General features: G+C 27.4%; 11 protein-coding genes and 2 non-coding genes across 24 annotated transcripts in view; 7 read left to right on the forward strand and 6 right to left on the reverse strand.

Annotated features, from left to right (window-relative positions):
- Positions 1-7,383: 7,383 nt before the first annotated feature.
- On the reverse strand, positions 7,384-95,279 carry LOC114132129 (A disintegrin and metalloproteinase with thrombospondin motifs 9-like). The gene is given in 29 exon segments (XM_050206854.1): positions 7,384-7,527; positions 8,056-8,258; positions 8,646-8,782; positions 9,760-10,598; positions 14,861-15,055; positions 15,242-15,406; positions 15,511-15,702; positions 15,871-16,113; positions 16,843-17,007; positions 17,070-17,234; positions 17,811-18,018; positions 18,187-18,310; positions 18,406-18,532; positions 19,851-20,371; positions 21,872-21,960; positions 22,050-22,068; positions 22,071-22,210; positions 22,688-22,706; positions 22,709-22,874; positions 22,939-23,095; positions 23,162-23,311; positions 23,379-23,531; positions 24,114-24,334; positions 24,423-24,694; positions 26,133-26,310; positions 47,052-47,180; positions 51,969-52,126; positions 52,235-52,402; positions 94,640-95,279. Coding segments are annotated over 29 exon segments (5,613 nt in total). The 5' UTR covers positions 94,860-95,279; the 3' UTR covers positions 7,384-7,437.
- Trnas-gcu (transfer RNA serine (anticodon GCU)) lies at positions 43,266-43,347 on the reverse strand. The gene has a single exon. It is a non-coding gene; the product is annotated as a tRNA-Ser (tRNA).
- Trnas-gcu (transfer RNA serine (anticodon GCU)) lies at positions 45,268-45,349 on the reverse strand. Its single transcript has one exon. It is a non-coding gene; the product is annotated as a tRNA-Ser (tRNA).
- Positions 95,280-107,028: 11,749 nt separating the features above from the next.
- On the reverse strand, positions 107,029-111,507 carry LOC114132420 (peptidyl-prolyl cis-trans isomerase NIMA-interacting 1-like). 2 transcript variants are annotated; one of them, XM_027997878.2, is made up of 4 exons: positions 111,360-111,507; positions 111,135-111,247; positions 107,974-108,186; positions 107,029-107,902 (listed from the first exon to the last, which is right to left on the reverse strand). In XM_027997878.2, exons 2-4 carry the CDS (start codon positions 111,190-111,192, stop codon positions 107,682-107,684), a joined length of 492 nt encoding a protein of 163 aa, XP_027853679.1. In that variant the 5' UTR covers positions 111,193-111,247; positions 111,360-111,507; the 3' UTR covers positions 107,029-107,681. The 2 variants fall into 2 exon arrangements, with proteins under 2 accessions (XP_027853679.1, XP_050054566.1); XM_050198609.1 differs by having other exon boundaries at positions 111,135-111,487.
- Positions 111,508-111,965: 458 nt separating this feature from the next.
- Positions 111,966-138,190, forward strand: LOC114129233 (ecotropic viral integration site 5 ortholog). 4 transcript variants are annotated; one of them, XM_027994154.2, is made up of 16 exons: positions 111,966-112,205; positions 126,602-126,888; positions 128,292-128,389; positions 132,599-132,831; positions 132,894-133,190; positions 133,252-133,370; positions 133,455-133,569; positions 133,646-133,804; positions 134,158-134,394; positions 134,459-134,632; positions 134,688-135,017; positions 135,205-135,372; positions 135,442-135,537; positions 135,616-135,717; positions 136,469-136,523; positions 136,924-137,066. In XM_027994154.2, the coding sequence occupies exons 2-15, from the start codon at positions 126,713-126,715 to the stop codon at positions 136,517-136,519; spliced, it is 2,355 nt and encodes a 784-aa protein (XP_027849955.2). In that variant the 5' UTR covers positions 111,966-112,205; positions 126,602-126,712; the 3' UTR covers positions 136,520-136,523; positions 136,924-137,066. The 4 variants fall into 4 exon arrangements, with proteins under 4 accessions (XP_027849955.2, XP_027849734.2, XP_050054549.1 ...); XM_027993933.2 differs by lacking the exon at positions 136,469-136,523 and having other exon boundaries at positions 111,967-112,205; positions 136,924-138,190; XM_050198592.1 differs by lacking the exons at positions 111,966-112,205; positions 136,469-136,523 and adding an exon at positions 115,629-115,757 and having other exon boundaries at positions 136,924-138,190.
- Positions 138,191-139,006: 816 nt separating this feature from the next.
- Positions 139,007-150,203, forward strand: LOC114130475 (tumor necrosis factor alpha-induced protein 8-like protein). Of its 3 annotated transcripts, none has more exons than XM_050198599.1 (4): positions 139,007-139,203; positions 147,250-147,316; positions 147,393-147,547; positions 149,200-150,203. In XM_050198599.1, exons 3-4 carry the CDS (start codon positions 147,395-147,397, stop codon positions 149,611-149,613), a joined length of 567 nt encoding a protein of 188 aa, XP_050054556.1. In that variant the 5' UTR covers positions 139,007-139,203; positions 147,250-147,316; positions 147,393-147,394; the 3' UTR covers positions 149,614-150,203. The 3 variants fall into 3 exon arrangements, with proteins under 3 accessions (XP_050054556.1, XP_050054560.1, XP_027851295.1); XM_050198603.1 differs by lacking the exon at positions 139,007-139,203 and adding an exon at positions 143,600-143,717; XM_027995494.2 differs by lacking the exon at positions 139,007-139,203 and adding an exon at positions 143,851-144,397.
- Positions 150,204-155,264: 5,061 nt separating this feature from the next.
- On the reverse strand, positions 155,265-155,918 carry LOC126555847 (uncharacterized). Its single transcript, XM_050210755.1, has one exon. The coding sequence runs from the start codon at positions 155,916-155,918 to the stop codon at positions 155,265-155,267; it is 654 nt and encodes a 217-aa protein (XP_050066712.1).
- Positions 155,919-162,452: 6,534 nt separating this feature from the next.
- Positions 162,453-164,983, forward strand: LOC114132753 (probable cytochrome P450 6a13). Its single transcript, XM_027998312.2, has 4 exons — positions 162,453-163,464; positions 163,551-163,775; positions 164,002-164,253; positions 164,313-164,983. Exons 1-4 carry the CDS (start codon positions 162,579-162,581, stop codon positions 164,477-164,479), a joined length of 1,530 nt encoding a protein of 509 aa, XP_027854113.2. The 5' UTR covers positions 162,453-162,578; the 3' UTR covers positions 164,480-164,983.
- An 11,569-nt stretch (positions 164,984-176,552) lies between these two features.
- On the forward strand, positions 176,553-182,227 carry LOC114132579 (dynein light chain Tctex-type protein 2B). 2 transcript variants are annotated; one of them, XM_050197289.1, is made up of 5 exons: positions 176,553-177,007; positions 177,585-177,718; positions 177,992-178,128; positions 178,477-178,573; positions 178,708-178,849. In XM_050197289.1, exons 1-4 carry the CDS (start codon positions 176,910-176,912, stop codon positions 178,522-178,524), a joined length of 417 nt encoding a protein of 138 aa, XP_050053246.1. In that variant the 5' UTR covers positions 176,553-176,909; the 3' UTR covers positions 178,525-178,573; positions 178,708-178,849. The 2 variants fall into 2 exon arrangements, with proteins under 2 accessions (XP_050053246.1, XP_027853883.1); XM_027998082.2 differs by lacking the exons at positions 176,553-177,007; positions 177,585-177,718; positions 177,992-178,128 and adding exons at positions 178,955-179,140; positions 179,693-179,879; positions 181,908-182,227.
- A 1,274-nt stretch (positions 182,228-183,501) lies between these two features.
- LOC114127559 (regulator of nonsense transcripts 2) lies at positions 183,502-189,251 on the reverse strand. Its single transcript, XM_027991869.2, has 3 exons — positions 185,736-189,251; positions 184,211-184,309; positions 183,502-184,152 (listed from the first exon to the last, which is right to left on the reverse strand). Exons 1-2 carry the CDS (start codon positions 189,110-189,112, stop codon positions 184,294-184,296), a joined length of 3,393 nt encoding a protein of 1,130 aa, XP_027847670.1. The 5' UTR covers positions 189,113-189,251; the 3' UTR covers positions 183,502-184,152; positions 184,211-184,293.
- Positions 189,252-189,548: 297 nt separating this feature from the next.
- LOC114132080 (protein KRI1 homolog) lies at positions 189,549-194,275 on the forward strand. 3 transcript variants are annotated; one of them, XM_027997471.2, is made up of 11 exons: positions 189,549-189,632; positions 189,830-189,948; positions 190,022-190,259; positions 190,427-190,575; positions 190,708-190,868; positions 190,932-191,067; positions 191,736-191,948; positions 192,021-192,152; positions 192,267-192,542; positions 192,602-192,765; positions 193,663-194,275. In XM_027997471.2, the coding sequence occupies exons 2-11, from the start codon at positions 189,871-189,873 to the stop codon at positions 194,252-194,254; spliced, it is 2,139 nt and encodes a 712-aa protein (XP_027853272.1). In that variant the 5' UTR covers positions 189,549-189,632; positions 189,830-189,870; the 3' UTR covers positions 194,255-194,275. The 3 variants fall into 3 exon arrangements, with proteins under 3 accessions (XP_027853272.1, XP_027853284.1, XP_027853278.1); XM_027997483.2 differs by having other exon boundaries at positions 189,632-189,775; XM_027997477.2 differs by lacking the exon at positions 189,549-189,632 and adding an exon at positions 189,651-189,670.
- A 1,508-nt stretch (positions 194,276-195,783) lies between these two features.
- LOC114132785 (ubiquitin carboxyl-terminal hydrolase isozyme L3) lies at positions 195,784-200,010 on the forward strand. 2 transcript variants are annotated; one of them, XM_027998361.2, is made up of 9 exons: positions 195,784-195,945; positions 196,049-196,127; positions 196,758-196,769; positions 197,645-197,773; positions 197,860-198,005; positions 198,077-198,218; positions 198,959-199,034; positions 199,109-199,167; positions 199,236-200,010. In XM_027998361.2, the coding sequence occupies exons 2-9, from the start codon at positions 196,092-196,094 to the stop codon at positions 199,332-199,334; spliced, it is 699 nt and encodes a 232-aa protein (XP_027854162.1). In that variant the 5' UTR covers positions 195,784-195,945; positions 196,049-196,091; the 3' UTR covers positions 199,335-200,010. The 2 variants fall into 2 exon arrangements, with proteins under 2 accessions (XP_027854162.1, XP_050056458.1); XM_050200501.1 differs by lacking the exon at positions 196,758-196,769.
- A 14,395-nt stretch (positions 200,011-214,405) lies between these two features.
- LOC114132310 (Kruppel-like factor 1) overlaps positions 214,406-288,358 on the forward strand; it is an 85,131-nt gene continuing 11,178 nt past the window's right edge. The window contains exons 1-5 of one of the 2 annotated variants that reach the window (XM_027997766.2): positions 214,406-214,918; positions 220,466-220,525; positions 257,923-257,976; positions 281,721-282,294; positions 282,522-282,581. In XM_027997766.2, the coding sequence (XP_027853567.1) occupies positions 214,811-214,918; positions 220,466-220,525; positions 257,923-257,976; positions 281,721-282,294; positions 282,522-282,581 (856 nt within the window). In that variant the 5' untranslated portion in view covers positions 214,406-214,810. Of the gene's footprint in view, positions 214,919-220,465; positions 220,526-257,922; positions 257,977-262,820; positions 262,981-281,720; positions 282,295-282,521; positions 282,582-288,358 lie in introns of those variants that run through there. The other variant, XM_027997842.2, reaches the window with a different exon arrangement.

Genomic DNA, 288,358 nt, shown 5'->3' on the forward strand with positions numbered 1-288,358 from the left:
TTAAATATGATTATTATATTCGAAACATGTTTTTTTATGTTATGAATGTATAACGCTATCTAGTGACTATTTTTTGTATTTTAATAGGAAACCCATTATATAGTTTAAAATCTCGTTTATAGATAGCGCAATAGAATACAATGAACTGAATAAATAATTTATTTCTATAATGAACTAGCTGGCTCCGTGCACTTCGTTGCCCGTTAAAAATGCCAATTCTATATAATATGATTCGAATTTTGATTAATTTGTTATTTAATATTCGGTTTAACGGTGTTCAAAACTTATATATTTTCATTGACCGTTTTGATTCTCAAAAATCTTGTGAAACCACCACTTTAATATGCGAATTTTGTAAAATGCTTTCTTATTGCCCACTAAATTTGTGGTACGATTTTACGAATGTACCGTGTACATTTTAAGCATCGATCTATCATTGTTCAGGCTCTACGTTTATTAGTCAGTGAGTTACTCAAGTCATAATATTATAGTCATTCTGCTTGCCGTTGCCGTGAGACTCTCTTATGATTATGCGAGCAGTATATTATCATGTAGGCAATCCACACATGGTGGATTGCGGACCCCGCTAGATGTGTACGTAAGCTTATAATTTCTAACAATTAAGTTTCAAAGTTATATCATTTTTAGGGTTCCGTACTTCAAAAGAAAAAAACGGAACCCTTATAACATCACTTTGTTGTCCATCCATCCGTCCGTCTGTCAAGAGCGTTTTTCTCAGGAACGCGTGGAGGTATCAAACTGAAATTTGTATATGATACTCAGGTCTACTGTCCCTGGAAGCTGTAGAAAAATCAACCTTCTAAGCCAACGCAATCAAAAGATACAGCCATTTAGGCCGCAAATTTCCGCAAATTTTCGAAACTCGCACGGGAATCAAAACCTACAGGGTACTTCCTGTGAACTTAGAATCTTGAAGTTTCGTACGAAGTCACGTCTTATAGTACAGATATAGGAAAAATTACGAAAACCGTAAATTTTTAGTTTCATCATATAAAAAAAAAATATTTTTGAAAAATATTTTTGACAATTTTGAAAATTTCAAAGTTACTACTCCTTATCTCATGAACGCGATGAGGTATTAAATTAAAATTCATACTAAATACTTAAGTCTATAATACCTTTAAACTGTAACAAAATCAAACTTTTATGTCAACGTAATCGAAAGAAATAATAACAATTTAAGCCGCATATTTTCAAACTCGCGACTACTTGCGAGGGAATTAAAACCTTCTCTGTAAACGATATTTGATGTTTATTGAAAAAATACAGCCGTGAAATTTCATTTTGCAATAAAAATAAAAAAAACTTTTACTTATATACCTACAGGTTTGTACGGAACCCTCGGTGCGCGAGTCCAACTCGCACTTGCCCGGTTTTTTTATTTTACTACGGTGGGTAAAATACAATAATGTGCCATCTCGTAATTTTTATATTGTTGCCTGTTGGTAAAACAATAAAACTTGGTATAACTTGTTATGTTAGTTTATTGTTGTGAATTTGAAATTTACTGTAGACATTGACTTATTTTGCTAATTCTTATTTTTGTTGTTATGGTTTTAACAAAATATAACAACAGGTCTATAATTATTATATTCAATCATAATCAATAGTGACCTTAATATAGTTTATTTTCTTGCTGGACTGCAGTGACAATTGTTGTTTTTTTACATCCAGATTCCAAAGTTTTCTGGTGGATTTTACTAAAATTGTATTACATAACTACATAAGCACCTTCTCTTGCGACCAATAGGAGCGAATCATCAGTAAAAAATGTTTCAAAAATGGGGAAAATAAATAATAATAACAAAAAAATTGTTACCATGATTACCGAAAATAAAATAGTAATAATAATAACAATAATAATAATAATAATAGTAATAGTAGTCATCGGTATTTTTTATTTTTCATTGTATTTTTTTTTAATTTTCTGTGCAATTTTCTTAACTTTTTCTTGCATAAGAACCTTCTCCTGGAAATTACGACCCAAACAAAATAAGAATGAGCGAAATCGATCCAGCCGTTCTCAATTGATGAAATGTTATACATTTTTGTCTCTATTTTTATATATATAGAAGATAGAAGATAGATAGATTATTGTGAACTAAAAAAAATTCACTCAACAAATTTCAAATTTCCAAACTAAAATAACTATAGAAACCATAGATTATATTGATTGTACATCGAGCTGATGTTTTATTTGTCTATGTCTACCATAGAGTAAATATTAAAGACAATGGTATCGAGTTCAAATCCCAGACATCAATGAATAGATTTTGCACTTTTTCTACTTATTCACTTTTTAAAAATTTTCTTTCGTAAAAACCTTCTCCAGACAATAACAAATACTCCTAAAAAAATAATTAGCGAAATCGGTTCAGCTGTTCTCAATTGATGAATTTTTATACATTTTTGTCTCCATTTTTATGTGTAAAGATTTTTAATTTCTTTTTTTACTATGACTACGATTTAAGTTTGTATGTCTATTTGCATGCATTTTTAAAAACATTTTAAATAAATGATTTATTTTATTTAAATGGTTGCCATTGACTACCAAAAATAATTTAGTTGACTATTTGCTGGATAGATGGCGCCTCTGTAATTTCATCACCACCTCGTCATATTTCTCTAATCCGATAACTTTCTCAAATTTTTCGTCCGTAAGAACCTTCTCCTGACAATTACGACCCAAACAAAAAAAGAATGAGCGAAATCGGTCCAGGCGTTGTTGAGTTATGCGCTTACCAAATTTTGCGATTCATTTTTATATATAAGATTATTTATTATTATTATTTCTCTTTTTAATACAATGTTTTATGTCACAGTTTTATTGTTATGTACTATGTAATATTTTATGATTTATTTAACATTATCTATATTACGTTGAGGCCATAACAACAGTACACAAACTGAACTAGAAAAATAAACTAAAATAACAACTAAAAACTACAAAAATATATTTAAACAACTTATGTGATATACATAATATATATTATATTATTTCTAATATGATAATATGTAATAGCGCACAACTGTCTTACAACCAACAGGGGAAAACTAACCAATTATCCAACCATCCAAATTTCAACATAACTTAAAATTATTCCAGTTTTAAACACATAGGACATACCTTAATCTAAAATATTAATAATTTTACCTACCATTTTCAAACGAGGTAGAGTTTTCTAGTGACAATAAGCCGTAAGGATTTACGTAACTGGTGTAACATGGTTTGCATATCCGAAACCCGAGTAAGTAAAGTAGTAATATTAATATTAATAAAATTTATATACCTATACGGCTTAATCAAATGTACCTAAACAGCTGACAATAATAAAATACAGATACAATTAACTCATTAGTCATAACTATGATAAACCACAATGATGTGCAACTGTACAATAATACTTGGCTAGTACACAAGTACGACTATACTTGACATTAACATTGGTAATTTATTTTCATGGAAACATTATATTTAACATAATATATTATATTATAATCGAGGAGTATAGTGTTATTGATACAACAGACGTAACTGCGTTTATCATGAAGGTTTGGCGTTTTTTTTAACTACCTACTTTATCGAGATTCTATAAAATAATAGTATTTTATAATATATTTAAAAGTACATACCTACACTACAATATATAATTTTAAAGTTTAAACGTAAGAGCGGACGCAAACGGTTGATCGAAATAATAAAACGACACGACGGACGCAATGTAAAACGACGGCTACCGGGCTACGGCACATTAGTATTCTATTATTAGTTGGACTGACCAGGTCAGGACATTGGTCGAGGTGACAAAAATTAAACTGCGATCATATCAGTAGTTTTCGTTAAAAACAAGCGAGTAACTGCGATACATTCAGTTCAAGTGTTTTAATAATAATAAAAAAAAAACCGTTGATGGTTTTCTCATCGTTTGTAATTATTCAGTTCGATACTCGACGATTTTTATTCAAACCGTTTTACAAGTCACCATTCGAGTCCGTAAAATATTGTACAGTGTGATGACATTTTCCGGTACGGTTCTTTTTTGCTTAAAGGTAGTAAGTATCCAGGTAAAAATATACTATATTCGCCAGCCTCATCACTTTACGTCAGACGTTGCTCGTTTCTCAAGGATTACTATACAGAAGTGGCGCGTCAAAGTAAAACGTATATCAATCACCTTTGTATATTTGGCAGATGTTGTTTTAAAGACAACCCTTGTACCGAAAAACACCTTTGTGGTAATTATTTTAAATTTATTGAAATTATACTTTCCCGCTATACAGTGCGCATATAAACTATGGTAGTGTATAGGTTAGTAAAACTCGAATAAACACCGTATAATTAAGTTAATTAAATCAAAGGCATATACATATAATATTTCATTATGAAATTAAAATCATGTAAACGCAACCTTCAATTATAGAAAAAAAATACCAAATCCATAAAAGAAAACTAAGTATCTAGAAATAACATTCGACAGATGTGTTAGTGTCTTACCTGATCTCTACATTCAACACGAAAAAATAACCGTACCTATAAAAAAACAAAAAAACCCTTACTCCGTAATCATAACCATACAAATAATCTAAGTTCACCTTGTCAAGTATTTACAAATTTTTTTTCAAGCCCATAATATAGATATATGAAATCCAATTATAGGTCTCTGGCGAAAATTTTAAGTAGACAAAAGTATCCAAATATTCCAGTAAAAATCCTTTGTCTAATCACAAACTCTCTTAACTTATTATGCCATAAACTGTACTACCCAACCCGATCTGCATCATATGTTAACTTTCCAAGCCACAACCAAATGTGGTTTTAGGTATAAGTTAGTTACAATAACTATATGGCTGAGAATATTCTTAATCAAAATGGTGCTACAATGTACAATAGTAAAATTTCACAGAATAAAGTAAGATTAATATGTGACGCATTTTTGTCAAAACTACAGTTGTACTCATATTATTTTAATGACTAGTGAAAAAATATAATTTTATCGAAAAAAAAAATGAATATAGTTTGCATATTATTATAATTTAAAAAAGTAGGAAAGTGGGTACTGTACACTATTGTAGGTATAAAATGTGTTGAGTGGGTTACTGTAATGGATATGTTAATTTTAATTCAATGATATTGTATACGAAAAACTATCCTGAAAGACAAAATATTTAGAAAAATACAAATATAAATATATAAAAAAAATTTCAAGTACCTATCTAATAGACTACGTATCATATTCATTTCAATAACACTTAGGTTTATATTATACTATGTAATTTAATAGAGATACTAATATAGGTTTTATACGTACTTAAAAATTCTAAATATCAAAATTTGAATGAATTAATAATTTAAGTGTACAAGTTGTTTGAGCATACTTTATGCAATATTAAAAACTGAGTAGTTGTATTTTTAACTTCAAAAGCTTATATGGTATATCATAAAAACATAAAAACATTAATTATAATTCACTTGTTCGGTATAATATGATCTCTAATTCAGTTCAAAATCTGTATTTTATTTTTAATTAACAACAAAATAATTATTTTAACTATTGGATCTAATAACAGTAAAATTAATTTTGCTCCAGTCTCTTGAAAAAATAAAATAAATAAATAATATTTAGTAACACAACTAGTAATATCCATGTTGGATTAGCCAACACGAATGTATGCGCAAACCACGCAGATAAATACAATGATATCAAGAGTCAAAATGACTGTAAATACATTTTATGTAATTTGATTTTATAATTAATTCATTATTCATGTTTATTTATTTGAATTCTATACAATAATATAAATAACTTTGTATTAAAAAAAAAAAAAAAAAACTCCTAATAATAATTATAAGCACGTATTGGTTTTTGTAAATAAAACGAGAGCTGTAAGTTGGTCACTCCCGAGTCCTAGGTTATTTGGTATTATAATTATACACCTAAGTATTATTATATTGTTATGAGTAGGTAAATAAACGAAAATAAAAATAAATTACGTTTATATTTTGTATTGTAATGTAATTACCTAATTATTATTAATATTATTATATTATATTGTGTTTAAATATTTTATACCGATGTAGTTCGGTTTTATTAAAACACTAGCTATATTTATTGTTCAACCTGTAAAAGGACGCATGTAAGGAAAAACAACACTTTGCACGACAAATACATTATATTATAAAATCAATTATATATAAGGAAACGTATAAAATTTAGCTATAAATTTAAATAATTATATCTATGTATGTACCTATTTATATATTATGTTAATGTGGTTCAAACCACGAAAATGTTATGACTAGAGATCAACAAAAAAAAAAAAAATAATAATAATAATAAAAATAAAAAAAATAATAAATAAAATAAAAAGGAAGTCTTTGTTCGTATCAGATTAAAATATCGTTCTTAATACTGACCATTTATAATTATTACAAATAATATGCCTTTTCTTTATTGTGGTATAGGCACATGCACACATACTATATTTTAATAACATGGAAAATATACAAAAATTAAATTAAATTGAACACACATAGACCGACTTTAAATGACTTAATTATATGCAATTGAAACTCGTCAAAACTATAGTTAGGTACTTAGTTAATATACTTAATAATTATAGTTATTAGGGACAAATGTATCTTAATCTACAAAATTATCTTTTAAATTCTTATACCATATTACCTATACTGTTTTCAAAAACGATATTGCGTCGATATATGTAGACTGTCCTTATAATTTTAAAAATCGTGTATAATCATATTTTATTGACTTGAAAAAAGTAACGTTAAAACGGAAGAAGCATTTCGATTGTTTGAAGCGCCAATCAATTTCGTATAATTATTGCGTAAATAATAAACCTATCAGAAAATCTTCAACAGTAATTATTATTTAAGTGTTAAAATTAAGTATCGGAACTGTGAATTATAAAAAACACTAGTATCCACTTTTAGTATAGTTAATAGGTAGTATAGTAATAATAATAATAATAATAATAATATTAATGGATATAAATGGCACGCCGTAGTCTTTGCTGGTAATGATGAAAAAATAAAAACGAACTGTGTAAATAAAAAATAAAATATCCTAGTTTTATGGCCCTACTATTATTCGGTCCGAATCGTGTCACCGCTTTTCCAGACCGTTTTGGTAATCGATGTCATAAAACTCTAATAGTAATAATCATGACGATAATAATAATATCGTAAACGCCGTACGTGTAATCAGAGTAGTCTCCGTCAGACATATTAATATTACATTATTATAGGTATGCGTATAATATAATATTATGGTAATAATAATAATACTGTGCTCGATGATCACCACGTACAACCGTGATCGCTTTTGGCCGCATAATATAATATAAAATTAATTTAATTTAATTTCATAATTTATATAATATAGTGTTGTTGTGTTATTACGGTGTTACCACGTCCAATATTAACCCTTGAATCGGCACACACGTACCGCAGTAACCACCGCATCTGCCGGCTATTTTCGTGTTATCCTGTAAATATTTGTAAGAATTAATGTTATTTTTATACCGTTTAGGACGTGCCCAAACAGTGTATACAGAAAGGATTGAGAGGAGAGAACAAAATAAAAACGAAAAAACAATTTAAAAGAACGAACAATAAACAATATAAATAGCGAGAGTAATAATTATTATTAACACACTGTGGTACCTAACCACGGTTGAGAACACAGAAAAAAATGTCGATTGTCTCGCCGTAGTTTAATTTTTTTTTTATGAAAACATAATGACGACAGAACACGTCAACTTGTTATATATGCGTGGTCTTCGGTCGTATACTATGATCATGATTGTTATTTATAATAATAGATCCGGAGTGGGATAATAATAAGTGACTTTTGGTCGAGGGTAATTTTTAGAAATACGAAAAGCAATGTCATCCGCACTGTATTTATGACGATTGCGAAGAGGAATTTTGTAAAATAAAAAAAAAATAAAGGAAAAGATTTACACGACGATAAGCACAAAATACATATAATAATTATATAATAATATCCTTACCTCAATCTTGTTCACCCAAAATGACGTGTTCGACCCTTTTCCCACCCAGGTGGTATCATGCGATATTCTCATGCCGGTGCCCGACAAGTCGATACTAAACCTGCCCTGTGGACAACCCCTCTTCGAGTTACTATAGCAATCACCGGCTTCACCGTATGGTACAGGTTTTCCTTTGATTTGTTTGGAGAATGTAAAATCCTTTGCTGTAAATTTCCGACCAAAATTTAATAAGCACCACTGATGCAGATAATTAATGATAATAGAATATTATTGTATTGTTGCACCTATTTGTGATATTATACAACAAGAGGCGCGAAACAATGACGTCTATGTCATAATTATTAAAATCTCAATTGAGGAGTCAAACAACTCAACTACGTAATTTAAATTAATAATAATGTAGTTACACAGAAGAAGTGTAATTAACAGATTTCTAAACATGTTTCCAATCATCAAAACGAAATAAAATCCGAGGAATGTTTGAATTTACAATTATTGTTTCACGCCAAATACATATTTTATACAGATTGGTCGTTATAATATTATATATTATTATCATTTATCATATATTATATGTGTAGATCACTTACAATCGACTTTTAACGAAGTGATGTTTAAACGGATCTTCGTGAACACAGTCAGTCCAGCCGACGGCACAGGTACATTGTCACACGGACAGTTTGGACGGCGTTCGCCGTTGAACGGACACGTGCTCGGTTCTTTGAGTCTGTAAACATACCAACGGAAGTTACAACTCACGATCGATTGAAATGGACCGATAGCGTTTATGTTTTTAGGTTACCATAACATAAAAGGTATAATATTATTATTGTACGAGTATAAAGCCGAAGCGCAAGTTTACTCTAACTCTTCACCGCGGTGACGTCAACAAACTATATTGGTTGAAATTGAATATGGTATAGATATTGTTGAAAGCGTGTTTATATAAATATAAACGCAACGGAAACCATGTAAACACAATTCGGGGACGGGCAGTTTGATTGTAACACGAGTGATTTAGTGTCGGTTCTATTTTAACAGATACTATTGGGACTTCTGTGAAATAAGTACAGCATAGTCTCAGTCCACGTTACTCAAAAAAACCTTCCTAACCTTGAATTACAGGCTTAAGCTTGAAAATATAAAATATAGTGTCTATTTTTTCTGGTTTTTAATTTCCGCTATGGTAAATAATATTAATACATTTCCATGAAAAATGAAATAGAATCAACACGTGTTAATATGTGTATTCGATTTAGAAATAGTATTATTTAAAATAGCGTGACAATTATTCGCGAATGGTAAATTTCATACTTCTTCAATCGATATCGTTTCGATTGACTTACGTACTTTAATAAATTAAATAATATTGTTACCTATCACTACCCTTTTACACGCAGTATTTACACGACTATGTGAATATTATAATAAAAGTACTTACAGCAGTTTGATTCGTAAATCGATCGAATACTTAAAATATTCCGAAAGACCGGGGAAACGGATAAACGGTAACGGGTTCACGCAATGTCGTTGTAAAATTAATATTATAATATTTTATCATAATCAGGTATTATCTTATCTTTAATAGATAGTGCTCGGTAACTGCACCGAGGAAGTCCGAACAGACGTTAGAACTATACCTATACAACGTCGATCAGTACAAATTGCAAGCGCGTTTTGTCAGTCGACATATTATTATTTTACCTCTGTTCGTAGATCTCGGAATAGTTTTCGGTGTCCTTGGACAAGGTCAGATACTCGGCGGGATTTCCGGACCGCATGCCGTGACAGTACACGGACACGTTGCGCCCGAGCACGTTGATCACGTACTCCTTGTCCTCGAGCACGGCGGCACCGGCGTGCGGCCCCTGTTTGTGCAGGACGTCGGCGCAGGACGAGTGGCCGGCGCACCGGCGCTGGTTGCACTTGCGCTTCCTGGGCGGACGGGCGGCCCAGTCGCAGTGCTTGCGGCGCACCTTCTTGGCGGCCGCCCTGTGGAAGCAGAACACCCGCCTCGTCTGCCGGCCCTTCTTGCCGCACGTGTGCGAACACTCGCGCCACTCGTCCGGCAGCCAACCGTAATCGTCGACGGCCGTCGTGGCCGCCGCCGTGGCCGCCACCGAGGTGGCCGAGACGCACGGCCGCTGTTGCGGGCACGGTCTCTGCGCGGCCGGCTGTCGGCCCGCGGCCACCTCGCACCGCCGGTCGTCGGCCCCCGTGTCCCTGCCCTGCGGATCGACGCCGCCGAGTCGCCGGCAGCTCACCCGCCTGTTCTGCGTGCCCGGTCCGCAGGTCGCCGAACAGGCCGACCACTGCGACGTTTTCCACTTGTACGCCACCGCGGCCGGCGTGGTCGTCGCGGCCGCCGCCGCCGCCGTCGTCGTGCTGGCCGCGGGTTTGGCGCACGGCACGAACGTCCTGCACGGTTGCGCGGCCACCGGTTTTTCCAGACCGTCGCACTGAGCGGCCGCCAGTATTGCGCCGTCGTTGTTCTGGCACTGCACCTGCCGGTGTTGGTGTCCTTTGCCGCACGTCACGTTGCACTGTGCGCGAACAAACAGATACACAAAACGTTAATTGCATGTCAGGTAAAATTTTAGGTGTTTTGTAGATACAAAAAAAAAAAAAAAAAAATCGCGTCCAGGAATAATTTGGTTTGCGTGTGGGGCAGGGGAACTGCAGTAATCCTGTTATTGCTAAACCGAAATGTTCGAATTGCACTCGGGTCAAAAACCGGTAATGTTTGAATAGATTGCACTCGATAGTGTTGAAGTTATTACGCGACGTCAATAATATCTCGTTATCAACATAAATACATATTTTCATACATATATTTATATTATATTATGTTTAAATCGTAACATTTAGACATTTTGCTAAAGTAGAAATCGTTTTGGGTATCTAAACATAATTTCAGAACACCATTTAAATACCCGTTGTATCCGTCCGTTATAGTCAAAACCAGTTGGTTGTTGATATGAATCTAATTACTTAGGTATTATAATATAGTACCTATAGAATAATGTATAACGTATGATTACAAAAATATAAAGGTTAGATTAGGTTATAATTTATTTCATTGTATTAAAATATACAAATAAATAAAAAAAATACGTTTAATAACTGAGAATTTAATATAGTCACAGAGTGATCTTTCCTCTATATTGTGGTTTTTAAATCATAGCTATCATTATTATTTTAATAAAAATAATACATTTTAATTTTTAGCTATTAAAAATATAAATTATTCATATGGTCATTAACTAATAAATAGGTTTTTTATTGTAATGATTGAAACGATTGTAATTCGAACATTACCATTTTTGAACCAGAGTGCAATTCGACAGAAATAAGTGCAATTCGACCTTATCCGAATAATGATGATATGACATGACGTAATGCGACAACGTGTCGCCAACGATTATAATATTATCTAGTTAGTTGGGTCCCACGTTTCTTCCGAATATGACAACTGGACCCGCGCCTTTTTTCTAGTATAATGTTCTGGCACAATTAATTTAATTTAGATAGAAAACAGTTCTATTTTTAAGATTTTGGCGATTATATAAATTACAATATTAACAAATTTTCCATTAAGATTTAATAATCATTATAATTGTGATAACAGATTATTAACCGATTCTTAATATTTTGATAAGTAGTGTAACTTTGTCAAATCCACTGGTGCATATTGATATTTGGTAACCTATTGCAATTACTATAAATATTTTTGTTTAATTTTTGATTTATTGAAATCACATTACTTAAATTCTGTTTTCAATATATTATGTAACTGTTATGCTAACTATTTCATTAAGATTAATATTTTCTGAATTGTTCAACTTATTATACAATTTATGATTTACTTCTAGTTTTAGTACATCTAAATCATTCGATATTGTTTTATTAACATTTGTGGAAACAAAATTAATATTTCTTAATCAAAAATACATTTATAAAATTTTTTTTACTTATCAAAAAAAAAATTCAAATTAACACATTAAAAAAGAAAAAATTGCATCATTCTATATTATATTAATTATGAATGATGAAACAACTATAGCATACGTGCACTTAACTATATAACTATTAGTAAACCTAAATATGTTCTGTTTATGTCATTAATTTATTTTATCACCATAATAACTATTAACTACTTTCATAACATGAAAATAGATATATTTATCTTAAAATAATTCAAGACGAAATAAAAATATAATGTATTAATACTTTACCATAATATAATTTGATAATTATTACGGTTAATGATCCAAATCTCTGTATTATAACATATTAAATATTGATGTATTTTAACACCTATTTAAAACGTGTTAAATGCTGTTGGTTCAAGTTGAATTTAAAGCAAAGATTTCGAAATGTTTCGTCTCACAGTGTCTATTTAATAATATGTAGTCAAGACAAGTCTGTCAAGTGCTTGAATCGTATTAGCAATACAATATTTAACGATAGTTAGAAGAATGTTATTTTTAGCAGAGAGCTAGGAATACTCACTGCTGTTATTAAAATAAATTTTATGAATTCGTTTTTGATTAATACTATGACAGGGTTCGTGTGTAGTGGGCTTAAAATTTAAAATCAGTCAGTGGGTACACGACCTTGTAAGATTTTTGATCAACTAAAAATTCGTTATTATTGTTATATTTCATCTCTCAAATAAGTATACCGATAAGAAAAGCCGTAATAAAATGTCAACTATGATTCGTCAATATGCGATACATTATCTGTATCATAACCTACCAATTTACTGATTCACTCTATTATAGTACTTAATACTTGTCATACTGTACTTTTTTTATAAGTTTGATTCTAAGTTAAGAAGATACCTATTGTGCCTATTCTGTAAAATTATATTTTTTTTTTTTAGTAGTTATGTCAATTAGGTACAGTGTTGGAAACTTGGAAAAATTAATTGTCTGGGATTCATTGTTCAATGGTGGAATTATAATATTCATAACACAATGCTAAATGGATGATCATTTATTTTCAATTAACTCTTTTGATTAATTACACAAACTTTGATCAATTTATTGCATTGAAAATTATTTCCGGTTTGTAACTGGGCTTGTAAAAATTTGATTATTTTTATATCAATACTTTCAGTGAAATTAAGTAACTGGGTATATTATGTCTAATTTTATACGTAAGTACTTTTCGATCAATTTTAGCGGGAACACACATAACAAACAAGATACCAACTTATTACCATGCTATAATGCTATTTTAAATGTTTTCATTTCACTTTGAATAATTTAGCATATTTTAGATATTATTGCATGTAAATGTGTTTTATGACGTTTTCGTGTTTAGTTTAGAACAATATCCATTACACGTGCAAGTATCTACATAATGATAATACATTACTTAAAATCTACATTCATATACATAATATATATTTATATACAATTTTTGGATAAACGTTCGGATAATTTCTTTAATTTAGCGTATTAGAATATATTATTTCAATTTTACTTTTAAAAACGTGTTATTTCATTAAGGTAGATGGCTATTAATATGTATATTATACATGTATAGAATTATTATTTTATTTTCAATAATGTCAAAGAATTGATTTTATTTCTAGGAATGACTAGAACAAGTTATTTTTTTAAGCGTCCTATGGCCTATGCATCCTTAACTAAACATGATCATTTATATCCTTAATAAGCCATGCTTAAATAGTTTTTGTTTGCTTAAATATTATAATATTATAATAAAAACATTCAATTTGCAAGTCCATATTAAAGTAATTTAACGAATTGTAAAATATTGACTAAAAACAATCGCAAATAGATATATAATATTTATTGAAGCTATAGTATACATTAGGCAAACCACATTTGAGCACGTAGAACGATTTATTAATTATTAATAGAGTATAACAAAATACCTTGTAAAGATAATATGTCAACCACAATTTATCACTTATTATAAACGTGCCATATTCTGTCTTACCGTTATTTTTTATGTATTATTTTTTACAGCCTATAGGAATATAAAAATTCTCATATTTTCAAAATTATTTTGAAATTATTAAAATATACTTATAAAATATGTAATTTATCATACGTAAGTTAAAGGCGTAATATCATTGAAAAAAACTTTAAAAAATATGAAAAATTGAACAAATATTTAAAAGACTATATATAAATGAAAATTGTAAAATTGGTAGTTAAGTGTAACAAATTTATTGAAATTTAAAATCAGCAGAATATAATCTTTGTTATAAATTTGAGATCTATTAAGTTAGCTTGAGAACCGCAATAGTATAAGACCTTATATTACAATAAATAATTAATCAAAACTTTTGCAGATACACAGTACAATTTTTCTTACGTTTAAAACATAAAAAAGATAAGTATCAAAATATAATATTAAAAACATGCAATCACATCAGAACATGCACCAATTAATAGCAAAAAAAATGTTTCTAAATTGTTGGCTCAATGAAATATATATTTTACAAAATCACTTAGCAGTTAGTTTTAATTTGATTACTTATTGAAAAATATGAAATTTCTACAAAGGCCCTAGCTTTATCCATTTCCTTTTTTTTTTTTTTAGAAATATATTTGAGTTAAATTATTTTAATTTAATAATGCATCAAATCAAGTTCAATATTTATTTAGAAATAAATAAAAAAGCCGACTCTTGTGTCTTCACCAAAAAAAATTATATATTTATATTTTAGAATATTGTTTTAATTATATACAATTGAAATTGTTTAAATAATCACCATAATCATATATGATTATAGTAAATCGTAAATAATTCAAATGATTTTTACCTTTGACCACTCCCCAAAGTTCCAGGCTATTGTAACGTACGAAGGTTGACTTTTACACGGATGTTCGTTACATGGAACTGAAGATGGCGGTTTAGGATCTACGCATATTTCTTCGTCAAATAGTTCTCTTGTCCCGTCAAATGGTTGACATACCACTTTCCTTTCTTTTATGCCACCTCCACACACTTCCGAGCACTGGAATAATGTAATAGTGGAATAGTGTATTGTGTAAGTATTGGGCTTGTCCAAACAAGCGTTTAGGAAAGAAAATGTAGTAGGTAGATATAAAATATAGCGTGGGTTTATTTATTTATAGTGTGTGGTTATTGGAATTAAATATTTTTATACATTCAATCGCAGATAAATGACAAGTATGCTTACTTCTCCCCACGGTCCAGTTCTCCACGTCGACACCGGCTTACAGCTTTTGTGGCTCTCGCACAGTCTTCGGGCTTCAGGTTTTTCTTTATGGACTACGCAATGGGTTTCGTCCACGAGTTTACCACTGACTGAAGACACACAAGTCACTTCGCGCTCCTCAAAACCCTAAAAATAACGTTTTGAGTTTAAATATAATACGACACACGATTATTTTATTTATTCACGCTCTTAAAACACAAAATCATTTATTTAAATATTATTATTTATACTTTTCCACATTCAGCCGAACATTCTTTCCATTCGTCGGCCCGCCACGTAACGCACATCGGAGCGATACACACTTCAACACGTTTCGGTTGGTTCTTTGCTTTACAAAGGTTCCATGAAACCGGCTTGGCGCTGATAGTATTAATGCAGTCAATAGTTCGCCTTCTATAACCGTTACCGCAAGAAGCTGAACACTGAAAATGAAATAATTGTATACAAACTTAATAAAACCAACATATTATTATTGTTACATAATTGCAACAATGTCGTCAAATCGATCAAATTTTATAATTGTAAATATGTAATTATAATTTTATAATGAAAAAAATTGATAAGACCCCTGTTAGTTTATGGTAACTTACACTTGACCAGTGGTCTGTTCGCCATGTATAGAACTTGTTGCTCTGTATAAATTTTGTGTCATGTGCACCGCCATTACTCAGAATTTCATTTTCATATATCTCGTCGTCTACCCCTGCTGGGCATGGGTGTAAAATGCATTTTTCCTCTTCGAGTGGTTTCGCAATCAGTGCACATGCAGATTCATCTGGTACATTACATCGTACCATACGTCTCACTATCCCAATGCCACATGTAACAGAACACTGAAAAAAAAACTCATTATGGCGTGATGTTTATTATTTAGTTAACATAATTTATTTGATACAACTAATTTAATGAAATAACAGTAACTGATGACATGTTTAAAATATATAAGTACTCCTCTTTTACCGACATTTATAAAATATTTATAGAGCATTAAGATAAATATTAATAATTCATTTTTGTAAAAATAATATTTTACTTAAAAATCAGTGTCTGTTTTATCAAATGTGAAACATATGCTGTTGCATCAAAAATATGAATACCATACGACATTTTGTACGTGTTGAGAACTAAAAAGATTTCATATGTGTTTTATTTGTAATAAACTATTAATTTTTCAACAATTTGTTTGATTATACAGTATTTTTTTTTTAAAAAGATTAATTTTAATGTATTCTCAAAAATTAAAAAATGTGTGTTAAAAATTAAAACAGCGTATGTCGTTTACATTAAAATGTATTGTAATGTTATCATTTTAAATAATTTTTTCGGAAAATTCAAAAATGAGTAAATTCAATTTTTATTTTACAATAATTTCAAATTAATATAAATAATATCGATTAATCCTATTTTTTAATTAAGTGTTTTGCCTATACAAAAGTGAGTTGTTTTATTATTTTACAAAATATTATTAGGCTAGCTTATATTTTGTCAACTATCTATTGTTGAAAATCTAAAATAAAAGAAGGAATATAGCATATTAAAATAATTGTAAAAATATCTTTTACCTGAGACCAAAGACCAGTCGTCCAAGCTGGACATGGGTTCATAGAACACGTTTCTTTAGTGGCTGGTATATTTGAACCACAATATTCTGGAGCTAACACTCTACCATTGTCCGTACGGCACCACACGGAACGCTCGATTTGTCCTTCACCACAAGTCACCGAGCACTAATGTTAAAAACACAAGTTGTATAAATTAAAATATGTAATTATTCTAAATCAACCCTTACCGATGACCATTCTCCGACAGACCACTGAGGACATTTATCTGTCCCACACACTCTTGTAATTATTTTCTCACTGTCATTACACGACGTTTCGTCTCTCGGTTCACCATTGTCATTCACGCAGTGCGCTTCCCTGTGCTGAACGCCTGACCCGCAGGTTTTAGAACACTGGACAAAAAAAATAAATATTATATAATTACACGAACAATATTATTTCAATCTGAAATTATTATGATAATTTTATTGTTGAAGTTATCAAGGAAAGTAATACAAAACTCATAAATTAAAATAAACGTTGAAAGAAACAATAATGCATTTTAATTAGTAGGTATATTAATATTAGGTACAATAAAATAGAAATGGTCAAAATAAAAACACTTATCGTACTGAACCAGCTTGAGAAATAAATAGGCGTAATTACATATTTTGTTATTATGTAAAATAGAATTAAGGCGTAAAAGATTGCTAGAGAAAAAGTGCCTTAACATATTATAAAATTTAAACAAAATGCTAATAATAATTATTATACTGGCACAATTCTAAAAACAAAAGTAAGAAAATAAAATCACTCAAAGAATTCAAGAGAATAGGGCAAGTTTATAATAAAATATGTAGGTGTTATAGCACTTAAAAGTAATTGAAACAAATACTGGGAAATCATTTAAAACTGAAAAATGACCAAGAGCCATGTAAACCACCTGCTTGTTAAAAAAATATATGCCCCGTGAAAAAAGTTTATCTTACGGGAGTCCATTCTGTGAACGACCATTTCGATTCCAAACATTTTCCGTCACAGGGAATAGTATTGGCAGGTTTTGGTAAATGAGAACACATAGTATCTGCTATTTGAGAAGGTGCTCGTTTTTCGTACTCCTGAACGCACACAACGCTCTGCGTCCGGGTGCCCGGGCCGCACTGGGCGGAACATTCAGACTGACTTACTGTCTTCCATCTGCAAAAAAAAAACAATATTTTGGTATTAAAATAATTACAAAAATCGTACACCACCGATTCGTTTACTTTACACTACACAAAAAATAACACAATATATATAATCCGTAAAAACATACATTGACATAGTGTAGTTGTACATAAATTAATAAATAATATGGTCAATTACTTGATTGTACAATGGAGATTGCACGGTTGCTTTTTCGTGCGGGGTGCATCGTGTTCGCTACAATAACCTCGGGCTTCTTCGCCGGTTTCTTTTCTGACGCACACGTAAATCTTCGTCTGTTCACCTGAATCACGCAAAATCGATTATAGCAAAACACAACATTTGTCGGCAAAATAAACAATAGGTTATATCATTATTGCACGTGACCGCCGTCCATACCTGAGCATATCTTATCGCACTGTCCCCATTCGTCGGTCAATGCCCATACGTAGACGTCCCGTTCGTCTCGCATCACAGTGTATTGATATACAATATCCGGAGCGTACGAGTTTCCGATCGACAACAACTGAGAAAACAAAACAAACTATCGTTAAAGCAAACGACACAAAATCCTATATCGATTCCATAATATTTTTGTATAAAAATATAACGATGGTTGAGGCCCGCGGGTCTTCATAAATTTACATGTTTTCGTTTGAAAAGTAAGTTAATACGATGAATTCGATTGGATGTGAATTATACGACTTCGCGGTGATTACGTGGATTTAAAATGTTAATCTATAGTGAAAAATTTGTTGTTATTTTTTTGATATAATATATGTAATGCATAATATGAAAATTGTTAAATTTATAATTTTTACAACGAATTTTATAACTTTTTTAATAATACAATTTTAAATCATTAATTATGAAAATAATCGAGTTTTTGAATAAACTAACATAATATATTTATTCTTGTTGCGTTTAAAAACATTCAACACTTTATGATACGTAATATTATGTGAAACGTTTATCGAATAAAAATATAAATCCGACAATATTTTACATTTTAAAAATGCATATTTTTTTACGTTTTCTCCATTAACATGTCATCAATTCAAAGTACAATAAAAAATGTAAAACCATAAAAATCATATTGCACTGCATTTCTCTTTGCATACGTAAATATTATCCATGGTGCGTATTTGATTGTATTTTTTTACTTTTAAGCTTATATTTAAAGTACTTTGTACATTGAGACTTGAGATATATATTTAACATATATTTTTCACAGTTAACTCGTGTTATTTTTTGTAAAATAAATAGTTGAAATTGATATAATCTAAACATTTATTGTTACAAAAACATTTTTGAAACTTTTCAGAGTTAAGTAACTATGTATTTTAAATATTTTTCTAGAACATATTAAGACAACTGCAGGTTTCTAGAGAAAACATTTTTTTTTGTGTATTCATAAAGGAAGTAATAGACCACTTGTCTAGACCGTAATCGAGTGATCCCCGTTTAAATAACGGTGACTTCAAACTCTGCCGTGATAATATATGCATATCACGGTGTTATATGCCATTTACCAGAATTCAATCCCACTCAAGTCATACACAGGGGTTAAGTCGGTTATCGGTATTACCGTTTAAAGTTCCTCATCATAAATAACCAATAGGTACCTACGTACGGGTACGTTAAAAACCATATAATTCGATCACAATAAAAGAATCGATATACATTTCAATGAAATTAAATCAAAGAAATCACAACCCCTTCTCACAAGTCCCAAGCCCCGTAGCTGCAACGAATCGTCATTCACCGCTTACTTAGCGACACGACCTTCCACGTGCAGGACGGACAAGATATAATATTATTATTGTTCGTGTCGTACAACGTACCTCGACGGTGACGTCTTTGTTGAGCGGCCTGGACGAGTTGATGCGCTCGACGGGCGCGTCCGACCCGCTGTACTCGATGACTGTGCCGCCGTACACGATGACCTTGTTGAACGTGCTCAGCACGTAGTTGCCGTTGAGCACGTACTCGCCAGTGACGCTGTCCACCAGAGCCAGGTAATTGTCGTCCTTGCTGGACCCGTTGTGGCCGTGCTGCCGGATGTCCAGATTGGACGACCCGGCCGGGATGCGCAACACCTTTGAGTAGCCGTTGGGCGCACTGCTGTTGTGTGTGCCGACCACCTGCTGACAGCTCGAGTTGTTGCCGCCGCACACGCCGCACAGGTCAAGCTGGCTGTCCGAGCCCAGAACGTGGTCGCAGCCCGCCTTCTCGCACATGCCGTTCACGCATATGTCGTACTTGTCCGGGGCGCACGGCGTGCCGTCCACCACCTTTTCCTTTAGCTGATAGTAGGCGGTGGACGCGGCCACGCGGCAGAACAGCCTGCACCGTTCTTCGTCGTCTGCGCCGACGAAACGACAGTGATTAGTACAAGCAACATTATAGCATACGATTTATAGGTAATAATCGATGTACACTGAGCGGGGATGATATCCTGTGGGTGGGTCAGGTGACCTAAGTGGGTAACTGTGATATTATTATGGATGCCGAAACGACGTTTTGGAACGAACGAAAGGAAATTGCTGATATTCGTTATGAGAAAAAAGTCAGCGGAGATGTCGAGCGTAGTACACGCACTCGACGCCTGTTAACGTCTGAGTTCATATCACCGATTTTAAATTGAAAAACCCGGGAAGTCATTATAATATTATTCCGTATAATGTGGGTTTCGACTCGTCAAGTATAATGACGTGTTAGATGTGTATGAATTGTATTGCAAACGAATGTCTAAAAATTTTTAATAATTGATCTTGGACTCATAAAAATGTGTGTGTTCGTATGATGAACATTTTTTTTTTTTTTTTTAATTTCCAATAACACATTTCCTGATTGAGGATTTTTTTTTTACATTTATATAATCACATAAAACAATTGTATCTTACATAAAACGAAAAAAATCGAAAATTCCCTGTGTCTATATACATAAAACGACAAATCGAATATTTTAATATTCAAATCGTGTATAAAAAATTATATTATAAATAAATAGTGAATTATTCATTTTCGAATCACAAAGAATTGATTTTGTCGACAACTATAAGTTTTCTCACAGTTTGCTCGGGTTTTCCGATTATTTTTAGAAATTAGAAACAGTCCAATTTTTACTATTGATTTCCCGAATTACAAATTCGGTTTAATTTTTTTACTTAAAGTTGAAAATCCAAGCAATTTACAACACTGAAATGTGATGGCAAAAATAAATAAATAATACCACACCATTATATTATAACAAATAAAACATCGCTCCGCTCAGAATCTAAAATATTATTGATTCATAGTTTTCAGGGATGTTTTTTGTTAAGAGCCAAAACTCACTTACCAAACATACAATTATAAATAAAATGATTTTGCTAATGTTTATATGTATAAATATACATATATATTATATATATGTGCAATTTAAATTTAAAAAAAAAAATTTTTTGACAATATCTTGTTTATCGTTCCGTTTTACTGTGTTTATTTAGATTTATTATTAATAACACAAGTGCGGTACTTACATGTTAATAAATTAAAAGCAACTGAACTTAAACGCATTAACTCGTCAGAGTACTTTGCAGTAATTCATATTAAAAACGAAAAAAAAACAAAAATCTGACGTCATTTTTCAATGTAAATAATTTATGATCAAATTACGTCCAACGATTTCGGACTTAAGTTACTCGCTCTTATCAAATTGAAATATGAGTAGTATATTACAGCGATATAATATTATGTACCTATCTACACGTCTTATAATATGTTACCATATAAGTTTTTCCTTAATGTTTGGATAAAAATGCCATGGTGGGTGAAAATAGATCATTGCCTGTGACTATTATTTTTAAAATCATATACTCACATCCGCCATACTTTGGAAGCCACTGAACATTTGGCTCGAGATCTGCTATGTTGAATGTATTGTTATTAAACATTGCACACTGTTCACCGCTAAAAAACGCAAATAATCCGATTATATCTCCGTTGGTATGAAATGTATTACATTTAGTTTGGTAAAGTATATCAACGGAAAAACTCACCGGAAGTCCGGAGTGCCACCGGACAGTCGTTCGTCGCACAACTCCGCACTCGGACGCGTTTCCCGGTACAATATTTTCCGCCATTTGAAGGCGGTGGATCGGTACAATCTCTATAACTTTTTTTTACACCTCCACCGCATGTTCTTGTACATTCGCCATAACTATAAAAATGTTTATAGGTAGGTTCTAGATTATTCGACAATCATTATTATATAACGTTATGGGTATTATTGCATTTTATGACGATTAAAACATTAAAAGCTCTTAGATTATAATCACGTTCTAAATTATTAGAATTCAAGGAATTTTTTTTCCATATTTCAATCGATAGTGCGGCTTCTCAAGGCAATACCAACTTTTTTATTTTTGTTCTTATATCATAAATAAATAAAAAATAAATTTTCTTTAACGTAATTTTATACTTTAAATCGTATTAACTAAATGCCATATGTTATTCATATTTTATTTGATTAAAAATAAAAATAATAATAACGATGATATTAAGCCTTATTAAATGATATACATTCACTTTGTCTCTTAGAATATTATATCAAAGTCATAAAATAAATAGGTACAATTACAATCTGCACAACTCGTATTATAATTTATAGATTTTTATCAAGTCAATATTTACTTACGGTTGCCAAGGCCCCCAACACCATCAACTGGTTTTAACGCATTTCGATCTTTAGGTACACATTTACCTTGCTGACACCAGTTTTTACTGTTCCAACATTGTGTTCCATCGGCCCAAGGCATATGTTGTGTACGACAGCCATCTTTTTCACCGGAACCAGTAGTACACCATAATCTCTGACACACCGGCTAAAAGCATAATTAGATTAGATAAAGTAAAATAAACTGAATTAAAATTCAATTAATAATTCACCATATATGAACATATTTTTGATCCAGATCCGTAAATCAGTTCGCATTGTTTGTCTCCCGAATAGTTTTCACCAGGAAAATGTTTTTCGTGGGTCTGGTTTTCGATTTCAAGATAATCTTTGCTGGGATCGTCTTGAAGGCATTTACCGTTTCCAGCCCTTTAAAATAGTTATATTAAATTATATTATAATTCATTGTTCATTATTTTCATCTTCAATACTTACTCTAAATACTCGGTCAAAAAATGTCGGCTACAAGTCGACCAGGTCCACGGATGCGAGTTATGATCCAACATTCTTGACATGACATTATGCATGCCGTTTTGCTGTCCAAAATCTTTACACTTATTGTCATCATCGTGTGGCATACTTAACCTAAAATACAATTTTATCAATCATAGTAATTACGACTAAAATCATCACCATCAGTCTATAAACGTACACGTGTCCCAATTCATGGGCAATTGTAAATGCAGCGCTGAGCCCATTATCCTGTACGATTGCACAACTATTGACATTACACATAGTGCCTAACTGTGCCAATCCTAGGGTGTTATCGCATTTTTTCTGATTATGATTTCGACAGACGTGTTCTCTGTAAAACGCAAAAAAGTTTTTAGTATACACGTAGGTACTGCAGAATAGACTATTAGGTACAGTAATTTACAGTAACTATGTCAAATTATCTATAAAATGCGTGACTAGTATGTACAAAACTCGTGCGTATAGAATACGGCTAAATACTGTAAAACAATACAATATATATTGAAACAATTCTGGAATATCAAATCGTCTCAATCACGTCTATTTCGTACGACGCGTATTGTAAGCTGATTGATAAATTGCATTTGGTGTTCATTCATGAACTGTTACAGCACAGTACAAGTCAATGAAATGGAAAAAAAACGCGTGTGAATTACAACCGGTTTCGATACTATCTCCGATATGACGAAGAACAAACGAGTCACCGCCCTATGACCCCGCGACATAGTCTCGCTTTATTATTATTATAACTATTTTAATATGTGCATACGTGAATGATCGTTTTGAAAATAATACTTTGACAAGAGTAATTTGTTTATATTATAATATGACAGTAATTCTAGTCACGACTATTATACGACAAGCGTCACCGTCTAGACAGCTCGCTTATTGTTAATGAATAATAATGATATACCTGGTTAGTAATAGAGCGGAATCGTGGTGGTTCGCGCTAGAATCACTTTCATCGTTGTGGTGAATTTGCCATTCGCAAAATTTGTGCAACATGTCTGCAGCTGCAATACCGCCCATTCGATTACGGTTTTCAACGAAATGCACGTCTCTCAAAACGACCAACTTAACTACGGCTATGTGCATCGGGTTCCCTATGCTCTTGTCCTTATATATTTTGGAAACCTGCGAAGTTTTAAACGTGTTTAAAATGTTATTATCCATAATATATTATGATGTTAATCATACGTGCACAGTGGTTTCGAATACTTACGATTGACATGAGGGTAAGTATGTAATTGTGAAGCTCCTTTCCATGATAGTCAGCCATTTTTTTGTCCGCGACAACCATCAATTCAACGACATATTCTGAAGTCAGCGATCGTTTCTTTCTACGTTTACGTGTGCTTGGTAGACTAGTGGAGCTCAAAAATATATCATTTTCTGTTAGACTATTCGTACTGCTGTCAACAATAAATGGTTTAACTTCAGCGGTGGCACTATACTCGTCAGTTATTGTATCCAAATCACTATTTCCTTCATTGTCTGAAAAATAAATAACATTATTCACAATATAATGAAAATATATAGTAAAAATATTAACATTTTTATTTCTACACATTATTACGATAGATATGTGAATATAAGTCAATAAAATAACTTTTTTTGTCATCAATATTTTTATTATATACATTTAAATTATAAAAAATAATTTGACAGTATTACACCAAAACTTAAAACTTATAGTTGCTTATAAAACATATCGTGGTATTTAAATGCCAACACAAAAAAAAATTAAGCGAAAAACGGCGTGTAAAAAAAATACCAATAGTCTTTGATTTAATTTTATTTCAAATTCATTACGGTTGATCATACAAATCGTACTGCAGTTATTTGAATAAATATTATAATCTATCAAATGATACAGATGTGTTCATTATTACGTAGGCTGAAATAAAATCAATTTTGTTCATAATTCCTAACAGTGACGGTTTTAAAATGTAGGTACTCCTATCTCCACGGGAGGCTGTAGCTCTCTCTCCATTAAGTGTTATATTATATGGACCTTGACATTGAATTAATGTTACCTAAGATGCGGAATGAAGCCACTGACGAGTGAGTGGGATTTTATTTATTCTGAGTTCATTATAATATATTAGTATGACGAAATATTAAACACCGCGCGCCCGATTCTTGGTCACTAATATCCATTTATCAATATATAACATCGAAATGGGTAGGTTCCTATTATTATTATTATTATTATTATTATCATTTTTATTACTATTATTGTTTTTCCTTTGTAGAAACAACACGATCGGACTATCTGGGAATTGCGATTCTACATGTACGCACGTACGTATATTATATTTATGTTATCTTGTACCACTAATGGACTTCAAATACAAGACACGCGTTTTAAACCATCCATACAGGCGTATTGTCGTTATCGGACATTGGACTAACAGCTATCTAAACAGCGAGTTCAATTATTATCATGATTTGTTATTGCTACTTCTTCTCCCATAATGCGTCGAGTTAGGGTACTACACACTCGTGTGTACTCACACATACGATACTCTGGTACATGCGTCGTGACGGTAACGACGAATATGTATACAATAATCTTGCAGCGTATTATAGGAAGTACCTACACTCGAGAAGCTTCGGTACCGATGGGATTTACGATATTATATAGGTACTTGCACCACTGCGGTCGTGCCGTTAACTGGATGTTTACAATGGTCTGTTTGTATACTAATGCACCTATAGTACCTAACTATATAGACTGAGTACCCATAAACGTGTGTACGATTGTTCGTTTAACAAACGGGATAATCGAGGCACGAGACCCACCCTATATGCAAAAGCAAAATTACTTGTACCTCATAATATGGTACTGCCCATTAAAATCGTGTAACGTTTTATAATATAGTATAATATTTTCACAACGGAATCGAATGGTATTGTTGCATACAGTTACCTTGTACTCCGCAATTTTTCTCCGGTTGATGCGATTGTTGCGTTTGTCCGAGCGACTTGTCACCCTCGGCCAACTGACCGGATCGGTAAATGGTATGTAATGCCGGAGTTACGTGGTTGTCTGTTGTCTCTGCGGGCTCTATGAAGTAATTACCACTAGTTGTTCGAATGTATCCTGTCTGCAAAATAGAAGAAAAACATACAAAATAACGTCAGTATTATTATTCTATAAAGCTCAATAATTAAAACTAAAGAATCGAAAAAAAAAATTTAATTATTGTCCATTGAATAGTTTATCAATTAAAAATAATTATAAATAATTCACCGCAACATCGATAATATTGGCTTGTTATCATAACACATCATTACAATATATTTATATTTTATTTTAATACTATAATATGGTTAGGAAGTAAATTATATAATAAACAGTTAGTTATAAACAATTATGAACGTTTAAACTGATGACAGTTTTAACATTTTTACATTTAATACTTTATTCTTTTGTTTAGCATTAATTACAATAAAATATAAACAATTCTAACAATTCGATATCTGATTAAAATCAACTGAACCAATTTGTGTTAAGTCATCATCACGCACTTGAAACTTTGGTTTTGGAATTACCTATTTGTCATACAACTGCAGTGATGTTATTTAATCTTTTCGCAATGCCCACAATTAAAAGATCATTGATTTTTATGGTGTAATTAAAACATTGAATAGGTAGTGTTAAGATAGAATGACAAAATAATATTGTGCGCACAGTGTGGTGGATTGGTCACGAAAACAATAGTGATAAAATGTGAATCATTGAATTAATAAATTCTCTATCCTTGCTGGAGGCTTTTGGATATGATTTCCTTTGTTCTAAACCCTCAACGGGTGATAAGCCGCGTACACCTATATTTTGTTTTATATTGTTTGTTTCCTCACATCGCACACGAAGTTCTTATTAAATGTTAAAAAAATAATAACAATAATAAAATGAATCATATTTCCTAGTGAATCACTCACATGCAACGTTTTATTTTTTGGACTGTGAAGTGTGTGTACAAACATACATGAACATTTTATTAATATTATAACTATAATAATAAGTAACCATCGAACAACAATAAACAAATTCTTTTTATAGAAAACATAATATACTTTTTTTTATTTCTCTGTATTATTGATATTAAAAGCACTTTCCGTTTCGAATATTAAATTGTTTAAATTTATGAATACAGCGTTTAGCAAATTTTTGCAGCACACAAAATATAAACTTGTTTAATTATAGAAAAACAGGGACCGCATACAAGGTAAACAGATAATAATTTTACCATTGATCTTTAAATTTATAGCCTATTTGTCCTTACTCTAGGATATATAATATCCATTAACACATAATTGCAGTCTAAAATTATAAAATTTCATCTGTTACTGCTCTGTAGTACACCAAACTTAAACTTCACTAGTTCAGATGTATGTACGTTATTTATTAATGCTAAATTCTAATATAATTTGGTCAGATCGTGTTTGAACAATTACCTAGTCTATTTTCTGTAGAAAATTGTAAAATATTGTAAACAGTTTTACAATATTATAGGTATACTTAAATCTTAAATAATATTTTTATTATTTGTTGATGTCAAAATAATAAAATTAATTCAAGACATTAATAATAATTAATAAATAATTGATCAATATCATCTTACAGCTATTTGTTTTATATTTTTATACGAAATTAAAAGTTTTTTTATACATCCATTTAATCAATAAAAAAAAAAACACCCGCAATTATCAGAGGGTAACAAATATCATTTTAATAATATTATAATTTATGACCATTGACCACATATATTTAGTATAACATCTAAATATATTTAAAAACATGGGTACGTGTATTTTTAACAACTTATGATGTTTAAATTGTACGTAGGTATAAATCATTTCAACCTTTGTGAATACTATTAATTATTATTTTTTTTATAATAAATATAAACAGTAAAAATAGTCATCAAACATACAAATGAATAATAATAAAAACTTTAAACTTTTCTCAAAAAAGTAAAAAATTATATAATACCATTTTGTGCCGAAAATGTTACAGTTTTTAAATTATGGGAAAAGTTAAAAATGTATTTGTCTTTAGATTAAAATTCACAACTTTAATTTTAAACACATATAAATAGGGTAGAATTGAATTTTTAAACTCGTTTTAACAAGCCAAAAAATATGGTTTCCTATAAAAAACACGTAATTTATGTACATTATTTTAAAACCAACTACACCAATCTGCAGATACTTAAGACACACATATAAAATACATAATAACATGGAACTGTATATACTGTAGTACAATTTACAGCTAATAGTTATTGGCAACCAAGAACAGAAATAATAATAATAATAATAATAATATAATGTCGTGTCTTATTACATGTCGACGAAATGTAAACACAAGTGGCCGTGATAGTTTTTATGCGAAAAAAACTAATTTTATCTTTAAGAAATAAAGCTAAATGTACGGCCTACAATATTACTACTCAAGGTTCTCGATATCACAAATATTGTATGGACACGGAATACCTATACCTACCATCAATAATATACACTCGTACATAGCTGGAATATAATATGTTATTTATTGCCTTGTATAGTAGCGTCTAAAAATCTAAATTACCAAAATGAAATTTCAAAAAACATTCACGATTAAAACATAATTGTGATATTAACCATCACGAATACATTATATTGTATAGAGGGTCACACAACCACATCATATTATGAACCTGAAGGTAACCTGCATGGTTAAAGGGTCAACAGATTTAATATTCAACACGTGTTTGAACTTCAATCTGAGGCCTAAGTTATGATTGAATATCGATGGTAATTTGTTAACAATATTGAAATCTCAGGTGTTCATTTATAAACCAACATGGATTTTTTTTAAAGTAGTAAATTGGTATGTGTCTTACTCGTAGCTTATCCACATGCTTTAAAAATAATTATATATTTTTATTAATTTTTAGATAGAGTAGATAATATAAATTAATTTAAAGTTCATGGTTATTGGACGATTTAAGACTCGAAACTCTGTACTCATAATGACTATAATAGTTATAACCTGTACAATTAAGTAGATTAGTAATTGAGAGTTTAGTCCGTAGGAATTTATTCAATTAGGTTTCTTTTGTAATATATCTATAATCTAGTCACAAAAAACTTAATTTGACTTAATCTTATAATAAAATAAATTGGGTAACTAAAATTTTAAGAGTGGGTTCCAAAACATTTTTTTCATTTCATAATATGTTACTATAGGTGTTCTATATAATAATTAATAACCATACAAGTAATCTAATATTTATTCATTCGATTTATTCGATTCATCAAAAGCAAGCTTAGTTAGATTATTGTACATTACAATAAACTATCACAATCGAATAATTAGTGAAGATTTTAGAAATTAAACCAAATTTAGGTTATAAAATTCACTATGAGAATGCTTACTATAAAATAAAGTTTGATTATTATCAAATGCATTAAATACATAGTTTTTTTTATAGAATTAGTTAGGCATTGACAACTGGTGATAAAATACTATTTATTAGTTGATCGTTAATAATTAGTTGAAAGTTTAAATTATTTAAAAAAAAAAATTACAAATTTAACCAGTTATCACATTTTTATATTTTGCATGTTTATAACAGCCACAGGTTATTACAAATAGTATAATATTCGACTGGTTTTTTAATATTTTTTTTTTGGTTGGATTATTGACATTAATTTATGACATAAAGAGTAACAAATCAATTTAACTTGTTTTCTCTCTATTAGTTGTAAAACAAGTTTAGAAATCTTTTATTACTAAAAATAATATTTGATAAGTTATAATTTTGAGTTTAGGTCTTATGATATCCACCATTATATTCAGCCCATTCTAATAAACCTAATTATTATTCACTGCATACTATTGCAGCTATACTTTTTTTGTATTCATAAATCTTTTACAGTCTAAATGCTAAAAATTAAATATAATCCATAATTTTAACTACTAAATAAAATTTGTTTTGATATTAAATTAAAATACCAAGTATCTGATATCATGTGTTATTTAAATAATTATTGCCTGAATTTATTACGAAAATTGATCAAACATTTTATAATTGTATGTTATAACTCAAATTGAAGTCACTCATTTGTGTAATCATAATTTAAGTTCAACAATTAAACCCACTCAAATTTGTATAAAATTCTGTCTCAACTTCCAATTATAACGCTCGTAACATTTTTATAGTCAACATTTATAGTTTAAAATGAATGTATTTAACATCTTAAATTTCAAAAAATGTTTTGTTCAATGTTTCAATGTTACATTTTTAAAGTTTTAAAAAAATAATTGGTTATTTATCTACTTAGAGCTTTTACAAAAAAGTGATTTAGTTACACAATAACGTTTATTCACTAAGGTATATTAACTTTGATTAGTCTCATTCTTATTTCTCGTCTATACAAGAATAAGTTTATTTTTTTTTCATTTGTAAATATATAATACAAATATTTACATTTGTAAAATAAATACCATATAAATGGAAGCAATTTAAATGTAATTAATTCTTAGGAAAAAAAATCCCTTTAGTGTACTCGCAATAAACATGCAAATTAAGTATAAAAATAAAAACTACTCTATTATAATAATACCATTAGTACCGATCCAAGCAATAACTTAAAACATTTCAACAATAATTTATAAACAAGACATACCTATTTAAAAATAATAATATATATAATGTATGTCATAAACTTAATAATAAAAAAAAAACTGTTTAAAATATTATTTAACATTTTATTCTATTGTATTGCGGATGTGATAAAACACAATAGACGAATAAAAACCAAAAAAAAAAGGTATAAACAATTAATCTATCTTGCAAGAAACCATAAATTATTTTTTGAATTTGGAATAAATAATACATAAGAATGCATTGACTTATCTGACAATATTTAAATTTTAATGTTTCTCTCATTATCACAGCTTATTTGCATAAAATAACAATAAAGAGTTTATCACAAATATATACATTTAAAGTGAAATTTGTTTAACATATAAAAAACTATCACTACAGATGAGTGACTATTATTTTACACGACATATTATACATAAGTCAATTTAAGTATATGACAAAATTCAAAAATATGCTTACTTCAAAGTAAAAAATTGAAAATTTGCTCGAATTTATTATTTTTTTCTTTAGCTGAATATATGACGTATAAAACACGACAATCACGATACTACTAACACAATACTAGGTACAATAATATATTTAATTGAGATTAATGTCATTTTAAACGATTATTACAAGTATAGACATATTAGATTGAAAATATGAAAACATAATATATCTTCACCTATCAGTTATTAATTGTTATCCACAATTCACTTATGTTTTTCAATCCAACGCAATAATGGTAATGATATAATTATATATTCCTATATAGAGTATTGCGAAACGTGCGTATAATATAACTATGTATTATTGGTATCTGTACGTAATAATATATACAATGTACATTATAATACATCCATATAGGTAAAATAATATATACCGATTTGGCTAAGTACCGATGACGGTCTGGACGCGCTTATTATAATATTATAATGCATATAGTATATGGATATTATTGCGGTCTCGTTTCGTGCATGTGGTGTGATAAAACCATGCGAATAATAAGAACATTATATTATATAGATATGTAGGTACCTATATATATAATATACCTCTGGGAGAAATAAACGCATTTGTATACGCATATTATATAAACGCAAAACGCTGTACGTGTGTACCTACGACTGGTACACGCAAACAACCGATCGGAGTCGTATTACTCTCTTCGCGCATCGCACGTCCCGCATTATAATTTACTACACGGGTTCGATAAAATATATATTATGAAGAAAACAAGAGCTGGCTTGGGGCTTGAGTGGTAAATGCGCGGGCGTGTCGATACACACGATACACATTAATATTATAATATTATATATTGTTATAATCCGTCGTCCTCTGCGGTACACTGTACGCACATGCCTATTATACGACAATATTGGCTCTTGGAAATCAGCGGCGGTGGTGGTGTCGGTTTTGGGGTGGAGGTGGCGTCGGCGGCCGAGTAGGAGGGGACACGCTCAAACCGACTATAGTCTCGCGCAGACCACAAGATTATATTATTATTGTACAACGTCTAGCATTTCGCCTCGGTCTAATCTCACGATAATCGTCACCGCCGCCGCCGTTTGACAGTCGTGGTCCTCATCCGGCGTGGGCAAATCTCTCGTAATGCAGTACAAATATCTATCTATAATATTGTATTTTATACTCGATATCTACAGCATATAATAGGCTTTAAAGCAGTAATATATCGTATGCAATTTACATTGCACACGATATTTCATGTACACGTGGTGATGATCTGCTGGTCGTATAAAAACTATATATTATTACAGCAATATTAAATCGTACATCATATTAATATTATTATATAAGATGGGTGCGTGCTGTACAAACACGACGACAGTGCAGCAGCTGCCACGGTGGCAAGCGATTTCGTACGGAGGACGCGTTATGGGACTTTTCGCAGCGCGAGAGGTCAATGGAAGTATATAATATAATATATTGTTATACATAAATATATAGTGTTATAATGCTAATAGAATAATTATTGCGGCGGAGAGTCGTCTCGTCATGTGCGGTGCACGTCATAGTGTATACACCGCGATTCGCCAATCAGTCCCACCCTCATTTTATCGTTTAAGAATCACACATTTATTTAAATTCCTATTTTTAGAATTTATTACTCGTAGTATGCCTCTAAAGACCATATTTCAAAATATTTATATGTTTAATGCGACATTCAAGCAGTATTCTGTACAATAGTCAGATATCCTAACACATATTATAGGGATGGAGAGGATTTCAAGACCAACAAATTTACCGAAATATTTTCAACATAAACACATAACATACAACATAATTACCAATAGTCATTATTTATTACAATTAATATAGTAAAATATATTATATTCTAATCATAAAATAAATATTTATAATATTATTTAATTTATGTATCATACCTAAGTTAAGTTAAATAAATCATTATTATTAATTATTTATGTCCATGTGTAAATAATATTATGTAACATAAGAGTATAATGCAGAATTGATACATAACTTCCAGATAATATTTCTTGTTTTTTTTTTTAGTGAAAATTTCAATTTATAATTTATATCATGCATATTTTATTAGCCTCTCCAATTTTCTCTGGCAGCCTGATATAGTAATTTATTCCTTCTTGTATTATAATAATTAATTTTTTAAAAGATAATATTTTGAACTAAAGATTTTAACATTTACAAAAACCGTCTAGTTTTATTACGGTATATTATCGTAAACAGATATTTTTATTATTTTATTGGCGATATAAAAATTTAAATGCTATAGTAGTATAGTATAGTATAGTTCCTGCAGAGTTTTAAGGATATATTATTATATAATAGTCAACGATATTAGCTACAGGTTTAAAAGGTACACGGGTTATACGATCATACGTAGATTCTTAAACAGTAGTTGGATGTAATATTAATAGTTTGAAACACATTATACGAATTTTACAAATTACAAAACAGATTAATCTTGATTAGTGGTTGGTAATTAATAGACATATTGATAGCAATTACTGAATACTTATGATCACGCTTGTTAAGCACCCTGTATATGCTGTGAATTTGCATGTGTATGCAAACGTATACGTATGTGTGTGTGGTGTGTTCGTGCGCAATGTGGAACGTGCGAATAAAACTCGGCCGACCGACCATCTCGGCGGGAACAACGGAGGCTGCCACGACGACGGTCTGGCGATATTTATAAATCGAGCGGGCACGCGCGCGCCTGTAACGCGTTCTCGTAAACACCGTAAAACTACCGAAGTCGACGATATAATATATTATTGTACATCGATATTACGAATAATATACTTATTTATAATGATAGAATGACCCTGCAGCATAGGGGTGAAAAATTCCTTAGAAGGGGATGCTAAACCAAATGGGTAGTAACCCACATATACATGTCCCCTTCAAGACGGTATTGTCATATTTTGCAGAACACTGCGATGTGACCTGACATGCCAACAGAAAAAATGTTGTCCCTTCATTCTAATTATTATCCAAGTATTATATCGATCAATTTATTACTTCCAATTTTTTTTTTTTTTTATTGAGTAAGTACAAAATGATAACATAAAAAAACTCCAGGATTTTTATTCCAGTAAATTACAGATATACGATGATTTAAATAATTTAAAGAGAATTAATTAATTTTAAATTATTCGTATAATCAGTACAACTTGAATTTTTCACGATGTACCTTTATTCTATTTTATTTTTCGAAACGAATCTCAATTTAAAACATCTTTAAACGAAAATTGTGAAACCTATATAAGTTATAGATATCTGTTATACCTATATGGTTTCAATCGCGAATTGAAAATAAGGTTTCCAAAAAATTATATACAAGTCCCGTTTTTATATTTAATAAGTTCACTGTAAATAGCTATGATATTGATATAGGATTCTCAGTACACTATTCGCATTTACGAAAATATTACATCACATACAGTAATTTAGTTATATATACGAATTTTTACGAGGACGCGAGTACCGACTCGCGTGAAGTCGTGAACAACACACCAATAATAATTGTTATTGAAAATATAATATTGTAATACATCATTACACATTGCGCGGACCTCGATAATGAAAAAGGATAACGGTGTAACGATCGTAATAGTATTAAGCACGTGGCAGCGGCGGTTTCGCGGACGTTATATTATTTTATCTGCCAATGCTCATTCGGCAGCTCGTAAACGGTTTTGGCGATGTTTACGTGCGATCGTGGCGTGTGTACAGTGTACGTACGTGTATACGAGATAAAAAAAATCGAATTAATATTAACACACGGTCTGCGGCGGCGATAGGAAGCACGCGGACTCGCCGACGATGCTTTCCCTTTCGTTTTCACGCTGCTATAATAATAATAATAATATATTTTATAATATTAAACTCGTCTCGACGCCACCTCCGCCGCCGCCCGCCGGCATCTCTTCCGCGCTGCCAAAACCCGCGGAGTCTCCGCCGCGTCTACTAGCCACGGTTATAATAAAATTGCCGCGCCCGCCGTTGATAATAATATTAGTATAATTATTATTGCTACAATAACGTTTCGTTTGAACGCATTCTTGGCTAGACAGTGTTAAGTCTCGGAAAGACGGCGTGCGAATATTGTAATAATATATTAATGTATTTATTTTAATGTTAATATTAAAACAATATAAATTTAGAAAATAAAAAATACGTAAGTATTGATAAAACGTATACAGAGAACTCCGCGCAATCGAAGCGTAGACGTTTTCTTTTTAGACCCTAACGACTAAAATGAGAATTTTTTTGATTTTCAAGTCTATTTATGCAGCTGAATGGGCGCAAAAGAATTGGGCGGTTTGTTTACAAAATTTGTAAAAAACGTTTTATTTTAGATTTTGGAGTATAATATTTAGCCTAAATTATCAAGTAACAATTTTTTTTTGGTTACATATAATAATAATGTGTATATAAAAAAATAAATATATTTTATCAATTTTTGATAGAAAATTATGATAATACTTAAAAGTATTTATTAGAGTATATTATATTAGTATTATATTTTAAACTTTTAAAAACCCTTAAAAAACTAACTCAATCATAACTTAAATTGATAAAATACATAATATTTACGATACGTAAATCAATACTTGGAGACTTAATAAATGCACTTCCACAATTAAATTTAAAGACAATTATTTACATCGACAAAGACTCTCTGTATATATAGGTATATAGGATAAATATATATAAACTTACAATATAGCTTACTCTTTTTCGTATAATTGCAGTGTGTTACATATTATGGTGGAGGGTCTCTTGCAGCAGAGCCTGCGCGTGCACTATATGTACAATAATAATAATTTAATATTATTATTCGTCTTACGAACATGACGTTCACGGGCGATGCGATAATAACGCGTCTTGTTTTTTTTCGTGGAAAATCTTGCGACTTGGAGCACGTAAAACCGATAACGCTTATTGTATTTGGCACACCACACGCGAGCAAAAACGGTTGTCGATCACGTGCCTTTTTACAAAGCTCCATCGTGGCCAATGACCGCGGCATGCTTATTATTATATTATATTATTAAAAAATATTATTCTGTCACACACCACGATCCGCGTGGACACATTACTGTTTAGAGTGTTTAGACATACTATTTATGTTATATATATACAATTATTTTTATTATTTTTTTTTTTTTGGCCCCCAATAGTTAGTATCAGACATTGACGAGTTAACGAGTTTCATGAAACGTCACTCTACCCATTATAATAGGTATATTACTGCAGTGTGCATTTTCATCATATATATATATATATGTGTGTAGTAAACACATATAACACGTCATATATACATTACATATACCATTTTGGTATACATATATTATAGGTATACTATTTTGTACGTACTCGTAGCGTATAGATTTATAATAATATTCGAGTGATGAGGGACACCACGTGGCGAGTGAGCAAGTATAAATTATGTTAGGTATGTACTATGTATATGTATAAAATCATTTTTGTACGCCACACAAATGCGTGTTCACGCCTAGTATTATTCTTATTTTATTATATCTGATATAACGATAATAATATCCAATGTCTTAAAAAATGAACGAAACGATAACGTTTGAACTGATTGGCGATAATGGGTTAATACTTAAAAATAATAATTATCAAAGGTTATATACTTTATAATTATTGTCGATTCAATAATAAACGTTTCAAATATGCACGATAAATATATAATATAGGCAGGTATATACCTGTTTTAATATTTTAATCAACCAAACTTATCAAGCTATACTTTCAATAGATACTTGATACTTTAAATCGAAGTTATGGTAATTAAAACAATGTTAATATCACCCTTATAGCTTTAAAACAATTATAATATAATATAATTTGATTTAGCAGGATCGTTACAAATTATAATTTATAAACAATGGTGTCGATGTGTTATTATACCAATAGTTGGACAGTTTAATAGCTAATATAAATAAATTCTGTAAAATTTAACTTAAAAACACTCGGAAGTTATGCTAGGTTAGGTTAGGTTATTACGGTGATTATATATAGCATAAACATAAATTTATAGCTTTATATATTTTATATAAATAAAAAATATTTATTTAGTATTTTTAAAAAAAGAAAAATTATACACTCGTAAAATAAGGACCATTAATCCATTACTAAAATAATACAAATCAATGAAATTATTACAAGTATCTGATACCTAATATAGGTACTATATTATAAGTACATCTATTGCAACCAGTATTTGTGCTGTTATAGTATTGTACAACGAATCGTGTAGTACGTATAAAAACTTTGGAACATGTGATCTTAAAAATATTTTATCAGTTCGGTATAGTAAAACCATCAAGAACCTTTATGACCAGTATTATGGGTACTCTTTGAATTGTTGCAGAAAACCAGATATATATTGAAACATTTAACGGATCTACATAAAATAAGCGAACATAAATAATTTCGATTTCAGACGCGGTTTTATTTGTTTCAACATGATAAAAATCATTTCTCAGACAATATCATAAAGATCCTCTCAGTCGTTATTAAAACGAGTTTGTCGAAGTGGTAGGCGAGGCTATAATATGAATTATTACTGTCTACAACGTTAGACATTTTACTCGTGTTAAATAAAAAAAAAAAGAGATTAAACCTTATCTAACTTGTGCCTACCACAATAAGTAACTATAAACAATAAATATAATATAACACTAATTTGTTAAGATAATGTCATTGATGTGCATTATGCGTATGTAATTATATGTAGGTGTTTTGTATTTTAGGATCAAATAACCAAAAAAAAAACAAAAACCACTTAGTTTGAGATAGTAACAAAAGTTGTTTAGATTTTAGAAACTGTGCCAAAAAAAAAAAAATGTGTTAATGGACCAACGATTCCTTGAAAACGAATGACGGACAGGTGTGAAGTTTCTTTGGAATCTTTAGCTTAATAATTTAATTTAATATTTTAGTTCATCTATATTCTATATTATAACAATAATATGTACCTATTATAATAGGGAATTTTTTTGAGACTATGATTTACAAGTTAAAATTCATTTTTAATGGATTTTACTGATTATTATTAATTTTTTAACAAAAATAATGTCCAATATCAACATTATTTTAATGATTATATTTATGATTTAATTAACAACTAAAAACCGTTTATTTTATAAGAAAATTTAAAAAAATATATAATTACAAACGTTTTGAATAATAATTTATTATTTTAAATTTAAATTTAAATTTAAAATACAATTTACAGGCAAATAATTTATTATAGATACTGCAAGTATTACATTTCTATTGTTTACAAAATATATGTCCATTCTTAGAAAATAAATTGTAATAATATTTTGTACCATACCACCAACTTTAGTATTAAACTATTAAAAAAAATCAAAATTAAAAATGATATGCATTTAGAATTGTTTACCAATAGCGTAATGTACATTTTATGATCATAATCAGGTTTTATCGACAACGAGTTTTTATTTACTGCTAGTATCAACAAGCCGATGTTTTAATAAAGATGTGTAATCGACAATAACGTACATATATAATATATAATTTTATTTGGTTATATTGACAGAAAGATTATCATCGCTGTCTTTTTTTTTTAATTTTAAGACGTATCTTAGTGGTTAGTGCACCCGCAAGGTTTATTTTGAACGAGGGACGATGTTCAATCAACGAGAGTTGAGTTCTAAAAATGGAAGAATGAAAAAAAAGTTTCTGTCTTCAGCCCATGTTCAATTTTTTATGTGTTTTCACGAATGTTTTAACATTATATTTTCGACGAGTACACGAGTGAACATTTTTTATTAACACCGATGTCTGAGATTATAGAAAAGAATGTGGGGAATGGATTAATGATGATGCATTTACAATTCAGTACCTAAAATGATTCATGAAAGATAAATGGTGAACAACTGTAAATATAGATCAAAGAAATAAATCGTGAACAAATTTAATTTAAACTTAGTTGAGTATTCATTATGTTTTCATTAATACAATTAATCTTGTTCTGAATAATGAAGTATTATTAAAAATAATAAAACTACTTATTACTGCAAATTATTAGTAATCAAAAATAATGACTATACTTAGTGCCATTGTATGTCATGATTTAAAACTGCAGAATTTTTACAAAATCATTATTTTATACACTTACACAAACGTATATATCGAAATAATTATATTTTAGATGCTTAAACCGGTGTATCTAAATTACCCCCACTGAATATATGGTACCTGAAATATATTTCAAGTATACCTTCTCTGGATATTACAAGAGACCAAATTAATTTCACTAGAAACTAATGTAGATAAACCTACCAAATATTAAATTGCTTGAGAGAGATTTATGATTCTTTAATTTGAACTAATTTTTTTTTATCTTTTTTACTTTGAAGTAATTTAAACTGTGACCTACACTTCCATTTTAATTATAATTTATGACAATAATCATACCGTTTAAAACTTCTATGAAGTCAATTTATCAAAATACAACTTATTATTTACAAATATGGTATCATGGATATCTCACGTATGATAAATAACTATAATAATAATAAATAACTTGCTTTGATGCCATTAGATACAATTTACTGAGAAATAACGATTGGAATAAGAATGCAGAAAGTCGTAACATTCAACTTCATAATAAGTAATAGCTATAATAAGGTATACAAGGTATACATGATACACCGGAATGATTTGAGTAGAATAACATACAAATAAAAATATTAAAACTTCCTTATTATACCTACCAACCTATCACAATATTATTTGGAAGGTATATGCTATTATGTTTCTTGAATCATTTACTATAACTCGGTATAATACTAATTTTACTAATTTTGGCATGAAAATAAAACTTCATGAATTTATTGAAATATTTATTACTATAAAGATTTATAAATTCATTACATATTTATTGTAAGTAAAAATTAAAATGCGAAATTATAATAATAATAATATTTTAGTACAATCAAATCATGATTTTCATATATTTGCATGTACCCTATAACTACATTGTGATTGTATAAATTATTTTTATTTATTCACATAAAAGTTAGTTTATAAGTCCAAATAATTCAAATATATTTAACAAAATATATAATAATATTATTATTTATTAATTAATTATAGAAATATATTTCGTTTTAATTAAATATATACACCATTCAACATGATTATTATAACAAGTAGCTAGTAGTTACCATGGACATTGAACACTGATTTATCAGCATGCAATGGTATATTAATAACAAAAATAAAATACGTAAACAAATCTATACACAATTTCACACGTGGACGTGGAACATGAATAAATGATGAACCCTAAAACTCAAATAAATATTTTAATTACATCTCACATGGTATAATATGTGGACGAATTTATTTAGTAACATCACTTTTAAGAGAAAGCATAATATATAGAATAAAATAACGTTGAGCCATGTATGGTTTAATTTTTTTCATAATTAAAGCTGTGCAACAATACTATTTACCAGGAATTAATCGATTATAAAACGTTTTAACAAACCAATTTATTGATGATAATTTATTTTTAGCAAAAATAAATTAATAATCATTCTACAATAATCGAATAATCGAATATTAATTATTATAAGTCATGGAACAAAAATAATTGGATATTTTTCTACATTGTCTAATATTTTAAGTATTTGTATTTGTATTTGTATTTCGTACATAAAATATATAATATTATAAATATATAACTTTTAATTTATTGTTATTTGATCAATTTGTATTTTGTTATTCACAAATGAATAATTTCTAATATCAACCCAAACACGCTTTATTTTTTTTTCGTATTGTAAATATAAATCTAAATTAAAACAAGAAGTTTATAAGTAATCTAACTTTAAGTACCTAATTAGTCGATAAACGTCATTAGTAGATAGTAATAAATTTAGAAGAAAATGGCTAAACCTAAAATCATATTAGAATTTGTAAATTAAAGTAATAATAGTTTGAAAATGCAACATACCTTCTAAATATTACATGATATCTATATTTGAAATGGTGTATAAAACCATAATGGTTAGAGGCTAAAGGGGCTATACAGCCTCCACCATTTGCCGTATTTTTCATATTGTTTTGAAATATTTAAATTTAAATATAGAGATTGTCTTACAAGTTTTACTAATATATTTCTTGTTATTAGTCTTATAATAGAATATTTGAGTTAAAAAAAAGTAATATTAAAAGTGTTTATTAATTTTTTTTGTTATTTTTGATTTTCAATAACTCAAGTTAAAAGTATTTAGCCCTCCTAGCTACGCCTCTGAACATTCTTAAGATCGAATTAATACAAACAGTTTAAAAACTCAGAAACTAATAATTCAAATGTCAGTATAGATATACCAATAATTTATAGAAAAATAAATGTTCATGTGAGAAAAAATTAAAATTTGTATCACTTCGAAATATTCTTTAAATTGTGAAAAAAAAAACCTAAAATTTAAAAATATGGATAAATAAACTTCAAAATTCCAAAAATCAAGATTCAAATAAACACATTGTTTAAATGAAAAAGAGGGATGAGTATTTTTGACGATTCACTCGGTGTATAAGTATACCTACTATTGCTTATAATGGGTCATCATAGTAGCTCTAGACAGCAAGCATTATTATTTTTTTAAATATGTCAAAGTTTAACAAAATTAAACATAACCGTGCGTTAGTCAAACAAATTATTGAATGACCTTTTCTAAAAAGTAAAAAGTCATTGAACCTTTTTTTATAGGTATCACATAACATTATTTATAACGTTACTTGCATTATAAATTATAATCTGAAAATAGCCTTTTTAGAGACATATACGTGATACTTCCCCAAGGGTAAAAACATAATATTTTTGAATTATAATAAATTAATTAACACTGTTATTCTTCGTTAAAATGTATAATTTCATCCAAATTTAAACTTCATCTATAAATAAAAATTGTGTATATTTTAGGAGTTTTTAGATCTAAGTATTATGAAGTATTTACGAGGAATATTGAATTATATTTTCGATCTTAAGCTATAAAATTGAATATTTTATAATTATTTACTAAAAAATACTTTTAATTTATAATTTTTCATGATTTTAACAAAGTTTAGAAAAATTTGTTTACATCACTAAATACAATATTAAAAGAAATACATTTATCGCTTGCATAGAATCTAAAATAAGTATAGGTGAATTATTTAAATAAGAAACTATATTGGTTAACCTATTGGTTGCTTTAAACATATTATTTAAAACAAAAAGTTAAAACGTTTGAAACATTAATGTAATGAATAAAAAAAGACATTTTATATTTACGTTATTTTGTTCTAAGAGACTTATCTATAGTTAAGGGTAAATATTAAAAATTGTTTACAAATTTGAAATCACAATATTTCTAGTATTAACGTTTTTATTAATGTGTGATAAAAATATATTATAAAATATAAAGAATAAAAATATTACGAAAAATAGAAATTGTGTATAAGCTATAGTTGACTAGTTCAGAATTAAATACGCTTCGCGGGAATACTAAATGTATTACATCATTATAATAATATACGAATGGTGTATAGTTTATGTTATACACATAGAGCAGTGGAGAAAAGTGAAACGTCTGGCCAATTACACTGAAAATAAACTCTGGTTTTTAGAATCAAAATTAAAATAGATACTTAATTGTTTATATATGTGTATAATTCAATTTCTTTACTCAGTTGCTGTTGCAGTATCGATCGATTGATATGTTGCCAAATGGTTATATATCTCGTGAAGTAACATACAGACACGTACTTCGCTTCTGCTTTTCATTTGATGGATTAAAATGATGAAAAGTTAAAAAATTCCGCTAAAATACGGAAAAAAAAATAGAAAAAAATTTATACGATCTCGACGAAGATGGGATTCGAACCCACGCGTGCAGAGCACATTGGATTAGCAGTCCAACGCCTTAACCACTCGGCCACCTCGTCTCGTGAACGAAAAAGGCGTATTGAATGGCTTTTATGAGCCAGACTTTTTTTTTAATTGTATTTTTATAACTTTAGACGAAAAGATAATAACAAATGTTTTATGATTTTAATTTAAGTTTAAAATATTAACAGTGAAGTTACAACTAACATATTGTTGCCAAAATATTGAATACATAATAACAAAATATAAAAATGCAGTTTATATCACAATATTACATGTTATATTTACTGATTCGTTTTTAATTAATAAAAAATATAAATTGTTTGGTTAAGCAGTTTAGAATTTTAGAAAAGTAGATATTTATCTTAAACTGTATTAACCGCTATGGAATATGAACAAGATGATCAATCTCTGATTATTATAGATAATTAAAAATAACAGCACTATAATATTTTAATATATTAATAATATAATTAATAGGTATATGTATATAAGCAATAGGTAGGTACTCTAATAGGCATTTAACCATAAATAGCAGTTTAAAGTAGGTAAAATTATTGAGGTATAGATTTATATTATTAGTTATTACCTAGTAATATGTCTGTTATACTTAGGTATTGCCCACCTTAAACCTTAGTGCAGAACTCATCACTTGTCTCGATGCCTATGTATTTAATATTACCTAGTCCCTGTACTAAGTATTACTAACAATAAGAAGTACTAAAATACTTACCTCTCTTGTTAATTTGAGGGTAGGTATGTACAAAATGATTTATGAATTATGTAATCTAAATTTATTATTTAATAAAAATGAATTTAAACATTGGTAGGTCGTAGGTACCTACCTAATAATACGAGTATAACATTCATATCATAATAAATTATTAATAGAAACGTTATGGTAGGTACATACCTTATTTTAAAGTTAGAACGGTAAATTATATTTTTATGATTTACCCAATAAAAAAAACTTTTGTAATGCCAGTAAAATTTTTTATGTAGTATATTAGGTAATGGAGTTGTTCCATTATAACTTCTATCTTTCTATAAAATAGTTTTGAATAGGTACCTACCGAATTAGTAAATTATAAATAACATTCATTCATACGGACAAAATGTCATTTGAATGTATAAAATTACCATTTGTACTGCTGCTTTATGTCGACAGACAGCTGTAATATATTATTATATAACCCTATTTATTCCTATTTAATGTTTATAATTATTTATTATAGGTGCTATAAGCTATTTTATGGAATAAATAATAATAATATCTACAGGTATGCCTTATACGCTTTTGGACGATTGAGGATAGATAGTAGGTACATATAGTATATACAACATAGGTAGGTATTTAATTAGATGCAGGTTCTATACTTGCAATTTTCAGTCATAATGGACACATATTATGTAAAGTGTACACAGTATCTACACACCATTAAGATTTCAGACTACAACAGAGAAGGTGCCAATTATAATATTATACAGAATTAAATACCTAGGCAGGTAATCTGAAATCTGAATGCAATATGTTTATGCATTTTTAATTTAATTGTATTTGAACAAAATGATACGGTGTTGATTGTTTAAAAATGGAAAATAAATAATTATACACATTTTAAACTATTCATATTATATCAAGTAGGTAGCTAGTAGGTATCTACCTATACTATATATTTATTTTATATACTTTTTTTTATTAATTGTATACAATATTGATGAATATTATGCGGTAGGTAATCAACGTAATTTTAAATAAATACCAGAATAAATTGTAATTTTATAATCTATAATGACCTAACCTATATAATTTTTTTTCAGCAAAATATAATAAAAACTATTATGATTTAATGGAAATTATGGTCTTAGTAAAATATGTAGTACATCTATTAATTAGTCTTAGTTATTATTTTAATGAAATATAAAAAACAATTAAAAAAGGAATTGGAAAAAAAAGCCAAAAAAATCAAGCACGGTACCGACGAGGATGGGATTCGAACCCACGCGTGCAGAGCACATTGGATTAGCAGTCCAACGCCTTAACCACTCGGCCACCTCGTCTCGTGCAAGGACGATCCAAAAAAGACCAATTTAAACCGCATTAGAAAATAATACAGAAAGAAATTTTAATTCTGATTTGTTTAAAATAATAAATATATATCATTTTCAAAAAAAACGTCAAAACAATGAATAATCATTAAATCATTTACATACCTACTCTTAAGGCGAGTTTATCTTGAAATAATTCACAATACCTACTACCTACCTATAAACTATACCTAAGTAGGAATAACGTACCTACCTATTATAACGAATTATACAAATTACAATTTATTATTTAATATACCTAACTATATAGTGTATAGTTATTATTACACACTTATAATATATTAATATGTACATATTACATAGGTATATGCCGTGTGCCTGTGTATAAGTATATCAGAGTACCTACTGCATAGTAAACGCATAAACGAGTTTTATTAATAATTAAGAAAAATAGACATTTTCAAAATTTTAATCACACAATGTGATTAAAAACTTTAAATTTAACATTAGATATTTAAGTAGATATGCACAGATAGGTATATAATCCGATAATCGTATTTTCAAATCCGTTAGGTTATGCAGTATGCACTGGTTTAATAAATGGCTAAATTTAAAATTACTTACCTAACTATTACTTTTAGCCTTTAGGTAGGTCAAACCCTAATCAACCTAATCAAACTTAACCTAACTTATGGAAATGTAAAATGTTGATATTTTATATCACAATTATTATTATAATTTTTTTGTTTACATAAAGTAAATTCTTTAAACTTAAAATTCTTAACATTTTAAGTACCCACTTGTGTTAACAATTTAAAATGTTTTTTTTTTATTTTATTGATAAGTAGGTATTGAAATAATGAAATGTGGTTGCTATTTTTATTTTATTTTTTTATTTTTTAATAAGTATACAACAACATATTGTATAGACTATAGTGCACGTTAATGTTGCAATAATTTTAACGAGGCAACTCGGGATTTACGAAAATATTTTAATTTTGAAAAAAACCAGAGATCAAGATATCTTTGTTATTGAATAAGCGGCAAGAATGTAGTACCCATTTAATATACCTACCTGCTAAGGATTGTAATGTATAAATCGTACGTAGTAAAATTAATGTATATTGTTGAACGTTGTTGTAAAAGTAGAATATTATGTATTTCAGTATTTCAGTAAATTTATATTCTTACATGTTAGATTGTGGTCGATAACACTGTCACAGCAGTCTATATACACTCTACATATGACTTAATATATAGTAGCTATATATCTACTAGGTACATAGGTTTTCATCAAAAAATCCATTTTATATATATATATATATATATGTATTATTTGTATATATAATACTATCTACCTAAGGTAGGTATCTGTTATTTTATTTTTAAAAAAATTGTTTGATCTTCGTTATATTTTTTGTGGACACTTGACGGTGCCTAATATGATATGAACTGTTTATTATCTATACCTAACTATTATTTTGTTTTATACCAACCTACTTAAACTAAGTTAACGTTTTCATATTATTTTTCTTCTACAAAGAATTAATTATTAATTATATGAATTATATTACAAAAATGTAAACTGTTAAGTGAAGAAAACTTTATACTAAAATATTTATAATATAATATTATATCCCTATTGTAAAATAAGTTGCCTAGGTTATCATAATATGTTAAAATTAAGCCTAAAATAAAATAAGTTGGTACTCACAATTCCATCGCAAAGGCTTACAGCAACGACTGAACCAGGTTCACCCGATACATTTCCCGAATAAAAACATCCATTAACCTTCACATTGGGTGGTTCTCTCCAAGATTCATTTTGCTTCATTCGAGTAATCTACGATATTAACAAATGCAAATTCAGTTAAATTCGTTGTTCAAGATCATTTGGTTTGTTTTATTGTTTTATTAATTTTAAAAAACATGAAAACTTTTAAATTGTTTAATGCTTGTATTTATACAAGACAATAAAATAGGTTGTTGGTCGATTTATTAAAACATTATGCACATTGCACAGATAATAATATCATTAGCAACAATAATTTTTGGCATTTTACCAATATCAAGACAGTTACTAAATAATCGTTTATTATTTCTAAAAGTATGAATTATATCATTTGAAGGGATAAAATAGCTACGCTTTATAAGATATTAATCACATTTATTTATTGTGTAAGACAAAGGCCTTTGTTTTACTATTTATATGCGTGATTGTTATAATATAATATAATAATTAATATTCTATATATAATAATAAAATAACTAGTTATTCATTTTTTTAAAAGCATTTTAAAGATGCCTACATCATGAACAATCTAAATTTTTCAACAGTATAATTATTATTTATTAATTAATACTATATAATATAGACAAAAAAGGTGATAACTTACTATAGTATTATATTTTATTTTTATTTCAGCTACATATATGCCAGGTATAGATAGTTATTAATTATTATTGTTTTATCAAAAAATGAAATCAAAATCAAATTATTTTAATAATTTAATTGGTACCTAAATGAAAATATTGTATTATATAGTACATATAATAAGTAATAACGTACATTTATTATAATTTATTATAAGTAGGTATTTAAAATACATTTTTGGTAGTATTTTTCATATTTAAATAGGTATTAGTGAAACATAAGTTTTTTTTTACAGTTTGTTTATATTATATAAGTAAATAAATTATACATAATTATAACCAAATAAAAATATAATGCTATGAATATTTTTCAAATCATTTAGTATTATAAGCATAAAATATTATTGCAAAAATATAATATTTTAAATTTTAAAATATACCATCAGATTATTTTTTCCTTATCTCAATACAATTTAATGTTTGATAATTATTAACAATTGTATATTAATAAGTTAATCAATCGTTCATTTCCCGTTAGGTATATTTCGAGTATAATAATATAAGGGAACGCGCTATGCTCATATTTGTTACAATTATTTAATAATTACCTAATAAACTATAAGATTTGTAATACCTATTTATTTTACACATAGCAATCTTATTGTGTACTCGATTTTGTATGGGTTTTTCAAACATGTTTAAATAATTGTAGTTAATATTATATGTTAACCACACATCTACAAGAAATATTATAACAGATATAAATATAGGTACTTTACTGTGATAATGCATCTTAATATCATCTAAATATCTACATATTATTACTATTATTATATTATTGATATAATTGTCGTAACATTATAATTTATAATAATCATATAGTTATTTTCCGGAGACTAATTGAAAATATAGTTATAACTTAATTATTTCTCGAGATAATAAACAGTTGCCCCTGACAATTTCACTGTCCAACGTTACTATTTCATTTACATTCAGACGAACGACGGATTATACGGTCACTGTAATAATATGTGAAACCCTGAATCATACAGGCAATAAAATACGAGATCATACGCTGCTGGGGTCCTGGGGACGATGCACGTATTGCAACGGAAAAAAATGTACACCGACGCTATAATATTATTATGTCCGATGTATACGTAAAACCTATACGGTTGAGCAACAGTATATATACATATATGTATACCATGTAGGTATACTTACTGTAGTCTTAGGGTCAACAGTCGATATTCATCGTACGAAAGCGGCAGCAGAAAACACAAGAACGCGTCTCCCGGGTGGACATTTATTATTATACATGTACTCTCGTTTAATTGTTTCGAAATTACCGAAGACTAATATAGTATAAGTATTAAATATGTATGTATAATTTATATGTGCATGTATAAATAGAAAATAAAATCCAATGGATTTTACCGTTGGGTAGCAAACATATACAGGATGAAGCACCAAGCATATCCACTAACATTTTTAATTTAATAATTAAAATATTTAAATCCTGATTTTTTGAATTTTTAATACATACTTATCAATTATTGTACTTAAATTATTTTCAATTACTTTGATTTTATATACCATTTAAGAATATATAGTGATTTGTATGTAACTTATTTTTTCCAAATGCTGAGAAACAATCATTTTTACTATAGATTATTAAGCAAATGGTCTTTTTTGTTTTAATTAATGAACCTAAATCAAATTTCTAACGTGTTGGTTTCTATAAGTTATTAAAATATAATAAATATTGGGTAGGGACTAGGGATAGTGATCCTTAAAAATAGTTTAACAGCAATATCATTTATCATTTTTATACCCACTAAGATACAAAAATATGGTCATTTAGTATACATAAAAATTCCAAAAACCAGAATTTGAATTAAATAAAAATATAAGGGTGTGCATGTTTGATGAATCATCCTGTATAATATATTGTTTCTATTTTCTTTTTCTTTTCCCAATGGATGCCGTATATATATATATATTATATATAAGGCATCACTACAGACTAAATAATTAATTATGCGTAAATAAAAAAAAAAAAAAAATTACTTTTGTAAATAATAATACGAAACCCGATATTCTGTAATATATATTATGTGTGTGTATGTATGGATAAGTCGGTAACAACCAACAGGTTTATACATAGAATACAAAGATGCGTCGTATCCCGCGGACGAAAATCGTGGAATTTATAAAACACAATACAGAATAATTGTCGTAAAATCTTTTAGCGTAGATTTACACGAACATAGACTTATAATTATTTAATCGAATAATTTATTATAGTGACTAAACTAATAAGTACTTTACTATAATAAAACTATAAACGTACCTACCTACCTACGGGAAAAGGAAATCACTGCAGTAGTCAATATTATAATCATAATGAATAGGTAGGTATTCATATTAGGAACATTTAAAAACAGCTCTAGGTGTACTTAAATTATAAGACCTAAGAATGCCGCTATCTTAAACAATTATCCGGATTCTTGACTTGACCTCATCTGAGTAGATTGAATATTTAAAATAAGATAAGAAATAATCAAATAATCAAATAATCAATTTATAGACATTAGCATAAAAATATTGTAAAAACACTTTCTTTTTTTTTTTCTCAAATAAGTGTGCTTACACATAAAATATGTTTTATAATTAAACAATAATATTATATTGTATTTTAAAATTCAATCACGAAAGTTTTAATGAATATATAATACAGTACCTACAGGCTACAGTTACACTTTTTGTTTTAAATGTTAAATTATTTTTCTTGTACAGCTCAGTTTTTGAGCTATCGATCTGCAGTAATGTATAAAAAAATATTTACATACATACCTAAAGTTTAAGTTATTTATGGATATTTATTATACTATATATTATAAATATTATATTTTGGTATCACTATACAAACATCAAAAATGTTACATTAATTATCCTATTGATTTTTTTTATTTTAGATTTACAAAATTTCAATTTTTTAAAAAATTCATATCTTTAGGTAATTTTAATAAATTAAACACTACAACTATAATAAAAAATTTAGAACAGACCATGATTCAGTCATAAATTCTATAATAATATATATAATAGCTACAGTTAAGTTTTATTTAAAATCTCAAAATTTTACTTCAAAAAGAGATATTATAATTTTTGAGTTAAGTATATAATATATAATTTTTATATGAATTAACGACTTTTTTTTTAACTTTTGGTTTTTATTATATTGGAAGATCAATAATTTGTTAAATATATTATAGTTATATTTTAGTAATCATTAAATAATTTATACATTTGAGAATCATAAATAAATTTAATTTGATTAAAATGAAATAAGGCTAAAATTAAAAGTTGTTAATAAAATATACATATTAAGTGTTTGTAGTGGATATCATTGAAATGCTGCAGTAAATTACATGCCTATATGATATGTACGGCACTGTATAAATCATTTGGATAGTGTCTATTGCCATTTTGATTTTGATTTCAAGTGCTAATAACATTAATATCTTATATAGACTTGTCATGTAGTTTAACAATTTGTTAATATCAATATTAATTTGTTTCTGCTAGATGATAAATATGATGACAGTTATTTCGCTATGAATATTTGAAGAGGATTCTAAGTATAAAATATATTTATACGCGTGTCGTTAAAAATTAAATTATGAATTATTCATCCATTACAAAAAAAAAAAAAAAATCTATTTCTAAAAGAACTAAAGATACTCAATAGGACAATTAAGTAAGTTATGATTATTACTTCTTTGTCATAATCATAATCATTTTAATCAATAATCATTCTCAATCTGATTGCCAAAATGCATTAAATGTTTTATGTCACGCGTACAATATTTTTAAATGTCTGTCATTTAATCGATTGTTCTAATTATTAGAATAGTGGTGTAAATACTAAGAAAGTAATTTATTATCGAAATAGTATTCTTATGGCTTATACACATAATAAAAAACCTCCTGATAATGTTATAAGAAGATGAATAAACACATAAAACTATTTGACAATTTTGACAAGGAAAATGCATCAATTCCGATCTTAATTAATAATGCGTGTTGCATCAACATTTAACTGTTTTAAAAAAATAATACTATATTTTTTATGTATGACAAATACCAGCAATTGAAATATAATGTGCAATGTACTGTTATACTAATTATATAGTGTTCTATAATGATAATGTTTACATAACTATTTTATTTATACTAAACAATGATTGCTTACTTTAATATCGGGAGACACGAACTTAGAGTCTTGAATGAGCACTAAATGAAATAGATGTCCAAATGCTGTAAACTTGTATTGAGGATGAGGATCCCAAATAAATGCTGTTTTGTGTCGATATTGTCCAGAATGATGTTTAACAAGTTTTTCTCGATCGACTTTACAATAATAATAGCACATCAATTACTCTTTATATTCTCAGATAAAAATATTCTATGGTTTGTATATTTATAGTAAGAGTAGGTTTACGATTATGAGAAACTTACGCCTGTTTTGGTCACCACCATAAAGTATATCGTGTGTATGCAATGAATCAGGTATTGATTTTATTGGTTTAACGTATTCTCGTTCAAACCGGCTAGCATCCGCCAAATCAACCATTGATGATTTTTTTCTAAGAAACTCGGGAACCATAGATATCGTTTGAGTTTCATCTGAAAGTAAAAAAAATATTAACTTCATATAGGTAACAGATATAATTAAAATTATAATTGAAACGTTTGAAAATACATAATTATGATTTTATATTTCTATTATTCTTAATACGTTGACCACCACAGGTTTTTCGTCATGTTACTCGTAACCGCCATGAGACTACTCGGAATTTAAAAAAAAAAAAATACTATTATTGAATACTGAGACTCTATATAATATGGGATTATTCAGATTATTGAGATCTCACTAAAATTTACTTTTAGTGAGATCTCGATTAGGGTCTCAATCATAGACCTTATACTAGTTATTTACTAGGTTATAATTAGTATAAGGTCTATGGTCTCAATAATCGGTATTTTTTCATCGAATTTGAAAAGTACAGTGTTGCCACTTTCATTAGGTATAACAAGTTTGCAAATATCATTATTATTAGTTTTTTTTTTTCATCAATATTTATTTGAATCGTCAAAACTGTATTTAAGTAAACCTATCAAAAACCGTCGTGGCGGTGAGGACAAAGTTTGGTGAAATTCCATTTTGGATTTCATAAAGGTAAACGTGCTAAATAAAAAAATATTTTAATATTGTAAGAATTTTCGTTTCGTAAGACTTAAATATATAACAATAATATGTTTACAATCATGTTAGTATGTAGATAAAAATTAAAATAGATATTAAATGATAAAAATATGCGGAGTTTATGAAATAATAGTTCAAAAATGTTTGACAATATTAAATAATAGAATTACATCAAAATAGAATTTTTAATTTATTGTTCTTTTTTTTTAATTATTAAAACTTTTAATCAAATCTATCGCTTTTAAACTCAGTTTATTGATTTAAACTGAAAAAAACGCAAATAGGTATTCAACTGGAATTTAATGTGTTTGAAATACTAAATAGTCACGATGCAGTTAAAATGGTTTTGTAATAAAATTTCAGGAAACGTCAATCGATTTTCTAATGTACCAACATCAGCTATTATAACACTTAACGTGAACGACATCTTCGATAAAACTTTACACACGAATACACGATATTTCGTAACGTCAGAATATTGTAATAATTAATAATATAGCAACTGGTGAGTGTTAAATAATAAAAACAAATAACAACGAATGCGAATAAAGAAAAATTGCGAAGTCAGGCTGGACATACAAAGCTATGCCGCCGTCTGTCTATAAAGTTATTATTAATTTAAACTATATGTGTATATAAGTACGCTGTACACGTATAATGGTGTAGCGAGAAAAAAACGAAACTGGAGGAGCCGTTCTCGGAGAATGTCGTGACTTCCTGGCCGACGTAAATCAATTCAGAGTTATATACCTATACAATACCTATACGAGGGAGCATGTAAATATTTCGCAACGTTCATTGTCAAGGCCGAAGAAAACCGGGTGCGTTGGCATCACGTGGTATCGGCTTTATTATTTTTTTCTCTTGTTTTGCTACTACATATCGAATGAGGTTCCTTGTAAAAGACATTTTTGAACATTGTCCAGAGAGATATGAATAAAATATAATAACACTAAAAAAATCCAAATTCCCTCATGTACGACATTATATTTTATCACCATCGATATCGATCGATCAGGTGTCAGAGAACCAGCACTTGAAATTTAGATATTATATATTATTATTATTATTGTAACGGACGTCACGATCGTCCCATTGAAACGAAATTGCTTACATAATTCCGACAACAAACGTGTTCGATCCTTGTGTTCACAATCCGTTTAAACGGCACTATTTAAATACGTAGGACCTATTGAGGACTGCAGATTTCCGTCGACTACGAATTACGATGCTTACCGTTTTCATAAAATAAGAATTTAATTGGTGTTAAATTCGTCAAACGCTTGTACTTTTATTATGAATATAATCGAGATTATTGAGTTTATAATTATTAAAAAAAAATTTAATCCATATTATAAAATATTATGACGATGAAGTAGGCGGTTCTAATTTTAAATCATCACTCGTATCGCCTGAATTCAGTGTCACTGGGGAGTTACGTATGCTTAAATTAATTTGTACTATAAGAACATAAGTCAGTAGATATTATATTTCAGATTTAATTTAAAACTAAAACATACATAAACGTCATGCATAATTATATATTTTTTTTATTATTAGTTTGCTGTGTTAAAGTTATAAAAAAACGTGAACCATGATTTATAGAAAATGTTTGATAGTAAATACATCATTTATAATGTCCCGCTTTTTAGAAGTTGAAGTGTTTTCAACGTCATTATCACAATTCTATAGCTCTATAACAACCCAATAACTTTTGGTCTCAATGAGTGTTTATGTAATTTATTCTACCAGTAACATTGTAAAATTAAAATTTAATTTAAACAAAATGATAAGTAAATTAAATGTTTTAGAAAAAATAATGTTCAATTTATTATACATGTTTACCATTACCATATACTTAATATTATGTATTGTATAGAAATATTATAATAAAAGTATGATTAACTGAAATATCTATTATGATATATTAACTATAGCTTTTAGAGGATTTAATACTTCCGAAAATTATTGCTAATTCACAACTCCATAAATAATTCTCCTCATAATATAATATGTACAAGATATAATGATCAAAAGTATAAATATAATTAAAAACATGATTTAGATTCACATAAAATTTTTTTTTTTACTCATAACATTTTAAACTAATTTATAATTTTAATGCTTAATCATATTACATTACTAATGAATAATCACGGATGGAAACAGATAAAACATTAAAAAAAAAAGTATCGATTATTTGAATTGTTATGTTTGGTATGTATTATAAACACCATCTTCTATCATTGTCATCGAAACTACTAAAATCATTTTTACACTTATTGTCTTATATTTACTATACCATGCGGTTCATAATCGTGTATAATATTGTAGTGTGTACCTACGTAACGTCACGTTATGGGGTGGCCAGTTCATAAAATATCCCGTCAACCGGTCCTTTAAGTGCATATACTCATTCAGAAGTACCCACGTTTCATATCACTGTTTACTTACTAAATATAAGGGTACAGAGATACGAAAAGATGGAAAAATAAAAAACAAATAACACAATTGTCGCCAGACCGACCGGCCGTAAAATAAATGTATACGCTTCTCTGTTTGTTTTTAAATCTCGAGAAAATCGAACGATAACTTATTTACCGTCAGTTGTTGATATTTTTATTTTCACTATTTTTATTTCATATAACCATTAGTCTAAAACTTTTTTACGGTAACGTGGCGATTATATCTATACACCAAATGAAATGGAGAAACGCAATACAATAATAATCTATATCGATGATAAATAACATTAAAATCACCTTAATGTAAAGTAAAATACAAACAAATGTGTAGAAACTGTACTGGAAACCATTTTCAAAAAGCGTCAAATCAGAGCACTCATACTATATTTTAAACAATTGTATTCATTATTGATAGTTTACATTTTGTACTGTACAGTATAGAATATTAAGATGATAATTTGATATTTTAAGTAATAAAAAATATACCGTTCAACATTTTTACTCGAAAAACTATACCTGTACAGTATACACGTTTTACTTGCTAGTTATTTCACTGATAATTTATGAACAAATTATCTTCGAACTATCAAAACATGTTATTACTGTATTATTTTTATAAGTCTTACAAAATATGTATTCGAAATTACAATATTAAAACCAGCTAATACGTATATGTCTGAATAATTTATAGTGACGATTTATAAATCAATGATGTGCATCTATCGTACGCTTTATAGGATATAATGTACTATTTTCACTTGTATTCTATAAAAACGGATGACACGTAAATTAAACTACATTTAAGCTGGCAATGAAAATTAATGCCAATGATCCGTATTTTACATTAGTACATATGAGTACAATATATATTTAAATTAAACAGCTCAATAAAGTTGACTAACAGATAAAACACATATTTTATATGAACTATAAAAATGTAGGTATAGGTACATTATAATATCGTATTTATTAATATTTTTTTTATTTTAGTTTACAATCGTATTATTTTATTTTAATTTAATTTTAGGATTTGGGCAGAAAAAAAAGTATACGAAATGTTTAATTCACAGCGAGTTTAGTAAGTTAAGTCTTATAATATACTATAATGCCAAAAATTAAAAAATAAATAACAGGTTAGTCTGGCCAATATTATGTACTTACAAGAATTTCATTTCATTTGTGATGAATATAATAATAATAATATTATAAGGATACTGTCATTTTAAATTTTAATACCAAGCAACTATAATTACTATTTCATTTTTTTTAGTGGTCGGTGCACAAGTTAAAAATGTTCCTCAGTTTAAAATGTTAAACACATTTAAATATTTTGTTCATATTATTTTTAATATCAATTTTTTTCACAATGCTAACAAAATCACATAAAAAGGTATCACATATTTTATAGTACTAAAATCATAAGTTATATTTACTATTTTAAATATTTACTAAATCTGAATGAGTTTAATTGAATATTAAACTTTAAACACAAATATTAAAATTACTATACAAATTACAAATTTAAAATATACATTAATAAGTACTTTAAAATGCTTCAAGTATACATGCGTCGTCGATATTACACAGTAACGTTTATGTTAAAATAGCTATTTATAGTTAAATGGTAAGATATAACATATAACATACTAACGTAATACGTACTAAACGTACAATTATTTTACTTACATTAAACAGATTTCGATAATCTTCCTATACCATTAAAAGTGCATAGGAAAACCAATTCGTCCCAATAGCGAAGTTTCAGAGGTGCTACTCATATTGTATTTTGAAATAAAATAAATAAAGTAAGCTCTCTGTATCAATATCTTTCACTCTCCAAACATTTTCGTTTGAATTTTAATCATATTATCAGCGAAATTTGCTTATTCGTGGATGTCAATTCACCCTATTACACGGATAATCGAGAGTACAATGTATTTTAATATGTGTATGACAATAATTTACTGTTGGGGTGACGATAGGATTTATCGACCGAACAAAATGCTCGTTTTACTTCTGGACTCTGACAGCTCGTGATGGGCCAAGACTGCACACGCTGAGAATTATTAACGCACATTACCTTTATTCAGTCGACAGACCGTATTATGGTAGTTAAAATGGCTACGTCTCAGAATATATACAATACAATCATGCAGGCTTCCACGCGAATCGAATGCTTGTCTATATCTTTTTATTTTAAGTTACCAAATAATGATGAAAATAAAATTAACATATTTTTATATTCTAGCTAGAAAAATAAATATTTACACTTCTAATTGATTAATTATATATATTTTGAATTGGTACATACAAAATAAAATATAGTACCTATATAATACTTGGATTGTTTTATCGGTTAACATGTCATGTATTAGAACCTGTTTTTTGATAGCTCTACCGTTATTTAAGTTATAACTTATAACTATATGTTAATTAATTAAATATTTGTCGGTAAATTATACGAGGTACTACGTTTATTATAAAATGTAATCAACTGTTAGAACGATTTCCAATTAATGATATAATATATTATGTTTGTTTTAGAACACTTTTAAGGTTACCTAAATTAACTATGATAGACTCATATTGCATTTAAAATAATTCTAAATTTATCTTCATCAAATTCGGGTTAACAAAAATTGTAAACCATAATTAATATTATAAATGCACAATTAACATACAGTGTTAAGTAGACGGAACTTTTTTGGACGACGGAGCTCATAATATTATGAATACGTTATTCTAATATAAATGTTATGCCAACAACATATTACATAAGTAAAGAAAAAACTCTTCTCTAGGTCATAATGAAAGTTGGTGACAATATATTTTATGTCTGACTATATTAATCTATTTTAGTTCAACGATTTCCATGCTATGTACACTAAGTGCACATACCTATACGATAAAGTTATATAAATATATTTACGAAAGAATAATTGCAATAATGAAAACATGCGTTTCACTCATGTCTCATTTATATAAATAAGTATTCAAATATTCTTTTAGAAGAAAACATTCATAATTTTAAATATGAATCAATCTTTTCATGCATATTTTGATAAATATAATTTTAAGTCATCATAATACAACATCATTGAAAAAAAAATATTTTTATCGTTATATATTTTAAGTTTTAAGTTTTTTAAATGACAACATACTTAGTGGTTTTCATATTTATTTTCTTATCTTAGCCAATTTCTGAGAATTTCAATACTTGTATGAAAATCAAATTTTGAATTTTATTGTATTGATATTTATTATATAGTGACTAACAAATTATATAAAATAATGTTTCTAAACGCATTAATATTATTAATTTATATGATCAGTATTTATCGATAAAATATTCCCTGTATACTTTTATAGTTAACTTTTTTAGTTGATTTAAATACTTATTCTTTTTCCAAATACATTTAAAATGTGACTTAGTACAGAGAATAATAAAAATTAAAACCTAAATTGAATTGTATACTAAAAACACCACATAAATTTGTCTTTTGACCTTGTGTGTACTTACTCTATTAAAAAAAAAAAAAACATTCAATAATTTAAAAAAATATATTTTTATTTATAGCAAAAAAAAAAAAAAATAACTTATATAAATAAATTTTGATCCCTAGGAACTCTCATGAATGATAGATAAATAAGTATTAAAATATAGATTATTTTTAAACTTATTTATATTTTTAAATAATATTATTATTATCTAGGTTAGGTATACAAATACACAAAATATACAAAAAGGATGATTATAAAGTGAGCATCGTATGTTCTGAAGTTCACACTATAAGGCTAATAGCATACAAATAGAAATAAAGTAATAGGACCTAGTCAGTAGTCATAGTACCTTATATTATTATTGTTATATATTATACGAAGTTAATTATTACAAGTAATAGTTGAAGATCAATGAAAAGAGATTGAAAACCGTTGAACTATTTTTTATTATTTTAGAATGGTTGCAATATTGCGATTTGCCTCCAATGATTATGGTTTGGTACTAAAAATTAAGAAACACCAATTTAAATAATTATCAAATATAGCCAACAGGGACTTTAACATTTTAATATTTTTTTGCGAATATGCATCTTTATTAATAACGTGTATACTGTATAATATATATATATATATTGTATATTACATTATATACATCATGTATATTTATAGCTTAGATAATAAAGATAAATAATATGGAATTGGCCAACTTTTCATTGAAAAAATGAATTTCTTCATATTTTAAAGTTTAAATAGAGTACTTTATTTAAACTTTCTACAACATTTGTAAAAAAAAAAAATAAGACGTTTATTATGAATATGGCAGATTTGTGTGATAGTGTGTTGGTGTACAACCATTTGTCCTTGACAATAATATTATTGGTGAAGAGGGAAGTATTAGATGACGGGATTATAATATTAAAATGCATTATTGACTGTGTAGAATGAGTGGTAGAATATAATAAATCTGTTGCGGTTTTAATCGTAATCTCAGGATTATTTTTAACCACCAGCTATAATAGATTAATAACAGTTTCGGAAATCTTACCATCTTAATCTCTTATTAAATTTCATATTTCATTTTAATTTTAACTATTCTTAATTTTTTTTTTTTTAGCAAGCTATTATTTAAGTATTTCAGCTTGCCGCCTTGTCACTTATACAGATTTATAAATTGATATTCAATGAATATTGTTGAAATATAACTCGATACTCGACATACCTATATAATGTACAAATAATTTTTTTTTTTTTATAAGGAAACCCGACGCTTCATAATATTTTATTTGATATTACAATGGAGAAGAGATTAAGCGGGTACTGTGAGTCTGTAAACGTTAATACACGAGTACATTATATACAGACGAGTCTCGATAACTCGAATTTCAAGGGAGGTAAAAATTAATTCAACTTATGTATTTTTCGAGTTACAAATATTGCATTGAGTGTACGAGTATACGCATTCCCTAGGGACAAAAAAAAAATTTGAGTTATCAATGCTCGACTGTATGTATATATATATATACACTGTACGTCGATATTAGTATAAGTTATTTACTTATTTCTACATGAATACGGACGTACCAAACATTATAGTCGACGAGAACGTTAAAAATAAAGAGCGATAAATGATGTGTCTTCGATGCAAAACACATAACCCTAATGGTTGGTTTGTTAGTGTGTTTCAAATTCCAATGAAAAGGTATTGAAGCACATGATTGGTTACATCAATTACATCAACCGAGGAGTTAATTTCCTAATATTATTCACGATTTTACAATACCTAATAATTTCATCATGACTCACAAGTAATATGTTATAAGTATACTAAATACTTATATGTACCTACTATGTAGGTATACACAATTTTGTATTATTTAAAAACTAATATTATTTTAATTTCTTCAATAAGGGTTACTGCAACCTACTGGTAAATGGTAATCCCTATACGCATATCTAATAACCATACTCTTAATGAAACCTAAACTCAAGTTGAAGCTCATCTAATTATTTTAGGACAATGCAATTATGTCACGATGAATTAGTGTAAGCGTCAGTCTTGAATCTAAAAACTAAATCATATATTGCTACTATCTAAGTCCAACATATCCAACTCTATTTCAATTTATTTTTTCAATAAAATAATATATTAACAGTAATTTATAGCTTTGAATATTTCAATGCTAAACGAATAAATTTAAATAAATTGAATATAATGATAATTGTTTAGCTATTTTATTAAATCGTATAAAAAAAAAATCGATATTTAAATTATATTATAAAAGAATTATACTAACATTAAAATAAAAAAATGTGATTTCAATTACCAAACCAAAAATATAAATGATGCCCCATGAATTGAACAATAATCCATCATTTTTCTACAGAAACTAGAAAGCAGTGGTTTTTTCTGTGCTCTTTTTAATAATTCATAAGATTTAATAACCAAAAGTGATAAGTACCGAGTTAATTTAGGTCACGAAATATAACCAAACATAAGGATTATTCACTTAAAAAATATAGTATAATATATACATTTTGTCAAACACGACTTTATTTACATATTTTGTCGATGTACGTAGGGACGAATAATCAAATGATAAATCATTCTTCAAAATGTAATTCTACAGTAGAAGCGTAGTGAACGGAATACGAATAATATTATTGTCTAATAAACCACTGACTTCAGTCGTGTACAAAAAAAAAAAATCAACTAAACGGATAGGTGTTGGAGTAATCTTTTATTATTATTGGAATCATAGCACGTCACAGTTATTTTTTATAGTATGGGTACAATGGCAACTATAAAAATAGATTACAAAGATTTACTCAACATTCCTTTCTGTGTTTTTCAAAAAGTAATATGCTACAATTATAGTCATTCTATTAGTAAAATTTAACAAATGATGATAATCAAATTAAAATATTACCATATTATATCGATCTTTCACTTAATATTGTACTAAATAATAATTCTAATACTAGTTCATACTTGAAATAATTTCAGTTGAAACCTTGAATCAAGTATTTGATGAGTTCTTAATGAATATTAAAAAAAAAAAAATGAAATACTATAAATTATGTATGATTTATACGAGTATATTATCATATTTTAAGACATGTATAAAAACGACGTTAGATGTAAGTATAAAACTTTAAATAATGAATTTTGAATAGTATAATATATTGAAAAGATATTATTATATCATCTGAAATTTAATTAATTAATAAAATAATATTCTAAATTTAAAATTGTATCAAATACAAAATAGTAATAATTTATTAATATTGCTCGATAGTATATTTTGTTTCTTTTTCAAATTTAAAATAAATTAATAAATAGTAGATCTCGATATTGAAAATTACAATTATTACTAACAGATTTAATAATTAATTATTGAAGGAAATGAAAAACATTATTTACATAATATGATTTTATTAACACATTTAATTAAATTACAAAATATATATCTAGTAGATGTTATTTAGAGAAACAAAAATTTGTTAAATTGCTTATTAGTCATGATAAACATACATTTTAAATAATTTTTATCTACAATCAAAACATTTTTTAATTTTATTTATGTTTGCTACAATAATTATAGTATTTAATTTTAAATTAATTAAATACGATAGCTAAAAGTTATTAGTTGTTGATATTAATGAAACAATGCACCTAATGTATACAAATTATTAAAATACGGACAGGATACAGTGACTGGCTTTACTCATAAGCAACTATCCAGTGAAGTATAATCATGTTAAATTGTAAATCAAAGATTAATTATTTAATTATCACATTAAATAAATACTATTGAACCGAACTCCGTTTAGACGCTGTTCCTTAAAAGATTTTTTTTTTTAATTTTAAGACACCATAATAAAAAATATTATATAGTAATAATGATGTTTATAATTTATTAAATAATGTAACAATAAATTATTATTTATTATCAAGTGAGTATTAACTAGTAACCTTGTATTAAAATGTCAAGTAGAGAATGTTGTGATATACTCAAAAATACATTTACTACATCATCATAAATACATATCTATAAATATTGATTTCGTTGTAATTAAAAAAATATATATTAGAATGCATACGTGTCTATAACTTTGCTATATTTAAAAATTAAAGTTTACCTATAGAATAAAATATAAATAGTATAGTGCTTAAATAAAACATAAATCATAATTTATCTACATAATAATAATATGTATATTATTTATAATTATATTGTATATATAAAATATATTATTATTATTATTATTATTATTATTTAATGGCAACCACTAATTTATTTTTATTTTTAAATAACTGTGATTACAATTTGATTTTTTGGGATTTTTTTACAACTATCATTTGAATAGAAATTTTCACAAATTTCCAAGAAAAATGTATCAATACACCATTTAAAGTGCATATATAATAATATATTTATATATACAATATAGAACTTTTAGAGTAGAATAGTTCCATACAAAAATGTGTTTTTAAAACAAAAGACATAACATATATTATGTATTTAAACTATATCAATAAGCACAGAATAATTTTTATTGTCACTGGTTAATAAATTTGTTTTATATGAAAAATAACGAAATTTAATTAAACCATCTCTATAGGTTAGGTCACAATTTGAATATTGTCATTCAACTTTCTGATCCGTTATTTAATATAAATACTCTTTTTATTTGATAAAATATTTTGTATGATCTCGGTTGCTTATTAACTAGGTTGTAATAACAATTAAATATTTTAATCATAAAATGTTATTTTATTTTATTAAGACTGACCTCCGTTGGCTTCATTAACTGCGTTTTTAAAGCTATTATTATTTGTATTTTAATAATATGATTGATCTTACTTGTTAATTATTTGTTTAAAAAAAACATTGTAAAATAATACAACTTTTAAAACGGATATACTATATGATAATATTTTAAATGTGTTAGATTTATGATGTAATAATAGCTGCTGAGACTTGAAGTATTAAGTGCTCGATAAATAGATTTAAAAGACTCTTCAAATAGATCACTCGACTGGCTTAACCGAAACTATTTTTGAATTTCTCTCATCGTATTAAAATGTAATTATTTCTATATTTTTTTTCCGTACCAACTATTATACTGATGATTATCTGATAATATAAAATTAGATTCCAGTTAAGTTTATTCATGCGTATATTATGTTGCATAGGTGTATAAATTACAAACTTCACGTTTCATATAATACATTATGATAATCTGCATGCGATAATCAATTAGTTTACAGACGTACAGAGTACAGTGTACTCAGTAGTACCTATCTACCTACATATAATACTACTGAATACGTATACGTTATTATTTTAAAATTCTCACGAACTGGAAATCTTCAATCATTTTTTTTTTTCTTGTCGTTAAATCAGTAATCTACACATATTCAAAAACACTACATTTGACACCTGTGTACAAACTTTGCGTCCTATGCATACAAATACGATTTACCTTGACTACACTATAATATTATAGACATTGATCGTTCCACGTGCCATGTACACCGTGATTACTGGCTTTGGAGATTGGAGACAATCCAACAGAGGTGCATTGAATCATATTATGTCATTTAAAAAATCTTATCTTATTTGATAGGCGTGTATCATGTTAGAAAATTATAACATGTATGTAATCGACCATCAATGTGTGACAGCGGATATGCTGAGTGACTACCATACAAAATTTTATTAATACAATATGAAACCCAAACTTCAAATATCAGGTACATTAACCTTACTTAGGTAAACAAAGGGAACATTCAAACGGCGTATAATGGAAGTGTAACCCGTTAACACATGTTAAGGTTCAATAGATTTGTTTACGGGATATTGAATAATGACGATAAAAGGCTGAATAAGCAAGGTATACTTGATCCAAATTTTCTGTTAATGGCTATAATATGTTGTGACACTAGGGACAATGGGTAATAAATGTATCTAGTTGGTAATTAAACAGTAATTAATTGAATAATAGCTTATTTTAGTTATACTAAGTTTGCTGATAAAACTTAAACTGTTTGTTAAGTTAATTAAGCACTATTGAATATAATAGATCAATATTACATAGCTATATTATATCACAATACATCGATAAGAATTTTTTTAGATTAAAACTGCATAAATAAAAACAAGTAAATCAGTTATTACTTTTACATATTAGTTTACTACTGTAAGTTGATTTTTTACTGATTAATAAGAACAAATTATTGTTACTAATTAATATTGTTGATCAGTACTTAATTATATGTATTAAGTATTAACACAAACAATTTATTTAAAAAAAATTGCAAATACGTACATAATTAATCAACAATTATAATCATTTGATTACACTGTATCATACTTGAACTTGAACAGGAATAATTTGTTGTATAAAGTAATATATATTAACATACTATTAGAAATACTTAGCTTCGTAAGTTAAATATGTTTTGACTGTATTTTCTTTCTTTTTTTTTAATAAGAGAATATACCATACGTCATGTAAAATAAGAATATTTGGTCAATTCATTTAAAAGTGTAAATGACTTGATTAAAAAAGCTATCCATCAATAGCAGTAAAGCAGTATTAATTCAAAAAACACATACGTAGTTAATTCAATTGACTAATAATAGTTGAATCGTATTTTTGAGAATCAATTAATGAGGAATAAAATATGATAGCTTCATTATAATAATATAATAGTCGTTCAATTGAAATTATCTCTGAGCTATGGATAGATAATTGAATCGCCCCCGCCCATACTCCATAGTGGTTACTCTGAATCTAAAAGTTTCCAAAAACTGTAGGCGTGTAGTCGTTTTGACCCGATTTCACTAGCGGCTACGAGTACGCTTTTATTTATTGTTCACGATGAGTTTCATTGTTTACCCAAACGATAATCTGCTGAAGCCCACCCGCCATCAACGAAAACTTCTCAATTTAAATAATTCGGTACGAATTTCCTGTTTCCGACAAATAGCTATTTCACCGACACCGGTAATTGACTATCTAGCTTATTTATTTATTTTTTTATTATTATAATAATATTATCCATACGATTGTACAATTACACGAATACACACACGCACAAACATGTGTGTTAGACTTTTCTCGACAAATCGTCGCCATCGAGTGTAATAACATTCTGAACGTATTATATAGAACTATATATATATATAGCATGTCTGCACTTGACCTTCTGGTGTCTTCTGTGAAGTTTAGTACCACAGACGAATCATCGATCGAAACAATCGAAAATCAACAGCTGCGCTCATCAAACTTAAATTGTTCCATTGAATAAAACATGCTACTATTCCATATGTATATTTTAACAAACAATATTTCAATACAACAATGGCGTATTTGTGAAGTTTTTTATTTACATTTGTTATATTATTACTACGTATTGAATAAGAAAAATATGTACATAGATATATAAATTTTATATACTATAATATTATGTATGTCTCCCTTGTATGGCGTAGTGTATACAGTCAATCAAATATATTCGTACATATAATATCGTAATAATTTATAGGTATGCGTGGACACAGAATCATGAAGAGGATATATTTTTAAATATTAATTACAGGTAGTAATGGGTAATGGTTACAGGTACTATGTAACTATTAAAATACATATATAATTTGGTTTTGGCCTAACAACATTATTATTCAGCTTAAAAAACTACAAATATTTTGAAAACTTTCACTGCTAGTATTATAGGAGGTTTTTTCCCCTGATTAAAAAGATCTAATGTTTGTAAATTATTTAGAATTACAATAAACATTTGCAATATTTTGTATCAATATGGGATAGGTATACCTAATATAGGTGCATATAAAGTTTATAGATAATAATTATGATAAACACAATTACATAATAGTATACCTAACCTAACCTATACATTTTAGAGTTAATTTAATATACATTGGTCAAGTAACCTTTATGACTATACTAATAGAAACTGCTCTCACAAAACGAGATTAAAAAAAAAACCGGAACAAAACAAAGTAAAAATATTACCAAGCAAGATATCTGCATAATATAACTATAACCAATTAACGGGAAAAATGTATTATAAAGATGAATTTCTAATTTAATATATTATAGTTGTATTTTATGTTCTGAAATTACATGCAATTACAATAGTAGACAAAATATACTAACATACATAGTATTATAATAAATACGATAATAATAACGCATTAATAAATCATCCATAAGTATTTAAAATCGTTTCAGTTAAGGCAGTCTTATTTTACTCTAGACTGTATGATCCTATACTATATAAAACATATTTATAAAATGTTAAAAATCACATTGACCTGTTAGGTTAGAATAATTTTTGTAACTCAGGATAGAAAACAATACCGCAAAAACCAGGACCTAATTCCAAATTGAACAAGCCAAACAGGTCAAATATTGGTTAAGTAAGTTAAGAAATTGACACTTACCATAAAAAATGACAGGTGCTTTACTAGTTTATTATCCAAGTATTCATTGCCATTTTAAAAATACTCATAAACAAATTATTACATACTTAAAAAATAGTATTTGATAATTATAAATATATATGTATAATAATATACGTATGCAAATAATTAAAACTAATATAATCTTTATTCATTAAAGGTCAACCAGAATATGAAAATATTAATATGATATTGTACATTTGATATTAACTATCTACTAGTTTTGATAATCAACACCATACCATCATTTAAAATACATTATTGTATTATAAAATAAAATAAAAATGATGCTAATAATCAGGTGATTTTATTTTTGTTGATTATTAAACACAATTCATTTATTTACATAGGTACATAGGTAGAGATATACTATAATGTATTATAGGTATTTTAATTTATATATACGTAAGTATCAAAAGAATGATTAAGAAAGTCGTTTAAACTATAAAAAAATCGTGAATTAAATTAGTGGATTTTTTTTTAATGCACGTCAATAATTTTTATTAATTCTTTTATCGTTTACCAATCAAATAAACGTTTTCCATGATGATATAGACTCAGTGTATTTTTTAGAGCCTACTAGTATGGCTCGATGAAAATGTGGCAAGCCTACAATAGGTACCTGATTATAATTAGTTTTTGAAATATAATAATTATTCTACGGACAGATGAGTAAGTCAAAAAGGCTTTCTTTGATCGTTTCCTGCAAGTCTTCTGTCTATTATCCGGAGGTTATCCTTCACACGGTTTCAAGCACTCAGCAGCCACTGTGTCCTCGGGCCATAGACCCGCCCAACGGTGAGTCCCATTATGACCCATTATGGCCAATTAAAATTATTACGCTAGTCTTGGATAATCACTGTTACTTTTATCATTATTATTATTATTATTATCATTATATACGAGGATAACACCTATTGAATGTCCGTCGACATCTTGGCTACTTTTATTTCGATTAACTCGTCATCATTCGAAATTTTCAGACTACATTTGGGGTGTACACCTTGGGGTGTTATGCAATATTAATAATATAATAATACATATTGGTGAATATGCATTATTTACATTTACATTAAAATATAAGTATATATATATACTCATGTAGGTATATATTTTATATAATATAATATAATATTTTTTTTAATTGAACATAACTCAAAATACTGTAAAATCGTATTTCGAATATCACAAATAATTATTATCATATTTTAATTTTTTAATACTCGTAACTTTATTTAATAGAAACAAGTAAAAAAGTTAAACTGAATGTCTGATTACTATACCAGATTCATAAAATAAAATATACGAAGTAAATTTATCATTGGTAATCATAATAGCAATATAGAAAATACCAAAATGTATAAATATTTATTGTATATCATAGTGGTTAATTATCATTATAGTGACAAAATATTTACCTTGAAATAAATTAAAACAAATCACTAAGAATTATATTCGTGTATTTAAAAAAAAAACACTAAACTATCAGGGTATTAATAATAAATATAATATGACATCAAACTACAACTAAAACAGTATACCTTTTTATGATGTTAAACAGTAGATTATTTTGTTTTATATGTATGATAAAGTAAATAATTTTTAATAAAATTATATTGTCAATATTAGAATATATTTTAGTTTTAAAACATATACATAAATAGGTGAAGGTAATTATAAACTGTATTAGTAAGTAGCATAGAATTCAAGGATTTTAAAATGCATCGCATTCCCGTAGTCATATCAATAAAAATGTACTAATCTCAAATCATTTAATTGATATTTGGCTTCAGTAAAACAATTCTTCATAAATAGGGATAGGCTATATGATTTATCTACACGAGTGCACAATATGTAAGTCATTCGACAGTGATCTACACTAATAAACAAATCATTAAATATTTCTTTGAGATAAATTCCTAGAATAAAAAAATCAAACATTTATTTAAGTTCAGATTGATAAAAATATTTTTATTAATCTCTTTAATATTAATTAAGATACAAATTATAATAATAAGTTTGATGTGTTGATACTAAATGATATTATAAACATTTCGGCATCTAATATTTTTATATATTTGAATGCCCAGTTTTTTTAATTGATTTTCAAGTAAAGTCAAAATAAAACAAAATTTAAAAAAGTATATATTTTTTAAGAAATATATATATATACAAATATAAATCGAAATTCAAACAAGCCGCTAGTTTAAGTAGTTTTAGTATTAAAAGATTAGGTTAGAGAAGTGGTTTAGTACGGTGGTACCCCGCAAAATGTTAGTCTACTACTCCACTCATCAAAACTTCAAATACTTATAACAACTCAAAAACTACTCTTCCGAATTTCGATTTTTATGTAGCAAAATACTCGGAAATAATATTCTACTTCAGAATACAAATTTAAAAATATATTTTGTCATTCAAAAAAGTTAAAATATTAAAATATTATCACGATAAAAAATATATATTTTTTAAAGAATTCTGTTTTTTTTTTGACTGAAAATTAACTAAAAAGAATATTTTAAAAACATTTATATATTTTTAAATAATGAGTGATTAAAGAATCACCCTGCGTGTAATTAGGAAGTTTAAAAATCTAAAGGTCTTTGATAAAATTATTTTTGTTATATTCTGGTTTTATATTTATATAATAGTCTTACATAGTCTTAAAATAATAGTTAAAAATTGTTTTTATAACTACAATTCGTTTATGGAATTATGGTGTAAGCATTTTGAAAACATATGTATATGTACACATAATGTATATTTTATTATTATTACTATTATTATTATTATATTAGACACTCCTACCTCATTTTATAACTATAAAAAACCTCGGGGTATTTAAATCGTGTAAAAAAAAAATATAATATTTCTAACCTACTCACGATTTAAAGAAATAATATTTTACTAGAAAAATCAAATATTAATACATATTCATCGATGTATAATCAATCTATGAAGTTAGGCCTATGTAATCATAACGCCCACATTCTTATTTACATCCAATATATGCCGATCATGTAGCATAGGTACCTATAATATAATAGTATTATACGTTTTTCATTCATAAAAGATTGGTAACCTATTCATAATCGTGTATTGAACATCATGATTGTTATTTATTATTTGCTATTATAAAATATAAATAATCGTTTTTACATTTTTTTTTCGTGTGTATATTTTGTCTAATAAGTTTGAATGGTGTAGTATAACTCAATATACCTCTTATACGTATACAAAAATTATGCCATACTATTAAATGGCTACAGATTTATAAATATTAAAATATAGGTATAATATAGAAATATAGCATATTATGTACTGAATACGAAGAATCTTTTAACAATGGACACATTATAATCAAAAAAGTATTACATTTCTTCGATAATTTTGGTTTAGAGAATTTAGGATAAATGCAATAACACAATGTTATATTTTCCTTATTTTTTATATACATTCACGCCTTGGTATTTTAGAGCCACTATCAAATTTTGATGTTTAAACAGGAATTTTATAACAGTATCAGAATTATATTTAGTACCTATTTTAAAAAGTATTATTTGTATGTGAAGGAGTTAATTTTTATATTATTAACTGTTAACAAATATGTTATGAATTTATATTTTCTAGTTGAAAAATATATTTAGTCTAATATAAATTGGTCACTGTTAATATACCTATTATACATTTATACCTTTATACGAGATTTTATGATGTATTACTTTTTACTACAGATTATACATTATTATATTAAATTTCATAAAAACACTGTTAATTTTATTTGTACTTATCACATATTATACTTAAATCACTTATTAAGTCGAAAAATTATGCATATACAAATATATAGGTATAAACAACTATATTTGGTAAAGCCGCATAAAGTAAAAAAGTTGTATGAAAAAACCATAAGAATATTACAACAATTTTCTAAAACATAATTTTAAATTATCTTCGAAAAAACGAAAGCAAATACCAATATTAATGTAAATATATCATCTCTATGTAAAACTTATTCGTGATATGTTAATACTTTTTACAGCATAATATAGACATATTGAAGTACATGAATTATAATAAATCTACTACATAATTTATATTTAAAACGTGTGTTTCGAAATAAACAATGAACAAAAATGATAAATCACTAATGATAAGACACATAGATCGAAAAGAACGCTATGAACAATATTATGAACTTTTGTAGGTATAATAAGTGAAGATTTTTTTATATTATAGACAGTTCGAACGATGAAAAATGTTTCATTAATATTATTTTTTGCTCTTCATAAATAAAGAGTGATATGAACGATATTTTGATAAAAATAAATAAGTATGAAAAAGTTTTTTCAATAAAGTGCTTAACTATTTATAGAAAAAAAGTTATAGGTTTTAAACAATTATAGATAAATCGTAGTACGTTTGCTTGATTTTTTTAGAAATATTATTTTGTACGTGGAAATATGTGACTACTAAAAGTGATATTTTAATTTACACTTTTTACCACCTTCTATAATTTATCAGTTATAAAATATTTAATTTATTTTTTAAGAGTATATTATAGAATAAAAGTAATAACATCTTATAGATATATTAACCTTTAATTATTATTATTATTATTATTTTTAGCACTTTAATGGTACAAATGTGTAGGTATTTTATGGCGATGCTTTTATTAACGTAGAATATTTTTCCAAACGTAGATTTTAGTATTAAAGTAACACTAATTAACTTTTACTTATATCAGAATGGTATTGCGTTAATGGTAGGTCACCATTTGATAGATCATAAAAATCGTATATATCTAGATAAGAAATAATACATTCGTATTATGTTATCAATACCTATACAATAATTTAATTAATTTCTAATTTAATGGTCGTGGTTATAATTTTTGAAATCAATATTACCCATAAATATTTATGATCAAAGATATGTACTTAAACACAATATTATCATAGTAAACCTAGTTACTCCTTTATTGCTTGTCAAAAATAATTTCTAATACTTAACACTATAATATGCCTAAATTAAGAAAGAAATTATACGAATTGAAAATGATTCATTGTTAGTTCATCATGTTTAATTGATCTTTTATTGTTTAAAATGAATGATTATTCTAAAATGACACTATAAATATAGGTAGGTACTTTTATATTATATACAATAAACTAAATCTCAATTTTAATAGACTTTTAAATGTCGATTAAAATATGTTTTGTCATCGATTTAAATAGGAATCGAAAAAAATTAAAGTTACAAGATAAATGAATTAATAACATCAAAAAAAAAAAAAATTTATTTATATATTTTATATTATAATAGAAACATTAAAACACTACGGTATTAAATTAAATATAAAACAAAGGAGCAGGATCAAAAAAAAATCTAATTATTTTAAAATTTAAACTGAATTGAATTAAATTTGAGCCATTTAAAAAAAGTAGTCAACAGTCTTCCACAGATGGGCCATTACATTATACGGGCATACGGCGTGGTAGAAAAAAAATATTTATATGTTTAATATCAAAAAAAAAAATATCCGTAAAAAACGTACCTATCACGAGTCACGACTGCCGTATATACTTACAGAAAATCATGTCTAACAAGTGTGTATTATGTTATTGGTTTCTGAATAACAAGATAAGATCAGACAAGAGAGAGAGACAGAGAAAGGGAGGATGAGCTACAAAACCCTTAATTGTAGGACTAAGGAAATCCGAAAAAAACAAATTAGTTTTACTGAATACTAAAAAGAAATCATCGGACCGGAACGAAGGGTATCTACCGCTGCGGTAATACATACCTAGTCAAAGAGATTGGTCGACCCATGAAGAGTCATGTTGCTTTAAACGCAAAGTAGAAAATACAAATCATTAAAATAATATTAAAATATTTAAGTAGACATAAAATAAGTAAAAAAGTTAACTACCAACTAAACAAAACGTGATATAAGGTTTTTCCAATGATTTAAATTTTCAAAAAAAATCCATACAATTTAAACGTAAACACTGACAACCAAATTAAAATGTTACATATATTCTGATAGCGTTTAAGTTACATTATCGAATAAACTATAATAGTCTTAAGATTGAATACTAGTTTTGAAAAATAAGATATTACCTAAAATTATTTTTGATTTTAATTTTAAAGAAAAAAGTTATATATAACAATAACTTACAAACTTTGAGTTATTATTATTTTATTGATTTAAACTTATAAGCCTAATATTATGAAATTATAATTTTAAATAGATATGTTACTTGAATTATTTTTATTAGTACACAAAATATACACGGGTACCTGTATTTTTAAATATTATAAAAAAAATAACAAAATATATAATTTAAAATAATAAAAACAAGATGTTAAATAAAACGATTTATTGATTTATTTGTATACTTTATAGTTTATACATTACACACCAACATATATAATAAATAATTACTATTTCAAGAACACATATATATATATATTTTAAATTCAATTACAGCTATATATTGTTTAGATAGGAACTTATTGTTTAAACGAAAAGTATATATTATAAAATGTAATCATCGCATATGTTACGTATGATATATGTATATAGATACGTATATACGTATAGTAGAAGTGTCAGAAAAACATTAACGTATTTTTAAACGTCTTGTTAAATAAATACTTCAGTACCATTAGCATTACGTCTAGACAAATGAAAATGGGAAAGAACATCTTGTATTATATCACATGTTTTCAGTAATTTAAGTATTTTACATAAAAGTCAGAATTTACTGACCATCAATCAAATAAGTCAGTACAGAAATCGTTTCAACAACAGTCGATTTTACATGGGTGGACAGTGATCTAGAAAAAAATCGGTTGCGACGATTGTATACGATTTCGTCCAATATCGAATTGACATCAATACGAACAAAAATTGTATTTAGCTAGAGATCGCTAATTCTTATAGTGACTAAGGAGAGGATCAATCGCCTTCTTCATATTATCAAGTCCTGCTCAGCTTATAAGTACCGTTACGAAGAATTTCTCGATATTATTCTCGTACCGTATGTGCACAATGTTATAATAATTTATACGTATTTGTATTTACTATTATATCTGCAAGAATTACATGATCATGGTTTACGGTATTTATATTGTCGATAATTTATACGGAAAATAATTTCGAATAAAGAGTCAAGTTAAAAAAAAAAAAACTTGGAATACAAGTCTTTGTGGAAGTAAGTTTCATGATGAGAATATTATATAAAAAATTTATAAGCGATTATTATGAGAACGTTTTTTTTTCGATTAATCATGAAACTTAGCAGTTTTATTGTTTTCTGCGAAAGAATTTCAAAGATACTAATAATCCGTCAATTTTTTCTTACTATTCATTATTCTTACATAGGAGTAGTTGGTATTGGCTATCAAACGGTCGGTACCGACGTCGGTGTAGGTCCAGTATGGAATATGCGAAGATAAACGATTTTAAAATATTCAAAGAAAATACTTAAATTTCGTTATGTTATATGTATAATAATTAAAATTAAAATTACATTAAATTAAACGTGTATATATAAGTATAGGTATATAAATGAAGTAACTACGTTTAACACTGTTCTACTCGTATTGTATCGAATTTTAACATGACGTATCACAATATTTTTAATTTATTTATACATGTATTAGCTTAAATTATATATTTTGTATACCTGTGTAATTTACTTATAACTGTTTATTAATAATGTCATTATTTTGAAACGGATTTCAATTAAGTAGAAAAGTAAAAATATTTAATTTTTAAATATTTACACGTCATATTGCACTATATTCATTTAAAATTAACAAATATTCATCTTAAAATCATAGTTTTACTAGAATACATTTTTACTAAAAATATCACTGCGAACATTGTTTGTTTAAATATCTAATTTTACACTAGTTTTTAATATTATTCTTATATTTAAAAAAAAAAGTGTAATGACATTTTTTATACTTGAAATCACTGTAATTTTTATCGGGTTTTTAAATAATTGGAAACAACACAGATATTTAAATTTTTGATTTTCATAATATGCTATAATATTGTTGGAATTACCCATGAATTTGTAACGATAAAATGATAAAATAAACTCAAGATAGTATATATTTAGAAAATATCTTTAAGTATCGCTAAACTACCTAAGTTATTTAAAACACAATTGGTTTTAATTTATCAAAACTTCATGAAATTTACTCAACTGTAGTCAACTTTTTAATATTCATACAATATAAAAATATTTATTCCTACAAAAATTTGTTCGCTAGTCATTAAATTTCTACTTATAAACTATTGGTACTTAAATACGTGATAAAAATAATGACGTTGTAAAATTGGTTAGGTATATAATGCTAATGTACTATTTATATTTGTTTCCTATTAAAAAAATAAATAAATAGGTATATTGTATAAGATAAATTTAAAATATACTATTTTTTAAGGTATTATAAAATAAATTGGTAACTATACTAAATACTAATTATCTAATCATTTCGTTCTCTAAAAATGTGTTTCTAGAAAGACTAAATGAAAGCAAATATCTAAATAATTTTTAAATTTAAATTTTGGTTATTATCTTCAAGTGTCACAAAAATAAAAAAAATATTTCATTTTTTTTTTACAGATGTTTCGGCATTATTGGTATAAGGGCAATTTAAAATTATAATCCATTACACTAAACTTAATACAAAGATACATAATTTTACAATTTTTGTATAGTAGTAGTTACTTTGAGCTATTATTTAATATTTTATAATACCCATTAGGTATATAATAATAAACTACAATTTATAGTTTTTTAATTAGGTACTACTTAATTTATTTACAAACTATTAACACGATAAAAAGATTATAGTTAATAACTTTTTTGAAATTAATTTCTTTATTAAGTTGCCTATCAATGAAGTTTTAAGTTAATTATCATTATTTAATGAGTTACCTATACAGAAAATTAAAAGATTTCAAATCAATAAAAAATGATTTAACATTAATTCCAACAAAGTGTTTTGAATATTTCAAAATCCCAAATTAGATCTTTTTGATTTTTAGTCTACGATCATATTATGCTAAATAAAATTTATAATTATAATAAATACTAAATTGTATATTACTTCCTACAATTGTGTAAATATATTATGCAAATCAGATATAATTCATAAATACATGCCTATGACGCTTTTATAGATTTGCCAAATATTATAACATTTTTATGTTGTTAACGTTGAAAATATATAACCTAAATAATTATTTTATAACTATTTAATGTAATTATTACCATTAAAAATGTAAATAAAAAAAAATTGCTTTTTATATATATATAAATCCTTTGTGGCTTTTGGTAGTACAGATTATTTATTTTTAAGTCAGAACTTAGTTAATATTAGAATTTTTCACTAAGTTACGTATAGTATATCTCAAATGTTGACAAAATAAAATAGTAAGTGATTAAAAAACTAATCTATGATAGGTGATTCCACTAATAGACGATAATATTATTCACTTCAATACCTCAAATACTACTAAGTAGTCAAACACTTAACTAAAATAATCATTAATGTAGTATGAATTGATCTAAATTAAATATGTTATACATTACATCGTGATAGATGTTATATTCAATTCATGTTTAATCTTTTGTACCTATGTATGAAAAAGTTTGTATTTATTTATTTGTTTACGCCTGGAAAAGATAGTGTAGAAAAAATTAAATTATATAGTTTACTTAAAATTATGATAATTAACAGTTAGTAATATAAAATAGATTTTTAAACATTATCATTTTGTTTTAAATACGTGGTGTACGTGTACCTAACAAGTAACAAGTAACCACTATGGTATATGGCGTATGCTCCGTAGAACGCGGCATGTGAGGTAATGAGACATAATTAACAGCTTTTCAGTTTTAAGCCATTTTTATTTTACTATTAAATTTTATACGTCAAATTCGTCAAAGAATATACCTACATAATAATATAATGTATAAACAAATATGTATAATATGGTGATTAATAATTACAAGTAAAATATTATCAACCGGTTTTTGTTTTCTGTTGTTCGGCTTGAATGTAATCCATAGGCCATTCAGAGTAGAATCCGTAACACATTTATTATTATTATTTTTTTTTTCATTATTATGAATAATACATAATACGTTCACTTCACTACCGGCGGTTGTTCACTTACTCGTTTATAATATGGGTAGCTGACACAGATATTTTAGACATATATCCAATACTGAATGCATATGCGAATTTTTTAAGGGCATAAAATAAATCTAGATTAAACTGTATAAAATGATATATCACTGCATAAATCATAATAATTTCCTAACTGTACTGTTGTTTGTCAGACGTTTAATCCTTTTGGGTCGTTTGTTCAAATCGATATCGGTTGATTCGAGCCGCAGTGGCATAAAATAAAACGATATCATATTTCAAAATATCGTAAGAAAAATGTATACTTGTGACTAAATAAAATAATACTTATATAAGTAATGGTATAATGAAACTTAAAAGCTAGCTTAATTTTATTGTATTATGATACTTGCATTGTTTAATATTATATACATTGAATTTTATTAATTAATTACTCGTTTCATAAAGGTATAGACTATAGATTATAGTTATTTATTTAATTGCATGTCATATTATATACTATTACAGTTTAAAAATAGCTATCAATTGCATGAAAAAAACCACTTTAACAATCGACTTCATAAAGTGGTAGAAATCGACAAAATATTAACTTCTTTATTATTTCTACATTTTATCTAACTAGTATATTACATTGTTGGGTACGTCGATATACTTACGAAATTGATTATACTTTGCACTGATTTCATTAACCTCAATGCAACAAATATTTCTGTATTATATCATAACTTGATTTATTATATTAGGATAAGGCCTAGAAATATTGGTAAACGTTTGATTTATATTTTATTTGCTTGTTATATTCTACCATCTACTGTGAAAGCAGTCCGTTAATGAATGGAGTTATTCTATTCATTATTTTCCATTCAACTATTCATTATTATACTAAACAAATCATATCAAGAGGATTTGCAACATATAACATTTTTATAAAATGATATATAGATTTTTTAATACAATGAACTCCATACATGAACATAAATTAATTATAGAAATGCTAAAATTATAATTATTATTTTTAAAATGTTTATACATCATTATACGCATGACACCTGTACATTTTAGGTAAAAAATACTTCTAAAAACCTAAATTTATCAATTATATCATTACACATCATTAGATAAACTGTTTTATATCACAAAATAATATTTTATACATCGCAAAATAACTAAAATATAACAAAAATAATAATAATGCAATAATTACTAAACTATAAATGCATTGTATTAGTTTCACTTTTGTTAAAAAAAATTGTAGACAACTAAAAGTTGATTAGAATTAATGGTATCGTATTTATTATAAAAGAATTACTTCTATATTTTTCTGATGCAAATTTATATCATACAGTCGAAATGTATTTGACAAGTGTATATCATTATCATTTATACTTCTTCCGCAAACATATAGATATATAATTTATTATAGTTTCCCAAAAATTTAAAATAATTTCAAGTGTGTGAAATTATGGTTCATAAAAACAAATTAAACTATGGATAAGCCAAGTCTACTTAGAAAAGTTGGAAAATATCCATAATAATTTTATTATTTCAGTAGCCATGTTTTGTTATAACTACCATCACATGAATATTATGTGTAAATTTCCAATGACCTAAAACAAGAGTACTTAAAAATCGTTTTGAAATATAATATCCAGACTTCCAGTTTAGAAAGGGGTCTAGTTTGCCGGATGAAAATACTTGTAAGATGTACTTTTGCACTCGGACCCATATATTAACGTATATATTCCATTGACGACTGGTGTACATGCATGTGAGTATGCATAATTATTATATTATGGTAAAAGTGAGATCATAAAAAAAAAAAATACGACAACGATAGACCAATTAAGGATTTTATTTTTAGAAAAAAAAACTTTTTAAGAGCCAATTAATGACAGCAGCAGCGGACATACGCGCGTGTATGTACATATTGGCATCAAGCCGCTGGACTACGGAGATCGATGATCTCGCCTGTCGCGAATTTAGAGTCTGACCCCGAGACTTCCACCGGGACGGCTTCCAGAATTCAAGGTCAGTACACTGTGAATGATACTTATTCATTTATCAGCTCCGGCACAAAATTATCATATTAGCGACTGACAAACTATATTTGATTCAGTATTTTTAAAAAACAAAGTTAAATGGACGGAAACCTTTTCGAATTTATAATTACACAGAAAATTTATGTTTTAATCATTAAAATTTGAAAATTAAATTTTTTCCAAACATATTTAACCTGAAGTATATAATGAAGTATTTTTAGAAATACTATAAAACAATTTTAAAAAAAAACTTAATACTTCATTGGATTTCATTAAGTACTAATGTTTACACTTAACATATAATAGCTTATACAATATGTAGTACTTCCTTAACACTTATGTCTATAAAAATTATCCATTCAATAATTGTTGAGTAGGTACATAAAATGTAGGTATACGATTATATAAATACAAAAACAGTTAAAATATCATATTTCAAGATTCCTGAGATAAAATTATATAAAACATACTCGAATAATTATTAATTTTTGAAAAGTAATAGTATAACAAAATTATTCTACAGTTATTTATCTTTAAATAGATATAATTCAATTATTATATTGCCTATATTACATTGTGTTGAATTATTCAATAACTCGCAATAAAAATACTTTCTTGCTTCCGTTATAAATTTATACATTACATATTATGACCTTTAAAAGTAGTTCAAACAATTTAAATCAATACTGAAAATTAGCATATTACACACATTAATTAAAGATTACAATGGAGTTCATATAACTTAAAAATACAATAAAAATTAAATGTCTTTAACAATTTTAAGAAGTTAAATACATATATATTTTTTTTATAAGTTAATACTACTATACTAGTGGAATAGTATCATGTTAAATTATAAACTAAAACTTTGTTTTAGGTACTTGTATCACTTGAAAAATTTATAATACACTTGATAGTTGCATTAAACTTTTAAGATAGATTTTAGATAGAGTTTGATCAATTAAAAAATGATTGAGATAATACTGTGAAAAAAATTCTCTTACAATGATATATTAAATACTAAAAATTCTTCTTCTTTAAAAAAATGTGTGTAGTCTATATTATCCAATTTAGAGGTACCATATGTGCTTAAATATTTAAACCTTTTTTCCACCGCCTTGAAGAATATTAACGAATAAAATAAATATAATTTCAATAAAAAACTGAAATATTAAAAAAAAAAAAAAAGGAAACCAAAATAAATTTATCATTTGTATAATAATGTTGTTTAGGATTCAACTATCTTTTAAACTTATATGTTTTTACATGGTACACATTGGTATGTAATTAGCGTGTATTAATATTAATGAACCTATATGATTGCACTAATATTCGTCTCGGGGCTAATAATATACCTAGATGTCAAATTCAAATGACAGTAAATATGTAATGCACGTGTAGTTTTTAATGAATGGTGTAAAGAATAAATTAAATGACTATGCAGGAATACCACACGAATAAAAAATTTAACAATAATTATGTAACTACATCACACATTTTACTCGAGTTTATCACAATTAAATAAATCTAAAATATGACATTGTTGACTTCATAATATTTTAAATGAATATATGTATCTGGTACATACATAATATAGGTACTATATAGACGCTTAATGATATTGTCATAAATACTTAATTTTTCTACTTCGATATAGAACTTAACTGGATTATTGTGCATTTAACGTGATCGATTTATCATGATACAAACTAAATTTGATTAAATGACACAATAATGTTGAAAACATTACATAAATAAAATAATTAATTATAAAACGTACAGTCAACTATGCGCAGTACCTATATTATACAGTCTGCGGCCGTTCTTCAATCGCTGATATAGAAATCTGTACAGTGTAGGTATATAATATTCTTGCAGCAATGTCTTGGAATTTTTAATATTATGATGTTGTTATCAAGCTATTATAAAGTATGTTCAACTTTTACTCCGTTTAAAGCCACTTATTTTTTTTTAAATACCGTCGAATTTCCAAGTTGACGGATGAAAAACAATAATGAAAAGAAATCAGTTTTATGTTTTATCCCACAATAAAATTATTAGTTCTTTATTTATTTTGTAAATATATAAGACTCATGTCTCATATTATAAACACTTAGAATTTATACGAGAATACCTATACAAGTATGCAAATAATCCAAATAATTCTAATTATAAATAAAGAAATAAAAAGTTAATAGAAGGGGCAGCGAGGTAATATTTCTTATAATAAAAAAAATTCGACTTTTGTCTATCATGAGTCAATTAAATAAAATTATTTTTTATCATAGCGCGTAGAAAATCTTCAAATTTTAAGTTTTTTTAAATTACCTAAATGTACCTAGCTTTCATTATTTTGTTTAAATTACAGACAATATATATATATATATGTGTGTGTGTGTGTGTGTGTGTGCACATGTCCTGTATATATTATTATCATTTAATATAAATTAATGTTTTCAAATTTTAATCAAATTTCGAACCTAATTACGAAAGTCACACTTGACCTTGTCAGTAATCACTTTTCATTTAAGGACGAATCCGATAACACTGGGTGTACAATTTGGCTTAGCTGACAATTTTTCTCTCCTTTCCATAATTTTAACTGCTGGTTCTGGGTAATAATGAAACGCTGACCATATTTTATGCTGAACATTAAGCTATTGTTTTTTTCATTCATTCATTGGACTCTAAATCTCATTCAACAAAATACTACGAAATAATTTTATAGACTATAATATAGTATAAAATAATAAATATGATAGTATACCTATTTCGACTAAGAAAATTAAATGACTTTACATAGTATAATAATAATATTAACTCCTTTAAATACCTACGTTGTACCCATAATGAAATATATAAATATAATTATACTAGATCATTAAGTAAAATAAGTATTAATTTTTAATTTCCAATATTATAAAAATAACTACACATTTTTGAAAATCAACTAAATTATGAAAATAATATTAATTTTAATGATTTTCTTAGCTGTATAGATTAGCATGTTCAATCATAAAAAAATTTATCACATATTAAATATTTATACTTGAAAATAAAGTGAATTTAGTTTATAATAACTTAATAGGTATAACCTATATAGTAGATATAGATACTTACATTATAAATGTATAAATTATTCATTATTTTTTTTAATACATTTTGGACGTCTACATTGCTAAATTATAGTAAATGTCTACTCCTATTAATTATTTAATCGAGTCATAATATCAAAATTAATCTATTACCATTAAATAATCGACTGCGAAACTACATATTATGCACTTTTAAATATAATAGCTAATACTTATATATATTAAATAATTTTAATAATAATAATAAAAAAATATATATCTTATCATTTTATATTATTATTATTATTAATTAAGAGTATATTAAAAAATTAAATAAAATGTTGTTAGAATTGTAAACTATTAAAACTATATTCAAACTCGCGTTGATTACTTATAATAATTGTTGATTTTTAAAGATGTTTACTAGTTAAAATGCATATTAAAATTAAAAATTAAATTTTAAATTAAAAAAATTAAATCATTTGATAACGTATATTTTATATGCTCATTAAATATTATTTAATATTGTTAGCAAAAACTACATAGTAGACTTCTTTAATATTCTCTGATAAAAGTCAACGCTCTCTTTCGTTATGATTGTTCTTCGTGTACCGGAGTAGGTATTTATAATAATTTTCACGCACTTTGAGAGCGATTTCGAAAAGTCGAATGCAAATTGTGTATACTCGGTTATTTTATTTAATTGATCTTTATTTCGTTTCGAATACTAAGTTATTAGTGTTACACATAGTGTTTAATACTATACAGTTTTATTAATTTTTATCTACACGTATTTTTTTTTTCAAAATAAACAGAAACGTCCTTGATTAATAGCTGTATTCAACCAAAAAAAGTCATATTTTTTCTTTTATAATATATTATAAGAAAAATGGTATGATAATATGTTACAGACACTATAATTTTAGTACCAAAAGTTAATTTAAAGAAGGCGAAGTTTAATTTTGGTTTGCAGAAACTATATTAAAAGCTCTTAATCAATCAACAGGTAGTAAACTAATAGTTCCTTAAAAATGATTTAGTGGTCCATAATTGGTTCAATAAATTTTAGTGAACCATTAAACTAATCAATTTTTTATGCGACTCGACATAATATGAGTGTATAATAATTTATGTACGTATGTAAGTCAGAACTCGGAGATAAGAACTACTGTGATTACTTATTATTCTTATTCAACAGTGTTCTATAAATACTAGTGTATGTGTAATAGGTACATATGTCATATTATACTAGATACCTACTCACTTGCTGTAATAATATTGCTTAGATAACAAAATAAAAAAAAATGTTTATATTATAAAATATATATATATATATATACAAGCTTAAAAGACTGAAAAAAAGATATAAAATTAATTTTAAATCTAAAAAAAAAGTGTTTATTAAACTAAACTAATCGCTATACATCTAAAATATAGATACGTATAAAATTATGTATAATCTTGATAAACTATTAATCAATAATAGTAATCATGAAAATAAATCTTTTTGTAATATTGTAAAATACAATCTATGAACATTCTTAATTGACAATTGACATAATAAATGTGCAATGGTTCATAAAATCTGTACTTTAATGATTTAGGTACTTGTATATATTAATATATTATATTCAAGTACGTTAAAACTGTATATTTTATGTATTACAGATTTAATAATATGGTATATAAAAAAATATTAAAATTATAATTGTACCAAATTATTTACTATTTATTAATATAGATTAATACAGCTAAAATATATGTTCTAAAAACATAGATATAGAAATACGTATAAACAAAAATATTTTACCAAGAAATATAGATAGTAAATTTGTATAAATGTCCACAAACACAAAACCAAGTTTTTTTAAAACTGAAATCGTGAATAATATTATAATGCTTTTATTTAGTTATTACTATAATATACTTATTGATTTTTATTTATTTATTTTAATAAATTACATTTTTTATTACTTTTGATAATACGTATTTTTACGATATTAAAAATATTGATTCGACTGAATTACATAAAGACAATAACGTCATAAGCAAATCATGGTAAATGCTATTACTTAAGTAAACAAATGTAAAAAAACACAATAATTTAAGAGATTAGTACCATTTTAATTTTTTTTTTTTATTTCTACAGCAAAATATATTCTTGAAAACAATGTTAACTTACTGTCTGTCTGCGTTTATGAATAAGTTAATAAAAAAACAGAGAGTAGTCAAAGTTTGGATATTATTGAATGACCTAATTTTCCGTTAAATTTTAAAAATATTTTACTTGTATTTTATGTCATATAAAATCATCTGATTTTATATATTCATAAAAGACAAAATTATTTTAATTTTTTTTTAATATTTCAAAATGTTGAATATTCTTAATAATTTTTATAATACAATTTCCATTCATAGAGAATATAAAATTATTAAAAATATATAATACTCTATAATTAACATTATATCCTAAAACATAATTTTATTTAGTTACATTCATGTTTAAATGTTTTACAGTGTTCCTGTTTTTAATTTGTTAATTTGCTTATTTATTAAAAAAAAAAAACAAAATAGTAAAATAATAATATTTTTATCCCTCTAAACGATTCATGAATTTCATAATTTTTAACCAAAAAAAATATATAATATATACCTAATCAATTTTAAATGTATTGTAAATATTTGAATATTTCTAATATTGTTATTATTAAGCATATATTCACATTTTTCTAAAAGTAGGCAAATAAAATGTGTATTATACGTATTCATAACATTAAAGAAATAAAATAGAAAAAACTAACTGATGAGAAAAATCGAGTTGTAAGCATACAAAGTTTCAAGTTTCTATTCTACGCATGGGCCGGATGTGGTTGTGAGTTTGTGACACAAATTGTAACGTTGGTTCAAAAAAAAAAAAAAAGAAAAAACATATTCATACGCAGTGAGCACTCAATGCTCATATAATAATAATAAAGAGTAGTATACAACAAATTAAATTGAAATAACTTTTTTTGAAAACGACTTTCTTCACACACGACGTTCATTACTGAGTGAAAAATTATATTATTTCTTGAATTTTTGACTACATGATTTATGTTCTTTCAACGGTCGACCATACATAATATTATACACTTTACGAAATATTCCCCCTGTCTATGTATCATCATCGGGGTAAACTCGTATCCGTTTGTTTACTACCTACCGCGTATTATAACCCCAACAATTAATGAAACCTGTTGTTTTGTCTGTACAGCTCCCGCTGTTTTTTTTTATTCTTTTCGGTCCATTTTACATTGTTGACCATTAATCATTGACGTGAACAAATTACAGTCATATATAAGACTTCTGTGTATAAATAATAACTTTTAGACTACTCCCCATGGATTAGGTAGGTATAGACATTGTATGTCATCTGACATTCGACTATTTTTAATTCATACTGTATCTAGATGTATAAAATAATGTCATAACTACAAACAAATATTATTCTTTAAACAGTTAACTTTTTCATGAATATTTATAACTATATTAATAATTAGTAAAAAGACTATTTTTAACCCTTTTTCGCCATTAGTAAAATAGAGGTAACTATTGTTATTTAAATAATTAAATATGCTATTTATAGATAATAACATTTTTCTGAAAACGCTTTAGCACAATAAATTATTCGATCAATACACATTCGAAAAACAATTATACAGACCGGTGCACAGTTAAAACAGTGTTTATACCTAGTAATTTAAAAATATTTCCACAGTAAGTTATTGGTAGTTTTCCTTACATTTTGTAAAACTATTAACCACAGAAAAGATTAAAAATAATGGTATCTCAATAGTACAAATTATTGATTCGTATTAAAATCAATAGATAGATTTGTGTGGAACTTTTAAAACTTTATCATTGTCTGAAAAAAGTATATTTTTCAAACAAATCGGTAAAAAACGGAACAATTTAAGTTTAACGTACAAAATATGTAAGACCATAATATATATAGTATACGATATTATACATAATCAGCTCGTATGGGGTTGCAGTGTGCACATGTATAATAATAATCACAGTGATGTGTATAATTCTCTGTGACTCACTGTTGAAAAGATTCAATACATTCGATATATGTATCCTATGTATATGCATGTTCTAATATTTTCATATGATAGCTGAAGTTAATTATAAAATCAATTTCTAAATTAGCATTTAGTTATGGCCAGAATAATTGTACTCTCTTATGTAGACTATTTCTAAACAATATATAATAAAATAATATATATATATAACATATTATCAATGACGACAATTTAAGTTTAAGAGGAACCTATTGCAGACATCATACACAATAAACATTACCTATGCGTATTGTGTTATTTGTGTATACACATTTGATTTAAATAATACATTTTAATTTTTAATACTTGAGCGTAAGTCTAACCTTTTTGTGGCTGCATCGTACCACAAAACTAATTATTTTTTCCTTGTGTATTGTTTGTGTGGGTCCAATAATAATTACTTTACTTTTAGATCTTTTGAATAAAATAATTATTGTTACGTTGTTTCCAGTATGTTTTACACACAAAAAGTCAGACATGATCAAATACGAAAAATTTGTAAGTTGATAATATTAATACATTTTATTCATACTTTACTTTATAATAAAAAACACAATTTTAATTAAATTATTTTAAATTTATTTCAAGCTATAAATAACATTTATTTCCATTTTAAATAAAACCAACATGTTTCCTTTTACTACTGCCAGTAAATTATTTATGATGTGTGGTGAGATTCTTATTAATTATTTTTCTATTTCAGTAAACACAAATAAAAATACATCATCAAAAGTTAGTATACTAATTAAACCTAGTGTCCTAGTATATTAATATAGGTACCTATAATAATAATTTCCTCGATTTAACTAGGTAGGTATATGTTTATGAATAATATTTGTAAATATATTATGATGATAATAAATATATTTTCTTAATTCAAAAGTTCTACTTGTACTTGAAATTTAAAATGTATTTTCTGTTTTGTTAAAATCGCATGCAAAAATAAATTTTAATTAAATTTGAAACGTTCAATATCAATAATGCTGGATAGATAATATTTATATACTCTAAATTAGATAAAAAACGATAAAACGATAAATATACCAGTTTTGCACTTTTACTTTTAAAATGTTAAACAATATATGAAACAATTTTCACATTTTTAATATCAATTAAGTATATACAATATATAATTTAATACCTATTTGTTTTAAATAACACAACCAGTAACCATATGAGTAATTAATCTTATATTTTTATATCACCAGAAGTTATTTTTCTAGTCTTTCTAGTTAGTATAGGTATTTTCCAACGTCGAGCGCTGCTGTGAAATATTTGAAGTCATCAGCGATGATCGTTAAAACCATTTCATTGTCACACTTCGAAGAGAAAACTCGAAATAGAAAACATTAAATAACACTACACCGATCGCATCTTCGTAAAGGAATATTAACAAGACGTAGTTTACGTCGTACACCATCGTCAAACTGTCAATGAAACCGACATACGTTTTTTTTACTGTCATGAAAACATATCCAATTCTATCTACTAAAGCAATAATAATAATATGTCAGGTACACGCACAAAATGCAAATCTGTTTGAATTCGCAGTGAACATATTATATTTTTTCGTTTTTTATTGAATATTATATACGTATATCGTATATACGGGGTGAATTATTCGACTAGCTACAAAAATTTCTCAAATAAATTATAAAGTTTTTGAAGAAAAATGTTTTGTACTAGCAGTATTTTATATTAGTGTAACACGACATTTTCTAATAAAAAATACTTTTTTAACAACAACCTGCAATTTTAGTTTCAGAAGCAAAAATACTTGATTAAAATAGTTGACTTATAAAATAAATAATGAATACCGAATAAATTATTACTATATTAATAATAATAATTTAAAATGTTGATGAGCAGAGTAACGGGTGGTGACGGTGGTGTACAACTTATGGAGAGTGCCTGTCCATTAGCTGCTTGATATTTTACTTCGCATATCTAAACTTTAAATGTTTGTAAATAAAAACGTTTTATTAAAAAAATGTATAGATTGTCAATAAAACAAATTTAAAATCACTAAAAAATATTAAATAATTTTATATTATAAATTTGTTATACATTTATTATAACAATAGGTTTTTCAAAGTTCTAATTATATAAAAAAATAAACTGTAGCCATGTTAACAAATCATCCTAACATCCTGTATATATAAATAATGTTATATGTAAATAATTAAACTATGGGTCGAAAGAAAAAAAAATTCGCCACCATAAATTGCATTCGTGTGCATAATATGTTTGGGGCCGTCGTTCAGCGTCAGCAATCCGCTGACTTTGCGTTGACAGCCGCAAACGTATAAACGCAGTGCCAGTGTGCCGTAATGTGTTAAATGAAGTATAATATGCAATGTCCGTACCTCACGCAGATGCAGTCATGAAAGTAATACTGTTATACATTTTATATTACTGGACATAAGTATATTTTAGTAATTTGTTTGGTGAACGCATTTCTCACAGTATACAGCTACTACTATTTGAGTGGTGTTTCGTGTTCGACATATTATGATGTGACGCGCGGTGTTATTAAAAAAAAAAAAAAACAATAAAAATAAAAATAAAAATAAAATAATGTAATATAAATAATAATAAATAATAATTATAAAACTATAATATTATAATAAATTTACCGAATGTAAATTATTTCCAGGGGAAAAAAAATTTAAAAAACAATAAATGTGCGGAAATGGTAAAATATGAAGATTAAAACGAAAAATATCAACTAACATATTTTTAATGAGTTAAAATCTAATTAATAACCTACATAATAATAATACATTAAAACCAAAATTATTTCATTGACAAGTCTCTATTTACATAATATAATATTATCAATTATAATAGTATTGTTAATATTAAACTAGAACTTCGAATTATATCTCGACGTTATAGGTAATTACATAATTATATAAATTATATTCTTGATAACCATTTAAATCAATTGTAGGTATCGTTTTAACCGATTTTATATAAATGGCGATTCGTATATGTTATTATATTAATCATGCATTTGTCAAAAATAATTTACATTTTAATTTCCTAACTAACAATAATAAAACTTTTCTAATTCCATAGATGCTGACTTAATTATTTCGTAGACTTCATTATGAAGTCTCTTTACATCTTTTCAATACATGGATGTAACTATACTATCGTACAAAAATAAAATCCTCCTACAGTGCGAATATCTATACCAAGCATTACTTTAATCGTAATTTCTTAATTAGTTTATCGTACAAAAACAAATTTAACTGCATACGAATTGTTTCCCAAGATCGCCATTTCATACTTATTTCGAATGCACTTAACAATTATTATCAATTGTTATTTGCAATGCAACATGCAACTATACAGTAAGTCATAATTTTGCCCCTATGTTAAATACGTTATTTACATATATTATTGTCTATAAACTAGAAACAGTTGTCTCTTAATAGAAACAATTATGTAAATCGTGTAACTAGACATGTTTAAAATTACAAAAACAACAAAGTATACATCGCAGTGAAGTTATGATATAATATTTATAATTCATAACTTATAAATTTTAATTTGTACATGAACACTTATTTAATTCCTTTTTAAAAAATATGTTCAATGGTCTACCTCACTGGTATTTTTTATAGTTGCGTATATTTAAGAGTTTTGAATAACTAATTATAACAAATTTTTTGCTCATATTAAATTATTACATTATATTTAAATATTTTAAACTTATAATATTTATAGCTCTTAGTACCTACTCAAGACATCACGTTATGTTATTTTCATTTTCATCGTTTAATAGTATACTGTGACGTCTACTTTTTTTTCTCTTTTTTGGACTGTTCCATAATTTATTACTACCTTTGAATATTTTATGGTATCTAAGTTTAAAACCATTTATTCAAAATAAATTGTTATATTTTTTATTTTTATAAAATCTCTGCCTGAAGATTTTCTGCACAGATCATAACACGTACTAGAGATATAGTTATAAAGTAACATTAGAGGTTAATGTCAATAACCACATTAATAAAATACTAGCCACTGAAATGTAAACATTATAAAATAAAATTATACTTTAATGAATAACTGGAAATTTTCTTGTAATTCATACAATAGTAATTTTAGACAATATTATGATTTTGATCAGTACAACGCAAACAAAAAATATATTGTTTTAAGATAAAAGATTACTTTGATTACTCATTATAATTTGCTATAGTTTTATAAAATGTAAATAGTATTTGTATAAGGTAATTATTTGTGTTGTTTTAGTAAAAAGTTTTTGGTATAGACTCAAAAGGGGGAGGGGTGGAAAATTAAGACAATGCAATAAAACCGAAACTATAAAATTATATTCAATTATTTAGATAAAAATAAAAATTTAATAGTAATTTAATTCATATTAAATAGTTATTTTTAGTTAAAATATATTATTATTTTTGAATTTTTCTGAATTAAATTACTTTGAAATAAGTTTTTCAGCATATTATAAACAATTTTAGTATTTTTCATCATTGTTTGAAATAATTTTAAACATTTTATAAATAATTTCATTTTCAAATACTACGATCTGGAAATAAAACCACAGATGTTTTTTTTTATGAACTCATATTGGGATATTGAATAACAACAGCTTAAGTTAACGTATTACCATTTACCAATAGCAATTCAAATATTAACATAAAACTTCTCTGTACAACTTTGATTACCATAAGAATATTTTATAAATAAAACATACCTATTATCCTTTGCCAATTTCTATATAATATATTTACAACTAGATGTACACTTAAACTTAGTATGCTGTGTCTGCTTATTGAATGGAAACAGTTTGTTCATAGAACGATATTTTTTTAGTGATCATGATAGCCACGCCTACGTCTCCTAGTTGTCTCTTAAAACTACATTCATATGTCGGACAATCAGACTAAACAAATTTGTCGACGCGATACATCATTTTAAATAATAAACTCCAGAAAGATATTAATATTTGCATAACCCAGAAGATGTGTTGAAAACATAATAAACATAATACGCACATTATATAAGAAATATTATATTTTGCTTCCTATGAAACAAATAAATTACAAGTCAACATTAATTTGTGGGATTAGATATTTTATGTCATAAACGCTTCATATGCTTTGTTGATCTCGTGATGAAATTTAGCTCTATTTCATTTCTACGATATGAGTATGCACAAGAGATGGCATGTTAGTAATAAATAGGTACGGTACACAGTACATTAAAATTGAGTATTTATGAATGAATAAAGCTATATACATAGCTGAAATAACGTTTATAAGATCTTTTAAAATCTAGATCACCCTGTATTATTTAATATTTGTTTTTTTTTTTAACGATAAACTAAAATAAGTTTTCAATAAACCATTATAGTGTACCTAACTCTTTGAAAGTTGATTCCAACAATTAGTAACAAATTATCTTTTAATTATCAAAAGAATGGTATTGAAAGGATTTAAAATACTGAAAATAGTACATCAACATTTCATCGATAAAATGTCTGCAAGAAATGATTAGGTATATGTATCATGGCATTACGCCAAGATAAAAATACAATTTTACAAGAAAAAAAAATTTCCGAATCAGTTGGAATATTATTTGCAAATGTTCCTTAAGATTACTGTCAAGGTCTATGCAACAGCCCTATATAGATAAGCGTCATCATTTTCTATAAAACATATTTATTTATAACAGTCAATTATAGCAATTGTCAAAGTATAAAAGTATGCACATACGATATGTGACATACCTATAAACTGTTAGTTATAGTTATCTAAAAAAAATAACAACATATATATTCTTTTGAAGTCAAACAGTTTTTTAGCAATAATGCTTAAAAGATTTACAATATAATGTCTATTTTGTGTTCAACATTTTAGCGGTACATTTACCGTTAATTATATAAACTATAAAGTTAAATAAAAAATAGTTTTTTGTTTTCAACGTATTATACACTAAAAATTAATTTAATCCGAATAATATATTCGGAATAATTTATACTCCAATTTAAAAACCAATAATTTTAATGAAGTTTTATTTTTTTTCAATTATTTAAAGAAATAAAAATTACAATTTTTATAATAATAATAATAATTATTATTATTATTATTATTACTACTACTGCAACTATAAATATCACAAGCTTTTGGAACAATCTTTTTCAACAAATTAATTAATTATTTTTATTAAACAGTACTCACAACTTATATCAATATAATTTTGTAATTTTTTACATTAAATTTATAATAAATAAAAAAAATATAATACTTATTACTAAATAGTTATATATAATACCTACCTGGCTACCTACAATATTTAAAATTTTATTATAACTTTCTTATTCAATTTGAAGAATAAAATGGTTTATATTTTTAATAAGTAGTTCATTGATTTATTTAAATTATGTGTAATGTAATGTAATAATGTATAATGTTATATAATTATCCTAAATTCATAAACATAGATCATACGTGTAGTTATATATTATATTGGTTATTCATGTAGGTCATAACAGCATTATGTAACATAAATAATGAATCTAAGAATACAATAATTACGTTTTTGGCAATATTTTTTTTAAACGTTATTTAAAAAATACTATATCTAACAATATAATACAACATTTTAAGAACAAATTTTATGTTGAATACATAATGAACTATTTAATTTTTCTTCTGAATAGTACTATTTTTTTACTAACTAAAATTCATGCAGTCTACAAGTTTTTTTACCACAGTCTAAATATAAATTTATTAATTTTAATAAACCAGTAGTTTAAATGAGTGCGATACGACAAATTATATTTTAAAATCCAAAATATATAATACTTTTTATCGTATATTAATAGATTTCAATCGTGATATTTCTTCAACTCAACAAATATATTCAAAACTAAATAAATATTTGATTTATAGAAATTAATCAACAATTAATTTTATCAAATAATCAATCAATTAACTTTATTAAAAAGTAATATGTACAATTATTTCCAGGTAAGGATGATGTTCTTATACTTAATGGAAGATAGATATTTTACTGTAATAAATCCATCTTATAGTGTAAAATTAGGTACTATAGTTATTTTTTCTTATTAAAATCAGTTCTATAAAAAATAAAAATATTTTTATATATGTTTAAATTTTAAATTTTAAATAACATCTCAGCCAGCTTTAAGATTTGACCACTCATTACACCTACCTACGTTTATTGAGTATAATTTAGTTCAAATTAATTTTTTAAATAGCTATAAGTATAATTTCTGTAGGGCTTTTTCTAATTTAAGATATAACTTTTGAAATCTTATTGCTACACCTACCATAAAAATAAAATATGTATACTTAATTTAAAATGTCTTAAAAATATAAAAAAAAATCTATTGTATTATATTTAAAGAAATAAAATAAAATATGTTTTTCATCTACTCAATGTATTAAAAATATAGTTTTGTTTTACTTTTTGCAGTTATTTTTTAATTAACTATATAGTATATACTTTGAAAAATTATTAATAAATATGCACAATAATTATAAAAACTAGTGCAATCGTAATCATAAAATCGATCTTATTGTACGTTTACGGTGGTATACATAAAATTGTTTAATTCTATTTGCTTACGCATTTAAATTGTATTAAACATAGTACAGTAAGTGTTAATGTTTTATTATTATTGTTTTTTATTTCGGCCCCCAATACAATAACTCGTCGTGAAATTGTATGGGTACCAACATATAGTTGGTAAGTCAAGTATCGTTGGTATACCATATTATATTCTCAAATAGGTACTTACCAGATTGCGAAACTCCATCAAAGTCAGTAGCGACCGTGTCATTGACGGTGATGACCAATTCCGTGACCGTGCCGTCGAAACGTTCGGAGGACGTCCCTTGCAGATGACCGGTCGCCGTCCACACGATCGCGGCCACGAGGATCGCAGCGGACAAGACCGACAATGCCACGATTAACGGCCACTTGACCGTCGGAGCCCGAACCGACGTTTTCGGACTCATTGTGTGATTATACCGTTGAGATGTTATATACTTATTAATATTTACTCAATATATTATATTGGCGTGAGACGGTTTTGGGCGGTAAAAAATGCGAAAAAAAAAGAACCGTCGGGGAGGTGAAAAAAAGCTAAAGAAACGAAAACGAAACTAAAAACGACGATGCGGGACAGTGATGCGGATGCGACAACACGCGCTTGGATTCGAAATTTTTAAATTCGACATAATACCGATAATATGATGTAGCATAATATATAAAAAAAAAAACAATTATTTGTGTATTGTGCGGGCCGTACGAAGATTACGACCGGTGTATTATTTCGATTCGTGGCGATAATATTTGAATTTTTTTTTTTTTTGGGGAAAACACGCGAGGCGCGTGTGTCGCAGGGGAGTTGGACCGGCACAGACCGCGTGTACCACCGACTGGACGAGTCGGACACGGACCGCACGCGCGCGCCGCCAATACCCCCACCGCCGCGGACGCCAGACTGTCTAAATATCGCGCACGATGACCCCCCTACCCGGGGGGATGGGTGGGGGGGTGACGTACGAGCGCGGTACAAGTTCATTGCGAATCTTGTCATGTGCACGCGTAGGTAGGTATATTATCGTGTATATATGTGTGTAATACGATGATGCACTTCGCATCGACTAGACGTGCTCTCGTACGTAAGAACAATAATGGTTCGTTTTATATTATACATTAATATAATACGCTACTACATGACATTATTTAGTGTATTTTGAGTAGTTTTTTTTTTCCATAACCGTAGTATATCGTCAAAATCATCGTCATTGTCGAGGTTGTCGACTCCAACTCATCCGCGGGAGTCGACTCTGAATTTTTTTCAAATAACCCGAAAACTATTATTATTATTAGGTATTATCATTTTTAATCGTTTAAAACACTCGCGAATACCTTCCGTGCGTTAGGTTCGAGTATACCTACCTATTATTCTGTACAAAGATTGTTTCAATTAAAATTTAACTTTGTATATTGATACATACGTCGTGTATGGTACACATGTAAATGGATACCTAACTATTACGAGTGTTCTTTTACGGTTGATAACACTACTATTCTAACATAATTAAGGATGATGTAATTAATTTATAAAAAACGAAGTTTTGGATAAATAAAAATGGTGTTAAATTTTGTCGTACATTCATATCTGCGAGCTGTATCCGAGGAAATAATATTTTTAGATTATATTTGTCAATGCTACTAGATGAGTAACTAACATACTGGAACATGTGTTCAAGAGTTTGAATTTTCTACAATGTTCGTTATAACTTATAAATAAACTATGTTGAATAAATCATATTACTAGATAGATATCATTAATTATAATATTATTACTAATGATAAAAAAAATTGATTTTTATTGGATGAGCATAAGAGTTAGTGGTTTGTTTATATCTCAATTCGTGTCCCTGAAAAGGTAAATAATCTCTAAATTAACAGATATAAGCATAATCTGTTCGCAACATTGTACGTATAGAAGTGTTATGCTTATTATTATATAATTTTTTAGGAACCAAAAGGATCTAGATAAGTTTTTTTCGTAAAAAACGCTGTATAATAAATTGTTAAAAATTTGTGTTAACTGTTAAGTGCCTAAGGGTATGGTATGTTTAAATTACAATGTATAATAAAAATTAATTTGTTGATGAATATAAAGAAATTGTTTAAAAACTGAATAAAATTATGTTGCAAAGTAAGTAGGTATCTAAATTCTATACTATAATAATTGTATAGTTTATTAATTATAGTAGTAAATAATCATCATCTCCATATTCGTTTTAATTTTAATTTTACAATTGAAATACATAATTAATAATAGTGCGACTAAGCCTAATCAAAAATGAAATAATAACGTAAATAAAAGCCAATATCTGGTACTATTTTTTTTTTTTTTTTTAATATTTTATTAATTAAATTAATTATATTTTAAATTACAATTTTTTATATTTTTAGTTTATTACTTATTATCCACGATTTACCTGTTCTAATACATTTTTATTCCCATGACTTAGTCTCACCTAGCTGCCTGAAACTTAAAATCCGATAAAATCTTATTAATAAATTTTGATCTAACTATCATCATTAACTTCAAATTTTTAGGCTTATTATTATGAACTGTAATTCTTAGTACATTAAGTCACATAAAGTTTAATATTTCAGAAGTTGCTCGTTTCAAATTCAATTTAGATGTATTAAAATAATTATGAATAAATCATCTATTGACTGTTTATTATTGTCTAGTGAATACGGAAGTTATCATTTGAAAAAAATAAGTATTTGTACCATCACAGAACACTTTATAAATAGGACAAAAAAAACCTTAAATATTTTTAAAAACGATTCTTGAGTATACTTAGATATATACAAGTACAATATCAAACTTAAGTAATGCCAACTCGTATTATTGTTTTTTTTATAAACCTAACTTTTTATTATAAGTAATATTTTTTATGTATTTTATTAAGAATTTACCCGAACACAGATAAATAAATATAATTTTAGTTCCATCTAGTGTCTCTATTTCTGAGGCTTATTCTCAAAAATATATATATATTATATATAACGTAAAATCAAAATTATTACTAGTATGATGTGCATCATCACTACTATAAATTTGCATAATTATTATTTAATTGTTTTTAAACTAATAGATTATTAGAAGTATAAAAGTATAAACAGTAATTTTCAACAAATCAAAAACCCAACTTTTTATTCAACTAATTTACAATATTTTAAATAGATAGTATACATTTTCATGACACGTACCAATTAATTCTATACATTTGAATATAATATGTATTATATAGATAGATGGTTAGACGCAACACGCACGTTTTATATCAACACGTCTTATCTTAGGTTTATTAACTCTTAATTTATTTTTAGAGAAAGTGACGACAGCATTTATATTATTTTATCGAAGGCTTCCCTTTTTTATTTGTAATTTTACATCATTTACTTTTTTTATAAACACAACTCTTTGAACCTATTGAAATATAGGTCTATAGGTAAATCTGTTTTTGGTAAAAATAAAATATTTGTATATAATATGTAGGTATATGCAACATCAAATTATAATCTTCAATAATGCCTCAGGCAAAAACCTGTTTCAAAGTAGAAAATTTAAATTTAACTGCTTAATTCTGTTACAGCTGCAGCTTCCTGCAATATTTTCCTTACACGTAACGATAATAATTGATTCAAGGTTTTAAAAATCTGTTCATCTACTTTATAGGAAGTAGACACCTAGTAGCATCAGGAAAACCATAACGGTCAATAGTTTATTTATGGATACCACAGAAATAGTGGTTTTGAATGTATCTATCTCTTTTTGGTATGGACATCTATAGTGACGGACCCGGGAGGTTTGGGTCTTCAGCTGACCCAGAATTCATATTTTTTTTGATAATTCTTCGTTTTCTCAGTTATAAATTTATTAAAATAATTAATTTACATAACATAATATAATTGCAAAACGTTAAAAATCATTTGTAATGAATATGTTTAAAACTGGTTCTATTGTTCTAATTAATAAACTATTACAATAATCATAGTTATATAGTTATACAATATATAGTGTTTTCTTAAATTATGATTTACTTTATAGCCCTTTAATAATTTACTAATATTATTATACTTAAATAGTTTAATATGTTTATTGTATAATCAGTGATCACACTTCACTATCATAGTATATTAATATAGTATTATTATGTATTTATTAAAATAACATAACATAGGTACACTTAAAAGTTAAAAGTTAAAGTTGGCTTTAGTAGTAAATATAATATAGTTATATGTTGGAAAATTAGTTACCTAATATCTATAATCTATATTTACATTAATATGGTTTAATCGACATTTAAGTACCTATTATAAAATTAATACTTAATTTAATTAAAATCAATCTGTACCTAATTGAGACGTATGTAATATTGATTTGGATAACCACTAGACCACGCATCACAATACTCTGATGGATTACACACTAACATAATGGATACATCATAATATTGTACCTAATAAAGATAGTAGGTATCGAAATTTTTACATTTTTAGACATAATATTATTATAAATCAAGTATTTATATTTATAGGTCGTACTACTCGTACTCATATACATTAGATAATAGCCAGTAGATTTATCAATTCGTTATTTATCAATTATCATATTCACTATACTTAACACTGATAACGTTTCAAAAATTAATAATTTTCATTGACTATGAATCATTAGATATTCAATTAATGAACAACAGTATAAAACAATATAGTTACATTGAAGTATGCTGTTTAAAAATAATAGATATTATATACCTATTGTGACAAATGACAATATAGTTTGTAACTTATTGTTTTATATTTTCTTAATAAAAATTGTTTTTAATTGTATCTATACTACATGTTGACAATAGCTTATAAATGGTATAAAATTTGTTTAATTTATATAACTTAACACATGTATAATCAATTTGATATCTACTTCAAACAATAATCAATGAAACTGGTTTATTTAAAATTTTAATTTTAAGCTTTTAAATTATTTTAAATTATCGAAAACCATATAGGTAATAAACATTATATAAATAATACTTTTTGTACTCTATACCTACCTACCTATACCTATTATGATGTCTCAAAAACGGTGTTCTGTTTTATTTTCGTAACAAATGTTTTTGTTTAAAAATCACGTAGTTATTAGGCACCTAACAGTCATTTATGACTGATTTGCATGACGAGTGTTTTTGTCGTGTCATAATAATATTATTTTTAAATATATAATTGTATGAGACTGAGACCAAGATAACAAGTGTTTGAACAATTGAGTAACTTCTACATCTTATTACAATTTATTCAATGCTTACATATTATAACAGAAAAATAAACATGGTACACAAATTATAATAATACATAGGTACATACTCTACTAATAACATAAGAATAAGAAAAATGAATTCAATTGCCATATAATACTTTATAATAAGTACCAGTCCTACTTTAAGTAAAACATAGACATATATTTATATCACAATTTTACTGTCACGTAGATTACAAAGAAGAAATGATTTATTTTAACATCATGAGATTTTTTTTGTTATTAATTTAACTGCAGAAAATGTAGGTCGTGATTTATTGAAACTGTAAAACTAAGTATATAATCTAATATAATACTCATGTACAAGCTAAAATAATAGTGGATCATCTATTTCCGGGTTTAAAATTAAAAGCTTCAAAGTCAAAGAAGTAATAACTAATAAAATAAGAGATAATTACATTACATTTATATTAATAATTATATATATAAAAAAAAAAAATTGAAGGAATAGACATTAAATTCCACCAGCCACTACCATCTTTAAATACATTTCTGGTAAGGTAATAATTTTAAAAACCTTGAAAAATTGTTATCGATTTATACTTTAAAGTACTATGTAAATAATATAATTATTTATCACTAAGGTAAGTACTATAGACTCACTAAGAAATATTTTCAAAAAAATTAATCTCAAGACAAATATTAGAGTATTCTACTAAACGATAATAACACAACAATATCATTCGAAAACTACCAATGCCAATTGGCAAAGGAAAGTTTCTTTTAACACCTTAAATAGATATTACCCCTAAAATTTTTGTCACACTATTTCTATAGTTAACCATCTCATAGTAAGTGTATTTCCCGATTCCCAACACCATCACTGAAGATCGCAAAAATCACAAGTAGCTCTTCGAGAGAGCTATTCTTACTCTTCATATAATTATGTTCTTAAAAATATAAATAAGTAAACAACAGTATACCTACTGGCTACAGGGCACTTTACTATGAATGTCATCACTTATCAACATATAAATCCACAGATACAATTCTCGATCAAGAACATTCAGTTTCTGATTTTATTAGAACCTCCAAGTGTGCCACCCCATTGGCTGCTTTTGAAAAATAAGTTTGTTCTACTGCTCTTACTACGTGATCTTAATCCATCAAATATGCAACGGAATAAGATATGGAAACGATCATATTTTACCTAAAATTGCATTAAAAAATCACAAATATATTTTGCTTTCCTTTTATCTAGGTGGTAAATAATTCGAAACGGATGGACCATGGACGTAGGTAAGGAGGGTTTTGGGTGTTCAAACAGCCCCCGAAATTAAAGATAAACCAATTAAAAAAAAAATATTGTGCATTAAACTTAAATTATATCTTGACCAAAACCCCCTCCAAAAATATTTCTTATCTACGCCCAGAGAATGGACCTATTTTTACAAAATTTTCTCAGGCATTTGAATATATTTCAAACGAAAAATGATAATTAGAATATTAGATGGGTTAATTTTAAACTCGACCAAAGTTAGATAAATAGTGTCAGCTAACTTTTTAATTAATTTATAATACCCTGAAACATTTATAATTTTAACTTAATTCGTAGATACATTCCTTCATCCTTGGCCTTGATGACAAGAGAAAAAGACAATATAATAATATAGAATTATAATAAAATATTAATATCGACCTTCATTTAATCAATATGGTATACATATTATTATGCATATATTATGAAATACAGGTATCTATCTTTTATCTTACCTCCTCAGTCTCCATAAACATAATAATGTATAATAATAATAATTATAATAATCTTGTGTTTTAAAAAGTTCTTACTCAAAACTTTGTTTTTAAAATAAAAACTTATACTCATATATTATAGTAAATAACACTGGCCGTTGCAATACATTGCATATTATTTTTCAATGACTCGTGCATATTACAGATTTCCCTAGGACATAAATCAAATAATTTAAACACTGGAATATTTAATGTAAATGTATGATACAGAGTTCCTAAAATATAAAATAATTTTCATATACCTACTTACGTATTTTTTGTTCCATAAAATGGAATGAATGTACCAAATTTAATTCAATATTAAATGTATTAAAAAATGTAAAATATTTTAAATATTTTATAATTTTATATATTATTATGAGTAGACTTTTGTTATTTATTATATAAGTCAAGATCAATGTACCATTAGCATGCCATGAATATGAAATAGGAAATGGTAGGTATAAACAGCATAAAATTAGTTTAAATATTATTTTAAACATTTTATTGTGTACACCTATAGAAAAACAAATCACATAATACCGAAAATCCCATACGATTTATGGTTTTCAAATTACAACAAAATAACTAAAATAGTTTATTTTCATTAAAATATATGTAAGAATTATATTGTATTTTTTAATATCTGTTATAACAACTTTTGAGGAACATTATGAGTTAAATTTATCGGTTTATAATTTAGAAAAGTTTGTTATTTCTTCTGATTATTTTGAAAAGTACTGTAGGTAAATTTATTATTTTTAATAATATAACTATCTATAATAGCTGGCATTATAAAATATCTTTAGGAAATAGAGGCTGACACGTCGTTTTTATATAGAATTATACTTTATACATTATTTTACTTTTGGGATTTGAGTGCTCTAAAGTACCAACTAGATCGTATGCGTAGTTAGAGGCCTTGAAGTATTAACTCAATCCCGCTCTCAAAGCATTAATATTAGTTCCCCTCATAAATTTTAAAATCTTATTTTTTTATATAATATAAAAATTATTACTCTGAAATTACTCTTACTACTCTGAAAATATCAAACGATGTATTATCTAATAACATTAAATCATGGGATATTTTAGATATATATTTAAAAAAATATAAGCGTTTGCCATTAACAATAAATTAACCTGATTAACTGTTTAAAATTATTCTGTAATAATAGCTTTATTATGTATATTAATAGGATTTTCAGTCACCTTTTATCGTGTGCTATCTTAGAGATAGAACCCTTAAACCAGTTTAACCTAATCAGCACATTAAAATGTCATGCACATCATTGTAAAAATAATTCATTGATCATCCGTTAAATCTAATACATCCGTTTCAGAAACTTACTCAAAGACAAAGTAGCAGTAGAGTGAAAGTTCCCTATTTTATAAACTAAATTTTTAACTAAAAAATGATTTTCAATGTTTCGTAATTTTAACTAATTTTGTCAAAATTTGAACTTCAAATGCTTATAAAAAAAAAAATCGTGCCTATATATATTTACATTTTTAAAAAACTTAAAAATTATCTAGTACCTATTAAATTGTCAAACAATTTTTGATTAGGCAAACAATTTATTGTAAATGTATGCATAATATGTATAGAAATAAAAATAAAAGTAGTTGAAAGTATCAAAAATTCAAATGTCTGTATAAATAGTTCAAAGGTTGTCAAAAATATTGAAAATTTTAATGTACAGAAACTGTTAATATAAATATTTTATGAAAATTAATACTTCTGAGTACTTATAGTTATTTATTTTGTTTCTGGATTACAAATTTATAACAAAAGAATGAAATCAAATTTGTTAAAAACTAATATGCGTAAAAATTCACAATTTTTTTATACATACCTATATTTCTCGATTATTTTATAAAAAGTTCTGGGATTTAACATTTTTGCTTCCTAAAAGTACCATTTGGATTCACTTATCTACCAGAAAAAAAATTGAAGTTGAAAATCAAAGCATTTTCTTTTACAATAATTCCGAATTCACAAAACAAAATCTCACACACACACACACACACACACACACACCGGACACACACACACACACACACACAAACATCTGACATCATTGTACAATTGTAAAATCAATTCATACGTCATAACTTCGCTCAGAATCTAAATTGTTTTTAAGTCATTTAATTTCAAGTACCTATAATGATTTTTGAATAAATAGAATATTATTTTCGAAATGAAAATTTAAGTAAGCATTTTGTCGTAGATAACGTAGATATGACGTAAATACCTATTGGAAAAATCAAAATCCTAACCTAAACTGACCGTTTGAATGAAAAATAATACATTTCTTGGTGATCACTAAATAGTTTGATGGAACGCGAATGTAAAAAATATTACCCCATTTATTTTCAGTTTGTTATAATAATTAATTTCTTATTTCATCTGTATCTATGATCACACCAGAAATCATAATGATCATTTACGATTACCTGAGATCATAATTCATAATTATTAATGATCTAAGACTTTAACACTACGAAATAATCCTGAATGCATATGAAGTTGCCTATAAAATGTTCCTTTAAATATAGTGATCGTGATATGACTGCCGGAGTATTAGTTTTTATTTTGCTCGTATATTGCAATAAAGAAAAAAATGAACGTCTAAATTATTATTTTAATTTAACAACACTAATGCTGGAAAAATTGATTAATTTAATGGACAAATCACGGACCACTAAAACCATGTTTAAGGAATCATCATAAACTCACTATTAAATCATTAATGTTTAGCGGCAGTCACGCAATCCAGAATAAAATATATCCTAATTTTTTAAATGTTTTTCGGTGATAATGGAGTTTATTCAAAAGTTTGATCGAATTGTTGTGACAGCTTGCTAATAATGTTATACCTACCTACTTAACGTTTAAAATAATATAAATATATATACATATATTATTGTACATTCGTAGGTACGCACTTCTCTTTAAAATTGATAAAAGCAAAATTACAAACGTTAAATTAAAGATATCAGTAGAGTCAGTAGACGGTTAACGGTATGTAGTATCGGTGCCTATACATAATAATATTATATAATGTATATTTTACTGTTCTAATCTTTAAATTCGATGTAGTCTGAGCTGAGGGCATTCAACTTTTGTGTTAATCTATACTCTAGAGGTTTTTAGGAAGATAAATTTATGTTTTATAAATTCCACATAGCAGGCAAAGAGACTGAGACACTAGTGACTAGACAGTAAATGCAGTGATGTAGGTATATTATGGTGGAATCGATACTATTTTAACATTTGATTTGTGTACTTTATAGTATATTATAATATTATGTTTGAGGTTGTGTTGTAAGTACTACTATTTAATATTATCGTTGATAATAAATAATAATATATTGTATCATTAGTGTAAAAAAATTGACGTATTATTGTTTAAAATTGTAAATACATAAAAATCATAAAAATGTTAACAATTAGCAACTTCTATTATTGTCTATTATATAGTTTTTATTAACCATCACAAGAGAATAATCTGTTCTGAATAATTGTATTATTATCGATTTATCATCAAAACCAATGATTCCACTCATTAAAGTATGGTAAAATTTTATAGTAAAAATTACTAAATACTCAGCCTCCCCTCCCCAAATGGTAAATAAAACCCTAGCTATACCACCTGGCACCCAACTTTTTCATTGTTGATGAAAATAAATAATAATTGACTAGTAATTCATAATCTTTTAGTTCTAAATTATATTTTTTTCTCAAATGTGCTTCAAAACTATTTTATTAATGTACCTATTTATTTGATTTTCTGCAGAATAAAAAGATGATTATTATGTAACTATTGGTCTTATAATAATGTGTTATGTTAATCTTCAACATCGAAAGTTTCTGGACTTGGCTCTGGTAGACCATTGGATCACGTTTGTATTTTTAAGAGTTGAAAGCTTCTCAGTACCTACTTATAAACACATGCAGGAAAAATAAAAATAAAATTTGTGGAAAATAGAATTTTTTACACTAATCAATTTTTGAAAATGATGTTTTAGTTTTTTTTGTTACCTATTCAAAAAATTATTAAAGGTAGGTATTTAAAGATTTTCAACAAATATTTATGATTTATGATAATTTTCCCTACATGATGTAATTTGCAAAATATTTAGCTAACCAAATTTTTTTTTGTAAGACGTTTATTTATTGTTACATTTTACAAACAATTTTTTTAAAAATGTACATTAGTAAAATGAGTTTTGATTTATTTTGTCAAAAGTGTTATGTATATCATTTTGTGCAGAATCAAATTATTTTGGATTTGAAGAAACAATATTCTACACAAAAAAAAAGTTTTATATATTTTTATGGGATTTATATATTAGTGATAATATAAAATAGATAAGACAAATATAAACCTAGAAACGTACTCCAATAATTACAATATAATGTTTACCATTTCTTTTAGATATAAAATTTAAACAATTCACTGGGTATATCTATTTCAGTATTATCGTTATACACTACCAATTGTATAAATTTCTGTAAAAATAACTCATGAAGAACTCTGTATTTTATTTACAACTTTATCCATCATAAATCAAATTTCAAATTTCTGTAATTGGTAAATAATAGCTAGAATCTAGCCAAATTATTTTGAAAATTATGTCTAAAAAATAAACACATAAATGATAGATGAAAACGTAAAGTCTTTAAATGGATTTTTTAAGTTACGACTTAATTTATTATGAAAATAAATCCAAGTACATTAATAAATAATAAATGGTACTTAATTAGTACTATTATTTGTTGCATAATAATACAAAGTATTGTTCTAACACAATTTACCTGATTAAAATTGAAAAAAGAAAAGATATCCAAATTGCATTATAGAGAGAAACTTTGATGTAGCTATTGTTCTAAATCATTTAACTCAATTAATTTATTTAAATTAATTATTATTATTTTAATTATTTATTACTTAATGCATAAATAAAAACACTACATCACAGATTAAGTTCTCAAATTATGACACAAATTTATTTTTATACTTAGTTATGTACACATACTTACTCATTACCTAACCCTAGATACTAGCAATCAAATTATATGCACATAACTGCTTCATGAAAATACTAGCTAAAAAATTATAATACTAATTCCAACGTTTATAAAAAAGATTACAAACTTTGATAATTATACTAAAAGTATTGGCTATTTATTAATTTTTCATAATAAAGTAAATCATTTTATTAATAGCTTTTTGACTTTAATTGTAATTTGTGAGTCTTGGATAAATTAAGTTATAAATTATAATTTATAGTAAAATATTGTTGAATAAAAATGTTTGTAAAATTAACACTACTAAAATGATGGATAATTTAGACTATTCAAAATAAGATTAGTTTTGGGATAACATGGAAAACAGTTAACATAACATGACAGTTGACATTTTGACAACAAAAACTAGTTGTTACCTAACACTGATCTTATTTTGAAGGTATAAATAATGTATGGTTATATTGGCTGCTATATAAAACATAATATATGTAAAACAAAACAATAATAGACGAGTTGATTAATTTAATATCGAAACAAAATATTTAAAACAATGATAATTCCACAAGTATGCCAAAAAGAAAGTGAAATAATATTATATTTTTGATAAAATTAGCAACCATAACTATGGCAACAAATCATGACTGATAATAGATAGTCAAAAGTATACAACCACCAAGTAAGATATTTAAAATGTATTATAGACATTTAACATACTGTAATATAAAAATGTATTACAGTTAAAACAGTTAATTTATATGATAGCACAAAGAAAATTTGAGTAAAATATGAAACATTTACCAAATGGGAATATAACTGATTATGAAACGGACAGTTTAGATTAATTTTAAATATCACAATATTGTTCTAAAAACAAAAAAATATATATATAAAAAAATATAAGCAGCATATTTAAAAACTGTCAAAAATATCTAGTTACTATAACTGTTCTAAATTTTTGTTTGGATTATAATAATTATTTTTACTGGAAAAACAATTACTGCAGTTGAAAATAGAAAATAAAAAAACAAAATATTTATAAATGGCAATCAATATTAAATAAGGCAACCAATACATAATATTATTGTGTCTCAGAAATAAACAATAAATTAGAAAAGGTAAAAGTTTGAATTATAAAAGAAAACAATTATTCATGATCTAAGCTGTACGTAAAATTATGTGTACACCAGAATCAGTATGAATAGGTTCGCTGAGTTCTCCAATTTTTAATGCAAATGATGCATCTTCGAATGGCTTTTGCATTGTGCCTCGGGTAAATGGCCCCAAATCACCACCACGTTTGGCCGAACTACAATCTGAATATTTCTGGGCAAGTTCAGCAAATGATGCTTTGCCAGAAACAATTTGTTCGCGATAAGCTGTAAACATATACTTAATTTTATTAAAAACTATCAAAATATAATAAGCAAAATATAGATGTATTATTTACATTTAATGATATCAATTGCTTCAGATTTTGATCTAGTAATACGTTCTTCCCGCCACGACGAGGGTCGGCGTGATTTTTCATGTTTAACCAATAAATGACTACATTGTACTTGTTCAGGACCAGAATTTGTTGAGGCCGTATTTTCAGATGCTGGTTTTGTTGGTACAGACCACTGGCTTTCTTTAGTTAATAAGTTTAAATAATAAGTTTGACCTGAAAATTTATAATCAAACTAATTCAATTTTATATCTACTAGATATATTTATTACATATTTTTATACGTAGATAATGTTCTAAAATTACTTGATGGCTTACATCTAAAATATCAAAGGTAGATACCTAAACGAATGTTTAACATGCAAAAAAGATAATCTGATTTAAAGGGAAAAAATTAATCAGTCACTTAAATCTAATCTTACTGGTAAATTTACTGAACTCTCATCTCTATTAAACACCTACTGTTTATTTCAGATATGGCTAACCTATGTCAGAGAGTGACACGCGCAAGTCGCACAACAGTCAACATTCGCCAAATGTTAAATTTTATTTACATTTTTAAATTTAAAAATGGGTCACTAAATTAGTTGACACGCAAGAAAAATAAAATTCAACAAAATTGTTTATTTTGACATGCAAGTACAGAAAGGTTTTCCATCTCCAGTTTATATTAAAATTATGGTGACCACACATACTCTTTTTTGATTAATGTCTTGGTGTCTATAACAATAGTGTCAATTACATGAAGTTGTACAATTTTTTTAAAAACATTATGGGCTAATACATGTTTATAATTTTTTATAATTTGGTAATTAATTTAAATTTTATGATTCGACTTAATGTTGGTATTCTGATTGGTTTGTGATATGGTTAAATACTAAAATAATTTAAATATTTATACTTTAGTTTAAGTTTACCTTAAATTACTTAAATTTAAAAGTATTTTCATCATAAAACCGCACACCAAATGAATTCACATTATAATTTGTTTTTATAGTTGATAATAATAATAATAAAATAGAGTAATCATATGAAAAAAAAAACAATATTTATAGAAGAATATAACCTATGGAACATGACATGGGCAAATTAGGTAAAATAGTATATGCATTGGGAAAATATGAACAGAAGAGGAAATGTTTTAAAATGTACTTTTTTTAAATTTTTATATCTGGTCATCATAGTTATAATAAATAATATAGTACAATTGTATATTCAAAATCAAAATTATGGTGTCTCAGTATATATTTAAGTTTAAACGTCTAATATTTAATTTAATATTCTCCTTTTCAATTTAAATATTTGAAGTTAAACTCTTTCTAGATGTCATACCATTTCTGCTTTATAAATATTGTCTAACTAAAAATTTAAGTACAGCGTACGTTTATTTTCACATATTACTATACCAAATTCATCATAAGAATATGGACAAAACTTGACTATGTAACAGATGTACATGTTTTGAATTGTGAATGATAGACATATGTTGTCAGGATATCACAAACAGAAACTAATCATTGCCAGAATGTAGTATCTTTTTATTTTGAATGGAGAAATAATTGGAGTATAATTTTACTATTTACATCTGAATTTTTTATTAGACAGTATTTCAAAAAAACATGAAATAAAAGTATGTTAAAATTACTCTCCTCTTCAAATTTGGAAGATAATTAGGTAGGTATTTAAACTAATTAACTAAAATAATAAGTAACCCAGGAAAAAGAATTTAGATTTGGAGAAGTGTAACTTTGGTATAGGTACCTATTGCATAAAAAAAAAAATAAACTATTATGTTCAATATTCTCATTCATATTCATCATTCTTTTCCAAAATAAATAGACAGAAAAGAAGGCAGAAAGTATTCATTTTCTACAAATTCACAAATTATACATTGAATAGTATATACATTGTTACTGAGATTGTTACTAAAAAAAATGTATACTAAAATGACTAATAGCATATATTACCAGCATATTAAATTAGGTAAGATTAATAATTAATATTATTAAGTTTTAATTATTTGAGTAAAACCAAATCTACCTAATGTTTTAATTTTTAAATCATACTATGACAATTCAATCACCAAGTGTAGTTCCACTTTCACAATATTATTAAATACAATAAATTATGTTCTTAAAGGTATGGTAGTAAAAGCTGTTAAACCTAGCTGTAAATTTGTTGAGGAATTTGTAAAAAAATCATTGATTTCTTAACTTATTGTAAGTGCTTTCCTAGCACACAGTTTGAATTATGTATCAAACAATGAATTTTGTTCTTCATTTTGTTTTTTACATTTTTCAAGACCATTTAAATTTTTTTACTACATTTTATAAAACACAATTATATATATACCTATACGTAAACTTCAAGTTGTAGGTATAACTTTATTTTTATAATTTGTAAATAGATACTTGTTTAAATAGGTAAATTAAATATTTTTTATTTTATTAAGTTAAATAGGAATATAAAATATGGTTTTTTATTTTTCAATAAAAATAGAAAATTTTTCATTCATAATACTAAGATTTTTAAGATACATAGATGATTAAAAAAAATGCAATAAATATGTTGGTTAATTTAGATATTGGGATTATGGATGTATTTTTAAGTTGTATAATATGGATACCATCAATAATAAATATTTTTCTTTTATAGAATACAAATAAATTATTACCTATATATTTTGTCATATTATAAAAGTATGACACCAAAAAGTAAAAAGGTTAATTTAAAATTATAAGCATTGTTATTCATAACACGATAGGAAATATTATATATACAACATAGGTATTTGTTATCAACCATAAAATAATACTCATAAATGACTATTATATCATTAAATTTCAAAGCCATTTGAATTTTATACAAATAATTAAATATGAAAATTATAACTAGAAATAATAGGTAAAATAAGCCGATGATACACAAATGTATTATAATTTTTTTTTTTTTTAATGCAATACTAATTAATATTGAAGAACTCAGAGGTCTTATTAAATAGTCATGAATTAACACTTCTAAAATCCAAAACCTACTTAAATTACACAATAAGGAACTTAAGCACCTAATGGTAACAGTTTGAAAAGACTAGAAAATACTAAATTCCATCATAATAGTTAGACAAATTGCATTTATTTCAAAATAATTCCACATTATAGACATACCGGTAGATCGGCTCACTCGCTTCTCCCATCCGGTCGGAAGTTGTTCTTCTTCGCTCATTTTTCTGTTCGAAAACTTTGGTTTTCCGTTACGTTTCTGTGACGCCAATGATTAACTGAATAGTCAAAATACCAAAATTGTATGGGTAAAAGTAAAAATTAATAGACTAATTATAAATGTTGTTCGCCTTTTTTTATTATAGACACACATAAATATAAATATATTACGCTGTAGAGGGAATTAAGATATGGTCCACACTCCACGGGGTGAAAAGCAAACAAACGCAAACGTATAAACAACGGTGAACGGAGAGAGGAGACAGAACGGAAAAAATTTTAATCATAATACTGAAGGCGGCCGAAAACTAACCCCATGGCCCACAATTGTGGTTTAACATCAATACCATTTACCAGTAACCGCTTTTATAATGGTAACGACTTTGTGACATAAACAAATATCTCAGCTGATCGTATTTTTATTCTCTTTGGATAATTTACCAAGAAAATTGGAAAAACGTATTATTTATTAGCAATTAAATATTGGTCAAATTAATGTTTAACGTAATAACGTTTTCCAAATCTACCATATTATGATTTGTAATATGCAAAAACAATTTTTATAATATTTTAATTATTGAAAAATATAGCACATTTTAATAATTATGTATTCATCTTGTCGATTTTATTCATTGTAGTTATAGGACGTAACAATAACCATCTTAATCAATACACCGTGAAACGTTTTATGTTGGATCAAAACGTTTCGAGTCAGTCCGAAAATGATGCAAAATTAGAAAGTTCAATAATTATTATTTTGATAAAAAATGTAATATCATTTTAATACATCGATAAGCAATTCAATAAATATAATTTTTTACTGCAATTTTTACAACTTTTTTTACTTGCACTTAATAGTTTATTATCATAATTTATTAGTTTTAAGTATAATAATTAAGTTTATCCGAGTTTTTCGCGCTTGAATGTAAATTACAGTATTATTCTATTCACAGATGTGTTCGATCGTGACGTGTCCTGGAAAATTATAATCGCAGTTGAGTCAACAAATAACAATTGGTAAGTTCTTAGGAAAGTCATATTATAAGTTTAATTTCATTAAAAATTAATTAAAATTATAGACTCAAATTTTAAGCCGATTCAATTATTATTAATTATTTCATTTATTATGAGTATAACATATTTGACCATAACTACATTCATATGATTGTTGATCAAATTTATACTATATTTTGTTTTTCTATTTAAAGTTTTAATAGGGATTTTTTGTAAATCAAGTTTGTATTTATGTTTAACTGTGAGTTTAATTAGCTTTTTTATTCTCCTTTACCCACACATAATTTTATACCTACTTGTATTTTTATAAACTATTTTTAATTATTATTTTAGGTAGATATAATTTATTAATTTAGTAATGATGTAATTTACATAACTACCTAGTCTTATCTTCACTATCATAAATGAATTATCATAAAAAGTTATGTTCTGTCATGTAACAAAAAAATTGGTTGTTATTCAAAGTTTATCAGTATAAACTATATACTTTAGACATAATAGAATATTGGTACAACTTTGCCAAACATATTAAGTATACATTGGTCATTCATAAAGTACAATGGTGCATTATCATGAGAAAAAAATTTCCTAGTTATAAAATATTAATTATTGTATTCACAATGTATATAAGATATCTTCTCTATATAATGTTTGCATCATATATGGAGAACGCTAGTATATATTTAATTGAAACATCAAACAACAGTTAACATTTTCAGAATATGTTACATTCTTTTTGTTGAATTTTGTATCTTCTAATTGATTAAACTTGAATATTAAGATAAAAATAATAATAATAATAACCTTATACTCAGTTAAATTATAGGTATATTGTTCTGTATGTTTTAAACATCATAATATAGTAATACCAATAATGGTATTTATTTGTTAATGCCCCACCACCGTCTAGGTGACTTAATATAAACTAAAAATTCAATGTGTATGATTGATATATCTCAATATATTATATTTAGGTAAGTAAATTTAATTTGTGATCTAAGTATAAAATGAGTAAGTATTTCATTTAATATTTAAAATTATATTTTATTATATATATTATATAATCACGTGTTTATGGTGTTTGCTTGTCATTATATTGACCACCATATTGGGTGTGTAATTTAAAGTATGTACGTCTATATTATTGACCTCGTTATTAATTTATTTTAAAATATGTTAGAAATAAATACCATAACATTTTATACTGAAATTCAATTTTTACAATAAATATAATATCAATATAGCAAATAAAATGTGTGAGTTGGATAAGAAATAACAATTAAAGAATCTTTATCTCATAGTGTCTCGTACATAGAAAATTTTAATTTTTAGTGTTTATTTACTTGTTATTATACTATAATAGTTATTTGTCATATTGTTTTTAATTTGTTAACAATATATTATTATATTATTGTTATTTATTTTATTAAAATGTTATTATAATAAGTGTATAATATTACTTAATATGACCTTTGTGAATATAACAAACGTTTCTCTAGCGAAGAACAATTAAAAACCTCTAATCAGGCATAGTTTGAATACTTATACCAATATTTGAGAGATAGGTGGATTGTACAAAATGTAATGTATGTTTTTAATTTTCTGTTGAGTTATTACAAATCCAATAGTGTTTATGTGCTTTTTACCATTAAATACTAAATACTTTCAAATTCAAACCACTTCTGCTTCTACTCTAAAACCTACATTAATAAAAAAATATTGTTAAACTCTTGAGAGAATTATATCATTAAATATTAAAAAGTTAAATTTAATTAATAATTATATTTAAAAATATTAAAATAGATTAGATTTTAAATAAAAACTGATATTTTTCAATAGTAAACATTTCATTTTGTGTTTTTTTGTTGAACTATTAGACATACCTTAATTAGGTAATCAAATCTTTAAAATGTTCAATAAATATTTTTAACAGTTGTTATAGTCCACCTTATGATGAAGCGAGACCCTGGTCAATTTTTATTTTATTCTATTAAGACTAAGCTCAAAATTCTATAATAAAGCACAAAGCTCCACTAGCTTATGCTTTAGACCGGCTCTGGTGATTGCTTACCTATGAATATAAAAACATAAATTCAATTAAATATTAAGGCAGAAAGATTTTCTTTACAATAATCATTAATATTAATTATTGATTGGGGAACTATACACTTGACAAAATTGACAATTTATCAAGATCACAAATCTTGGTAATTAATTTCATATTACTTAAAATTGATAACTGATATTATTATTTTACTGCTATATTATTAGGAAAATCTCTCCCAATTCATGAATATTACATTGTATTTACTATTTTTTTTATTCATATTACCTAGCTGTCACAATTAAAAACATCCATGTTATTTATTATACATTTATTATTCAACAATACTTAATAACAATATGGATTTAATACACTAATAATTAAGATAAATACAATTTTTAAATAGGTATTATTATAGAAATTTACTTAAAATCTGTTATAAAAATATAGGTAGTTGTATATTATAAACTAAATGTGCACTATCTCTAAGGCTGTGTCTACCTTTCATTATTGGCATGCTAGGGAATCATATTATTCGGCACTTCTATTTAATATATTTTTTAGAAAAGTTAAAATTAATTGTACATAAATATTGTGTATGTATATTATATTTATCTTTTAATTGAACACTCGTGAAACGTATAGGGCACTTAACCCTTTTTATTTTTGTTTTTGACCCAATATTTATCACTGCATCACTGCTGCTCTGCATACATCCAAATTGTGTGCAGATAGAATTAAAAAAAAAAACTAATAATAATATTCAATAAAATTCAGCTTCATGTCTCTAAGTACAACTTTTCTAAAAAAACAACAAGTATGAGTAATATCATAAATATAATTAATTATAGTATAATTTTCACACTTATGCTAATGTTTTTTTTTTAACTAAGTTCATTTAATAATTTTAAATTAATAATGGTTCCCATTTAAAACTTATAATTTAATAAACATATCACTATTACAGTCATTCAGTTTTTCTTTTTTTAATTATTAAGTATTAAGAACTTACTTATGTTTTTCTTTAAATTATAGATTGAATTATATCATAGACTTAATACACTATGGCAAATTTATTTCTGTATCCTACATTTATGCCTTTTATTATTTTAAATGTTAAGCAATAGTATTTGTTTTTTTAAGGTATTATAGATTTGATTTAAAACTACTAACAAAATATATATGAATTTGTGTAGACTAAACAGTATAAGTATGTAGGTACTTTTAAAAGTATATATCATTAATTGAACAAAAAGGAAAGTGAAAGGGAGACAAGTAGTCTTTACTCTTTAATATTAGCACGCAATTTCCTTCCAATTCCCCGAAACATAATAACAACAGTCAACAGCTGAGTGCTTGAATATATCAAAATATTTTAATTCACTTGTCATTCGTCACACAATGATCTCTAGTTTAATATCAATAAATGCTCAATGCCTTACATAACTGAATATTTTTTTGATATTGTCAAATATCTACACATTTTAAAACATAGTATTTCCGGATTATATGTAAGTACTAATTATAAAATCATTGTTGTATGTTATTTTTAATTTACGAGTTTTTCATTAATAAATGAAATAATTAATAATTGAAATTAAATTCAATTTTTGTCTTCTATTAACATTTCAAACGTTTTAGTCTATCTTCTAGATATTTTTAAAATATTAGTACGCACCTACGTAGGTGTAATAAATAGGACATAACGTTGTACAGTGTACATATGCGCTTCTGGAGGTTCGACTGAACTGACACGCCGCCACAACAGCAGTGTAGTTAGTAGTCTCGTACTTCGCAGTCATCGCCGGTCATTGAACGGACCATGTCCTCGCGCGTTTTAATATAGAAATTTTTTTTTATTATTATCGTGTCTATTTTTTTTTTTACAAACAGTGTTATACTTCGATTACTTGTTTGAAACTTCGATTTATGTATTTCAATCTTAAATTAAATTAAATTCTCATACATGACGGATGATTTTACTTCTTAACTATTATGGTAATTTTTAATGATTTTCTGTTATAAAGAAATTATAATTATTATTAAGTGAATTTTTATCAAATATTCTTTCACCCAAAAATATTTATTGGCCCTTTTTAAATATTTATCTCCACGTAAAGATACTGATCAATAAAAATAAAGAAGATTTAAAAAAATACTAAAAACACTATCGTGTAAAATACGACTACCTATGTAGTTTTAAAAATCATAAAATATTTTTCTAATTTCGTATTCAATTATATATTTATTAAATTAATAAAATTCAATAAGAACCATAATTGTGTGCATGTAGCATATTAAGTTATTAGTTATTTCTTATTACTAATACTATCTTTGTCCATCATAACGGTGCTTGGTTGGTTAATTGGCGAAAAACAAATTCATAACGGTTGAAAATAATGTAGGTAGGTATATAATATATGAATTGTATATTATATATTTTTCTTTGTACGTAGGATAAATTAAATTAATAATTATCATAAGTATTATTTTGAGAGAAACAGTTTTTTATTGTTGTATATTCTACATGTTTTTTATAGTAGATTTAAAATTCTGTGCTAACATATAGAATAAATAATTCAATATATTATACTAAATTAATCTACAAAATGTATGCTTTAACTAAATAACGTTTTGTATCTGTAATAACTTAAAATTTGTAATCAAAACAACAACATTTAGATTTATTATGTACATGACTGTAACATTATAAAAATATTTATATGTAGCTATTTGAATTATTAATAGCATGTGTATTATCTTTACTATTGTACACTATAGGTATATGGTATTATATCGGTCTAACAAATTAATTGATTTCAATACATGATTATTTGACACTTAATTAAATTAAATGATTGTCTTAACTAGAAATTACCTATAATTAAATAAATATATTCTTAATTATTATTCTATAAGCTATGCTTTAAAAAACAAATCATTATCTAGTTTCATTAAGTATTAATTCAAATGTAGGATATATTCCCAAATAAATCTACGGAAATATACAAGGTAATAGATAATTTGACTATAGGTACCATTATATAGTTCAAGGATTCTATAGAATTCCCCCCTTTTTACACAAAATTGAATTTCAAGGACTATTTAACCAGCAAGTTGCGATCAATTTTCAAATAATTTTACTAACGTTGGAAAATCTTTTTGGTATTGTAACTGGTCATGGGCATAATTTACGCATTTAACGTTTTAAAATAGCTTAAAATCATCGAACCGAACATATTTCAAATTGATTGCATCATTAGTATTAAGACAGGCCTACTTTTTGTAATATGTTTTTTTGGTTCATGAGATTGACAAATAAATTACAAGTTATTTACAAATATTTACAAAAATTTAACGTTTTCGTATTTTAAGTAAAATAAAAATCAACATTTTAATTGTTTTAAATCAAAAAATCTTTATACTTATAGGTAGGTACTGACATTTCAGAGATACCATTTTGCGTTTTGTTCTGTTTCTGCGTATATTACGAATTCGTGTTACTCATTATTTTTCCATTAGATCTATACCTATGCATTTTCTGATTTTTTTCGTATTCATTGTAATATTTGTATAATAATAAATTTAATTTTATTAATTATTCCTATTTTATGGAAATAAAGTCGTTATGGAACGCATTAATTATATACATAACACACTCAAACCTATAATATATAATTTACCTATTATTACACGTATTTTTATAATATAATAATATTTACAAATATTAGCTGTGTATATACTTTATTAATAAATTTGATAAAGTTTACTTGGACTTATTAAAAAAAATGTTGATTGTTTTTAATTTGTATATTTGAAAAAAATCTTTTATATTTTTAATAATACATATTATATAATTATACGATGTAAGAACATTTCACAATTATATAATTCTTATCTATGTAGTTTATAAGCATAAAAGAAAACTGTATTGTGTACTACCTACTATACCATTATTGCATGTATCCTTGATGTAATTTCATTACTCATTGGTGTACCTGTTTTATGTTAATATCGTTTGATTGTCATGTTGTTTGTTACGATACCATGTTATCATATCCATATGGTATATCAAAAATATTATGTGTCATTTCTTATATATAACAGTTAAAAGTTTTTCTATGAGCAAAATGTGACATTTTCGTTAAGTATAAAATATAAACTTATTTCATATGAAAATTAACCTTTTTATATTTTGAGCGGAATGATTTTTTAATTATCTGTTACATCACGACGCAGAATATGACTTAAATCTTCTGATTTATTAGTTATTTCTAGTAGCAAATTATATCTAGTTTGTATTTAAATGGGTCCAAAACTCCTGCAAAAGTAGAGGTTTAAATCGCATTATTGTGTACAAAAGTGGCGCGTTGGTATTATAATTTATTAGCCTTTTATAATTTATTTAATTTATTTTTCTATTTGTAATATGATTAATTGAACTAATTTTTGCAAAAAATATCACTTAATATTATACTATAGAATTAATTATTTTAATATTATATCGTCATGTATTCTATTAACAAGTCAATACCGACATACTATAATATGGTTTTAATATGTAAGTAGTATAAATAACATTAAATTATAGTTAGTTTAAATATTTTGACACCTAATTTTGCATAAAAAAATAATAATATAGGTACGCGTATTAACAAAAAGTTTTGATTATCTACGATTAATATTTACTAAAAACTAAATAAAATTACTAAAATCGATAATCATCATTTAAATATTCTACTTCATCAATTATTAAATTTTAAATATCTATTAAAACATCTGCGATTTATGATTTTCATAAATCATTGAAAATTCTTTTCAATGTTTTCGAATTGCTCCTAGAACAATTTTTGTGGAATCGTATTTAATTTTAAACTTTTTAAACAGACACAAAAATGATATCAACATAAATAGAAAAAAAAATTAAAATTGCAAGTTGAAAATTTAAAATGTTAATAATAGTATAATTCTAGAACCTTACCTTGCCATTTTTCTAATATACTATAATATGAAAATTTTGTAAATAGGTATGTTTAGTGTCTTACTATCTAAAAAAAATATTTCCAGTTTAAAAAATATCGTAAGATTGTTTCACTTTTAACTCATCAATAATCCATCTAGATGAAATTTTACTACTCCTAAGTTTCATCTATTTTAGAAACACAGACATTATTGACTATTGTAAAATTAATACATTCATCACTCTAAAAAAAATACCTTTTTAATAGCGTAAGTGTAGCTGTATAAGACTAGAAAGTCAGTAGAACCTACATTGTAGAATTTTCATTTTTTTTAAATATTAGTTGTTAATATTATCTTATATTAATACTTTGTTTACTATTGAAACTGAGACAAAAAAATGAATCAAATCGGATAGGTAGTTGATTTTATAATATTATTGGAAGATATAATAATATAATATATCGTAAACATTATAGTTACAGTCTAGTGAAGATACTTTTCATTAAAGTTGTCACTCGGTATTTAATTTGTATCTATAAAATTAAATAAATTTAAATACGGGATGTTGTTTTTAAACAAATACTTTTTTTTAATTACTAATATTTATTTTTTTGGCATACTTAAAGTTTGTATTCATCTTAGATACAATTTAATAGGTACTATAATTGCTGTATGATTTTAAAATGTATAATTTTTATTGTTAGGTATTTAGATATAGATATTTAAACGTATAGTACATTTTATATTGATTTTATACTCCATACTTCAGTCGTGTATTTTACCAATCCTGTAGGATTTGATTTGTTATTCTAATTAGTAATTCCTACAGATCCATCCCACGTGTTGCCTACGCTTTCGAGTATACAGTGTATTTTTACATCACGGTTAACATTTTACTTAACCCACAGGTATTCTCTAAAATAATAACAAAGAAGTTTTTTTTCTATTTCATATCTAAATAATAATGCTTTTAATATTAAAATTTATTTTATTCCTACAAAAATTACTGACTTGATAAATAAAAAGGTAGATTGATTTTTAATTCTATTAAATCTTACATACGATTAAATAATCAAGAAATTATGTTTAAAGCTAAAACTAGGTTAGAAATTAATTAAAAATATATACCATATTATACAACTTATTTGTTATTAAATAATATTAAAAATGAACATGTTTCGATAATACTATACATATTATGTATAGGTATTATATAATACATATTTTGCGTCTGTTAAATTTAACGAAACTCCCATATTCATTGTTTTCATTAAATCCTAAATAAAAGATAAACTAATCATTTAATTTTTTGCTTAATAATTAATACTTGTAAATTATTATATATTTATCATCATGACACTCAAATATTGCATAGGTACAAACCTAATAATATGATCATTAACAGAATATACCTATAGGCTATAATATCAATTGTATTAGATATGTAATCGTGTATTTTGTATTAATAGTTATTCTATAATACGACCAAACCAATCACTCATGATACCCTTAACTGTGTACATGCAGAGAATACATATAATAATATATAATACATATAAAGAATATTTCGATGTTCAATTTAACCCAAAATTGTTTACACATTTTTACAAATGACCTATCCTTATGTTATGCTATCATTAATCAGTCATCGCTATTTTCGAGTTTAATTTATGCATTATATAAAAATTATATTCATTATTTTTTATTTAACGCGGTATTTTTACAGTGTGGCATTATTTTAAGAACTTTATACAATATTTAACATAGTTATTCGTTATATGTTCGATATTTTATTAATGAAAAATTAAAATTAAAATATATGAATAAATAATATGTTAAATAATGTATAGGTATAATATGTTTGTATACTGTATATAATTGTGAATTATATGATTACATACTATAAATCTAATGTATATAAATTATAAACCTTTTATTAATTTGATTCATGTTATGTATAATAATTTATTTTTTAGTGTCGCTTATGATGCTTTTATACCTAATTATTAAACTATAACCCAACGCTCGTTTTAATTTTTCTAGAAAAGGTTAAAAAACCCTTCACGATAACATTTATTTTATGTGTTTTAACAACAACAATAAAATACAAAATGTTTTTAGACTTTAAATAATGTATTAATATGTTGAACACTATATTATATTGTATCTAATGTTTTTTATGAGATTCCCCAGAGAGTAATGGTCAACAATGACCTCATTTGGTCCAACTGTATATCGATCTTATTACCATTTTTTCGCCATTCATGCCCAACCATACATAAAAAAATTATCTTCCCTCTCACATTCGTTATACTTTTATGTTCAATATACAATAGATATAATAGGTATATATTGAACAAATGTACGTTTTTATTGTATGCCAGAAAAAATAAACTAATACGTTTTTAATATTATTAAAATAATTTCCTATTAAAAATACTTATATCGATTTGTGGTTTCCGTCTACTTCACATGTAGCATAGAAAAATTACGCTCCATATACTACAGTCTACAACCATTGGTTAAATTTCTTTAAATAATTTAAATAATAAATCTAGTAGTAGTACTTTTATTATTATCTTTTTTAATGTTAGGTATCTTATAATTAACATGTTTTAAATAACCTTCATTAAGAGTAAAATATTGTTCTCCTATTTTATAATTTATTATAATTATGAAAAATGTGACGAGAGTGCAGCATTAAATTTGCTTAAAAGCGTGTAATAGACATACACAGAATATTTTGTGGATTTACTCTCTTTTGATTTAAGCATTAAAAGCTATATAAAATATTATAACTTATAACTCACAACTCATAAGCATATACAATTCTAGTGCCGCGGTCGTGATTCTAATTATATAAAAAAAAAAGCTTAAACTAGGTACTATTGACTAGAAATTTTAAAACATTTAAATTCATATTATGATTTATATTTATAAGCATTATATTCTATTGTAGCTACCTCCCTATTTTTGAAACTGTTAAACTAACTTAATTAATAATATGTGCTATACTCGTATTATGATGATATCCCTATATTAATTAATTAGTCATTGAACTCGGATGTAAAAGTATGTACCGAAATTGTAATGGAAATTAAATAAAACTGGACAATATTAAACAGAGACCAAGTGGCTAGTACTATAAAGTCTTATTTCACACACTTAGAAGTTAGAGCACGTGATAATATTATACCTTAATATTGTACCTTTTGTCTGTTTCGTCGAAAACAAATTTCTTTCTAATAATTACTGATTATTATCTTCTAAATATTTTACTATAACGTAATAATTAAATTTAATACTAAAAAACTATATTATGGAAATACAATAGATCTATATAGTGACATTTACGTTTAATAATATATGTATTATGCGTTATTACTTTAAGTACCTGCGTAGGTATTAACTAAGTACACAGTGATAACAAACAGTTTTTTTTAAACTTATCGTTAAATAATTATTATAACTTTTATTTTTAACATTATTTAATTGACATAATTGTTTTATACCTATTACCTATTCAATTTACAACTATTAACTAAATTTCTCAAATGTATGTATGTACCTATATTTATAAAAGTTATAGTATTCGTACATAGCTTCTATTTTTATGTGCATGGCAAATACAATGCGTAGGTATTGTTCGAAAATGAATACTTGTACTAATTTGATTTTAAAATATAATATTAAACAAGTTTTATGAGAGTCAATAACTTAAATGTATTAGAGTATAACATTATATAATATACCTATATAAGTCAGTTATATAATTATAATATTAAAATAGATTTAGTAAAAATAATTCATAATGTGTACTCAAAAAGTTCTTTAAAGTTTAAGTTAACCGTCGATGTAGTAAATTAAAGAACATTTGTACTTTACAAATATATTTTTTCGAATTTACTTGTAATTTTTTAGCTAACTTCGAAAAAACTGATGAAATATTATTAGCGATCTCTTGATTTTAATGGCATATTTATAATACTTGTCTTAACTTTAAAATGTCAAAACATTCGCTTAAATTATGAACCATTCAACTAGTTAATAATGCTTTCATTTAATATATTTTGATTACATTTTTAAATTTTTCAACAATATTAAACACTTATCATAGAAAATCGTAATTAAATTGTTTATAAAAAAAAAGAAACAGAAAAACAATGCTGTATTTAATCAGCTGCAGTTTTTTGTCATATTAACGTTAAAAAGTCGATTTGTATGGTGGAAAATTGTATGCTTTCGGTTTGATCAGGTGTTGCAAACTGTTTTCGAGGTCGGTCAGGTTAGTGGCATAAATTACGTCATGTTTAACGCGTGGTGAATAATGAAAAGAATTTTTTTAAAAAAATGGTAATTCTTTACAACCGTATAGACACAGTTATTTGAATTGGCTAAAACGTATATTTACCTGTATATTATATATTCTACATAAAAATCAATCAATATGTTTTAAATAAATTACTAATATATTTTAAAATTAAAATAAAAAAATTCAAAATATAGTGAATACTAACGATTAGTGTTTAATAAGTAGTACTCGAAAAAAGTATATTCAATTTATTACATTTTTTTAATAGATTTTATTTTCAGATTTCAATACGTGCTATATAAAAATAAATATATATTAACAAAAATATATTTTTTTAAGTAGATAGGATACTCCTGTTAAGTATCTGCGAATTATGGTAGATTTTATAAATAATTTATTTTTGTTTTAAACTCAAAATATTTCATGTAATGATGATACTATGTGAATGAAGTCATTGTATAAGTATAATAAAATAAAAAATGAACTGAAGTATTAAAAGTACAATGTATATATAGTGTATACAGTATTAATTTTACGTACATTTATAATATACTTTACACTATTTACCAAATACATATGTATGCATTATATATATATAGATAATAAATGTTAATATAATATTTAAACTATACCTAGCATAGTAACTTATAATTTGGACGTATTAAACACTATTACGACTATACGTACATTTTAATTTAACTTTAATAAGAAATAACACTTGAACTAAAAAGTTTAAATCCACATTGATGATTTTTATAAAATTAAGACAGTATATATGTTTTTATGGATAATATAAATTTTGAATTTTTGAACAATCAAAAAATTACATCGTATAAAATAAGTTTTAAAATTCCTTATACACTTATTTACTTTGTAGTTTGTACTGATTATATTTTTAGATAAGTACTCATCTATTTACGTCCCTACTAAGTTACTATCTATAACATAGACACAGAATATAAATTACCACAACACTACAACACCGATGAATAAAATTAGTAATAATTATTATTTAGGCGCACAAATTTACATTAATTATCATTGTAGAACGATTCAATTATCTGTACCGTATATGTATTTTACCTGTACATTATTTTAGTGTAAACAACAGCTGTTTGTTATGAACAATTACATATATATATAACGGTTCAATTAGATATGTGTATAAATACAATTTAAAGTATATTAATGTATTTTGTTTATGTTATTACTTACAAGTATTGTTTCTGTTAATAACTATTACCTTAATAGACAATTATAATACAAGAAAATACTAAAATAAAAACGCCGAACGGGATACAACTCAAAACTTAAAACAATGATAAAATACTAAACACATTATTGCTAAACTAAATATCTATACATTTCTCGCTTTACTTAAAACTATAATACAAAGGTATTAGATTTAATGTATTTAGTTGTATAATTGCTGCGCTGTGGAAGTAATGCGCCGCGGCGTTGTCGATTCAAACCACAAAAAAAAGTTGTATAATTGTTAAAACGTTATTATATTAGTTTATTGAGTAGATAGAAAATATAGTATATGATAATATATGTAATTGATTTCAATCCTTCCGAAAATTACAATGATAGGATGTGACCAAGTAGATATTATGAAATTAGATGGCTAAATACAAGACTAGTTGACCAGCACGTCAGCACGACCTTATCATATTATAGTTCATCACTATACAATTGAGCTATAATATGTATTATGACAATAAATATGATTTGAAAATATTTTCCTTTAAATTATGTATGAGATACTCAACTTTTAAAATAAATAATTACTTTGTATAATATACACTGGATAGTTAAAAATACCCCGATACTTAAAAGTAATTGAATTCATACATTTTGATATTATTAGAATCGGTTTTATATTATTAATAAGTGCTTCTATTTTTACTAAAAAAAGCTGTATTTATATGAATTATAACTTGTTTTAAACGTCCAACACAATAACTATAATATGCTGCATAAAACTATAGTTGTTTCTCTACCCCAAAAGTGTTAGCTAATCAAAAAAAAAACCATAAAAAATACATTGTAAGCCTAACAACTTTCTCGATACTTAGTCCACTTTGATTTAAAATAAATATTGGTTCAAAAACTTTAGTGTTATCCTTTATTTTTCATGTTACATGACTACAATATAGAAAATGTACGTAGTTAATGGATGTGAGAATTAGCCACAATAGGTTACTATCTATTTTGTATTCTTTTTATGAACATATTTATAGACATTTTTTACATTTTTTTATGATGCTTTTAAGATTCGATCATATGCATTAGATCTGAACGTAATTTACTTTATTTTATATAATGCATCTTGCATCTACATTATCTCTCCATATTCCATAAAACAAAAATTTATATTAATATAAAGTAAATTCTTAAAAGCTAAAACGTATTACACATTATTATCATACTATAATAATGTTTAATTTCCTAAAGGAATTATCCATGGATAGCTTCATTAGTATAGTATTAATCAAATAACCGTAGTAAATTTTAAAATAAAACTATATAATAGCAGCCTGATATACTATGTATTATGTTATAGAAAAATATGTTACTCCTCTACATTGTAATAATTTATGCTATTTTATCAATTAAAAGTAATTTTAAATCGCATATTAATTAAAAATATACATACACTATATCATAGTTTTTACTATCGTCATTATTACTACTAATTCATTTAAGTAGATATTTACATAAATTATCCTTTGAAGTTAAATATTTTTACTTAAAATTAGTTTATTATGAAATCTATATTTTATTAATTATTTATCAATTATTTGCATCCCTTTATACATGTAATTACAGACAAAATTACCTATTTCTCTTTACGATGACCCTGACTGCCCTTACACACACCTTTCGGATTATGTTTTATCGTGATCTTGAGCCAAGTAATAAATTTTTTGTTTTTCCTCTATCGTCCATATTCATGTATTGATATAATTACACAGATAATAAATAATATATATATATATTATATAATTGTATAATTATATTATACGTATTAATTTCACTACCTATTATTTAGTAACCATTGATCTTTTATCGTTTTAGATTTCAACCGATCGTAATTATGTCTTCCATCCATCTAACCACCGGAAATCCGGTTGATCACTTCAACCGTCAGTATCCCGAAGTCTTGGCCTCACGGCCTGGACGACTAAGATGAGCCCCCCAGTTAATTCGGCTGATATGTTGATATCGTCACAGGCGACCACAGAATTCATAAATAACAACCACAACAATAATAACAACGACGACGACGTCGACGATCTTTGTGAAAAACCGGCATTAACCACCGAAGAACTGGCGCTGTTAGCGAAACTCGAGGAAGCCAATCGGTAAGTTCTTATTGAACTACTACATAGTACTACATTAGATGTAATTTAGGTTATCAAATATATATATATTATATACTACATTATGCACCCATCAATAGAACCTCACTTCTCTCAAAAGCATCTATCAATTTTAAGTAGGGTTTTGAAAATTAATCAGATTTAAGTTATTAGCTATTTCATACCACTGCAGGTTTAAAACCCCATTTTATCAACAAAAAAACGAAATTTGTTTTGTAATGAAATAATTATATTTTACAATGCATTATACTGCTGTTGAACATAATAATTGTGATCTTTGATACTTTTTTTATTATTTTTTTTTTAGGTTCTCATTAATGGTAACCCAAGAATTAATGTTTTTGACCAAAGATATTATTACATTTCTTTAAATAATAGTTTTATCGGAAGTACATTGAAGGTTTTAAAATTATTTGAGAAGGAACCCTCTAAACTCTAAAGTACGCTTATATCTACACTCTACGGACATATGTGAATAATTTACTTTTGATGTATCATTAAGGAATATTTATAGCGTTATCAGCTAAACCATCCCAAACTAATAAACCATTCTAAAATAAAGCTTGGTATACTGCACAACGTGTGGATCGGTATAATATAATATATTAAATATTTATATTATATAACATATATGTATACTACATTAATCTATTATTTGATGAATTTGAATTATACTAAAATTATGTTGACAGAATGATAGTATACGTAGTATACACAGTTAAACGTAAACTATATTTTTGTTTAAAACTTTTAATTGTTTCTTATTTTTAATGATAGCAATCATATTTAATATTATTTCAAAGCAACAGTTTTCGGAAATATCGACGTATAAATACATAATAAATATCAAATATTAAACATACGTAGGTATAAGTAAAAGCATAAGCACACTAAGTATACAATTTAGATAAGAAATGTGAAACGATAGGGAAACCCCTAGGAATTTAATAGTGCTTCACTACTTTGCTCATCTAAACATTCTGAACTATAAATGCTTGGATAATAAAGTATGAATGTTCTGTGTTAAATAAATTGCTCTATTACCACATATTGTTACATCCGAAACTAAATATTAATATACCACTATATTATAAATTATGATCAAATTATGTGATGCATTTACGTGTAATTATCATTTAAAATATATTGGAGCTCTGCCACTCTGGTGATAACATATCGCGATAAGCTTATTATTGTCCAAATATATTTATATCGGTATTGTTGTGTGTTGATACAGAATTACAGAACCCTCAGAACATTTTAGAATAACTTAATAACTTGTCATTTTATATAATAAATATTTTAAAATATAAATTTCAAATCAAAAAATTAGCTATATATTCATCAATATTGTTTAAAAAAATGACAATTTTTTACGTTCCTAGGCTCATCGAGTCGGATTCTAAATCGCTCAATTCCATATCTAACAATAGCACACATTCCAGAAAAAGTTCCGATGCATCACAAATCTCGCTCGTGTCTGGTAAGTACAAATTGTATTATTGTATTAATGTATTATATTTTATACGAATTCAGAGTTAGATTATGAATTATTATATAGGATTCTATATCACAATAGTTGCTTTCGACGTACCTACTCTGATCCGCGTTGCGTACAATAAACGTGTTGGCTATGAAATAACATTTGAATTTTTTTCTTTAATATAATAATAGTTCAAACTAAATAAAAAAAAATTGTAAATTTAAATTATAATAATAATTTCTGAGAATATAATATAATTTAACATTTAAGAATGTTTTAGTTGTATAGTGTGTTTAAAAATATTATCTTCAAGTAATTAAGTATTTAAATACATAAACGTAATGTTAATAAAAACTAAATTATTTTTGAAGTAATTCATAAATTTAGGTTTAGAAGTAGGTAAAATATCATATGCTAGATATTCATAATTTGTTTTACATTTTTACTCGTATCTTTCGTTTATGAATTGATAAACTATATTACTTATTAAAAAATAATAATATTATAATGAAAAACACAAACTATCTTTTTAAATCCAAGACTATCAAATCATTTAATGGTTTGTGTCTTACATTACATTAGTACTGTGATCAATCATATTTGGAACTTAATTATGGAATATAGCTCTAATAAATAAATATTGCATACATTTTATTGATCGTGTTTCTATATATGGATAGTACATTAATACCTACTTAGCATACCTACATAAAATTAAATCGGAGAATATTCGCATAAGTTTGTTCATTTAATAATAATAATTAAATTTATTATTAAATTTATTAAAATAGTTTGTTTAAAAAAATTCACGAATTTTACGTAACTGATATCATTTAATTTTAAAAAAGTTAACTATCCATTTAACTAATTATCAAACATAATAAATTGATTATGTTACCTAAATAAGGTAATATTAGGTAAACAGACTATCTGTACCAAATAAGAGCGCACCGCGTTAGCGCATCCAAATTAATAGTATTATCGAACATTAATAATAGTAAAAGAAAATTTATTAAATATAATTTTCGACAAAAGCAATTGCACTTCAATTTACAACTGGTCTATTTTAAACAGAAGAACAGATTACATAATGCTTTATTCACAGTAAAGTTAATAGGTTATTAATTTTTTTATAGACACTATATTTTGATTACACGTTACGCTATTGACATTTGTGTTATCGCCTATATACATAAAGAAAATAAGTGTTTTAAAACAGTATTCATATTATATTATTTTTAAATTTTATAAATTAAAAATAAAAATAATTATTTAATATATTAATTAATTAAATTATACTTCCTGTTGTGAATGTATAATTCATCTATTAAATTTCAGAATATTAAAATACATATTACATATATGACAGAATTTTAAGTAATCTACTATGGGTAGGTGTTCTGTCACTTGTAAGTACAATATAATAAAATAAATTAATATAAATTAAAGTATTTTGATCACATTATTATTATACCTAATATGTAATTATTATAATATATTATAATATACATTTTATATAAACTTGCAGAAGATAAAAACATAGGTGTATTTTTTCTGTGCCAATCACTGATAATCTTTGACTGAAATGGAATAATGACAATGATTGTAAACATATTAAATATAGTAATTGAATACCCAATTAATTTACTCCGATTAATTCGTCACGATATAAATAATCAATCCGATTCAATTAATAGAATTATATGTACACAAATATCTTATCTATAATTGCATTTTTATTTTTATTTCGTATATTATGTATTTAAAATATACGAAATAATTAATAAAAATCCTAATGTATTATTTCATTGTAACGGTTATTTAACAGCTTTTCCCTTCTAATAGGTACTTTAAATTCACACAATGCATGGTACCTATCATGGTCACTCAATGTCCATAAAAAGATACTATATAAAAAGAAATAGGTTTTTACATTTTATATTCATAGCATTTATAAATATATTTAAGTATAAAATAATTAATAAGTAGGTACTAATAATATTTATTACAATAATTTAAAAATATATTTGGAAATGCAGTTAGATTTTCAATATTGTCTGTGATATTACTCTTAGTCATTTCAGAGACACGTGTTCACACGTATTACGGAGTTTTTCTACGCTTCCGAAATTTAGTTTTATTCTTGTTCATAATATATGATTTCTAACTTATAAACTTTTGTATAACTAACATAAAAAGCTATATACTTAAAGTACATAAAATGATTTATACATATATATGTGTGTGTGTGTGTGTGTGTGTGTGTGTGTGTGTGTGTGTGTGTGTGTGTGTGTGTGTGTGTGTGTGTGTGTGTGTGTATTATACATTGTAGTATCTATACTCCATACATATTATGATTTTATGCCCTACCTAACTAAAAACTTCTATTCAGTGAAGTGTGAACAGATAATTCTTTACAGTGACTACTACTTGAGTGACTACAACATTATGTTTAGACATACAATTAGATTGAATAATAGCTTTTTAATGTACACCTTCAGTGAAACTTAATATGTATCTGTGTATTAAATGAAAAAAAAAATTGATTGATTGATTTTTAGCTGACTAGTTAAAATAATAACTAATAAAACGTATTTTAAAATTGTATGATAAAAATATATTTCAAAAACGAAATATTAATGTGATTTAAATTAATTCAGCACCAATAAGACTATATTATAATAATTATTTATTAAGAATTCGACAATAATTAAAAAATAAAATTGTATTTGACATTTTTAAAATGGATTGAACCATTTGTACCACGTATCACTTGAATGATTCAAGTTGAATCTTGTATATTTCGTATCTTTAATTCAATACATTTTATAAAATATGATATTCCTCGATAATCTTCGATGATACCTTTTTTAGTAATATACTAGTAGTCACTAGTGTCCGTCTTTAATTTATTTTCTCTGATGGTTTTGTCATCAAGAAGTTATTATTTTAGTGTTATTTTAGTCAGTAGGCATAGGTAAAAAAAATAGGGGAACTCATTCTACTGGTTTTGATAGTGTAGGTACCTATCTCATCATTGAGGAAGTCACTAAAATGGATGTGTTAAATGTTTAATACTTAAATGTGAATTAAGTAATTGATAATTGATAATTGTTGGTATACGAAATTAATTCTGAGCTAAAGAGATTCATTTCCTTATGTTAATAGTATTTATTTAATTCAGCGGATTGATCGAATCATTATAAAATATTTTCACTCCCCGTTCCTTGTAACATTTTTTGTGAAGGGAGAAATGTTCTTAAATAAGCGAGATTGGATAATAACTGTTATAAACTTATAAGAGCTTTGTCATCGGCAAATTCGCCAATAAGACTAGTTAGTCAGTTATTAATATTATAAACAATATAATTAAAGTGGCTGCACCTTGAGAGGCTCCTGTATTAATTTATTTCGATGAAGAGGTGCATGAGCCGTAACGTACTAAAAAGAAGCAATCTTCTAAGTTAGATTTAAGTATGAAGAAGTAACTAATTTGTTAAATGAGTAAATATTAACAAAAGGTCTACTTGCCAGACGTAATCAAACACCTGAAGAACGTCTAAAAAGACACTACCTAGTGCAATATTTAAAAGTATATTTTATTTACTATAAGGTGAATTAGCTGGATTCTAGAATGTTAACTACGAAAATAAAATTACTAGTTGGGAAAACTTTGGTTTTTTCAACAATACTTAGTAATATTTTTAATAAGATTTTTTCAAACACTTAGTTAAGGAATTAAATTGTAAAGACTAAACTTGAAAAAAAAAATAATTTAAAATAAGTAGTCTTTATATTTAACTTATAGATTGAATATTGTTAATTATTAATGTCGTTTAAATTATATTAATTATTTAATTATTGTTATTCTTCTAATTTTTTTTTATCTCTATTTTTCATTCAACACATGAAACCTATTATAGTCAATATAATCTATTATTTTGTTATGTGATATGACTGATAGAAATAAATATTAAACATTTAGTAATTCAATACAATATTATCAGTCGTTAGTAGTTTGTCAACTGTTTGACTTGAAATACTGATATAAAAAATGTAATATGGCACCTCGTGAACAATCAAAAATGTTAAGTCGAAAAAAGTATTTTAAAAATAGTATTTCTATTTACATTCGTGTTCATTCCCGAGGCATTCGAGGTCTGTTTTTTATCATAATTTAGGTAATTTAATAATATTTTTGCTATTTAGGTACAGGATCAAGTCAAGATGGCGAGGAAGATGTATGGGGTCTTTGGGGACAAGTTGTTAATGACTGGGAGGGTTATAACAAGAAAAAAAATGCTTACCTTAAGGAATTAGTTAGAAAAGGAGTGCCTCACCATTTCCGAGGAATAGTGTGGCAATTTTTGTGTGGTGCTAATGATTCACCAATCAGAAAACAATATCCGGAATACATCAAAGCCACGTCGGCATGTGAAAAAGTAATGATATAATTTTGTAAGATTATATATTAAAATAATTACCTTACCAAAATATATTCTAGGTCATCAGGAGAGACATTGCACGTACCTATCCTGAACATGATTTTTTCAAAGAAAAAGATGGGCTTGGGCAAGAAAGCCTATTCAATGTAATGAAAGCTTATTCATTACATGATCGTGAAGTGGGCTACTGCCAAGGATCAGGATTTATAGTCGGATTATTACTAATGCAAATGCCAGAGGAAGAAGCATTTGCTGTTTTTGTAAAGATAATGCAAGATTATAAAATGCGAGACATGTTTAAGCCAACCATGGCTGAACTTGGTCTGTGCATGTATCAATTAGAACATTTGGTCCAGGTACACTATATTTTAAAATAAATTGTATGCTTATTAATTAATACATTTGTAATTTTTGTAGGATCACATTCCAGAACTCTTTGTACATTTTCAATCTCAAAGCTTCCATACTACTATGTATGCAAGTAGTTGGTTTCTGACATTGTTCACCACTGCACTTGCATTACCTACTGCTTGCAGGTATTTAATTTATTGAATAGATTTATACATAATGTCATCAATGTACAATATTGTACATTTCACTCATAAAAATTTCTTTTCTAGGATTATCGATGTTTTTCTATCTGAAGGAATAGAAATAATATTTAAGGTGGCTTTAGCATTGCTTCAATTAGGTAAAGATGATCTCTTGTGTTTAGATATGGAAGGAATGCTTAGAGTGAGTAACTTGTACTATATCAAATAGTAATAATAATAAATTGTATACAATATGTATATTTATATACTTTTTTTAGTTTTTCCAAAAAGAATTACCTTCCCGTGCTAATTCTGATGCTGATGGTCTGATGGCACAAGCTTTTAACATTAAGTATAATGTTAAACGTATGAAAAAATTAGAAAAAGAATATACAGCCTTTAAGAGTAAAGAACAGGAAGAAATGGTTGAACTCAAGGTGCCCAGATTAATATGTAGAATTTTCTTACGGCTTCACATGCCTTGTAAAATTTGCACACGCTAGCTTATCAATATACTATTAAAATTGTAAAATTTTAGAAAAATGCACAAAACTTATTTATTTAAAATAACTGTGATTTCAAAAATGTATACTTTAAAAATGTAACTTCATTTTTATTTAAATATATAATTTATCTTATTGTTTTTAACTTTAGTCATTTTATACTATTCCTTGTTCTATCGCTTGCAATTATATTTTAACTAAAAAAAATTTCACTATATTTATGATATTATTTAAATAACTAATTATTAATTGATGTATATTATTTACTAAATATGTCTCTATAATAGAAACTTCGTACTGAAAATCGATTGCTAAGACAAAAAGTTGAACTTCTTGAAGCTGAGTCTAGTGAACTTGCCGGTCTATTAGTAAGGGGTCAAGTATCTCGTGCTGAAGAAGAAGAAACAACATTCATTGTACAACGAGAATTAACAGCTTTGAGACATACACATTTAGAGACATCACACGCTCTAGAAAATGCTTTGGAGGAAATTAAACAAATGTCTATTTTGATAACAGAAAATGTAAGTTTATATTTGATTGTAATTTTTTTAATTTAAGTTGTAAATTAAATCAATTATTTTTCAGCACAACTCTTGTCAATCATCTCTGGATGAGCTTTCGATAAAACAAGAACAATTATCACTTAAAGAAGAAATGATCAGTGATCTTCAAGAAGAATTAGTGAAAGTTAGATTACGAGATGCTGAAAATGAGGCTGCAATACGTGATCTTAAGGATAAAATTGGAGAGTTAGAACATGTGAGTAAAATTTTACTATGTGAAACCGAACAAATTCTAAATAAATATTTTACAGGACAAGAAAACTCTTCGGGAATCAGTTGTAGACAATTCAGTTGCACATCTTCAAGAAGAATTGATTGCTGTAAAATTAAGAGAAGCTGAAGCCAACTTATCTTTAAAAGATCTCAGACAGCGAGTAAATGAAATCAATTCCCAATGGCAAAGGCATTTACTAGATAAAAAAAGGATTGACCCACCACCTGCACCTGATTCAACGCCCAAAAAAATTGGTAATCTTTTAAACTGGAACAATGCAGAAACCCAGCGTCTTGAAGAAGAACTTATGACTTCTAAACTTCGAGAAATGGAGACTTTGGCTGAATTAAAAGAACTAAGATTAAAAGTATGTATTTGTTTCATTATGAAATATTGTCATAATTATTGTATTGTAGACAATTGATTTTATTTCATAAATATTATTTTTAACAAAGTTATATAAATACAACAATTTTAAAATCAAAATTTCATAGTGATATTTAAAGCCGGGTGATTTATTATAATTACAAATAATAATTCTCTTAATTATCAAGGTCATGGAATTGGAGACACAAGTCCAAGTAAGTGGAAATCAATTGAGAAGGCAAGACGATGACAATAAAGCTGTGCGTGAACAGTTAGAATTAGCTGAAACTAAACAAAGAGATATAGTGGCAAAACTCAGAGAACAACAGAATAAGTATACTGACTTAGAATCTAAAGTATGTTTTATATAAAAATTATTTTTAATTATTCCATAACTTCACATCAATTTATTAAACTTTTTATAGATGAAACATGACATGATTTCTTCAAGGATACGAGAAGCTGAGCATGCTCAAATGGTGGCAGAATTAAACCAAAAAATATCAAGATTAGAAGTTAAAGTTAGTGCAAATGTTTGATTAGTATAAAATAACTTAAAACAATATAGTATACATAAACTGTTATTTTTATAATTTTAGAATGAAGAAATGGTAACTGAAGGTGAACTTCGAAATAACTCATTAGATGACAGTGATAAAGTCAAGGAACTTCAAGATAAGGTTGCTGATCTTAAAGCAGAAGTAAGTTATCATACTTAAGAAAATCAATTTAAAATACTATTTATGATAAACTCATGAGCTTTTTTAACATGCTATAAATGTATACAATAGTACATTAATCTACTGGTGTTTAATATTTACTAATAATACTAACAATGTTTAAAGAGTTATACTCTTTTTTTCTTTATTTGGTGAATGGGCAATAAAGGGAATTAACATTAATTGATATCAATAATTATATCTTACTTCTAATTTAATTTTACAATAAACAAATGCTTAAAGGTGCTCAACGGCTATGGTAAATATTTTAAATATATTGTACTATTGATTCCCTTATATATTGTGTCCCTCATACTTTTTTTCCCTAAAATAGCAGTTCTAAAATTGTTTTGTATATGCAAATAGCTAAATTATGATTCGAAAATCATTGGCACTTTAATTAACATTGGATAGGTCATCCTAGATTTGCAAATGCAATTATGATATTTCTTTAATAAATAATTTATACTAATTGATATAATCGTAATTTGATTATATTTTACAATAACATGTTATTGTTTTTAGCAAAACCTTGGGGTGTTTATATACTAGCATTTATTAAAATTTTTATTAAATTATTATAAATTTATAAAAAATGATCTATCTTCAATTGAAATTAAAATATTGCATAATATATATAATATTATTGTTATTGTCATTGCTTGTTTAATTAATAACACCACTATATAGCACGCTTATATTAACCAAAAAAAAAAAAAAAAATGGTTTCTAGCTGCTCTCACCGACCACACCAGATGTTGAACCATGGAAATGGTTAGGCTGACACAGTGAGTTTGCACGTTTTTATTTATACATTAATATCTCACTTTCATTCATTTGCTTTTATTCTTAAATTAAATGGGTATGTGTGTAATATATTTATTTCTTTAAAATATTAAGTGATATAATTTTGAATGAACCACTTATAATACCAAGTAATTTTTATTTTTCAAGAACTTAAATACTTAATTTTTGTGTTTCAAACTATTAAACCATTTTACTATTAGGTTTAAAATTAAAACTTCAATTAACTTTTGATTTTCTAACATCAACCTTAAAATTAAAAACCTTATACAACTATAAAAGAATTTTAAGTGGCTCATTTTAAATAGATCACTTCATATATAATTATAAATAAAGGTCAATTAAAGACATATTAAGTATAAACTAACAATGTCATATACTTAGGTAATGCGACTTGAAGCATGGAAACAACGTTGGGTGAACAACGGCAACACTATCGGCAAGACTGAAAGGTCAGCATCAGTAGATACAACTGAGAGTGAAATGGATGACTCAGCAGATCTGCATTTGCAGTTGTCTAGTTGAATCTGTTTCCTATCATCTGTCCTTAATTACAAAGTTAAATTATTGACAAAAATACCCAAGTACATTCTTTTTTTTAATTATTTAATATTTTATTTCCATTAAAATAGTATTAGATAAATCATTTGTATTGTTTTAATGGCCAAACATATTGCCGTCCTTATTATTATATTTTTTTAATTTTTGATTCCAAATATTTATTATTTGTTTACATTTTAAATATTTATTTTAAATTTATTATTTCTAAATTTTATTTTAATTTTAGTTACCGATATTTTGTACTTATTTTAATTTTTTTTTTTTTTCAAATTCTATGAATCGTTAATCTTATAATTATTTGAAAATCTAATCGCACAATCTCAGACGCACAAATACTTAATGGTAAATTTTCAAAAAAATTTTATATTTATAAAACATGAAGCCCAACAAATCTATAAATTCAAATTTAAACATTTTTACAATTAAATAATTACTGAAGCACAAAATAATAAAATATAAATTATATTATATTATCTAAGAAACTATGAACAACATTTTCCTACATCATAGTTTTCATTTTATTTGTCTTTTCAAATATATTTTACAATGATTAACGATTTATTATCAATTTTTACTAATTAAAAATCCTATTAGAAAATTTTATTATAATATTGTGATCATAATATATAACACTAATGGATTGCATAAAGATAAGTATTTTGAAAATTTATCAAATCCTTAAATTAATGATTTTTGAACTTCAAATATTGACCATTGACTGGTGTATAAAATTAAAAAAAAACTATCTAATGTGCATGCAATCCAGAATAAATTATTAATATTTGTACTATACATTTTTCAATTATTGAAAATTAGAAAATTTAATTTATAATTAAGTGTGTAATCATGTAAGCACTTGAATAACGTTGTATTTATATTCATTATGTTTAATTTATTTAAAAAAAAAAAAATTAAACATTGTTCTGGCTGACCTCAGACATTTCCTCTTAAAAAGTGGGGACATAATTTAAGCAATAATAATTATAACTATCAATCTTAATAATAATTGATTAACATTTTTTTTCTTTTTTTTTTTAATATAATATTTATACTTGTGACTTATAAATAATTATATTATTTTCCACCTATATATATACATATTTGATATATTTATCATTATAATACCATATAATATGATCATGTATTTATGACTTTAAAATAAGTTTTTTGTGTATACACAGTGTTTATGTTGTTTTAAGACTATTATGTATATGATATGTCCTACATAATAACCTAAACTAATTAAAATGAGTGATAAATGTAGAAATAGTATTAATTGATTCTTTATCAATATTTATTTAGTTGATACTTGTATTATGTAGCTGTGAATGAAAATGTTTTTATGTATTCGTAAATGTAACTTTGTTTATTTTGTTATAAATTTAATATTTATAATCAGCAGTAATAAAACTGGCTCATTTAAAATACAATTTATAATTGAAATTATGAAAAAAATTGTTTCGTATTTTTTCCTAAATTGTTTAATTCCATATTATAAACTTACTACTTCGCCTACTACATAATATTTATAAATAAACCAATATCATACAATCATTCTTAGATTTTTTACAATAAACATAATAATTAATACTAAAGTCAATGATTCATCTTCTTGTTTTTTTGTTTTACAAATGTAATTAAAATAATAATGGTTCTATGCATGGCCTACAAATCAATTTTTTTTGATAAAGTATAGGAGTTTAAAGACTAAAATTATAAGGCAAAAAACACTAAAAAGTAATTTTTAAATTTTAGAATTTATAAGAATATTTTTATTTATCATTTATTTCTACTTAAATAAGAAAGATGATATTATTATTGTTAAAAAGCACTATCAAGTGTTACTGTTTTGTCAATAATTTCAAATGAAATAGATCCCAAATAAGATAATGTTTTTTTACACATAGGATACTAAGTAACAGGGTGAAAAGATGATTAAAACCACCACATCTGACTCAAAACTGATGTACAAAGAATTAGCTGTATTCTTGGACTTACTTACACATCACTGCCGAATGCCGATGAATGGGATGAGTGGATTACAACCATTAGAACCATATGGGAATCAGCACTGTATCCGAAACTTTAAAAGATCAACTGCAGGTAACTGCATAGGAATTAACAGGGAATAGAATAATCGTTAGGAAAAAAATAACTGTATAACTATTTATTGATAGCCACCATTTCCGAAAGCCCATACTTTTATGTCATAATTGAACATTCTATAAAAAAAAACAATGTTTTCGTATTCGTATAACATATTATTGTAATAGGTATAGTTTATTGTTTAAGCAGTGTGCCTTTACTTGTATAGCTCGACTTATCAATATAATCACGTATGACCAACACTCCTTCATACATTACACACAGTTCAATAATTGATATAATTCTCGCCGACTCTGATAATATGGCGTTTTATTCCATATACCTTTACTCGAGTATAGACAAATTAATTTATTCGATACCATGCAATTAAATTTTCTATTACACATGACAAAAAAATGTAATCGTTGGAAAAAATGCAATTTACGAATGTTATATAAATTATATTAATATTAGTACCTATGTAAATTACCTATTGTTACACTTCGGTTCCGTTCTCAGTCTTAATATCTAATAAAACCTGCTTACGCGTTTAAATATAATCAGATATGACAAATTTAACAATATTTTTATAGACTCGTTCTACATAATGTGTAGATAATAAATGTATTGGTATGAGTAATAATATAATATGATATATTTTAATTGAAATATAGTGGAAATGTCGAATGTATTACCCTAAGAAATAAATTATTATTATTAGACAACAAACAAATAGGTAGGTATGATAGTATATATTATATAATATAGATAATCTAGGTAGGCTAGATATACTAAAATTATTATATAATTAATACTAAATTGAAATAATTAACAATCATTTTCATTGATTTTTAGTATTTTACTGAAATTTACGAAAAGACAAATATGATTAATGTTAAATTAGTGCTGTACTACGTCAACATAATATTAAAAGTTTACTAAATGTAAAGCATAATACTGTTTTAAAATAATTGGATACAATTGTACAAATTCAAGTCTCACGCAGTAACAATACCGAGTCAATGTGATGAATACTTAAGAAAAATTATTATAGTCATATTTCACAGAAATTATTAAGGTTATTCAAAATCATCTACAGCACCTCTAATTAGAATGCCTAGGTAGCTGAGCTTACAAATGTTTTTGAAAATCAAAGTATACTACTCGCAGTTTTTAAAACAAAAGTCATACTTAACAATTCAAAAAATCAATTTAACAGAGAGTAGGTATTATGTACATTTTTTTTACATTTTTTTCGTTGATAAATATCCGTACTCGGAAACTATAGTTAATGATAAAATAAGGGGTGCGTGTTTTCCACGATGAGTATGATACTCATTTCAACTTTTAATATTATATATTATTTTACGACGCAAAATATGAAACAAATAACGTAATTCTCATCAAATCCTTAGTATACATAAATACATTATTGAATTATATATTTATATATAGTTATCATTTATATCACTCATATATAATAATAAATAATACTAATTGCAAACCATATGATTCTATAACTACTTATTAAATTTATTCAGGGGCTTATTTTCGTTGACATTTTCCAATATTCCGCGAATAGCGTCGTACAAAGGTAGATAGATAGGTAGGTACTATTAAAATAACGATGAGGCACAACATTTACTAATTGGAAACAATTTCCATCATTATTTCGATTATTCTCACTATATATACATAAAACGATGATTACAAATACATTACACATTACAACTATTGAACTATCTGCACATCGTTGAAACTTATTGGAGCTTTTGTAGGTACAAGACAGCTTTATAATAAGATTGAAAAGAATAAATAAATTATAATGGTAAATAGGTACCTATATATAGCTATTGCTATATAATATAATTTGAATATAAAGTAAACTACAAATAGGTAATGAATAGGTTGCTGCATGCTATTATCACTAACAAAATAACCTCTTCCTGTCCAATGATTCATATTATTAATAATTAATTAATTATATAAAATAGAATCTCTGATTCGTCACCTTTGGGATTGTGTTTATGGTCGAAATGCAGAAAAGGTTAAATTATCAGAAAAATATTGATTTACAGTACGTAAAAATGTAAAATTGTAAATTATATATTTTTTGTAAATAAAACTTTAAGAATTACAAATTATCATTTTTTAGAAAAATCTTTAAAATATGTAGTTATTTCATTTTAAGTTATAAGACAAACTACAAAGCATTTATGAACGAATTTTATACTGTACAATGATGTACTGTAGATTAATATAATATGTTCATAATATAACATCTTCTCTACATGACTGCATTGTGAGTATCCATGAGTATAACTGTCAAAGTGTCAATATACCTTCGACCTTTTACGTACTCTATAATATAATAATATATTATCTCTACTCTAGTCTATACACCAGTGGTTCTTAACCGGTGTTCCGCGGAACACAAGTGTTCCGTGGACTAAATATAAGTGTTCCGACAAAATTTTAAAATTAGTGAAAATATTTTATTTAGTATTACTATTTTCATTCTCTTAACATTTTGTCTTTTAAAACAAAACACAATGATATAAGTAAGACGTTTTACTAACATATTTGCAAACTTTTTTATGCTGTACATTTATTGTTTAATATATTAAACAATTAAAAATTAATATAAATTACTGTTTTATTTTACGGCTGTGTTCCGCGAAAACCTCATAAAATTTTAAGTGTTCCATAATTCGAAAAAGGTTAAGAACCACTGCTATACACTGTATACAGTACGTATAAAAATATATAGACTATTACTGTATTACTGTGTATAATATAGAGTTGGGTCTCTCGTAACTGTTAATTTTAAAAAAAAAAAATAGAAAAAAGATTATGGATGCTTTAAGCGTATTATATTTATATAAATAGGTATTGAATAATTGTCTTTTTCATTATTATTGTCTTAATTTTTGTTATTAATATAGGTACCTACGTATATATGTATTTCTATTTCTTTAAATAAAATGTCGGTTTGCACCTATAAATACTATAGTATTTATATAGCATATTACTATAAAAATATATAATATCCTGCAAATTTCCACTCGAAAACTAAATTAAATTTAAATTTAAGGGTATTGGAAACGGCGATTTTCTGTCTTTGTTTAACACACGTGCAACATAGGATTATATAGACGTGTTTTATTTCCAACGTACCGATTGATATAATGACGAAATAAGAATTGGGAAAACAGATATGAATTTTTCGTCAAGTCTATAGAGTATATACTATATAAGTATACTTGATATCGACCTTCTCATATTTTTGATATTATACCCCCAAAATTCTAAAAAACAATGTATTAAAAAAGAGCAATTAAAATTTTTACATATATTTGGAGAAGTTTAAATGAAAAAATAAAAAAATGTGGAAAAGTCGATCTCAAAAAGATTTAGCGAAAAATTTAACTCTGTTTTTAGAATTCTTATCGCTTGACGCTTGATTATATCAATCGGAACGTTGGAAATAGAACACGTCTATAATCCTATCCCTATGTTGCGCTTGTGTTAGACAAAGACAGAAAATCGGCGCTTCCAATCCCCTTAAGTATCTACTACCTAATGATAAGTTTTATATAATAATTATATATAAAAATAATTAGTTAACAAAAACTGCTTAACACAATTTGAATCATCTAAGTGTTTCAAATTTTGTATTTGTATAATATGTTCTTACTGTACCTACTAATTGCTAATAACATGTACTTAATTTAATTAAAAATTCAGTGTTGACAACAATTCACAATTGTCAATTAAATCTACAAGATATCTATATTAATATTCAGTTGTCAAATAGACAATAGTCAATATAGTATATGTATAATGAATATTACGTGACTTTTTAAACAAAACATGAATATATTTTATGTTTTTACATTTTTGCAGTTCTCATTAAAAATAAAGTTGTAATTATATAATATATATCTAGTATAATTAGTACCTACAATATACATAGAAGTTGAAAACTAAAATTTGGTTACTGAACATTTAATTTATATTACAAATCGTACTTTTTACAAAAGTACTTATGTACCAAATTATATGTACTGACCACTAATATTTAAAATGGAATTTACCTACTTTAAAAATTATTCAAGATTTTAGTTTTTATGTATAATAAATTATGTAGTTTTTACAAATTTATAATAATTATTAAACGTAATCATACACATCGTTCTATGAATTTTAACGATATATGTTTAATTGTTGTATTATAGCAGGTCCTTACATACATTTAAGATGACAATTGAAAATAATATTTAAGGTTATCCATACATAAAGCATAACAGGTGACAGGTGTATAATACAATACGCGTTTTACAAGTAAGGTTTAATAAATTGTTTTTCTCATGCGTTCTTTACAGCATATTAAATTATATTTTATGACTACTTAATAATTAATACAATTAACTAGTAATAACGATTATTATGTTCACTGTCTATACACATGCGTAGTTTTATTTATTTATCAACTCTTATTAGCCAATAGCAGAGGGAAGGAGTTATGAAATGTAAGTTATATAGTTTATTAATTAATAATTAATAAACAATTATTATTATAGACCATGATTTTAACATAACAAATTTGCTACGAGTCATTTATTCTGAAATATTTTTTTTTTTGTGTTCATGCAAAAAATGTAAAAAAAACTGATATATAGGTATCGGACATCGACAACCTATATGAGTTACATCTTACATGTACATCATATCATTATATTATCGCCATCACATGCGTGCAAAGGCGTAAGCAGCTGCAATATGTTCGATTTTTTCCCTATTATACACAGCACTCATTATTACAATAACCGTCGTCCGCGTACGAATATCAAGGAGGCAGCTGCTGTTTCGTTTCCGTCTCTCGTCCACCAAACGGTTTTAGTCTAGTTCCTGTGCCGGCACCAAACCGTCAACCGCCACTACACGCGTTAACCGTATATAGTGAATATCTATAGCCGCAATACAACTATTTATAATATTTTACAGATATAAGTACTAAATTTGAAATATTTATTTTTATTTTTATAATAATCTAGTCAAATTAAAAGGTTCTCATAATATATCGCGTACGACGTGTATAATATAAAAAATAATATATTATAGCTGCAGACATCTATTACTATTGCACCGCTTATTTTATTATGTTCATAAATTAAAGTAACAGATTAATCAGCCACAAAAAAATGTATTGGTAAGTACAATTTGTATGAAAACATAATACAAATGTGTAGATAGATTCATTATTTACTTTATATTAATAATAATATACGCTTATTGAAAATAAATGAAAAACTCAAGTATAATTTAATGAGCCTCGTAATATTTTATCAATAATTTCATATTTTTTATTTTTTATTTCGATTTGTTGAATACCAATTCTTATGGTTTTAAATAACAGTATAAAATAAAAGTATTAAACACATGAAAACAACTCACAATAATATTTATACATTATGATACCCATTTGCTACATACCAAAAAAAATTGTTTTTTTAAATAGGTTCCTAGCTATTTAATATGGCTATAATATAATATAATCAAAAATATAATTTTGTAAATATGTAATATAATATTTGAATACTAGGCATAGGTGCAATGAAGTACCTAATACCTACCTACCGTTGTTTTGCACAATTCTCTTCAACATTACAATCACTGAAATTTAAATTTGCATATTTCAATAAAACAAAAAAATTACGTTTCCTACATACACAAATATATTATATATTATCTATTTTATTTGATACCTATAGGTGTTAGGTACTAGTACTAATAATTATATTGTACTAGGTATCATAGGCGGAAATTCTCAATAATTTTAGAGGGGGCTGATATTTAAAAATACTTTATTGCATATCAAAGCCACTCTCTGCAATAAAAATGTATAATATTACCTTTTAACAACATCATGCAAAACCTAAGCATGATTTATTTTAGATAGATATACTATAGTCTATACTATACTATACTTATTCATATACTTGAATTTTAACAATAAAAACTCTTTATAATGAAACTAAAAATATTTTTATTTTAAAATAATGTATCTACCTATTTGTTTTTGCAAATAAATCTAGTATGGCTTCTTTATCAATTTTTTTAGAAATATCATTTTCAATACTAATTATAGTTAAATTATTAAATCTATTCTGTAACATGGATGACCTCAACCATGTTTTAATCCTTCTCATTGCAGAATTCAGAAAATATATCACATCCTATATTTTCTAAAATTGTAAATGTATTTATTCACGTTAAAAGTTAATATTACATATATTATTTATTATGTATTGCAGTAACCTGCAATGTTTAATTATTTTTGGGGGGGCTAATTTTTCTATTTGTACATTTTGAGGGGGCTAAGCCCCCTCAAGCCCCCCCCGATTTCCGCCTATGCTAGGTATCTATTAAGTATACCTATTGGCTATTAAAAATAATAAAAATAAAAATAAAATATTAAAATATTATTTTTAAATAAATATAGATAACAGAAATGAAGAATAATGAATACAATTTTATAAAGTGAACTATCTATATTTTATATTATATTATATGGGTATAGTAGGAGTGCACCTATATTATAAAAACGACATAATAAAAAAATATCAAATAGAAAACATTATGTTGTGAGATTTTAGGAGCCTTAGTGTCTAAGAATATAATGAGCTATCAATAGAAATTTAAATAAAATAACTTAAACCTAACCTAACCTAACTATTTTTAACATAGTTATATTATATATATATATTACTAGACTACTATTACTCATTGCTGTACTGTGGAACGCAAATGTTAACAAATAAAATATGCATCAATTGCGAAGCATTGACCTGATTCTCCTGATCGTAAAAAGTATAAAATAACGATAATTATAATAAAACAGCAATAATTTACATCAAATAATTATAGGAGGTAAAAAACTGTAATTTAAAAACACGATTCTCTTAATAATGCATATAGATTATTATAGCGGTAGATAGGTATGCATTTTTAAACAAATATTATTGACTACTTAATATTATTTAAGTTATTTGAATATTATTAATTTCAATGACGCTAAATGAAGTAGACCTTGAAAGAATACCCAGTGATGTCAATTAAAAACAATATACAATTATGATACATTTATAATGTATATATGCAATATATGCATATTTTGAAAACTTTTTATAATACTTACAATTAATGAATACCTAAAATATAATATAAGAATTTAAGAAGTTTCCAATAAATACATTTTATCTTGTTATTGTCTGAAATAAAAGAAGACTATGTACTATAATTATTATTATATTATATTATGCTCGTTTAATTATCAATAAATGAGCAAAATATAAAAATATTAACATTATTAATTTTTACATATCAAGTTCAAATGAATTTTAGCAGGCGATAGTCATTAGTTAATATAGATATAGCAGTAGGTAAATGGTATTCGACATTTTGATATTAATTATTAATCTTTATACAGGCAAATAGCTATTAAGGTAGGTTGGGATACTAATATACTATATAAATTGTATACCTACATCAATATGCCAACATACAAATTGTATTTATGCACATAAATCAGTACAATAATAAATAATAATGTTATTATTTTTATTATTGTACATTGAGCTCGAATAAAAGAACATGATAGATATCTCATCAAATCGCAATGTTATTACTTATTGTGCATAATATATACATCCCCCTCCTGATTTGATTTTTCTAAAATAACTATAACATTTTAAAATTATGTGTTGATATAATATAATATTCATTTTCGGTGTCAAAAATAGTAGGGATTGTGTATAATTATTTTATGCAACTACCTTCGTGGTAGTCACAAATAGTTTGAAAGACCCAATACTATGACATGCCTTTAACATACGAATACATAAAACGTGTATTATGATATACATTAAATAATATTGCGTATAATACTATAATATGTGATTCATAAAACTTACATTTTGAACAAAATAATTTATTTATAATAATAATAATAATAATAATATATCAATGCCTGTAATATACATGTAATATAATTATTTCCAGATTTCAAGTCATCGCCGTAAAGACGACATAACAAACATAATATAATCGTTTTCTTTTATATAAGCGGGTAAGTTAAAGAAATTGTAATATTGTTGTATAGTTATTATGGTAAACTATTTTTTGATTATGTGCATTGAATTTAGGAATGACTACGGAGGGATTTAAATCGAAGGAAATTATACTGCAGGCTCAAAAAAAGTTCTTGGGAAAAGTAACCAATAAAAATGTTATAAAATTATTTATCCATGAACGCAATGCTAATATTTTGGATAATTTATATCGACTTGCCAAAATTTACGTAAGTTTATAAATTTATTTGATTTTTCTTGAACACTTATATTTAAGTTTATTTAACCAATATACCTAATAATTTATTCATTGAAAAGTTGAACCAAATATTTATTTTTACAACAAAACAAAAAATTACTTTTAAAGTACAAAATGTAATAAACATATTATTAATGATGCAAAATATTGCTGATATTATTAAAACTGATATTATTTTTTCGATATTATCATCATTATATTCGCTGTACATAAAATACACAACTTAAATATCTACTATTAGAATGCATTCAAAAAATCCGTTTATATAATAGTTTATTTTTGCCCCAGAGTTTCTCATATTTCAATCTATATTCATGGCATTTTTCACCATTGCCAATTCTATTTTAAATTGTTTACTCTTAAATTTACCATATTATGAAAATAATAAATATACAGATAGGTATGTATGTAATGTATATTATTTAATATTTTTTTTATTTTTTTTTATTTAAGTACCTACCTGCCCATATATTTTAATTTCTTTTACAACGTTCAAAGTACCTAAATCCTATTTCTACACTCTATAATATAACAATTCACAATTTATTCTAATTGTATACAGTTTTTACGACAATTAATTTAATATACTTTTAATAAAAAAAAAAAAAAATAGGTTAAAACTTCCAAATTTAATGCAAAATACTCAAAACCACCTTGGCTTACCTGCATGTTTCAGAAATATAAAATAGTCACATCATTTAGTTCAGTAAATTAATAAAAAATAAAAAAAGACACAAATTAAATTACACAGCAACAGCCAACATGATAAACTGTAAAAATTAAACATATAGTAATTTATTTCAGTGTATGAATACTTGATAAAATGTAAAATAGCTTTCAAATTTACTCGCCCTATTAATAATTTAAAAGTATTAGCAACGTATATAATATCAAATAAAATTATAGATTTATATGTTACTTTAATTAGTTAAACTAAAAACAGATCTTCATGTTTAATTTAAATTTAATTTGATCCAATTAACTTTTTAAGTTTCATCATCAATACTAAATAATACATCTACTAGGTAATATATGTATCTGCAAAGTATTGGAAACAATATAATTCTAAAATACTAAAAATGGTAAAATATGCTTTCACATGAATATCTGTATTGATATTAAACATAACATTAGGGCTATATTATTATTATATATTATATTAGCCTGACCATTTTATTATAAATTACAGATTTTAACTTCAACTGTTGTTAAAATTTCTAAAATATGTAATATTATAGGTAATTAATTTATTAGATTATAATATTTTTTATAATTGCTAAACTGTCTGACTTTTGTTTTCGTGTTTAATTTTTTGATTAACTAAACCATAAAAACGCTGTTTGTACATTTATTTTCCTTCGCTAATACTATTAAAAGTGTAGTAATGGCGGCAAAAACTCTTAGAGAGTAGAAATGCCATTGGAAGAAGAAGAATACTATTAAAAATAATACTCTAGTATGATGACTAATGAGTGATTACAAAAATATTTAAAAGATAAATGTATGGGTAACAAATAATCAAAATAATCGCACTTGATGATCCGTAGTTAGTCTACTTTTAGTTGTGTTACACATTTTTGACAAACTATAATTCTACTTTTGTTATTATTATTTTTTTTTCAGACGGGAAATAAGAAGGAATCCGAAAAGTTGACAAAAAATATTATCAAAATAATCGTAAAATTAAGTATTTTATATAGAAATGATCAATTTGACAGTAATGAATTGGAACTAGCAAATAATTTTAAAGATAAATTTAGAGAATTAACTATGGTTGCTGTAAGTTTTTATGAAATAGAATTCAGTTACGACAAGAATTATATAACTAATTATTTATTTAAATGTAAAGAAATATTAAAAGAATTAATCAAAAGACATCTCACAGATAAAACACTTTTACGGGTAGACAAAATTTTTGATTTTTTTTCAAATCCTGTATTTTTAGATTCAGTTTTTATTAATAAAAATTCTGAATTAACTGAAACTGTACACATTATAATTAACGACTTAAAAGAATTGTTAGATAAAGACTTATAGTGTAAAGAAATATGTCCTACTGGATACTTCATACTCCATAATTGTATAGCCTACTTACTATTAGTCTAGAACTTCAACTATCTAAATATTACATTTATGTATCTAATATTTAAAATATCATTTTATTATTATTTATTTTATTGATAAAAAAATTGATTCCAATATAAAAAGGAACTTAAAAGAAAACCTTACTAGCAAATTATTTTTAAAATACACATTTATACAACTGTGCAATAATATTAACGGTTAGCACATGGATTAAACTCATACTTTAAGTTAGCAATCAAATTAGTTATTATTCTCATTTTTTTTTCATTTTAAATTTCTCAAATGGTTCCTATTTATGAGAAATATAATACCTAATATTATTGTAATATTTTCATTACTATTTGTATACCTACTGGCTACTTAGGTATTGGGTACCTATACTTGTATTATATTTATATGTATAAACCTATATGTATACAACTATACTATATTGTAAATAAACGTATAATTAAAATGTTTTCTTAAAAATATTGTATGCATTTTCATCAAAAATTATTTCTATATATTTTATTTGAATAAAGATCACAAATAATTAATTATAATTTTTATTCGAATATTTTATCCAATGAAAAACTCAGAGTGAAATGTAATGTTAGGCTAACCTAACTGAAGTAATTCGTTATATTTTGAACTTATACTACGATGTATACTCATCATGATCATATTATTATTATTATGTTAAGTAAGAACACTTATTTATTATTCTTTCATATATGAAGTATAACAAGAGAAATATGAAAGCTTTATAGTAAAACCTATTAAACCAAAAACAATTTTAGGTATTAATTATACGTTTTCAGTTGTTTTCCAAATTGTCTAAGTTGTTTAATGTACGGGTACTCTCATAAGGTTTACTACAACCTCATAGATTATGCTTCAACAAGAAAAAAGACACCTGGCACGCTGGTTTAAGTTTTCAGAGGTGTGCAGCCACTATACTCAAAGCTTCAAGGTTAATAAAATACAATTTTAAGTGAGCAGAAAAATCAATCATTATTATAACCTAACTAGGTACGTAGTCATTAAATTTCACCTAATCCAATATGTTTGTGGTGAGGATATGAGATTAAGTGGATTATCAGTTGGATATGGTAATTCATGGGTGTTGATGCTGTATATAACCACTTTAAACAAAGCGATAATTAATAATAATAAAAAAAAAAAAAATGTTTTTTAAAATAAAATTTTTTGAAACTAATATAATTTATTTTGTTATACTCTATGTCTCTTTATATAGTATATTAGGTATATAATTAGGTACGTAATACATATTTATATGGTCAATATGAGCACTGGGCGTGTGTGTGCGTGCAATGTACACTCGAAAATGATTTATGTTTAAAAATAATCTTAGAATATTTTGTATGAAACTAGTGTTAAATTTAAATTTAAATTTTTCAGTTTTTGATTTCAACTATTTCAAGTATTAAAAACAAAACTTCAAAAGATATATTTTAGTGAAAAATAATTTTTCTATAATTAATAATAATTATAATCATTTTAAGATATAAATTGTATTTTTCGCATGAATAGAAAATACAATATGCGTATATTAAAATAATTTAATACTGCTTCTTAGTTCATCTCAAAAATATTTAAAGTTTATTTTAAATACGCATAAAAGTATTAAAATACTTATACTTTAATACCTATTATTAGATTACTTTATACGAGACTCCGTAGTTATGCTAAATACCTATATAATATTATACATTAATATACAATATCATAGCTATTATACTCAACATTCATATAGGTACCATTAACATGCACTAGGGAAATGCCGGGTATTATGCCATTTGGCATTTACTGTAAGACCAGCTGATTTTTTGGTTGGTACCGAATTGATTTCCGAGCCCCAACCCCACAAGCTGAATTGATTCCCGTTTGAAAAAGGTATCCGTATTGGTTCCAGTTTAATTACGCACATTTCCTTCCCAATTTTATAGGCTTAGGAGTTAGGACTATCAATTTTAAAGTAGGTTTATATAGTTAAAAATAATAATCAATAAATATTAGTTCCCTTTTCACTAAACATAAACTCTATAATAACAAACAATTAAAATTAAAAAATATAAATTAAAATACAATAGATGTATAAGTGAAAACAAATTTATATTATTTACCTAGAGAAATTCTTTCAACAATAAATATTCATTATTATCCCACGAAAAGTGTTAACTTTTTTAAATGTTGTCTTAGTATAAACATACTACACCGCTTATCGAAACTATAATTATTACAAAGTTACATCTACTATCATTAACTAAACTGATTTGATGTTAATTATTTTTTTATTTAACGTCGAAATCCGCAGAAAAATATTAATTGATATAATATTAACGATAAAAAAAAATAATAATAATAAATACCTAGAAGAATACAAGAAAATATAACTTCATTTTTTATATAATATTATATTTATCATTTTGCAGAAAATGTTTATAAAAAAAATTAAATACTTTTCCATATGATGAGTATTAACTGTTAAAACAAGAAATTATCACCAGTCACATGGTATCATGTAAATTATTATAAGCACTTGTGATTGCGTATTGCGTGACGCGTGTTCATCAGAGTTCACACTGCAGTCTGCAACCACACTCGTAAGTAGTAGAACCAAGTATATATAGTATATACTATATACCTACAAGTCACGCTACTAAATTTATGTTATACGTATATAATGCCATACAATATACTATTTGACTTGTGTACGTAATTATCGGTAATTGTTGTTACATTCAAACGATATACTGTGATTATAGTACCAGGAAAATTATAATATGACAATTTTTAGTTTTGAACAGTTGAATTTTTTAATGATACATTATTTTGATCGTTTTGATTATGTAACGGGCCATCGACCGAGCAGATTATACAATTACATGTATGTATTAGTATTTATTATTAACTAAAGGTATGTAAATTGCCACGAATCATAACGATATTGTTTATCTATATTTTTTTTGACCATGCAACTAAATAATTATATAGCTGCGTTAAGTGCCTACTGGATACCTATAGTTATATTTAGATCATTCCTCACTTTACGGAAAATCTATAATCTATAATTTTATTCCAGAAATGATAAATCAAAATCATAACTTATTAATTATTTAAGCACATTCATAAATTATATAAATAGGTACTTATCTGAATTTAAAATGTATAATTATTATTTTTCTTGCAATACCTATATGGTATTTTTAGAAACACACCTGCTCGTTTAATATCGATTCGTGGAAATTTTAAAAATCAAACTGACGTTTTATACTTACGTCTTACTTAATGACGAGTTTCAATCATAAGTAGAACAAATATGCACAAAAAAATTAACCAACTTGATCAAGTCTGTAATAAAACACGGGACCGGCACCACGTAATCGCCGATAAGCCACGTGAATACCTGAATAACAGTATATCTAGTCTTTTACCGGCATTGTAGTAAGACTAAGACCCTACCAAGGCAGACTTACGCAGTGAAGGTAAACGGAGACCTCCCCGAAACCTTGTCTGACAAACCGTATGTGACCAGTGATGCAATAGTTGGAATATTCCGGCATTGCAATGATTGTTAAACCCTTCGACCCAGGCTTCCCTAGTACTATAGTTCCCGACTGTGTTCGTCGTGAGTCATTTTATTAGAAGAAAATATTAATTTTTTTTTATAAAAAATTAAACAAGTATATAAAAGTCCCATTAAAATTGAAAAATGTGCATAAAAAGTATATGGAAATTGAGAAATATGCACTTTTTCTTAAAATTGACAAAACATGTAAAAAACAAATGCATTTTTTATTTTTGTATTTAAATATATCATTGTATAGAACGGATTTCTAGCTTGGTATGTTCTAAATTGAGAGCATATAGAACAATACGCAACTCCTATAACGTTCAAGCCCTACTCATAATAAGCAATAACCAACTATACGCAAGTGAGTGACTTTTAAAATTTTATTTTGAACTCCCAAGCGGATAACCGAACCATATTTAATGCGAATAATATAATATAGACCTGCACGTTTTGCACAAAAAGCAGAAATTTGGATAAATCGTTTGAAATTAGAAAGAAAAATATACACGGGAGGTAAGTTCAGTTAACCACACCCAACATCTTAATACACTTTGGGATGATCGTCTCTCAGGATCACCAGTCGGACTCTCCGAATCCGACGCGAAGCCGCAGCGCAGAGAGGTGTGTGTCATTCTTCATACCTCCACAAGCAATTACGGCTGACCAGTAATTAATATATTAATCATTCGAACCGAACCGTCACGAGGTAGAATGAACCATCATTGTTCCTACATTTAACGATAACATGTGTTTGCTAAACACTCATAGATGTCGCTATCGCTATGGCATACACCTACTGCGCCCCATAAAGGTTATAACTTATAACATTATATTTAACGTAATTTATTAAAAAGTGAGCAATCATAGGTACGTGTTTCAACTGTTTCAAGGATACGATTTACAGAGTAAAAATTAGTTAATAATTATCAATATTAAAGAGGAGGATTTTGTTTAGATTCTAAAGATATTATAGCAGATAAAAGATTAATAATTTGTTCAATAATGATATTATAAAAAAAATAAAACACGCAATTTATAATGAATTATTAAACGGTTAAATTGGACTTCAAAAATCCACATTTTTACTCTGTACAACGAGAGAACGTGCGCAGCCCGGCGGAAAACGGGTTTTCTACACACCCTGCCAAAATTACCGGTTCGGCTACAACAGGATGTCTCGCCCCATACGCAATATTGGCAGGTGCTTTCGCAGTCTCACTGTACTGAGTATAGACAGTATAGTTAAAAAAAATACTATAAATGACAATACCAGACAAACAATGATAATTATTGTAGACGAAATAGCCTCTTGAAAATACTCGGACGCGCTCTATGTGTCAAATACTGAACTTAATATTATATTAATGATGTATTATATCCGTTTAGCTGAAGTTCCAAAGCGGCAAGCATGCAAAGTCAAATAATTATAGGCGCAAATCAGTGGCGGTCGGCAAACTTAAAATAGGTACAAAGTCAGATTGATCATCAGAAGTTTCTCCGGTTATTGTGAGCACGCAAGGTTCCATTTCTTCAATTAATTCATCCATGATGTCGTCAACTACCCAAATTTTCTTTTTTCTTTAATAACGTGTTCGATAAAATTTCGCCAATTTTTTGCCATTACCCGTTCTATAGCCGTATTAAGAAGTTGGCAAACGTCTTCCATTTTGTACGTTGTATTTTCCCGCTTCACATACCCTTTTACCATCGCCCATGCTAATTCAATTGGATTGAATTCGCAATGGTACGGTGGTAATCGGAGTACGGTATGTCCTGATTCATTTTCCAAGTTGTCAATAATGTACGATTTTGTACGTGGTTCTAACTCACGCACTGTAACCATGAGTTGAGCCTTCAACATTGAACGGTCAAGAACGACACCTTTGGAATTAAGCCACTCCAATATTTCGGCTTTTTTTCAACTGGAAGCTGGATATTTTTCTGATTGGACGGAGTGATACGGTGCATTATCCTTATCCATGACGATAATAGAGTTGGGATTGAGTCGAGGAAGAATAGATTCAAACTACTCTTTAAAATTATCGCCATTCATCTCGTGATAATCGGCGCTATTCTTCTTCGACTCGAAACATAATAAACCGCTACCTAAAAATCCTTTGTCCGAACCAATATGCAAAACAATTAGACGTTTTCCTTTACCGGTTGGATTGGTTGAACCAGTTGTAAGACCTCTTTCGAAAGCATCGTGTTTTGATTTTACACGGTCCACATAATCGCCGGCATTCAACCATGTTTCGTCCAAGTAATATATGGTTCGACCTTCCTTACGATATTTACGTATGTCGTATAAGTAATTGCGGCGCCAAACAATCAAATCTTTCCTCTCGGTCAAGACATTGCACCTTTTTCTTTTAGAAAATACGAAGTCCAATTTTTTTATTGTGGTATACATAGTCGTTCGTTTGAATTTTGGAAGTGCTGGATCTTCATTCACTTCATGTAATATTTTATCGATCGTTGGTAGTTGACGACGCAACCAAATAGCATGTACCTTTTGCCGCAATGCATTCCGATCTAAATCATCGATTTTATCGAAAAGAGATTTCTTAGTACGCTTTTTGTTAGGAGAACTGACAGTTTTGGTCCTTTTATACTCTGCTATGGTTCTGCTAATTGTTTGACTACCTATACCCGTGGTTCGTGCTATGCTAGTAATCATATCGTCATACTTCACATCCGAAGACTTCGATTTAATCTCTTTGAACATATTTATGATAATGATTTTTTGACCACTGCTTATATACTTTAAGAAAAAAATATTTATGAATATAATAGACAGGAGGAATTCAAAATTCCGACAGTTTATAATACCGACCATTTGAAATCCCGACAAAATAAAATTATTTTAACTTATTTTATAAAAATTTAATCAAGTTACCTAGTTTTATAAAATACAATTAGAAAGTTATGAACTGATAATACATAATTTAATTGTAGTGTAATGTATTGTTTGAGTTTTTAAATTAAATTATTGAATAATGAACATAATAATATGCGAATGTGTTTGGTCGGGATTGTAAATTGTCAGTATTTTGAACCGTCGGGTTTTTAAACTGTCGATATAATTGTATGTCGGAATTGCAATTGTTGGGATTTCGATCCAGATCCTAAGAGACGAATATTTAAATTGCTTTGATTATTGTGATAATGTGACAATGATATAATAACTTTTATAACTTAAGACATTTTTAGAAGACCACGGCACACAGTTTGAAAATCACTGATCTACTGATTATGTAGCATAATAAACCAATAAAAAATGTTTTACTTACTTTGTCTTTTTGATTCTTCGTCTTCGGAGATATTGTAGACATTTCTGGTTCTGATAAATATCACGAAATTCAGATGGCCCACTCATGTTACACAGACTTGTAAAAAACAACAGTGAAATTCGAAAGATTAAACGCAAACACAGTCACACGTTGTCACCAAATGAACACAAATTCCGGAGTCACACAAACAGTGTACGTTGCTTTTTGTTCAAAATTTAACGGTAAAACGTGCACCTGGCATTATGAGTCAACCGGTGGTTGTACACCGGCACGGTGCGTCGGTCGTCGTCGGTTCTGCAGACGAACAGATGGTCGATTAAGTGGAGGTAGTGGAATAGGCGTGGTCTGACAACTGGCGACGAATACTGGTCGCCGCCAACTGTGTTTCTTATTTTGAATATACTTTAGATCGTCGGTTATCCAGTATTTATTTTAATTCGTGAGGGCATTCAACGATTCAATGGTGTAAGGTAGTTGTTCGAAAAAATGATAAGGATAATAAGATAAGCATAAGATCTATTGCTAACATGCGCTGTATCACAGTAAGCAATGTGAAGACTAGAATAAGGAGACCAAACTCCGCTGCTGATAAGTCCCCAAATGAGTGGCATGATTAAACAGCTATAGGTAGCGCTGCGTACGCTAGGGTTGAAAATAATATACATGATATATTATAACATTTAAGTGCGGGAAACATTTATGTGACTACTTATATCGGCTATATCTGTTCGATAGAAAAATACGCGCATGTTACACGATGCATAGTATAATATATAAATTATGGTCGACTTATTTAGTATTTCAATATATGCCGCATAATTTTCATATCTATGAAACATTGTCTAAAACTATCGTCTATCGTCCGTACTACGATTGGAGAATTTAAGGACAGATTATATAGGAACAAGAAAATGCAAATATTGCAAATCTTTGTAAAAAAAAGTACGAAAATTAATAAAATGCACCAAGAATACTAAAAAATTACCGTTAGGCATAAAATCCCCTATAAATGCAAAAAATGCCAAATAAAAATTGTACCATTAAATTCTATACTTCATGAATCAAATTATTTTCGTGTATTCTAGCTTTGAATGTGAGCGTTAGAACAAAAAGATGCAAATGCATCAAGTTCCGGGCCATAGTCATCATATAATGTATTAAATTTGAACTACTTTTAATACATCTATGAATTAAAGGATATATTTCGATGCGTGGAATAGAAGTAACTGTTGAATTTGCTATGAAATGTCAAATGATTTACATATTTCATAATATTTTTCATCCCTCAACGATTCGCTGACAAATCGCGCATACAGTTTCCGCCAATTCTACAGCATCATAATATATTTGTTTATTCTGTGCATTCGGTTTCTCCGCTGTCCTACTCAAAACTCATCTTCTGCTTCACTTCATTCTTTCTGTTTCACGTTGTTTTTGTAAAAACACAATACGCATATAAATATTTTTCGTAATCCAACTATAAAAGATGTTGGCAGTTACTATTATTTTTACTATGATCTAGCTATTTGAAAATTTTAACTAAACGTGAAAAATTGATAAATTGTTTTATTTTATTTATGAAATTTTGTAATTGTTTTAAATCGATTAAAAGATGAAATAAAGATCATCGCTGTCTGTACATAATTTCATTATTATATTACAATATTACATAGTCGATATTTTTTTTAACTTTTATCGTTTTCTTCTGATATTAAATCATAAAAACTATGTCTTTTTAACTTTATTAGGTAAAACAAGTTGAAGATATTCTTTTTTTCAAAACTATTGTATTGTAATAGGTACATTAAAAAACGTCAATATTTCTTGTCTCTTGATATAAATAATTATTTAATTGATAGGTACATAATAAATACTTTACTGTAAAATTCTAATATTTTAGTACTATGTAATTTTCCTCTCCACCTTTAAATGTTAAACGACATACAATTACGTCGTCTATGTCGTTTATGAGGTATTACACAAAACGCATTTTTTTATTGTGGTGTCCCCAGTAGGCCTTATCCACATCGTAAGCGAGAACGAGGGAACACTTATCGACTATAATAATTGATGATATAGATATTATCAAGATTAGCAATTGTACTTTTTAGTGTATAAAATGCGTCCCATATGCTAATATAAATAATTAATAATATAATATAGGTAATATAAATTATAAACAAATAAATATCGAATTATACATTTAATATAAGAAGGGAGTTAAAATAATTTTATAGTTTTGTCGTAGCATGACATTCGCCCATTTCCAGCTTACTAGTATTGAATTTAAATGTATACATAATTATCTAACGAAATAAGTGAGGCTGTAAATGTTCGATTATAATTTATAATTATAAATTAGTTTAGTTAATATATTTAAATGCATAATATATCACAAACTGTTATGTTCGTAAAACATAATTAATAAAAAAAATAGTCATTACGTTATATAAAAATTATACTCTTCCTCCGGAGTCCGGGTATTATTATTTAAATTGAACACATTTCTAATTATATATAATTATACTACATTAAAACTACAACAAATACTTAAAATACATCTATACTTACATATATATTTACAAAATGCATACAATTTTTTTACATGAATAAGGTACCTATGTTACCTATGGTTAGCTATGTTGACCAAGCCTCATTTGACTATGTTTACAATAAAAATTGCAGATTTGATGGTATGTACATAATAATTATATGTTATGTGTTTAATTTGTATTATTTAATTCTAACACCATCGTTCTATCAATTATTTTTTCATTTATCCAATTATCTTTTTATTTCAGTGTTGGGAATTCATGTTTTTTAACATCCAAACCAGTAATTATATTTTAAAAACAAATATTATTTTAATAAAATCTATACCCTTTTTGCATTTTGAAATAAATTAGGTTTAATAGTTTCTTCTTGTCTCAAAACGTACATAATTATTTAATTTTTAAATTATTTACACTTATAAGTTAAATTGAATTTTTTTTTAGCCTTTATTTTAGTTTATGTACCTACTATTATTTGATTACTTTTTTTTTTAACTTAATTTGTTTTTGTTTCAATTATAAGGTAATTTATTATTTTAGATTCTGAGCGGATGAACGAGGGATATATTTTGTAATTGTTGTGTTATTGTTGTGGTTAAAGGTACTGCACATATTATCTCATTAAGACAAAATGCATCTCCTGAATCACGTTTTATTTTTGGCTTTGTATACTAAATTAAATATCGACTCTCATGTTAAGTTTAATAGTAGGTACCATAATAAAATAGATAAATCATTGATGCATTGTTGTTGCAGTTTGGTTTGTTCTTTCGACAGTTCTGCATAATTTTTTATTTTGTGTCAAGTAAGATCTAAGGTACATAATCGACTTCAAAGATTACTAATCAGTTGATTTATATTTTATATATTGAGTTCTTGGAGAATTAGACGAGCGGACACCAACCGACATCAAATCTTAACTCCCAGTATACACACTGCAACAAGTTTAGTTGCATTTCCTCTAAACAAGGAGTAATTTTGTCTACATTTCTGTTTCACTATTTCAATATAAATTTGATCTCTCCTCAAGCTATTGTCTCTGAAGCTATTACCCTCTTTAAATCTTCTTCATCCACTAAATCAATAAAAACATACCTACTACTTCTTTTACCCTACTATCTGTAGTCGAATTTCGTAAAACCATGACCGAGTTTCGCAAAATCCAAAATGAAACACTAGGGCAGTATATTATATGTTATAAAATATTTCTCATAATAATGTTTTGTTTTATTTATATTTGTACAATATTACTCAGTACTCATACCACACTCCTCTGCACATAAAATTTCCCTTCCAATATTTCAACGAAGTAGGACACTTCAATCTATTATTATATTTCTGACAAGACAGTTCTAAAATTTCCTCATTACACTTCTCCTTTACTTAAGATCTCTGATGGCCCTGTAAATGTCTATACTTGTCAGGTTTTACTGTATTTTATGTATATTTCTTTATCATTTTTTTTTACCATGCGTATGTTAATATACTTAAAATGTAAAGTAGTTTTATAACTACTTATTATACTACTTATTATTATTATTATACTTTAAGTATTATTTAATGAAATAGGTCAAATTAATGCACAGATATGAAAGTTACTATATTATCAAGGTCTTTTTACATTAAAAACTGCAATTGAAGCATTAACAGTATTAGAAAACGATGAACCATACAAAAGTATATTACCCTAGCCCTTAAATGCTCTATGTAATTTTCAATTTCAATACGGAGCGGTAATACATCAAAACAAAGAATTTAAAAAACGAAACCAAACTTACCTCAAATAAGTGAACGACTTCGGTAATATCTATATGAATATGAATATATGATGGTGATTATTATTAATGTAATAACCGTAAGTACTTTAAATTGTCATCAAACGTTTATATTACTGTTATATGTACATGGTAAAATTTTCGAAGTATTTTGGTTCTATTTATATGAGCATGTGAAATTTAAAAAATTTATACGTTTTTTTCTATATAAAAATAGAAATAATTTTTCCGTTGAATCAGCATTTATTAAAATTTAAATCAAGATTCCACACAAGCTGTTCTTATATTTATATAAATATTATAAAAATACATTGGTATCTACAAATTTTAAGTTCAATTTAAATCCATAGTTTTACAAAATTACCAAAATCAAAAAACTTAATAAATTACCAACATTTTACAAATATTTCGTATTAAAAAAGTTATAAATCTTCAATAATTATAGGCTATAGCCAAGGTTTGAAAATGTAATACAAAGTTCTTCTTTAAATATTCTCACTAAAACTAAAATGTTAAAAAATAAAAAACCCTATTTAATTTTTTTAAATATTTGAAGTATAAATTTGAAAAAAATTACACATTTTAATGATAAATAACAATGTTAATTATTTTATTGTAATTCAAAAACATTATTCGTTGGAACTTAAATCTTCAACATATATTATGAATTTTACTGTATGTACAATGACGTTTTCAAAATATGTAGATTAATTTTAAGTTATTATTTATTTATACTATGAATCTATTCACTGCTTTGATTTACGATAAGATAATATTGACTTTTAAGTAAATAATGATAGTATAAAAATATAAAATGGTATAAATATATATTATTATAAAAATTAAATAGGTACTAATAATAAAATGAATTCAATGCTTTCGGTAAAAATTAAATCAATCTACCGTTATATTAACAGTAAAATAACTTTAATATGTATCAAAAAAACATGCTAACAGATTGTCTCCGCTCGGAATCGTTCTCCGTGTAAAATTGTATAACCTAACTAAGTACTCGTATTTTCAAAAACTAATAAGGATTTTTACATTTATAAATTAAATAACGCGTATGTTAAAATGGCTTATGTAGATATAACCCATGCAATTATATTGATATATTATTAGTCGATGATAAATTATGGTTTTGAAAATTATTATCCGTCAACTGCACACTCTATTCAGTTTTAAATCAATCCTCTACTGTGCGTGCATAATATCGGGCTATAAAAACAATCGGAAATCTCTGGTCAGCGAAAATTATTTCGTGATTGGTCGCTGCTACGTCACCGATCGTCGTTAACCATCAAAGTCGGTCACCGCCGTTTATACACTGTGTTTAAAATAATGTAATGCTTATATATTTATTTTCCACAGTATACACATTTTTTTTCAATTTTTAAATATTGTTATATTTACATACAATTTATATAATTACGTGGAATAACGTAAAAATGACATGTTGTGTTAATACATCTTACGATGTATACAATGTATTAGGTATTCAACAAGTATTAATATCTTGACATCACTAGCGCTGCCGTGAAACGTACATAACCGCGACTGGTTTTCATTTAAAGAGTGGGTTACTCGTAAAGTGAATAGAGTATATTTAAGAGAACTATAGTGTTCTTACTTCAGTTTGTACCATAATTATTCATAAGAGAGATAAACGTGGTGTGTACAGTTTACGTTTTATAGCATTGTATGTTATTGAGCCCAGGCCATGTATCTATCGTGCATCACCGACTGGTGGATAACGCCGTGTTTAATCGTCGTAGTGACGATCGTCTATTATTTTTCTACTTCGACGTTTAAGAAATGGGAAAAACTAAATGTTCCTTACAGTAAGCCGTTTCCGTTATTCGGTAACGTTTTTAACCTGGCTTTATGTAAATATCATCCATTAGTTTTTTATAAAAATATCTACAACGAGTTCTCTGGTCATAAATACGGAGGACTTTATCAGATGAGAACACCGTATTTAATGGTCCGTGATCCAGAACTAATCAACAACGTGTTAATAAAAGACTTTTCGTCTTTCACTGAACGTGGTCTCTACAAGAATTTGGATGCAAATCCTTTGTCGAATAACATGTTTTACATGAAAAATCCTCAATGGAAAATAATAAGAAGCAAATTGACACCTGGTTTCACATCGGGAAAACTTAAAATAATGTATGATCTGATCAGAGAATGTGGTGATGAATTAATGAAAAATATTAATGATGATTTGATTAAAAATAATAATGAAGTAGATGTAGCGGATATTATAGAAAAATATTCGACTAACGTAATCGGCATTTGTGCTTTTGGACTCAAGTTGGACACCATAAACGATGATAAATGCGAATTTCGTAAATACAGCAAAGAAATATTCAAACCTTCATTAAAACAGGTTCTTGGACAAGTATGTTTAATGATCAACCCAGTATTAGTAAAAGCTTTAAAATTAAAGGATTTTCCAAAGGAGGTAACTGACTTTTTTTATAACGTCTTTAAAGAAACTGTATTGTATAGAGAAGAAAATAAAATAATCGGAAAAGATTGGGTTTATTTTTTTATACAAGCTAGAAACGATCTAGTTTTGAATACAAATTTGCCTGAACATGGTGAGATATTTTTTATTTATTTAATTGTAACAATTAAAATATATATTTATCAATTTATGTGTGAAAATTTTAAAATTTAATTTTAGAAAAACTTACTGAAGAACAAATTATAGCGAATGCTTTTGGTATATTTAACGCTGGATTTCAAACAGTTTCATCTACTATAAGTCATTGTATATATGAATTAGCATTAAATAAATCTATTCAAGACAAATTACGCCAAGAGATTCACTTAAAATTGTCCAATAATAACGGACAAATCAACTACGAGCTTTTGATGGATCTTAATTACTTGGATATGGTCATAGCTGGTAATATTTTTATTATAATACTAGGTATTCCATAAAATTAAAAAATGTTACTATTATTATTGATTAATAGTTGAATTTTATTAATACCTAATATTGTTTCAATAATGTAAAATTTTATTTTCTATTATAATTTGAAAATAAATTTTATCGCATTCTCATTTTATTTGTTAAATTTCAAAATAATCAAAATAATACATAATAATGTAACTATTATCTACTCTTTTAGAAACATTACGTATGTATCCTCCAATAATCGCTTTGTTCAGAAAAGCTATACAGTCATATCGAGTGCCCAACGATTCATTAATCATTGAAAATGGACAAAAAATTATAATTCCTGTACATGCATTGCATTTTGACAGTAAGTATTATCCGGATCCCAATAAGTTTATTCCTGAAAGATTTTCCACAGAAGAAAAAGCTAAACGGCCAAGCGGTGTTTACCTACCATTTGGTGATGGGCCTCGTATGTGTATAGGTATATATTTAAATATTAAGTTTAAATGCAATACATTTTTATATATTTTAATATTTTAGGAAAACGTTTCGCAGAGTTGGAAATGAAATTAGCAATTGTTGAAATATTAACTAAATTTGAAGTATTACCAAGTGAAAAAACCGTAATTCCTGTAAACTATTTTAATAATGTTTTTACATTAGTACCAAAAAATGGCATTTGGCTAAAATTTAAAAAAATTAATTAACCAAGTATAATATAATATTATGTTCAATAAACACAAACCTAATCTTTTAATTTAATTTTAAACTAATGAAAGTTGTATTGATTTTATTTTACTTTTATTTATAGTTATTTTTAACATTACATTTTAATAATCACATTAACAATGAACTACAAAATAACCAAAAGAAATATTCAAAATATTTTTAGATTTTTTACAAAGCAAGGATTAATTAATTTAATAATGGTATTTTTTTATTTTGTTTGTCATTATCTCTGAGAGTATTAAAAATTCTAGATTTTCAATATTTTTGATGGAAAATAGATAATTATTTTTGTTCTTACGTTATGATTACGTGTTGTATAAACCTATATTGTTTTTTGGTTTTTTGGTTTTTTATTTTTTTATTATTATATTCATTAATTTTTCTTAGAATTATTATTTATTTTTTTTTATTATTTTGTATATTAAAAATGGTTTATTATTTATTTGTTATAATAATATAACGTACTAGGTATATTATGTTTATTAATTTACCATTTTATTGGCTTTTGCTTTTTTCTCCCTCTGTGTTTCTCATTAAGTTATTATAATGTGTTTCATTATTGGTTGGCCAATTCACTTTCAAATCAAAAAAAAAAAATTTTAATTTTAAAAAATTTTTTGAAAATAACTTAAAATATTAAAAGGTTTTATTTTAAGTAATACGTTGAAAAATCTGTTGTGTTTGAAATTTGGAATTTATTTTTTTTTTTAGATTCTGAATGGAGTGATAGATGTATTGATTTTACAATGACATGTTTTTTGATTCCACGTCTTAATATCTTTGAAATAATAACTTTGATCAAAATATCTTTTAAACTGATTTTTTTTATATCCTTATTTATATAATTTATTTAATAAATTGTTATACATATTTTACAGACATCGAAGGTACTTCAAATTAGATGTACAAATTAAATACAGATTAACAATTTCTCAAAAACCAAAGACCGTGGTTAAGTGATACATATTAACCTGCTAAAATGTTCAGCTACAGTTACTAAAAATCCACCTAATAAACCTTTAAGACCTCTACTATTACTATCATAATGGAATAATATGTACACGTAGTAAATACCTAACAATTATATAGTTGACTAAAAAGTCGTTGATATTTTCAAATAGTATATACAATAAAAATAAAATAGAGAATACATTTTAGATACAATGATATTATATGTAATAACTAATAAATAATAAACTGGTATAAACCAGTATAAAAAATATTTTTTTCAAAGACATTTTTGTTTTAAGATATTTTGACTATTTTGAGTTTTGACCAATTATATTATTTTGAAGATATTTTGACCTATTAACCGTTTTTTAAATCTGCCTGATTTAGTTTGTCCTTTGAAAAGATAAAAATTAAAAAAAATCTTAGTATTTAATTTTAAAGTTGGTAAAAATTAAAATTAAAATTAAAAAAAAACTGGAATAAATTTAACACACCCATAATAATTATTAATTAGTAATTACCCACTCGATATACATACAATACCTACAGCGTAGCGATACCTACTTACTTGCATATTTTTTTTTCAATTCTTATTAAAAATGATTTATATTGATCGATTTATCTATAGTATAATATATTATATACATTAAGTAATTGCTTTAAATTCGACATGTTATTTTGTTTTAATATAAATCAAAATATATTATAATATAATATAATATAAACCATAATATAGGTATAGATAATAATTACCTTTCTAAATTGTTTACAAAAGGTGATTAGGTGAATGACAATATGCTGACATTGCTTTGGCTCTGTTGTAGAATTGTTCAATGTTGTCCAGCTTCATGCGCTACCTACTGATAAAATTTATGATTGGCTTAAGTCCATCAGCCGATGACCTTTGAAGCTCCCCTGTATACGTCGCCTTATGACGTTCCACAAACATGCAACCACTTGTTTTTTTTTCGGTGATGATTTTGCATACGATTTGACATGATTAATTGCCTTTTTAAATTTTTATTTGTATACTGAAGGATTTTCTTGTTCGTCGGTACTATCCAATCATATAGTATTACTGTATTAACTATTAGGTACTTTATGATTAAAATATAATCCTTTTCCGCTATACGTGCCGTGGCTAGCCCGTAGTATAACCCATTGATTAACAGCATAGTGGTGCTCAAGGGTACGTACCTGTAAGCCGCTCTTTACGTAACTTCAGTCCATGATTTTACAAGTCGCCACGGTTTTTTGTCAATCGATATTGGCCACTGGTATAGTCTGACACAGCACTCCATCGTTATAATAGTACGTACCAGTTTACCGGAATTAATGACTAAATCCACCATTTGAATAAGTTCGTGTTCAACGATCGGGGTTTTATTTTGGAGGTTATGCCGGCCGCCAGGTCACCTTGCTCCATCAATAATTAGTGTGAAAAAACAACTGCACGATTACGTAAGATATGTCGGCGGTGCAACAAGATTTATTGTATTTGAAACTAAGCCGTTTGATTAATATTATACATTCTTACATGGTTTTTGATTATCAATACAAATTGGAACAACTTTTTACTAACAATCCATTTTTGAATACTGTTAAATCGATTCAATTAATTTCATGTTTTTTTTTTTAATTTTAATTTGTCGGCTTCTGAGTAAAGTATTTTTAAATGACCTTATGGTTAGTCACAAAAATATTGAATCTACATTTATTAATTATACTTCCTTGATGTGAGTTGTTTGTATTGATCTTGTCACCAAATTGTAAATTAATATTTTACTTTTGTACAACATTTTTAAAACCATGATCCATTAAATTGATGTTTTATTAACTTATCGTGTATTAAATTTCATCTGAAGTGCCTGAAGAATTTATTTTAATATTATATATCATACTACTTGATGGTTAGGTTAACAATACGGTACTATGTTATTAATAATTAATTAATCAAAATTTAAATTAAAATATAAAATATATAACTTTTTTCTTTATGTATTATTTATTTATTTTCTCGATGTTAATTTAATTCAAAATTGTATAACAATATAGGTAAAAATTTGCAAATTTATAAAAATTGAGATATTCATTAAACATTTAGAGAACGTCGTGTCACATATGTTGTCTCAGTCTTATATGCATACGACATAGTAAATTTCCGTTCACCAGTTTCAATAGTGTGCAGCTTTTAGTTTTGATATTATAGTAAATTGAGCTACTATCAAACTTTTAGGTAAGAACATTATTTGTGTTTAATTATTGGGTTTTTACAATGTTTTAGTTTTTAAGTGAAATATGAGCATTTTTAAATATTTAATATTTTTCATACTCACAACTCACTTAAACATTAAAATAACATACAAAACCCACGATAAAATATAGGACATGTTCTAACCTAAAAGTTTGATAAAAGGTTAATTTACTCTATTATAAAAACTAAAAGCGTACTATTAATATTGGTGAACGAAAATGTACTATGTAGTACGTGTGTAAGACGGTGATAATACATGCTGGTGCAACGTCTGCTTAGTTATTATTATTAAGTACACCTACAGCGAATATTGTACCATTTGTCCACTTATACCTAACACTATTCACTATTCAGATAAAGTTTAAAGTTTAGAACCACTCGATCGACCAAAACTCATCACGTTGGTGCACTCCACTACTAAGCAGGGCTCACGAATTGCGTCCCTTCTGATCCTGGAATTGCCTCTCGATTTCCAAAATATCATACATTTTAATTGTCTCCTATTTTAGGTAGTAACCCTCTTGTACTGTAATCGCCCCCGGTAGATATAATTAATCGATTTAGAATTTAGATATAACTTTAAATATTATAGAAAATATTTGTATATTAAATAAACTGAGCAAATTAAGCCAATGTCGATTGATTTAATATCAATTAAGATTACTTAAATGATAATAAATAATTATAATATTTTAGTAAATTTACCGACTCAACAGTAATAATTCTTAATCAATAGGTACATAATATAATTTAGATGAAATATCATTCTGTTATATAGAAAAAAACTCAAGCTTGTATATAATTATAAATATTTTAATAAATAGACCAACTCAGCAATAACAATTAATAACAATAAAAATTATACTATATAATCAACTTATTTTACCTCAGAGATTTCCGACAATTTTTGCAGGAAACAAACTTTTTTATACTCTGTGGTATTTGAGGTCTAGAAACACCTCTAGAAGTTTGACACATTTATCGTGCAATACCCTGTATAAACTAAACATTACAATATACAAGATATATACAAAATGTATATATTTTATTTGTATAGGTAGTAATAATTATATTAAAGCTATTATGCTAGGTATCTATTGCCTATTGGCTATTAGTAATAAGTTATAACATTTATTAAAATATTGTTTTTAAATAAATATAAATGACGGGAATGGTGATTTGGTAGTGGTAATGATTATTATAAAAAATGAATTTTATAAAAATTTTATAAAAATGAATACTTATATTTTATACTATAATGTGGATGTAGTAAACTATATTATAAAAAAAAAATTAACAAAAATTACTATGTAGAAAACATACTGTGAGTCACTGCCTTAGCGTCAACGAATATGTTGAGCTGTGAAATGTCAATAGAAAATTATAAAGACAAAAAAATGTGTAACTATTTTTAACGTAGTTATATTAATTAATAATTATACATATTATATATTATATACATGTATAATTAGACTACTAGTATTTATTATTTACTGTTATTCTATGGGCCACAAATGTTAACAAATAAAATATGCAACAATTATGAATCATTGCCCCAATAATTTTCCCGATCGTAAAATGTACAAACTATTAATTAAAATAACGATAATTATAAATTATAATAAAACAGCAATATTTTACACCAAATAATTATAGGAGGCAAAAAACGGTATTTTAAAAACACGATTCTCATAATAATACATATTATATAGATTATTTTTGCGGAAGATAAGTATGCATTTCTAAACAAATATTATTGAATACTTAATACTACGTATTAGCTTCTTTGAATATTATAAATTTCAATGACGATAAATGAAGTAGACCTTGAAAGTGGTGAATCACGATTGCTCTCGTCTTACCTTTTTACATGTATAAAATGCAACACAATTGTGCTCTAGTTATTAGTACGATTGAGTCCATTTTATCTTTTTACCTGCAAAAATGTATGCACGATTGTGCTCCATGAAATATATTATAGTTATAAATATATTCTAATAATTTAAGGGGCTTGATAAGTTCCACACGAAACAAATCAGATAAGCGGTTATATAATATGTAAGTTACTACACGAAAAAAAATATACCGGTCCGTAAGTCCTAACACGAACAAAAATACACCAATTAGCTAGTGCTAGATTTGATAGAAATTTTACTACAAATGCTTGTTTTCACTCCGAATTCAACTCAATTTTTTTCATTATCATCCTAATATATATAAAATAATTGAAGTTTTAAAAATTTTTCTGCAAACAAATGTAAAAATATAATTTATAAATTAATTATTTATTAATATAAAAATGGGTACATCAAATTGCAATATACCTCAACAAATAAGTAAAAAACATAAAATTATATCAATAACAAAATACCTATAAAATTACAACTTAAAAAAAATAACACAGGTATGACTATGTAAAGTGTTTGAGCTTTCGAAATAAGTCATATGAAATTTAATTCGAACTATAATATTATCATTTTTAGTATTTTATAATCATATTATTATATACGTACAAGTAGACTATAAATTATATATTATATGGACTGGATTCAATTAAAATTTGGATTAGATTTTCTTTTGCAAAACATAAAAACAAACAAATTTTAACCATATCAATTTAGTTGTCAGTCCTAAATTTGAATAAAGTGGGAACGAAATTTGTATTCATTATAATTTTTATTTTTGTAAGAATTAACATGTTATTATTTAATATACCTATATAGGTACTACGTTTATATGCTGTAGTTAATGTGCATTAGAGAGCGAGTTTATATGTCCCTAAAATATCAAGATTAGATGTTGAATAAAGATGAAAGTTAATGCGAATGGTTTTTAACCATGCTTTACAATAAAAATATAATAATAATATTTGAATTTCATGACCAAAATATGTGATTGGTAGATTACCGGCAATTACCACCTATATTATTTTATAATTTGACATTTTAAAATTCCTACTAAAATATTAATTCGCATTAAAGCGTTAACATGCATTTCTTAATCCTGGAAGAATAAGAGTTAATTCAATTTGACGAATCAAATTAAATAATAAATGTCCATTAGTTTAATGATGGCGAATTAAAAATGTGTTTATATACACAAAACTCTCAGACTAACTCAATGCGCATTAACTGCTGCATATAAACGTAGTAATAGATGCATTTTTATCTTGTAGGAACTTACGTATTAGTATATTATTTTTATATATAGCCAATATTATTGATTGAGGTACTGTATAAATTATACATACCAATATGGAAACATTACCATTACACAAATTTTATTTATGCACAATGCACATAAATCAGTACAACAATACCTAAATAATAATGTTGTTTTATTGTCATTCATAATTTAGCTAAAAAATAATAACTTAATATGTATCTTATCAAATCAATGTTATAACTAATGTATAATAATACATGTAATCACACCTCTTAATCTCGTTACTGGATTTATATAAAATAACTAAAATTTTAAAAATACGTATTGGTATAATACTATAATATAATTTTCGGTGTCAAAAATGGTAGGAATTATATGTTTTAGTCACAAATCATTTGAAACCCAATAATTTAATATGCCTTTTATATAACTATGTATAGAATCGGAAAACGATTGATGGGTCACTGCCTCACTGCATATTTAATATATTTATTAAACAGGAGTTAGATTTCACGGTTATATTTTATCTTTATTCGCAGGTTATGTACCTAATAAGAAAAATAGGGCCCCTCGTAAAAATTTTTTCTTATCTTTTCTTAATTTATTCTAAAACACGATTCCAAGCCATTAAACATTTTCTTTTACTATAATATTATATAGAATTCGATATAGTCTACAATCTAAGTGTTTGCAAATATACTACTTAGCTTTATTGCTTCTCTCAGAATCTAAAATTACACATAGTTTTACAGTAGAATATAAAACAACTTCCAGTAGAAATAAGTAGTTAACAATAATAATTAAGTATTTTAATTATAATCTTCATATTGCAACATAGATAACAATATCTATACGCGTTACGTCTATTTATAGTTTAGATTATCTTGCGGTGTCGCGAGAATTCAGAATAGTGAACACAAAAAAAAATTTTTTTTAATACCTAGTATCTACTATAAGTAGAAGATATTTTCAAAAATGCTTTGGTATGATAATTATGGGCCCCTTACATGAAACCACAGACTATGCAGCGGCATACCCTGCATACCCCATCCAAAATTACCTAAAAACACACAAGAAATACAAAATTGTTTATTCACACAATGGCAAACATTTTTTATTTTATTATAATTTGATAAACGATATCGTACGTTTTTCTACTGATACGAACTTGGAAGTTGTCCGAAATGCTTTTTACATTATTTGGGCAGAAGCTATGATTAGATATATTTTAAATTTCATACGAATTCAACAACTTGGGCTATCAAAGGTATATAAAAGTTTCAATAATTATATATTAACTATTAAGTGACTATCTTAATTAGGCGTGTGTTTTAAAAACCATTTTTCAAACCAGAGGAGGTGCTCGATTGTTTTTCGATGGTTTATTAAGTAATAACTACCAAATTAGTAAAAACAATTGCTGATAAATTTAATGATTACTTCTTAGAAATTTATATTAAGCAAGATACAATATTTATTTCTAATATTTGGGCTAAATGCTTAAATTTACAACTATCACAAATACTTGAAAAATTAAATGCGAGTTTTGGTGAAGCTCACTCCAGCATTTTAAATTTATTATAAACACTTTACTTTGAATTCAAAGTTAAATTTGTTCATCACTTCAAAACACAGAAACACAGCCGAAAAAATTGTTATGAGATAAGATGAATTATTTTACAATTAGGTAATTAAGTTAGATTGACTCGTTTAAGTTTTGTGAAAGATGTGTCTTTTTAATTTCTTACTTAGTTAAAAATAAATAATTAACTATGCACAAAAATAATTTAAGCCGTATATTAAGTAATTATGTACATTTTATGAAAACAAATTGTGAACCAATAATTTTAATCTTATATTATAAAACGGTTATATTTTAATAAAGTAACAAAAAAACTTTTTGGAGATTTCCTAACCAACCACCACATATGGTGTCTCCTGGATAACGCTAATTGTCTATAATGACTCAACTTGAGTAGGTATTCTTCAAATCAATTTTCCTAGAGCCAACTGATGTACTCAATAAAATATGTCAAGGCCCAATTCGTGTATTTTATAAATTTGGGACCTAACTCGAGATTATCCCAAAGACCGCAGTAAAACGTATACTATCATACATATTAAATATCTAGTATAATAGTAAAATTTATAAGTATAATACTATAATAATATAATATATTTACCTATTTAATATTTCTTGAAAACTAATATTTATAAATACTTAATGTATTATATATTTATATTCATTGAAATTTGAAACGTTGTATTGAAATATTTATTTCGGATTTCTACAACAAACTGAAATTTATGTGTTAGGTAAGTACAAAATATAATAAATACGATCCTAATACAAAGTATTGCTAATATTATTAAATTGCGAATGTATTTTAATTTACAATTTAATTGTTTTAATATCATCATTATTTCCACATTATATAAATTATATACATAGAATACACAATTTAACTATAGACTATTAGAACGCATTCAAGAAATCAGTTTATACCATATAGTTTATTCTAACCCCAGAGTTCCTCATATTTAAATCTATATTCATGATATTTTTCACTATTACCAATAATTCTATTTTAAATTGTTTACTTTTAAGTTTATCATATTATGAAAATAATAAATACGTAAATGAGTAATGTATATATTTAATTTTTCTTTTATTAAAATACTTTATTATACTCATTTACTTTAGTATAGCGTTAGTATACTACTCTTCGAATTAAATTTATAATTTAAGTTATCCAACCAATTCAATTATTATTCTCATTATTTACAACATAAAAGATATTATACGCAATACTCGTATACTGTGTATAGATATATTTTATAGGTACTAATATATATAGATATGTGTAAATAAATAAAATATGTTCATACAGATAGTTGGCCTTCATGGCTTCATGTACCTAAACATATAATATTGATATTATATAATACGATGTTATAATTAAAAAAAAAAAAAAAAAAAAATGAAAGACAAATTTATATATTTTATATCGGCCTATTAGTAGTTTCCAATCTTTATTCTACTGCACACAGGTATATAGAATAATATACGTCAATACCTCATAAATATTTATAAAATATCTTATATGGTTAAAATAATATAAGGTTATCTACAATGTAACTAAAAAGATAACCTTACTAGCAAAATATTTTTAAAATATACACGTAGATCATGATGGAAATGCAATATTATCGACAGTTAGAAAATGAATTAAACTCATAATTTAAGTTACCCAACCAATTAAATTATTATTCTCGTTTATTATTATTTTTTTTTTAATATTGCATTTATTTTCATCAAATATTATTTTTATTTATTGAATCTTCAATCTGAATAAAGATCACAAATAAGTAGGTAATTAGAATATTAATTTGAATAATTTTATTAAACTATATGCATTTTAACGTTTTCTATTCGATGAAAAAACCCGGATAAAATATAAAGTTGTTTAGCTGAAGTAATTCGTAATATTTTTAACCACACTACGGTAGGTATAATAGTTAGGTATCATGAATATGTTATATAAGAACACTAATTTATTATTTTTTCATACATAAAGTATAACAAAATAAATATCAAAGCATTATAATAAAATCTATATATCCAAAATCAATTTTTAGGTATTACCCTAATTATATATTTTCAGTTGTTCTCCAAATGTTTTACTAAGTTGTTCAATGTGTCACGAGTATACCTACCCTCAAAAACTTTAAGATAAGATACGATGATTGAAGTCTTCGGAGGACAGGTGTGCCACCATTATCAAAGCTTCAAAAATAATGAACATACTGAAAATATATAATAATTTAAAGTAAACAGAAAAATCAATCATAATTATAATCTTATTATAGGTACCTACCTACCTACGTCATTTCATTTCAAACTTTTTCAGCCAATATGTTTGTGGTGAAGGTTTGTGATTAAATGGAATATAGTGGTTGGATTATAGGTATTGTAGCTCATAGGTGTTTTTCGTTGATGTTATATTTAACAACTTTTAACAAGCTCAATTAATAAAAAAATGCTTTGAAAATACAACTTTGAAACTAATATGTATTTTGTTATACTCTGTATGTCCGTGAATGCGTGCGCACAAAGTTGATTAATGTTTAAAAATTAATTTTAGGATATTTTATTGAAAATTAGTATTAAGTTTTAATTCTTTCAATTTTGGTTTAAAATATTAAAAATAAAACTTCAAAATATGTATTGTAATTACAAACAATTAACTGCAATAACTTATAATAATTATAATATTCATGTTAGGATATAACCAGTATTTTTTTGGATGAATAAGAAATAAAAAATATATATAATTCAAATATTTTAATACTGATTTTTAGTTCATCTCAAAAAACACTTAAAAATTATATATTAAATATACACACGAAACATATCTTTTTATGTGCATTTCAAGAAGTTAAAATTTGAACAGAACTCCTTTTTTAACGATTAATAACGATTTTGTATTGTGTAATTTATCAAAAACAATATCAATGGAAACTTAAAAAATGTATACACAGACCAAAATATACAAAACTGGATACTCCTTTTTTAATTTTTTATAGATAATTATTATGGTTAATATAACATGTTACCTATTGGTCAGGGAGTCATGGAGTAACATAAGTACCACTACTCTATCTACAGAGTTTGAGGGAATTTTACCCTATGTATATTAATATTCAATAGGTATACTGACCACGATTTAAGATAGTATTTAAATAGTATTTAAGATTTAAGATACTATCTTAAATCGTGGTACCAACTAACGTAATCTGCAGTATCATATGAATGAAATGCCGACTTCACTATTTAAACGCCCTGCTTTTTCAAAAATGCTTATTACCTACCTACTTGTCATACGGGGCCTATGAAAGTGTTGATTGTTGAATCTAAAAATTAACTTTAAATAGGTGACAAGTAGTAAATGGGGTACTTGAGGACACTTTTTTTTTATTGAAATGTTTTCTTTAAAAAGTATAAAAAAAAACATAAGAAATCATAAAAATAACATAAAAACATAAAAAAGCATCTAGAAACGACAATTTTATTTGTCTAATTAAAAATAGTAAAATAATTAGTACTATTGGTTTTAAACCAGTAATTTATAATAAAGGTAGAGAAATCTATTAAATAATTAAAATTAATTAAAATTTTTTGTAATTTTAACAGATTTATTTAGATTTGTTGTAATTTTTAACAGGAAAATATAAGGTCGGGTTTTTTCACAGATATATACTAATATATGTATCTATTAGTATATATCTGTGGTTTTTTGTAATGTTTTTTAAATGTCGTTTCTAGATGTTTTTTTATGTTTTTATGGGTTTATATGATTTTTTATGCTTTTTTAAATGTTTTTTTATACTTTTTTTTAAGAAAAAATTTTAATAAAAAAAAGAAAAGTGTCCTCAATACCCCATAATATACTACTTTATCACTACCAGTTTTAAATTTTAAAAGTTAAGACTATTTGTAGACTAAATATAAAAATCATATTATGTTTTAAACGTTTTATTGTATCGAAATATTAATAGGTTTATCTATTATGTATGACACAAATAGAATATTTTGTAAAAAATACTAAATAGTCCTTAATAATAATCAAATAAACCCTTATTGTATTCTGTGATAATATTATCACAGTACAACCAGAAAGGACACGCTGAGCACTCAAAACTCTGTTTAACTTGGTAAAATATCAGTAATAAAAATGTAAAATTCAAAAGTATGTTTACTTACATTTATGTGAACAATAATTATTTTATTATTGTATTATTTTATTAGGATAATGGTAATTGCCCCATATGAACCCATGTTAAACTAGGGTTAAACTGAAAAGGACGTGCTCTTCTGGTTATTCTGTGATATTATGCTATTTATTGATAAGATAAAAACTTTCGGAAGTATATCAGAATGGCATGAATGCATGATAAAACGATATTTTAAATTTTCATGACTGAAATTTAATGATACATTTTAGTGTCATACAAAATAATTTACACGTTTAAGAATTATGTCAACGAAGCTTAAAGTGGAGAACGAAATACCTATCAACGATAATAACAAATCACATGTTCATAATTTTCAAATCAGACCCACGCACAATCAAAAGTAAGTCATATAATGAATTATGATATAAATAAAATGTATTAAATTATAAATTTATGCTAGGCTATGCAATTTAAATGTACCTACCAATGATTATATTTAAAAAAATACAAAATATATACAATATCTAATGTTTTCAATACATTTTTAAAAATCTTGTGATTATGCATACCTACCAATTACCTATCAATAATATTTAAACACTAAGCATAATACCTATTATGTTTATTGTTTATATTAAACGCTCACCTAGTATAATTGATTTAACATTTTGTTTCCAAATTTATATTAAATATTCTTACAATAAAAATATTGTTTTTATTGTTCTTGAAACATTTTATTTTTAGTTCATTTCTTTGATAACTAGATTCAAATGTATAATTGTGCGATTTAAGCCATAGTATTTTCAAACCTTTACCTAATAGTATTTAATAAGTAAACATAGTAAATGGTAATATATATATAAGACTTATAAGTTGGTAACAATAATATATTTCATAAACACCTTGTATAGATAATATATTGTATATAATATTATAATCATACATTTAAAATTCTAATTTGGTTATAATTGTTTTAGATTCAAAACACATTCAGCAAAAGAAGCTATTCAAGAAACTCTTTTAAAACATCTAAAAGATAAAGAGTATAGTCAAATTGAAGCTGAAGTACTTAGCAAAACTATTGCAAGTGAAATCAAGGATAGACTTAAAGGTTTTTATTTATTTTCATTGACAAATTAATAAACTCAATACCTATATTTTGTAAAAATATTAAAATACATTTTAAATATTATTATAATATTAATACTAATATAATATTGTTTTACAATAAAATGGCATTTTAGATTATCTTAGTTTTAAAATAATAACTTCTATTTTTAATTAATAGTAACTATTTTAATTGCTTCTTTTATTTTTTTTTATATTTTATTAAATAAAATAAATAATTATTTTTAATTGTGTGATACACTATTTTAATTTATAGATCAGTGTTTGAATAGCCGTTACAAGTTAATGGTACAAGTTGTTTTGGGTGAACGACACGGTGCTGGTACAAAAGTTGGAGCTCGTTGTATTTGGGATGCTGATACTGACACTCAAGCTTCTGATCAGTTCTTAAATGTAAACTAATTAAATATTTTTGTTATATACAATAATATATATTAATAATATCATGAAGGTTTTGGTGATTTTAATTTAATACAATTTTATGAACCAAAAACTATATAAAATAAACTTTAGAAAATTGATCTCTTAAAATACAATCATATACATTTTAATTTATAAAATATAATCTTTATGATTATTGTTAATGATTGTATACATAGATATATTTTGTATTATTGTTTAAAATAAGCAATTAATAATTTGAATAAATGTTGATATTGCTACGTCTCTATCAAAAATAGATATTAATATCAGTAATATAATAACAGGACTTTCTATATATAGAATATATTTTTGTTTTAGGAAACCATATTTTGTATGGCGGCAGTGTTTGCTGTATATTTTTATTAATAAATCAAATACACTATATTATACTTTGATTTGGTAATCTTCAGATTTGGTAAGTTACAACTATTGCATTTGTTATTTTATACAAATAAAAGTATTATTTAATTATTTATTTTTATGGTTTAAATGTTTTTGATTATTATATTGTTAATATTACAATTAACTAATAATATCACTTAAATGCAGGGAATTTAATAACAAACATTAAATTGAACTCATCTAGTATTTTGGTCATCATGATTAATGAAGAGGTTGATAATGTTTGGGATGACTTAATAAATTTACCTGCAGATCCTCCTGAAATGCGCCAAATATGTGATTCATGCGAGTAAGTTTAACTTAAAATGTTAAGTATAAGTATGTTATGTCCAATGTTATTTGTTTACTTTGAATTCATTTTATATTTATCACATACATTCATTTTAATTTTCAGACGACCTCAAAATGTATGTTGGTGTAATTATTTACCTAAAACAAGACTAAAGCCAAAATGTAATATCATCTTACTGCAACACCCTGCAGAAGAAAAAAGAAGTCTTCGTACAGCTCCTATGTTGACTTTGGGTTTGGCAGAAGACAGTTGTGTTGTTTATAAAGGCAAAAAATTTCCTACAAAAAAGTAAATATTTCTTATAATTATTATTGGTGACTTTAATAGTTAGATTCATTTGCACATAAGTTTTGAATTATTTAGTTTTGATAAGTATATGAATTACAAAAAATGTAGTGAAATAACTTAAACATGTTTGTATTTGAATTTTGAATTATAGACTTTTTGTTTACAATAAAAATTGAAGATTTGATGATATGTGCATAAGAATTGTGTGTTGTGTTTAATTTATAGTATTTAATTCTTGTGTTGGAATTTTTTTTTTTTTTAATATCCAGACTAGAAATAATATTGATAATATTTTTTTATAAATACAATCTTTTAAAACATCATACTCTATTATTTGCCTTTAGAAATTAAGTTTAATAGTTTTTTCTTGTCACAAAATGTACTTAATATTTCATTTTTACTGTATTTGTATTAATTTTAGTTTTAACGCTGTTATATGTATAATTATACTGCTTACATTTTATTTGTTGAGATATGACTGCAGTTGCCAGTTATAGGTACTGCAAATATCTCATTAAGAAAATTAACACCTATTACTTTACGTTTTTTCAGACATGTTGGGCTATGGGATATATTATCATCCAAACATTCTGTTTTATTGTATCCTTCAAAAAAAGCAATAGATATAGTTGACCTACCAAAAGAAACAGAGCTCCATAATTTGATATTACTTGATGGTACTTGGCCTCAAGCAAAAGCAATTTACAACAATACAGAACTGCTTCAATCAATGATACATGTTAGTATTTATATAATTTAATTTATTTCTATGTAAACACCAAAATCAATATGGAGACGAGAGAGTATATGAAGTTATTGTTATTAGACACCTTTATTTTGAATTGACACTTTAGTGAAGTCGCATTATACTTTAAGCTAGGTTTTACTACATAATATATTTTATAATTAACTAAAACTAGTTAAACCTGACTAATTAGACAAAAAAAAAGTTCCTGTCAAAAAGATAATGTGTATTTAACATATATTGACCCATCTCTAACTGACTCTTTGTATTATGGATGTGACAGTTATATTTTTCCTCCATGGCAAGATAATAAACTATAACAGTTCACACTTAAGTATATAATTATTGCAATACAAAACGATTGTTCTTATACATGACGTAAAATTTAATACTGTATTTGTTCACTGACTGCTGGACTAGTGATTGCACTGCGTGTCTACGTTATTGTGACCATAACTCGACAAATGTAATAATATATAAATATATAATAATACAAATCATAATAATAATAACTACATACATACGGTTAATCCTATATTGCAGATAATGATAATGTTAACTGCATAGTGAATATTCAATATTGATACATAATTTTGTAATATTATTTTATTTTATTAGAATAATTTATGATTAATATCATATACACTTACGTTTTTAAAATTAAAACTGTTATACAATGTGTCCCGGGGCGAAGTGACCGGCCGCCGTCATATGAAAGTATACCTAAAATGACGAAGAAATAACCTTAAAGTGGGGGTCTAACTCTTTTTTTTTTGAGTTATGGGCAATTTAAGTTTTTTAATCCAAACAAAAACTACCACGGATTTTTTTATGTTTCTCCGAAACTTTTCAACATTTTAACATAAATTTTTTTTTGTTTTAAAGCTATTTAATTGTCCTTTCAACCAACATACGCAATTAAACCAAACTTATGTAAATTATTATTATTAATTGAAAAAATTAAATTTTTTTATCAAAAGTTGGAATTTTTAAAAATAAAACTCGTATTACTCAAAATAATTCAATATTTAGTATGGGTTATTTTGGTTGTGTATTATTCTACAGAATAATACCTTGATTACCTTATAAGTTTGGTTTTCATATCTTTCATAATCGCAGAGTTATACGCAGCTAAACATTACAGGTCTTTTGTGATTTTAATTATTGGCAATTTATTTTATGGTAATTAGGTGATATAAATAATGTAAGAAGTCAATTTTTTTTAAAAATAAAATAAAAATAAAGTAGTTTAATAATAATAATAATTAAATAACAAGGAAATAAATGTTATGTTTATTTGATTAATTAATAAGATTTTCAAAGTGTTCCCCAACTTACTGCAAACAAGCTTGAGCTCTATAAATGAAACACTTTGTGTAGTCCTTTGTATTTCAGCTTGATTTTGTCGTATTTCTTCTGCTGCTAACGCCCCTAATGAGTTTATGCATAAGTTATACTTGATGTTTAGAAAAATTATAAATTGCCAATAATTAAAATCACAAAAGACCTATAATGTTTAGCTGCGTATAACTCTGCGATTATGAAAGATATGAAAACCAAACTTATAAGGTAATCAAGGTATTATTCTGTAGAATAATACACAATCAAAATAACCCATACTAAATATTGAATTATTTTGAGTAATACGAGATTTATTTTAAAAATTCCAACTTTTGATAAAAAAATTTAATTTTTTCAATTTAATAATAATTATTTACATAAGTTTGGTTTAATTGCGTATGTTGGTTGAAAGGACAATTAAATAGCTTTAAAACAAAAAAAAAAATTATGTTAAAATGTTGAAAAGTTTCGGAGAAACATAAAAAAATCCGTGGTAGTTTTTGTTTGGATTAAAAAAACTTAAATTGCCCATAACTCAAAAAAAAAAAGAGTTAGACCCCCACTTTAAAGGTTATTTCTTCGTCATTTTAGGTATACTTTCATATGACGGCGGCCGGTCACTTCGCCCCGGGACACATTGTATAACTGTTTTATAAACTCATGTATTATTTAATTATATAGGTCAAATTGATGCACAAATATGAAAGTCATTATATTATCAGGACTCAACCTACAGATGGATGTCTTTCTACATTAGAAACTGCAATTGAAGCATTAACAGTATTAGAAAATGATGAATCATACAAAAATATATTGCTGAAGCCCTTAAATGCTTTATGTAATTTTCAACTTCAGCATGGTGCTGTAACACATCAAAGCAAAGAATTTAAAAAACGAAATCGAACTTATCCCAAATTAATAGGAAGACGACTTCGGCAATATCTAGATGATGGTGATGATTATTGATGTGATTACTTTTAAATAAATAATAATTATCAATATTTTAATGTTGTGATGTACCTATTGTCATTAATTATTAGGTATTTATGTAATGAAAAAAATTATAAATAGATATTTTATTAAAAAATTTGTATTATATTTTTTTTAGGTCAATTATAATTCCAACTTAACTGTACTATTTAAAACCTTACTGTGTTAATCACATATTAAAAAAAAAAAAATGTAAATATCTGCAAATACATTTTTGGACAATAATTTTAGCTAGGTACTAAGGAATAGTGGGTCCTTGTTGGCCAGTTTCATCATACGGACTATAGGACGATTTGATAGGTAGTTACAGCGACTAAAAAGAATTCAGAAAGGAAAAGAAACTCGGAACTCTGAAATTAAGTTTATACAGGAGGGTAGGGGAATTGACTTCACCATTTATAAGTTTAGAAAGAAACATAAGATTAGTCTGTTTCCTCCTATCATACAGGGTAGACAAATGGAATATATTACGCATTCGCTCTATTTTTATATTTCTAAAATATTGTATGAGTTTAGGTTAGGTCCTATGTTCTATATTTTTTGATAAAGGTTTTTTCAGTAGGTAACACATAACATTTTCTGGGTGAGTGGATGGTTGGATTCTTAATATTTAATAATAATTACTATTACAAAAACAAAATGACATATAATGGTGTGATTTGTATTATACCGGTTTTAAATTTTTAGGTGGTGTTTTTTATTTTATATATTTATATAATACTTCATTCAAATTACTCTATGGATAAATATTTTCAATAAAATTATTTGATGATGATGAGCAGCAGTGCACATATTATCATTACATGTAACAGTATGTCTTGCATGAAATCGACGATATAGCTTTTAATTGAAATTTGATAATATTTTTTAGCTATTTTTATGGCAAAGATGTCAAAATGCCTACCACTTTTTTGCCATATTTTAAGTATTACCAATTAATTATTTTTCCATCTTTTACATTTAGTTTAACTTATTTTATGTTCCTATAAATAAAAATTAAATTCATATTAATTAATACTGATTAGTATAAAGACACTTTAAATTTTACAGCTATATAATTTTTTTTTTTGATAAATTTTAAAACAAACATACACATGTTTATTATGTATAAAATTAACTTTTAATTTTATTTTGTTATTTTAGTAAAATTTATAGCAATATCAAATTCGGTTTGTTACACATGATCTTACTGCCATAGAAATAATAAGTATAACATAATTATAATCAGAGGAAATCATTATTTACTGTTAATGACAACAGACAAATTATTAAAATAAATACATACTAAATATAATATTTTCAATATACTTATGTTCTTAATTTAAAATATAATAACATTAATATATTAACAGACAATTGTGTATATTTACAAATTTACAATCTACTTAAGACTTTTATTGACAACAGTATGGGTATATTATGTTATTCTCAAATATTATTTTCATCAAAAACTTAATAATTTAGTTTTTCAATATTAAAAAAATAAATTATAATTTAATAATTGTAACACTAAATGGATGGTATGTAATTTATGGTGTAATAAACAATATTTATATCTCATTCTTTTACATAAAATAACAGTTAAGTAAGGCATATTGTATTAATACAAAATTAGTATTAATTAAAAGTGAAAAAAAAATATCAGTCAAATATTGCCCTGGACAGAAGTTATGTAAACCATTGTCACTTAAGCAACAGTAACAATATAGTTTAAAATATACAAGAAATATAATTATATTCTGTGAAAAAAAATAAAGCTTCACTAAATTTAAAGTTGATTAAAACTATGGTTCAATAAATTATATTTAGAGTATAATAAAAGTTGACCATATTCAATTAATATAATTTTTAACAAAAATAAACATTACTTTTATTGGAACAAAAAATAAATACACATTTAGCTAATTTTGTTTACTTGTACTTCTTTATGAAAATGCTGAAAAAAAAAATAACTTTAAAAAAAATTTATATTTAATTATTTGTTTAAAATTTACCTTAAATTAATATCACAAATAATTTGGGTCATTCTCGTTAGGTTCAAACCAAACATGGAGGCATGGAGATATTCTTTGATCCATTAAACCCATTTGTCACTTTAAAATAAAAAAATAAAACAAAATATAGAAAATTAGTACATTGGATTTATTAATGGAGGTAACTATTGGCTCTGTTCATGAATGCATATGAATAGTATATTAAATGAAAAATTATTTTAAAATATATACTATTGTATTTTGTAATAAGTTTGTGTTCATATGATATCATAAATAGTACTCAATAATTACTTGATATTTTCCAATATTTGTCACTATAATGATTAATACAAATTTACACATTACAGTTTTGAATTGTGATATAAAGTTCAACTTATAAGCACAATATAATAAAAGTAATTGTTTGTTATAACCTAGCTACCATACCATACAAAATGTATCATCCCATTACCAGGCGACCATCCCCCGTGTCTCATTTTTTTTTTCTTATATATACTGTAACAAATATTTTCAAATAAAAGTTTATAATAATAATGTATTGTTTAAAATCAATAGTAGAATGTTTAATAATTAATACCTATTTCATGTAAATAAACACTCAAAAAATAAGACTATATCATGAAGATCCTTTAATCATTATCGCTTATTTTATTTGTGTTAAAGACATGTTTTTGTTATACTTAAATATTAAATGTTAGTATTATAGGGCAGTATATACATAGGTAGCATTAGCTCATCAAGGTTTATTTTTAGCCAATAACATGCTAACATACTTAATAGAATTTAATTAAAAGTATTATAGGAAGTATTTACTATTTTGACTTTTGCTATAACTATATTATAACATACTATTGTTAACTATACTTTTAAAATATTTTGATACAAAGAAATATTGAATTTTTGGATAAGAAACTGTTGACCTATAATTACTCCATAATGGTGGTGATAAATTGTACATAGTTTGATAGCTGGTTAATAACAAATATGTTTAAGGGGATTGGAAGCGTTGATTTTCTGTCTTTGTCTTACACACGTGGAATATAGGAAAAATAGCTATACGCGCCTGACAAAAATTAAGGTACTTCTAGTTGTTCGATTTAAAATATGTAAAGATGATTGAATTGGCATACAAGTTTACTTTGCATCCGTTGAAGTATATTTTTAATATTTTCAATTTATATTTAATAATAAAAATTGACAAATTTATTAAATTTAAAATATTTATTCTCATCAAAATATTTATTTTAAACAATAAAACAATCGATAAAGTGCTTCGACCGATGCAAAGTAAACTTGTATACCAATTCAATCATCTTTACATATTTTAAATCGAACAACTAGAAGTACCTGAATTTTTGTCAGGCGCGTATAGCTATTTTTCCTATATTCCATGTGTGTAAGACAAAGACAGAAAATCAATGCTTCCAATCCCCTTAATAAAAATTATAAACATATCTACAACATGAGTAAATTTGTATTTTATACGGACACATGGATTGACTATATAATACATTTAAAAGATAACCTTTTTTTCTTCCCAAATATTGTTTCTGCGTCTGGTGTTCCTTTATTTGGTGGGGGCTTTTTATCTTTAAAAGTAGTAGTAATTGGTTTCTGCATTACTTGAGCTAAATCTTTATAATCTTCTTCTTCTTGTCTATTATTGATATCCAGAGTCAGTTGCTTAACTCTTCTTAACTCTGCCTGTTCAGCCATTTCTTGGCTCTTTAGATTTGATGCCAATTCAGAATCCACTGGCACTTGTAAGCTCTTGAATGTTTGTTTGTTTCCTTTTTTTAACATCAATATAAAGTTAACAGAGTTATCTTCATTAGTATTCTGTAACTGCTCATATGTTTTTTTACTATATTTCTTTAAATGAAATGGTATTGATATTTCCGTTTGTGGACGTGTCGCTTCTTTTGTTCTTTCTTGTATGTTATCGCTGACCATTTTATCAAAAGATTCTAAAAATTCAAAGTCTTCAGGATCTTCAATTTTTCGACGGACTGGTTCAACTGGAATTTTATCACTACAAACAGTACCGTCACTATCTTCGTCTTCTGAGTAATCCATATCAGAGTCATCCTCTTCTAAATGTTGTTTATCATCAGTTTCTTCATCAATCGTTGATAGTTGAGATTCTTCTTTTTGTTTGAGATTATACTGTTGAATAAGTCTTTCTTGAAGTAGAATAACTACTTTTTGAGCTTCAAGAAAACAGTTTTTCATCTTCAAATTAGGTCGAAGTTTTTTTAATATGTCTGTAACCAAGTAATCTACTGTAACAGGAAAAGGATTTTGAGTATCCCAAGTAGTACTTGATTTTTTTAACCAAAAATAATATTGAAAATATAAAATAAAGCAATCTAATTTAAGTTTACCAGGGCCTCGATTAAAAAATTCACCACAAGTATCAAGTAAAACACATATAAGTCTCAATCTAAATAGATTTTCAGGAGGATCAAATGTGGAATAAAAATCTGGATCATATACTACACCAAATGATACAAGACTATACAACACTTTAAAGACATCATTGCTTTCTATTAGCCTATAATTATATAGTTCACCAAAATACTTGATCATAGCTATTCTCCTCTGATTAAATTTTACTAAGTTTGTTTCTAAACCTACACGGATATCTTCCATAACCCCATCCACAACACGTGTTCCAATTGAATCATCATAATCAACAAAAGCAGCAACTAAACATGCCAAATCTGATATCATTGGATAAGTAACATTCCAAGCTTCAGTCAAACATTTTATCAAATAAGTTTTCTCTGCACTATTTTCCCAATCCATTTGTTTAAGAAGATCTAAAATGATGTTCTCTTTTTCGGGTGCATCTTTTAACTCATTATAAAGTAAATGTCTGATAAACTCGTGTAATATAGGTCTCTGCTTTTTCATAATTGCTGGTGAATCAGTAGGGTTTACAAAGTAATATGCATTTTCAATCATTGTGACATATACAGGTCTCAGAGCTGAAATGGATTTGACTCTCATCATTTGTTCCAAATAAATTTTGGTTCGGTGATGACTATCTGGAGAACGGTACAAAAATCGTCCAGCTGTTTCTAATAAAGCACAACCCATTTCTATATGATGATGACTAAAATCATTAAGTAACATTTTAAAACAATGCAACGCTTCAGATTTAATCATAAGGTTAAATTTAACCATTTCCCCAATATAGCGAACAACTTTAAGTTTTGTTTCAATATTAATCTGATCTTTTTTCTTTACATTATATCTAAAATCACTTTTTAATAAAGAACAAAGTTCAAGTGCCACTTCTGGCATTAAAGGATTTAAAATAGCTACTAAACGTGTGTAGAATGGCAACAGATCTACTCTGGTTCTAGGAACACTGAATAAAACTTTAACTAATTTTTTACGATTATTCTTAGTGTTGAGATAAATTAAAAATTCAATAGCCAAATTGTCAATCATTTCTCGATTAACACATTTTGGTAATTGTTCAACAAATGATTCAAATATAACTTTGGTACCAATATTGGATACTTCAACGTCCACAGCATCTTTAATATCTGATAAACTTTTTTTTGTATTACATTCAACTTCAGGTTCTTCAGGCTCTTCAATCTTCTTATTTTTATCAGGAATATAATTACTAAGATTTGGAAATTCTTCATAAAACTTTTGAGTTTCCTCATCTTCCCAAAGACTAGTTAATTCTGATAGTGTTGGTGTTCCTACAATATCTAGTTCTGAATCAGTCAAATCCTCAGTTGAACTATTCTTTTTTTCTTCTTTTAATATAATGACTGGTTCATTGAGTATATCAGCAAAAGTTAAAGCCGAACTATAAAGTTTTTGATAAGTAACATTCATTTGTTCGTTTTTAGCTTTACGTTCTGGCCTTAGTTCACCTTTGGTTTGTAAAATTTTTTCATTTTGTTTTTCAGCATACTCTAAATCATTATGCATTCTTTTTATGTGATTGTTTAAAGATATATAATACTCTTTTAACAATGCTCTTACATTTTTCTGTTTGTCACTAGAAATCATATTACTTTTTGGTATTTCAATATCAAACTTATCAGCTAGATCTTGCATTTCTTTAGGAACCAATCCAGCATAATCGTCACCACAATATTTACAAAAGCTAAGGATAATATTTAAATTATTATGTTCCTGAAGATCTGAGTTAATCAAAATAGTTAATATATTGCCAAGTAATACAAGACCTTCTTTTTGAGGTATAATACCAGCAGATGTAAGTTCAGCAAATAATCTAAGATCAACCCTAAATTTACTCATATTGGTTATTTTATCATCTTTTTTAATATTTAATATTTTTTGCCACTGCTCAAAGAAAATCTTTGAGAAATCTGAGTAAGTAGTATTTAATTGAGTGCATAATAATATCATGGCATCAATTTCTGTCATTTTTAATTTGATTTCAGTAAGAGCTGACACAACTTCGGATAAATATTTAGTTAAATTCAAAGAGTTCATGTCTTTGAGTAACTGGTCAAGTTGAGGAGGGGGGAAATTTTTAAGTTTTCTAATGAATGCTGTATTTTTTTTCAAGCTAGAATCCCTTTTAGATATATCCGATTCATCAGGGAATACACATTCTTGATTATTTTGTCTTAATGTTTTCTTTTCTTCTTGCCTGGTAACACATTCTGAAATGAAGTTCAACAATGTTTCTCTCTCTTTTTTTTCAATGTCTTCTTCTGTTTCGATTTGGGTAGCCACAGGTGGCAGTTCTGTAGATTCAGATTTCGCACTGGTAGATGGTATAACAGGAATATTACCGATTGATTGTCGCACATTATCAACAACTTTGGAAAGCTTTTGTAACGATTCAGATACTTCTACAGGAGTTTTAGATGCCTTAGTTCGTTTGGTACAGTCGTTCTTCATGATTTCATAATAGACAAAATACTATTATCTCTTACAAAATATTTTGTTACTTTTCATCAACTTTCTACACTAAACTTTTAACATTAACCATTAAAAATGTTTAGAACGATATTAAAATTAACCGTAATACTGTGATTATACTCACTATTATTATTGACTTTGACAACAGAATATTACATTAGAAGGAATCACAACTGGCAACTATAAAATGTGCAAATGTGACATGAGAGCTGAGACACTGAATAGGCTCTCTAGGCAATAGGCATTGAGTATTGACATTAAATAAAAACAACATAAATTGACTATCACTAAAAACGATAGATATTTTGATGAACGAATAAAATATGTTTATGTTTTTTAAACGTGTGTATCATTGTTCTGTGGTATCATTTTTTAAAACATTTTATAGGTTAACAACATATCATGATAAGAAATTGATATGATTATGAATCTCGTGGTGTATACTGTATACTACTATATACCACGGCTGTCGGCTATAGACGATAGACCACGGACTAAGGTAAGAACACTAGGTCTAAGAACAGTAGTCAGTAAGAAGTAAGAACTAAGATTTACTATTTTTAATCACATTTTACTTCTACATCAACGATCAACAGCTTAAAGTTGACTAATTAATAATTATAAACTACTGCTAACAAAATTGTAATGGCTTCAATTTCTTGAAAAAGGAAAAATTGATAATTTGTGTTTTTTCAGAATAAATATTTTAATTTGTCATTGGTATTTAATAATTCAAAATGAACACATTTGAATCGAATTCAAAGGAAAATACCAATACGAGTTCAGACGAGGAAGAAGAAGACGAAGAAGCCAAAGTATGTATTTTCATTATAATATTTAAATTTAATTTATTGATAATAATACTATGTCAATGGTTGGGTTGTCTAGGAATTGACTGATGATGTTGAGAAAAGTTTTTTTAAAGCATTGTCTTGTCTTAAGAAAGATGATCCCAAGATTTATGATGAATCTGTTAAATTTTTTGACTCGTCAGCTGCACATCAAAATGTTAAAAAATCAACTGACGGTCAAGACAAAAATTCAAATCCTATATATTTAGAAGAATACAAAAGGAAAATTTTATTAGAGCGTGGACCAGAATTTGATGACACCAAAGAAATGAATGGTAAATGGTTTTGAAAAATTTAAGTCATCTAAGAGTATATTATTAATAAATACCTATATATTTATATTTTTATTAAAATATAAGATAATTTTTGTTAAATTTAAATTAATTTAATAAAAATTGAGTCAGATTATTTAGGTAGTTAAAATATATATTTTATAATTTAGATGTCCTTAAGAAAGAAAAAGTTAGAATGTCATCACCGTCTTATGTAGAGGAACAGCAAGCTATTAAAGAAAGTTTTAACTTTGCTCTTAATGATAATTCTGACGATGAAGATATACTAAAGCCACGGCTTAAGACTAAAGAAGAACAGGTAGATTCAAAATAATTTTGAAACTGATTCATTTTATTAATCCTAAAACTAAAATTAGATTATAAAAAAAGAGCAGGGTGTAAACTGATAATTATCAAAATAATTGTAAATTATATATTTTCTCCGATGTAGGAAAAAGAAGAAAAGGATTATTTAGAATGGTTAAAAGGAAATCGAGATGAACTTGAAGACGAGGAAACAAAAAAAGATCTTCAACACTTGCATGATTACTGGAACAATCCTAATTTGGATGAAGGGGAACAATTTTTATGTGATTATATTCTTAATAAAAGGTAATTTTTATTTTATTGCCAATATAGATGTACTATTTATTATATATTTATATTTATTATTAGATTTTTAGAAAAACCAAAAGAAGAAAGTTTAATAGAAGATGAAATGAGATTTTCTGAAGAGGATGAAATGCTTGAGAAACATGAAGAATTTGAACATAAATATAATTTTAGATTTGAAGAACCAGATAAAGAATTTGTAAGGAAATAATAATATGTATTAAATATTTTTGTGTATTCCATTTATCCATAACTGTTGATAATGAATTGTCATCAAGAAGTCAGTATTCTTAAATTTGTTCTAGAATATTTCGTTTGTTGGTGGATAATATTTGATAAGGCTTTTTGTATATTAATTATTTATACAAATATATATAAACAACTATTAAAATTGGTTTTGGTCTCACCACGTTTTTTGTGTTATCAACAATGAACAGGTGATTAATATAAACATTAAACATATTAACATTTTTTTTTCTAATTTATTTAAATATAGATATTGTTGCTTATTAATTAATTAATTTGAAATTTGTTTCATAATTAATCAAAAGTTAAGGACAGTGGCGTACAAACGGGTAAGGAGGGCTACTCCCTCTCCCCATAAGTAAAACATGTATAATGATTTTTTTTATGGAATATTACACTAATAACATTTTATACATATATATTTAAATAGTAACCACCCCCCATAAACTATTTCTGTGTACACCCCTGGTTGAGGAGATATTGATGTATTATTTTACTGCATTAGTGTTCATAAAAAACTATAGTAAATATGTTTGTAAAATAAGTAGAAAGTAAGGCTAGTGGAATACATGCTGATGTTAGGAAATTAAATTGATGTACTATTAAACTATTTGTTTTCAGATCAAAACTTATCCTCGAACAATGGAAAATTCTTTAAGACGTAAGGAAGATAAACGCAAGAAAAAGCGAGAAGAACTAACTGAAAGAAAAAAAAAAGAATTAGAAAAGCGGTCCTTAGAAATCAAACAACTAAAAAAGCTTAAAAAAAAAGAAATTATTGATAGAATCAGAAAACTTCAAGAAATAACTGGAAATAAACGTGTAGGATTTGAGGTATGGTTATTATATTTTGATTATATCATTAAAGTATTTAGATTGTTAAATATTTTAACTATAATATTTCAGGATACTGAATTAGAAGAGGATTTTAACCCAACTGAATATGATCGTAAAATGCACGAGTTATTTGATGAAGAATTTTATGATAAAATGGATGATGAGAAACCAGTGTTTGATGAAGAAGAAGATGAATTTATTGTAAGTTTATTAATTTTATTTATTTAGTAAAATAATTAAAAATAAATAACTATTTTTTAATTGAATAATTGTTTCTGTTTGTCGTACTACAATTATATTTTTGTTTTATATTAGATGGACTGTGACTATGATCCAAGCATGGATAAAAGAGCCAAAAAACAAACCAGGGCTGCAAAACGTAAAGAAAAAAAGAAATTAATGGTTGATGAAGATGATGTAGAAACTGATCATATTAAAAAAATACCTAAATACAATCCAGCGAATGGATCATTTGAAAAATACATTGATGAATATTACAGTTTAGACTGTGAAGATGTTGTTAGTGGTGTTCCAACCAGATTTACTTACAATAAAGTTCTTCCTAACGATTATGGCCTGACAATTGATGAGGTACTTTAAAAATAGCTATGTTACTAAAATATATTATTTACAATTTTATGTGATTTTAGATTTTGAGAGCTGATGATAATGAACTTAATAAATGGTATCCTCTGGGAAAATTGACTAAAATTCAACCTGAAGCTGTTCAAAAATTTGAAGCTAAGATTTACAAACGAAAAGCTAAAGATATTGAATTAAAAAAGAAAATGTTACCTAGTCTTTTTAAAGAAGAGTATGTTTTTCGATTTTTATTAAATAAGTTATTTGTATATTTAACAATATTTCATAGAGTCATAGCAATATATAATTTTTGAATTAAAATTGATGTAATGTATTCATATAATTTTTTCTTATGTTACTACATTTCGTATTTCCATAACTATTTCATGATTACTAATTAGTAATTCCTAAAAAATAAACTTTTAAGTATAGTTAAATTGTATGGTAGATAATATGAAAAAATATCTAAATTTCTAATATATTACTTATAATCAAGGCTCGGATTTTATAGCACTAACAACTACTAAAATATGAGCTATAAAATGCCCTTTAAAACCTTAAAATAAACGCTATATGTCCTAAAACACAATAAATAGCAAAAATGAAAATTTATTTTGTTCACAAATTAAGAAACTTCTATATTTATAAATTAATACATTAATTTTTTTTTTTTAAATTGATTATTAACCAAAAATAAAAAAAATGATAAAAAATTTATGTTACAAACTTTTTTTTTTTTTATATTACGTTATACTACTTGACTTTTTTGATTCATTAAACTATAAAATATAAACGGTTTTTGAGCATAGCTACTATTGAAAATTGTCTGTCATGATTCATACCATATAATATAAATGAGTTTTATGAAAATATGACATAAAAGTTATTTTAATAAAGCAAATTAGCCGAAAATGACACCAAAACTTAAAAAATAGCACTAAAAGTTAAAAAAAAAACCTTAAAATTTGCAAAAAAAAAAAAATTTCATATTTGAAGTTTCTGGTGTACAAAACAAATTTATAGCTCATTCTGCTATTTTTATCTGTATTCAATAAAAATTAGCAAATGCTATAAAAATCCGAGCCTTGCTTATAATACATTTTACGTATATGTTTTGTTTATGTTTTAGGCTTAATGAGGTTGATGAAACTCAAGAAGAAAGTAAAGAAGTAACAACAACAACAAAAAAGAAAAAGAAAAAGAAACCTATGAAAAATGTTTTTCAAGTTGAAGAAGTTTTACCTAAAAGTAGTGATAATCTTCAAAATGATAAAGGAAATAATAGCCAACAGTTAACAAATAAGACCAAATCTATGAAAATTACTCAGAGTAATTCGATTTTAAAAAATGTTAAGAAAGCTGAAAATAATAAAATTGATAGTACTCAGAGTGAAACTAAAATTGTTAAAAATAATAAGAAAACAAAAGACAGTAAAATTGAGAATACTCAGAATGAAAATAAAATTATTAAAAATAACAAGAAAACAGAAGACAGTAAAACAGTTCAGACTCAAAATAAAAATAAAACTATTATAAAGGGTGAAAAACGAAAATTAAACCACACTCAGAATGGATCGCATAAAAAACAAAAGTTCTCAGTTAAAAAGTACAAACCTAATAAAGAACCTAGTGCTTTAGAATCAATGACGGATGACCGATTGAAGGCATATGGAATTAATCCAAAAAAATTTAGAAATAAATTAAAATTTGGTAACAATTAATAAAACAATTTATTAATTAAATTCAATTGTTTTTATTTTATTTATAGGTACCTCTTTTATATTTTAGGAAGTAATAACTAATTAGTAATTAAAATTAAAGTCAATCGTAGCTACTTTTATTTTATTCAAAATAAGAAACATAGTTGGTGGCTAACTACTGTTATTTCCTACTGAATTCAGTAGGGTATTTTCTTACCGTCGCCGCTGACTATATTTCTTATTTCGAGTAAAGGATAATTTTATAAACAGGTACAAAAGTTATTTACTTATTGAACATAAAATTTTTTTTCAATTAAATAGGTACCTAATAAAAATCTAATACAATATGATTTCCTAATAATGTATTGCACGAAAAAAAAAATTCATTCTATTCTAAAATCTATTTAATTGATGAACAAAATAACATGTCTGCTGTGTATTTATTATTCAGGCATGTAGCTACTATTCTAACATTATATTATGTTAAATATTAAATATAGTCAGTATTTGGAACGTTCACTAAAATAGAGAACGCGTTCATTACACGTTCAGTGTTGCTAATATTATTGTTGCAATCACGATGTAAAGATATGTACATCGTGGTTGCAATATTTTTAATTATTATTTATTAATAATATAATTATTAACCTTATCTTTTAAGCAGGGCCGTAGGTATTTACGCCTAGGCCCGTGGGGCCAGCAAATTTTTTAAGAAATGGACTAGCACTGCAGCTTCTAAGACTATTGGTCTTGGACCAATGGCATGTTCTGGAGAGATAAGAATGAGTGATAGTCTGTGGAGATAACTTTTAAGAAAAAACTAACCTCATGTTTTTGTAATTTTCTCATATATTCATTAATAATATAACGAAGTATATCTTTAATCATGCCATACACTGAACCAATGGTTTACAAAAAAGGAAAAACAATAAGCAATTAATGTTGACTTCTTAAACCTTCATACAAGTCAAGTCAAACATATATTTATAATCATTTAAAATAATAAATTTTCAAAAAAACTAATTTTTTGTTAGAAAAACCTTTATTTAGAAGGGTACCTAACTCCTAATGTAGTTTAATAGTTTATAGTAGTTATATTCTTAAAGCGTTCGTTTAATGTTATGATGAGGTTCTAGATTTGTAGGTTTTTACAAATTATTTTTGACCACATACCTATATAATTTTATAAATTTAAAAATATTTATGATTTGTTCAACATACAGTCAACAGGAAAAGTTTTTATGTTTAATATTACTAGGGTCAGATAAATAAAGTTTTTTTTAGCACATCTTGGAATATTTTATAAGTTACCAAAAAGATATTTGTGTATTTTAATTTTCAATTATACCTAGGTACCAATTTATTTTAATTTTTATTTTGATACCTACTTAATTTTTCTTTTAAAATTCAATGCATTATTATTTTATTTCTATAACAATTATTACTAGCTTTTTATTTAAAAAATCGTAATAAAAAAAAAAATTAAAATTAAAGAGAAAGAAAGAGCTTTTAATGCATTTGGGAATTTGGCTACACTGTTCGAACTGTAGAGTGGAAAGAATACAACGTGATAAGACAAATTTGCCGACTAACAGGTAAAAACAATAAAACGAATATAAATTTGGAAGTTGTTACTGAAGTGTTTAGGACGTAACTGTAGCTTTTTCAGTTTTTCGCGAATGAAACTATCTTGGCGGCAACAATAGATTCTAGTAATTTAACTTAGAACTCTCTACCATAGTTTACATGTTCTTATTGTATAGTTTTTGTTATTTCCATTTATTAATTCTTTTTAATTTTTTTTTTTTTAAATAGGTTTATACTATATTTTATTTCGTGTAATTTCTAAAGAGTAAGAATGGCGTCTTGGATACCTTTAGAATCTAATCCGGACGTGAGTAAATCTTAAGTATATAATATTAATAAAAATCTTTTAGAAAAATATTATTGTAGGTATTGACTGTTTTTTTTTTTTTGGTCATTTTTTTTATATATAAGCAAAACTTCATGATTACAACTTGTTTTTTGACGGTTTTTATTTTATTTATTTATTTCTTTAAAGCAGCATATAATGCTCATAATGTTATTAGATAAAATTCAAAATCTTTTTAAGTCATAGGTACTTATATAAAGTAATAATATAGATACTCTTATTTATATTTTTAGTAATTTTGAATAAAGCCATAAATATTATCAACAGAGCTGTAGAAGAAAAGTATTACCTAATATTTTGTACATTTTATTTTTTAAGACCTACAAACTTACTTAAACTTTAATATAAGAATTCATTTTTCAAAAACATATTTTTCCCTACATCTTGCAATCAAAATTATTGTTTGAACAACTCTAAAGTAATATATCTACAACCCTATCTGCTTATTTTGTTAACAAGTTAGCAATATTGTTATTGTTGTAAAAGTTTCTAACCAATATTATCATTATATTATATCTTTATAATTAATTTAATTTAAATAAAAATACATATTTAATGTAATAAATAATAATTTATGCATCTTTGTTTTAGGTGATGAACAAGGTAAGAAATAACTTAATATTTTTTTGGAAATGTTGATAAATACAGGTAAAAAGTAAACTATTTGAAATTTTATTTAAAAAATGTGAAGGTTTGGGGTTGTAATTTAATTTGTATACAATTAAATCAATTTTAATTTTATTTATTTAATTGTCTATTATATGTTGCTTGTTTAAACATAATATGTTTTTATATTTACTGTATCAAATAAATCAGTTTATGAGAACTTAATTTATTGTTTACTTGAATAGGATTAGTAGAAATAAACATAGGGGTGTTCAACAAGATAGAGTATTTCTCATCATGATTGGAAAGCTTCTTTATTTTGCAAAATTTTTTTTAATGCGAGAAAAAATGAGGAAAACTGGTCAAGAGGAAAAAAATCTCTTCTTTTGTAACAACTTGAACTTTACTTTCACTGTTTTTTTATATTTCTGTGATTACATTATTAAAAATATTTTTTGACTGATTATTTAGTGATTATCATTTTTCATAATATTTTTTGTTTTATAAATGGCAATATTTTCCATCAAGAATGAAATTCATTATCTTATGTAACCGTTGAAACTTTCAAAGTATTTTAATGTTAATTTGATGTCCAATATATTTTTCAATTGTTCAAATTATTCTTTTGTTTAGCAACATTTTTTAGTTTTCTACTGTCTAAAATGGAAATTTTATTAAATTTGTCTGAATGATTTTCTATTGTTGGAGTTCATTGATTAAATTACCCAATAAATATTGGCAGATACAAATATTTTTTTTTTAGTGTAATATTGTTTAATTAATTTACTCATATATTAGTTAATGTTGTTTGGAATTTTTGTATTTCTATTAATACAAACACGAAAAGTATTTAATGTGTATATTTGTCCTAGTTTTTGAAAAGCTTGGGAGTACCAGATGGATGGGAAATATGTGATATCTTTGGATTTGGACCTGATGAACTCGCCATAGTTCCTAGACCAGTTGCTTCTGTCATTTTGTTATTTCCATATAATGAAGCTGTAAGGATTATTTAATAATTTCTATTTTCTTAATGATTAAATGCAATTTATTTATTATACATTATTATTAATTTTATTATTTGTAGTATGAAAAACGTAAGAATGAAGAAGAGTTAAAATTGAAAGATAAAGGTCAACAAGTATCAGATGATATATATTTTATCAAACAATATGTACACAATGCTTGTGGAACTATGGCTTTGATTCATAGTATTGCTAATAACAGAGATAAGTAAGATTAATTGTCATTAATCATTCTATTTATCATGATAATTATGAATAAAAATTAAATTATAATTTTAGGATACAATTAAATGAAGGTATATTAAAACGTTTTTTGGATGATGGAAAAGATATGTCTCCAAGCGATCGTGGTGAGATGTTAAAAAACGCTGAAGATATAGTTAATACTCATAAGGAAATTGCTACTGAAGGACAAACTGCGGTAAATATTTAGTTTATTGTTCTTCAGAAGTGATGATATTTTCTTTTATGTTCTTAATAATATTATGAGACTATCTTTTTATTGTTTTCTACTAATTTTAAATTATATATTAAGTAAGACCTTAGTTCCTTAATTCTTTTGGTAAACATAATCAATTTTCAATGGTTTTTTTTATCTTGAAACGCATTCACCTACATAGCTTATTACTTATTAGTAATGAACCATATGTTAAATCTATTACTCAATCAATTTATTAATTATTATGAACTGCATTTTTGAAAGTATGTATTTTTAAAGAAATTTCATTACTTGTGGTTTTAAATTTATACATTGTTACAGACTATACCAGTGTTTTCCAACCATTTTTTACTCAACGCTCCTTAAATAAATAAAATAGGATACTAAATAACTTTCAATCAAGTACCACTAATAGGTGACTTAATTTTTACTTAGTAATGCATTTATACATTTTCTTCTATTTTACAAATAATTATTTTGTTAAAAAGTACAGATTGTATACCTCTTATGAGGATGCTACAGTGGTCATTTTCATCAGTAAAAACTAAATTTTTAATTTTATAATTTATTATTAGTTTTAAATAAAAAAAAATTACCAATATGCCTATCAACTTCAGATCAGCATCATGTTTGAGAAATTAAATAAAACTTATTTTGTTGTTTATAAATTAGGTATAGTTACTAAAAACCACAGTACTATTTTAAAATTGTATACTTTTTAGCCACCAAATCCAGAAGATGTACCACCTTATCACTTTATTGCATTTGTTTGCAAAGATGGAAACTTATATGAATTAGGTATGAATGCAATCTACTACATTAGTACATATTATTAAAATTGATTTAATTGAATAATTATTTTTTTTTTTTAGATGGCGGTAAGTTTGATCCTATTAATCATGGAGCTACTAGTCCAGATTCATTGCTTGAAGTAAGTTTGTTATTTACTATTTTTTACAAAACAATGTATTATTTAACTAAATGTTTATTTTTTTATAGGATACAGTTAATTTAATCCAAGAAAAATTTTTTTTTCAAAATCCTGATAGTTTATATTTTACCTTACTGTCATTATCAAATGTTGGTGATTTTTTCTAAGGACTAAAAATTGTATAATTTTTTTTTATTTGCTGATATATTTCTAATTATATATTTTATTTTATTTTCAAGCTAATTAATATTAATATTATTTACCTACTATATAACACATTTTCAATTTTTTTTTTTTTTTTGAACTGATAGTTTATGTAAAAAATAAATTGTTTATTCAAGTGGCCAGTTAATTATATAATTTTGAATTTTCTGTTTTATAAGAATTACAATAAAAATCTTAAAGTAATTGTAATTCAAATTGAGTGTTATCATTTTTTAATACTTGTCAAAAGAATGATATTTAGTGTTTAATAAATGTCTAGATATTGCTAAAATATAATAAGATTTGTATGAGAAAGAGAAGGTAGAAAAGTTTTCTGTGGCCATTTTAAAATAGTAATATCTTTTTAAATTTTTTTTTTTTATCTTTTTAAGCCTGGCAACTATGGCCATTAGCTGTAGGTTTTTAAGTGTTTTGCTGTGGGGGAAAGATACGGTTGGTTGAACACGTGTATGTGTGGCAAGGTTTTTACTACTACAATTCCCAGGTGGTCACCCATCTGGAAATTAGTGGCAGTGGCCGATGCTTACTCTCAATCACATTACGTGATTAATTTTATTATTGTAACTGAACTTAATGGTCACAATTAAAAAGTCTACAAATAAATTGTGTAAATTTATATTCATTGAGTTCTTTTTTAAATATTTTATTTAAGACTTGAATACTTGCATATAATTTGAATTAGGTTTTTGTAATGTAATTTATGAATTATAAATTATAATAAAAAAAATCTAATGTTATTGTTATTAAATATTATACAATAATAAATTTAGATTAAGAACAGATTAAAGAAACTGTTTTCAGTCATTATTATTGGGCTATTGAGGTTATTTACAACTTATTCAAAATAATGAAAAGTGATTATAATCTTATAGTTTACTGAATATAAAGTAAGTTCATATTATGATACCAGTGTTGATTCTTATTATCATATTAATGTCACTATATAAGAGTTCACTTTTTATGTTCAAAACCATACTACCATCATAACTATATTACCTATGTACTCTTTAATATGTTTACTGCCAGTAGTGTTGATAACTATAAAGTATAAGTATTATGGTTGTATTACTAATTTATGTGTGTGATGTTGTGGCGAACTAAAGTAGTCCTTAGTCCATAAGATAAATTGTAGATGTTAGAATATTAGTACATAAAATTTTTCCTATATTTTATCTTGGAAAATGCATTGATTAATCAGGTTTAATTTGTATGCTATATCATTTAAAACTGACAATGGTGCCACCAATTTGTATTTAATATTGTTGAGAGGCGAGTGGTAAAAGCTAGTAAACTATCAAACATTTAAATTTATTATTTATAATTGTAAGGCTCAAGTGTTAATTAAACCATTTAAATCTCCATACAATCTCCTACATGCAAATTAATACGTCACTTATTTGTTTTAAAAGGCTGTAAGGTAGGTCGGGTTTTGGGTTAAGCAATTATTTAGGGGTTTTGCGTTAATTTGAATGCAAGCCCTTATTATTTTGATAAAAGAGATAGACGGCAGTAGGTAATAGGTACTTATTTTATCATTTTCACTGGTATTTAACGCAGCATCCGATGTGTTTATAGTGTAACAATAACCTACGTTTTGTATTAAAATTGCATATACAGAGCGCCGTCTTATAAATATGAAGCAATTACTAAGCAATAAGTCCGAAAACTGCAATTTTGCATTCAAGAATTTCAATAAGTGTTAACCATAATAATATAATATAATATTAGGATAAAAACAGGGAGGAGGTTAAGATATCCCCTGTCATAGCTCCTTACTCCGTAGTCTTTTAGCACTTTAGTAGTCAATATCATTGTCGCAACTTCAGCTCAGCGCTCTTTATCAGTATTATAAACTGTTTACGATAACGACTGACGAAAACGAACTACCAAATGCTTACAGAATAATTGCATACGGTCTAGACCAGTAGGCATTTATATTGCATCGAAAACTGGAATCAACTCAGTTTTAACTTATAAATGTATTTGATAACGTATTTACAGACACTTATGGTAAATAATAGCTTAGGGTACATTTTGTTAAATAATAATATTCTGCGTTAGAATCGAACCTAACCTCTGTTGTATACGTTGCTCCCATCCTGACTTTAACCCATTATACGTGTTATGATTAAAATTGTTATAATCAAGGAAATTGTAATTTCTTATTGCCATCCTTACATTATGTACCTATTACCTAGTTTCAAAAATATATAGAATGCGTGTTATACAGTCGCACCCGCGTACACCAAAATTTATAGAAAACCCGTTGATGATTTTATTTGTAGCTCTGTCTGTTACCGACGCACAGTTACAAGAAGAACAATTCATTAAGCTAAGCAGGTTTATATAAGTTATCAATATATTATCCGTCTACTGTTAAAAAAATAATTTTTGCTCTCACCTGGGTTGTCAATTGTCATTAGGAGTATTAATGAACGACAATGCAAAAGTATATACATCAGTTGTTAGTGTTATATAAAATAGGTTTACTGTATAAATCAACTGTCAACAGGACACATTACTGGTTTATATTAACTATAATAGATTTATTATATTCCAGTGAAGACATTGTGCCGGATGCTGTTAAATATCATTTCTGATTGATAAAGAATTAACGTTCGAACATATGTATATTTAAACTGTACAGAGAACGCTCTGTCATTAAGGGCATTTCCTGTCATCGGGAGGCATGTTACCCTCGTCTCGAATTGAATTGACAAGTGTTGACGGATGCCGTTTAATGTTCAGTATGTTTCTAGACATATACATATATATAATATATTAATATTTGTTGCTAACACATTTCGTGTTTATTCTAAATTTTACCAATTATCAAACTATTTTTAAATTTTATTACAAGTATATTATACTTTTTTATTTTTACTTAATTTCATCAATGACGTTCTCGATGTTATGTCTAATGTTATGTAGTAGGCGTGTGGTTAATTTTAACCGTAAGGACTATTTGGCCACTCACAAAGAAACCAATGGTAGTGTTGGGTTTTCGTGTATTATATCCTATGTGTACTTAATTTTAAATTTCAGTACAAGTCTATCCTTAACACTTTACGAGCATATGAAATGTGTTTATTATTCCATTTAAATATTTTTCTTAAGGTTAATTTATCTCACTTTTACATATTTTTTTTAGATAATTTATCTACCATATAAGGAGTTGCTCGCATTCAACTTGCTTGACCACGACACAATGAAGTAAAGATGGCACTACGATCATTTAACTTAACATATTAAAGGGCCCGTTAACTGGTGGTCGATAATAGACTTTTGGAACTCTACATAATGACCGTATGAACTGTTATTGTAATTATGGTAAAAACTAAAAACCAATACTCACATCCAGTGAGCGATAATATATACATAAATTCTTATACTTGTGTACAACTTATACTCTAATACTTGACGAACGTCAAGAGCGAAAATTCGATAGTGACAGATTAGGCTTAGACTTGTGCACAGACCACATTCGCAGTGTTAAACATTTGAAATTATTAAATTGACTTACTATAATATAAATCGTAACGATTTTGAACGCATCTCCATACTTTTGGTAATTATGATAACGGATTTACCGCGAGGAAGGTTAAACGGTCAGAAGAAAAGAACCAAGGGCATTATATTATAATTTATAAGAATTTCTTATAGAATTTCCTTTGAAATATAGTGGTATAAAGGAGAAAACTCTGTGATGACTTAGATGAAGACCATTGTTACTGGTTGTCTCTTGGTCGTCGGTAGTACACACCTTAGACAAAGGAAATGATCCGTTAAATTACCGGTTGTTTGTATATGAGTACAATGGTTTTTTATTTTTTGCTTATTTCTGTATCTAAATCTAATCATTGCTGTTTTAAAAGTTGCTGATACAACCTTTTGATTTAGAAGTAGGAACACGAAGAACCAAGTTTTACGTAAGCGCACAATAATATATTAGAACATCTCAAATTTGAATGCTGGTTACATTTACATTCATTGTGTATATTTTTTAATAGATCAAATAAATAATTTATTGATCACACGGCGTTGTGGATAGGCATTTTAGATACATTAATGTCGTGGATTCTTTTTTTGGTATCTAAGAATAACATTTTATTATTTTAATAATAACAATGCAACGAATTCATAATAATAATATCCTCTGTAACTGAACGAATATTAACAGATTCACTTCGCGTTTCACATCGGCAGCGGTAGAGGCCAGCACGCGTTCCATATAATAGATACAGCTGATAATATTCATATCGAAATAATGGATAGGTATTAGCATCATATTGTGTAAATAGTAAATCACAAATAAAAATCAGCAGAAACCACTCATCTGCTATATCGTAAATTTCAACTGCATCCCGTTGATGAGTAATTACCTGTAAATTGTATAATGGATGAGTTAAATTTGAATTAGTGACAAATTATTGCATACAAAAAATGAGTCAGTCATATTATTTAAAGAATTATATTTCATAATGTATTTAAATAACTATTAATCATACAAAAGTATGAACTATAATCATTGATTCAAATCTCGCACATATCATATAATATTGTAACTTAACACTATATTAGGTATATATTATTGTAATATTGTTATTGAAATTTAACTCATAAATCAGTATTGACGTATCGTATAAAGGTGTTAATAGTTCAAAATAACAAAATTAATAATACAATTTCGTGGACAAGTTTAATTATCCTTATAGCATTCAATGATATTTTAAAAATATATACTTATTTTATAAAATGTCGAATATTTTTAGTTTTTTTTCTATAAATACCGATAAAAATGTTTCTCAGTCGAATAGCTTGAAAATATAATACAAGGTTTCACATAAGTTTAATTTATACCTAGAAATTTAAAAGTATGTAACATGCATGACCACGATTTTTCTTTTAAGGTATTTGCATAAGTGTATAATACGTAACATATCAAGAAAATTAACAAGTTATTTTGAAGATAAAAATGCGTAAAACATTTAATTGTTATTTTTAAGTTTTGATGATTCAGTATAAAACTATCATCTCTTAAGTAGTTTTAACTGCAATATTAAAAACATTGAAAATACTTACCCATAATTTTTTTTGTAGACATTTCAAGTCTAAATTTTGACAAACGAGTATTCAAACGAAAAATAACGATTTTTTTCCAATTTATTTTAGTCATTAGCACTTTTAGCAATTGCCCACATAAATTATTATTTACTATTCGTAATAAAATTTAAAAAATATTAAGATTGAATTTAGTCTATTTATACTACAAATATATTTGCATTAATGATTAATCTATAAGTTATACAGATATAGAGTACATAATATATTATGGTATATGAAGTAAATATGGTATATTGACTTTAAAAATATATTTTCTGTATAACTTATGATATAACATTATTAAAATAACATGGGCATGATATGATACGAGTATAATAGCACACAATGTTTTCGGTAAAAAATATTTCAACATACAAATATTCATATCTATTACAGTAAAACTCCGCTTATCTGATCGTCAATCAACCGGACGTCCAATTAACCGGACGAAAAAAAAAGAAAAATAGTAGACTTTTTTTAGTTTTAAAATATGTCACATATTATAGTTAAAGCTTATTTTATTTCAGTTAAATATTTTAATAAAATTATTTGTTTATGGTTATTAATTTTAAATTATATTACATATATGCAATATATTCATACAATTATATAACCTTTGATATGTCATATGTCAATCATCCGGATATTTGTTTATCCGGACCACTCTTGACATTAATTAGTCCGGATAATCGGAGTTCTACTGAATTACTAAATAAGAACTACTATAGCAATATAAATATAAAATATCTATTGAAATAGTGATTGAACTCTGCAAGCATCTACTGTTTCTACTTAGATTTGTTTTTCGTTCAATGGTTTATCAAATCACATCACAACACATCCACTACGGTGAAGATCACAATACAGCTTTTAAAGCATATATCTCGTCAACATAGATACTATACATTAGACTATTAGAGCAACTTAATCTTTTTTTAAGTTTATTATTTTACTATGTTAATACTCGATTAGAGTTTGGTTATGATTTATGGTGTTCAGCACAGCCGATCTGTAATATATAACTATTAGTTATTAAGTTGTACGTAAATTCATGATAAGTGAAAATTAAAATAAAATATCTTTCGTCAAATGACAATTATTTAGTTAATTATTGTAATGCTATGTTGAACATGGAATCCTAAACACTCATATATATATATAAATATAATATGTAGTAAGAGATGTTGGCCATCGTATAACGTTTAATGGCGATTATATTAACGTATCTTATAGACGTACTGAGGCAATGATGAGCAGGAAAAATAACGTAACGAATGTTACAATATACCTAATATTTTATTATATTCTATTATAACCTGTAACTGTTGCTACACAAAGTTATACCATTATATCTACAGATTATAAGAGAGAACAATAATAAGTGGCGTAGATAGGATTTTTCTGGGGGCGGTTTTCAGTCGATCTGGTATATTAAATATTACGAGTTAGATTCACAACACGTGTGTGTATATTGTACACACATACTGTAGTTCTATATGTGGTTGAACAAGAATATTACATACTGTTGCAACTATATAATAATACAATATGTATAAGTATATGTATATTGTTATATAGGGTTTTTTTTATTTATTGTTCGTTTATGTACGGTTTTGGCCGGAGGGGTGTTAACCCCTAACTCCCTCCCCCCTAACTGTGTTATGTATTAAAAATTATTGTTGTATACATGTTGCAGGTCTCTCGGGACTATATCATTTAAATAATCGACGCCGTGTTTCATCCCCGCAATGACGTCCGTTATTAAATAGCTATAGTTCTTCCTGCAGCCTGAATAATTTCCTTAGGTCGCGTACCTACTCGACTCTCATCTCTCAATACCGATCTCATTCAATTTATAGGTATATATATATATCTACTTAAAATAGGTACTATTATAAGTACCTACTTGTATATAGTATATATATGTATAAATGAATAATATAACGTATTGTTTCGATATAATATTCTATTGTCTACTAATAACAATGACGAAATCAATTTTATTGATAACATTTAAAAAATATATATGTATTACAATAAACAAAAAACGAATTAGGTGATACCTAGTTATATATATATATATATATATATACCCATTACCCATACGTAGAATAATACGATCTACAGCACTATACTAATATGTCTTAGATTTATTTTAATAGGAGTTTAAAATTAAATGTCAATATATATTATTATAATTATGAATCCGATAAATAGCAGGTGCTTATAATATATTTTATACTTGTTTATATATATATTATATATTATTGTACTGTATCGTGGATAGTAGGTATGCACCTAACCTATTATACCTAAATTTTGAAATTATCATAGTTATACATAGTTCAATTGCATACAGGTAAGAATATACAGTACAATATTATCAGCGCAATTCCTACAAGCAAGTGTTATTTGTTATACAAGTATACGCGCATATTATATGTATTATTAATATATACGTATAAACATTGTAATATTTTGTTTGCTCGAAGAATGGATGCGGTCCGCGATCGAATGCAATGTCAAGTGTAGGCGTTCATCATGATTTGCGAAACGTTCACATCCGAATTTTATATTCTACCCGTGCGCACCTATACGATATTATGCACACATACACGGCCATAACATATTATATACCTGGTGTCTACGATCGTACACGAGCCAGACTTGTGCAGAATAATAATTGTCTTCTGATTATTTTTTTTTAAGACCGAAATCATTACTATACGTACATACTTTGGAATATAATAATATGGTATTATAATACGGATGAGCCCTCACGACGACGACTATACGATAAGTCATCTCAGGTGACGTAATATTTTTGTTGTTTTTTGCTCGTGTATTCGTACGATCGAATTTCTAATGCACAATAATGTAATATACCTATATATTATGTGTTTATATCCTAAAAATATTTGCCCTTTGATTTCACCTATTGACACAGCTTTAGAGCGTCATTCATTCATTATACATAATATATATATCGAATATTATTCAAGTCATAACTATATATACAGTAGAATGATAGCTATATATATGTATGGTATATATTGCATTCATAATAAATAATAATATATATACATATTATAATAATATACACGTGGATGCGCGATTTATGAAATTTTATAATAACTGTTATCAAATATTTCTGTACGGGTATAATATTTATATATAGTGTGTTAGTATCAGCAGTACAATATATAATTTGTGTACTAAATATAGCTTTAGAATCTACGATGTTTGTGCATAGGTATATGAATGGTGTACTGCACGTAAAAATGAGTAAGCCAATTTGACAAAAAAAAAAAATGTTCTATTATTATTAGGTGATGGATACGTTATTTTGTAAAAAAAAATATTTTATACGTAATTTTTATGTTATATACAAATACTTGGTTTTATATTTATTCTTATTTTAAATATTCAAGTATATATCCTCCGAACAAGTGGCTTAGCCATTGGGAAATGGGGGCACGACCCCTGTTAGCCAGTTAATGTATATTTATAAACACTCGAGCAAAATATAAATGGTTATACTTATAATTTATAATAGTCTATATGACTATATAATATATCATAATAAAAATAACAAGCTATAGTAAAGTTGTGCGTGGTATGGGATTTTACGATAACGAAAAAGTGTATTTTATAGTTTTAATAACTACAATTATGTTATAAATTATGATATACTATATATTTATATTATACCTAAATGGCTACATATACCATAATATATTGTATACCTATTTCAGTTATTATAGAAATGTTTTATTTTGATACTGATACTGAGTCGCCAGCAATATATTTTGGCTCATAACTTTACTTACGTTAATATAACAGCACATAATATATTCATTTTTAATTTTTAATTGTGTACAACACTACGTGATGGGCCAAATTCAAATGTACGTATAATTTTTTTAGTAATGTAAAGTTTGTTTAATAACTTGTTGATTAAGGTACATAGCAAAAAAAAAAAAATAGTAAAAGTAGTTAATAGTTATAAATTATAATTATTTATGATATGGATAGGATATATTATACAAAACTGGTAATTAAAAATTATAATAGAACACGACTTAATTGATACGTATAATTTTGCCATATCATACTTTAAAATTCATATATTATTATACTTGCATACACGCTATACCGCTATGATCTATACCAGCTTACAAAATATGATAATGGCATATTATTTAATTAAAATATTATGTAGATAATAATTATTATAGTAAGCAACGAGGATATCTGTAAACTTAAATTATTTCAACGCCATCTTTACATGTACCTAAAAACCGCGATGTAAATATCAATACTATACCAATCTTTAAAAACGATAAATTTTATTGCGACTATATAACTTGGATAATATTTGTGATAGTGGATGTAGCTATGTGTATATTATTGTTCCCATATCGGACTGTGTCCAATATTATTGCCATCACCTTCAAATTTTCACAATACATCACATAAATGTCAAGAATTAGCTGGTGATTTGTATGACAATTGATTTAACGTTAAACTGATTCTGGGCATGCCCATTTGTGTAGTATACCTACGTAAAATATTGAAGGTGGTGAGCATAATATTGGAAAAAATTGGGTATATTATGCATAGCTTTAACCACAGTATAATATGGCCATAATATTATAGTCTAAGGGATAAAATATTAATCCGATATAATACATTTTAGATGAAATTTTTATAAACTTACCTATACATATAATAAGTATTATGATGCCATCACTGTCAAATAATATTTATACTCACAACTCATCTGTTTTTGGTGAATTTAATTATTACTAATAAATAATAATATTATAAATTAGATATTTATTACATACTACCAGTATAAAATGTTATTATTATTATTATATATATGTATTTATATGTATTGTACATAGATAATGTACAATCGTTGAACATTTTCGCTAAATATTTATTTTTTTATTCTCGGGTATATAAAGATAACATTATGTGCGTTTTCATAATCATTATTACTTTCTTTTTTGATTGCATTATTTACTTTTTGTTTAATATACCTAATATTATATTGTTATTTATTTTTACTTTTAATAAAATAATATTTATGACCTTACAACGGTTGCCGCTAACACAAAATGGTATGTATTTGCAATATATATGTACATATCATAGGTATTATAGGTATATCATAGGTATATCTTCCAAAATATAACAAACAATTTACATTTTTTTGCAATGTGTCATTATACTATCACTATTTCCGTTAAGGTGTGTCATACTTATATATTATGATAGTGATGTCTGTAATAGTAGGTATTATAATACCATATAGTCTATGATATATAATTGATGTATAATAGTATATGAATGTAGAATTAGGTTCTTCCTATATTTAAACTGTAAACTATTTTATATCTATTTGGATATTATAGGTATTATAGCGATGTGTATTCCTCTTGCGAAACACAATACAATTGTAACTTTTAAGCATTGCAATTTTATATATAGTAATAAATAATAATATATTAGATTTTTGGGGACTTATGAATTATTTATGTTTTTAAATTTTTAATAATAAGGTGAACTAGCTGGTCTATAAAAACACTTCGATCTCACTTAACACATCTGCTATTACGTGAATGTATAAACAGTATAGTTTATACATATTATGTATAGTGTTATACGAATATGTTACTATCTTAGTACATATATACATAATATAATATAATATATATTATATACATTATATATATTCAAATTTGTAAGAAATAATATATTTATTGAATGTGAAAAACAATTCTTACATCCTTATTGACAACCCTTATTCTTCTTTTTATATAACGAACTGTTGGTATGGATAATATAGCGCCTATTATATTTTATAGTGTCTAAATCTTTCTATAATCTTATGTTCCTATTGGAACACAGTAATATGTATATTATGTGAACTTTTAAGTATAATAATAATTATTATGGCTTCCAAAATAAATATTATGTTATATTGTACGTAATATATATTATATACAATATCACGTACTCGATAGTATAGTGATTAATGTATGGGGGCTCGTACATCCGATGACTGACGTATAGCAGCAATAGAATGAATGGTAGGTATACGAGTGGCGAATTTCCTGGGCATGCTTAAGATATTATTAATTATTAAAAACATATATAATTAGTAAAAATATAAAAGTTATTTTTTCAGTAATATCATATTATGTATTTAAAAAAATCATAATATAATATGCATGACAAAAATGTTATCTATTTCTGTTATACTTATTTGCGTATAGGCACCTTAATCCATAGGCGCACTAGGGGTGCTAGGAGATGCAGCTTAGCATCCACAGGCTTCAAATCAGCACCCACAGTCTAAATATTGCATTCAAAGCACAATATATTATATTATTATGTTGTTGCTTGATAAATTTAAATTCGTCAAACATGTGTTCAGTGTGGTAAAATAATTTAAGTGTTACCTTACCGTAGGTTAGGGTACGTTAGAATGTTAGATATCCGTAGGAAGTCATTTCGTAAAAAAACCAAGTCCGTCACGAGACGGTCAGAAGTTATGATCAAAGTCGATCGGTATTGTAAGACTAACCTCTGACTTGTATGACTGTGTTGTGTTTCGAATGCTAAACTTTGAGTATACCCGGAGAATGCCTGTTTGTTTGTTTGATCGTCAAAATATCCATCGTTAAATTTGGTTTTCTTTTTCAGATGCTGTGAATTTTCATTTTTACTTTCACTGTTTCTTTCACTGTCACTCATATTTAATCTCGATTACTGTCATACGCAATTATGTAAGTATTTACATGTATAACTATGTACATAATAATAACATTGTAACAACCGATTGCTAAAAATAATCACTGTATTGGAATTTTTCCTGAGAATAATTTATTGTCGTTAATAAACATTAATATTTATTTATTAATCATGACTTCAATGCAATGGATATGTTTGGCCACGGATATTTCGGTGGGCCTATAGGCTTATCGTATTACCGTTTTTCGAAAAGTTTGGGTAAGCAAACAATTCTGCGTTGTCTTTTTTTGTTAGTAAATCCACGCTCAAGAATTCCGATGAAATCAAAGCAGAGGAGCATTTTCAATCCACTTGAAGCCGAATCACTGATGGTTGGTTTATTATCAAGTTATACCTATGTGTCGTGACTCAAGCGCTCTTGGTGATTCTCGTGCATAGTTACCTACGGTACCAAGGCTGCTTTTTTTTATCGACTCGTTGCTTGGTACGTTTTGCTGAAAATACTTTAGATTTGACTATAAAAAAACTATTCTTAATGATTTCTAAGTCGATGATCCCCTTAGTGGAGTATTCACAGAAGAAGGTTTCCATGTGTATGAACAATTGCAAAATAATTGTATTATAGATTGTTATTTTATATTATAATTATTATTATTTTGTTATATTTGACTGGCATAGGCATTCATAAAGTCATTTACCATGTATTAAAAACTATTGTTATTATTTCCATATAATTCTCTACTATTTTATTTTAATTATTGTGTAAGTAGTGCAGTGAGTACTATTGCCTACTCACAGCCGTGAAGGCACCTTCTATTATTACTATTATACTTAAAATTGACGGCCGAACGCGGCAACAGCTAGAATATGCATTGTTTAGTATATCCCAAAAGCCTATTGATGGTATTTTTTGAATTAGTGATGTACCAATTTAATTACAAGAGTATCCCGATGAAAATGTTATGAATTATACAGCTATACTTTTAAAGTAAGATATCTATAATTTTATTTTATGCTTTGTGAAATAATATAATACCTAATGATTAAATTATTCTTTAAAAAAATGTTAATTTATGGTCAAATGTATTCTAAAAATCATTTATTCAAGACTCAAGTCAAACAGAAGACATGTGAAAACTTCTTGTGCATTTTGTTGGCAAAAAAAATGAGTGAACGATCTGGTAATTTAAAAGTGTTGAACTGTTTAACTTTTAATATTGTTCATATAATATTATATACACGTATATATAATTAATTTTGTCATACTACTTTTAATAAGAAAAAATGAAGAATTTTCCACGGATGTTGAGATGGAAGTTGGAGAAAATGATTCTGTATCAAAACCTACCTAAATGGCCTCCTCAAGAGGATTTCCCATGGCCACATTTTGCTTCATTAGCTATGAATAAACTAAAATAACTTAATAAGTCAATGGGAAGTACAGCCTTTTGTTACAGGAGCAAGTTAAGTACAAGAAGAATCAAACTGTCATTTGATAATTATTGTGATTTTTTGGAATGGAATTTTTTTTTCCATTTCAAATAGACGTTATACACTTATATACGTCGAATACACGTTTCATTTTTGGTCTAAACATTAAACAATAAACAACAATTATATATTATAGAAAATCATATTATTTTATCTTATGGTTCGCAGTTAGTTACAAAATTATACCTATGTTTAATACTTTAATGTTTAATAATTGATGGAATAATATTATACATTTAAAAAAACTTTTTTCGGAAGAAATATCAGAGCTGGAAAAATCGGTGAACTTTTTTTTAACTTGGATGAATATAATAGTTTGTGTTTTATAAACATTTATAAAGTATGCATTTGATATAAATAACTTACTTAACTAACTTTTAATAATTATTACATCGTCGTATCTTTTGAAATATTATTAGGTATATTCATCTGTTCATGTGTGATATATCAGGATATTTTGAAAAAATCAACACCTAGTTTATCAGCAGAAACGCTAGTGTTAAAGAACAGTCTACCAGCCAACTTTGAATTTGAAGACTTGAAAAATCTGTAATATAATCTAAATTCGTTTTTAATAATGTCTATAAATTAGTTCAAGCGGGAATGACAATTCCAATTTCTTCTTCAACGTGTGAACACTTCTTCTCAGCCATGGGTAGATTAGAAAAATTGGTTACGCACCAGTATGGGTCAAAAAAGATTTATCAAGTTACCTACTCTTAGCATTGAGAGAAAACTTACCAACAAAATAGGTGGGGAAATTATACTGCAAAAATTCGCATTATCAAACAGAAAATTAAATCTTGTTTAACATTAATGATTACATATTATTATGTAATTTATTTTATAAATACTTTTAAATATTTATTTTTATTTTCTTATATTAATTACCTATAAAAATTTAAAATAATTGCAATGGGATTTATTATAGTATTAGGGAGGTGTGGGGCAAAACCTCCCACGGATCTGTGTACCGTTAATTATTCCAGCCCCCTTTAGATTCACACCCAATTTGCGCCTATGCCTTGATCGTAACATTTATTCCTGCAAGATTATCCTTCACACTAGCAGCCGCGGTATATTAACCATCCAATGCTTATCGTGTTTTGCTTCTTCAATGATTTATATAATTCACGTATACGAGTGCGTATAAAGTTTTATTATTTTTTATTTATTTATAATAATAAATAAAAATTTGTAAACTATTTATTAATTCTAAACTAAAGAAACTATAACACATTTTAAGCATGCTCATACTTTGGAATTAGCATTCGCTACTGTGATGTACTGATATATGCTGTCTATGTACGACATTTCCCGCGTAATTAACTGCTACAGTAAATCACGGGTGGATCGATATTGCAATAACTGCATTGCGGTTGCAGTGCAATGCGCGTCGGGAAAAACAACAGGTAGCCCCGCGGTATCTGGTATTATATATTATTATATTATTTATTGTAATATTATTATACCGCGTAAACGATTTTCGTTTTTTATTACAAATCAATTACGGACCTTACAAACAGTAAACAGTGTAGAGGAGGGGTTCGCGTTGTCCCACTGGTGTGCCGATACGCCGGGGCCACGCCCATTTCATTCATGATGCCCCACAACGTCGTCTTTGGCCGCCGCCGGTCCGGTTCACGGGGGCCGCCGCAACCAGTTCGAAAACCACCGTCGCGGCATACGAACTACACCGCGCGACCTGTCCGCCGGTAAACGATTAATATAAGTATAATAATATTATTATTACAAGGAAACGACCAAATAATATTGTTATTATTATTATTTTCCGCGGGTTTTTCGTGCGTTTTCCGCGATACTGTGCAGTTTAATTCTATTGTTTACACGTTGTTTTTATTTTTTTTATATTATATATTCGGTTTTTTTGCTTTTGTCTCGCGTATCTGTTTGCTCGTACACACTTTTCTATCGGTTCGTTCGTTTTCGAAAACAAAAGAAAAAATAATTCGTTATCAAATTTTTTCGACGCCTACGATACGTTTAAAGGTACAGTCTACATGCTAGACGCTTTGGATTCCGTCGTTGCGTCCGTAGCATGGAATTGTCCTCGGTGAATTGTTCGCCCCGAGATCAAATCGTTCCCGACTCTTGTAACGGCAATAATTGGGCGAACGAACAGTTGGACTTTAATTGGCAAATGCAGGTAAGTCACGAGCGCACGGCGAATATTATATTGCTGCAGTAACCTATTATTTCTGCCTATATATTATTATATACATTACCTATATTACACAACTCGACTATTATAATGTATATATATACGCTACTGTTGGGTGATGTTTTACAAACAATTTCCCACTAGACGAATCGCGATTTTATATTTTAGATTTACACCAAGATATGCTGTGTATATATTGTAGTAGATCGTTAAAACCAGCGTGTTTCCGTTTGATTTATCTATTTCGCTGGTATATCAACCGGTATAGCGCGCAAATAAATGACGTACCGATACCTACATGGCTACATATATTATATTATCAACTTGTGTTATAGGTACTGTTTAAGACGATGTTGATCATTAGTATATTACATTTAATCATAGGTATATTACGTACTTTTTCTTTAAGTTATTAATTGTTGCTTTAGAGTTTTTCTACCTTTTTCCAAAGAATAAATGCAATGTAGGTAGTACGGGTAGGTACCGATATACCTACAATATGTTTAAATTGTTTACATAATACCCGTACTTCGTGATGTCAATAATATTGATAGTAGTTGCTATACTATCGGTATATAGGTACTAGTTCTGGTAAAATTTCCATTTTGCGAAACACATTCTTTTGGTCACGTTTTCATGATGTAGGTACCTACACTATACAAATACCTACTTACACCTGATACCTATAAATGGATAATTGGTTATGTTAACATTAAACTGGAATTTAATAAGTTTGTCAGATGTTGAGGATTTTCTAAAAAAAAAAAAATGTTTAACAGTTTTATATTAGATACCTTTTAAATTGTACTCGTATTTAATCAAAAATAGGTAGGTACATATTATAACATCCATATAAATTGAAAATTAAAACTATTTTAGTTTAAAATATTAAACATTTATTGTTTTTTTAAAAAAACTAATTTTATAAATGTATATATATTATATATTTTGGTACAGATTCCTTGAAAAACATATATTTCTTTTGTTTAATAAAAGATTGGTACCTATATATTTTATGAAACATAATATCTTATTGGTATATTATATTAGTTAAATTAACTGATAGGGTAACAATTATTGTTTATAGTTTCAATTTAAATATAATGTATACAATGATGTACCATCATAGTCCTTAATATACATAATATATTTACACTACACTTAATGATATTTTATTTATTTAATAGTATAATAATTTTAGCTCTGAAATGTTCATGTAACCTACCGGTTTTTTAGTATTTGCCAAGTATTTGGTATTTTGTAGTTTTATTGGAAATAATATCCGCAAAAATAATTAAACACAAATGTATAATATTATCATACCTATATAGTTAAAGCTGATGAAGTTCTAAGTTTAGATATTTATTGAAGTACGTGATGATATCTTAAATCGTTTCATTAAAATAAAGTAACTTAAATTGATTACTAATATTCAAATCACATAATATAAACAAAATATTTGAACCTTATGACATTACTTTAATTTATATAAAAAATAAAAATAATAATAGCTGTTATTTATTGTATAGTGTATATGAGTTTCTGTCTTATTATGTATTCATACAGCAAAACATTGCATTTTATGCGTTTATATTGGCATGTTTTTTCTTTTGAATATTTTGATTTTGTAGCCATACATATAAATTATAACGAATTTATTTTAAAATTATACAATGCTAAAAAAAATAAAAGAATTTTACTAACACTTATCAAAATTGTATCCAATATTTTGAAAGTAATGAAAAATATTGTACCAAACTAATTTACTATTCACAGCTCACACGATTTTTTTTTGTGTAGGCATTCCTTTTTATTCAATTTTATACAATCGTCTAAAAAATATTTTTTTTGCATAACTGTTTATAACATTAAAATATATACTATAGCAGAGTGTACCTATTTTCAAGTCTAAACATGTTTTTATTAATATTTTAAGTAATTAAAGTTAAATACAATTTTTTAAAAGTATAAACTATAAAATATGATACAGCTATATATTATACAACTATAATTAAAAAAAGGATAATCATTCTAAATGCATTTTTATTTTTAGTTACAATTAGTGTTGTATTTACATTTCAATCCATTGAAAGTTGTACCTTTGCAAAACATATTCTTAAATTCCTTATTTCTGTATAATATATTTTCGATATAATATATATTATACAGTATACACGTATAATGTACCTACTATCTATACCTATCTAGGTTATGCAAACAAAGTAGTCTTTGCGATGGAAAAATGAAAATATTATAAATAGGGACGTATTAAGGTATAATGAAAATGTTTAATGCTTTGCTTCATCTTATTTAATAATATAATAAATATTATAATATTTGTATATAATTATACTTGAAATACGTTTTAAAACTTAAACTTTTAAAACAGATAGGTAGGTTCCCTTAAAATTGAATAATAAAATAATTATTTTATAATGTTCGTATAGCCTATTAACACAATACACATTATTTTGAAGTATTACTTTATTATAATATTCCATATTTGTAATGATTAAAAAAAAAAACAACAATTAATTTGCGTGGGGTTAAATCGTATATTAAAAATTCATTCAAAAATCTGTGCACACTCATTAGTTTCATGTATAGACATTTAAAAAAAGCGTGAAAAAAAAAACTATAAATAAAATATGTTATACATACTTGCCGGGTCATTATCATATCGTATAGTAGGTTGACGTATAGTATCAAAAAATTATATTACCTTATTATACTGAGTTACCTATATACTTATAGCGTTATGGAGTTGTATATCATGCGGGTCTTAAATAATATTGCACGGAGTGTCTGTTAAATATACCTGATATCATTATACTATTATATATGAATGTTTAGTAATGGTATGTATATATTAATATACAATACATAATATTATAAGTCGTGTCGATCACGGGCACACGTAAACGTAGACAAAATTTAGTCACCACTGGTCGGACAATAAAATAATAGTAATTAAAATACAAAACTCGTAACAATAATAATAAAAAAAAAAAAAATATTATATACGTGTCGGTACTCGGCGGCGTATATTATCGGCGGTAATCGATCGGATCAGGTTTTATCGTCTGCACAGCAGTGTATATTATATTATTATATATACAGGAACCGACTAGCCGCCGCTGCCGCGATGTTGCTATACATCATATTATATACGTGTGTGTAATAGTATTATGTACAAGATTTTGTACACAGTCCGGGAGGCGTAAAAACAAGCTCGTGTTAGCAATATATATATACTATATATAGGCTATATAATACACCTATATGGTGTGTATATATAAATATAATATACATATGTGTATAGTATACCTGTTAATAGGCCCGACGAGAAAAACTATCCCACCTTTCCGCGGCAATTTATTGTTTTCAATAAGCAAATTACTGTAATTATACACCTAAATAACGTATATACATATGATATTATATTATTATATCCGTACGCGCGCATACCTACTCTCGGGCTTCCGGGCGCTTCCCGTCGCGCGTCTACGCGGTGTGATGAGCGTTTAAACGTATGGTGCAGAGCTGTAGGTACGCGAGATACTCATTATATGTGATGTATAATAATATTACGTGTATCTGTGTGGAGTGATCATTGCAGGTATAGGTATACAACACGTCGTAGAAAATACGATTAATTGAAAAAAAATTTTTATCTGATGACATGTAGGTATTATACAGCGTAGTTATAACTGTAAGAATAACAACAATAAATTTGTTTACTTCAAATTCCGAAATATGAAGGTTGGAGTTTACGTGCACCGGTGGTTCGGGAATAGCTCCGCAAATAAAAAATTATAAATTTATTTTTTTTTACCTCTGGGCTCCGATCTCGCTCAGACATTTAAATATTGTTTTTAAATATAGATACTTATTTGCTACCACACTTCTCCGTGGCGGAAAATGTATCGTTTCTGATAATCGGTTTAATGCGGCAGTGCATTTTAATGTAAATAAATTATATAATATATCATACCTATATGTGCAAACCGATGACTAATACCGTATACAAATCTTACAATTTATTACACTCATGTCTATGCCATACAAATACGATGATATAGGTATAATTAAACATACATATTGAATATTATGTACAGGAATTAATCGGTGGAAAACGTTTCAAGTCGTAATTATTTCATTCCTATAATGTATATTGTGGTGTTTTTTTTTTTTTTTATTAAGTTCAAATCACGGTGTAAGATGTTCACTTATCTTGGGAATATATAATTTTATTCATGTTGCATAATTATCACAGAGACACCATAGGATATATTTTAAGAAAGCGTGTAACCGGCAAAAACCATACAAATGCAATATTGAACTGTCAATATCTCGATATCAATTAAATATGTGTACCTATAAATATTGCTAAATCTCGTGACAGTTTTTTCTTCTCATTTTAGTCCTTGACCGAGTGCTATGGGTAAAAATCTATTAATTAATTAAAAAATACGTTATATATATATATACAGATACATGGATATGAGATGCCGTGTATTAAAATATTTACCACTGGAATATCATATTATATGTGTTATGGCCATGTATGTATAATAGTAGTGGACGTTCGAAAATTTATAACCTACGCACTGATATTCACCCACGCAGATTTCTTTGGTAAAAATCTACCTATCCAATAAAAAATGAAACATCTATTAACATCTGATGGCTTGAAATTGCTTAAAATAATATTAACTATTTATTTTCCATTTATCAACTATACCTGTATTGAGTGTAACATACGTTTGTATAAAAATTTAAACTTATTATTATTATCCACAATTATATTATTTGAGTGATGTACACTGTTATATAATATGTAGGTATATAATATATATATATATAATTGTTTTTAGTTTTGATTGCTCCCGCTGTTCATAATATTGATATACCTACAGCATTGCATCGTCAATTAGATATTTTACATAATATAATATATCATATTATCTGAACAATATCGATACATTTTAAACTTAGTTGTAATAGTATATTATTTTAGTGTTTTATACATCGAGATTTTATAACCAATTCCCCGTATTTGTAGCATTAGATAATCGGTCTACTATATTATAAGCGGTTTGATTTGGCTCTAAATTGATCGTTTTTATAAAAACGTTCGGACTGACTAAAAATATTTGAAAGTTTGATGAACCTTTCACTCTTATGTCGTGAACAGGGTAACAATACAAGCTGCAGAGTTAGAGAATATGAAGCAATAACTTTGATGGTGAACGGAGATTATATAGCGAATAGACCATATTTCTAGTTATGGACATTTATACACGATTTCATTTTCTATTATCCACTTTATTAGGAAGTCGGTCACACATGAGAACACAGCTTCCCTGCGCATTCTTCTTTCCAATATACATAATACATATATACATACATACATTTTATAGTAACAACTTCTGGATCATGTTATACATTTTAGACGTGAGAAATGTATATAATATATTACATCGTCTATATACGCATGATTAATTTTTGTTACAATTTATATGTTCGCAGTTTCTAAACACGTTACTCTATGGATGCGACAAACTGGAAGCGAAGGCAGAGGAGAAGCGGGTAAGTGCTTGCATAATTTACGTATACCTACATATTTTAAAATACTTAATACATATATTATTATCTATCGAAAAAGTAAAATTGATAAATATTTAAATTTACAATCGCCTTAGTTATAACATTTATATAGATACCTATATGTTTTAGTGTTCAAGAGAAAGGCAGTATTTATATTTAATGGTATTATATTATAATAGTGGTCTTGTTCTTAATTAGTGTATGATTAATATACACGTGTTTCTGCAGAATATATTTATGTGTTATTATTAACAGACAACGTTGTTTTAAATATTTTGGTTGTCATAAAAATTAATCACACGTTTCCCTTGAACCCTTGCCGTTATATTGAATTTAATATGTAACTTAAAATTCTTATTGTGTTTCATAACGTTTCTCAAACCATTTCACCTAGTTAAAAAAAAAACAAAAAAAATTTATAAATCCTTTTAGTGTGTTATTGACTGTGTAATTTGTAATTTACTATAGATTTAAAATACAAATCAGTCTTCATATCAGAGTTTATATCATCATCATAAAAAATAAAACAAATAAAAATTCGACCTTGTTTTTTTAACGGAAATGCATATAATATATAAATATATATATACACAATTTGACCGGAAACCGTTTAAATAGGTAGCTAATCACACGCTGTTCCCGGAACGCTTTCCGTTTAATATTTTTTTTTTCAAAACAATAAAGTTAATTTAAAAGCTGTGTGTGATGATTTTGTAACCTACGTTTTTTGTCCTTTTGCGTCACATCATAAGATTCATCACACTTATTAAGTATTTCATATTAATAGTATATGTATCTATTATTATTAAGATCGTTTTTATAACTTTACATGTACAACGTATATGAATAATATTATGTAATTCACATAATGGTTAGTCGATTATTCTCAAAACTGAATTAATATATATATATTATATAATATATTAATATAGTATATTGCGCCGTCGTCAAAATCCGCCATGTACCAATATGGACCACGCGCGTGTTTCAGTTACCTAGTTGATTATATTATTACTTGCTGGCTGGCTGCAGCTACACGTTGAAACTTACAATTTAACAATACGTTATATTAAGTACTTGTAATACGCGGTACACGAGTGTATGATTTTTTTATGTCCATTGCCCGCGACCGGCTGACGGCGATGAAATATGATAAAAGAAAGCGTATTGACTATTATAATATGCATATAGATATTATATATATATATGTGTGTGTGTATTTGTATGGTAGTACAACAGTAGGTTATAGGTACACTCATCGAATATAAGGGAAAAGTGAAATAGTAATAACAACTGTCACTAAACACAATTTTAATCAATGGATTATTTAATTTACATCGGTATTATATGCCTATTATTGTGTTTGAAAGCGTTTAATTGGGAAATTCTAATATATTCATGCGTACCCAAGTATTATAATATACCTACTCGAGTACAACGACGATACGTGCAATCACATATTTTTAGATTTATATGTTTGTAGTTACAACAACGGTATTACAATGGATCATTTAACAGATCGTTACGACAAATGACCACATCCGTGCTAATTTCTCTAAAACATAATAAATAAGTATACACAAATATGTCGTAGGTATACTTATATACATTATATAAATTGATTATTCTCATCCATAATTTAATTTATTTTTTAAATCCTTTTTCCTTTATTCTTCTTTTAACTATTCTGCATATCAATTTATTTTATCTGTAAGCAGGTAATTTCATAGATTCCTAGAAGTCTTATTTATTTTATTACTGTTAACAATAACTGTTCATTCCCACCGTGAAGTTTTCTCTTTGATGTTTTTGACACGTTTCTTTAGATGTTTAAATTAAAATGTATAGGTATTCATGCTTATCTCTGATCACTAAACTTTATTTCATATTCTCATGTGCACCTATTAATCATTATATTTATTTGATACACGAGTGTATTAAGGTTTTATTATAATATTAATTACATTGTTTTATTTATTTATTGTGTTAACAATATTCACATAGGTACCTGTTTAAAATTACAATTGTAGGGTTTAACAGTATTTAATGTCAACTTGTAGTAATGAATAAAATTAATTTAAATAAAAATAATCGAGAGCAAAGAACAGATAACAATATTAAACTTTAATATAATTCTTCTGACGTTTTAAATAAAGAAATGCAACTAAACTTATATAGTTAGATAGATACTGTTAATTAGTGTTAACATTATTTAAAAATAAATTATGTACAACACTTATTTGTATTATTGGGAATTATACATAAAGAAAATACCTGTCTTTGATAAAATTGTTTTAATTTTTAAACATGCCTATGTTATATTAATTGATTAAGTATTTTTCAGATTAAAAGAGATAAAAGGTCGAAACCTGTATAAATGTACAATACATTATGATCGACACCTATAATTAAACAAATAGTCCACTTGAGATAATACATATGATTGTAATAATAACTTTGTAATATTTTTATTTGCCTTAGCTCAAATTCTCTATATAGCTTATGATTCGGAGATAGAGAGAGTAAGAAGTTGCAAGTTAATTTATTATATGATTAATACGACAACGCGTTGCGTATATATAAAACGAATGAGACACAAGTGATCAGAATGTATTACCACTTAACAAATCGTAATAAATGTGCGTCGTTAGCGTTGTATAATGTATATACATTTAAATTAACTATCAGGAATATGAATTCAATTATATGTATAATGCGGAACTGCATGCACGAGCTCCCGTACATTGAATATACTGTTTATAATAATGTACGAGTAGTAGGAGGATTATTTCACTGCTAATCCAATCTTAATATTCAGCTCAAGAACTCGGAAACAATGAAAAGTCTGTTTTATTAAATTCTTTTACTTTTCAAAATATAAAAACTGAAAATTATAAATACCTATATTATAAATTATAGTGTATAGTTTCACAAATCTTGCTAGTTCTGTCAAAATGTTGAAACTATTGTTTAAAATAAAGAAAAATGTACTGCACGGACGATTAGATAGGTCCGTTTTTATTATTCAACTCGAGTGTCATAATTGGAGATATTTAATGTCGTATTTATACTTTATTGCATACTTAGGTGTATGAAATTATCAAAGCTTATAATAAAGATATTTAAAATTTAGATCAGGATAACAATATTGGTATTATGACTTATTACTTATCAATGTATCTGACGATGAGTAGGTATTATTTAAATATCTTGAACATAATTATAATTATAATTTCTTAATCGATATTTAACCACAATGCTTTTAACAAATTCGTCCACTTAATAATAGCTCATGAAGTCATGAATAGAGTTCAATATAACATCAACTGTCGAGGAGTGGAATATATATAATATGCAACTAATTGCAGTGTTATAATAATATATATATAATATATATGTATATTTATAGGTACGCCAAAACGCGATTATGTGTGTGTTTGTGTGTGTGTAAGAATATAATAGATATATAGTAAAGTGTATGTAGGTTTGTATAAGTACACGCACTGTACAGTGTACCTTTATACATTTTACACTGGATGACCGACCATATTATACTCTAATACTAACTTTAGGTATAAAATATATGATATAAATGTTATGACAAACGTGTATTATTATTAATAAGAATTGTGGCATTATCATTGTTATTATAGTTACAGCTGTTAAATCGCGTATAATAATAATAATAATAATAATAGTAGTAGTAGTAAGTACTTACGATGTAAACGTATGATAATATATCATATATCTGTTGGTCTTATTGTGCAATATAAGGTTTATAATATTCCTACATAGCATCTATATTCTATAGTATAGAATCTATACTAATTCTATAGTTTGGGACAAGTCATGGCAATTCTTCCATACTGATATGGGAAAACTGAGCCTTTAAAGTCTGACTCTTCGTGTGTATCTATAATGTTTTAAGGTATTTCAAATTTAGGTATATTACGGAATTAGAATTTTTTTAAAATGAAAATGTCATTGGAACTGTGGAAAACGTACAGGTTAGACTTGTATGTAATAATTGGTAGTGCAAGTTTACGGGTTCCTAACAAATACGAGGACAATATCGTTTGTAGCAATCATGGAAACCGGATGTTTTCAATCAATTGTTTGTTTCTATTACTTTTCTTTCGAATGCAATCCACTTGAGTTAATTACCACTGGGACGGACGTCAAAGGTCACTTGGGCGCGCGCCCGTAATAGTCCATTTTATGTTGTTGGTACCTACGTACAGAATATTATGAAACTCGCATCTGGAGAATATCGCGGTCTTTGCCGGCTGCAAGGACGACTGTCAATCATGCGTGGTCAGAAGGAATGACAAGCAAAAACACAGAGATAGTCAATTATAATATTTTTGTCGTCCGACTATCTCGTGTAAATATACTGGATTATTCATATACAATGTATAATATGATAATAACTTTGAACTTGTTGATGAGTTCCAAGAACTATTTTCATATAGATTTATGTTAGTAATGAAAACGAGTAATCAACAATTATCATCGTTATAATAGTAACATCTGCAATAACCTAATATCGTCCGACTTGAATGGTGTAAAATTACAATATACATAAAATAACAACTTACAAGCTCATATTTTGTAAATTTGAATATTTAAATTGAATTTTGACAAATGATAATAATATGGTAGGTATACTCAAATTTTTCATACAAAATTAATTCACAAATGTGGTAGCTACTGAAGTAATAGCGTGTGTACATTTACATATATCTAACATTACTAGTTAAATTTAATAACATTTTTATGCGATGAAGATATTGCAGCGTGAATATTAAATAAATAATACGAGAGATTATTGAAAATTGTGCGTGTTTAAAAGATAAATATAATATTGATCATTGACGTAACGTTTTCTGCATAATCTAACGTGACCCGATGTACCCAATGTACCTACTTGTACAGTGAATAAAAATATGTTTTTGTAAAACAGAAGAAAAAATTCTACGAAAACTAAAATAGGTTAACCGTGTGTGTGCATAATACTGATTAATAGTAACATATAATAATATGTAATATACTTACATATTGTTATATACGCATATATACCTATATGTCCTATACGCATTTAAATGGACACATATAATAATATTATTGGCTGCGTTGCACAGCTGAATGGACCGACGATAACGATCTTCTTGCACACGCAGGCAGACCAGAAGCCTCGGGCGACATTGACGCTTACATCCGGACGGCGTATAATATAGAAGTACACATACACGTGTTCGGGCAGATTTTCGAAATGATTTATACGACGGTTTTCGCCAAAAACCCACTTGTTCACAAACAATGAGAATAACACAACAACGAAGTGCGGTGGGCGTATATGTACAGTGCGACGTGACAGCTCACGCGACTTAAAAAAAAAAAAAACGCGTTATTGGAATATTTCAAGTCTTATATGCTACACGCACCTGTATGTACAAGACTATCGATAGAATGACTTTAGACGTTGAACTTCAACTACTGTGATACTTGGATACGTGCAGAGGGTAAGAGTTTTCAATGGAGTCTATAAATCTTATAAATTAGTCAATATATGAATTATAAATCAAAAGTTAGGCATACACACACAAATATAATATATGAACAATATTTTCGCAAAACGTACTTTTGGGCGATGGCAGAAGAGGTCAGACTCATGAAATGGTAAATACGTATATCTCTGTATTATTATAATATGCACTATACCTATAATTAATAATTTGAATCGTATATATTATAACGTGTATAGAATATAGATGTATTTTTACGTGTATAATATACCTATTAGTATTAACTATACAATCGTACGATGTACCTGAGCAACAATAAAGTTTATTCTCCAATTTGTTTAACTTATCTGTAATGGGTTTATAAATATATGAAATTAAAAACCAAAACTTTGTCTCGGTTAGTATTACAATGAAACGCTTCGTTTAAATTGTTATTGCTACTAATTAACACAGTTTTTTTATTTTATTTTTTTTTTATCACGACCTAGTGTCAAAAGATCAAGAGATTTCGGCAAATTTCATACAACGATAAACCGACCGAGTGTACCCATAACGGCTAATGCAACAGTATAATAATAAGCGTACGTCGAATTCATGGGTTCCGGAGAAAAAAGTAGTCTATATCACACATAGGTATTAGCTGATATTATTATAGGTATCCGAGAGGTGTTGATTTATTATATGGTCATATTATTATGTGTGCGTCCTAAGTGCGCGTGCGTGCATGCGTTCGTGCCCGCTCGCACGCGTGTAAAATATTGTGAGCACCCGTGTGGCTGTGTCTGTACACACACGAAACACGACGCAATAATTTATAACAATTATTGTAGTTTGCGTTCCATACGCCGACCTCGACGCCGATTGATAATGAGTATCAAAGAACTGATATGTAAACTTCTCGAGTATTTATCGATGATAAACAATTTTCCTGAACATAGATCCAACAGTCGTTTCGATTATGAAACCGATAGCATATTTTTCTAACGCGTCACATATGTGTACCTACCTAATGGTGTTTCGAGAATTTTTCGTTTTGTTTTGTTTTTATTTTGATTTGATTTTCTACTACGCCTTATATAAATAGTGTATAAAGAATAATACTTGATAAGTATTACAGGTAAATAATATGATGTACAAAAAATAATAAAACCGAGGAATTTTTTTTTTAATTAATTAATTATTAATCTTAGAAATTGAACTTTAAGTTTAAGGTACAAATTAAAACCATTCTGAATGGAAAGGTTAGGTAAAATTATTTTTGACTGATAATATAAAAATTGTTTAACTTCATATTCGTTAAAAATTTTAAATTTAACATTAAGTTCCATTTTGATGTTTAAAATTCACGTTTTTTGTCTATTATTAAAAATTGAAGTTCTTAAATTTTTAATTTCGGTAGGTTAGAACCTAAATTAATTGTAATAAAAATTTTTTTGAACAATTTTAACGAATTAAAATTTAAATAATAATTCTATTAATATCCATTGATATAAATATTTATCTAAACATTCTAAACACTAAAATATGTACAAATGAGAAATACTGACTAATAATATGTATACTAACTACTAATCATGAATACGTTAATCAGAATTTTCATACTATACTTTCTCAGAATTCAATTTATTTTTTATTTCATTGAATAATAACCATATCTATAACAGAATATTTTAATTAACAAAATAATGTAGGTACCCATGTATACAATTTTATTAATCAAAGTACATTTAAAAGTTTTAGATGAATAAAAAAAGCGAATTAATGTGGATATCAATTCAATTAAAAAAATAATATTTCTTATTATTATAAATTGAAATATGCATTTTATTACTACATATTATTCAAGTATATTTGTTATAAACATATATATATATATATATAACTTTGCTGGGTACCTATAATAAACCAATGTTATTTTTATAACCGTCACGATTCTTACGTCAACCAAATCGATAAATTTATTTTGTTTAAGGTATATAATATGTATTATGTTGTAAATAATTAATACCATTTTTATCAGCACATAGGAAATACTTAGAATATTGTAGTTTTTACTTTTTAGGTATGAGAATATTAAAACTATATACCTATTTGATTTAGATTAGATAGTAAAACTATACCTAACCAAATTAATGATAAATAAATAACGATAAAACTTTTCACACTAAATAATTACATAATGAGAAAAAATACTCAGAAACATAGTTTAAAATAAATTCTTATATACAATAACAACAAACTCATAGATTCAAATTAAAAAAAAAAAAAAATAGTAAAACGTATTATTCTTATGTATGTAATTTAAACAGAAAACATACTACACTACAGTTTTTATTGCGATCTGAATGAAATTTGCGACAATTATTAATAATTGATTGTCGTGTAGAAATATTTCGTCGAAAAAGATAATAATTTTACGATTTATAATAATTCAAAAAATTCTGCACGAATAAAAAAAAGAACGAACGATTATGTAAGTACAACACAGACAAAAAATGATTGATTTTTGTCTGCAGAATTCGGTTTGAGCTTAGATTTATTTCCGCACATCAAGGTTTTCGCATGCTTGTCGCAGATTGGGCTATAAACGATAACTTTAAACTCTCAAGTCTTGCGCTGTGGTGGAAAATTCATAACAACATGTGTCTTTACACGACAAGCGCGCACTCTCAATTATTTCTAATTCATCATCATTTATTATTCATTCTTCTTCTTTTCTTCTTTATTATTATTACACTGTACACTGTCGATTTACCCGAAGTCGCTTCAACTGTTGATATGCAGTGTATAAAATATAGGTATATAGGTATATAATATACATGTAATATGAATAATGACTGGTCGGCTTCTGACGGCGGTGACTCTGCCGATCGGCAAGCCGAATCACGAGAAACGATCGCTGGGTAGAGGAGGAATATCGTTGTGTATTGACGTTTCTTTTAATATTTTGCTGCTCTCTCGACCACCACCGCGACCTCCGTCGTCGGCCTCCTCTTTTGGTTTTTATTTTTGTTAATTACAGTAATGAGTGCGGCTTCGGTTCCTATACAATGAGTGTATATACACATGCACACATGTACGCGCGAGCGTGAGTGTATACGATTCTTCGGACGTTTCTGACCGTTACTAATGGACCGCCGTGGCACGGAATGCTTTTAGTAGGCAAACACACGCGCCGCCGCAGGTTTTCTGTTTGCGTATACACACACACCACACGCCATACGAAGGTACACACGGGCAGCAGCTCGACCGCTCTCATTTGCATACATACGGACGGATCAACGGTTTTGAAAAAAGAGCATCTCCGATGATTTTTCAAGAAAGAAAAATAAACAAAACGTAATTGTTATTACCAATTTACGCTTTCCCGGGTCGATGCGCACACGTGACGACAAAACAAAAATTGGAGAAATCATTCGGCTGGACACCGCTGTAGCAATGGACTGTACATAACGGTATCTCTGCGCAGCGGTACGCGGTCGCGTAAACCGGGACTGAAAAAAATCACCACGGATTTATATCGTACATATCATATACTATTTATATTATTGTTATTGTACCTAATATACGCGTGTTTATCTTTATATTCTTTATTAAAAGAAAACTATCAAAGCAACCGGTTTGTAATCAAGTGGCGGTCTCAAGTCGATCTACATAATATTTAAGGGGAAAAGGAACGGCGGTGAGGGTAGAAAACTATGGTCGACTTGATTGTAATTCATGGACATATATATATAAATATATACGTGCTTCTCGAATTCAGCAATTAGTTATAGGCTTACTGGCACCCATGTGACACCTGGACCAACGGGTTTATCTCACACGGTGTTGGTCACATAATAATATATTTAATGTGTGTGTGTGTGTATAACGACCACCGTTACCAGCTATAGCTGGTATCTACACACAGCCACAATATACCTAATATCTGTGATTGCTTGCAGATGCGCAAAAGAAAACATTTATGTTACATATTTACATACAATCAATACATTTTCATAGAAATGCATGTCTATAAATATAATAAGCATGATTGTGGATTGAAAATTTAGTAAGTACGACTTTACCTATTGAGGCGTGCAGTTAGCTGCAGTATTGGTTGTTTTGCATAATACGTCTGGTGTCGAGTGCACACCGCAAGAATAAAAAGTGGAATGACAAACGTTTTTTCATGATAAACCAAAGTAAATCCGACGTCTCACCCGCACCGTTTTGAAATCAACACGCATTAATGCTACCGGCGCTATATACAATGCCTCGGTACCTACTTCATAATAAACTAATGGATTAACGGGGCTGCTGCTGTAACGTTTAAAGATCCTCCAGCAGACACGGCGTAATGTTCTTGCACAGTTGCATACGAAATTATAAACATAGGTAGGCATGCACCCCGCGAGGCGCCCAGTCTCGCCGATATAATATTATAAAATTATATATATGTACATACACAGGAGTAGCGGCGGGAGGTCCTGACGTCTCGGGGGATACGGTATATGCATATTATATACGACCAATCTATAATATACCAACGTTTTATTTATGATTTTTTTTCCACTTACTCCTCGAATATTTTAAAACGATAACGTACCCATAGAGTATCGCATTATTGATAGCGGCTGAAGAGAGCGTAATTTTTTCAAACGATTTGTTTTCCCTCCACAATGACGTATTTACTTATATATTATATGTATTGATGGTTTGTCATGTTCGGTTTACATCTTATCCGTCTGCTGCACATTAGATCTTGAATGGAAGGCTTGAATTTTGCCACCGTCTATAAGCCAAATTGCGTACGACCACCAACGACGCGGTTATGCCCCGGCGGTATAACGTAGTGTTAGCGTAATAAATTCGGGGAAAAAATAACCAAACCATTTATCGCTTCTTGATTATTCCTTACTGACAACAACGGTTTAGAAATCAGACTGGAGTATAATGCACGCGATTAATTAAAAACGAGAACGACCGGTCGCCCAATAATCGTTTAAACACACTACGACGAAAAGAATTACATTTTATAGTATAATATAATATTATTATTATATGTTTGACTGTTTGAGGTGGTTTTCCAATAGTCTCGTTAATACGTCAAACTTAAGCGTATAATTTTAAATCATACACAGTCAAAATTAAAATTAAACTAATTTTTCTCCAAAACATGTTTTATAAGATACCACACATTTCGATCTGATTGAATCAAATATATTTTAAACCAATTTTTGATATATTTTGCATAAAGCGTTTAACATAAATTTAAATACAGGAATGTATGAGTAATCGATGTAAAAATATCTTAGTGCGATTTAATATGCTATATTTAAAACCCAGTTTTATTGAAAAAGTTTACGATGTACACTCACATAAAAACATTTTATAATTTTATACCTATGTATTCATTACCTATTCATTTGTTCAAATGTTATAAACTTATAAATTTTCTTGTACATTCTAAACTATGTAAAATTAATTGTTTTTTTTCGTAGTATAAGTTTCGTAATACTTAATATTATTATAGCAATATTTTTTATGATAGGTACAGAAGTTAATAGTTAAATCATCTAATATTGTTTTGATTATTTGAAGTACTTATTCATGTTAACAATAATATTACAAGACACATACTTATTTAATATTTTTTAAACACAGAAAGTTGACTTAAAAATAATGCTAGATAATCATTTTTTTTCAAGTACAAAATAATATTTTTAATAACTAATATTTAATGATTGTATTTATATTTCATTCTACACGCGGGATTTATAAAAAACCTCGAGCATTTAATTTTGTGTTTATTTATTTTTGAGCTCGAATGAAGGTAGACACATTTACATACCACCTCTAATAAGTCGTTTCGTTATTACACTGAGATTCCTTTTGCCGTCGATTCAACACACGGTTACTGCTTTTAAGTTGAGACCCGAGGCATTTGAACCGTCCTGGTTTTTTTTCTAAGCCTCGTGTCAAAACTTCAGTGTCTGCAAATATACACTCTGATGGCTTATTATAATAATTGTTGCCTTTATTATTTTTTTTTCGAATTCGGGATAAACGCATATTGTAATTAGGGCGCATGGATCAAGGATTAGCGCGAACTCGCCTTCGGGACACACACGTCAGTGTAATAATTACTGTCGGGTGGTGTGTATGGTATATATAAATATAGGAAGGAATATACCGTCGTACACTCGTACGTAGGCACACAGCAGCCGAACAAGATCTCGACGATCTCGTTTATACATATATATATAAGTACATAATATTATATAAACACATATATTTTAATTTTACAAATAGTAAAAATTACGGTATTATATATTATTATGACGGCTGACAAGTGGAAACATTCGTTTCAGAAAACGTATAAACTGTCTGGCGCGAGCGTTTGTCCACAGGGCATTCAGAGGAATTGGTATTATTATATTATACATACCCGAATATAATACATACATACTGAATATTTGGACTGCATTCGATTCGAACGAGTGTATAATATTATAATACGTAGCGAGTGGACCTACGCGACTTCTGGGTGTATAAATATATAGGATATAGCGCCAATCGCAGATTCTTGTTAAACGATAATGGTATACAGTATGTTATAATACTGCGAGTGTTGTATATTTTTCATCCTGATATACATATAATATATCTGGACCACCTCGCGGATTATATACGGCAAACCCGAATAACGTACATACCTAATATATAATCATCAGTTACTAGGCATCGCAGCGTGCCATGTCCGCCGCGCGTAAACCTATAATATAATCTATATAATAATGCGTAATACGTAGTCGGCTGTAAGTTATAGGAGAAAAAGAACGATTTCCTTAGCTGCAGCTATTATACGAGGCCCGTGCTTGAAAATATAATTTTTACCGCTGGCCTTGTAGTGTTTGCTCTACTACCAGGTATGCACATCGGCTAGAGGTATATGTATGTTACATAATAATATATAGTTCATCCGAATTTCCTCTGTTTTATTCATCGCATGATTTTCAATGCATTACAATAACAGAATATAATATTTCATCTGCAATTGCGATTTAACGACTACGTGATTATAACATCTGCATTTGAAGTCGGACGATAAATATCCCATGTGTATACTGTACAGCGATTTTTGAATACGTATAGACGAATTTAAATAGAAGATACCAATTCAATCATATTATTACGCTTTTATAGTAGCTATGTCGAAATCAGTAATAATGTATTAATATATGTATATATAATAGATACAACGAAGTATAATTTCTTAGAAAACTTCAATGGCTACACAAAAACCTGAAAAATGTAATGCTTTTTTTTTTAAAAAAGATTCGTATACAACATGCGTAGGTATTGTGGTCTTTTAGTAATCTCAAAAGTTCCAAAAATCAGAATTTTAGTAAAAAGTATAAAATGAGGTAGGGGACATGCTCTCCACGAGTATTCGTTTTGCAGTAAAATATTTTTAAGTACCTATAGTGCATGTGAGCTGCAGATGAAGTACGTGAGGAAATATCAAAACTAATCGTTCGTTGGCAAGTACATAAATACATACGAGATCTGGATACATAATATATATTATATAATATAACATGCATTGAATGGTGACACTGTACACTAACATCGTCAATGGAGCATGCTGCACTCGGCGGTGCATTCGCGTATGTATATTATTATTCATTAATATCGTCTATTTTACAAGGTCCGTTTGACACATCCGGACGAGGAAAAAAAGGCATTCAAATGAAACGATTGACGCCGCAGCAGCTCTATCGTCATATGATATTTTATGGCGTTGGTAATGGCAGTAGTAATAATAATAATGTGATATTATTGTGTTGTACGGCAGCATAAATGGCTGCTCGCACAGCCGTCGGTCGCGATTGCAGCGCCGCCAGCTCGCAGTCCGCCCAACGACGATAACGACGACGATGATATTATTACAATTACGTACAATAATAATATGGTCGCAATGTCAATTTCCTCTCGGTCACGGGTCCGTGAACGGTTTTTTATTTTATCTCCGGCCGGTTAGGAAGATGAATGCCAATTCATTCATTCGTTCGGCGGCCGTCCGCGGTTGGCTCGTCACCCGCCGCGGGGTCCGTCATCCGTGACGACGCACAGATACATAATAGTAATAATAATAATGTATACGACTGCCACTACACTACATATTATAATAATATTATGCTGTATAACATATAGTGTAGTGACTAGTGGGCGATGGAGATGACCATACGAATCCACGAAATATCGCTCTGTTTTTTTTTTACTGACATGTACACCACGTCATATTATTATAATACAACATTTCGTATTACGTTTTGGGATCGCAGCTGTGGCTGGACGGAAAACACCAGAAATTCCATAAAACATATTGTCTGTAAAAAATGATCACTTTGTTTTAGAATAATGTCTATAGTACATATTATATATATATGAAAATCGATTGTATGACTTTAAATTTATATTTTGGATTTTCAGATGTGTGACGCCAGCGAATAGGTATAATGAATATATAATTTAAATAATTAAAATTAAGGATGTATAGTGTACAAGGCATTCGATATTCAAATATTTAAACCAGTATTAAGGTCTAAGGATGTTAATTAGTTGGACGGTATTATAGTGTGGGGGCTTAATATAATATGATAAATTGGAGAAATTGAAGCCAAGAGAAGATAAATGCGTTTTAATTTGAATAACATGCTAGAAGATAGCTAATCCGTATTAATTAAAAAGTGATAGATATTTCAAAATGTTTCAACACTTCGATAAATCCGACGACTTTTTTTGTTAAGAAATTTATGGGTTTAAAAATCGTTTTACACGTAGTTTTGAAATATCCTAGCACACATTCGACGTATAAAAGTTTAGAAACGTTTATAATAGTTATGAATGCAGTTCTATTGTAGGGCTGCTGTTGTTTTAGAAATTTAATACACATAAGTGTGCAATATAAACGTATGCTTGACAAGTAGCAAATATCTACAACTTTTCACCGACACTGCGCTTTTGACATAATATTATTTTATAGATTGATTGAGTTCTTTTAGCGGAATCGTTTTCGAAATGCCCTTATAGAACAATAAACGTAGTTCCCATAAACGATAGTTGCACGTGACGAGTTGAGCAGGTCTCGACACTCGTTTTAATATTCATGCATAGATTGTTTTTTTCGTGTGCGCCGTGAGTTTTGTATTCATAGGTTTTCGCGAGTATAATACGTATCATTACAAAGATGTTGTCAAAGCGTGAAAAATGAAGTCGAGTTTTGAAAAAATAATATAAATTGTATAATAATATATTAATTAACAGAAACTATGCGTGTGTGATGTATTATTAAAACGAGTTAAAAACAACGACAACGCGAAATGGGAATAGTCGCGTAAACCGGTGCGGCCTTATTACGGATAAGACTATAAATATAATATATTATATAATATACATTATTGATATACGACTCTGTCTCGCGCGATGATGGATATATTATGACGTCCGTGCACATCTCAATATATTATGTACGTAAAAACAATTATTGATTTACGACCGTCAAGTTAATAGCGCAGCCAGCGGAGAGAAAGAATAAAAAAACCACATTACAACGATGATAATATTACGCATTAAAAGAACGAGAACTTATGTTTTCCTCGCATCTCACACTATAGACCAATCTATAAATCACTATCACATTATGTTATTATTATATACGCGACGTGTTATAATATTATTATAATAATAATATACAATCATTTTCTCGTGCGTGTGTGCTGTGAGCAGGCAGAGCGTTAATTGTTACGCAATAGCAGCATCGAGACGACGGCGACGTGTCATCCTGTGGATATTGTCAATCTTCTGCAGTCGACGTGTCACCGTGTTTTACAACCGTCGCTTCGACGGCGGTCGAACACTCTTATTGGCGAGGTATTAACGAAAATAAAAAAAAATAATGACGAATTATTATTGTACACGACGCGTAGGCATAATATACTATTATAATATATATATATTATTGCTGATTACATTTTCTTGACGAGACCACTGACTGACACTAACTCACATTGTGTCATTTCATACACATCTACACGACAAATTTATGTTTTTGCATTTCGCTGCGTAGGGCTGTTACATGCATATTATATACCATATAGGTAGGTAGGTAGATAAGTGCGCCTTGTTAAAATTTGTGCTCAGCAGAGTTGATGTTATAATAATCAATAGGTACCTACCAATGCGTCTTGCATACTCGGTTTACATCGAGTGAATAATATTCATAATTTTATTTCGATTCAACGTCCGTTTCACGTGTTTAATTCGACCGAATTAATAAGTGATTAAACATAATAACTAATATTTGCAAACAACGGATCGCATCAATATAGATAGGTAGCTTTATACACCATTCATAATGATTATAACATCGATAATTTAGATATAACTATAATTTAACAGTAATAATAAATGTAGGTATAGTGTTTTCTTTCATATTAAACACAGGTATTTGGACGTTATAATATGTAGTATGTATTATAATATGCATTTGTAATAATATATTTATACCTAATAGCTTTCCTGTATTTGATACTACTATGACTATTAACTATTACATTTTTATACATCCACACATGTAAATATGTAATGATTATTTCGGCTGGAACACTCATTATTTTTACAAGTTTTTTTTTTTATAATTTAAAATACTAGGTTTTCATAATTTCACACAAATGGTGTAAAAATGGTCGATAATAATATTATAAGTAAGATTCGATTTTTAAATAGCAATCTATATTTTAAAATTTAATAACTATTATTTACACTAAAACAATGACTTATCAATAATCGTACTCTGATGCTTGACGATATTTTTTCATTTCAAAGCATTGAGTGTTTAGATTAGCCAAGTAGAGTGTAACAATCATTGTTCGTAATTTATTTTTCCGAGTGACACTCCTATGTATTATGTAAAAGAAAAATGTTTGATATGGTAAAATAAGGAATAATATAATCTATATTCATAGTTATAACATATAAAGTATACTGTAAACCGTACGTACAGCCTAACCGTTAAGTTTTTATATTTAATAATTAAGTTTCTTAAATGGTGCCATTAGTAACTTTTAATTTTTAAATGTATCATTATATACGTACGTTTTTATTGTGTTTGGTAAATGTCATTTCTCAGTAGTTATACGTAAAGAAGGTTCATCAAAAATCTGTGGAGCTGTAAAGTATCATTGTTCGTGTGACTATACATATTTTTATTATAATTGTATTGCTCGAAGTACCAACGACTCCAACGTATTAAGCGTGTCTCATATAGTAAATAACAATACCCAATACCCATATATAATTAACTATACGTGATTTATTTATTTTATTATATAATAATTCGGTAATAAATGTCGTATTATTTTGTACTGCATTATATTTTATTAAAAATAAATAAATAAATAAATCGTTATTAGGTTTGAAACTTGTGAGCAGAAATGTTTTATCACTTTTAAGAACACGAAACGATGTCCCGAGTTAATAGCCGAAAGATTGAAATTATTGTCAGGGTTTGCCGCTACCACTATTAAAATCCGATTTCTATTTGTTTTACTGTCCATAAAAATTAATAGTCAAATCAGCTATCATTTTTTTTTTTTTTATCACAACTATCGTTGGAAAAAGCATACAGAGATCGACGTCCGTGTGTAACGTCTCGGAACGACCGCAGCATTGCCCGCACGTGTGTACCGTATAATTTGTACGCCTCATCGTCTACCCACTTTCTGGCTTTTCTCGCCCGCGTGCCGCATAATCGATATGATAATTACAGACCACAAACATATTATATATGTATATATTAATAATGAAATGGTAAAATCGGATTTTCATTATAGTCAAATGTGTATTTGTTGAGTTTTATTTTCTATCCAACCGCCGACGTACCTGCAGTATTATAATAACGCACATATTATGTTATGATATTATAATGTACTCATTAAAAAATCGTTCACGAAGACTATAACATGAAATAATAGCATTGACCGCGGTTTCACAATGCGAAATATGTCTCATACACCGTGCGTGGCGTCTGAAATTTCGCGTAAGTATACCTATCGTGCCTGACGTCTGTACATTATAATTTATCCAACGCATGCGGTTTAACGAATTCAACGAACCGGGTGATTCTTTTATACAGTAAGGATATATGACGTATACCATATATTATGTTGTCGTTTAAAAAGTAAAAAACTTAAAAAAATATGACGATAAAAACTAGTAGATCAAATTATTCTTAAGCACGTTTTTTGAAAAAACGCAATACTTTTTGATACAATAAGAATTTACAGTTCAAATTATCACATCTTGGTTTTTGTATATTGTATGTACGCGTAGGTATCATATATATATAGGATCACTTGCCTCACTCGATATTTTTAAAACGTCGTTTTTACGATGTGTTCGCGTTCGTTTCTGTGTGTATACAATATACGACGAGCGCAGTGCGGACGAATAAAACAAATATTTCAAGATTTCCTGCCATTCAGTTGAGCTAACGACTAAAAAATAAAATAAAATATTCCAGTCTTGTTTTTAGGCACACAAAGAGAAAATACATCATATACATAATGTGCTGCCGCCTGTGCAAGACCGTTGAATTTCTGCCGCAGTTGAACAATAACACGTATCGTATCGTCGACGAGAGGAAAAAATACTTATGTCTTTACCTATATGGCTATGTAGTATGTGGTGTATATGTATTAAATAGTTTTTACGAATTTTGAAAAGAGGGAGACACCCGGACACGTGTCATTTTATATCAACACAATGTTACATTAAAACTCGCGGTAAAATATTTTTGAATACTCTCCCAAACTCTCTTACACTATTCTTTCGCCGGACCTCTGGTCAGTGGACGTTTAAGTAAATTATAAAAATAATTAAATTATATACATAGTGGGTCACTTATTTTAAACTATGATTTTTATATTTTTAAGTTTACTTTAAGATCACATTTTCAAATAGAATTGTATTAAGAAGTAGATGTTTTATGCAGATAAAATATAGATACTATACCTACATATGTTTTAATCAGAATTCAATCTATTAGCATTTTACAGTGATCGTATTTATGATTTTGATAGTTATTTTGATTGTGTTGTCATCCACATCACTCACATTGAATTTACTCTTTCAAATTTATGGTTAAGTTCATCATCATTTTTAAATAATATCATCTACTAAAAACATTACAGTAAACATGATTTGGGAATTTGAAAATAAAAGAAACCACCAGTAATATCTTAAATAACATAAAACAGTCAAAGTATTTGATTAAAAGTTTAAATGTAGGAACTGAAAAAATTCTAGAAATCATAATTTAAATACAATTATTGCTAAACAGAAGAAATTGAGGGTGTACGTTAGGTGAATCATTCTGTATAACCCACACACACACACACACACACACACACACACACACACACACACACATGCACACCGCATTAAGTGTGAAAACTAGTTATCTCCAGTTCCTGGGGAAGAGTAAACACAACGCCGTATAATATACGATAAAATTATTATCACACCGTCGTCTTTACCCGAACTCGCTTCAATGCAAACATAACAGATCGCCGGTGGATTATAATAATAATATTACTATACGTTATTGTATTATAGTCGTATCGTGGACAAGTCGAGTGTTGGACACACACACACACCACACACACACACACTCAAAACGCCGCACCGTAATAATATCGTTGTCGTCGATCGTCGATGGATGTTTTCCTCGGGTTTGATTTTTTTATTTTTCGTTAAAAGGGCACGTTCACACCTGTAGTAGGACATGAGAAACGATCCTGTAACATATTATACCTATATCACCTATAATATATAGACGATACAACGAGTGTAAAATGCTCTATAAATTTAACGCCTCCGCTGCTGTTAAACCAGCTGGAGTTGTAGACATTTAGAGCGCATTATAAACCCGCAGTTGTAAATAATAATAAAATAAAAAAATAAATAAAAATATAGTACAATATCGCATAAAGCGATGACAGCGATTTTGGAAATGGGATTTTTTTTTCACCTTATGGATAATAATTGTTAAATATTTTTTTTTATCGTCATTTGGCAAAAAACAAATAAAATTTATAAACTTGATTTCGATAATGATTTTTATGTACCAAAACTTGTTTTGGTTTCCCCCCTCCCCCCCAAAAAAAATACGAGTCACAAATTGATATTCTGCAGCTACACGACCCGAAGGCACTCGTAAAGACAAAACAAGCAAAAAAACACTTATTATAATAGTTATAACGAATACATTTTTTTTTCACATTTTTATTTATAACATTTGTATTTTATTGATAATAAAAAACAAGTCCAAGACAATTAAAAACATTTCAATAATAGTTATTTCGTTATAAAGTAATCTGCTATACCTACCTATACAACTAATATAACCGTCGTCCGTTTGTGTTAAGTCCCACAAAATGGTCTGCAGTCCGCTAGGCATACCTAAATATAAACTGAACATATTTAAACGCCGTTACTATTTAAAAATATATTACATTGTATATGCAACTATACGTAGTCGTCGTTTTTAAAAACACGTTTAAAACGTCTTTTTAATGTACGTTTGATGTCATAGATAAAACAAATTTATAGCGGGCTAGCTGTAAAGATGTTAAAAAATTTTATGTTACACCGTATATTAGACACAACACATTATTCACCATTATGATAGTAATTATAATATACCCAATATATAACTCTGGTGTGTAATCATAGACTTTTTTCATTAAATTTTCAATCAAAATCTCATACTTGATCGTCGCTATCCCTAAATATGATTTATAGTATAGTACATAATAATCATTAGGGCAATATACGCTGTGATCCATAAAATATTTAAGTAATATAACTATCCAACAAACTCGAAAAATGGTGGCATGCGGCAATCGAATGCATGTATGTTTGTCATCGCCACAGAAAGGGAAAGTTTATAGACGATTCAATCGAACTCCGACCGGTTAGTTGATTGATAGACGTATGAAAACTGGTTGGCATTAAGTGTAATTATATCGGAATAAACCGTATACACTGTCGCTGTTCAGTGGGAAAAAAAATTACGTGTCATACGATCAGGTGGTCCTGATGGATTATAAAAACACGCATTAATGGCGAGGTTTTTAGTGTTGTGAAAAAGAAATCCTTGTCACGTTGATTCCGGAACGATAATTTATCGAACTATTAATGTATACCTATATAATATATTAATATAATGATATGTGTAGGTACGCATTTTGTAATCGGGATATTGACTGCAATCACTCCGCAAGCGAATGCATAATTAACGAACACATTTTTTTTTTATTATTCTCTGGTCGTGTCAATGTTCATTGGATTCAGTGTCAATCCAGTAGTTAAACGTGTGTATTTTTTTTCAAAGTGAGACGCAAGTATTATTTTTCTTTAATTACGTTTTTTAATTTAATTTTTAGGGTGGTTTAATGAGCCAGTTTTTTTTTTTTTTGTTTAAATAGCGTTTGGCTTGAAGTCACAAATCATAACTGTATACTATACAACCGACCCGTAACGATAAACGCCCCCTGTTTTTCAAATACAACCCAAAATTACCGACACGTTGTTTGTATATTATAATTGAAGGGTTTGGCACATATATATTATATACATGGCTCGATTTTTCACAATTCTTCGGGCGTAGTATAAAAAAAAAAAGAAATCACATATTAGTATTGAATAAAAAATACAATTGTTATTCTGGTTTTAAGGAGATACGCATAAATTCCAATAGTTATATTATTACTCAGGCATTTTATCATAATAAATTGTTTAAAAGAAAAACATTATGACATTTTTTTTGTGAAGAAGAAATTAAGTCTGTTAAGGTTCATAGTAGTTGTAAACGTTTCTAAATATAGCTTCAATTTATTTGTAGAATATAATATGATCAATGAAAAGACACTAATAAAGTAATAACTAACAATAAGTAATTGATAAGTAATAACTAATAACAAAAATGTTTATTAAATTGTGTATGATATTATACTTTGAACATTCAATAAAATCCAAACCAAAAACCAATAATCATTTTTGTTGTAAGGTGACGTACGATTAAGATAATGTTACATGTAATTCGAAGCCTCGGCGGTTCCGAAATTGTACACCACGAATCTGATAATAAATGTTATTTGTATATTATACTTATATTTACGTAATTTATACTTATATAACATAATATTAAGTCCGACATGTGTTGCTTCTTATTTATAAACAAATATCCGTTTCATATGAATTATAACTAAAATATATTATAATCAGCTGTATTTTATTATCTTTAAACGGACCTCATTATATTTTGTTTTGATATGATTGTTATAGGTCAGTTACTTTTAAAACATCATTTTTTTTCCGTATATTAGATATACCTGTAGCGTTGTATAATATATTATATTTATAGCTGATTCATTTGATTTAAAAGTTATGAGAATGTATTTTTTTTAAAGTTAATTAGGTAGGTACTAATAAATTATTGATTAATCAGACTAGAGTTTCGATTATTAACTTTTGCGAATGATCAAAATTAGTTAGGTATGTTTTAGCAATTGGCATGAGGTGTATTACAATATTATTAATAATAATTGTGCATAGACACACGTTATACAATCTAATAACATTATAGTTACTTTACGCAATGTGTAATATTATAATGTTATTTGATTAAGATTACAATTTTATGGCAGGAATCGGTAGATCGATAAAACCGTTTATTGCTTTATGTAAATTTAAAATTTTTAGGCGAAGAAGATCTCGAATAATTTAAAACCATGATGTTTGGTGCACGACGTATTCTCTAGTACCTACCTATAGATTACCTATACCTATAAACTTGCCGTTTTAGAACATTCGGGGAATCAGACAATACATTATATTCCACGTAGAGGCGATTTAAAGTAGTTTACTATTGTATACTTTCTACTGTAGGTAACAGTAAAATGTGACAAAAATCACGAAAAAAAAATTCAATTTATCACGACCTTAAAACGTCGTATACACGCGGGTGGCACGTGTATTATTTAGATATACTAACTTTTATATTAAATTTACCTCCCTCTAGGGTCTAGGACATAACCTATCAGGACATGTCGTAAACTCGACTTAAGCGTGATTGCTATATCCGGAGTAGGTATAAAGGGGTTATTATAATAATATTGTATCGATATTATAAACACAAAACGGTGGACAATGCGGCGGGGGGTTTGGGTAAAAAATAAAAAAAAAAATGCAACAATGGACAGGTCGGTGGACGAAGATAGATGATCCGGTCTGCCGATAAGAGCACATATACTGTATAGCACTATAGCACATCGCGGCAATGTAATCCGGATTAAAAAAAAATAATAATAAGAAAATATAAATAAAAAGGATACCTGGTTACTGGTTGGGGGTGTAATTGTCCTAAGTCTAGCGCGCCGGGCGGTCTCGGGCGTCGCGTGGGTTTATATACATATATATATATATATATATAATATATATATATAGATATTCACATAAATGTGTACCGAAACCCATTCATGTGTACCTGTATAGTGTGTATGTCCAATAACAATATCATATTATTATTATTATACATACACGTCCCACCGTGGCTGTGCTCGAGCACGCGTGTGCTTGTGTGTCGCGGATTAAAAAAAAGGACACACAATGGACAATGCACACACTTCAAGTATAGACGTATACACCGGTAGCCCCGGAGGAGATCTTGATACGTCTCGGCGACACCGTGACAGTAACAAATCACACCAATAATATTATACACTATATTTATTATTATTATTATATTATGTGCGCTGCTGCTGCTGTCCGCGTCAAGGTTATATGCCGCGCTCGACATTATAATACAAGTGGGTAGGTAGGTACGGAGCTTCCGTGTTACCTATATATACACTGAAATCGGCCGGTCCCGCGAACGGTTTTCCTTAGAACTTTGCAGGACTTTGACGCCTGACAAACCGTGTAAGACTAAGAGTTAACCTGCAGACTTGCATACGTATACGCCCAAGAATTAAAGTTACTCGAACTTCATCACTCCTGCCGTAGTCGTCTATAGTGAAATCGACAATGAAGATAAAAATAACATTTAAAGTATAAGAACGAAAAAGTTGTGGCAGACACAATAAATCGTCCTACCGACGGATCATTTAAACAAAAATTTAATGTTAACGTTAAACTTTTAAACAAAAAAATATTGTAGTATAATATATTGGCGTGAATATTCAAAATAAATAAATAAAATAAAATAATACGTTTATAATGTGGGTACATTGGTTTATGTTGCTGAAGACTAAAATATTACTCATTTCGTGTATTTTATGAACACGACAGGCGGTCTTAGAGAACAGACTATCTAGACACTAGACAGATATTGATTTTCAATTTAATATATATTTTATTATTCCATATTAATTTATTACGTAAAAGACGCGTGTTATAGTGTTAGGTACTCATTATCTATTTATTACGGTTTATTTATGTTAATTAGATCAGATAAAATTCGTGATGAAACTCTTTTACGCATATATTAGGTGTATATTATATATTATACTTAATTATTTAGTACGTACAATTTTTTTTTTAAATATTTAATTTGTCAATTAAAATCCTAATTATAATATTCGAACAATCGATAAAAATAATGTTCAATTAGTTATTCATATCATTATATAATATAATAAGTATTTAGTATTTATAGTATTATTATAATATAACTGTAATCTTTTCTACGTAAAACCATATGATTCTTCGGAATATTGTTTATGTAACTCATATCATATATATTATATACTCTTTTATTAGATGCACTTTTATTATTATTTTTTATTTATTATACATTAACGTTTTCTATAACACTTAAATGTACTTAAAATCACAAAATTATGGTTATTTTTTCTTTTATCTTAGAACAAATCAATTTATACTTGTTTGTAAATGAAATGTGAGTTCCAACAGCATAATATAATGTTTGTTTGTAGTTATCGAAACGCGTGAATTTATGTTTTTATAATCATTAGATTCATTTTTATTTTTATTTTATTACATTATTACCTATTCGAATTGCCAAACTTTAATTTGTTTTACTCGTAAAAACGTTTATAGGTCCCATTTCGACCCACGACCTTGTGAGTTTGTCAACAAATTTATGACAACATATCAGTTTATAAATAATATCGGTTTTTTCTACTACCTAATCATTTTTTTTTTCAATACGTATTATCATATTATTATCGTACAGGTATAGATAATATAGGTGGTACCTACATGTTTTTTTTCGGTAAGAAAATTTAGAACCCCCATCGAGTCCTATCAAACTGTCTCTATTCGCCGTCGGGTTTCACACCAGTATTATATTATTATTATACTCTTGTATCGATCGTTAATATAGATATTTATTGTGAGCCTGTGACACATGCCTAATAACCATAATCATATAACTTCGTACCAGTATCCAAAACGTGACGCGATACTTAATTTAATTTTACACTCCGAACATATTTTTACAATATTTTAATCTCCCTCGACCGACTATAATATATATATATATATATTATACATGTACATAATAATATATTCTATCATTATTATCGCCTAGTCATTAGCCGACAGCCCTATTGCTCAGACGTTTTATAGGTAATGTACCTTATTTACGGTACGTATATTATACACAATTTTTGTAACAAACATAACGTTCGCGGACGACTATTATAATGTACACGTAATGCCTACGCTGCACGGTCACCTTATCTTATTGTCTCGTTTTCGTTTTAACTCTTTTTTCCCTCTTTATCGACTACCTATGTGTCTATACTCTATATACCTATATATTATATTTTATATACTTATAATAAAGTAGGTTGTTGGTACGTTATATATTATGTTGAAACGTTGTTGGACCGTAACTGCGAATAGTCTGCGATGGCCGTTATAGCTCCACTAAGTGTGTATATGTAAAATATATTGTGTTATTATGCGGTTTCCCTATGCAAAATATAATATTATATGTTATTATAATATTCGCTATTTAAACCGTCATCGTGGCGTTTACAAAAAACATTAACTGTATTCACATATATTATGTAAGTATATGCTACACGAATATAAGTTATATTATAATATGTATTTTCACGGTTTTACAATTAAGTAAATTTTAGCGGTTTATACTTTAACCTTTAGCTTAGTTGGATTTTATAAAGTTATGTTGTTTTCATTCTTATTAAAAAAAAAAAAAAATTAATTTAATATGTGCACGTTACATTATACGTATGGTCCCGGACCATTGATCCGAATAATGTTCATCATAATAATATGTAATGTCATATACATATAGGTACGTATAATTTGTTTCATATGGTTTCCGTGAATGGTTACAAAAATTCCATTAAATAATAAATTACATTAACTTACTACTTTGAAACACAGCGTGCGATCTTGATTTTATCGTTTGTATAAAACATTGTATAGTTTTCTAACGATTAGTACATTATAATAGACGTTATTTAAATGCGTCTAGTGGAATAAACAAACGGGTGTCATAATAATAGATAAATGTCTCGAGGAGGAACGTTTAGTTTTTGAATTTCATCTCGACGACTACTATTAGGTTTTAACCAGAAGTAGGTATGATATTATAATAATATAATATGTAAATAGATACAATCGAGACACATTGAATGTCAGATGATTCGTTCCTAAACGAAATTAACCGTCACCGGAAACTTACCACGGACAATAAACACGATGGTGCAGCACTATTAACCAAAACGGTTAAAAAAAAATAAAAAACAGTTTTATTCTTGATAGCGGATTGACTGTTTAAAGAGTCTTCGGTCATATTGTAATGTGATTTGTGTGTGTGTGTGTAATGGAGACTGTATAATCATCGATAAGGGCTGTGCACTTGTCCTAAATCAACACCCGCAATGGACCGGGAAAAACATGTGGTGCGGTCCAGACACGCACACATTACAATAACCCGTTGTCATCTCAGTGACCGCAGGGGCTCGGCCTTTCAGTGGCAACAGTGACCGTCATTCATGCATTTCCGGTCGCACTGTCGCGTCCCTTATATTATTATAGGTATATATTATACATCATAATAAAATAAACGATAAACCAGCCGTTATCTCCGTCTGTACGACGCGTATATACTTCTATTAAGTCCGTCGACTTTATGGAAAATATAAATATAAAAAGTTACACCTCACGTGTGATGTACATATACATTATACATATATATTATATAATATGCACACGTGTACCTATATAGGTAAATGTAATATCTACAACTTACCCTGCTGCATCGGTCTGAACTCTGAAATAATAACGATATGAAATTTTACAAACCGGTCGATGACAGTATATATATAGACAATCGCGTATGTAATCCAGTTTCGTAAAAGTGCACTGCCGGCCGAATAAATCAACCACGTGCATATACCCCTTTTTTCACTTTTTTTTCTACCGCTCGCCCGCCACCGATTGAATTATCGCTGGAGGCTGCGTAATTTACCGATACGTTGAAAGATTTATCGATCATTATACACTAGTTGTCTCGCCTTAGCGGTGACAGGGAGCTGCAGAGAGGAGAGGATATACATATTATACTGCTATATAGTGCTATATATTGCATTTAATATGATGCTTATAGGAATAGGTGAAAGTATATTAGTGTATCATATTGATTCCTGTACCGTTTTCATATACTTTTATATATTATATTTTAATAAATCTACTACGAAGTGTTTACGCGGGTTTTGCGATTAAGAATTCTAGAGCATGTACTGAATTATTATATTGAATTTCTTATACTTATAGCATATGCTGTTTGTATTTGGGTTACCGAAACTTTTATATGGCAATACCTTAATAATAAATAATAAAATAAATCTCTCTTCGTGTTATTTATAAATTTTTTCAAGCGAAACGATATGGTGATTTAACACTGTGTCTCATACACAGTAAAAAAATATTTTTCAGCAACAATCGTAACATCATGCTGTATTATATTTCATACTCAATGAATAGGTATCCGATGTGTTTTCTACCCGTTCAATAAAATTAATGATATTATCTTTATCCACTAATAGGTTAACCTTATAATAACACCTTAAAATATGATAAAACATAAAAATAACATTTTGCATCTAAATTCTCTATGCTATTAAACGTATAAAATTATTACCACGGTTTTAAATTGTATTAAACGCGTCCATGTGGATGGTGTACTGCTAAGTCTCGAACACGGAATTCGAGTAGCATTATGGAGCTGTGGGTCTTACATGGGGCGCGGCGTTAAAGTGCCCAATTAGCTGTTTTGCCCGACCGAATCTGTCGTCAAAAACGAAATAATTAGTAGGTACCTATATACGTATATTTTTTTGTATGTATAATATACGATATCGCATTACGCCTCAATCATTTCAACAAAACGTCTCGCCGCCCGTTTATAATCTTAACATATAATAATACTACGCGTGTGTGACAGCTATTATATACACACGCATATACGTACATATTATAATAATTATTATATTTCGTTCCGGCTGTTTAGTGTCGACAGTTTGAAAAATCGGTGGCAATAAAAAGGGGTTGAAGTGTTGATGAACGCCAGATGCCGACCGATTCGCGCGACAGTGTCGTCTTCGGTGTTTACGTTACACGTTGATCCGACGAGTCTTGTATTATTATTGTACCGGGTGAACGGCGGCCGACCTTTGACGGTGTCTCGAGCAACGGTCCGTGTCATCGTACACGTAAAGTATTTTTTGTAACACATGACACGCACAACACCGAAAACCGTCGCTCATAATATCATCGCATAATATAATAATACGTAATATGACGATCGTATCACATAGAGACGCGCCGCTTTTCGGTCTCGTGAAAATCAACGCCCACGCCGTCACCCCGGGGCCGCCGCGCCGCATGTGTGTACGCGTATATAATAATATTATTCGTGTATCAGTCAGTGTATATATTGTGCGTATTATGCATTATTCATTTGAAAAGCGGGAGGAATCTGATAGTTTGTTTTGCGACGTCAGAATTTAAAGAAAACCGAAAATGAACACATATGAATATAGTGCGTACTAGGTTTTATTATTTTGTTTCACTATTGAACGAATTGCAAAGAGTTTTTGGTTTTTATAATTTTTTGTATGAGATAAAATATTTTTTCAATATTCTTAAGTGCACGTTAAGTTTTTTTTTTTATGATTATTTTTAAAATTGGGTCATTGTGATATAATATTGCAGAGTGTATAAATTATGCATCATGTTTAGTTTATCATTAAGTATTCTACACTAATTTATACATCAATTAAAAAAATGGCAACAGTTGTTGTTGCACTAATGATGAACAATGAAGGTATATATCTATAAATGTTTGCGCTCGCACTTGAAATATTTTAGTAGATTGAAAAATAAATTAAAACAATACACATTATGGAATAAATATTAATTATAGCCGTTATAACAATAGATATTATTATACAATTATTGAATTATACTGTTTACATATGATGAACAATTTTAGAAATATGTTCTTATGTTTGTATGCGTTTGCTATTTAATAATCCATGTGTAGCTTTATATTCTAATCAAAATTAAGACTAATTGTAAACAAAATTTATTGGAGTAATGACATCAGCTCATCAGTTACCTGATGTAGAATTGTTAAGTGTATCAGGTAATAAATAATAATTTGGTGGTTTGGTCTATTAAGTTTGGTTTAAATTATGGAACTCTATAAATCATTTTAAAATATGTATTTATTATCAGACTTTTAATATCGATATTTTATTGGTTTTAACTTTTAATTGATGTAAGTATAGGTTATTGTCCAGAAGTTATGGCATATTTGAATTTTTATTAGTTGATATGAATTTAATAAAAGTAAATATAGATATTAGCGATCTGTCTATTATTATCAAGTGTGTTTACTGTTTTAGTATCTTAATGTCAGTTAAAATGTGTTAGTATCATAATATTGATTATTTGTAATTTAGGATTAAGACTCAACTTCTGACGCATATAAAAATCAAGATGCCTGAAATGGACGTGTGATTTTCCATACTTAGATTTTAATGTTAAATAGTTATACAGCTTATACATTAGCATACTATTCATATATAGATTCTTTTTAAATTTCGTACCAGTATTCTGTATTATTTAATACATCTAAAATATAAATAATTCGCAGGGTTGCATTGTTATAACATTATTAGTGTTCATGTATTGGAAAAAATTCGCGTACGATACATGATTTTTATCAATATTACTATTATTTATTATCTACTCATTATTCAAAATACCGAGATATGCATGTGTATGCCATGCAGTTTTAATTTACGATGGAAGTTTCATATCGTATCCAGAATAACAATTATTCTTCAATATATTATTCGTATATAATATGCTGTACATACACGATTCAACTAATCCGCGTACTTGTCTTACTATATTTTATATATTATAATAATAATTTATACACAATGTAGATACTATTGACTACATTAAATAATAATGTATATAGTACATTGTACGCTATAGAACTATAGAATTATAATTATTGTATTAAGTATATTATATAAACACTCGAGCTGTCAGCGTGGCGGAGTGTGACTTGGACAATACTGCAGTATAATACATCAATTAAATGCACAGTATCTACGTCATCAGTAGGTATCTAAACAATTAAATATTAATATTATTTTTATTTTATGATCAGTGATCATAGCCTGTAGCCAACGAGGTAATTTGCATTAAATTCACATTTTCTTACATCACTCTCTATATAGCATATTTAATTCTATGTAAAAAAAAAATGCATTCCTTCAGATATCTGTGAAACGTCATATACTGCAACGTAAAATGGGTCAGTTATAAATCAATTATTTAAGCATAATTAAAAATAAAATTAATAATATTGTTATACTGTTGTAAAGTATATATAGTGCAATGTCTGTACTTAATTATTAAGTGAGGACTTTCAATGATATATTAAAAAGACTTTTATTTTTCTAAATCAACTTTTATAAAATTGCTTCATGTGGCCATGTGTAGATACATATAACTATTAGTAATACGCATGAATATATTTTATTACAATACAAATTTACAATTATTTTGCTTCGCTCTAACACAAAATATATAGCTACAAGAGTCATAGCCTGTAGGTGATATAGAAAGAATGTGGAGTCATTCGTTAACCTAAACATATGACATTATTATTCTATAGACGGTAAAAGTGTTAAGATATACAAGTATTTTTCATAAGATCTCAAAAGTAAATATTATGGAACATCTCCAAAACGTTTTGATTAAAAACTATGTAGGTATAGGATAATACAGTAAAGGAAGTGGCTATTGAAAAACAATAAACTTGGTCAGTAGAAAAATGTCGATGGCGCTTTTAAATGCATAATCATTATAGTATTTGCTGGGAGCATGAAGGTTTATTGTTTGCAGTTTTGCCATCCTTGGTCTCACGGTCCAGAGGTTTTGGTCTACAATGTTGTACAAATCGTCGTTGCATTATCGGGGTGTGCACAGTCAACTGCGACATTCGCGTCATATAAACATACAATAATAAATTAACGCTCCTGAGCACTATACAGGTCATATCTTATTTCTCACTCATCCCATTCTTTAGCTGCAGTGTTTTTCCAATTATCCATATAATTTAGATTTTTCTTTATTATGTACTTTACTATCTAGTCAACAATACTTCCGAGACGTCATTGTGGTGTTTCATATTGGTTCCTTTGCATTCATTATATATTATAAGTTAGATAATTCTATATCCTTGTTCAATTTTTCAACACGATCTATAACCATCTGATCTTCTATGATTTTATGCTTTTCATAATAGGTATTTACATTTTTTGAATCTGCTCTATTTCGTTGTTGCTTCGTATAATCTTCGTCTGTCTTCTTCATTCACTGATTCATACATTTTACTACCATATATATCTTTCTAATCTCTGCAACAGTTTTAAGTCTTATCGGCAAAATCTAACATACCTGTTTTGACAATGTCCAAGTCTCATTTACAAATAGCAAACAATGAGTATGATATAGGGTTTTGTATAGCTTATAAGATACGCACGAATCCCTTCTTAACTTTGAAGTTATACAAGTCAAGTATGATTTCTAGCACTTTTAGACTCATCAGGAGACGAAGCAAATACTTTCGTGTATTTAGTTTTCTTTTAGATAACCATTTTGAATCTCTGTGTTCTCGTGGCGTCTTTGCTTCTTACCATCATTACAATATGTCGTCTGCAGAATAGTACAAATTTGTGCCACTAATTGTCTATGATTTTCCCTCTTTTGTTCATATTTCCAATACCCCCCTCTCTCCGAAGCAAAACAATATTGAACAGTGTATTGCTGTTTAGTAATCTAACCCTTGTCTAACGTCTAACTCTTGAATCCGTGTTACAATAACATAGTATAAATGCGTAATAACGTATATTAAAAAGTCATCGCAATGCGTGCGTTCAGTGTATCATATTAGATATAAATTTATAATATTATACTATCGTGCAATTTATTATGTTATCACGTTGATACCTTTCGTAGTGGACTACCAGATGAGCATGATGTAGTTGTAGGCCATCACGCAGGTACACGCGGTACACAACGATAGGTATATTGTATAGTTAAGAGACATATAATATTATACTCGGCCGGGCGAAACGGCCACCGCCTATTGTTTTTGGCGACCTCCCTCATCGAGCGGCGTAAAAGCAAACGCGCCGCAGCAGTCGTGTACGCGCGACACGCCGACAATGACCGCGTGCGAACGTAAATGCGACTGTCGTCGGACTCGCAGTATATGTGTATATAGCCTATACGTATACATGCGAATGGATCGTACCATGTGCGCGAAGACTTGGCGCAAAATAATAATAATAATAGAACGAGCTGATCATTCAAGTCTCCGGACGGTTCAGTCACGCGTAAACTGGGTCTTGCATTGTTTATGCGGATCGCTCGCGCGCGTGCGCGCTATAGAGTTGCACGATATAACGCATATAATATTATGTACGTATAGGAACGTCTTAAACGGTTCGCGTGCTTGTGTTAACATTATATAATATAATATTATGATATATACGTGTACCCGCCGCGTCGGTATTTACGGCTTACGCCGCGCGTGTGTACTTGCATGTATATATATATATTATGATATATATACAAAACGGCGCGGGCAACGGATAAAAAATTATATAGTCCGAGAATATAATGTACGTTATACTAGCTGTGTATATATAGTGCAGTCACCAGTCGGTTACCGCAACCGCAACTAGGTTGTGTGTGCACCCCCACCCTCGCCACGACCGTTTTCCTGTACCTATGTATAGCGGTAAATATTATGTACGTACCTATTATGATAGTTTGATGCGCACGACGTAGACGACGACAGCTATGCGTTTATAAACATATATAATTTAATGTACGAATGTACCTACGTATGTGGGTATAGGTAACATATGTACAGCGTATATCCGAGATATTAAAAAATATAAAATATTTAATCGAAAAAATAAACACGATTACTCGTACCTGAGTGGACGACATTGTCACGCGTACCTACTATTTGCGATTATTGCATCGATGGTGTATTTTATATTATATTAACTCTGTTTTCTAGTTAGGAAGAAAGTTTTAATGTTGAAATATAAACACTTGAATGATTTTGTACCAAATCCCGTAACTATATAGTTTTCAAGTTTGTTTTATTTAAATGTGAACGGATTTTATTTCACTATTTGCCCGGCTTGTACAGTAAATGCCAATCGCTATTTAAAAATAATATAATATACGCTCATCAATCATCGAGTTGTTACGCTAAGTAATTATACTTTCGTTTGTTTTTAAATTTAAATTGATATTGTTTTTGTGACTTCAGGATATTGTTATACCTTTATATGTACACATGACGTATGAATTTCACTACGGCCAAGTATGGTTATAAGAATAGAGAATTATGTTTCCTTAGTTCATCATAATGTACATAATAATTATATGTATAATATTACATGTAAAAGTATGACGCACTCAAGTTCTCCAAACATTGGTCATTTTTTTCCACTATACTTGCCCACGTTGAACCCACTCTGTGTTGTTTGTAAATACAGTCAGAAGTATAAAAGCAGAACGATAAAAAAGCTTACACGTGAGCTTAGAATATAAAGCTGATGTAACGATTTAGATTTTATAATAGTCTTTAAACTTTACAAACGGGTAATATAATTTCGAAAACACTTTTTTTCTAAATCTAAATTAAGAAAAGTCCTCTATTATAGAAAAAAATACATACATCTGTATTGATAAATCTATATTTTATAAGCAATGTAAATCAGATCGATATACGAACACTGTAGTAATGATACGACAATAATAATAATGATCACAATGAAATAATGAAGTGTACACAGTTATTATTAAAAACAAAAAACAAAAATTAAATCTTAACAGTACATATAAAGATAGACACCTGTATTATATTATATAGTGACTCCCGAGGTGATCTCATAACAAGCGTGTATAATACAATACTATATACATTATATAGACACAATATACGTTTTAGCTGTTATTTTCATTCTCGGTACCTAAGAAAAAAACTTGGAAAAAACGGGTTTCTTTGAGTAAATATTTGATCTGTGGGGACCACTTTCCCGAACGATTCGTGCAGTGTGAGTATATATTGACGTGTCCTCTTCGCCTATCTTATCTATGCAAGCGCGACCGTACGTGTGTGTCAGCGTGTACGTGAACACTAAATACTAATACACTGTACATAATATATATATTACAGATATACAGAGCGATTCTTTTAACAGTAAATACTATAGTTATCTTTCGAAAAGTGTAAATTTTTTAAGCATTTTCTTTGTGAAAATTTAAAAAAATATGAAATCCATAATAATTGTTTTATGTTTTTAGTGTTCATAATTTAAATTAATTTCTCTGACATTCCTTTCCGTTCATCTAAACCTAGTTAACTGTAAATATTTTTAAGATTAAGAGGACATCGTACATTTAAACTGAAGCATAAAATTGAAATTGTTAAACGTACATTTTAGTATGTTATGGGTGTTAGTAAAGTATAGTCAACATACCATGTGCAGATTATGAAACCTATTTAAGTATTACTAGTAATACTTTTATCGTTTGAATGTTCACACTCATTTTATACACTACTGTCATTAAAAAAACTCAACGATGATAACGAAATGTTTGAAAAAAGTTAATACTATACGAAGCTATAGATAGTGAGCAAAAACAATCATCCTGTATTAGAGCCTATAGGTATATATTATGCGGTAAAAACCGCGTGAACCGTCCTCGTCGGTAAACAAACAACGGTATAATACGAGACATATTATAAAATATGGAAAAAAAACATGATGACTGTTTTCTGCCGACGTTCGATTATTATTATTATAGTTGTGTCGTCTGTGTCATTGATGCAGCAGTGCAACGTTTGAACGAACGCCGACGCCACATGTGTTTGTCCGTCCGTCCGCATGGGTAGTGCGAGAAATTAACACCTTACCTTAGTATTATATTGCCTTAATGGCGTGTTTATCTCCTGGGAAGTGAAAAAAAAAAATCACCGACAGAAAAAAAAACTAAAAGAAAGCGCGCTGATTCCGTGAGGTTTATTGTACGTCGTAAAATATATATATTAATAAATAATACACAGTTGACGGATTTTCGTATTTTTGAAAACCCACCAGCAAAATCAACGCACGTTGCAAAACAATTTATTGGTAGGTAATTGAATGGTTTGTCGCAGGGCGAACGATGAGTTGATTTATTATCGTAAAATAGGTATATTGTTGCCGCATTATTATCATAACGCAGCTAGTTTAATTATACGTTTACATCGGACTCACGCGTTTGTTATTAATACGTCATATTTTATTATAATATATTTTAATTCATTTCCTATGTGTATATAATAGCTAGTGCGGCTGTAACGTTTTTAAGATATTTGAGGAATTTTGTTGTTGAGTCAAAAAGCACGAAAGGAACATGATATTTTTTAATTATTTAGTGTTGAATAACAACTAGTTCTTATTATATACCTATATTATTATAGTATAACAACTAGCTAAGGCTGCATAGATTATAAATAAATAATAATAATAATAAATAAAAAAAAAATTAATTTAGAAAAATATGACAGTTGATGTAATAATAACTTCTAAACACGCGTTGTCCACGAAAAATACAAAGTTGAATAATTTATTACTACACTTTTTTTTTTAAATTAATAGTTCTTAATAAGCGATTTGATTTTGTTGGCATTTATAATGCCAATTAATTGGTCGATTCATGTAAAATCATAAGAATTAAATTATAGTAATTATTATTCGTATACTATAGTTGCCACTCGCACATATTGATTATGATTATAGTGACAAACGGACGGATAAATCAATATATGTTTATTTCTCCGTTTAATATTAAGTAATGATAATCTAACTCAAGGATGTAATTTCAGTATGAGAAAACCGGTTGAGGATTGATTGATCCCGATACTGCTATTATAATACAATGTAAACGTATAATAATACGTACTTACCTAATAGGTACCTACACTTTGCTGTAGTTTTCTGTTATTACTTGACTTGTATAATTCATAATATTATATATTTTGGATTTTCTTTAAAATTCTATATTATATAATATTTCGAGTTATGCACCTCGGGCGTTATGAGATATCTCGTTACATACTTTAATCATATCTATAATAATCTATATATGATGCACTACGACGATATCATTATTTCAGCGATAAAGCAATGTATTAAATATTCATATACATATAGTGTATACCTAAAACCTAATACCTACCTTATGATGACGAGTAACGAGTATCTGAATAGACTTCGTTTAATAATAAAGTTTATAATAGTGATGATGGCGATAAAACGTTATTAAATAAAATAATAGACGATGGTGGAAAATGCGATATAAGTTATTGTTGGAGTGAAGGAAAAACGACGAATGATGATAAATTGGACGTTATACCTACGCTTTTCAGCCCTAGTACTGAAAACATGCTGGCTTTAGATTCAAAATAAAATGCTCTAGTGTGACTTTACGTCTTATCTATATTATTATAAGCAGTGACATAACCAGGGGAATCCTCCATCCTTGGACCAATAATAAATTGTGTATATATTTTATTTAGCTTATAATTTAATATGAATAATTTATCAAATAATAAAAGCTTACATGTCGCAATAATATGAGGAACATTTACTCTTTTGAAAAAATCCTACTTTATCCACCGATTATTTGGTTATAATACTTTTATGTTAACATATAATAATATTGTATTGAATAAAAAAATTTTATTTTTTTATTTCAAATACATTTTCAACACTAACCTTTTAATTAAAAATACAACTTCCATTTCTATTCCTGATAATTCTTCGTCTGCTCAAACGCAACTGGAATCGTAATTTATTAAGCTAATAAATAAATAATTTAACGAGTTATTAGTGTATTAGCAATGAGCGATTTCCTCTTCATGCCTTTCACTCATCTTTAGTACATATCATCATAATTAATAATTGTATTTGTATAGATTGTTATGTATTAATTGTTTGTAAAAATTAAAATAATAATACATGTTTATAGAGATACCTGTTTCCAAAGTAGCTAGCTAAAATATTAAATGGCAAATGTTTGCAGACGAATTATTAAATGTGTACCTGCACGAGATTGTAATCGTTCGTATCTTGTTTGTTACAGATGGGCTCCGGCATGGATCATAAATCTACTTGGTACTGCAACGCGGCGAACAAGGTAAAACATTTAATAAAAATTATTAATTATTATTATTACGATGATAATAATAATAATATAATAATAACGATAATATTATATAATGATATAAATCGCGTCGTGGTTATTTTTTATAATATTGTTATATTGTTATTATTTCTGAATGGACAAATCCCGCGGAGAAACCAGTTTGACCAAATGCGGGTAGTTCGATTAATATTTAAATATTCGGCTCGCGCTAGGCGACGGCGGGAATTGATTAGGATTCAGATATCATTAAGCGTTCCGGGGGGAAACCGATACTTTATATGTTATTACACGATATTATATCTGTGGAGGTTTTTTCCCCGCCGTGGTGAAAACAGAATAAAAAAACTGATATATTCATAGACACAGTATATAGTATATACGTATTATATATAGGTAATACATATAATATGTTTGTATGTGTTTGTGTGTTTGTGCGTGTGTGTGTGTGTATAAAATATAAATTACATTACATTCGTGATTAAACGTACCGGTTTTCCATTAGAGTTTTTCGAGAAAGAAAAAAAACAATATCCCTCCTCCGCTAGGTACCATTAGAATGAAGTGACCCAAGTGCCGTGTCTGTAGCAGCAGCAGCACCAGCAGCTGAGGGTGACAACCGACCGGATTTATGACGACTCAGTTACGTGCAGACCGTATAGTTATACTTGTATATCATGCGTTATTATATACTACCAGAGGTCGGCGAAATAATATTATATACATTTCGGACGATAATAATTGAAAACACGTCGCCCGTAGGTAACCGAAGGGCTTTTTCTCGTTTATAAACGGATTTGTAATTATCTGCAGCCGTATAATAATGTGATTCGATTATAAAGTTGTATTTTTTTTTTTTTTTATGTTTTATTAATACTATCGCCGTTATAAACGTATACACATACTCGGGCGCATACACAGATATATGTACAGGGTGATCATTTGACCACATTGATTTCCAAGTAATTTTTTAATGTTTAAATGTTGAAAAATATGAAGAAAAAATATAATGAAAATTACTAAATATTAAAAAATAAATCGTATAGATCGTTATAATTATCGATTTGTTTGGTAATGTTTGAATTTTGTCAATTAAATGGATCACCCCGTATATTTAAATAATTATAGTACGCATAGTACACTGTATATATATAAATATATTATGGATAGGTACGTAATATATATTTTACGTCATTGAAGACAGTGATGATAATATCATTAATGAGATGCCTCCGTTGCCGCAGCGGCGGTGGCGGTGGTTCTCTGTCCGCGGGCAACCGGCAGCAGTTTCGCTCCAGTAAATAATAAATATTATAATAATAATAATATGTAATGTTATTTGTTAATAAAAACCAAAAACACTAAAACCAAAATGTATATAAATAGAAATGACAGCGGTCGTGTATTTATTATAATACCGTCGTCGTCATGTAATATCTAATGCGACGCGATTGGCTGCCGTTTTCGATTTTTTTCGGACGCGTGCGCCCAGAGGCGACGAGTGACCCACGCGTATGGAATCGTATTACAATTATTTACGGAGCCATCAAAATTCAAAACTTATCGAAGTTGGAATGTTATGGTGGTGGCCGGTAGATACGGCGACAGGACGAATGAGGAAAACTCGTCTATGTAATTTAGTAAAACTCACATTACGAGTATGATATGTTCAAACCTCGCTAGACAAGCGTGTCGTTTACGACTCGAACGTGTTTTCGCTTGTTAGATTTACGATAATAATATATAATATAATAATTTTTATTATGTACATAAATATACATTATTGTGTATTATAGGAATCCTTGTCGATTTTTATGACGATATATTTTAATCTAGATATTGATCTAAGATCTAACGATGTACGTGTTATGGTAACACTTTTTTCCCGATCTGCCGCGGAGTTGCGTTATAACTTTAATAAGCTTGTGACGTTGATAACAATATTTGAATTTGTAATTTGAATTGAGTTTTTGCATTTACGTTGTTTTCCATCGTGTTGTTTTGCTGATAAACATATACAGTAAATTATCTAAAATACTCGTTGAGGATATGCATTATTCGTGAGGAGTACGGGTTCAACTTCTTCTTAAAATTTTTTAGTTTTTTTTTTTTAAAAAAAAAAAGATAGGTATGAAACTATTATAGAAACAATCATTCTTAATTTTATTATATTGACATTTTTTTCTTTAAATCAATTAAATAATAAATATTTGAGTGATTATTTAAAATTGTTTTTTTTTTGTCTTGGATTATTCTCAATAAATATTTAAATTCTGTTCCTTATAAATATATACCAAATACAGTTATCATTAAGTCTAATAATATTTTGTAGATTATTGTTAATTACATTAAAAAAAAAAAAAATACAGGAAACAGCGCTTATATAATATAGGATACAGTGTATCCGATACACGACAATACGAGTTATAAAATTATTTTTTACTTTCTTTATATTTTCGTAAAAACCTTCTTTGAAAAAAAAAGAAAAAAAAACAATAAACCATAATGTTTACTCTTCAACAACTTTTTGTTTGATTCGTAATTTTAATACGATTTGTTGTATCTAAATGTACATTATATTATGCTAATCTGCAAATTATTAATTATTTAATTATTTTACCATTTCATACGTAGTACACGTTTAATATAATATATTACAATGAGTTTTATATGCATATAATCTCCGTTTGACGCATATGAATACATTTTTTACTTATACACAAATTTGACTGGTGTCTTATTAAAATATTGCACGCAGTTTATAACGCTTCGCATAAATATAAGTACCTATATTGTGAGTTTATTGCAAATCGCGTTGTGACAACATTCAAATGACATTGCAGTACAACAGCAACCATTGCAGCGCGTCGAAAGTTTAACTTTGTACATCGCGTTATTATTATTCACGAAACGCCCTGTATATAATACGTATTATACGCCGTACACAATCGATTAGGAAACACGTATGTACATACGTATTTTATTGTACAGCCATATAGGCGCTCGTACGTCCTTGTGTCCGCATCCGTTCGCGGAAAAACGGTAAATACATCAAACCGTTTCGCGTCGTTGATGCGTATATGTGTATAAGCGCGTACGGCATGTTCGAATAATATGGTACGAGCAATTTGCAGGAAACGCTTGTGACATATCATATTATCGTTTGTTTTTTTTATTTTTACGTTTTATTACTTATGTACATTTAATACGACATGCAAATAATTGCGTTGTGCGTGGTAAATATCTATACGTTTACCTATAGGCTATTATAATAATATATACTCGTCTATTAAAAAAAAAAAAAATAAAAAAAAAATAGGTAATTTTTTACGACCTCGCAGTGAGACTTAAAGACGTGTTTTTAATACACTGTTTATACATACGACACATCTATTATAATGATATAATTATGATTCGGATGCGAGATTTTAACGATAAGCGACATTCGTTGCTGCAATGGTATCAATTTATTATACGAACCACCTGTAGGTATGACCCGCGTCGTACACCGTTGTACGCGTATTATACGCGCGTGCTGCGTGTAACGAGTGAATCACGATCATGACGTATCGCTGAAAGCTAATATGGAAGCAGCGTATTTTATTATGTACAACGGATTTCGATAGAGTTAAAAATTTATTAATTTAATAAATATTCTAAACGTGAATACTATATCGCTTATACATTACATAGGTAGGTACAACTGTCGAAGATTTAGTTAAATTTTAGAAGAACTATTTTTTTTTTTTTTTTACGTACAAAGAAATAATTATTAATAATTCTAAATGGAAAAAACAAATTCGCATAACAACGCAACTTATCTACGATATAAATTGGTATTTGTGTTGTTTTAGTATAAATATTATCTATTGTATTATAAACAACAATAATACATAAATTATGCGAGTGGCAGCTATAATAATAGTAATCAAACAATATTATACAGTATTAATTCTTTACAAGTAAAAGCAAATAATTAAAAAAAAAATGTTGTACCTTTTTAAATACTTCTAATGGTCGCCTTTAATGTGGTAAAATCATTTTTTTTATAAAATGAGAAAATGCAACGAGTCAAAGTAAAAACTATGAACACAAAAAATATATAGCAAACTAGAATTTATTGTGTAAATAATACTTAAAAATATATACAAACCGTAAAAAACAATATTTACCGAACGAGGAAATAACTCGTGTTGGTGGAGCTTCGGTAATATTTTGGGTGTCTAAGCTCAGATAAGGCCCCCTTTCATTTATACTAACTAATTTCATTTACTAGATGATAGGTACTATTTTTTGTATATTAGAATCTACATAGGTAGGTACACGGACGTCAATCATTATATTTTATTACCGAAAGAGATACACTCTAATGAACTACCTATATAATATATAATCATTATAATTATTATATTATATATCATATTGTTCATATGCATAATATACAATACTACTTCTGGAATCCATCGAGCATTATGTTATATTATGCACGCATTTGCACTGCAGATATCCTTTTGCCCGGATGGTTACATTCGTGATAATAATTAAGAATATCGCATACGTAATATTAATAATGCAAAATAAGCAATAAACATTGCCATAGTATGGCGATAGCATAATAATACGATGGCCTTATTTATCACTCATAATTATAGTTCAACATCTCAATACATCTGATTGCAATTATAATATTATACGGATATTAGGTTCGATATTTTTTTTATCTCTTTTATAAACGCAATATGTTTTCAAAAGTAAAAATTATGTACACAATATATTCATAAATGAATAATATATACTCTGAGAATACACACCGTAGCTCACAAATATAATCACTGCCGAAGGCAATCAATGTATTTTTAATAATTCATAATTTATTTATTTTATTATTTTTTTCAAAAATACTTTACCTTATTTCAATGAGCTTAATAATATATACGGAAAACAGAAATGTGATTTTACAGTGTTGCTTTCAGCATTTTAATTTGGGAATAAAACTATGTAAGTACCATACTTATTTAAATTATATTATATGGAATCTATATCATCAATTGTTCGTATTTATATCTTCATAAAACTATAACAAAATGCCCACGTTACTTTAATTACAATGTGGTACAGTTTATACTATATTTTAAGCATATCAAATTGGTTTTGATTTCAATAAGTTGAATTGTTTTGTATTTTTTAATTGATTTACTTGTCAACTTGGTATACCGATTTTAATCGATCGATGACTGTTATAGTCATCTTTTATTTGTTATGACTTTATGAGGGAATACCTTTGTTTTTTGTAACCCTAATCTAAGAATACTTACATGATGACTAAATTTTGTTTACTGCAAGAAGTGATTACCAGGTATCTATCAATTCGTAAATTTAACGCACCTGTTTAAAAATATGTTTGTTAATGGTTGTATTTTTTGTATAAAAAATATAAACATATTATTAGTTTGTATACTATTTGAATAAGTAGACAAATTTAATCAAGTTACTTTTATCTCAAAATGATTTTCATGTCATCGTCAATAACGAACAACATAATACCTCACAGTAAAAATATTAATAAGAATATTATTATAACATGAACTATAGTTTCAATGTAATGTATTTTAAATTGCAAAATTTTAGGTACTTATATAAATGACTGTAGTTGATAAGTACACATTATAATAATTTATAGTAAATATTTAAAATATATCTGTATAATGTATATATTTATTCATTTAAATTAAGTACGTATAAGTACATTTTTCACTATTTTTTCACGCTTCAAAAAGACTTTTAAGACCTTGACGATAAAAAAATTGCCTCCGTCCCCTCCCACCATATTCTGCACGTGTAGTACAAATTTTACAAATATGTATATAATAGTAATTATACTTGTAGGTACGTTTGTATTTTTTCTGTTGTACACCGACGGTGGGCGTCCTACGGCGCACGCGCTTAGCGAAAACAATACCCCCGGCTTTTCAACCATGCCGACTATTAATAAACATAACGCGGTGCGGATGGATAATTACTGTGGTAAAAATTTTAGCATAACGGCGAGAACCGGTCTTAAGAGAAGATATTATATATATATAAATATTAAAAAAGTGTCGTGGGCGGTCAATGGCATTTCAAAATGAAAATAACTATTCTTCCGAAACGTATCGACGAAAAGTTTAACAAACGTCCAAAACGTAGGTATAATAATTATATAATAGTATACACTAAAAAAGAAATATTAAACAATTCCATAATTGTATTGTATTCGTATATTTATATCGTTACACGTTATATATTTTTTCGAACGAAACCATCGAACACTTTAGTCTGTTTTGTATACACGCGCGCATTTCATATTATGTATATACAATATACATATACCTATAGTTAGTATAAGCATATTATAATATTATATTATATGATGATGGTTAACCAGTTTTTCCGTTGAAGAACATATTATTTACAGGCTACAGAAAGCGTGTGGGTCAAGGTGTAACGTGGCGCGTATATAGGTAGTAATAGGTACTCGCGGGGAAAAAAAATAAATTCGTTTTTTTAGTGTTTCGTATATTATTCTTATGTTTTCGAGATCTAAATTATTGTCGTTCTACGACACTTAAACCAATTGTTTACACCTATAAATACTTTTTTTGAGGGGGGGAGGGAAAAGTAAAGAAATTATGATAATGGCCGAGTGCCACCGCAGGAAATCACCTCGGCCTACAACATATATTTACATTATTTTCATTTTATTGCTAGTTGGTTATTATTACTATTTTTGTCTAAACCGTTTTTCTATTGCTTCGACGTGACATTTTTTCGGTTTCATAATTCGCCCTCTGGTCATAAATTATGTCAATAAACCAAATAAACGTCGTTTTAATTTTGGCTACCTAAAAAGAATATGATACTTTATACAAACGTATTTTCTGGTTCTGGTGTAAATAACTATTATACTATGGTCTACAAGTTCAAAATATGTCTCATAAAATTTTAGAAACAAATGATATCTCCCTCTCAATCGATAGTATATGAGCTGAGTAAAATTACTGTCATCCATGTACACTATAGAACTTATAACATTGCAGGATCCTCAGATAAAAGAGTAAACGAGCGACTGGTGACTTGACTATTATTGTAATTATTTTACACGATTGTTATTACCATACAGATGTATAATAGCTATTGGCTATGCAGTTATAATAAATTAACGCACGCGCATATCCGGCGCTCATTACACTAAGGTCGAAAACCAAAATTGTTTGTCCAGAAGATTATTTAAATGAGAAAAAACACAATAATTATAGGGGCCCCGGGTGACTAGTTACGTTATTATCATTTTTGTTATTTTCTTTTTTATTATTATTTTTTTCTTTTTTTTGTTCCTATATGCTTCAGTGTTTTATCGTTTAGAGGGCATAACTCGTTTGTTCGTTTATTCAAATTATACTACCGGAGACGAAAAACCATAAATACACAAATCGTGAACCTGCATTGCTGTATAGCTTTTTTTTTTTAAATTGACAATTATTTAAATACAACAATATATTATTATTATAATATTATGTGGCGTATTCTAATAATGTTATATGCAGCGCAATTGTGTATGAATATACACTTAAATGAAATAATATTCCGTTCGAAATTATATCTGAAATGAAATTGGCATGGAAACAACACTATAAAAAGACGTAAATGCAAATCTGAACGAAACAAAAAACAGAAATAAAAATAATAATGAAAAGCTAATGGACAAATGCATCGGAGACACATTTTAATACGCAATTTGAGATACCGCACGGCGTGATTTGAGTGCCTCCGATGTTTCACGCAGACGTTTACGATTGGAAATTATTCCTTATTAGCATATTATCGCCCGCATCTATTTGATATTTTTTTTTTTTTACTTTTTTCAAAAATAAAACATATATATTATCCGACGTCAGGCTTGTTGGAACGACAATTTATTATGTCCTGGAGATTAATTTTAGAGCTTTAAGAGTCCACCGTTAAAATCGGACATTCGACGTATTACAGACATCGCATACATCTATACATGCGTATAAATAATAATGATATAATATTATGCTCATTTATATTATATACGTATGCAGCTATATTAATATATAGCTGGTATACAACGTATCGTAACGTTCGCGCGATCGTCTCGCATAATATGTGAAATCGCAATATCACGAGTCAATCACTTGGAATGCGATAAGTCACGATTACTTGCTGTTTCCGATTATCTACGGTTATAGATTCAAATACTTCTCGCACGTGTGAACCGTGTGTATATACTATTATATACTCATAAAGGTAAAAGGGGAGAATATAATATGACACTGTGACAATAATAATAATAATAATAATAATAACAACATAATTATTATGTTTAACAAGCCCCCACACCACCCTAGTTTGGGTTATCTTTGGACTCGGGTTCCCCTCAACGTTCACCTTGTTCCTTTTATTCAGTCGTTTGACAAATTACATTATTATTATAGGTATATATTATGTACACTACTATTATTGTATTTTTGTTTATCCCGACGAAATGCGATGATATTTCACCACAAAGTCGGTTTTTATTTTATAATTGAGGTCGTAAGTGGGTTTTGCGCGCATGCGAATTGTAGGCGTGTAAAAATTTTATTTACGGACAAAACGTCCAATTTAAACAGTTGTTTTGAAACGCGCCCACCGTAAACGCGCACAGTTACGTGTTAACAAAAATAATAAATAAATAAATAATAATATGAAGAAAAAAATAATAATAAAGAAAATACGGTAGCCAACAGGTATAGGTTTGTTTCTGACATTATAGGTCGATATGCATAATTTAATATTTTGGATTGCCCACGTCCAACTACCATATTACACGGTCACCAAAGACCTTTACGCCATAATAGTTCACTGTGTAAATAGTGAATATCGGATAAAACGCGCTGTCTGAAGTCGTGTTTGAATTGAATTGGCAATCGATTGGATTTAAAACAATGTGGCACGCAATAATGGATTTATATAGCAACATACTATTATAATAATGTGTACATATAGTATACACACGGTACTACACCTATAAGACATTTAGACATTGTACTCAATACTTGGCACATTTTCAAACTTGATATAATATTTTACAATATAAAATATTTTCGTTTCATTACTCTACAAAATAGAAGGAAAAAAAACCACTAGCACGCGAGCTACGATCGTTTTATTTGACCATACATAATATATTATATATATAATAACACTGCTTATATATAAAAGTAGCACGACCAGACGTTTCTTGGAGATCCAGTAGGTATTTTAGTGTTAAATATTATTATTACAATTTACACCACTGATAACCTGCGTACCTACATCTTTAAATATTATTATTATTATTTTTTTTTTTCAATAACCAAGGAATAAGTGATATAGCTGCACGATATTACATATTATTTAGGTATATTATAGCGGAGTGGTATTATTAATTTGATAATTATCGTATCAATACGCGCAGAACACACGGCGATTGGTTAGGTTTAAAAAGTTACCTTGTAAACAGCATTTAAAACGTATTATAATCAAACGTGCGTGCTTTGAACCAATTGCGAACTCGCATACTATTAACTATATAAGTACGTATATACATATCTAACGTACGCTTTGGCCACAATATTATGTATTATACACACACACACGTCGGTCGCGTGCAGATGCCGTTTCGCCCGGTCTATGTTATTCTTCGACCCATTGCGGTGGTTTTCGCCATTAAAACATAATATATTGTACGGCAGTTATTCTCTACCTATACGATGTGCATACCTATGTATAGTAAGTATACGTATAATAATAATTCGGCTACGTTACACTACCTGTTGCGTTTTACGCGTTTCGAGATCATCGGCACACGCGCGCGGCGTAGATCGAGCTCGGCGATAATTATATCAACAACCTAATTTTAATGGTCCACGACGATAATAATCGTAAGTCCCTATATCACATGACGTGCGACCGCCTCGGACTCCCTCCCCACATTATAATATTATTATACGCATAGGTACACGTCTCATAACGTCGGATTGCGCTGTCTGCTCGCCGTGTGCCCGCCACACGTATTATATATTATTGCTTTACCGACTATAATATAATATGCCGTGTATGGTACACATACCCGTAATATGCACACACACGACACACAGGTGTATATGGGTACATCTGACGAATATTTATATCTCGTGTTATGTGTGTGCGCAGTGTATATTATAATATACGCGCGTCCGGGGAACAATGAACTCTCGCGCGCGTATATACACACACACGAGCGTGGGCCAGCTCGGTCGGATGAGGAATAAAAAAAAAAAATGAAATAAAATCATTTTCGTTCGTGGGTTAGACCTCGCGCGCGCGCTCGCGAGTAGATATAGGTACAATAATAATAACGAAAACAAAATCCGAAGACACGACAACAATAAGAATATAAAAAAAAAAAAAATGGTGCAATAATCGTGTAATTATGTGTGTTATTGTGTGCCGAGCGGACACAATGGATGACGCCCCAAATGTCAAAACGTCCGATTGTCTCAAAGTTCCGATCTTCGGATGAATTACGACATTTCCTTTGCGTTTCATATTATTATTATGTTATACATAGGTAGATACATAATACTACGTTTTAATACATTTATATCTTATATGCTCTTATTATTCACCGAAAATATTATATTATTCGTTTTGTTGTGCCGTTTACGGTTTATCATGATATTTTAATGCGTGTTTAATTTGATATGAACAATAATATAATATATTTGTTGATCACGAAAACACATTTTTTAATAATGCATACTATAAATATATAATATATTAAAAATTATTATTCTACAGATTGGACGTCTTGCAAAATTTGAAATACCACGAATTTATAATAATATTATACATACTGCGTATATAGCGTCCTATAGGTACATAACCAGTAGTCAAATATGGATGTATCGATATAATACAAAACTGTATAAATTATTAAGTAGAAATGATTTTCCTATAATATTTTCTACTTTTTAGCATTGCTCATTATATATTTTGTTCGTATTTTCAAATGCTCGTGGCACGGCGATTTAAAATGACAAAGTGGTGGGATGCTTCAACAATCGGTTAATAGGTTTTAATTTTAAAACCAGTTTGGGACTCTCGTAGTTTCTGAAATTTTAACAAGAAGTTTTTTTAGGTTTTTTTTTTTTTTTTTTTGGCAATGGAGGCAAGTGGTTTGATGTTTTCGACAAATATGGTTTTCTCAATCAACTGACAATAGTTAATGTATTCGAAATACATTAATTGATCAAACTTAAACACACATATTATATTTATGTATTTAAAAACTGGTTCCACATGACCACATACGTTACAATTGATTAATAAACTCATCAATTCGTTAAATTGAATTCTAAAAGATAAAATTTACGAATGCTACAACAACAAAATCAAAATAATTTGAAACTGATGTTTATTATAATTAATTGACATATTAAATATTACCAGATAGTAGATATTATATTTTGAATATTATAAATATAACCATGAAAATAATTTTTATTTATTCAAAATAAAATAATCAAACGATGCATATAATATTATAATATTGTATAGCATAATAATGAGTTTAATTGGCATTTCGATAAATAATTTCTATAAAAAAAAAAAAATTATAATTTTGATGTTTTTGAATAGGTATATTTAAAAACGTTGTCATATAGTTATGAATATTTAAATTTACTTGTAAAACCCGAGAAGTCATTCTGCTGTATAGTAGGTGTTCATTGTACTTCGTCATTCAGTAGGTCACTATAATGGGTGTGTTAAGTTTGAATTCAATGACAAATTATTGACTATGGTTAAAAATAATTCAAAGCAAAAATCGTCAGTCAGCTTACATAATTTAATTAAGAAATAAATCATGATTTAGAAAAGTGTTGTCAACATTTTAAATTCAAAGGTTACAAAACACTCACACATAGGTACGTACATCATCTTTATTAGACGATATATTATATTTTAATCATTCCACTTAGATTATATAATTATAAAGTTAAGTGGACCGAGTATTAACATATTATATTTAATCGTCTTTGACTCAAATAATAATATGATTCATAACTGTAGCAGATTAAAATTTACTATCGATTTACTATCGACAGAACAAGTGCACGAATAAGAAAGAAATCGTTTTTTACACTGATCTTCAGCTGTAATGGGGAAGTGAATACCAACGTTAATATAACAATAAAACCTACCATTTTCATTACCATTATCTCATTAATAATTATTATTATTGTAAACGAGTTTATTGTTATCCCACACACATATTCTTGTTCAGCGTATACATTACCTACAGTTTCTGTTTCTACTTAACTAATAATTAGTTTTATTTTTTTTTTTAAATTACACCCATCTTCCTGAACAATATTTTTTATTGGTCTTATTTTAGATTTTAAAGAGAAGTACGAGTATTGGTTGATTTATAAGTATTTTTGTCTAGTTCTATAGTTTTGTTTAGTATATGTATTCTGCAACGTTTTAACGTTACGTTTTTTAATAATACATAATACAAATATAGAAATAGTACTATTTAATATTTAATGATTTATTTTTCTAATAGATTCAAAAATAATTGGATTAAATAACAAAGGATAATAAATAATATAGACTAAAACTTTGAAAGTATTATACAAAATAAAAATTATAATAATACCTGATAATAATATAATAGTTGACATTTTTAGTTAAATAGTGTGCGTCGCTTAAAAATGTTCTATGAGAATCAATGATTTATTAATAACCGCTTCGGTGGTCCACCTGATTCATACATATATCTCAGTATTTTTAATTATATCTATGATTCGTGTATTTTTAATACAAATTTCAGGTTTTGTATCTGATATTATAGACAAAAAATTAATCAACCTCTGAACCTCAATACTTCAAATACGGTTTATAGTAAATATAAATATTTTATTATTTATTACTAGTATAATATAATATTAATACTATTAAATCATTTTTGAATTACGTATCTAATAATTTTATATCTAACATTATTATATTATCTGTACCTACGTTACATAGAAATTAAAACACACAATATTATACTTCATTATTGCCTCTAACATATCATCAATTTCATGTCTACATTTTAATATTGTAGGTAGTGGATTAGTTTTCACGACTCCTGGCGAATACGAAATCGAATCTCTCGAGAAAATCTGTACTAATGTTGAGTTATATAGTGTAATATCATATAGTATACCTTTGAGTTTTATGCCTATAATATGTACATTGTTCTCAGCAGTCCACAATTTATTATCATAAATCGCATTGTGGTGCGGTCACGAAACAACGGTGTTATACTAATAATAATATTATATATAATACTAAAATATAATTTATAGTATACCTACATCGGATCTAGCGTATTGCCTATATTGCAGTGTGCAGTCGGTGGTCGGCACAAAAATCGCCGCTGCACAATTATGACGGCAATTTGCATTTATCTCCGAGAACGCATTTTTTTCTTCGTTTTCAAAACAGGTTATATTCTTATTCTTATTATATTATATACGTATTATAGGTATACTGTAGGCACAGGGAGCGATTTGATCAAGTCATACTGACTTTTAGCCGCACGTTTCTCCCGCGCGCGTGTCACTTTATGGCTCGGTTGCGCTTTGGCTTTTACAAGTCGCGTTGGGTACGCACACAAACACACACACACAACTCACCATAATATGTATTATTATTTTTATATACATAGGTATGTATTATAGGTACATCCAATTAGTCGTGTGGTTTTTCGCACGGCGGCGTAACACCCGGCCCGGCCGATAAAATCGTTCTCGCGTTTATACGTACACGTATATACGCAAATGTCGCGCGTCTTTCGCAACCACTTGTCAGCGTGTAAGAAATAAATAAAAAATTCTCTCGCCGTGGCGCGTTCTAAATTACGCGCGTTCGTCGTCGGCCTCTGCGACAGCGGCTTGCATAACGCGAGTGGTAATATAATATAGGTATGCCTACTATTATAGGTATAGGTACATGTACTACGAGAAGAAGGTCACTGGTGAGCTGCCGTCGTGCCGCAACAGGAAACCATAGATCTATAAAGCGGCGACATTCCGTCATTGTCGTCGTCGGCGGTTTTATTAACCCCTTTCTGTCACCGAGAGCCATACGCCTATATATTATACACATTATACACTCATTTTCACAAGCATATACGTATAGAACACAACTATAGCTGGCATAAATCGTCGCGAGTCGTTTTCCGAGCTCAATACATATTATATTATTTAAGGACGAAAGTCCACAATTGTCCGATAATCGCGATGTATCGTGTTGACGGCTATATAGGTACACGTAAGACACCAACAAGTCGTTTGACATAAATATAATATAATTTTGCGTGAGAGTTATTTTATTGATTTTTAAATATTTACAGAGCAGTTATTGGCATAGTTGGGTTAGATTATATGTCGCACAAGGTTCTTATAAAAAATGTAATTAATATAATTCTTATGATTTTAGGACGTAATATTTTTTAACTTAAGTGACATGTCTAGATCTGATAGACAAACATTTAATTAAATAAAAAAATATTAATTTTAGACTGTTATTTGACGATTGACTCATAAAATAATGTTGAATACTCGTACAATAAAATATACCTAAAATGCATATATATTTTTAAAATTATTTACGTCAATGTAAACATAAATAAGCGTACACATATTTCCAGACCTATTATTGTTGTAAAAATAAAACAATATATTAAGACTTTTTGAGACAAATAAAATATTTTACTGACTTATGTAGGAACGTAATACTATAGTTGTATAAAATTCGACAAAATATTTAATGTTAATCTTAAATTATTGTTTACGTTTTATAAAAGTTAAAAACAAATTAACAATTTTTAGTGTGCTTAACAAGTAAAAAAATATTTTCACTTGCCACACATGTCAGATTTAATTTTAAAAAATATATAGATAAGTATATATTTATAAGAGTTAGGATGTAATATTCAAATTATACATTGTATTGTAGTATATATAACCGGCGAGCATACCATTTATTCGAATGAATATAAATGACAAAACGATGGATATTGACTGGAAACAACACGTTTGTATACAGACCTAAGTTTTTTTTAGAAGGAGAAAAATAATACTACATCATACGACGTGCTAGTTTTTATACAAATGGTTTTTTATTTTCGTGTTCCTAATTTTTCATTGGAGTTATTTTCATCTTATAGTTGATGTTAAATTATTGGCATAAAACTTGTTTCGACCTTATCGAAGTTTCGATAAATGAATTCATATACAATTTGGATTATAATAATGCGTTATTTTACTTTAATTGCGTACTATACAGACAAATGACAGCGTTAAATTTGATTTAGTTTAAAACTTAACAAGGAGTTAGGGAAGTTATTAAAACACTAGAGCTATGTGCGGGATGCTTTTCTATATTTTTTCTAGGAAACGATGATATCGATAGTTCTTCGGGCGAGTTGTTTTCATTATTAATTTAGCCGAAAACCAAATGGCCTTTTAAGCGATGAGATGTTTAGTAGCTGCGCGGTGGTCCTAATAAATACGTACAACTATATATAATACAGTAATAATTCTTTATCCACTAAAAAATAGCGTATACATTATGAATCATTACTTATTAGAAGTAATCTAAAAAGGCCTCCAGTTACGAAAAGTACCTAAATTTATGTATCACAAAAACCTGTATATAATTCTGATGAATCGACTTTACCCGGAGGATGTGCAGTAATTCCAATCGTTCGTTTTTTAATATTATTTTATTTTATCTGTGCTCATACGGTTGAATGTTATTCGATAAATTACTAAATACCCGCGTATTATATACAGTCGTCATAATAGATACCTATACGAAAACGAATCATTCTTAATGAGCTGTGTTATATTGTATGAAAGTAATAAATGTAATTAAAAAAGCACTCAGTTCGTTCGCAATACCTATCTAATTAATATTGTGCCCGTGTGAGCGTTTTTCGTTGTAAATGTACCTATACCGTATACGATAATGTAATTTGTCAAAAATCAAAGTCAAAAAAAGGCAAAGCGCCTCAGGAGAGACAGACGTCAGTCTGTCCCCCGTTTATTATATAAAAAATAAATATCTATTTGATATTGTGTAGTTTGTGTTTATCTGCTCGCATACCTATTAGGTGTATGCATTGCATTTCGATTGCTTAAAGATGCGCATCGTAAACAATTTATGTACGCTTATAGCAGAATTTCTCTCGCCCATGATTTGTGCGTATTATATTATAGTATAATACACAATAATAATATTATCATTGTGTAACGTATGTGACTATTTGAATTCGATTTGAAAACGGAAACACCGAACGGAAAACTGATTCCAAAAACGGACGTCGTTATTTATTTATTTTTTAATTTTAATTTTATTCAGTCTCCACTCAAGGCCTATACGAACAGAGTATATATAATATATCTATTCGTGCGCAATATACATGATTGTTAAACGACCGGCTGAGCGGAGTTAATAACAGGAAATTAGGTAATCCGACGACTCCGACACGCGGACCGGTTTCGATGCTTATAAGAAACAAATTTATAGACACATTGCAAATAACAGTATTATAACGTCGATTACAGGTTTTTTCCTTCTCTTAGAACGCCACGCTAAAAGGTCCAAAGATTTTGGTCTGATGATTTATCGTTGTCAAAACACCTCGGGTGTAATATTGGTAGATACCGCGTGGACATCGCGTTAAAATGAAAAAAAAAACAAAAACAAAAACAATTAGCGTTAAATGTGAACGAAAATTACCTTATTCACACAACGTGTTTTTTACACGCATGAAACCAATACGATTTCATTCATGTTAACTGGATTCGTTTACGATGTACGAATATCGTCATTACTTGTACAGTCATTCCGCGCATTCTTCGAATTAGAGCTTTGGTGCGTTATTGCAGTTTTTATAACCTCGCCGTGAGTCAACCTTAGCTGAGAAATTATCATAATTTTTTGTTGTTCGTTTCATGTTTTGTCATGTACGACGTCTTACTCATCAGTCGTCAATCTAATCGGCACTTTCGTGCCGTGTGTAATTTGTTCGTGATATATACTGTATAGTATAATATAATATAATATGTATAGTGTAGGTACACAATATATTTTTATGGTTTTGATATTACTATTATCGTGTACTTATAATATTTTTGGACCATCAAATATCAAAAATGTGTTTGACGTTTTATTGAATACGTTTAATTTAGTATTAATAAAATGTAACTGTTTAATGTAAGAGTAATAGTGAAAGTCGAAGAATTTGCTTAGTTATACTACATTGTTTCTATAATATTTAACATGTAATTTGATGAACATGATCGTTTTACTTAAAAGAAATGATAAGTAATACCAAATACATTAATTGACAAAAAAACTAACGCATTAACTTTCAGTTCGTGTATTGCAGAAAAATGCATATTTATCACATTTATATTATATTTAACATTTTCATATTTTATATTTTGATCTTTTAAAAAATCCAGTGATTCAACCATATGAAGTATCGAACGGTCGTGGTATAAAATCTGGTTTAGACAATAAGCGGCGCTCGACGAGTCTGATATGATAGTCTGACTGATAAATTTTTCTTTGTTCGTCAAAAATTATCGTTCATGCATATACGCACATGTACCTATACTTACATTTTTGTCCGCGTGCGCGCATGTGTGTTGTACAGTAATGCCAGATGTCTTATGGTATTGTTCCGACAACGTTTTACACACACACACACACATATACATAGGTATACATAATATTATACAGAGTTGAGGCAAAGGACGCGTATATCAATATGTGAATTACACGTGTTCGCGTTTAGCTGGGGCATATATTACACATTATACACAGTATCGGGTCTTATATAGGCGTCTTACACGTCCGGAAAGTGTTCGGCACACGAGCTCGGCTTGTCAGCAGTGGTGGTGGTGGTAGTGAACACGGTGGTGTTGCGTATACATAACTCGTGTAATCGCGTAGCCGCCGACGCTGTCGTCATCGTCGTGTGCCGGAGGGATGCTGCGGCGGTTGTAGACAAGGAAGACTAGGAGAAAAAACATATTATACACATAATAATATATATACGCATAACGAACAAGCTATATAATATATACATATATATATATATATATGATACTATGAGCGCGTGTGCGAGAGTGCGCAAGTGTTAGCAGTATATTCTCGTACATGGAAGCGTGCTAGTAACGTACACAAACACACACACACACACAATATTATGTGCTTGTGCTGTATAGACATGTCGAAGATATTGTTCCGACAATTAAGCTTCATTATAATAAGACACGAAACGACTTAGATTTCCTGCGCGTGTACTACGCACATATATATTATTTTATACTTATACCTCTATACACGTATACATATTTATGTATGTATGATATCTGCAGCACACTAACACATGCAGTATGCGCATAATATAATACCTATAGCGCGAACGTATAATACGAATTATTACCGTCGGACAAAATCTGCGAAATGTTCAGCCGACGACGTCTGTTTTGTGCACACACATATTTTACGAATTATTATAATACATCATTACCAATACGCGTGAGTCGTTTCGTGTCAAATATATTATAATATTATACACTACATCGTAATGATATGGGGATTGTCGAACTGCACTCCTTGTCCGAATTAAAATGTTCGAATTAAACTCGATCCATTCATTCCATAATATAGAACTTATAGACATTAATTTAAGTTGACAATTGCATCTGTGTGTGTCTTTATCGATTTATCATTACAACGACCTTATATTACGCTGCAGAATAACGTGTGTACCTACACTGTACAACGTAATGTGCTTGATTTGAAAATAAACGCAATTTTCCGGAAAGAAAATGTGTTAACTATATGAATAGCAAAAACAATTAAATTTATAGCTATTAAAAATTCTGGTTTTCCGTTAATAAATAAAATTGGTTCTATGAAATGTTCGTGGGCATTTTTACACTACATTTTTCTGTGCTGCCGAATACCATAAAGAATAAATTCGACTTAAATAAGTGTTATTACCCGATGACTTTATTTCTGTTAGAACAGTATATTGTGGTAACTTTCCGCAGAAATTACATAAACTTAAGCTGAACATATGTATACAGATACTTTTATCGACACGATTTTTTTGTAAAACTCGACAACGGTTTATGCAAGTTTTCGAATCCGTCGTCCGGTGCTTATTATATTGTGGAACGATCGAATGGACGGGGGACGACGAAATAATAAATAAATATAAAAAAAATATACATATATACATATTATCAATGATATTATTTATATATATATAGGTACTCGACATATCGATTATAATATACGATTTGTGTTTTTTTTGCGCAACTACAACACGCGCTCACACCGCCGCCTCTGTTGAGTGCTGCTGCTCCTGCTGCAGACCTCGGGAAATGTGGTGCAAAGTGAATGGGTCAACCGCATTATATAAATACAATGGCGTGTACACATGTATACACGTCAAGTTCGAGGCTATACGCATTAACGACTCTCCTCGGCCGACCGTTCTCTATACCGAGACACTTCATTAAAACGCCATCAATCAGACGCAGGCGCGTGGTGGACTGCCATATAGCTGCCACAGCCGTGTATTATGCGTGCGCTCGGAGACCTCTGCGGAGGTTGCGCGTTTCGCGCGCCACAGCCACAGTCGTAATAAAAACGCATATTTTTGTCTTGCACAACCGTGGTAGACGCATTTGTATTATATTATATAGGCACACGCGTAACATGCATAATAATGCGGAGAAAAATGAATAAATAATCGACTCTGCTCTACACAGTATAATACATAATATATACATAAATACCACGCCATATATGCCATAAATATATCGCATACAGGGTGGTCCACCGCGATTTCGCGTTTTATTGTGACCGCGTTAGTTGAACGAGAAAACGGGACAGACCTGCACTTTGTACATGCGATTTAATCAAAATGTATTACAATAATATTATATTATATAAGACGGAGATTCGTATTTGTATTTGTATTTTTTTTTCGTCGAATTTAGATACGTGACGTTCGCAACGATTTCTGATTGTTAAGGAAAAACGAGTTATCGTCCTTCACTAAATTATCTTGTAGTACGCACGTCTCTCGAAGATGATTGTTCACATGAAAATATATTTATGTTGACCAACTTAAAACTATCACAAAATATGTTTCTTTCGCACCCCTGTTGAAAGAACAGCTATTGTTCGACAACGCGAGTATTTATGTAGATATATTGTAAAATTACTGCAGCAGTGCGTTGTAGGAAAATTATTGTGCTAGATAAATTATGTTTCATGCCAAGTTCTTACTATATGCACACCGATACCGTCGTATTCTATAATATAATATACATTCGAACGTATTTCTCAGCGGGACCGATAGATTTATCGACTAGAATAAGTACACACGTTTCTTATACATATGTATATAAATATATATATTATGCGCGCGGTACAAGATAATATGTTTATATTCTTAATCAAACAGAATTATATTATTAACTCGCTTATACCTACCTGTTATATAGCACAAAGTAAAGCAAATACAATAAATAAAACCACAACGTTTGTGTAATTATATACTGATAATGACGAAAGATATCGTAATAACTGCGAGCTGTATAGTATATGTATATTGTTATAGATATTATGTTTATAATACGTCCGCTATTACAAATTTTATAATACATATTCATTTGTATTTTCCGACAATTTTGATGACAAATTATTGATTTATAATACTTATAAATCTGAATAGAAGTAGAAATAACAAATGACTATATTATAATATTGCCGTTTTGTATGATATAATTAGATTATGCTACACTATTTGTGTACACTTTGCGCGTTATATTGATCTTATTTTTGCGATATTCTAATTTTTAAGTTGAAATTATATTTAATATAATACGTAGATACGAGAAACATTCAAGTCAATAAAATACGAGATGACCAAAGTCATTCGACACGTTCCGTCAATCTAAACGTTTAATACAACGATAATCGGTAATAACCTATGATTAGGCGGTTTAGTCGTGATCGATGTGGCATGATATACTAGTATATATTATACGAAATAATTGTGTTTTTTTTTTCGTCGAATTGACGCATGTCCATGAAAGTGGGTGTTCAGTCCGAGAGATGCCTAAAAAATTATTATTATACATCCAAAAGCATAACACAGTTTGTATTCTTATTTCACAATGCTGAGCGGAAGGTCTTGCATAACATTACAGCAGTAGTGGCAGACCAGATGGTCTAGTCATGTACAATCGGAGATATATATATATAAAATGATATGCCTAATTACACTGATTCGCGGTTATAGTTATAAATTACGTCTGCAGCAGTGCCGCAGATCATAATACGACGCGGAAAAGCGGAAAGAGCGGCGTACAACTCGCCAAGTTATTTAAGCGTACCTATGTATAATAAAATCTCTGTTATGATACAGACTGCATAATGAGTTATATATATTAGATGTGCATGCGCAATATAAGCTAAAAATTATTATGACGACAAATTAAAACAAACTTGTGCCGGTGGATAAATTATATGCGCACGCACTCGTAAACACGCATACTATTATTATTATAACTTACCATGCCATACAATGATGTGTATAATATTATTTTCACACGTCGATAGTTTTAAATAATGAAAGGCTAATTTATATTTTCAGCACTTTGGCAAAGAACCTATAATATATGATATTGTGTTTTGTATTTTTGCAGAATCGGTTTAGTTCACACCGCATTCACTATTTCCCGTAAATTGTACAATATACCTATATATTATAATATCTACTCGTCTCTTAAACCGATCAATGTACTTATTCCGAGCAGAATATTTGTCGGAATATTTAGCTATACACAGATATTGAATTTCAAACGAGTTAATTAATTAGTTACAAATATTAATGTTTAAATGAGTGTAGGTATACTATAATTTGGCGATGTATAGCCTTGTGTCACTTTACTCCACTCGTTAAGACTTTAAATTAAGCTTTTGCAATGATATCGAGTTATGTAAAAAATGAATTATTCTCAAAAAAGTCATAATTTTTAAAACTAACAAGTGTACACTCCTAAATGGATTCAAATGAAACGCGTCCTCTTAAAGTAAGATATATATTGATTTTGGTAAAAACGAAAATCAAACTTTTTAAATTTGGTAGAAATGATGAATTGGGGCTTATTTCTATTTAATATTATATATACCCTGGTGTTATGATGTTATACATAGGTACTAAATGTCTACTCGTGATTAATAGAAAGAAAAAAATGAAATAAAAAGATTTGAAATATAATACGCGTACCCTCTTGCAAGATTGCCGAAATACAGCGTCGTATTTACGACCATGTGTCTCGGTTTTCCTGCCGTTGCCATAAACATATCCGGAGCCCATTAAGACACAGCCCACGCTCGCCACGATCCGGTCGTCGTAGTCGTCATCAGGTGTATGTGTATACCTATGTATGTGTGTGTGTGTGTGTGTATAGATATTGGAGACCTATGCGTTGCCAAAAACCATTTCCGTGTTTTTCTATTTTAACACGTACGGCGTGTGTACCTTTATATATAATATTGTATATATATATACATTCGGTTTCGGTTTATATCACCACATAGACCTATAAAACCCAAACGTAACAAAACCAGTAGATAAACTTGTGTATGTGTGTGAATGTGTGTGTATGTATATATATATATACACCGATAGTCGAGAGAGTGGTTATTGTTGTGTGTGTGTGCGTGTGTTTATAGTATATATTATATATATTATGTACATGTATACAGACAGATTATATTATACACATAACAAATAACATTTGTATATTATAATACTTCTATATTATACGCATTTATATGTATACCTATATAATAAACGAAAGACGACGTTTAATTTGATTATTTGTTCAATGAGTTATTATATTATATATTATTGTATTATTTAACGCGGAGACTTTAACGCTAGTAACACCGCTCGAACGTAACGTTTACATTTATTTTATAATATATATCTTTTTTTTTATAAACGGATTGGAATATCATATGGTTAATGACCAATAACAATTTAAAAAGTTTTATTATTATTAGGTGATTTTTATCTTGACATTAATACTACACATAATATACCTGCATTACCTATATTATTCTCATTATATATAATACTTTGTACTATCGTTATGTACCACTTTATTAAACACTTACTATCACATAAAACTAAATATAGCTCCGAGTGTAATAATATAATAGGAATAGTTAAACACATTTAATAACGTTACGTTTCCAAACATTTATTGCTATTTATTGTTATACATATATACGCATATATCTATATTCTATGTATTAGAGTTAAGATATAGGATCATCATTATCTACCGAATAATTTCAAAACTTTTACAGTTATAATAATTATACATCATAGATATATTATATTATGTTTATTTTATTATATATAATATTAAATATTTTGTAGTTATATTAACATACAATTACCTATTTGAAATACAATTCATCAAATATTTTAATACCTTATTACATTAATTTATTTGTTTGTTTGTTTTTTTTTTTTTTTTAATAATAATTTCTATTTTTTTCAGACTCCCGACTTTGATTCCATGTTACAAGGACTAATGGTGGAAGATCAACATGTCATCAAGTCTAGAAATGAGCCGGTCTTGTGCGACTTCTTCGAGACAACCGGCATGGGGGCGCGGACCGTGCAGGACTCGATCTTGCAAAACGGCCATCATACTGATGAATCTCAAGAGCCTCCGTGGTTCGAGATGAACGAAGTGGTGGACCCGCAAATGTTCTCCACACTCGAAGACCAATCGTTGCAGGTGACCCACGTCAAAGTGGAAGCACCAGAAGCAAACAGTCCTGAATACCAGTCGGTGGCCAGCCCGGGGCTGTACACACCGTCTTATTTACATGTGCACTATCACCACCATGATCACCATCACCAACAGCATCACCATCATCATGGTTACTTCCCACGCGTGGCACCCATGACGCCTCCCATTTCAGAGCCAGGATCGCCTGGTAAACGGCGGACGCCACCGCCACCGTATCCCACACCTCGCTGTAACTCTATCCAAAGATCGATGAAGTTCAACAGACGGAACAACCCGGACTTGGAAAGGAGACGGACTCATCATTGCAATTTTGGCGGTAAGTACCAGTTTATTGATAAAAATTTTAATTCAACGCATACTACTATAAAAAAAATTAAGATACAAAAACTGTATGAATTTAAAAACGCTTAAGAAAATTCAGCAATTATTTATAACACACCAGCCGTTTGGTATTACATCGTAAGATTACATGGTTGATGATCGTGTAAACATGGGAAAAGTTTATTAATTACCGTTTGCTAATTAACATTGTTTTGGTTTTAGGTTGCAACAAAGGATACACTAAAAGCTCTCACCTAAAAGCCCACCAAAGAATACACACAGGTAATTTTATATTTTTATCGTTCATATCTGCAGTATGTGTATACTGTATACACTATATAGTCCTATATAATACGTAGAATTTTATCTAAATACCTGCCATTATACCTAATATATTTATATATATATATACATACCATAATAATAAATCGAAACACCAAAAATACAACCCATTAGGGTTATCGGATGGCATCAAACAGCATTCCAAAACCCATTACTACACATATATCGATACTCGAGTATATAAATATGTTACAGCCTATATGACTATATAGTGTCGTATGTATGCGATTTATGTCTTAGTGTTTTTATGAATGAACATTATTATTATACATCATACCACCTCCCGTATAAAAGGGTACCTATATCACTTCGCAGGCGCCGCTATTGTAACTGAGAGACAATCGAAAAAACCTTTAGTCACGTACACAAAAGCCTTTTTTTGCTTTCAAACAACACATCATCGCGGCCGATTGCCGAACCGTGTAATCGAATCGGACTTCTCAGGGACGACGCCAACGCGTGGCACCACTATATATTGTAGCCCAGACAGTCTGCTGCTGCTGCTGCTGCTGGCACTCGTTTCACTAAGTATAATGTGTTCTGTCCAGTTACGATGAGGCTATGAGGCGTCTAGATTTATATTATACTATAGAATTTAAATACCTATTAAGTCATTATAAAATAACACAATTTTTGAGACAATATTTTATAAAATATTTTCTTAACAAAAAATTTATAATAGCGTGAGCAATATAATAATGTATAAAGCTGGGCATGACATTATATTATCTTGGAATATTTTTTTCTTAACATACCTATTACGTACGTCTCGATTTTAATTTTGTCAATTTGGATATTCGATATTGCTCGCATTAGATGAACACGCGTTTTTTTTTCATAAACGTACGTAAATACGGTATTCTGCTACACTTACTCGATACTGTTAGAATTATAGTAGATTTTTCTATATATTTTTCTGCTATTTTTCTTTTCCTTCGATGATTGGGTGCTGCCGTATTCTCATATGAAAAAACTAATTCAGAACAGAGAATTTTCTTCTTCGAATAACTCCGTGGTCGGCCTCCTGCAAAATGTTTTATTTCGACACCTCGTTAGTCTGCAGGTCCCTGGACACGTATCATAATATAATATGTAATGACTACCGCGTGCGCGGAGGCCGCGGCTATTTAATTGGAGGTTTCGGACACGTCGAAGTTAAACAAATCGCCTTCCGGCGCATGTCGAAGTACTATGTACGATTTTTTTTTTTAATACCACTAAATTAAACCCTAACACGATGTTCGCAGTGTAATTACGTTTGCCAACCGTCCGGTGCGCAGATATTTTGATTATTTAGTTTATCCGTAGCTGTCTCAGTATTCGCGTATAGTTACATGTATTATCATACAATTTATTATAATATACATTATATACACTATTATATCTACCTACACTGCATTATTATATACGTGATTCGGTTTTCGATCAATACGAAACGCACTCAATATCTCTATTGAACATCATAGACAAGTTCCTAGACCGGCGAACAGATTGGGTGTGCCAAATACTTCAAACTATATATTATTATGTATTTTCAAGTTTCATCTTGTGTACTGCAAACTCTGTATAAACAAACTCATAACATGCATATTAAGTTACCTAAAAGTGTTTGTATATTAATTTCGCAATAAAATATGCTGGTACTCATATACCTATACTTAAATTTATCGATTAGCAGTTAATTGCGCTAGTAGATTTTGTGGTTCGGAAAACCATCTGTTTTATATTATACATTATAATATATAACGATATTCGTGTTTATTATTATTGTTATTTATCTGTGTCATAATATTTTTAAAAGTATCGACGGTCTCGAAACCTTTATGTCGTAAAACGGTTTTTACAGCTTAATATAATATATTTTAAAAATTATTAACTGTTGTTAATTTACGCATAAGAAAAAAAAAGTCACTTCACCGTTACGATAAATTCCGAGATCGGACGGCTATAACGTATATTACAATATAGTTATAGGTACTCCGATGATCGTATCGCGTGTCGGTTTTTATTCGATTTCACGATATTTGACCCGACCGATTTCGGTCCACCGCCGCCGCGGCCGCTCTACTTAATAATAATATCGAAGAGGTACCGTAGTTCTTAGTATAATGTATTTTAATGCTCACAAGTATTTTACTCGTCTATTTGTATATTTGTATCGTGGGCAAAATTTCGTTCGAGGTCCCGGAAATCCGTTCGGCGGTGGTAGCGGCGGTGGCGTAGGGATGAGTCAGACGGGAGAAAGTCGCGCGAAATAAATACTAATTACTATATGGTATAAATGTATTACAATACCGATGATAATAATATATTATATTATGGCGGCGACGCAGAACAATTATTATTATTGGCCGAAAACCATTATGCACGCCAACGCCGCCGCGACGGGCCGACATTCGACATTCGACAATCGTATACGATAATAATTATCACCTCAGCAAACTATCGGATCGCGCGATTAAATAGACACACGCGAACGTTATGATATTATTATGCAGATATTATTTTTATACATACGGGTACACGGTATACCTACACAATATGCCGACGTCGATGACTTGGAGTAAAAATGCGTCTAATTTGTGCGCTGTGCGCGTTTCTCTCCTCGTCTACTCTTCCGCGTCAGCCGACAGAGCGCCTCGGGTCGGGTCGGGTCGTGTGTGTGTAAGTGTGTAATGTGTATGCATATGTATAAGTATGTCGTGTAAAGTATATAATAATAATAATAATAAGTAATAATAATAATGTGTAGTATAGACGTCGTCGTCGTCGTAGACGGTCGGTCGGTGTCGGAGAGCCGTCAGTTAGAGGTCCTCGACCCTAGGACGAGACAAAACGGTCTCCGCGTTCATAAGACATAACGGCCGTACATAGACGAATACAACAATAATAATAAAAATAATAATGTTACAATACTGATGCACGCGCGAGCGGACAATATAGTGTACGTCACATGTTGATATAATTATTAAATAATATGTATAATATATAGGTATATAGTTATTATGTGCGCATGCACAGTTAACGCATATTATGTGCATCGCGGGTCGCGACACAGAGAAAAAAAAATGATTAAAACCACTCGAGGCATTGACGGTTTTATTTTTTTACCAATATAAGTGTACACAGTGAGTAATAATAGGATAATTTTTACATTACCGTCGGAGACAATATAAACACGAAAATAATATAATAAATACACACGCACGCGCGCGCGTACAAGGCAGATCACATTCATGGGTTATGATGGCCTACGCGTGTGCACTTCACGATATTGATCGCGTCGCGTATAGGTATATAGATATATATAATAATATAAAGATGATATACGCGTATTTGTTATTATTTTATGGTGTAGATCGGAAGTCGAGAATTTTGGCATTGTTCGTCGACGATCGCTCGACGGTGTCCCCGTCCGCACGTATGTATAATAACATATTATTATACATAGGCATGTGATGCGGCCCGCGTGTAAAACTCATGACCATTTTATCTGTGCGATTATTAACGGCATTCCTTCGTAAATTTACGTATCCTTGCTTAATACTATATAATTATAACGTGTATCTTATATTTGTATAGTGTTTCAGTCAGGATTGTTTTCTTCCTAGAGTTTGAGGGGTTTCAATATACTTTGCACGTTTTGTCCACCGAATACGCTTGCAGTATACCTATTACATCGTGGTTACCGCTGCACGCAATGATTATAATATATTCTAGGTTATCGCAGTCTTTTGATTTTTGCCGTTTTTATGGATAAAAATTACATGGTTTTAATAATATTATTTCCACTTAATTTTTAGCCAAATTTTGTTACCAGGGTTGAAGGTCACAATTCATATAAATTATACAATTTAAACGTCTTTGTATGGGTGTAGGTTATTATTGTCTATAGATAATATTTTGAGATTATATCGAATAAAGGGGATTTCGGAGTGAAGCACAAATTCAGGTTAGGTCAGGCTTAAACTTTTTGGCAAAATATTGTAGGTTCTATGGTGAAACGGATAATAGGAGATATTTGTGTAGTAATAGTTCGATTATACTTCAGACTTGCTGGTTCACTTACATAACTATAATAGGTACTCGTTTTGAAGAAACTTATAGGAAATAGAAGCTTATTTATGATGTTTGTTTGTCACGGAACCCTTTTGCAGAGTGTATCAGTGCAGGTGGAATAATGATAATACCGACAGAAACTTAATTCAACGCGCGATGTCGTAAAGTGAATCACCTGAGAAGTGGATCGCCGGGTTCCATTATATTATAGTATATATTTATTATATAAGTGGAACAAAATACCACTTATGATTTGATAATTTTCCAATAATAATAATACTGTTTTCGGTGATTGTTAATCTTTAAATTATGCACAGTGATTTTAAAAACTACGCAATTCGTATACAAAAATCGGTATATTATATCATTATAAACGTAATATATTTTATAGATATACTGCACTTCGTCCATCTCTTTCGAGATTATCATTTTTATTATATTATTTTGTAAATCTATAAACGATTTTTATTATGATTTTTTCTTGGTATAACGCTGTATAAAGTCTAACTCGATATGGATGGACGGATAAGTCTATTATAATAACCTATATAATATAACCGTATTTTGCATAATATATATGTATATATACATCATTAGACTCGTGTAATATAATATTAATATGTTTTAATGATCCGATCGTTTTAATAAATTCCGTTTTAAACGATGTAAGACTGTCGGTGTTCAGTTCTATATATTTTCTAGCGCTTGTGTAAATCTGGTTTAGGTTTATGTGGTTTTTTTTTTTTTTTTTGTTGTCGTTTTTTAATAGCTCTTAAATTTGGGTTCTCGTCAATTTGTTGAAATTAATTAACCACTAGGACAGTCATTTGCAGTGGTGTTCGATTAGTGCATGTGCCAACTAAAGTGCTCCGGTCTACAACTCATCGTCATAAGATCCTAAATCGGAAACGGTCGTTTTATGACGTTTGTCTATAAATATGTATATTTAAAGGTGTGACATTTCATTAAAAGCTAGCTATTAAAATTCGACTCGCGTTCATGTTTGCGCTACAGTATTATTATATATTAAATAATAAATATCATATACACGTTTGAGAATGCCGATTCTCGTATAGGTAATAACCGAGACCGATAAATTTATTTTCGTCTCTGGCGTGCTATAGCTGCAGCGATTGGACCCTCGCGATAAATAATTCTGAGGTGAAAGAAAAATCGTATATTATTATAATAATAAGCTGATACATACGGTCTGGAGAAAAGAATGCAACAAGACCGTCGTGCGGTCGCTGCTACAGCAGCAAAATGGGGTGGCGAATGGTGCAATACAAAATACGACGACGACACTTCTCGGGGACAATTAAAATCGATATGCATCGTTCGTCGGTGCAAAACGCACACCGTTGTAAGTGTAATAATTGTCTGCAGCCGATTGGAATCTCATCAAGCCGTTTAATCTAGATCGTTATTATAATAATACAATAATGACAATAATGGTTTAGCCGAGTATAATTTTGCACCCACACGCGATTATGCGCACGCGCACACTCGTTTTCGCGGACGCTCATCGGCTGAGCACAAAACATATTATAAAAAAATAATAATAATGTATATATATAGGCACTAGCGAAAAGCACGCGACGAGATTTATGTGCACGCGCGTGAGTTACACATATTATATAATAATAATAATTATATAT

This window comes from Aphis gossypii, chromosome 1 (assembly GCF_020184175.1).
Source record: "Aphis gossypii isolate Hap1 chromosome 1, ASM2018417v2, whole genome shotgun sequence".
Classification (NCBI taxonomy): Eukaryota; Metazoa; Arthropoda; class Insecta; order Hemiptera; family Aphididae; genus Aphis; species Aphis gossypii.

Bases quoted from the DNA above. Each gene is read 5' to 3' on its own strand.
- LOC114132420 (XM_027997878.2), bottom strand. From the start codon at position 111,192: ATGAGCGAAGAAGAACAACTTCCGACCGGATGGGAGAAGCGAGTGAGC. The intron at 108,187-111,134 runs GTATGTCTATAA...ATAAATTTTCAG, and splicing joins GCGAGTGAGCCGATCTACCG to GTCAAACTTATTATTTAAAC. The intron at 107,903-107,973 runs GTAAATAATACA...ATATGTTTACAG, and splicing joins AGCAATTGATATCATTAAAT to CTTATCGCGAACAAATTGTT.
- LOC114129233 (XM_027993933.2), top strand. From the start codon at position 126,713: ATGAGCCCCCCAGTTAATTCGGCTGATATGTTGATATCGTCACAGGCG. The intron at 128,390-132,598 runs GTAAGTACAAAT...TTTGCTATTTAG, and splicing joins ACAAATCTCGCTCGTGTCTG to GTACAGGATCAAGTCAAGAT. The intron at 133,805-134,157 runs GTGCCCAGATTA...TCTCTATAATAG, and splicing joins AAGAAATGGTTGAACTCAAG to AAACTTCGTACTGAAAATCG.
- LOC114130475 (XM_050198599.1), top strand. From the start codon at position 147,395: ATGACTACGGAGGGATTTAAATCGAAGGAAATTATACTGCAGGCTCAA. The intron at 147,548-149,199 runs GTAAGTTTATAA...TTTTTTTTTCAG, and splicing joins ATCGACTTGCCAAAATTTAC to ACGGGAAATAAGAAGGAATC.
- LOC126555847 (XM_050210755.1), bottom strand. From the start codon at position 155,918: ATGATTACTAGCATAGCACGAACCACGGGTATAGGTAGTCAAACAATT.
- LOC114132753 (XM_027998312.2), top strand. From the start codon at position 162,579: ATGTATCTATCGTGCATCACCGACTGGTGGATAACGCCGTGTTTAATC. The intron at 163,465-163,550 runs GTGAGATATTTT...ATTTAATTTTAG, and splicing joins TACAAATTTGCCTGAACATG to AAAAACTTACTGAAGAACAA. The intron at 164,254-164,312 runs GTATATATTTAA...TTAATATTTTAG, and splicing joins TGGGCCTCGTATGTGTATAG to GAAAACGTTTCGCAGAGTTG.
- LOC114132579 (XM_027998082.2), top strand. From the start codon at position 178,758: ATGATTAATGAAGAGGTTGATAATGTTTGGGATGACTTAATAAATTTA. The intron at 179,141-179,692 runs GTAAATATTTCT...ACGTTTTTTCAG, and splicing joins AAAAAATTTCCTACAAAAAA to ACATGTTGGGCTATGGGATA. The intron at 179,880-181,907 runs GTTAGTATTTAT...TTAATTATATAG, and splicing joins TGCTTCAATCAATGATACAT to GTCAAATTGATGCACAAATA.
- LOC114127559 (XM_027991869.2), bottom strand. From the start codon at position 189,112: ATGAAGAACGACTGTACCAAACGAACTAAGGCATCTAAAACTCCTGTA.
- LOC114132080 (XM_027997471.2), top strand. From the start codon at position 189,871: ATGAACACATTTGAATCGAATTCAAAGGAAAATACCAATACGAGTTCA. The intron at 191,949-192,020 runs GTATGGTTATTA...ATAATATTTCAG, and splicing joins ATAAACGTGTAGGATTTGAG to GATACTGAATTAGAAGAGGA. The intron at 192,153-192,266 runs GTAAGTTTATTA...GTTTTATATTAG, and splicing joins AAGAAGAAGATGAATTTATT to ATGGACTGTGACTATGATCC.
- LOC114132785 (XM_027998361.2), top strand. From the start codon at position 196,092: ATGGCGTCTTGGATACCTTTAGAATCTAATCCGGAC. The intron at 199,035-199,108 runs GTATGAATGCAA...TTTTTTTTTTAG, and splicing joins TGGAAACTTATATGAATTAG to ATGGCGGTAAGTTTGATCCT. The intron at 199,168-199,235 runs GTAAGTTTGTTA...ATTTTTTTATAG, and splicing joins GTCCAGATTCATTGCTTGAA to GATACAGTTAATTTAATCCA.